The sequence below is a fragment of the Coenobita brevimanus genome, chromosome 94 (assembly GCF_032717465.1).
Source record: "Coenobita brevimanus isolate Jiangsu-jjx chromosome 94, ASM3271746v2, whole genome shotgun sequence".
Taxonomy (NCBI): domain Eukaryota; kingdom Metazoa; phylum Arthropoda; class Malacostraca; order Decapoda; family Coenobitidae; genus Coenobita; species Coenobita brevimanus.
Window position 1 is genome coordinate 31735388 of NC_137047.1, and position 288358 is coordinate 32023745.

General features: G+C 43.2%; 1 protein-coding gene across 1 annotated transcript; it reads right to left on the bottom strand.

Moving 5' to 3' along the window:
* Positions 1–21140: 21140 nt before the first annotated feature.
* On the bottom strand, positions 21141–238932 carry alpha-Man-Ia (alpha-Mannosidase class I a). Its single transcript, XM_080282748.1, has 9 exons — positions 238309–238932; positions 222059–222277; positions 178853–179032; positions 150920–151133; positions 119271–119495; positions 105526–105809; positions 56802–56918; positions 55685–55802; positions 21141–21283 (listed from the first exon to the last, which is right to left on the bottom strand). Exons 1-9 carry the CDS (start codon positions 238930–238932, stop codon positions 21264–21266), a joined length of 2001 nt encoding a protein of 666 aa, XP_080138874.1. The 3' UTR covers positions 21141–21263.
* Between the last annotated feature and the right edge of the window lie 49426 nt (positions 238933–288358).

The window sequence follows — 288358 nt, forward strand, 5'->3', positions numbered from 1 at the left end:
TGTGGACAGATACAAGAAGAGCAGCATTCGACACCTTCAAATTGAAGCTCATTTCAGCCCTCATTGTAGCCTTCCCAGACTACAACCTCCCCTTCCGTCTTTACACTGACGTCTCCCTCATTGCCATAGGGGCTGTACTTACTCAGGTGGAGGATGGGCGCGAACACATCATCGCCTGCGCCAGCTGCACCCTCAATCAGGCTGAAAGAAATTGCTGCCACAAAGCGTGAGTGCCTTGGAATCATCTGGGCTTTAGATTATTTCCGTTCTTACATCTCCGGCACCCACATTGTCATCATTACAGACCTCCAATCACTCCAATGGCTATGTCAATCCAACACCACCAACACCCAACTCATTCGATGGCGAGAGGCACTGGAAGAATTTGCTTTCGAAATATGTTACCGGCCCGGAAGATTACACACCAATGCCAATGCCCTTTCTTGCCTCCCCATCAACGCTATTCACCCCAAGCCTGAACTTGTGCAAATGTGGCGTTATAAACAATGCCCCACCTGGATCCCGCCACGCACCTTTGCCAAACTACAGCAGCACGGCGATCATCTATTCAACCCAGACAGCCACATCGTCCTCGATCCTGGCACTGCACACGATGCCATGCTACACCTTCATGCCGACAATGGCATCCACCTTGGCACAAAGAAGCTTCTACAAGTCTTGAATGACATATATTGGACACCAAACTCCTCCACCATCGCCAAAAACATCATTCAAACGTACCGAGCCTGTTCCTTAGGCAAAGATATCACATGCACACCTGGACCATCGGGGAAACTGTCTGCACAAAAACCCTGGCAGCTACTCTCGGTTGATGTAGTTGGCCCTCTCACACCTAAAGCGGGGTATAAATACATCATCACCTTCGTTGATGTTTATTCAAAATTCATCATCGCCTGCCCCGCTAAAGACCATAATGCCGTAACAGTCGCAGACGCCTTAGTCTGCCACGTCTTCCCCTACTTCGGGATTCCCCAGGCCCTACATTCAGATAACACCCCAGAATTCACAGGCAAGATCTGGGAAGAACTTGCAACACTCTTCAGTTATCATATTTCCCATTCCTCTCCATACTGGCCTCAGGGAAACAGTGTCTGCGAAAAAAGCCATCGATCCCTCCTAAATCAGGTAAGAACCAGGATTCTGCAAACAGGCAATGACGATTGGCCGGCCCATGTCAAAATTGTGCAGTGGGGCCTTAAACCATGCCCCAGAGACGATGGCATAACCCCCCACGAGCGAGTCTCCGGGGAAGCCCCGCTCCTCCTGCCCCTTCATCAACACCTCCAACCTCCTCCCCTACCCTCCACCACCGATCCCCTACACCACCTCAAAAGGCGTCTGCACCACCTTCATCCCAACAAGACCTACAGCCTGACACAATCCCTTCCAACCCCTACAAACCAGGAGATTCCGTCGTTGTGGCACATCTGCCAACTCCCAGCAAAACTTCTTCCCGATTTGATGGACCCTTCACTATCATCAAAGTCCCTAACCCCTACCAGGTCACTATCGATCACCAGGGACAGACACGCACATGCTGCAACAGACATGTGTGTCCCTTCCAACCCACCAGCAATGACCCAACAGCCAACCGCGCGCCGCACACCTCCCACCACGCACCACACACCTCAGCGTCTTCTGAGAATCACCCCCCTGATTCATACGCGTACTCGTTCTCACCCCCCCTCGTCTAACTCACCCACCATCACGCCTCCGCCTCCTACACCCATGCTTGACCCACCACCACCTTCCCCCGATTCTGATCCTTCACCATCCTCATCTCTGCCCACATCTCACACCCACCCCACCTCCTCCGACCCACCACTCCCAACCACCGCCCGCTACGCCCACCACCTACACCTCACCACACCACCCAGCACCAACTCCCGCCTTCACCGTCATGGAAACAACCACCACCACCGTACCGCCACGACTCCCCCCACACCCCACCCGCACCCCCTCACTCACCACCCCATGCACCACCTCACCTACTAACTCCCCACGTGCACCAACTCCACCTGCCACTCACACCACCCACTCATCTACTCCTGGCCACACATTACCCACCGACCATGTTTACTACACACAACACCCCACACCACCATCCACAACCGCCCCCAACCATGACAGGACGCCCATGCCACCACGTGCCACCCCACCATCACCACCAACACCCACTCTCACCACCACTACCACCAGATCAGGATGTCTCTCCCGCCCACCATCTAGATACACTCCTACACCAACACCTAGCCCACCTACTGCCCCACATTCCCCCACACATCCCGCCCATACCCCCAACACTGCCCCCATCATGCTCTCCCTCCATCAAGCAAGGTGGAAAATTCCCAATTCCCAATTCCCCAAAGGACAATGCTCCTCCCACCAAGTCCTCCCCCATAAAAACCCCAGGACCTCATCTCTTGCCAGCATACAGCCTCTACCCCTGCACCAAGCACCACCACCAGAGATGAGAATCAGCCGCATAGTATGGCGCCCCCACGACCGCCCGGTCGTCAGACTATGGGGAACCTACCAGCTCCTCCGTTACCTCCGCTACACCACACAACCTTCTACACTCCGGCTCACCCTCAACCCCCACCTGGAACCAAATACCACAACCTACCACTGGACCTCCCTCCTCTAGCACATCACCCCGGCCCACCAGACATCCACCACCAGCACATACCACCTCCAGTCATGGGGCCATGACTTTTTCACCATGAAAGGTGGTAAAATACACACCTCCACCGCCACCGGATCAACCACCCCGCCACCCCCCACCCCACTACTGAGCTGCAGCCTCACCACCACCCCAGGAGGACGCCACGGCAGGCCAGGTCAGGCCGAGACTGTCCCAGAGTGAGAAGGGCGCCGGGGCACCCCTACCTTGAGTCCCTCTTCCGCTCAACCGACCCGACAACAACCACGCAGGAATGAGAGATGACCCTGCGAGCAGAGCAGCCTTTGCCAGGTTCGGGGTGGGACTGCTCTAGGTACAGTCCCAAACAACACTGCGGTAATGGCCACAGTACGTACCGGAGAGGGAGCGGCCACAGTACGCCCCTCATCCACTACCTCCTCCTCCTACGGGAGTAACACCGCAGTAATGGCCACAGTATGTACCGGGGAGGAAGCGGCCACAGTATGCCCCCCAGTTACTTCCCGTTGGATAGGCAGAGCCACAACAACGGCCACAGTACATGTCGGGGAGGGAGCGGCCACAGTACGCCCCTCAGTTACTTCCTGTTGGGCAGGCAGAGCCGCGACAACGGCCACAGTATGTGTCGGGGAGGGAGCGGCCACAGTATGCCGTTCAGCTGCTACCCTTAGGGACTGCAAAACCGCCACAACGGCCACAGTACATGTGGGCGAAGGAGCAGCCACAGTACACCCTTCATTTGTAGTCTCTAGGGTTCTCCCAGAGGAGAAGGTCCCTTGCGCGGCCGGCTCATTACCTCTCAGCTGTGTGGGACGCCCTTCCCTCTCTCCCTCCAGGTGTGGTTCCCCGGAGGTGCTGCTGTTCCAAGAGTGGTGGCGAGGTCCTGTCCCGGTCCTGTGGCCAACCCCTGGACGACACCGGCCCCTAACGGACGCCCGGCCAAGGAGGTTCCACAGTACACTCCTGACGGCACCCTGCTCTGTAGGCGACCACAGCACCCAGACTCCTAGGGCCAGTCAGCAGGCCCCAGAGCAGAACCGCTCGGGCCCCACTCTCCCACGGCCCTCTGCCCGGAGTAAGAGGTGGCAGGCCCGCCTACTGAAGCTGTTTGGCCCGAGCCCCGAGGGCCACCTACCAGGTTGAGGCCCCCAGACAGGAGGGCCTCCCTGCACCCCATCAACGAGGCCCCGCTCGAGGGCCGCCTATCAGGTCGAGGCCCCCAGATGGGAGGGCCTCCCTGCACCCCCTTGACGAAGTAGGCCCGGGCAGTGATGCCCCTGCAGGTGGTACATTGCCTCCTGCAGGAGGGCTCCCCAGAAGGGCCCCCTCCCATGCCCGGACGCCACCTCTGTTAGCCCTGGAACCAAGGGCATAGTGGCGACTTCAACGCACCTCCTGAGTCGCGCCTAAGTAAACAAAAGAGACAGTGACAGTGGGACCATGAGAACATAATATAAAGTGATGAACAGTGTCTATCAATACAAGGGCAGAAATCAAGGGTCAGTGAATACGGATTGTTGGACCATTGTGATATATAGAAAATACCGTGACTATACTTGTGGCGCCCCGAAAAAGACTAAGTCCAACCAGCAGAGGCAAAACCAGTGAAATAGTGTCTCCGTGTGCTGCGGCCCGCGCCATATCAAGTGTATGGTAATATCAACCCAACTGACCCTTTATTCCATTGCCATGTAGTGCATCCAGCTGAGTATATTAAATGACAGTTATGCCTAAAAACTGACAGCTATGCCATGCTCTAGTGACTGACAATATCTGTATAAGTGGCCACCATTATATTCTGCCCTGGATATCACTGTTGTGTTTGTGCACTTTGTATCTGAAACCAAACTCTGTCACCCTGTCCCTTCTGTATTCAGTGTCTCTTTGTTTTTGTATTGTAAGGTGTGTTGAATTAAGACAATAGATGTGTTAAGGTATACTGCCGAGTTTTTATGCCCTGTTCCTTTGTTGGTGCTTTGCTTCTGGTCCGGAAAGAGGACCCCGCTCAGTCGCGGGAGTTTTAGGACGAGAGGTCGGACTAAAAACACCCCGCATAACAGTCTTTAATATCCTTGCTGTTCACCACTAGCTTTCGTTCATCATGCTTCACACACTGCTCACCTGTGATATTCCTGTTTTCCCTCTTCATCTGATTTGCCACCTTGAATGTCATATTCTTCCTTTTAGCACTATTTAGGTTATTCATTAAAGATCTTTGAGTCTCAGATTTTATCCTGTAAACCTCTTTTCTAGACCTATGCTGGGCAGCCAAGTATTCACTTTTGTTACCGCTGCTTTTTCATTCTCAAGAAAGCCTTCTTTCCTCCTTAACTGCAGCTTCTATACCCTCACCCCACCATCATGTTGCTTTATGGCTTGGGGGGGACCTTGTCCATCCACGCACTGAATCAATAACTCTCAGGAGATTTTCTTGAGAGCTCTATACTGTTCATTAACACTTTTGTCAACAGTCCTTTGTTCAGTCACCATTCTACTCATCTCGCTATTGAAGGCAGCCCTTACTGCTTTGTTTTTCAACTTCCACATTTTCCTCGAAGGTTTGTAGGTCCTCTTTTTCATCACCCGCTTCTGAAGCACCATGTCACATATCAGTAATTTGTGCTGCTGCACACACTCGTCACTTCTTATGACTTTAACATCGCTCACCAACCTCCTATCAGCCCTCCTTACAAGGAGGTAGTCTGTCTGGCTACTGTTTCCCCAGTCTCATAAGTTGTCAACTCTTCTTTCTTTTCCGAATATACGAGTTGCACACAATCATGTTCATTGCCTCCCCAAACTCGAGTATCCTTCCCCCTTCCTCATTTCTTATATCATATGCACATCTCCCATGTACCCCTTCATATCCTTGAGCTGCTTCACCTACGTGACCATTCAAATCCCCGCCCAAAACTACAATCTCATCATCCCCCATATCGCTTACCAGTTACCACACGTATCAACTTTCAAGTCATCCCAGAATCTATCTTTTTCTTCACCATCCAAACCAGCGTGTGGAGCATATGCTGATGTAAATGGAAATGTGACCGTATTGAACAAAATTTTCACTCTCCTTACATTCATGACATATTCCTCCCATTTCTTATCAACCAGCACACCCACAGAACCATATCTATTTGCCCTTCCCTGCCAAAATACCTTGTATCAACAGTCCCTCCCGAAAATCATTTTAGCTGATCCTCCCTTGCATCTCCTACTGATGACCTCGACCAGCTCCCCCGCTCTACCCTTCAAACTGCCATTCTGATCCCCTTGGGTGATTTAGCATCCTCAGGCTTCCGTCTTATTTTATTTATTTTCATTTTTTTTTTTTTTTTTGGGGGGGGGGCCAAGTTCATTAAAATTAGAGGTACAGACAGATCTCAGGCCCCGCTCACTTGCACAATCCCACGTCCAAGCATGGGCCCTGGGACCCATAACCCACCAGGAGTGACCAGCAGCTGTGGCAGTGGCCTCGGGGCACCCTCCAAGCGTGCCTTGGCACTGTAACTGCCTCGCCATTATACACTCACTGACAGGGCAGCCTCCTGAGGCGTTACTCCCACCTTCGGGCCACTCTCTCTATTGGGCAGAAGCAGCAGCCTTGGGAACTGTAATGCCTTGTACCCTTTAGCACAGATCCAAGCCCCATCCCATCCCAGCCCCCAAAACCATGCTGGTGAAACCTGCGTCAAGCCTCCCCTCAATAGGTCCGCCACTAGGTAGCGGGAGCAAAGTTTTCTGGCCACATGCCCTTGCTGGGCGTCAACCCCTGTGACGTAGTGACGTACGTTCAGTGATACGTAAAGCGCATGTAGGGTTGTGCATGAGATAGTTAGTGTGTCAGATATTCTGGTGGGTAGTGAAACAGGAGCTCCACCTCTCCCTGTCACCAGCATTCCCATTCCCCTTGGGAATACCATTCTGATCAGCTGCTGCTGCAGCCTACTCCCTTACAGGGTAAATCAGTATAGCTGGTAAATCAATACAGGTAGCAATGGAACTTAACTGCTAAAAATATATATATATACAGATACAAGACATACCAAGGAATTATGCTATTTTCTTAAATGCATGATGGAATCTGATGGTTAATCACTTAAAACTCATGATGTACTTTCCCTCTTACTGGTAGTTGGTTGTCGATTGTAATGTTGCCTACTTCTTCCTTCACATTTACCATTTTTCTGTGCCTGCCCTCCTCTCTCCTATATCTCCCATCTTTCCTGTCACTTTTTAGTACTCTTCTTTACTTTTCAGGTGGCTTTGCAGGGAGTGACAAGCCTAACGGGGTCCTGTAAATCAAAAAGTCACTTACAAAGCTGGGTGGTAACCATATAACCAACCCGCACGTGTTCCCTACGTGTCAACAAGTGGGTTGGCAGAGGGTTAGTGCCCCTTCCCGCAAAAAAACTAACTGAAAGTTAAACCGCCACCCCTTACGGGATTATGGCGTCTGGCAATAGATAACTACAGTCGTTCTATTTTATCAAGGCAGTTTGGTTGGGGCTCTCTGGGACCTCACTCTGTTAACTGTTGCTACATCGTCGCCACACACGTGCTTTCTTTCTCTCTCTCTCTCTCATATTATATATTAACTACTAATTGTATTTTCTTAATTTTTCTCTTGTTTTCGACTTTTTTTCCACACCACCCCTGAGGTAAAAGTCTATAGGTGCTTTTTTTTTTTTTTTTTTTAAATAGCTTCCATGGCGGGAGACTGACCGAGTATGCCCCGCTCACGCACGGCTGTCCCTCGTGTTACCACCTGACAACGTCGCAAAAGCAACTCTGACAAGTCTTACGAGATTTATACTATACTATAGCTTTTTTATTGAATTACATCTATACAGTGTGTTTAAAATTCATTTATAAGTAGTTACTAGCTTAAAATAGGAGAGAGAGAGAGAGAGAGAGAGAGAGAGGTGAACACAAATAATTACACGTGTGTCGGCGGCGATGTGACAACAGAGCTAACAGTGTGAGGTCCCAGAGCGTCCCACCCAAACTACCTTCATAAAATAGAACGACTATAGATGGAGGTCATCTTGTTACCGCCATCCATTTCATTCCCCGGGTGATCATCCAATCCCACTTTGCCCCCTATAAACAATGGCACAGGGACTGGGGGATGGGCTACTGAGTCCCAGCACTCCCACCAGTTTATTCAGGTTCGAAATGATCTTAGTGAACAGGGAGTACTAGTAGCTGTAGTAGTAGCATAACTCTGGTCAGTCTGGCCAAGCAGACCCATCAACTGCAGGCAAGCAACTGCCCTTCAGGGTCATCCCATGCTGTGAATCAGTGTTCCCTTGCGATGGGCAGTGCCTCACCATTGAGGCATGGGGAAGAGTGTGGGGGTTTGGTTCCTGGGTGAATGCTGCATAAGCACCTTTGCCCAGTACATAGAGGCACCATACTGTAGTAGGCTCCACAGCATCCCATTATTTGCTTATTTGGTTACAACCCAGCATTGTAAATGATTTTCCTGGGCTACAGGAAACTATTAGGTATGTCACTCACTGTAGTCACCTGATGAAGTAGGGAGGATTACATACAGTGAGTGAATAATGGTTAACACCACCTATCACTTGTAGTGAATAGGTAAATGAAGGCTATAATCACTCCTGTACAAAAAAGGCTGCCCCTTAGTTACTGAGCATAAAACTGCTATGGAATTGCAAAAACAACACAGAATGTATGTTATAAGGCTGACAGGTTAATTCACGAGATGAGCTCAACAAAACCTGGTGCAAGACAATGTACTGGCACAGATAATACTCCACTTTTAATAGTATTTCATTAATCAAGGACAAATATAAGCAACTCTGAATCAGTGAACTTTATTTTCAACTCCAAATCATCAACTGACACACACACACACACACACACACACACACACACACACACACACACAATTACATAACAAGGTCCACCTTAATGGTCAACAGTTATGTACACTAATATTTGAATTATTTCCTACCAACCATTTCCATTTTAACTTCAGCTAATGTGCATTTTCAAATGGTACCCTACTTCAAGTGTTACCACTTGCTTTTCTAATTCACCTACAACTACAGCTTATGCACTGCCAACTAAGATAAATATAATGCGGAAAGAATTAAAAGCCTGGCTCCAGAGGTAATTCACCATCATGCTGCTACAAGCACCTACCCACGCATTCCCTGAGTGATGTGGGGAGGGGCCTAAAAATTTGGTTCCCAGATGCTGGGAGATTTATCTTTTAGTTTCCCTTCCATTTTGATTCATTTCTTTTCAGATATCAAGGAACCTTGTTTTATGTCTCCTACTTCATGTAAACATGGGAAATTATTCAGATGATGATGATGATTATACTTCCAAATTCTCAGGAAGCTTAGCTTGTATCAGCAATTCTTTCTACCAATCAACTTGTCCATTCTCCTTCCACATCTGTCTTTCTCTACCTAGGTGCATACTTTCTCTGAGACCAGTCTTTTTACTCTCCCCTGTTTATGTTTAACAGGTGTTATCAACTGATTATGCAATGCAATCCACTGCCAATCAGAAACTGACTGCTGTAATTTAAATTGTCATTATTACAGTATTATTATAATACATGGTTCCTACAAGAACAATCTCAAAGCATTCATATCACAATACTCAATTATAGATCCAGGTGTTCATAAGAATTTTCTTAAGTTCACAGAAGAAAGAGTATTTGTACAGATACTAATAATTCTCTATGTATATCCATCTACAAATATGATACACAGTACAACTGTAAATAACTCTGTAAAATAATAAAACAGGTAGGTGAAATATTGTCACAAAGTATATACACTGCCACACCAATCACACACATACACACAAAAACCATGCAGAGTAGATGGTATAAAATTAAGCAAACTGTTAATAATTCAAATGTTTGGATAAGAAGTTGCCTTGATATATGACTTCATGTTAAAACAGCCAATCACACTCTACCCCTTTTGAGGCCTTGGGGTCTGAGACTTAGAATAATGATGGTTCATTTCCAGTAATTAACGGCAGACAATTAGTTTACCTCCTATGATGGCATCAAATGGTAAAAAAAAAAAATAGTTTAAAATAATAAAAATCCAGTAACTTCTTGGAGATCAAACCTAAACATGTTGCCATACTGGCTGGACATTCTGACCACTACACCACCAGAAAAATAATTTGCATTTATGGTAAAATGTCAAAATCACTTTTCATTACTAAGTTTCTTGCATTGCATTGGATAAACTGAAAGCTATGATAGTGTCAGCTAGACATATTTTACTCCTTAAAGATTAGTTGTCCAAGGCCAGGCTACAATAGTCATGCAAATTTAAAGGTAGATGATCAGCCTCCTTCCCTTTATAGAATTACATGATCAAAATACTTTGTGCCCCCTTAGCAAGACTGTTACTCCAACTGAGGCATTCAGACCAATACAACAGTATGGAGTAAGCTGCAGCACCAACAGATCAGGGTCGTACCCCCAGGGGGAATGAAAATGTTGGTGATGGGGAGAGCAAGACTCTCCCGTTTCACTTGCAACAGAATATCCTGACCATCTTCCCTTGCTGACCTTTCCGGTGCGACACTAACATGGAGTGTAGGCCAGCATACTCTCCCAAACACTTTTCTCTATCTCATGCATTACTCCACAAGCACTTTACATATAACACAACATACCCTACTACATCAGAGGGGTTGATACTAGCAAGGCCGTGCAGCCAGAAAACTTTGCCCCCACTGCCTAGTGGCAAACCTACTGCAGGGGGGCGTGCTTTGCCAGCGCAGTTTTTGGAACCAGGATGGGATGGGGTTTGGATCTGTGTTAGGGCATTGTGGTTACCAGGCTGCCACTTCTGCCCAATAGAAAGGGAACCGAACCCAGGACTAGCACCCCAGGAGGCTGCCCAATCTGTGGGTGTACAGTATAATGGCAATGCAGTTACAGTGCCAAGGTGTGCTTGGAGGGTGCCCTGTAGCTGTCCTGGCAGGGTGACCCAAGGTCACTGCCACAGCCACTGGTCATGGCTGGTTGACTTAGGGTCCCAGGTCCCATACCAGGACTAGGGACTGTGCAGGAGGACAGGGCTTGTGGTCTGTCTCTCCCCCTATTTAATTTTAATGACATGACAAAAACTGAGAAAAAGTTGAAGCCTGATGATACTAAATCACCCAAGGGGATCAGAGTGGCATCCTGGAATGGGTCTTCTCGGCCAAACAGATTGGAGCTGACAGACAACTACAACAAGAAGACACATCTACAGTTTGTTAAGCACAAAAATTTTCAGCCACAATACAATGTAGCTTGAAAATTTAAATACTGTATGTACTGGGAGTCAAGACAAATTTGAATGTCTGTCACCAAAAGTATTTTGCCTCAACATAATTCCAATATTCTGAAGTTCCTGGTATTACTTTACTGGCTTCACCTTTTGATTTGGAACATAACAGATAGATAATATTACACATACTGTATAGAACAATATTTCAGAGCTCTTGCAAATGTACAGGAAATACAAACACTGGATAACTTGCAAGAAATAGTATAGTATACAGTATATATAACCACAAGTGCAACTTCTACTCCAAGGAAATTGAATTATTGAATTTTTTGGTGTATGAAAAATTACCTCTTAATACATTATGATAAAATATACTCAACTTACCATACCAAAATGAACAACTCAAACTAAATATATATATATATATATATATATATATATATATATATATATATATATATATATACACACATGCACACACACATATATAATTGCTCCTACAATGTGCAGGACTAACAATGGTACGAGTGGGCAGGTAAACCCCCTAATACTGACAATGTGCACTGCTACAGTAACAGTATGGCTGGAATCAATGCTTCAGTTTTGTAAAGTCAACATACACTGTACATTTTCAACTTTTTTTTTTTTTTTTTTTTACATTGATGGTTATATTTGCTGAGCAATACTGATGGAAAAAATATTACAGGTCTAGTACAGTACTCCAACAAATCCATGACAATTTGGTGTGTATAAAATGCTCATTAAGAACATCATGTTTTGCTTACAGAATATCTATTCTGCACTTGCACTAATTATATAACTCTTGATTATATACCTCAATACATATACAGTATTCATGATCTCCCTTCTCATGAATTTTGGTGAATGGATATTTATATCTATCTTACAAATTAGTTAACTGAGACACCTTATACATTTCGTTCACTACTGTTTTTTTCAATAACCAAGTCACAGCAGACAAGATGCAGCAGTACATGCAATCAATAGTACAGTACTATATTAAACTATGGACAAAATGTCCAACTTTCCTTTTACTTATTTCAGCTGAATGCTTTGTTCTGAACTTATTACTTCCTCTAACAAAGTTGGAGGTGGTTATGTATTTACCTATTTTTGCCTGTCTGTCTGTCTGTCTGTTTATCCAGATGATATCTCCAAAAGTTCTTGGTGAATTTCAATGAAATTTGGTGGAAGGGTGCACCATGGACAAAGAAAGAAATGCTTAATTTGGGGGGCAGGTTCAGATCCTATGTATAATATCTCCAAAAGTTCAAAATCAATATCAATAACATTTTTTGGAAGAGTGGGCCATGGATCAAGGAATAACTTATTAAATTTGGGATCCTATATATTCCACACAATATGTCCATGAATCTGGGTCTGGATCCGGATCCTTTTTAACCCCCTGATGCCACTTCATGTCTGAGGATATGTGGTTGTCAGGTACAGGTTCACATCTTGGGATGTTTTCACATTTTGTGGGCTCTCTTGTGCACCAGAGGGTATAGGGAGAGGCTAGGTGGGACAGAGTTGGGGTGGGGGGTGGGGGGACACTTGTAATGACAGTGGTCAGCCACCCACGGCCACAGTACATGTGGCAGGGGGTAGGTACAGGCTTTTTGTGTGTTGATTGTAATGTTGCCTACTTCTTGATTGATTTCTCCCAAAAAATATATATTTTTGAAAAGTCCAAATTACAAAAAATAAGCCTAGTTGTGGGAAGGGGATAGGATGCAGGGGGCCCAGCATCAGGGGGTTAATGGAAATGGCATTAACAGAGGTATGCACTCTCCTAGTGCTTCCCAGTGTTCCTGCTGTGCACTCAGGGTGTAGGGTGGACATACTCAAGTTCTGGCATTTTGTGTGCTTCAGCTTGCTGTGTGTTGCAGTAACCAGCTTGCCCACACCTAACATCAGCAGGCAACTGTACCATATACATTCCAGTCATGCTTTATGGGTCCAGCAGGGCAACTGATCCATTAGACTAAGGAACACAAATTTCTCACACTGAAGAAGTGATCCTCCCCCACTCACTGCTTAATATGTAAGTGTTGCTGTAGAAAGCTATTAATGTAAGGTGGAAAGCGCAAATGGAAATTTATGTTGGAGAGGATGTCTTTGTAAGCGATAATGTGTGTATCGTACATATGTCACTGGAGGAACCTCAACTGGGTGAGTGTACATACTTGAAATGCCAAAGCCACACAATCAAGCCACACAAATCAAAATACTGTACAATTCTTTTTAGGCCTCTGAAAACCATCTTTACTAATTTTTAAAAATACATGAAGGTTTTATATGCTTTTTTCTTTCTTTTTCTTAATCAATCAACCTCTCTTTCAGAAGTACCAGTTATACACAGTACATTAACTGGTATGCAGTGTCACTATTACTCATCTTTGTTTCAATAATAATAAATAATAATAATATTGATAATAAATTTTAATAATAATAATAATAATAATAATAATAATAATACACTCATATCTCCATTTCCATTATTTTTGGAACCCAGAATAAATGCATGCAAGTTAAACCTGCCTGAGTCAAGCTTAATTTTCAATTTGAAACTTAAAACCAAAAATCACACTCGATAGAAGCTTACTCTTAGCTGAGTTTCATCACCCCCAAATCCTCATCCTGCAAACATTACCTCATACATGACACAAATGGATCATGATATATGCATTAATTGCACATTATGTAACCCACAGACTAGCCACATTTTGTGGCACTTTCACACTGAACTGATCCGACGGTTTATATATCATGGTAACACTATGCCGTGTGATAAGAAGTGGGTTTTTCAAAAAGCACTCTCAACACAGCTGCACTCAGAAACCCATAAAAGGAATCTGTACCAGTCCCTAAAATGCTTGGTTAGAAAGGAATGGTTTGGACAGTATATTTGGTAACATCATGGTGTTTAAGTGTCAGAGTTCCTTGTTTGTCTCCGTAATCATAAACTGCTCATATTTTAAAGTAGTTATGCACAGTGATGAGCTGATGACACCTTATTTTTGTCTAATAGAGTCAGCACTTGCCAGCTAAGTGTCCAAATGGGTGGAAGCCACCATTTTCATCCTGCAAGACAAGGGCTGCATGGCCTCAAGCCTGGCCACTCTACTATTGGTGAACAATAATTCTACTAAACATGATATGTGCATTACACTTTTGAATTACTTTTTTTCTTTAACATACTAGTGACAAAACCTGAGTGGTATCTGTGTACAGCACAATATATTAACATTTGAAACTAATTAGTTAGACTTCCCCTGTCACCACCACTACTCCATACTTGTGACTGGTGAAGAGTGCAAGCAAGCCACCACCCAGCAATGGCTGTTGCCTGCATGAATATAACTATGACAAATGGCCTGGTAAATGCTGACAATACAGATATTGTTACTTTCCTACGTAGTCTGCTTGTTAATCTACATAACATGGTTTATAGTGACAGTGCTCAGTGTTTTAGATGGCCATGAGCTTTACTTTAGGTTTATTCTAGACTTGGGTCAGGTGAAAATATCCCACCAAGGTCCAAACTCAAGACCCACAGCAACATATCCTCAATGAACCGATGTTCTAACCACTTGGTCAACATCAGTTTACTCAATCACGGGGTTTGGGGCAACATAGTCCAATTGTTATGCAAGAGTTTCCTGTATAAAATTGCATCTACCAGTATAGAAGGCTATGAGAAATAATAATTTTCAGCTTTCAATCTCATGATATCTTTAATTCTGGTTAACACCAGACAGTTTTAATCAATTTGTGAAAGACCTCTCTGACTGACAAGAGGTCACATACAAAATCTTGCTTTGTTTCACAACAAATAAGATATTAATTACAACAGATTAAAGAAAAAAAAGAAAGAAATTGTAGTGTATTATAAGTGGTGAAGGGCATACATATAAAAAATTAAAACATAGGGTAGTAGCAGAAGTAGTTATCAAAGACCAGCATTCCTTCCAGCCTGAAATAAATGTACAGTATACCTTCAGATTAGCAAAGGTAAAGTTCTGCTGAACTCCATTATTACTATACCTGTGATACTCCTCATGGGAATTTTTTTTTAAATCTTCAATTTATTGATCACTGCATATACGCTAAACGCATTATGCATTTTATATAACATTACACAATGACATGCTAAAAACTCTTTCTTTTCCCTAGAATACCATATACAGAAGTTAGAACAAGTACAGTAATAAAATATACGCATGTAAAGTCAAACTAAAATTGATGGTAAATGTGTACAGATCATTAAAAACAAATTCATACAATACAGAACCCACAAAAGAAGCACCAACTGTAAACCCACAAACAACTGACAGTGCAGATCATAATTCACCAAATTTTAAAGGTAAACTGTAGAATACATACCTCATGTCCCCCCCATACATACACACACTCACACACACACACACACACACTGAAAGAAAAAGTTATTTAAGGTACTATAGTTTAATTACAATAGGGTACTATACAATGTTTTGTTTATGAGACCAAGATGACAAAAAAGTTCTCATGTTCCCGTAAGCTTTAAAACAATATTATTGTCTATTTTATTAACAGAATTAAGTGAAAAGTAGATATTTCAGCAAAACTAAACTTATTTTAAAACTTCTTACAATCACAAATCATCAAAACTATGAATTCAGCACAAGGTTTAATCACAAATATCAGTGTGATTTCTCTATAAACTTATTACAATCATAAAGTACCTTATCAGTAGCAGTAAGAGTCCACATTGCACCCTCTGAGGTGTAGGGACCCGAAGCTATGCTACCATAGTCCAGTAAATTTCTGGGTTGACGACCCGCCTGCTTTCCTTGATGACAATTATATGACTGAAAAAAACTCCAGCCATATTCTGGGGATCAAACCTACACAAGACCATCACTCTGACTAGGCTATTCTAGGCAGAGAACCACCAGATGTCAACTATAACAAAATGAAGTACAGTAATACACAATGATACAGGACTGTAATGTGATCGAAAAAAGTAACTGGAACCAGAAGTTTAACTCTTTATTGACATGGGGTGGTATTCTCATCAGCTTTGGAGACCTTCTAGCACCTCCTCCTTGATTATTTATTTAGTATAATACAGCTTATTATTCTCATATAGTATCTTTATCTTTTTTACACTGATACAGATTGCATAAACAATACAAACACAGTAAGCTCTCATTTTATGCACATGATGTGTTCCAAAATATTTCGGCAATCCAAACAACAGGTACTGTACGCTGGGGGCAACTGGTAATTCATGACTTATGGTTAGCAATGGAATTTTCATTAGTAAACTATCTGTAATTCACTAAACTTAGTTGCAATATAAGAACATTAAAAAGACCACCATAAAACATGGACTTAGTGTGTATTAACACGTCAGATATAGAAATAAACTGGTAAAGAAGATGTACCAAGGAACTTCCCATCCTGAAGAGTATACAGATATTGGACTTGGGATGCTCCTGAATATGTATACCTACCAATACCAGAAAGTCATTTGTAAATAACTAGCAATTATGGACACAAATACTGTAATCATTAACCCATTCAATCCAATGACAATTTTTTGTTTTGTTCTCACAGGCATTTTACTTATATAGCATTAGCGAACCCCCTCAAAGTGAGGGAGTTAATGAAGACTACATCTAACATTTCCAGTATAAAAACTCTCTCCTAACATTAACAGATTAATTTGGAGACTAAAATAATACATAAAATACATGGCTGGACTAAAGGGGTCAACCATGGCTATGACTACTGCACAGCAAAAACTGATCCTTTCAATCCAATACACATTTTACCCAGTATTTCTTGCTATCTTCAGATGATTTATTCAAGTCTGGAACACATTCTGTTAATGAAGGATTTAATAATTCTCTAAACTCTCCAGTTTGAAAAGTTACCCTTAAGTTGAATAAAATCGTCAGGGGAAAAAAAAATTCCCGAGTGAAATGGTTAATTAAGACCCTTCTCCTGGTAAAGACTAATTACTGTACATCCATGAATTAAGTCTCTCTACCACCAGACTGTTTTGATGAACTTTGGCAAGAGTGTTTGTAGTGATGAAGTTAGAAAGTCTTCATTAACTTGATTACAATCTGATTTCTCTCCCTATGATAAGTAAAACAGTTTGAGAGTAGCATAAAAAAACAAATATACAGACAGACAGATAGATGCAGATAGAGATGATAGATACAGATAGATAGACAGACAGACAGATATAAATGACACGACTGAGAGGTTAAATACACTTCAAATAAAAATGACAAAGTGAATAGCATTAAAATTACAGAAAAATAAGTACTGTTTTTCTCTGCCACTGCTACAAGGAGACACATATATAAGGAGATGGTAAGTAGTAGAAGAAGTGGTTAGTTGTCTGCATGGACGTGAGTAGAATCCCTGGCTGCGGCAGAGAACAGTCTAATAATGTGAATAAATATATCTTTGCCTCCAAGAGTCATTAACATGTCATAAAAACACCCCTGCTAATACTGTTAAACCATTCATGAATGAGGCAGCACAAGTATGTACTTAATATGGTCTGTGATTATTATTGTACTGCCAATGTAGAGACATATGAATGTGTGTTGCACATAAGAGAACTGCTGGGCCTCTGGCAACAGGATAATAAGTCTATGGTAAGAGCTAAGCACACTAAATAATAAATGATAATAATGATAATAATAATAATAATAATAATAATAATAATAACAATAATAATGATGACTAATAATAATAATAATAATAATAATAATAATAATAATAATAACAATAACAATAATAATAATAAAATGTGGGTTCAAATCCCTCTGAGGACACTACCAAGCAGCTGAGGAATAAACAGGAAGTCCACTAGTAAAGTATGCAGTACCTGGGCAATTAATATTTTCAAACAGTCACTGCCAATCCCAAGGAAACAAGGCTGCTCCTGTAGTCTTGTTTATGTAAGAGCAGATGATCAGCCTAGCATCACATAAAAAAAAAAAAAAAAAAAAGGCCATCACTCCAACCAGGTAATTTTAACCACTAGACAACCATAATAAAGCAAATAAAACATTGTAACCAAGCAGACCACAACTCCATAAGTTCACTGTGCCACTGCCACAGGTTTTTCATCCTTTCCCTCCATATTCAGGCATCTACATTTTTTTTTTTTTTTTTTTTAGTATAAGATAAACAGGGTTTTGGTCATAAAATTACCCTTTCTTTATTATTCACATAAAACAAAGCCAATCTAACATAACCCTCTTCGAGGTGTAGGGACCCAAGAGTAAGCTACCGTAGTCCAATATAATTAAGGGTATATGACCAGTCGACTGTCCTTTTGGCATTACATACTAGTAATAAGAAAGCCTTCGGTCACCTCTTGGGAATCAAACCTGTGCAGGGCTGTCAACCTGACTGAACGACTGTAACTACTAGACCGCGCAGGAAATACGGCACACTATATAAAAAATCATTCTTGGCTACCTGAGACTGAGAACCAAGATCATGTGTAATAAAGCAGCTCAAAGTTCTAATGATCTGTGGTTCAAAGGAGGGAGAATTAATAGTGTTACTACTGCAATTTTGAAGTATTTATCCAGTTAACACCTTCAATCCCATGATGTATATTCAAATATTATTCTTGCTATCTCTAAAAGTTTTTATATGGCTTATGGAGACTTTTTGAACTGGAATGGTTAGACAAGTCTTCACTAACTACCTCACTACTACAGATCCCTCCTAAAATGGTTGCTTAATTAAAATGATAATTTTAAATGAAAAATACATCAATTGAAGGGATTAGTGGGTGCAGGATATCTTCATTTGATATTACTGAATTTCATGGCAAAAAACTCTATTAAGCCAGAGAAAAAAATATCTGAACATTTCTTTCTTCTTCATATACAGTCCACCACCCATTCATTATAACCCCAGCAAGCACTGAAAACATCATTATTTCTGTATGGTATTCGAATCACAATACTCTAACTTGTCTAGAACAGTATGAAAATTTACAGCTTCTACCAGAAAGATCTATTATTGCCATACATAGAAAAAGATGTTTCATTCTTATATTTCTTATTTTAACTTTTAATTCCATCTCAGTTTCTACGGGGCTGGAATAACGTAAAAAATAATAATGATAATAAGTCAGCATTCGACAGGTCATGATTTTGGTTAAATTAGAACAACTATGGTCTCAAAATTTTTTCAATATAATTTGGAATACTGTCACATAAAATAACTGCCACACTGTCAGGAAACTTCAATGACCAGGCCACTGTCACTGACTATAATGCCAAAAATTAAATCCTTCCCTACAATGGTATTACGTGTTATTTTGTCAAAATTAGTAGTTATTCATACTTGTAAATGGGTCAAAATTGTTTTAATGTTGTTTAATATTGGCAGGACAAAATAATGGGAAAACTGTGTTGATAAGTCACAATGTTGGATCATCAAAATGATCAGATCCCCGTGTTCCAATTTCTCATGGTTTTACTGTACTGCCATACACAAAAAGCCATTTAATGCCTTTGAATTTATCACTGTAATCAGCAGCCATCTCCCTTCATAGAGGACTGAAATAATTACACCAAAATTCTGAAGTGTGTAGGCAAAATGGCTACTTCAAATTAAAGAACTTTAAATAAGAAATGTTTTTGTTTCATGTCTGACAGGTTAAAATTATGCTGTTTCATATTGTTTATAAAGGTTCCAACATGCTTACATGCAGGATACAAGCACAGAAAACGTTCATTTCTGACATTAAAACAACATTACAAATTATCCCAGACAACTTAATATGAAGAAAACAAGCTTATTCATCATCATCTTACCAATACAACACCTTCAGGTGAAAAAAATTGAAACAAGGACAAACTATACAATCATCACACAACCCTCCAGATCTAAAGAGAGCATTCAGAAGCTGTATCATCACCCCAAATCAACTTTGATATGAGTTTTTTACGAACCTCTCTCGCATGAGAATGTAATTTTATTTTATTCCAGCTCCCATCAAACAATTTTAGTTATAGAAACTTTTTGAACTGGAGGGTTAGATACAGTCTTCAATAACCCACTCACACTAACAGACATCATGTTTAATTTGAATTAAAACATCTGGATGTAGCAACAACAGAACTGATATGTCCTTGGACTGATGATGACTACAGAACACAGTTAATACATATAAATTAAAACACACACACACACACACACACACACACACACACAAATACTGACATTCTTCTTCTCCTTTGTGTGAAAAAAGGATGATGACTAATTAATCCCTTCAGTACCATGATGTACCAGGTTATTCTTACTCCCTGCAGATAATTTTCTTCTATTCAGGAAAGACCTCTTATGTTTAAAGCATTAATGAAAGTTACAGCTATTCCTACACTCCTCATGGAGCAACACAGGATTGGATGATGGATGGATGGATGAACATCTAACCCTCCAGTTCAAATGTCTCTCTTAAACACAATTAAATCATATGGGGTAGCAAGAATACACTAAAAAATTATGTCACAAAATATAAAGGGTCAACCTTTTGACTGGAGCGGTTGAACTTAAATTCATGCTGTTACATCAAAAGAGTTTTTCCAGGCAAGAGAAATTTTGTCATTTAGAGGACTAAAACCCTGTTCAGACTTTGAATGTGCTGGACTCACATAGGCATTGTGGCTAACACTGGACAATTTTGGAGGGGCTAAATGAGAATGCTGCATTAAAAAAAAAAAAAAAAAAGTGTTAACATAACTACCCTCAGACAACTCATGTAACTGTATAGATCTCATTAATTGTGGTAGTACTGTAATTATTGTAATCATATGCCATAAATTCTGTTCACACTTTGCTCTTACCCTGGACATAGCCAAGGTTTAACACCAAAAAAATCCTTCTGTTGGTGTTCTGAAGTTTTTCCATGATGCAAGTGTATTAATACCAACATCAAATGTTCTGCATGTCAGCTAACACGCCACCTTAACACTAGACAACATGGTCTTCATTCAGTGTAAAACCCTGGGTACAATTTTTCTAAAGCCAGAGTTCAGATTATGGAGTGAGCAGACACTATGGCTCATACACAACCCATTAACTTCAGTCAAGTAAAATGTGATCAAGCTGTACAAATACAGTATGTAACTATCCTTCCCAAGTATTGCTCACTGTGCAGGTGACATTACCTTACTTGATGACTGCATCACAGATTGTCCTGAGTGCTGCTTTGGTTCTGCCTCAGATGTTTTTTTACCTCACCACTGGTTCTCAGTCTCTGGGTAAAAGAAAAAGCACTGATATTTATATTCATCATTGCAGGATTGTTTTTCATAAAGTTTAACTAAGTGCAGTTTGAGACAAAAGGTCACCTAATACTTAACCTCTTCCATTTTCTCAATTTCCTTTGCTGGCTACAAAAGTTCACCTAATACTTAACCTCTTCCACTTATTTTCCTCTGCTAGCTACTATTCCTAAGCTGAGAGAGGCTTGGTATATTTCTCAGTCCTAATGCATCAGGAAGGAAAATTACAAACATGCCCTAAGCGTGAAATAGATACAGTAGAAAAGTAAACTTTTATACCTGATCATATACTGTATATCAGTAAGTAAAACCCTTCTATGGGGATAACAGTGTATGTGTCAAGGTTGGAAAGTTAGCAGAACTTAATAAAAATTTAGTAAAACCTCATACAACTGTTGGTTTATGACAGGGATGTTATGCCATCTTGGATGCTTCATATGTACACGCACAATAAGAACAGTTTTGACATATCAAACAGCACAGAAAAAAAAAAACCTTGAAATTCACCAGACTGCCAGCTTTTAATATAAACAGTCAACCTGCAGTCATGCTTCCAGCTGGAAAATACAGTATGTTTATTTTCCAGATTAACTCCATTCCACATTATTTCTTCTAACACTACGGTTTAACTAAGTTTACGAACAATGGTATACAAGGCATTATTGCAATCAAAAGTACAATGACACTTCCCTGCTGGCTATGGTATTGGAAAGTGTTACCATACATTAAACCTTTATATAATGGCAACATGAACACAACAAAAGAGTATGAGATGAAGGAATTCTTTCTGATCTTTTAAACCCTTCTGTACTACGGTATTGTTTTGTGGTACCTGAAAATGTCCGTGGTATGTTGCAAAAACTGAGTGTGGTACATGCATACCATGCTATTCAACTGATGTGTTAAGGCGACTCAGGGTGCAGTACTGAGCCTATATGATACCTTTGTGTTGGCATCAGCACCACGCCACAGAAGAATACAATAACGTCATGATACACTTTTGTACGGAAGGGGTTAAGGAAAAATGAAAAATTAAAAAGGCAGAACACAATGAAAGGTGGTGGCAACCATCATCCATTCACTTGATGAAGTGCTGCCTACGACCGACGTATCATCCAACGTAAGAGACAGTTCCTCACAGATCCAGACTATGCATCTTTCACTTACAACCAGATGAAGCACATCATTAGCAACCTTAAGCACTCATCTGCCTGTGGACCAGACAACATAAGCAACATTCACCTGAAACACCTTGGACCACAAGGCATACAAGCACTCACCAACAAATCAAACTACAGCTACTCACACAACATAATATCCAACATCTGGAAGCATGACATTATCATCACTATCCCTAAACCCAACAAAGACCCCACGTTACCTTCCTCATACCGCCCCATCACACTCCTCTGCACCCCCTCTAAAGTCACTGAACGACTGGTATTACAACTAGTTACACCTCACACACCCCTAGCCCCATCACAACATGGCTTTAGGCCACTACACTCCACAAACCTTCTTCTTACAGATCTTACACAGAGAGTTTTTGATGGCATGAATTCAGCTAGGCCACCACACAGAACACTCCTAGTCACACTAGACATTAGCAAAGCTTTTGATGACATCCCAACCACAACCTCACGAACAAAATATTCAACACAAACATGCATAATAAGACATAAAGATGGCTGGCAAACTACTTAGCAGGCAGATGTGCACATGTCACATTTGCCAGTCAGTCTTCAAACATCAGAAACTTCAAAAATAGTGTCCCCCAAGGGTCTGTTTTGTCCCTACACTCTTTAACCTATACATACATGACATACGCACACTCCACACACCACAGATACACATAGCTTCCTATGCAGATGACATAACACTTACATGTACACACCAAAATGCAAACACAGCTGCACACATCCTCCAACCTTACCTCAACACACTACACGAATGGTTCACCACTAACAGCCTCAAAATAGCCACGACCAAATCTACGGTGACCCTTTTCACAAACTGGACAGCAGAACACAGTCACATTCCACACCTCACCATAAACAACAACTCCCCTACCACACACACACACACACACACACACACACACACACACACAATCCTTGGTGTAACATACAATACATAAATGTCATTTAAACAATACATCACAAACATTAAAAATAAAATAACACCAAGACTCAATGTGTTGAGGTCACTTTCCCATTCAACATTTGGACACAGCAAAGAAACCACCACCACAGTATACAAACAATATATACATTCAGTGATGAATTATGCAAGCCATGCTTGGGCTTCTAACCTTACTAAAACACACTGCAAGACTCAACAGACCACACAGAACAAGGCCCTGAAAATAATCACAGGCTGCACAGCTACTACACACACAGACCACCTACATTAAGAAACCAAAGTCCTCAAAGTCAAGGATCACCTAGACATAAGAGGCACCCAAATTCCCGCTGCAGCCTCCACAAACCCACAACATCCATGGCAGCACATCGACACACACCAAGGAATATCAAAACAGCACCCAGCACATGATATACACACATACTGTCATCTTTCCCCCCTCACCCACCTCAGACCTGCATACAGAAGCATATCCATACTCAAATCACTCGCTGCTCCATTCAGTCACTTAAAGACAACACACAGCTGCATGCACGGCCTCCTGATATCCACCCTTCTGAATCCTATCTCTCTCGTGAGGAGAGGGTCCACCTGGCCAGGCTGAGATGTGGGCATCATCCAGCCCACTTAAGTTACCAGAAGAGGCTGGATGACTCCATTGCTGATGCCTGTCCAAAGTGTAACACAGCACCCCATTCTAGTAAGCACATTATGGAAGACTGCATTGCACACAATCATCTGTGCCAACAACACAACATACACTCCTTGAGAGCACTGTGGGAAAGCCTGGTCTCGGCCATGGCCTTCCTTAGGGACTCAGGGCTGTTCACCCAGACTGCCTAGGGAACAACTACTACTATTTCTTCCTTTACCTTTATCATTCCTTTTCTGTGTCTGGCCTCTCTCCCTATTTCTCCCATTTTTCCTGTCACTTGTTATTACTCGTCTTTCCTTTTCAGGTGACTTTACACTGAATGACAAGCTAAATGGTTTCCTGTAAGCCAGGAAACCATTTATAATGTCGGGCAGTAACCATATACAGTAACCAACCCATACGTATTCCCTACGTGCCAACAACAGCATCGGCAGAGGGATAATGCCCCTCCTCATAAAACAATTAGACCGTGGATTGCGAGCCACTGCTCAGGCAGCGAAGCGTCGCGTTGTGAGCCACAGCTCAGGCTGTGCTAACCTTCCAGTGGCCGTGCATCACTGCTAACTACTGTACTCCACCCCTACACAAATTTATGCAAGGCGTTATGCAAACATGAGAGAGAGAGAGAGAAAATTTTTTTTTTAACCAGATGATGCCCTGGATGTTTATCTTAAAGTTTACGATAAACAAAAACTAAAGAAAAAAAAAAATCATTTTTTCACTACTCCACCCCTACGTAAACTTATGCATGGCGCAACGCAACGATGGAGAGATTTTATTTCTCTTTCTTTCTTTTCTTTCTTTTTTTTTTACCAAATGATACCCTGGATGTTTATCCGCAAGTTTATAATAAACAAAAACTCATTTCGTGTGTGTGTGTGTGTGTGTGTGTGTGTATTTACCTATTTGTCTATCTATCTATCTATCTATAGCCCGACGCCCTAATCCCGCAAAGGGTGGCCGCAGACAAAACGCCTCCAAGTCACTCTGTCACCCACCATTTGACTCCCCTCCCCCCAACTCACCCCCCCCTCCCTCATATACCTCTCAACTCCATCCCTCCACCTCATCCTCGGTCTACCCCTCCCTCTCCCTCCCTCCACCTCACCTACATACACCCTCTTAGTCAGTCTTTCATTCTCCATCCTCTCCACATGTCCAAACCACCTCAGTGTATTTCTCCTAATCTTTTCAACCACATCCACATCTACCCCACAACGTTCCTTCACTTCTTCATTCGTCAACCTGTCCCTCCATGTCACTCCACATGCTCCTCTCAAGTAACTCATTTCCACTGCTCTCACTCTTGACTTGTTCCCCTCTTGCAAGGTCCACGCCTCGCTTCCATACGTCAGGAGTAGGGATCACAATACCATCATGCAGTGACTTCTTAACTTCCATACTCACCTCCCTATTTCTCATCACTGCTTTCAGTGTGCCAACAACCTTCCTTCCCTGCTGTACCCTTTCACGTACTTCATCCCCCAAAGTTCCATCCTTACTCATCACACTACCCAAGTACTTGAATGCACTCACATTCTCCATATCCTCACCATCCAACCTCACTGCACACTCTGTGACTTCATTCCTCTCAAACACCATAACTTTACTTTTGTTTACATTAACTTTCAGCTTCCTCCTCCTACACACTGTCCCAAATTCATTCACCAAACCTTGCAACTCCCATTCATCTTCACTCAACAATACTGTATCATCAGCAAACAGCAACACTGGAAGCTTCCAAATCTCACCCTCATTCATTAAGGCCACCCCACATCCACTGCCCTACCTTGTACCTCCTTTACGACCCCATCCATATATATATTAAACAGCCAAGGAGACATTACACACCCCTGTTTCAGTCCCACATTGAGATCAAAGAACTCACTCAGCTCACCATCCACTCGCACCGTAGCCCTAGCTCCCTCGTACATACTCTTCACAGCACTCAACAATTTCCCCTCCACTCCATATATTCTTAATACCTTCCACATACCTTTCCTATCTATTCTGTCATAAGCTTTCTCCAAGTCCATGAAGGCAGCGTACTTTCCCTTCCCTTCTGTAGATACTTCTCCACTAAACATCTTAGAACAAATATCTGATCTACACCCCTTTTCCCTTCCTAAATCCCCCTTGTTCTTCTCCAACTAGCTCCTCTGTCATATGCCTAACCCTATCAATGAGTATTCTACCATATATTTTACCAGTCACACTAAGAAGGCAAATACCCCTATGGTTACCACATACTTCTCTCTCCCCTTTTCCTTTGTACAGAGGAACAATTATACCTGATTTCCAGTCCTCTGGAACCCTTCCCTCTTCCCAAGCCAATCTACACAACTTCCATATCCACTCCACAACAATCTCACCCCCATACCTAAGCATTTCACCACACACTCCATCAATTCCTGGGGCCTTTCCCAGCTTAATCTTCTTCATCGCTTCCACTACTTCCGACCTACTGATCTCTTCCTCCCTCCTCTCATCTCTTCTTCTCCCAGCCATTCCCCAACCACTTATACTCACACTGCTCTCACTCTCTACATTCAACAAATCCTCAAAGTGCTCCTTCCATCTCCTCAATTTCTCTCTCTTCTCCACCAACAATCTATTATTCCTATCTTTCACTCCCCTACTATTTCCCCTTTCACACTGCCTTACTTTCTTTACCTCCTTCCAAAACAATTTCTTACTCTCCCTCCATTTCACACTCAGATTCCTCCCAAACTCTTCATCCACTTTCTTCTTACTCTCCTTCACCAGTCTCTTAACCTCCCTTCTCCTGCTCACATATACCTCTCTCTCTCTCTCTCTCATCTTCTCCCCTACCTCTACTCGCCAACCATTCACCATATGCCTTCTTCTTTTGTTCCACAGCTCGTTTCACCTCATCATTCCACCATGCTGTCCCTTGCACACCCTTGCATCTCCTCCTCACTCCACAAACCGCCTCACACGCTGTGCTTATCTCTTCCGTGAATATCTTACATACGTCTTCCACCCCTTCCATCTGCTCTAGCTCATACCTTCCCAATCTTTCTTCCACTATGCTCTTATACTCTGTCCTCTTCTCACTATCTTGCAATTTCTCCACTCTTCTCACAGGAGCTGCTTCCTCCTGTCTTCCCCTTCGCCTCCTCAACCACTTTCTTTTGCAGCTCTACCTTGGCCATCATTAAGTGATGGTCCGAGACTCCATTCCCCACCCTCTCCACACCCTTGCATCCAACACTTGTCTTCTCATTCGCTCATCCACACACAGAATCAATCATTGCCTTTCGTTCAACAAGTTCACCATCCATCCTCCTCATTACTCTCCATGTATACCGGTGGATCATCTTATGTAAAGTAGGTGTTGGCTATTGCCAGCCCCTTACCAGCACAGATGTCCACCAAAGCACTACCATTCCCATCTACTTCCGCTGGCACACCCCACTGACCAACCACTCCATCCACTCGTACATTCCCGACTTTGCCATTCATGTCTCCAATCAACAGCACTCTCTCGCTCCTCTCAAACTTGTCCATACATGCTTCTACTCTCGCCCAAAACTCATCTTTCACTCTTGCCACTCGATCCTCTGTTGGAGCATATACACATACAATCGCCCATGCTTGTATACCTACTTTCATCCTCACCCATACAATCCTTGCACCCACTGTTCCATACTCTCTTATATTCTCCTTCCACTTCTTGCTTAACATCAGACATACTCCCTCTCTTGCCCTCTCATTCTCACTGACTCCCGCACATATACCTACACCGTATTCCCATTCTCTCATCCTTTCACCTTTCCATTTAGTTTCAGTCAATCCACATATATCCACTTTTGCATCCTCAAGCACCTGGACAATCTCTCTCTCTTTCACTTCATCATTCACTCCTCTCACATTACCTATTTGTACTTACCTATTTGTAGTATACAGGAATTGAGCGATGCTCGTGTTGTCCTGTCTCCATATCCACATTTATCTAGTTTACTTTTACACATATGAATGTTTTTCTCCTGCACCACCTTTTCATCTAAATTGTTCCAAATACTTATGTATTTACCCAATATACCTAATTGAGATACACACGAAATATGCTATGCTCGTGGGTTCCCATCGCTGTTTCTCAGTAAGTCAAATTTAGCTTTAAATTCATTTAAGTAAGACTGGATGATCTCTTTGTCAAGGCTATTTCATAAATCTATACTTCTGTAAGGAAAGCTATGTTTCTTGATATCCTTCAAGCAGCTTGACTTTTTCAATTTCATTCCGTGTCCTCTGGTTGCTCTCTTATCCCATAAAAACAGATCATCTTGGTCAATTCTACCTACTCCCACCATGGTCCTGAACACTGCAATCATGTCTCCTCTCTTTCTCCTTTCCTCTAAGGAAGGCAAATCCAGCTTTTCCAGCCTCTCTCTATATGACAGATCTGCCAGACTGGGGACCATCTTGGTTGCTGTTCTTTGTAGTCTCTCAACCTTATTTATATCTTTCTTTTTGTGTGGAGACCACACTACTGCTGCATATTCTAACCTGGGGCGGATCATGGCCACTATCAATTTTTTCATCTCCTCATCCATATAATGAAATGCTACTCTTATGTTAGTCAGGAGTTTATAAGTCTCACTAATTATCTTATTAATGTGCTTTTCAGGTGACAAACTATCTTGGACCAGCACTCCCAAGTCTTTCTCTTCTCTCATTTTAGTGATTAATTCATTACCCAACAAATAATTCAGTGATGGCCTCCTGGTACTTTTACCCATTTCCAACATTTTACATTTCTTTACATTAAATTTCATTTCCCACGTCCGGCTCCAATCATGTATCCTATTCAGAACCTCCTGCAGCATTTTACAATCCTCCTCAACCTCTACCGTCCTCAAGATCTTTACATCATCAGCAAACAGACTTGCATAACTGTTCACTCCATCTATCATATCATTTACGTAAATCAGGAACATTACTGGTGCCAACACCGAGCCTTGGGGGACTCCACTTGTTACTTCCCTCCATCCAGACATCCTATCCTTTATTACTGTCCTCATTTGTCTGTCTCTCAAAAAGTCTCTCATCCATTCCAGGAGTTTCCCCTTGAGTCCTCCTATATATTCTAGTTTCCACATTAGTGTGTGTGTGTGTGTGTGTGTGTGTGTGTGTATTTACCTATTTGTAGTATACAGGAATTGAGCAGTGTTTGTGTTGTCCTGTCTCCATATCCACAGTTATCTAGTCTACTTTTACACACATGAATGTTTTTCACCTGCACCACCTCTCCATCTATGTCGTTCCAAATATTTATGTATTTACCTAACATACCTAATTGTCATATACATGAAATGTGCTATGAACGTGGGTTCCAGTCAGTGTTTCTCAGGAAGTCAAATTTAGCTTTAAACTCGTTTAAGTTTTTAGACTGGATGATCTCTTTGTCAAGGCTATTCCAAAGATCTATACTTATATAAGGAAAGCTATTTTTCTTAATATCCTTCAAGCAGCTTGACTTCTTCAATTTCATTCCATGTCCTCTGGTTGCTCTCTTATCCCATACAAACAGATCTTCTCGGTCAATTTTATCTACTCCTATTATGGTCCTGAACACTGCAATCATGTCTCCCCTCTTTCTCCTTTCCTCTATGGAAAGCAAATCCAGCTTTTCCAGACTCTCTCTGTATAACAGATCTGCCAAGCTGGGGACCATCTTGGTTGCTGTTCTTTGTATTCTCTCAATCTTATTTATATCTTTTTTTTGTGTGTGGAGACCACACTACCGCTGCATATTCTAACCTAGGGTGGATCATGGCCATTATCAATTTTTTCATCATCTCCTCATCCATATAATAGAAATGCTACTCTTATGTTAGTCAAGAGTTTATATGCCTCTCTAACTATCTTGTTAATATGTTTTTCAGGTGACAAATTATCTTGGACCAGCACTCCCAAAAGTTTCTCTTCTCTCGTTTTTGTGATTAATTTATTACCTAAGAAATAATTCAGTGATGGCGTCCTGGTACTTTTACCCATTTCCAATATTTTACATTTCTTTACGTTAAATTTCATTTCCCACATCCGGCTCCAATCATGTATCCTATCCAGATCCCCCTGCAGCATTTTACAATCCTCCTCAACCTCTACCTTCCTCAAGATCTTTACATTATCAGCAAACAGACTTGCATAACTGTTCACTCCATCTACCATATCATTTACATAAATCAGGGACATTACTGGAGCCAACACCGAACCTTGAGGGACTCCATTTGTTACTTCCCTACATCCAGACATCCTATCCTTTAATACTGTCCTCATTTGTCTGTCTCCCCAAAAGTCTCTCATCCATTCCAGGAGTTTCCCCTCCAGTCCTCCTATATACTCTAGTTTCCACATTAGTCTCTTATGAGGTACCTTGTTGAAGGCCTTCTCTAAGTCTAAGTACACACAATCCACCCAACCATCTCTCTCCTGTACCACGTCAATCGCTCTTGAGTAAAAGCCCAACAAGTTGGAAACACATGACCTTCCACTTCTGAATCCAAACTGACATTCAGCCAAAATATTCATCTCTTCTAGATATTTTATCCATCTATCTTTCAGGATTCTTTCACACAATTTTGTGACCATACTGGTTAGAGACACTGGTCTATAATTCAGGGGTTCTTCCCTGTTTCCTCCCTTATAAATTGGTACCACATTTGCCCTCTTCCATTCTTGAGGCACTTTCCCCTCTTCCAGAGAACACGCAATTAAACTGTGAATTTTATCAGCCAGTTGTTCTCTGCATTCCTTCAGTACCCAATTAGAAATTCCATCAGGTCCTGGGGCTTTCCTTACATCTTGAGTTTCCAGTAATTTATAAACTTCCTGTACCATCACTTTTATTGTAACATCACTTTTATATCTTTTATCACTGGTACATTTCTAATCACTCCTTCCCCTTCCACAAACTCCTTTCCATTAGTGAAAACCAATTGGAAACGTTTATTATTTCTGCTTGCACTGTTGCATCTTTAAAGACCTCTCCTTTTATTTCCAATTTGGTGATTCCTTCCTTTTGTTTCAGTTTGCCATTAACAAATCTATAAAACAGTTTGGGTTCATCCTTGCATTTGTCTATTAAACCTTTTTCAAAATTCCTTTCTTCTTCTCTACGTATTCTTATGTACTCATTTCTAGTTCTTTTATATTCTTCCTTTGTTCTGTTGTTACCTCTCTTTCTCCAGTTGTTCCACGCCATATCTCTCTTTTTTTTTTTTGCTATCATACACCTTCTATTAAACCACTCCTTTTTCCTGTTTTCTTTCCCCCTTACTCTTGGTACAAATTTTTCCACTCCCAAATTATAGAGGTCTAGAAAGATATCCCACTTCCTCTGTAACTCTCTTGTTTCTCTGAATTTTCTCAATCCTGTAAAATTTGCTTTCCCAAAGTTGTACCTTCCCTACCTATAAAGCTTGTCTCTTGGCTCGACGTTCCCTATTATCATCTGGAACTCAATGACCACATGATCACTTTTTCCTATAGGACAGAAATATTTCAATGATTCTATTACATCGGGTTCTTTAGTAAACAGTAAGTCTAAACATGCTGTTGTGTCCTCACCTCAGAACCGTGTCTCTTCTTTGACCCGTTGCGTCATCACATTATTCATTGTTATATTTAATAATATAGTGCCCCACGAATCTTCGCTGCCTCCTGAGTCCCATTCCTCCCAGTTCACCTCTTTACACCCACCAAAATTATATTGTTGCTTTTCTAAATTATTTTTTGTAAATAACTAGCCATATCTGACAACATCTCCTGGTATTCGTCATCATTCCATGCTCTCGTCTTAGGAGGAACATACTCTACCGCCGTATCTCTCTTACCATTCTCTCCAGTTTCTAATTTCATATATATAACTTCAGCCCTGCCTTCTCCCATTTCCACATTATCTACATTTATGTTGTTCTTCACTGCTATCATCACTCTTCCTCCCGTTTTTTCTTTTCTGTCTCTTCTCCACAGTTTGTATTTACCATCTCCCAAATGAACATCGATATCTTTTCTTTACTTGGTCTCTACAAAGCACATGACATCAGGTTCATGTTCCCTCAAGAAATCGTTAATTTCAAGCCGTGCTGATATTTAACTATCAACATTAGTATATACCACCTTCCAATTATTTTTGATGTTTTTTATACCCTCTTTTCTCCTTCTCTCCGTCGGTACCACTTCCTCAATTTCTGATCTTTCATAGCCATCCCCCTTAGTTTCCTTCACTTCTATTTCCTCACATACCACTTCCTTACTTTCATATCCATCACTCTCCAAAAAGAAGTTTTACGTTCTTCCTCTGTCCTCTTATCATTTTTTCCTTTACGTGTTCCTTCAATGATTTTAAAACTTCTCTTTCTTCTTCAATCAAATCTATTCTTATTATAATATTTTCCATCCCTGCCTCTTTGTTTAGTTTCCAGGTCACTTTCAGTATATCATATACTACACTTTCTGATGACAACTTGACTCTCAGTGTGTGTGTGTGTGTGTGTGTGTGTGTGTGTGTGTGTGTGTGTGTCTCACGGGGTGGGATAGAAAAAGGTAACTGCACAATCCACGGGTTAACTCAAAGACAAACAGCCACCCCTTGTGGGATTATGGTTTCTGGCTATAGACACAGATAGACACAATGTTGGCATGGGATTATCAGTGAAATTTTGATAGTGCTGTAATAGTACCTGTTCATAACCTCTCAAGCAATTCTCTGATACCAAGGGCACTGTTTACAGTTGGGTCTCATTATATATTTACCTGCTATGTGATATACTGCTATAACAATGAACAAAAAGTTAGACCCATCTTCGGGATAACAATGGGAAAATGATCGCAGATTCACTAAAATGATGTCTCCCAGTCAGCTGACAGAGACAAGATGGAAACCCGGTGTTTACATTCACTATTATCGTCTGCCTTTTGTTGCATTTTCAGGCTTTCAAACAGACCCAGGTGAAAAAGTAGGAAAAAAGTAGGAACAAAGTTTTTCAAAAAGTAGGAAAAAAGTAGGAACTGGGAGAGAAAAACTAGGAAAAAAGTACGACAGGTGCATCAAACATATAAACAAAAGAATATCAATGCCAACCATGCTTTCATTTCAAATGCAGTTATGTGTAATAGCATACAAATAAGGCAGATATTTATTAGGCAGGCAGATTCTGTAACCAAAGACAAACAATATTACTAATTAAATAGGTAAACATAATGGAAGACTCATGACCAGTTACATACTGCAATGTACAGACTGCACTGCCACTGACTAGTTTAACTTACTGAATATGACTAGACACAAATATTAATTTAAAATTAATACGTGTATTGAATACTGCTACAAAAATAAGGTCAGAGCATCAAACATTTAAACTAAAGAATATCAGTGACAACCATGCTTCCATTCTAAATGCAGTTAAGTGTGGCTGTGTTCTACTAAACAGTGTATTCATACAATATACCAAACAAAATAACAAATAGAGAATAAATGTTCAACACACATTTTCAAATACAAACAACTACAGTAGTTTTTAACTTCTGTAATTTGTTACAGTTGACATAAACAGGCATTAGAGCTCATGACTCTATTAAAATGGCAACATAATTATGGCTAGGATTCAACTGTCACTTAGTAAACTTGGCAAGAGTAGCAGAGTAGCTACCCATCATCTTCGTGCACTTTTTATCAAGGTCCTGTTTTTCTTTCTGTTCTCCAGATTCTTTTGAGCTGACTCAATTTTCTTGGTTGCCATCTCCACCAAGCTTTGAACAATAGTGACCTCTGCCATGTTCTTGTCTATTATAGCTTTCTGTAGTCTTCTGCTTGCCTCACTATTGGCTACAATCCTTCAGCCACATTCAGCTCTTCCTTGCACTTCTCCTGCTCCTTCCAGACAGATTTCTCTCAGTCCTCCAGCTTTTGCTTTTTCATCTCCAGAGAACTGATGGCTTCTTGCTGTCCTTGGACTTCCTTTTCTTTCTGGTCTTTCAGTCTGTTCATTGGCTTTCTTCTCTCTCTCTTCTGCAATTCATGTGTTGAATGCACTGTAAGCAGATCTGCGGGCCCACATCGAAGCTGAGTGGATTGGCATAGAATGGGCATGGCCAAGTCCAATAACTGACTACATCTTTGGTTGTTCTCAGGGCATTTATTGACTCGTCGGACAGCAGTGTGTTCACTGATGGCCATTCTCTTGGTTTCTGACACGGAACACTCAACTTCAGCATTGCCATGGGCAAGGCACTGACATGCTATCACCAGTTTGGGCAAGACTGTGTACTGTGCTTGTTAGGATGCGAAACAACCGAACTCACCGGCCTCACACTTCCAAGTGCGCGGGCTCCGTCTGCATACCGTAAGACCCTTCTGATGACGTCACCACTCGGACCATAACAAGTGCGTGCGCACACACACACACTAACAGCAATAGGCACTAACACTCTCATCCTCTCTTCTTAATTTGATGAAAGATCCCAAGGATGAAACTGAATGGATTATTGGCGTCCTATACACACTATGTATCCAATACATAGACTTTTGTTTAAGCACCATTAAGACCCAGTCTGTAACCACATACAGATATGTGGTGTCCCTTGAAGTATTATAATCCTTCTAGTCCCGGCTGACTGCTGCACGCAGCCGCTCGGTCGAGGCACCTTTCTTGGTGAGACAGTCAGCCAGTTGTTGTGATGTATCCACCCAAGACACTTCATCAATCTTCCCTTGCTCCAACATGTCTTGTAATATAGCAATATCAATGTGCAATCTTCTGTCTTCTACACTCCTACTGGAGTAAAGGGCATCCACCAGACTCTTGTTATCCACGAAACACTTGATTTTGAAGTCTCCACATCCAGAAACCTCATACAATATGTTGGCGAGATATACAGCAGTTTCAGCACACTCAAGCAGCGCCAACATTTCAGCAGATAAAGCTGATTTGACGACCCGCCTGATCTTTCTAGTCTGCCAGAATAAGGGACATCTCGCCCCACTAGCATCTCGTAGGAAGATCACAAAGCCTCCCTGAGACCCATTGCCTACAAGGTTGGCAAAAGAGGCATCTGAAAAGCCCTCTATTTAACATTCATCGAGTGGCCCCATTCTTGGAATGTATAGCTTCATGTTGTTAGTCTTCACCCTTGCGATCACCTTGTTCAGCCTAAGCAAATCTGCTACGGTAGCTCGGTTGCTAGTCATACTCAACTCACACACATCAAAGGCAATATCTGGTCGAGTATGTGTGGCAATCCAATTGAGCTGTCCAATTAATGCTCGGTACTCAGTTTTCTCAGACTCACACAGCTCTCCTGATTTTACTGCTGCACGATGCCTGCTCAGCATGACTGGTTTCAAAGACGAAACGTACTGGAACAGGTCAAGCATTATGCTGCCATCGCTGTTGGAGACGACATTTAGACCAACATATTTGAAAGCTTTTGATTCCGAACTGCCGATGAGGAATATCTGGCTCAAACTGTTTATCACTTGCTGCTCGAACTCACGTGTACCAGTCCAAAGGAAATCATCGACTTAAATGCATATAATGCCTTCGATCTTGCCCCTATTACTCCAAGAGAACAGTGCTGAATCCACTGATGACACTTTAGCTCCAAGACTCAACAACTGATCTTTAACGTGCAGGTACCAATGCCTAGCAGCATCACAAAGGCGGTAAACCGTTTTCTTTAGTCTCCACAGCTTACCATTTGCATATTCAGGCGGAGGACGTAAATGAACAACTCGTTCAATGTCGTTACCTTGCAGATAAGCAGCTTTCACGTCCATAGCGTGGCAATCCCATTGGTTGGTGGATGCAAAAGAAAGTGCCAAATGCACAGCCTCTTTTGAGCATGTAGGAGAGTCTTTCGGGAGATCCACGGTGTCTTCCTCAAATCCTTTGGCGACTAAACGGGCCTTAACAATCGGCTTCTCGTTTTTAATTTTTTTCGTCACAACCCATCGAACCGTTATGGCATCTTGCCCAACATCATCTACTTCCTCATACACGTCATTATTCTGCCAGTTTGTAATTTCTTTTTCCTTGGCGCATAATATGTCCTCAGAGTTGAAAAGAAAAAGCATCTCTGCTTCATCATTAACTACTTCCCATGTGCTGAAATCATTTTGCAGATCCACCCAATCAATATTGCCATCAGAGTCCCTCTTCAAATTGTAGCAGTGTTTGTACCCCCTGGGGGTAGGGTTTTTTTTCAAGAATACTCTCCCAATATCCCTGCTCGTCGTAAAAGGCGACTTAAAGGGTTGGCGGAGGGTTAGTGCCCCTCCCCGGAAAACAACTAACTAAAAAAACAAACAATAAGCCTCGGACAAGGACTGACCAAACGATGACGACCAAGGACCGGACAAAGGACATGGTTATCGGAACGTGGAATGTAAGGGGAGCAAATGATGAGGTGAAAGAGAGAGAGATTGTCCATGAGCTTGAGGGTGCGAAAGTGGATGTATGTGGAATAACTGAAACAAAATGGAGAGGAGAAAGTGTGAGAGAATGGGAGTATGGATGGGGTATATGTGCAGGAGCAGGTGAGAATGAGAGGGCAAAGGAAGAAGTATGTATACTTGTGAGTAAAAGATGGAAGAGGAGCATAAGACAGTATGGATCAGTTGGGTCAAGGACTGTGTGGGTAAAATTGAAAGTTGGAATACAAATGTGGGCGATTGTGTGTGTGTATGCGCCAACGCAAGATCGTGCTAGAAGAGTGAGAGAAGAGTTCTGGACAAATGTAGAAGTGTGCATGGAAAAGTTTGGAAGGAAAGAGAGAGTGTTTTTGATCGGTGATATGAATGGTAAAGTTGGGAATGTGAAGGTGGATGGAATAGTTGGTGAGTGGGGTGTGCCTGCTGAGATAGATGAGAATGGGAGTGCGTTAGTGGACATTTGTGCTGGGAGGGGGTTGGTGATAGCCAATACCCTCTTCAGGCATAAAATGATCCACAGGTATACATGGCAAGTGATGAGAAGGGTGGGTGGTGAACTGAATGAAAGGAAGGCAATGATTGATTATGTGCGTGTGGATGAAAGGATGCGAAGATGTGTAATGGATGCAAGAGTTTATAGAGGCTGGGGGAGTGGACTTTCTGACGACTACTTGGTGGTGGCCAGAATTAGAATTCAAGTAAGATGGAGGAATAGAAGAAGGGAAAGACGAGAGGAAGGAGTAGTTGCAAGGAGAGTGGAAAGGTTACAAGAGGATGAGAAAAAGGCAGAGCATAAGAGACAAGTGGAGGAACGATTGGGCAAATATGAATTGGAGCAGATGGGAGACGTGGAAGGTGTGTGTAGGATATTTACAGAAGAAATATGTGCAGCATGTGATGTGGTGTGTGGAAGGAAGAGAAGACGGAGGGGGGTGCAAGGAACAGCATGGTGGACTGAAGAGGTGAAACAACCTGTGGCACAAAAGAAGACAGCATACAATGAATGGATGAGAAATAGGGGCGTGGAAGAAGTTGAGAGGCGGAAGAAAGAGTTACGAAGTATATGTAGAAAGAAAGAGAGAGGTGAAAAGATTAGTAAGAGAGAGTAAGAAGAGAGTGGATGAGGAATTTGGAAGGAATTTGAGTGTAAAGTGGAGGGACTGTAAGAAAATGTTCTGGAAAGAGGTGAAAAGAGTAAGACAGGGTGGAAGTGAAGTTAGCAGAGGAGTGAAAGATAAAAATGGTAGATTACTAGTGGAGAAGGGAGAAAAAGTGAGCAGATGGAGAGAACACTTTAAGGAATTGTTGAACATAGAGGATGGAAGTAATGCGAGTATAAGTGGCTGGGGAATGGCTGGGAGAAGGAGGGAGGTGAGAAGACAGGAAGAAATCAGTAGGATAGAAGTTGTGGAAGCAATGAAGAAAGTTAAATCGGGGAAAGCCCCAGGAATTGATGGAGTGTGTGGTGAAATGCTGAAGCATGGGGGAGAGATAGTATTAGAATGGATGTGGAAGCTGTCCAGATTGGCCTGGGAGTAAGGTAGAGTCTCGGAGGATTGGAAGTCAGGTATAATTATTCCCTTGTACAAAGGAAAAGGGGAAAAAGAAATGTGTGGTAATCATAGGGGCATTTGTCTTCTTAGTATAATAGGAAAAGTGTATGGTAGGATACTTATTGACAGAGTTAGAGAAAGAACAGAGAAATTAGTTGGAGAAGAACAGGGAGGGTTTAGGAAGAGAAGAGGCTGTGTAGATCAGATATTCATTCTTAGATCTTTAGTGGAAAAGTTTCTAGAGAAGGGAAAGAAGTTGTATGCGGCTTTCATGGATTTGGAGAAAGCATATGACAGGGTGGATAGACAAGGATTTGCGACTTAATACTAGCTGGTATGGATTTATTCATACCAAGTCAACAATTCACTAAAAGATCAAACTCTCCAAAATGGTTTGATGGCAATTGTGCCAGGGCAACAGCCCAAAAGTCATTAGCATATAACTCTTACTTAAAATCAAAAACATCTGAATCACTCTCCCAATTTAAATTTGCTAGAAATCATGCAAAAGCTGTATTAAATCTATCTAAATCAAACTTTCTTCAAAAGCAAGCATCAAAACTACTTAACAACCCTAATGACAATAGAATATTCTGGTCAACTCTTAATTCTTTCAATAATAACTTTAACAAGTCATCTTCCATTCCCCCACTAAAATCTTCAGATGGCAATATTACAAATGACCCACGTGGGAAAGCGGATATCTTTGCTAGTACCTTTGCAAGAAACTCTACCATAGATCATACCAGCCAGAATGTCTCAGTACTGGAACTTGATTCTCCTGAAATTGCCCCACTTAAAATACACACAAGATTCGTAAAATCCATCCTAGACAATTTACCTACCAACAAAGCTCCAGGCCCAGATGGAATTCCGCCAATTGTTTTGAAAAAGTGTTCCCCTGAACTTGCCTCTGTCCTAGCTAAATTATTCAGACTATGCATACGTACTTCTTTATTCCCAAATTCATGGAAAGAAGCCAGTATCCACCCAGTTCCGAAGAAAGGAAATTCGTCTGACCCCTCCAATCACAGACCAATAGCTGTCACATCTTCTCTTGGTAAGGTATTTGAAACCTTAATTAATAAGCAGATTGTTAAACATCTTGAATCCAACAACTTAATTAGTGATAGACAATACAGTTTTCACCGAGAAAGATCCACCATTGACATACTCAATCTCTTAACTCATACCATCCATCAATCAATTGATCTTTTTGGAGAAACTCATGCAGTAGCTCTTGATATCTCTAAAGCTTTCGACAGAGTATGGCACCGTTCCCTGCTGTCCAAACTCCCTTGCTATGGACTAACGTCTTTTGTTCCTTTGATTTCTTCTTATCTTAGTGACAGGAAAATAAGAGTAAAAGTAGATGATGTATATTCGAATTTCCACTCAATTAACACTGGCGTGCCGCAGGGATCAGTTCTGGCGCCAACCCTATTTCTGGTTCATATTAATGATCTCTTATCTGTCACTCACAATCCCATTCACTCATATGCAGATGACTCAACACTACATAGTTCACTCACACTCAGACATCCAATTACAAAGTCTAATATCTCTACCTCTCAACTCAGTACAGCCATCTCCATAAATCAAGATCTATCTACAATCAGTGAATGGGGACAAAACAACCTTGTCTCTTTTAATGCTAGTAAAACTAAATATATACAGTTTACTAATAGACACATATTACCAGATTCGTACATTACCTTCAGTGCTACTAATATTCCCATCTCCAAAAGTATTGAAATTCTTGGTGTCTCACTTAACAGTGCCCTCAGCTGGACCTCTCATGTCAGATCACTTGCTAAAACTGCCTCAAAGAAACTTGGATTATTGTACAGAGTCCGTAACTTCTTCGCCGATGAGCAGTTAGCTATAATTTATAAGAGTCATGTGCGCTCTCAGCTTGAATATTGCTCACCCTTGTGGAATGGTTGTGGAGAGGTTGCATTAAGACAACTAGACAAAATTCAGAATAAAGCTGTTAGAATCATTAACAACCCTGCCATTACATATAAACTACCTCCCCTGCAAGTAAGAAGGAATGTTGCCTCCCTTGCATTATTTTACAGATTTTTTTTGGCCAATGCTCAGACGAAGTTGTGTCCATGGTGCCACCTCTCCATGCCTTCCCTCGTGCTACACGGGCATCTGGTAGCGCTCATGACTGGAATGTCTCTCAACCATATTGCAGAACTTCTGCCTATCAGAATTCTTTCATTCCCCGAACTGCATCTCTCTGGAACTCGCTTCCCCAGAGTTGTTTTCCTCCAAATTTCAACCTACAACTGTTCAAGTCTAACTGTTACAGATATTTTATGAACAGAGGACACCAGTAATCTGGTGTATGGATTTTTTTTTTTTTCACCATTTGTTTTTCCTTCCTTCGTTCTGTTATTTAAAAAAAAAAAAAAAAAAAAAAAGTAAATGGGAAGATGTTGAATGCTGTGAAGAGTATGTACGATGGTGCGAAGGCTTCGGTGCGAGTGGATGGTGAACTAAGTGAATTTTTCTCTTTGAAAGTTGGGTTGAAACAGGGATGTGTCATGTCTCCATGGTTGTTCAATCTGTACATGGATGGGGTAATAAAAGAGGTACAAGGTAGGGTAGTGGATGTTGGAGTGGCCCTGGTGAGAGAGGATAGTGTTTGGAAACTCCCTGTACTGTTGTTTGCAGATGATACTGTGTTGTTGAGTGAAGACAAAGGGGAGCTGCAAGGCTTGAAGGATGAGTTTGGGAGAGTGTGTAAGAAATGGAATCTAAAGGTGAATGTAAGGAAGAGTAAAGTGATGGTCTTTGAGAGAGGTGAAGTCAGTGAATGTACAGTGAGGTTGGATGGTGAGGAATTGGAAAATGTGAGTACGTTTAAGTACTTGGGTAGTGTGATGAGTAAGGATGGAGGTGTGGAGGGTGAATTGCTTGAAAGGGTACAGTAGGGAAGCAAGGTTGCTGGTTCTTTGAAAGCAGTGATGAGAAACAGGGAAGTGAGCGTGGAAGTGAAAAAGTTACTACATGACAGTATTGTGATACCAACTCTAACGTACAGAAGTGAAGCTTGGACATTGCTGGAAGGACACAAGTCAAGAGTGAGAGCAGTGGAAATGAGTTACTTAAGAGGAGCCTGTGGAGTTACATGGAGAGACAGGCTGACGAATGAGGATATAAAGGAGCGTTGTGGTGTGGATGTGATAGGAAGCGTTATGAGGAACACACTGAGGAGGTTTGGCCATCTTGAGAGGATGGAGGGTGAAAGACTGACGAAGAGAGTGTATGTGAGTGAGGTGGAGGGGGGAAGAGGGAGAGGGAGGCCGAGGATGAGATGGAGGGATGGGGTGGAGAGGTACGAACGTATATGAAAGAGGGGGGTGTGAGTTGGGAGCAGGGCAGTGAAATGGCGGGGGACAGGGTGACTTGGAGGCGATTTGTTTGTGGACACCCCAAACGGGATTGAGGCGTCTGGCAATAGATAGATAGATAGATAGTTTGTACTTTCCAGTGGCTTTTCCCGCCCGACTTACAATCCTTCCAGTCACCAACTCTCCAGTTTCTGAATGTATTCCCTTTATACGCTGACCAATAGTAACTTGGGAGGCTCCTTAACAGGAAGAGAAACTGTGGGAGGATCATCCAGAACTGCACCATTTTCTGACTCATCATCCGGTGGATAGTCATTCAATAATTGCGAAGAATCGTCATTAGGCTTCTCTTGGACTACACTGTTCTTCTCATAACTACTGACACTGTCTCCAACTGTAGTATTTCGTTCTGAAGCACGTGCTAGTCGACACACGTGCACTCGCACGTAGACTGCCGTGTCTCACCAGAATTTGTTTTCCATCTCTGCCTATTACGATTCCAGGACCATGCCATTCATGACTGTCATTTCTTTTGTAGAAGACCTCATCTCCATTTTGGATGTCGTTTAAGTCACTCGAACGTATGTTGTGCCGCAGTGCCCTAGCCAAATGTTCACCCGATTCAGTCTTTATAAACTCTTGCCTTGCTAAATGAAGAGAGTTCAAATTGTCCCTCACAATTTTTGATGGTGATGTAGGTTCCAAGGCTGGAGGATCATTTGCATACACATTAGGCAGGCCATGGTTTTGACCAAAAACAGGTTGGTTAGGAGAAAAACCTGCATAGTTGGTGAAAGCATTTCTTGCCGATACTGCCCAAGCCAAGGCCACATCCAAGTCACACTGGCTATCAGCCATTATCTTATTAACAATGTCACCTATGACTGCATTTTGACGCTCACATACTCCGTTGCTCCATGGACTCTCTGCAGACGTCGTCATGATCTTGATATTAAAGGCCTCTCCCAATCCTCGTATTTCAGCACTGTTGAATTCACACCCATTATCTGTGAGAATTTTTCCAGGTGCGCCACACAGAACAATCCAGCTCCAAAATACTCCTTTGATAATGGTGGTCGCACATTTGTCCGCAATTACTATCGTGGTGCAGTACTTGGTCGCCAAATCAACAAGGACTAAGAAATAATGCCTTCCCCAAGCTTTCAAATCCATAGCTATGGTTTCGTTAAACTTAGATGCCATGGGCAAACTGACTACGGGTCGAGGCTTAGCTCTCTTGTGCCTACAACAGACTGTACATGCATCAGATACATCCTTGATAGCTTGCTCCAGGTCTGAACTTTCAATTCATGAAAAGCTGCAAACTGCCGACGTCCTTTGTCCACGAGATATAAACCGTCTAGTTTGTTCAACGAGGTCTGAACACCATTATTATCTTTCAGATCAGCAGCGTCAATTTCTGAAGACGCCACCCTCGCTCTTCCTGACAATGAAAGGTGAATGGCTAGAGCTTGCTTCTTTTTCGGTAAGTCCGTCAGTTCGCACCATATGTCGATGTCCTTCTTCCAACTCTCATAGTCAGAATCATTTTCAAGTTTTGGAGGCCACTTAGTTGAGCACGACGCCAATATGCTCGAACTATGCTCTGCTACCAGTGCTAGGATGCGAAACAACCGAACTCACCGGCCTCACACTTCCAAGTGCGCGGGCTCCGTCTGCATACCATAAGACCCTTCCAATGACATCACCACTCGGACTGTAACAAGTGCGTGAGCACACACACACACTAACAGCAATTTGCACTAACAGTGCTGATCCCATACAGTTCTTCCATTCAAGTACCCTCTTCCAGTAGTGATCAATGCATAGATACTCCTCTGAACTAGCCTCTCGGTACCAGCTCTCTGGGATCTCTTGTGTTTGATAGAGCTTCCACTCATCTGTCAGTAGGCTGATCTCTTCTTGCCTGATGACTTGTGGCATTTTCTTGGCAGTTCTTTCAGCAGCTTCAACCCAACATTCAGTCTTCTGAAGCCGTGGATGCAGTGATGCCAGGTCTTTCAAGATCTCACTTCCAAGAGGAAGCTTACTGACTAAATATTCTGTGGAAGTTTCGTAGAACTTCCTCATCTCTCTGATTAGCGATTTCTGCTTCTCAAGCTTCATCTTCGTCAATGCTGCTCGAATGGACTCGCCAACCACAAGCATCTGATCAGGCAGCTGGTTCTCTGGCTTGCTGACATCTACCAAGAGCAGCTCCTTGCCTGTTTTCTCTCCCACCGCATCTGTTTTAAGAAAACACAGCACCAAAGTGCACACCAGATCTGAAAGCTGATCATGGAGAATGTGAACGAGTGGCTCCTCTTTCTGGAAGAGTCAGGAAGCAGTTGAACACTGGCTCCAGGCTTTCAAGAAAGCTGAGTTGAACCCTTACTACAGCATCTTTGTTTCCGGCAGATCCTTTTGTACCTCTCACTGCCTTCCAGGGTTTTCTCTGTCTTGTTTTCCTTTGCAGCCTTTGGTAGATATTTGAAGAAGTACTGATGGACTGCTGCTAAACTGCCTGTGACTCGTTTCACTGCTGGGATGAGTGTAAGCCGTCTGCACTGGACATGCTGGAGAAACAACTTTTCGTTCAGGCCACGACCAATCTAAGTCTCAAAGAAATCTTCCTTACAACATGGGGAGGCTCTCAGGTAGCAAAAGAGATCCAGTACCAGTTGCTCAGTATCTTTTCCAAATAAATTCAGACCCTTGCAGAACGCATTGTGCACATGCAAGTTGCAGGGTATGAATAGGAGCATATCAGACCACTTTCTTTCATGTGTTCACTGATGAAATTCCAAATAGTCTTGTTGACATTTGGGCCATCCAATCCAAGGCTGATGAGGTGGGCCAGAGGTAGTTGGTATCCATCTTCCAGCAAGGCATCCAGTATTTTTTGTGGAACTGCCTTACCAGGAGCACAACCAAACATCAAAGTCTTTGAAAACCTGACACAGACCTGGCCCATGTCTGGACACCAGTATCTGATGAGGAGGTCAACAATGCTTCCGGTTCTAGGAAATGCCTGTTTCATCATACTGTAGAGTGTAAGGAATGCCTGCTTCATGTATGGAGTTGACTACCCACTACTCCTGCAAGACAGCTTTGTACAATTTTTCAGAGTTGTGGGATGAAAAAAAAGTAAGAGAAAGTAGGAAATACTAGGAATTTCAGGGTTAAAGTAGGATAGTAGGAACAGGGTCAAAAAAGTTGGCAAAACTAGGAAAAGTAAGGACGCTTGAAAGCCTGCATTTTGTGCTTGAAAGGCCACTGAAACACAACTACTATCATCAAATAAGTGAAAATCCATAACAAATACAGTAATCCTTCATTTATCCGGATGTGCAGTATCTGGACCTGTTTGTTATTCAGATACTAGACCGATTCGATTAAACCACTATCCGAATTTATTTGTTATTATCCTGACGTAAAAGTCCCCGAGAACTTTGGCCAGTCAGCCAACATGTTCAAACATTTGGTATCGTGGTCACTGGGCTCCAGCCGTGAGCAGGAAATAGGCTGTAACCCACAATCAGAACTTAAATGTCTGCCCGCCCATGCACTGAACAGTCAAAGTCGCGCACTGGTCCTATCACTCCCAGTGGAACCCCAGCACCCGTGTAATACGACTGTAACCCACAAGCGGTGTCAAAACATAATTACGTATCCCTACTGAATGCCCAAAGTTGCATGGCTACCAGGCTAAGTCTTTCCCAACTGCCATCATGCATCAAACACAGACCACAAGCCACGAGTACATGTTCGGTGACAGTAGCCGTCCACCTCTCTACCGAATGTCCAAAGTCACCCGGTCACTGGGAGTTTTGTTTCCGAATGGCCACCACACATCTAACAAACCATACGCTACGAGTAAGTATACGGTAAAAGTGCCCGTCCGCCTTGTGACAGAAGGGTGAAAATCCTGCCCACAGTCTCTCTTCTCCCCCTCTCCTGCCCCTCCTCCACACCCTCCCGGCTCCCCCCTCACTCCATCCCCACCTTCGCGCTGATAGCACTGACTCGAGAGTTTTGGAGATTTTTTTGCAAGTTATTTGAATACTGGTGGTCGAATTGAAATTCCAAAGTGACCATGAGAAAGCTCATGAAATTCAGTAACTAGACATGTGCTTAACTCTTGGAAGATGCTAGCAAAATTTTGCACTAGGATGGTGGGAAGTTATATGGGAGTAAGTTTTACTCCTGAACACTATAATATTCTCACTGAATTTCTGTACTTTCACTCATCAGTTTTCTGTGTTTTATTAGCTTACCTTATAGTATAAACACCAGCAAAGATGATGGTATATCATTTATACCAATTTAACCAATTTCCAGTGCCATATTTGACCGTGGAATTTTTTGTGGCCCAAGAGCAGTTATCACTGGTGTCAGATAACTGATTTTCCAACTGTCCTGAGGTTTTTTTGTGGATGCTTGTTGTTTATGCATTGTTTCCTTGGTGTTTTGCATTAACATGGATAATCCTATGTGAGTTTTGATATTTAAATTTGGCAGATTGACCTGAAAACAGTGCCAAAATGAGGAGGGGTACTCATTTCATTTTGTTTCGTTTTGTAGACTCCAACATGCTTGCATGAGTCGGCCTTGGTCATCTAATGGCGGCTCTCCATGCTGCTCGATCTATGGCAGCCTCCCTGTTCAGTCTCTTAACCTGAGGGCACACTTAATGACCTCGTCCCACATCTTTCTTGGTCTACCCCTCGCAACCCAACCCCCAATATTAACACTTGTCACCTTCTGCACCCAATTATCATCCCCTATCCTCTCCCCATTCCCAAACCATCTCAATCTACCTCTCCTCATCACAACACCAATACACTCTAGTCCCATCCTACATCTCAACTCTTCCATCGTAAACCCAGTCCCCCCAGGTCTTGCACACAGGGACGCACTGCACATCCACCTAATCATTGTCATTTCTGTACGTTTGAGCCTGTGAATATCCTCCTCCTTTATTGCCCAGGTCTCACAACCATACGGCATTACACTCCTAACACATGCTGCACACAAAGACCCCTTAGCATGTAGGAAGAATCCTTTCAATGCCAGGAAAGGCAACAGCTCCCTGAACTTCTTCCAACCACTTCTCACCCTAGCCACAGAGATAGCTCCAGCTCCACCTCCAGCACATAACAAGTCTCCCAAATAACTCTTCCACACACTCAAGAGACTCACCAGCAAGTTCAATCCTTTCACACCTGACAATCCCCACCTCCTCTCCCCGACACGCCGCACACATAAAATCAGCATTATCTCGCAGTCTACCTCTAATACCACTACATCTCTTGTGCACCCATTTATCACAAACACTGCACAAGATGGAATTACTTCCCACACCCATGTGGCAAACTGCTCATGGCCACTCTTCCTCTTCTCTGACTTTACCGCCACCAACCCTAGATATCATGTTTATTTGCGTTTACCCTTAAGCCCTAGTGCTCCATACCATCTCTCCACTTCCTAAATCTTTCCTCCACCTGCCTTTCATTCTCTGCAATCAACACCAAATCATCAGCATACAACATCTCCCATGGGAGTCCATTTCTGAAGTCACGTGAAAGGGCTCCAAGTATCATGATAAACTACATGGGACTCAAAACTGTACTGTACATTGTATATAGGTAGGATGTTTTTTGGTTTTCAACGTTTTTTTTTTTTTTTTCATTGTTTTCTTGGTGTTTAGCATTACTCTGGATATTCCTATGTGTGTTTTGATGTCTAAATATGGCAGACTGACACTACCAAAATTAGGAGGGGTACTGTACTTACAGTAGTGTATTGGTAGGGTGTTTTTTGGTTTACAATTTTTTTTTTTTTTAATGATTTTCTTAGTGTTTAGCATTACTTGGATTTCCTATGTGTGTTTTGGTATCTAGATATGGCAGACTGACCTGAAAACAGTGCCAAAATTAGGAAGGGTCCTGTACATACGGTAGTGTATTGGTAGGGTGTTTTTTGGTTTTCAATTTTTATATTGCATGTTTTTTTTGTTTTTTTTAAGCATTACTTTGGGTATTCCTATGTGTGTTTTGATGTCTAAATATGTCTGAATGACTGGAAAACGCTGCCGAAATAAGCAGCGGTACTGTACAAATAGGTTAGGTATAGCTTGGAGGTTGGATATAAGTAGGGTCTGGGTATGGTAGGTGTATATTGTTCATTAATCTGGACACTGCCACTATCCGGACATGCCTTCGGCTCTACTAAGTCGGACAATTAAGGGATTACTGTACTTGCAGTGAGGTGTGTGATATTAAATAACAATTATTTGTGTGTGAAATAATGAAACTTGTGACTTGGAAACTGTGTTTCCCATGCATACACAGGTTCCCAGTCAGCTGATTACAGTGCCTCCCAATCAGCTGATCAAACCAAGTTGGCCACCCAGTGTTTATATATGCTGTGATTGTCTGCCTTTTGCTCCATTTTGTGATTGAAAGGCTATTGAAACACCAATGTTAATGTCAAATAACAGTACAACTGCATAATACATACTGTAGTACGGTGTGAAATTTTAAGTGAAAAGATAATTTTTTGTGTATGAAATACTGAAATTTGTGACTTGGAATTTGTGTCTGGCAAGGTTGCTACCCAAATCGAGGGCATGATGCTACTGAGGGGTGCAGAGGGCAAGCCCCAAAGGGTGAGCCTTTTTTTTTTTTTTTTTAATAAAGGATACATGGTCATAGCTTCCCTCCCTATCCCCAAGGAACCCATGTTATATTGACCGTGTTAAGGGTTAAATCGTTATGCAATGGGTTTTCACTCGACATAACCCCCTCCTATAGTGAGTCGTGACTGTATAAGGGAAAAAATTATTACACTACAAGCATTTTTTCCCCCATAGCAAGCAGATACTGTAGTTAACCTGTTCAGTCCTGGAATATCTTTTATCTATCTATCTACTGCCAGATGCCTCAATCCCGTAAGGGGTGGCCACAAACAAATCGCCTCTCCTGCCATTTCACTGCCCCGCTCCCAGCTCACATCCCCCTCTCTCATATACCTCTCCAATCCACCCCTCCATCTCACCCTTGGCCTCCCCCTCCTTCTCCCTCCCTCCACCTCACTCACATACACTCTCTTCGTCAGTCTCTCACTCTCCATCCCCTCCACATGGCCAACCACCTTAATGTGTTTCTCCTAACGCTTCCTATCACATCCACATCCACACCACAACGCTCCTTCACTTCCTCATTTGTCAGTCTGTCTCTCCATTTGACTCCACATGCTCCTCTCAAATAACTCATTTCCACTGCTCTCACTCTTGACCTCTGTCCCTCCAACAAGGTCCAAGCTTCACTTCCATACGTTAGAGTTGGTATCACAATACTGTCATGTAGTAATTTTTTCACTTCCATGCTCACTTCCCAGTTTCTTATCACTGCTTTCAAGGGACCAGCAACTTTTCTTCCCTGTTTTAACCTTTTCAAGCACTTTACCCTCTAAACTTCCATCCTTACTTATCACACTGCCCAAGTACTTAAATGCACTCATTTCCTCGCCATCCAACTTCACTGTACATTCACTGACTTCACTTCTCTCAAGGGCCATAACTTTACTCTACCCTACATTCACCTTTAGATTCCGTTTCTTACACACACTCCCAAACTCATCCACCAAGGCTTGCAGCTTCCCTTCGTCTTCACTTAACAACACAGTATCATCCGCAAACAACAGTACAGGCAGTTTCCAAAAGCTGCCCTCTCTTGCTAGGGCCGCTCCAACATCCACTGCCCTACCTTGCATCTATTTTATAACCCCATCTATATAAAGAATGAACAACCATGGAGACATGACACATCCTTGCTTCAATCCAACCTTCAAATAGAAAAATTCACTCAGTTCACTACCCACACGCACTGCAGCCTTAGGACCCTCATACATACTCTTACAGCCTTCAACAACTTCCCATCTACTCCATATACTCTTAATACTTTCCAGAATCCTTGTCTATCCACCATCATATACTTTCTCCAAATCCATGAAGGCAGCATACAACTTCTTTCCCTTCTCTAGAAACTTTTCCACCAAAGATCTAAGACTGAATATCTGATCTACACAACCTCGTCCCTTCCTAAACCCTCCCTGTTCTTCTCCAACTCATTCCTTTGTTATTTCCCTAACTCTGTCAACAACTATCCTACCATATACTTTTCCTATTACACTAAGAAGACAAATGCCCCTATGATTACCACACACTTCTTTTTCCCCACTTCCTTTGTACAAGTGAAAATTATAATTGAATTCTAATCCTACGGGACTCTACCTTCCTCCCAGGCCAATCCGCACATTTTCCACATCCACTGTACTACTGTCTCTCCCCCATGCTTCAGCATTTCACCACACACTCCATCAATTCCTGGGGTTTTCCCCATTTTAGCTTTCTTTGTTGCTTCCACAACTTCCATCCTACTGATTTCTTCCTCTCTTCTCACATCCCTCCTTCTCCCAGCCATTCCCCAGCCACTTATACTCACATTACTTTCATTCTCTGTGTTCAACAATTCCTTAAAGTGTTCTCTCCATCTGCTCACTTTTTCTTCTTTCTCCACTAGTAATCTACCATTTTTATCTTTCACTCCCCAACTAACTTCTTTGGCACCCTGCCTATCTCTCTTTACCTCTTTCCAAAGCATTTTCTTACATTCCCTCCACTTTACACTCAAATTCCTTCCAAATTCCTCAGTCCTGTATGAGACAGCCCTAACATGTATTCAACATGGATGGTGGGTGTTAGGCCGAAGTGGTGACATGTGGAGGTGTAGGAGAACTACTGGGCCTTGGGATAGGTCACTGCCCCCAAGAAATAGGCCCTGAAGCCTTTGCCCAGAGTCGGACTTGTTCAAAAAAAAAAAAAAAAAAAAATCTCTTTTTTCTCTTACTAATCTTTCCACCTCTCTCTTCCTCTCTACATATAACTCTCTCTTCCATCTCTCAACTTCTTTCATGCCCCTGTTTCTCATCCACTCACTATATGCCTTCTTCTTTTGTGCCACAGCCTGTCTCACCTCTTCATTCCACCATGCTGTTCCCTGCACCCCCTTTTGTCTCCTCACCCCACACACAACCTCACATGCTGCACAGATTTCTTTTGTGAATAACTTGTACAAACCTTCCATGTCCCTCATCTGTTCCAGTCCATATTTACCCAACTGCTCCTCCACTTCCCTCTTATATTCTGTCTTTTTTCCATCCTCTTGTAACCTTTCCACCCTCCTTGCATATACCGCTTCCTGTCCTTCCCTTCTTCTATTTCTCCATTTCATTTGGACTTTGATTCTGACCACCAGTCCACTCCCCCAACCACACTCCTCGTCCTTTCATCCACACACACATAATCAATCACTGCCACAAATCAAAACTTAGTAACTGTACCCCAAAATGATAATGTTCACCCAACCTATGACTAAAACACATTAATCCAAGTCAAAAAACAATTCATAAATCAACCTAAACACAAAACTTTAGTCTAAAATACAATCATGTCTCCCAAAAATAACAAAACTCGACCACACACTCAAGAGACTTACCAGCAAGGTCAATCCTTTCATGCCTGACAATATCCACTTGCTCTCCCCGACACACAGCACACATAAAATCAGCATTATCTCACAGTCTACCTCTAATACCACTACATCTCTTATGCATCCACTTATCACAGACGCTACACAAGATGGAATTACTTCTCACGCTCTTGTGGCAAATATGCACATGGCCACTCTCCCTCTTCTTTGGCAGTACCTCCCCCAGCCTTAGATATTTTATTTCATATGGATTTACTCTTAAGCCCTTGTTCCCCGTACCATCTCTCCACTTCCTAAATCTTTCCTCTGCCTTCCTTTCATTTTCTGCAATCAACACCAAATCATCAGCATACAACATCTTGCGCGGACATCCATTTCTGAAGTCACGTGATAGGATTCAAGTACAGCAGAACCCCAGAATTCATACACAATTTGTTCCTGGATGCTGTACGAGTTGCGAATTGTTCGAACACCAAATCATTTTTTTCCATAAGAAGCAATGTAATTTACATTAATCCGTTCTTTAGTATGGATGAAACGGTAGATTTCGCCTTGCTATAATGAATGGCAAGATCGGAGACACGGGTTCCACTTTCAAACTTTGCACTGAGTTCTTTTTTCAGTTCAATTGTTGTTCTCACTGCTTTTCGTTTAGCTCAAGTTGACTTGCTAATCTTCTTAGGGCCCACGATTATGTACAATTTTCTATCGAAAATACGTAATTCATCACAAAGTTTAATCGAGCCTGTATGACTGATGTATAGCTGGCAGAAGACAGAGCCAGACTGATGACCATGTGGCACCTACGATGCCGTATCTCTTAGTGCGAATAACAGGTCACTGTACGAAAACTGGAGCGATTTTTGGGCGAAAGAGCTGTACAAAAACCGAGTTGTACGAGTAGAGAAGTGTACGAATTCCAGGGTTCCACTGTACCATAATAAACAATGAGGGACTCGAGACCGACCCCTGATGCATACCAACATTCACAGAAAACTCCTCACTCAAAACTCCATTCACCCTTACCTGGGTGCAAGCACCCACATACATGGCCATAACCAGCCACTCCTCAATCCCATGCTTTCTCATTACCCACTTCACCACTTCTCTATGGTTTGTTAAAAGCCATCTCCAAATCAACAAAAATAATGTACTGTTCCCTTTTCTTTCCTATAATCCTGATGCTGTCAAACAATGAATATGGTATCAGTGGTCCCGCTGCCTGGCATAAACCCAAACTGCATCTCTCAATATTTACTCTTTCTCTAATCATACCTTCTAGAACTCTCTCTATCATCTTCATTATCTGGTTCAAAAGCTTTAGGCCTCTATAATATCCTCCCTCCAGGGCATCACCCTTCCCCTTGTACACATTTACAATTACACTCTTCAGCCAATCATCTGGGACAACATACTCATATATGATCGTATTTATCAAATCAGTGACTAACCCCACTCCTGTATCTCCTCAGGCTTTCAACATTTCTGCAGTCAACCCAGACACAATCACTACCTTCCCCACCTGCATCTTACCTATTGCCATGCTCATAGTAGCTGCATCAATCAAAGGCCAAGGGTCAAACACTGGATCTGCTGGCTCCAAACCATCCCTGTCCCAGTCAAACTCCTCATGCAACAACTAGTTGTAATGCTTTCTCTAGGCATCTCAATATTCTCACTGTTCACCACTACCTTTCCTTCATCATTATTCACACACTGCTCACCGATGATATCCCTGTTCTCCATCTTCATCTGATTTGCCACCTTAAATATCATATTCTTCCTTTCCCCACTATTTAGGCTATCAAGTAAAAGTCTCTGAGATTCAGACTTTGCCCTAAAAACCTCTCATCTAGCCATACGCTTGGCAGTCAAGTATTCATCTCTGCTACCACCCTTCCTCCACTCCCAGAAAAGTCTTCTTTTCTCCTTAACTGCAGCTTCTACATCCCCATCCCACCACCAAGTTATTCATGTCTTAAGATTTATAACATCTCTGTCGGTTGGTATGCTACTAATGTACATAAAACTGTGTTGATCGAGTTGACTAACAAGGACCGAGGTCTTCCTCTCTCAGAGAACCAGTGTACAATGCTGCTTATGTAAAGACTAGCCACACCATCTATTTCCACAGGGCAAGTCAGGTTAGGTTTATTTTCATTTGGTTTAGCTTGACAATAATGGAAAAGCAATTAGGAAGTTGGGCACATTAATGAGTAATATGTAACTTATTCGTTTCGTTTTCATTTTTGAAGGCTCCAACATGCTTGCATGCGTCGGCCTTGGTCATCTAATGGCAGCTCTCCATGCTACACGATCTATTGCAGCCTCCTTGTTCAGTCCCTTGACCCTGAGGTCACACTTAATGACCTCGTCCCACGTCTTTCCCAGTCTACCCCTCACAACCCCACCCCCAATATTAACACTTCTCACCTTCTGCACCCAATTATCATCCCCCATCCTCTCCACATGCACAAACCATCTCAATCTACCTCTCCTCATCACAACACCAATACACTCCAGTCCCATCCTATCTCTCAACTCTTCCATCGTAAACCCAGCCCTCCCAGGCCTTGCACACAGGGACGCACTGCACATCCACCTAATCATTGTCATTTTTTAAGTCATTCTCCTCCTTTACTGCCCAGGTTTCACTATCATACAGCATTACACTCCTAACACATGCTATATACAAAGACCCCTTAGCACGTAGGGAGAGTCCTCTCAATGTCAGGAGAGGCAACAGCTACCTGAACTTCTTCCAACCATTTCTCATCCTAGCCACAGAGCTAGCTCCGGCCCCACCTCCAGCACACAACATCTTTCCCAAATAACAAAACTCTTCCACACACACACACACTCAAGAGACTCACCATCAAGTTCAATCCTTTCACGCCTGACACTCTCCACCTGCTCTCCTTGACATGCCGCACACATAAAATCAGCATTATCTCGCAGTCTAACTATGATACCACTACATCTCTTGTGCACCCATTTATCACAAACGCTACACAAGATGGAATTACTTCCCACGCCCTTGTGGCAAACTGCACGTGGTCACTCTCCCTTGTCTTTGACAGTACCGTCACCAACTCTAGATATCATCACTTTTGTTTTATCTGCATTTATCCTTAAGCCCTTACACCCCATACCATCTCTCCACTTCCTAAACCTTTCCTCCGCTTCCCTTTCGTTCTCTGCAATCAACATCAAATCATCAGCACACATCTCCCACGGGAGTCCGTTTCTGAAGTCACGTGAGAGGGCTTCAAGTTCCATGATAAACATAGGACTCAAAACTGACCCCTGATGCACACCAACGTTCACGGAAAACTCATCACTCAAATCTCCATTCACTCTTACCTGGGTGTGAGCACCCACATACATGGCCATAACCACCCTAACCAGCCACTCCTCCATGCCAAGCTTTCTCATTGCCCACTTCACTGCCTCTCTAGGCACTCTGTCAAAGGCCTTTTCCAAATCAACAAAAACAAAATACAAATCCCTGTTCTTCCCAATATATTTTTCCTGAAGCTGTCGAACAATGAATATGGCATCAGTGGTCCCCCTGCCTGGCATAAACTCAATCTGCATCTCATAAATATTCACTCTTTCTCCAATCATACCTTCTAGAATTCTCTCCATTACCTTCATTATCTGGTCTAAGAGCTTTATACATTTACAAGTGATTTTTTTTTTCCCAAATACTGTACTGTAACAGCTTTTTCACTTTCGTTTGCACAGCTTGCCTGGCCACTCTCTAGCAAAGAAATTTACTGTTGTTCTAAGACTATGCTACTGTATGCGTATGGAACGAGCAAAGACAAACGTTCTGGGAATACGACAACACCATGACAATGTGGATAATGACAAAGATCTAGGAATGTGGCTGCTGTCAGATATGTGAAAGTGAAGCTACATATGGAATGTTTCTTTTTTTGGCCTATCAGGTGGAGCCAAGATCCTAAGTGCTTGAATGGAGAGTGAATGGGAGTGTAGCTCATTCAACTGGGCAAACTTTGGTTAGTATCCTATTCCCCCCCCCCCCAACTCTGGACCCTACCTGTTGATGATGATGATGATGATGATGATGATGATGATGATGATGATGATTGGTGACAGATGACGACGATGATGATTATGATGATGATAAGGATTTAGTTTCTGCTATCTCAATGCATTTTTATTCAACTTTGGAAGATTTTTCAAACTGGAAAGGATAGATACAGGCTTCACTACAAAAGATCCCTGCTAAAGCTTCATAGTGTCATCAAGTGGTAGCCTGACTAATAATAATAATTACAGGTCATCGTTCTTTAAAATCCTGGATGTGTTCAAGCAAACTGCAACCTAAAGTGACACAAAGTGAGATTTCTGACTCATGACTGAGAGGTAAAAAAAAAAACTAAAAACCCTCAATTCTGACTTCAAAACATTTTCATAAGCATTACACATAAAGAAAAAGTGTTAATTTATCAACAATTTAATAATAAAAATAACCTTTATTCATCAGCAACTTAATAATAAAATGCCTTTAAGTGAAATACAGTAAAATAAAATGAGAACCAATTGTATTTCACTGAGTTAAAAGCATTCATCATGCCAACAATGCCTTGCCAAACAAATGTGGTAGAGATAGCTCACCTTGTGCTTTGCGATAGTATGCATTGGCACCATAAACAGGCAAGGGATGAGCCTCTGTGTTGAAAACCCACTCGTCCAGACTAAGTAAAGAGTCATCGGAGAATATCAGGTATAGATACTGTAAAGGAGAAACAATTCATACCATTAACAGGATTACTATAACTTGAATATAAAGCTGTGGTTGCATGATATTTGTTAAACCTTACTGATCAGGTAGGAAGGAGTGTTCTTGGTCAGGGTACAGTACTAGTCAAGTCTACCCTCCAATCTGACTATACCTGGCAATCAAATGGGCCGAGATTAGGGAACTCGTCATATTAGAAAAAATGTGTCCTAATTCAAATTGTTAAACTGTGACCAAGAATTAAAATATAATGGAAGACTCTAACACCACTTGCCCTTTCACTACAGTAATAACTTTCATGCTTTAGCTTGTCTCAATAACAACCTTTTAGACTGGCCACCTGACCATGTTCATGTCATCTTCAATGACAAAAAGTGGTTCAATATAAATGCACCAGTCATGTAAATACAGACATATACATTCCTTCTGTCCAAAAACAATACTTATCTATGGTTCAATATAAATGTACCAGCCATGTAAATACAGACATATACACTCCTTCTGTCCAAAAACATACTTTTCTTTTTAATCTTGCTACTGTTATAAAATTTTGTTCAACTTAGACTTTTTGAATGAAAGAGTTGGTTACTGCAAACCTACACAAAATTTTTCACTACCTGCATATTTCCAGTGGCATAAATTGTCTGGTAACAGCAAAACACGTATGAAGTACGAATGCTGAAGGGGTAAACAGACAGATAAATCAGGGTCACCCTTTGCAACAAAGTTCGCAAGATGGACACTACCAATTAACCCTGAACATTCAGTCTGGCCTAGCGAAAAGCTCCTCTAAGTTACATGCTTCTGTTTCATGACTGAAGGAATAAAAGCACAAAAAACACTAGTTTTTGGCTCCATAACTACTTTATAATCAACCACAAGAAACTCTGAATGAAAATAAGTTTTGCTTCATCGGAAAACAGGTGATGAAACAAATTAAGTGTAGCAACTTTAAATGAGGATTAATTGTAAATACTGTGTTAACTAAGGCACCTTGAATGTCTCTGCAAATATGAAGCTCTGTTGTACATCATCCTTTTGAGGATTTTCCATGTAAACATTCTGGATGCCGCTGTACCCAGCTTCTGCACGACAGTGTTTCTCAAGTGCCTGGGGAAAGATAAAGTATATATTAAATTGTCAAGGGCAAAGAAGTGATTTTAACCCACATAAATTCACCAAACAAATGTGAATTACTGTACCTACTTTGCACTGTACAGAATGTCAAGTAAAGTTGGACAATTTTATTATGCTCAAGAGAAACACCTAAGGTCACCAGAAAAGTTATAAAACTAATACAATTAATACTCTGGGATAGAATTAATATCATCATCATCATCCAATCCTACATTGCCCCATGAGGAGCGTAGGAGCCAGGGGCTAGGCAAGTTGGTCCTGACATTTAAGATGAGAGTGACCAGCCTCACTCATCCCTGAGTGACATTACGTGAGCAATAAACCCCAACCACCCCTTGGATATAAACCTCCACTGGCTCAATCCAACTGGAGCACCATAATTACCCACTAAACCACCAAGTGCCAAAATTTGGATATAGCTTATCAACAAGAGACAGAGGGAAGATAAAATAAAGAGAAACATGGATCAGATCAAAGAATCCATCAAAAAGGGAAAAAGTCTGAAACGGGTCTGAAGTTAAATGGCATTAGGAAGGCAACAAATTATATCACTGAAAGGCAGAAACGGTGAAGTCATTAAATGCAGAGATAAGATGGTGAAGAGAGTTGAAGAATTTTACAAAGAACTGTATGCATCAAAGGCAGTAGTACCAATAGCTAACGTTTCTTTTGACACAAGTGAAATACCTAAGGTAACACCAGGCGAAGTAAACATTTAAAAATATGAAAAGAGAGAGGGCTCCGAGAGAAGATGGAATAGTAGCAGGTTTACTGTTGGAAGCAAGAATGGAAGTACATAACAGGCTCGGAAATTCCCAAAATATGGTGTAATCCAATTGTTATTTTTCTTTACAAAAAAGGTGACTCAAAAGATCTTAGTGACTATCAACCCATTAGCATATTATCAGTCATTTACAAACTCTTCACTAACATCCTTACGAACAGAATAACAACAAAGTTGGAAGAAAACAAACTGCATGAACAGTAGGATTCCAAAGCAGGTATTCGGCTACTGCTCATCTACACACAATGAATCAGATAAATGAGAAAACTGTAGAATATAATAAACCTCTGTACTTAGGTTTTGTTGATTACAAAAAAGCTTTTGACGCAGTGAAGCATATAGCAATTATAAATTCACTGCGAGAACAAGGAGTAAATGAGAACATTGTAAAAGTGCTCAAAAACATATATAAAGAGGGAACTGCTGCACTATATTACATAAAGACTTGGAAAAAATTAGGACTGAGAAGGGCGTGCATAAGAGGGAGAGAATTTCACCAAAATTACTTACAGCATGCCTAGAAAGTATTTTCAGAAAGCTAGACTGGGAGAAAAAAGGCATAAACAGAGATGTAGAAAAGCTAAACCACTTAAGATTTGTAGATGACATTGTCCTAATCCCAGAAACAGCAGAGACTTGTTAAATGAACTGAACAGAGAAAGTTTCAAAGAAAGGGTAAAGGTGAACCAGAGTAAAATAAAAGTAATGTTTAATCTACATACACCTAAGACAATCATCAGAAAAAGTGAAGAAGTTCTTGAAGAAGTCGAAGTGTACAATTACTTGGGAAAAATACTAAAATTAATGGAAGACCAAGATAGGAAAATAAAAAGATGCTTTACAATTGGATGGAAAGCTTTTAGTAAACATAGAGACATTATGAAAAGTAGCTTGCCAATATGAATGAAACAAAAAGTATATAACGAATATGTAATTCCAGCTATCATGTACACTTGTGAGACCTGGAAACTAAAAATATCAATGGAAAATAAACTAATCCATTCTTAGAGAGCAATGGAAAGGTCAATGTTGGAAATATCTTTACGAGACAGGAAAAGATCAAATTGGATGAGAGAGTAGACTAAAGCCAAGGACATTATAGAAGTTATAAATGAACAGCAAAGGAGGTGGGAAGCCCATGTAGCAAGAACAATGGATTACAGATGGAGCAGGAGGCTGACTGCTGGACACCAAGAGATTGTAGGCGCTGCAGAAAAAGGCCAAACAGAAGGTGGAGAGATGAGACAGAGATATTTGCAGGGAAAATGTGGCAGAGCTTGGCTCAGTCAAGGAATTCTTGGAGAAGGTTAGGGGAGGCCATTATTCAGCAGTGGCCTTGTAATGTCTGATGATGACGATAATGATAATAACGATGATGAATGGCAAGCAGTTTTATTTGGCTCATAGATGATGACCACAGCCATAAGGTTATAGGTGATACTGTAACATTTGGGCTGATTCTATGTCTACTAATGCATCTCCTTCAACAAGAAACATATTTTGCTGAGCATTTTAGCCAACATCTTGTTGTTGATCAAATGCAGAGGAAATTATCAATGGCATATCTGAAAGTCAAATGAATAACTATCCTACATGATTATGTAAGAAAAAATTATGGCCACCCACCAGTGGACTAATGTATATTTATATTATTCATCCATCCATCGTCCAATTCTACATTGCCCCAGGAGGAGCGTAGAAGCCCAGGGCTAGGCAAATTGGTCCTGACATTTAAGATGAGAGTGACCAGCCTCACTCATCCCTGAGTGGCACTGAGCAATAAACTCCAACCAACCCTTGGATGTAAACCTTCACCGACTCAATCCGACTGGAGTGCCATAATTACCCACTAAACCCCCAAGCACCACAATTTGGTTACATGGTTACCACCTAGCGTAGTAAATGGTTTCCTGGTGTACAGGAGACCATTTGGCGTGTCACTCATGTAGGGTCACTTTATATATTTTATTAATCAAGGTAAAATAGCCTGCATGTAAGTCTGCATGTTATATCCAACTCGATTTAAAAAAATGAAGAGGTGAGACAAGCTGTGGCACAAAAGAAGAAAGCATATAGTATGCGGATGGGATGCAGAGGCTTGGAGGAAGCTGAGATGGAAGAAAGAGTTATACATTGAGGAAGAGGGAGGTGAAAAGATAAGTAAGAGAAAGTAAAAAGAGAGTGAATGAGGAATACGGAAGAAATTAGAGAGTAAAGTGGAGGGAATGTAAGAAAATGTCCTGGAAAGAGGTAAAAAAAAAAAAAAAAAAAAAAGTCAGAGTGATAAAGAAGTCAGCCGGGGAGTGAAAGACAAAAATGGTAGCTTGCTAGTGGAGAAGGGAGAAAAAATGAGAGAATTCCTTCAGGAACTGTTGAACACAGACAGTGAAAGTGATGCGAGTACAGTTGGCTGGGGAATGGCTTGGAACATGAGTGAGGTGAGGAGAGAGGTAGAAATCAGTAGGATGAAAGTAATGAAAGCAATGAAGTAAGTCAAAATGGGGAAAGCCCCAGCAATTGATGAGGTATGTGGTGAAATGCTGAAGCATGTGGGAGAGGTAGTAGTAGAATGGGTAAGGGAGATGTGCAGATTGGCCTGGGAGAAAGGTAGAGTCCCAGGGGATTGGAAGTCAGGTATAATTATTCCCTTGTACAAAGGAAATGGGGAAAAAGAAGTGTGTGGTAATCATAGGGGCATTTGTCTTCTTAGTGTAATAGGAGAAGTATATGGTAAGATTGGCAGAGTGAGTGAAAGAACAGAGGAATTAGTTGCAGAAGAACAGGGAGGTTTTAGAAAGGGAAGAGGTTGTGTAGACCAGATATTCATTCTTAGGTCTTTGGTGGAAAAGTTTCTAGAGAAGGGAAAGAAGTTGAATGCAGTCTTCATGGATTTGGAGAAAGCATATGACAGGGTGGATAGACATGGGACGTGAAAAATATTAAGAACATCGGAGTAAATGGAAAGTTGTTGAGTGCCGTGAAGAGTGTGTATGAGAGGACTAAGGCTGCAGTGTGCATGGAGGGTGAATTGTGTTAATTTTTCTATTTGAATGATAGACTGAAACAGAGATGTAACATGTCATCATGGCTGTTCAATCTGTATATGGATGGGGTTATAAAAGAGAAGATAGGGCAGTGGATGTTGAAGCAGCTTTAATGAGAGAGGGCAATGTTTGGAAACTCCCTATATTGTTGTTTGCCAGTGATACTGTATTGTTAAGTGAAGATGAAGGGGAACTGCAAAGCTTGGTGAATGAGTTTGGAAGAATGTGTATGAAATGGAATCTAAAGGTCAATGTAGGGAACAGTAAAGTTATGGTCTTTAAGAGACACGAAGTCACTGAATGTATAGTGAGATAATGGAAAAAGTGAGTGCATTTAAGTACTTGGGTAGTGTGATAAGTAAGGATGGAAGTTTGAAGGGTGAAGTGCTTGAAAGGGTGTACCCCCTCCACAATATGTCTACCACCGATGTATATATGTCTCCCCCCAATGCATACATGCCCCCACTAAACTTGCTGACCTAGCACGCTTTCCCAGGGCCTGAAGCCTGGGAAGACAGCGCCACTGTTCAGTTGAGAGCAGACATTCAAGTAAGGCAGACTATTTTACTGTGAGCTCGTAATAAACTCCTTATTTAGCTGTTTGTACACGGAGTTTCTATCACCAAAGTATTGCAAGTTACAAGGGTACAACAATGGAGAAATGTTGCTGGTTCTTTGAAAGCAGTGATAAGAAACAGGGAAGTGAGCATGGGAGTAAAAAAGTCACTGCATGAGAGTATTGTGATACCAACACTAATGTATGGAAGTGAAGCTTGGCCCTTGTTGGAAGGACACAAGTCAACAATCAGTGCAGTAGAAATGGGTTATTTGAGAGGAGCTTGTGGAGTTACATGGAGAGATAAACTGGCAAATGAGGAAGTGAAGGAGCATTTTGGTGTGGATGTGGATGGGATAGAACGCTTTAGGATAATTACACTGAGGTGGTTTGGACGTGAAGAGAGAATGGAAAGCGAGAGACTAACGAGGAGAGGGTATGTATGTGAGGTGGAGGGGAAGGCCAAGGATGAGATGGACGGATGGAGTGGAGAGGTATATGAGAGAGGGGGAGGGGGTGTCAGCTAGGAGCAGGACAGTGAAATGACAGGGGACCAGGCAACATGGAAGCAATTTTTGTGGCCACCCCTTACGGGATTAAGGCATCTGACAACAAAGAGATAGATTATATATATATATGTATATATATATAAAAATCCCAGTTACCCTCGCTAAGGTGTAGAGGTTCAAGGCTAAGCTGCCAAAGTCCGGTATATGAAAGGGTAGCTTGATAACCAACCTGCTTCCCCTATACACAATCTAAAGTCTCCAGTCACCTTTTGAGAATAAAACCTATGGAAAGCCATCACTCAACTGAAGCATACTTTTACAAATGCAAAGTTGGTCATAAAAATTATGCAGGGGGTGATGATAATACCCAAAATGATCGATACAGTATAGCCTCTGAAGACCCAAGAATATCAGTCTATTATCACCTGAATGTGCACATAACAGCAATGCTAACTGACAGTGTCACAAGCAAGAGATATAAATCACTCGCATGAAAGTAAGATTACCAATTTAGGGTAAAATATTCAAGAATTTTCCAACAGCCATCATAATGTTATAAATCGGAAGGCAAAAGCCAATTAATATCGGTATTGGTATCAAAAGAGGAAAATTATTCAAAAATCAGAATCATATCGAAGTGGCTGAGTAAAGATGAAAAAAATATTTCTATCTATCTTTCTATTGCCAGACGCCTCAATCCCATTCAGGGTGGCCACAAACAAATCGCCTCCACATTGCCCTGTCCCCCGCCATTTCACTGCCCTGCTCCCAACTCACACCCCCCTCTCTCATATACCTCTCCACCCCATCCCTCCATCTCATCCTCGGCCTCCCCCTCCCTCTTCCCCCCTCCACCTCACTCACATACACTCTCTTCGTCAGTCTTTCACCCTCCATCCTCTCCACATGGCCAAACCACCTAAGTGCATTCCTCCTAACACTTCCTATCACATCCACATCCACACCAAAATGATCCTTTACATCCTCATTTGTCAGCCTGTCTCTCCATATGACTCCACAGGCTCCTCTTAAATAACTCATTTCCACTGCTCTCACTCTTGACTTGTGCCCTTCCAACAACGTCCAAGCTTCACTTCCATACATTAGAGTTGGTATCACAATACTGTCATGTAGTAACTTTTTCACTTCCATGCTCACTTCCCTGTTTCTTATCACTGCTTTCAAGGAACCAGCAACCTTTCTTCCCTGCTGTACTCTTTCAAGCACTTCACCCTCCAAACCTCCATCCTTAGTCATCACACAACCCAAGTACTTAAACGTACTCACATTTTCCAATTTCTCACCATCCAACCTCACTGTACATTCACTGACTTCACCTCTCTCAAAGACCATCACTTTACTCTTCCCTACATTCATCTTTAGATTCTGTTTCTTACACACTCTCCCAAACTCATCCACCAAGCCTTGCAGCTCCCCTTCGTCTTTACTCAACAACACAGTATCATCTGCAAACAACAGTACAGGGAGTTTCCAAACACTATACTCTCTCACCAGGGCCACTCCAACATCCACTACTCTACCTTGTACCTCTTTTATTACCTCATCCATGTACAGATTGAACAACCATGGAGACATGACACATCCCTGTTTCAACCCAACCTTCAAAGAGAAAAATTCACTTAGTTCACCATCCACACGCACTGCAGCCTTTGCACCATCATACATACTCTTCACAGCATTCAACAACTTCCCATCTACTCCATATATTCTTAATACTTTCCACAATCCTTGTCTATCCACCCTGTCATATGCTTTCTCCAAATCGATGAAAGCCTCATACAACTTCTTTCCCTTCTCTAGAAACTTTTCCACCAAAGACCTAAGAATGAATATCTGATCCACACAACCTCCCCCCTTCCCAAAGCCCCCCTGTTCGTCTCCAACTAATTCCTCTGTTATATCCCTAACTCTGTCAATAAGTATCCTACCATACACTTCTCCTATTATACTAAGAAGACAAATGTCCCTATGATTACCACACACTTCCTTTTCCCCTTTTCCTTTGTGCAAGGGAATAATTATACCTGACTTCCAATCATCCGGAACTCTACCTTCCTCCCAGGCCAATCGCACATCTTCCACATCCATTCTACTACTATCTCTCCCCCATGCTTCAACATTTCACCACACACTCCATCAATTCCTGGGGCTCTCCCCAATCTAACCCTCCCCACTGCCTCCACAACCTCTATCCTACTGACTTTCTCCTGTCTTCTCATCTCCCTCCCTCTCCCAGCCACTCACACTCGCATCACTTCCATCCTCTATGTTCAACAATTCCCCAAAGTGCTTTCTCCATCCGCTCACCCCCTCTCCTCTCTCCACCAGCAATCCACCATTTCCATCTTTCACCCCCCTGCTAACTTCACCTTCACCCCGTCTTACTCTCTTCACCTTTCCAGAACACCCTCCCACAGTCCCTCTACCCTACACTCAAATTCCTTCCAAACTCCCCATCCACTCTCCTCTTACTCTCTCTTACTAATCTCTTTACCTCTCTCTTTCTTTCTACATATAACTCTCTCTTCCGCCTCTCAACTTCTCTACGCCCCTATTTTCTCATCCATTTATTGTATGCTTTCTTCTTTTGTGCCACAGCCTGTCTCACCTCTTCATTCCACCACGCTGTTCCTTGCACCCCCCCTCCGTCTTCTCTTCATCCCACACACCACATCACATGCTGCACATATTTCTTTTGTGAATATCCTGCACACACCTTCCACGTCCCCCATCTCCTCCAATTCATATTTGCCCAATCGTTCCTCCACTTCTCTCTTATGCTCTGCCTTTTTCTCATCCTCTTGTAACCTTTCCACTCTCCTTGCAAATACTCCTTCTTCCTGTCCTTTACTTCGTTGCTTTGCCTAATGAGCCCAGGCTCTTATAAGGCTTCTATCACTTATTTCCAGGTTGGGATGATGATGATGATGATGATGATAGTTTTCCAAAAATACATCCATTCACCACACTCTATTCAGTGTCTTCAATTATCTATCTATAGCCAAACACCATATTCCCCAAATGGGAGGTTGTTTGTCTTTCAGTTAGATGTTTTACAGGCAGGGGCACTAATTCTCTGTCAAACCACTTGTTGACCCATTTGGGATAATGTATGGGCTGGTTATATGGTTACCACCCAGCACTGTAAATGATTTCCTGCCTTCAGGAACCATTAGGCCTGTCACTCGATGTAAAGCCACCTGAAATGGAAAGATGAATACCAAAGAGCGAAAGATGGAAGAGAGAGAGAGAGAAGGAAGAGGCAGGCAGCACTACATCAAGTGAGTAGATGATGGATATCACCTCTTGAATTATACAATGCTTTAACTGAAACACAAGGAATGTTTTCACCATAATATCACTGTGGCAAGAATGTAACTCAACAAAAGAACACATAAATAAATCAAATAAAAATAGACAGTAGTCTTCTGTCTTACCGCTGTGGTGAACATGAAGGAACCTTTGAGTAAGGAGGTCAACTGACCACACACACACACACACACACACACACACACACACACACACACATACACACACCAGGTACTGGGCAGGGAGGACGCATGCCGCATCACTCTGAAACTTGGCCAAACTTGGCCAAGTGGCCATACCTAAATTAGTACAGTAGAACCTCGTCCTCGAACACAATCTGTTTTGGAAGGCTGTTCCAGGACCGAATTGGTCGAGGACCGAACTAATTTTCCCCATAAGAAATAATGTAAATCATTTTAATCCGTTCCAAGACCCCAGATGCTTACCTATTTAAGTTTCAGCACTGGTACCAGTGCTTTCCTTTACGAGGTGACTGTATATTTCTCCTGCCTTTTCACAAATTATATACTCACTAACACTGTCTCCTGCTAACTGTTTCTCACTGATGAAGATAAGCAATAATTTTTCCACTTCTTCAATTATTTTCCACACTACTTTCCTCTTTTCACTGCCAGTAGCCGTACTGGATGAACTTGGTTTCTTTGGAGCCATTATTAGGGGCTAATACTGCACTGAATCAAGAAAAATGTGAAGCACAGCAGGACGACCACGTTGACAAACAATAAAGGTGGACGCGTGACTGTCGGTCGGCCAGTTTCCCTTCGTTTGGCTACGTTCAGGTTGGTCGAGGTCCGATATTTTGGTCGACCTCTGGAGCAAAAATTTCTTGAATTTTTTGGTCGAGGTCCGATTTATTCGACATGTGAGACGTTCGAGGACCGAGGTTCCATTGTATCTTTATGTGAGTCAAGCTCCGTACCAGGTTAAACTAAATGCTGTCCTGATATAAAAGAGGAAGTTTTTAAGTAAGACTGCTGTTCAAATATCAAAATAAACAAAGTAGTAAAGGAATGCGCCAACAGCGTCAGCTGATTTGTTTTGTCTGTGCCAGCCACCAAGGAATGTAAATAGAATCTGTGCTCTTAGTACCACATGATGTTCACCTACTTCAGTAAAGCAACTCTGGAAAAGAAAAGGGATAAAGGTAGAAAGCAGGATGATGATTTCTACCAAGAACTGGTTGAAATGGAGACGTATAATAAGCTGGCAAAACGGATCAACAGATTGGAAATGGCATTTCAGAATGAAATGGATGAAATTAAAAAACAGTTGCATATGCAGAAGAAGGAAACAGAAAAATTAGGAAAAGAAGTCAACAAGAAAGACACAACAAGAGATGAGCTGACAGTAGAAGTGGGTTCACTTAGAAGGATAATTGGTGAAATGGCAAGTACAGCTGTCAACCACAAGAGTATCATGCAAGAGTTCAAAAATTATACAGAGACAATAAGGCAAGTAAGAAATCTGATAGATCAGAGCAGTGATATTGAGGAGAAGTTAAAACAAGTGAATGAAGCAGCGCAAAGCTACAAAAATGATGTGGAAACCACTTATGCAGAAATGGTGAAAGTAAAGACAGAAACAAGGGTTGAAGAAAAAAGCATTAAAAAGGAAGTGAAAAGAATAATCCAAAACAATCCTAAATTAGACAGAGATTCAGCAGATATCAGTAAACCTATAGAAACCACAGGTATAGAAGAGGAAGAAATAAAAAACAAGATCTCGAGACAAAAAGGAGATGGCAAATGTAACAAGTATACTGAAAGAAGTGTCAGAGGAAATCTGTAATAAAAACATAGAGGAACACAAAAGGCTAGGGAAATATGAGAGAAATAAGTCAAGACCCCTTAAGGTAACCTTCCAGGGTGTAAACACTGTGGAGGAGATACTAAAAATGCAAAGAAACTCAAGGAAAAAGAAAAATTAAAAAATGTATGGATAAAAAGATGCCTAACTTATGAAGAACTGGAACTACTAAATAAGAAATGGGAGTAAGCAAAAACAAAGAACAAGGGAAGATCAGAGGAGGAGAAGAATACATTTTTTTACAAAGTGACTGGATTGCAAGTTTGAAAGTGGTACATCACCAGGAGGGAATAAAATGGAGGAAGGTAGTAGATCCAAGTTATGACAAGTATGTAAACAAGACGAATAAGTTGATGTACTTAAATGTAGATGGAATGGTATCTAAATTATTAGAGTGAATGGCTGAAAGAAACCTGATTGATTACATGCTCGTACAGAGGTTGATGATGGGAATGGTTGCTGATACGAGGGCCGTGAGAGGACGATGTGGAGGTCTGTCAGATCATATAATTGTGACATGCAAGATCAAGCTGAGAGGAGTGAGGTGGATCAAGAGAGAGAGGAGCACTCAGGGGAAAAGGCTGAAACTTGAGAAGCTGAGGATCAGAGAAATGGCAGATGATTGCAGGACCAAAGTAGTGGACGAGTTAGAATCAGTGAACTGCAATGAATTGGATCTGGACAGCCTGTGGAATGCATATAGGGATTGCTTAGTTAGGAATGCTAAAGTGGTGTGGTGTGGCAATAGAATCAACAAAAAAGAAGGGTACGGCATGATGGGATGAGGAGGTTAAGAGAGCGGTGGAGGAAAAAAGGAAGAAGTGGCTAAAGTGGTTACAGGATAAGGGTTCAGTTGAAATAAGAACTGAGTACTGTATATTGAGAGCAACAAACATGTAAAGAGACTAGTGAAGAGGAAAAAGGAGGAGGTAAATGATGATCTGGGAAGAAAAATGAATTCAAACTACTCTGAAAATAGGAAGTTATTCTGGAAAGAGGTGCGGAAATGTAGAAGTGAAAGCGGAAAGAAATGTGATGGTGTGAAGGATGCAGGTGGTAGGTTACTAACCCATGGAGATGAAGTAAGGACCAGATAGAAAGAATATTTTGAAACCTGATGTATAGGAATAGAGAGAGCAGAGCAGCTGTAAACATGATTGGTTTTGGGGGTGTGCAGAGAAGGAATGCGGTGCCAGGAGACGTGACACTCACACAGGTGAAGAACACTGTGAAACAGCTGAAAAATGGGAAAGCAGCTGGGGCTGATGAGGTGTATGCAGAGATGTTTAAGTGTAATGGAGAGTGTGGAATGAAGTGTTTGTTGGAGATATGTAAGAAGGCATGGATGAGTGAAACTGTGCCTACAGAGTAGTAAAAAGGCTGTGATTGTACCCCTGTACAAAAATAAAGGTAAGCGAAGAGAGTGCAAGAATTATCGTGACATAAGTTTATTGAGCGTGGTAGGGAAGGTATATGGAAGAATTATTATAAAGTAAGAGAGATATCAGAAGTCCTAGTGAGTGATGAACAGGGTGGCTTTAGGAGCGGCAGAGGATGTGTGGATCAAGTATTTGCAGTGAGACAGATAGCAGAGAAGGCTTGTGAGAAGGACCATAAGGTGTTTATGGCATGCATGGATCTGGAAAAAGCATAGGACAAAGTAGACAGAGAGGGATTGTGGAAAGTTTTGCGCATGTATGGTGTACATGGTAAGCTGCTAGGTGCTGTCAAGAGTTTTTATGATGGTAGCAAAGCATGTGTAAGGGTTAATGGGCATCTAAGTGAATGGTTCACGATCGATGTGGGCGTGCGCCAAGGTTGTGTGATGTCCCCATGGTTGTTCAATATATATATGGATGGGGTGATGAGAGAAGTAAAAACACGAGTAATGGAGAGAGGGATGGCGTTGGTAATGAATGGTGATAGATGAAATATCTCAAATTTGTTGTATGCTGATGATGCAGTACTGCTTGCAAATACCGGAAAAGAACTTGGTAGGCTAATGCAGAGTTTTGCTAATGTCTGTAAGCGTAGTGCCTTGAGAATAAATGTAGAGAAGAGTAAAGTGATGGTTATTGAGAGGGAAGGTGACTCCCAGTGTGATGTCACAGTGAATGGAGAGAGACTGGAATTGGTGAGAGAGTTCAAATACTTGGGTACACTGATAGAAAAGAGAGGAAAATGTGCAAAAGAAGTGGAAAGCAGAGTGACACAAGGAAGAAAAGTAACTGGTGCAATGAAGGCCTTGATAAGAAACAGAGGCTTGAGTGTTGCAGCTGCACGAGGCTTACATGAGGGAGTGTTAGTGCCAACTTTAACATATGGGTGTGAGACTGGTGTGGCACGAAAATGAAAAGTCATGAGTAAGAGCAGTGGAGATGGGACTGCTGAGGAATGTACGTGGAGTACAGAGGGTGGATAGGATACGAAATAATGAGGTTCGTGAAAGGTGTGGAGTGAGGAAGTCTGTGGACATCAGAATCAAAGAGAGTGTCCTGAGATGGTATGGTCATGTGGAAAGAATGGATAACAACAGAGTGGTGAAAAAGGTATACCTGGGCAAATTTGAAGGAGGGAGGAGGCGAGGTAGGCCAAGGAGAAGGTGGAGCGATATGGTGGATGAGGGTTTGAGGAAGAGGGGTTTGGAAGTCGGTGAGGCTAGGGAAATGACAAGAGATTGAGCTGGCTGGATGAATGTTGTGAGGAGAAATGCATGATCAGGGATTTTAGCACCCCTTGTGAGCATGGGAGCATCCGGATTGACTCAATCGGATACGTTTGTGTGAAGCTGCAGAATGTGGTGAATGTTTTTGGCGTAACCGGCAGAGCCAGGATTCCAGGGGCTTGAATGATGAGTGAATGGAAGTGCGGCCTATTTGGATTGGGCAAGTTCGTGCTGTCTGGACATTGCTACTCCTCATCCTGCCCTTGGGTGGGAAAGGAGGTCCGGATGATGATGATGATTGCATCAGAGAAAATGAACCACATATAATGCACCTAACTGAAACAAAATTAACACCAAGGATATCAAACGACATCCTAAACTTCGAGGAATACAATATATAGAGAAGAGATAGGAATTTTAAAAAAGGAGAAAGAATTATAATATTAACAAAGAAAAATCTAAAAGTAAAAAAACTAGAACTAGATATACCCTTACAAGTAGAAATGATTGCAGTAGAGATCATTACATCTGAAGGGAAAGTAACTGCAGTAAATTTATACCTGCCACCCAGATCAAACACATGGGAAAGAGGAGAATATGAGGATCTGGCAGAGAGTACAATTCAGAGTTTAAGAGCATTACTATATAATGGAGGAGAAATCGGAAAGAATCATCCTAACTGTAGATTTTAATACAAATATAAATTGGAATACTTTAGATATAACAAGCCAAGAAAGCTGTTGGGACCAAAAGCTCCTGGATCTCGTGCAGGAGATTTTTTTATTGCAACATGTAAGGGAAAGCACCAGAAAAAGAGGACTTGATGTACCCTCACTACTAGATCTTATATTTACTACGCAAGAAAATGATATTGACAATTTAATGTATCACCCTCCATTCAGCAAAAGTGACAAGGTTGTACTAAACTGCAACTTCAGGATTGATATAACACAGTTAACAGCAATGAAAGTTACAAAAAGAGCCTAAATTATAAAAATGGAAACTACCACGACCTAAAGAAGTACTTCTAAAAATAGATTGGGTAAAGGAGCTTAGAGGACAAGATTTAAATCTTATATATATAAAATTTTGTGAACTTTATGAAATAGGAGTCCAGAAGTACATCCCACAGCACAAAGAAGCAGAAAAGAAAATACAGAAATGGTTTAATAAAGAACGTAAAAAATAAAAAGAAAAGAGAGATTAGTGTGGAACAGAAATAGAAGACGCAATAGTGAGAGGGAATATAACAACTATAAACAGGTATGCAATGATTATACAGGAATAAGGAGGGAAGCCCAGAGACAGTTTGAGGAGGATATCATAAATAAAAGTAGTGATCAACCGAATCTGTTTTACAGTGACATCCGAAGCAAAACCAAAGCAAAATATAAAATACAATCCATTATGGATGAGGGGATCACCTATACACAAGAGAAGGATATTTGTGAAGCACTAAATAAGAATTTCCAATCAGTTTTTACAGAAGTAAATATTTGAGAAGGATGATATGGAACATGCATGCCCACACATATTACCAGCTATACAAATATCAGAAAAAGAAATACAGGAGTTAATTAAATTAGAAAAAGGAAAAGCAAATGGTCCTGATGAAATTTCATGTCGGGTGCTACATGAATGTGCAAAGGAGTTACGTAAACCATTATCTTTAATATTCAAGGAATCATTGAGACACAGTAAACTACCTGACATTTGGAAGAAAGCAAGCATTGTTCCCTTATTCAAGAAAGGGAATAGACAAAATCCACTCAACTACTGACCAGTATCACTAACCAGTGATGTAAGGAAGATATTAGAAAAGCTAATAGGAAAAGTTTGGGTAAATCATCTAGAACACAATATGATAACAGAAAGACAGTTTTGTTTCAGAAAGGGAAAATCATGTGTTACTAATCTGTTGAGCTACTATGACAGAGTAACAGACACATTACACGAAAGAGAAGGATGGGTGGACAGTATCTACGAGTATTTAGATTTCAAGAAAGCATTTGACAGAGTACCGCACCAAAGACTTTTATGGAAAATGTACCATCAAGGAGGAGTCCGAAACAGACTGTATTGCTGGATGCAAGATTTTCTCAAAAAAGGGGAAATGAGAACAGTACTAAGGGGAAATTACTCATCATGGAGGGACGTGACTAGTGGAGTTCCACAGGGCTCAGTGCTGGCACCAATCATGTTTTTAGTGTATATAAATGACACAGACGGCAACATTGGAAATGAAAGCTATCTAAATATGTTTGCTGATGATGCAAAAATACAAAGGAGAATTACTAATGCAGACTCTTGTAAACAGCTACAAGAAGAATTAAATAAACTTCACGAATGGAGCAATATATGGCAAATGGAATTCAATGTAGACTAATGTCATGTAATCAAGTTTGGTAAAAGTGGAAAAAGTCCTGATTGGGATTATAAGTTAGGAAGTAAAACCCTACACACATCACAAAGAGGGAAGGACCTAGGTGTGATTATTAATAACAGACTATCTCCGGCTGACCACATCAGTGAGAAGGTACAGAAAATGTATACACTGCTTGCAAATATGAGAGTAGCATTCACATACATAAATGAAAACATGCTATGGAAGATACTAACATCATTCACCACATCAACCCTCGAGTATGCATCAGTAGTCTGCAGTCCTCATCTCAAAAAACACATAGATAAGACTGAAAAAGTTCAGAGGTCCGCTACAAGATGGGTACCAAGCTTAAGGGATCTAAGCTACGAAGAAAGACTTGAAAAACTGAATCTACCTACAGTACAGGAGAGAAGGAAAAGAGGAGACATGATTATGCTATATAAATACATATCAGGGAAGGAGAAAATAGACATAAATGATTACCTAACCTATGAGGATGCATCAGCAAGAGGACACTGCAAAAAACTATATAAAAAGGGAGGTAAATAAGATGTGAGGAAATTTAGTTTCCCAAACAGGGCAACTGATCAATGGAATGCACTACTGAATGAAATAGTCTGTGCCAAAACAGTTCATAAATTTAAGGATATGTACGATAAAAATGGATTAAGACATGGGACAGTACGAGCTTGACTCATTCCTGTAAAGATACCAGTAGGTAAGAACAGTTAGGTGAAAACAAACATACCACACACCAGTGGAGCTCAGCGAACGACATAATTTTGGCTTAACGTTTACTTTTGATGGTGAAAGAGCTGTCAGTAGTTGTAGTAAAATTTTAAGTAAAAATCCACTTTCCTTTCATTTTCTTTTTTTTCCTATTAGTCTTTAGTATGAGGTACAATGAAAGAGAAAAGGCATGACATGGTGGCAGACAGGGTGACATGGAGGCAATATGTTTGTGGCCACCCCTTACGGGATTAAGGTGCCTGGCAATATACTGTACAGATGGATAAACTATCATCATCTGTAGTGCCATCAAACAAAATTGTCCAAACTATTATCCACATGAGGATAAAGTTACTGTTTAATGATACTCAAATGTTTTGCTATGAGTGGTGAAAATGAATCCCACAAGCTGAAGTTCAAACATATAACCAAAGCCTATGCACAACTAATCATGTGCTTCATTCTAGGTACAATTTGTCTCTTATGACATAAGCACTACTTACGGGCAGAGCACTACCATCCATTTTTGTGATTATTTCCTGGTCCTATATTGGTGCGGTAAAACGAGGACCACCTAAATGATGATCACTCTCCACTGTGCCTTTCTCCTAAAATTGCTTAATCCACTTTCTGCAGTTCTGCCTACACCAAATGTCTGCACTATCAGTTCAGGATTTTCTCATCCTAAATTAAGGTACATCATGTCCTATCTCATCTTCCTAGTACAGTAATCCCTCTACTTTCCGGATGCCCACCTTCTGGACATCCCCACTTACCGGACATAATCGTCCCGGGATCCAATATTCCCAAAATAGTCCGAAAACCACAAAAAATTAGAAAAAAACCCGACTTTTTCCCGCTCGTAATTTGAACTTGGCGCGTGCGGCGTGGGACAGCTTTGTTGTGGTGCGTCATTCCTCCGACATCCCCTAGAGCGCCCCTGCATCCTCCCCACCTTCCGCCCATCTCTTGTCATGAGTGAACGCTTGTCGTCATGGCTGCCCACATGCTCGCTTTTGTGGTGGTGCCTTACCTGCTGCAGGCACTCCTGCTGCTGTTGTGCCTCTCCTTCGTGTGTGTGATGATGGCCCCGCCGCCTGAGAAGAGGAAGAGAGTGGTTTTGACTCTGGAGAAGAAGCGGGAGATATTGGAGAAAGTAGATGCGGGATGGTCTTCGTCACGCATCCTCCGTGTTCAACTTGGCCCAATCTACTTTGTTTGACATTAAGAGATCCCGAGACAAACTCATGCAGTACACGGCTGACTTCTCGTTGAAAAGCAAACGCAACGTGGAGAGGAAGATGATATTTACTCCCAAGTTTGCTTAAGTCGACCGCTCCACGTTGATTTGGTATCGACAGCAACGTGCTGCTAGTGTGATGGTACGTGGTACGGAGCTGAAGGCTGCTGCTGAGAAGTTCGCAAGGCTTCAAGACGCCCTAGACTTCAAGGCATCCGAGGGTTGGCTGTTCGCGTTCAAGTTACAACATGGCCTTACCAACCCTAAGTCTCATGGCGAAGCTTTGGATGCCAACGAGGATGGAGCAGAGGAGTTTCGGCACAAGGTGAAGGGCTTGATCGACAAGGAGGGCCTCACTCTCGGTCAAGTCTACAACGCTGATGAAACAGGTTTATTCTATCACTCTTTGCCTACGAACACTCTAGCTGAGGAGACGGAGAAGCGTGTACCTAGCCGCAAGCTCTCCAAGCAACGGCTATCTGCTTTGTGCTGTGCCAATGTTAACGGCATGCACCGGCTTAAGCCTGTTATTGTTGGCCGTGCAAAGCAGCCTCGGTGTCTTCATGGGGTGATGGATGTCCTTCCTGTTGTCTGGTACCATTCCTTGAAGGCATGGTTCACAGCCCACATCTTCAAAGACTGGTTCCACCGCCATTTCGTCAAGGAGGTCATACATTACCAGACGGAGAAACTGGGAATCCCACGCAACCAGGTAAAGGCCCTCCTTCTCTTCGACAATGCACCTGCCCATCCGTGCGACAAAGACTTGGTGGCAGAGAATGGTCGCATTAGGTGCATGTTTCTGCCACCTAATACTACTGCTCTCATCCAACCAATGGACCAAGGAGTGATCGTGGCAACGAAGCGCCTATACTGACGGAAGTTCCTGGACAAGGTGATGGTTGTTCTCGAGGACGAGGACGAGCGCAGGGAGGGACAGGACACGCGAGGCCAGCAGACTTTGGAAAACCTTCGCCGCTACAACATCAAGTCTGCCATTTACAACTGGACCAGTGCATGGAAGGAAATCTCTGTCAAGACTCTAGAAAATGGCTGGTCTAGTCTGCTTCTCGGAATGGATATGGAGCACGATTTCATAGGTTTCACCATGGATGACTTCCATGCACGTCTACGTGCGCACGGCGACGATGTTGATGTGGATGAAGTGCGTGAGTGGTTGGATGACGACGAGGGCGATCCTGGGTATTAGACCCTGTCTGATACCGAGATCACATCTTCAGCTGCAGGTGTCAGTACCCAGCTTGAAGATTGCGACGAGGACGGCGATGATGATGCGGACTCCTCTCAGCATGACACAACTCTAGCCAACCCCAAGCTGAGCGCACTCTGGGAACACCTAGAGTTCATTCTGGACTACCTGGAACAACTGGACTGCGACAGGGAGATGGGGCCCTTGGGACTTGTGGAGGAAGTGCGTGCTTTCAGGCAGCGCATCATAAATCGTCAGAATCATCGTTCCTTGCGTCAATCAATGATTGACAGCTTTTTCAGGCCCGTGACCTTCACTTTGCCCAGCCCTGGCTCCACTCCGTTGCCTCCCCAAGACAGGCCCTCATGCTCCGAGCCAAAGCCCAGCACATCAGCCACGGTGGAGTCACCGCTCAACGTGAGTTTGCGTCTATCTTCTGAGTCGTCTGCATTGGGTACGCCATCACCACGACCCAGCGACACACCCCTAGGTCACCTCCCAGTGATACTCTCAGGCTCTGACAGTGATTAAATGGCAAGAGCTTCTCCACTACACCACACGGGAATTTAGTGTTGTGCAGTGAAAGAAAAACAGTGCATAATAATAATAATAATAATAATAATAATAATAATAATAAGCTGGCCTTTTGTTTCTCAGAAGCACCAGTTCTTCCTTTTGGAAATTCACTAGTGCTCAACACACATACATTATTTTTACAATTACAAGAATTGTGACATTTCTTGTATATAATACAAGCTACATCATATAAACATGAAAGTGGTAATAATCAAACCCTATTATCATCAGTCATAGTACCTCTCTCCAGGTCATAGCATTTTGAAAAAAGAAAGGCTTTCAGCTGTCTCTTAAAGGATTCAACAGTAGAGAGCTGTCTTATGGACAATGGCAATCTGTTATATACGAGGTGTGTTCAAAAAGTATTCGACCGTAATTTTTCGTGTGTAAACAAATGAAGCTAGGGAGGCATGGTTTGGTGCACGTATGTAGGCGATCCTAATGCGCATGCGTGAATTTTTTCCCACCAGCAGAAGCTGTCATTCGATGGCAGACCACTGATGAATGAGGAAGTGTAAGTAAGCGCCGTCGGATTTTCTTTTTTGACAAAATGATGGAAAAACTTGAACAACGCTACTGCATCAAATTTTGTGTAAAGCTTGGCGATTCCCAAGTGGAAACGATCCGCAAGATTCAACAGGTCTTCGGGGACGAAGCAATGGGCAACACACAGATAAAGGAGTGGTACAACCGCTTCAAAGATGGCCGCACATCAGTGGAGAGTGAAGCACGTTCTGGTAAGCCCTCAACATCCTGAAATGAGATCGTTATTGACCAATAGAGGACCCTGGTGATGCAGGATCGTCGAATCACGATCAGAGAACTTGCAGACGAGGTGGGCGTCAGCATTGGATCCGTTCATTCCATTATGAAGGAGGATTTGGGCTTCAGGAGAATCTCAACGAAGTTCGTATCAAAGCTGCTAACGATTGAGCAGAAGCAACTCCGTTTGGAGATCGCACAGGACATGCTGGAGACTGTGAACAGCGATCCCAACTTCCTCAACACAGTGATCAATGGCGGTGAGTCCTGGGTTTATGGGTACGACCCAGAAACCAAGTTGCAGTCATCACAATGGAAGCATCCAACATCCCTGAGGCCAAAAAAAGCAAGGCAGGTCCGCAGCAATGTCAAAGTCATGCTGACCGTCTTCTTCGACTCCAGTGGCGTGGTTCATCACGAGTACGCACCACACGGCACAAGCATCACCAAGGAGTATTACCAAGAGGTTCTGCGTCGCCTTTGTGACGCTGTGCGATGCAAACAGCTGGACCTGTGGGCAGTGGGCAATTGGCAGCTCCATCACGATAACACACCCGCCCATTCTTCACATTTGATACAGAGTTTCCTGGCCAAACACAACACACCTGTGCTTCGTCAGGCTCCCTACTCTCCCGACATGGCTCCGCGTGACTTTTGGCTTTTCCCCAAGCCAAAAATGCCTCTCAAAGGGACCAGATTTCAGTCCAGAGAAGACATCATGTGGAATGTGATGGACCAGCTGTGTGCCATCCCAAAAGAGGCGTTCTAGCGCTGCTTCCAACAGTGGCAGAACCGTTGGGAGAAGTGTGTGGCAGCCCAAGGGGACTACTTTGAAGGAGATTAGTGTAAGTTTGTTGTATCTGGATACGAGTATTTTTTATGAACAAAGGTTGGATACTTTTTGAACACACCCCGTAATCTAGGGGCTCTATATGCAAAAGAACGATCAGAGAAAGATGATTGGTGAATGGCTCCTGGCTCATCAAGACGCAAGGAATCATCTTCACTGCATAACATCACACCCGGGCGTGTCAATGGGAGTTTTAACAATTCAGCAAGATACTTCGGTTCACCGAATTTAAGAACCTTGAATGTAATAAGACACAGTTTAAATTCAATTCTAGCCTTTACTGGTAACCAATGCAACTCAATCAGAAACGGGGTAGATGAGGTTCTCGGGGGGAGACCAAAGATAAGCCATGCCGCCCTGTTCAACACAGACTGAACTTTTGTTAGTATATAATTTGGAAAACCAACCCACAGTGAATTACAATAATCAACACGAGACAAGACCACTGCATGGACCAATGTTAAGAGGCACCATCTATTCAGGAATCTTCTCACAGAGTACAGATTTCTGATATGCAAGTTACACCCTCTTACAACCTGATTAATATGTTCTTTGTAATTTAACTTAGAATTAAAATAAACACCCAAATTTCGAACAGAACTGACTGGATGCAGCTGTGACATGCCAATGTTCAAAGCCAGGGCATTGTCAGTGTCATCACCCCTTCTGTTTCCTCTGATGATGATGATCTCAGTTTTACCATCATTCAGCTTAAGTTTCCTCTTAGCCATCCAAATCTTAATATCAGACATTAGAGATTCAAACTTTGTCTTAGTATCGTTGATATCTGACATCTTAACATAGAGCTGGGTGTCATCAGCATAAAAATGATAGGACACATCATGAGCATCAAGTAGAGACAATAAACTACTTGTGTAGATAGTAAATAGAATTGGACCCAAAACTGATCCATGAGGGACTCCAAATAGAAGAGGAGCAGAATCAGAGCTAGTGTAATCAACAACCATTCTCTGAGATCTGTCCGACAGATACGACTTAAGGAGAAAAAAGGCACTATCACGAACGCCATAAAAATACAGATCATCCAACAATAGTTTATGATCTACTGTATCAAAAGCTGCAGACAGATCCAACAGAACTAGGAGAGAGGACATCCCACTACAAGTGTTTGCCACCAAGTCACTCTGAATCCTTGTTAGTGCAGTTTCAGCTGAATGGTACTTTCTGTATGCTGACTGAACAACAGGAACAACTCTGTTGTGTTCCAGTAGTGGTAAGAGTTGATCGAGTATGGCCCGCTCAATAATCTTGGATAAAAAAGACAGGTTAGAGACAGGACGATAATTTGTCATGCTCTCGACATCAAGGCCAGGTTTCTTAATTAGGAGCCTAAGCAAAACATGTTTCTCAGACTGCACAAAATTGCTTTCTAAGAAGCATCTATTTATTATGTTGCAGATAAAGTCTGCAGCGTGCTCATACACATCAGGCAGTTGTGACATGTTACACAGATCGAGTGAGCAAAATGTTTTATTAAGTTTTCTGATGTAACATTTGACTTTGTTTACATCCAGCGGATGAAATGTTGAAAGCAAATGATCCCTGGTGCACCGAGGCTGGAAGTCAACTGAGTACGCTTCACTAGGAGAACTGCTGTCTAAATCACTTCTTATGCGAGATATCTTACTTGTAAAAAATGAAGCAAAATCAGAAGCCAATTGGGCACCAGATACAGAAGTTGGTTTAACAATTACATTCCTCCGACCAACCAAAGTGTTCACAACTGCAGACAGTTTTTTTTTATCACCACCACATGATTCAACTTTATTTTGATAATACCTAGCCTTTTGGGCTTTTACAGTGTGAACGACTGCTTCTCACAAAAACATAACGCAAACGAGTTACTTCGGTCCACTGCAAGCGCCACTCACGTTCTGCCCTTCTACGTTGTCTACGCAAAGAATTAATGGATGGACCATACCATGGAGAATTATCACATACAGTGATTGTTTTTACTATCTCAGGACAATAATGGTCAAAAATTGACCTGAGCTCGTTGTTGTAAATAACCAATTCACCAGAAGAAAGACTTGAAGAATCGATGGAGTTTAAATGTTGATCAATTTCAAAACACATCAACTGGAGGTCAACACTGTTGTAATACAGTAGTCTTAAGAAATCAGAAATTTGAGTGAAAAGACAAACAATTTTTGGACTAAATTTAAAGTAAATTAACTTGTGTGTTTTGTTCTGAAATTGTTTTTATGAGTGTGCCACACTTATTAAGTTACAATGGAGCATAAGTAAGACAAGAGTGCGCAGTGTGAAGAGAATGGACTTCTGAGTGCGAATGACTAAGTTAAGTGCAAGACTTCGTGAACAGTGTACTGCAAGTGCTTCAGGAAATCCTTCTTACTGTCAGAGTCTGAGAGGAGGCGGTTATTCATCGAGATGGTCATGGACTTGCTGTAAGTAGGCAGAATGTTTCATACTGTACTGTACTTGCCTCAAACACCTCATTTCACTCTTTTATGTCCCTTATTGGTGTGAATACGTAGTAGTCTTAGGTGCTATGCATGTGCAGTAGGGAGGTGTTTCTCTGCGTTAAGCTAGGTTAGGGTCCATAACTACCAGTCCAGGAGCCAGGGACTTGTAAGTACCCAGAATGTTTAATATTGTGTAAACCTACCTCAAAAACCTCATTTTATGGTTCTTTTGCATTTATTTCAGTCTTTTATGTCCCTTATTGGTGAGGTTTGGGTCTTAAATAGGTGCTATGCATGTCCAGAGGGAGTTGTATATGTGTTTTTCTGAGTTAGGGTCCATAAGTACAAGTCCAGGAGGCTGGTGCCCACTATCCGGACAGGACCACTTTCCAGACACGCCTTTGGCTCTATTACTTCGGATAGTGGAGGGATTACTGTAGTTGGATGCATGTTGTTTGCCCTGTTCATACTTGATGTTCAGCAGCAATATGTCTGATGCAAATGCCTGGCAATCATCAAGTGACCAAATATGGTTCACATTTCATCTCTCAGACAAAGAAATTCTCTCAAAGGGATGTCTAGGCTTTGAAATGTCCTGGGTTCAATTATACCGTCAACCCATCAGCAACAGACATGAAACTTGAGAAGAGTCAGACTAACCAACCACAAATATGTAACTGTGGTAGAGCTCTCTTAATGTTTCACGTATTACGCTTAATTTTTCGACAATACCGCAATAAAACTTTTGTCTTTGATTGTACGTATTGGTACCTTAAATACAGTATACACAACTTATCACTGCCTTTCTAAAGCTCTGAAGAATTCAGGGCTAAACTGGTTGTTACTTGCACATCGAATTTTGTTCAGCTAACAGGAAAGGAATATGTGCATGACTGATGTAATAATTTATACAATTACTGTACATCTACAGAATTAATACAGTCTGGTCTCACTATATGACTGTTCATTTTGTGATCTATCTACCTGCTGCCAGACACCTTAATCCTGTAAGGTGTGGCCACAAACAAACCGTCTTCTCGTTGCCCTGTCCCCTGCCATTTCACTGCCCTCCTAAACCGCGAATTCTACTGGAATCCCAGTATTTATCACTCAGTTTAACCGTCCCTGTATTTACTCAATCGGGAATGTTTTCAGGACATTTTTCACTGTTTCATAAGTGATCGTCCTTGTGTGCGATGTTAGCACCTCCGCTGAGTGATTTGTTATGGGCGTGTTTCGCTCATTCTAGCTGTTAGCAAGTGCGGCTCGACACTCGCCTCTCTCTCTCACGATTTGAACTCAGTCAGGATTTGAGCGCCGTGGAAGCAGGTTAGCAGTGTGTGTGGCAGCGTCCTTCCTCAGCCGACGCCCAGTTCCCGCCGCCACCATTGTCCAGCTCCTGAATTCCCACCTAGCGTGATTTGGCGAGAGGCTCAGCGTGTGCAGCGTCCTTCCTCAGCAACGACGCCCAGTCATCCGCTTAGTCCACTCTCTGACCAGTATTTATTTTCGTTTTTCCTAAGTTTAAGAGTTTAGCTTTTGAGTGAGTGAGTGAGTGCGATCTCCTTATTTTGAATTCATTTTGAAACATGTAATGTAAATTTATTTCATTGTAATCAATAAATTTAAGTTCTTTTTCTTGAGCTTAATGTAATGTAAACTCGTGTTTTATTTCTCCATAAGCTTATTCTACTTGCAGCTCCTAGTTTTCATAAATGCTTTGCATTATTCACAACTGGTACTTAGGCAAGTCTTTTTTATTAACTTAAATCCGTTGTGCCATCTAGGAGTTAATTGTACCAGCAAGAACCTGTTTATCATTAAGAGCATTAGTTATTGACTGTCAGGGGTGGAGTCACTTTCTCGTGAGGCTAGCAGTACTAACAAACAGCATTTGCGAGTAATTAGTCTCTGCTGTGTACTGCTGAGAAAGTAAATAAATTCTTGTCCTTAGAGAATCGGCGAAGTAAGCCTCAATAAAGTAATCATTGCTTGATTCTCACAAGTCAATTCTTTGTCCTGTTCTCAAGCAATATTTAAAGTATTATTGAATAATATTCTTTAATATTGCATATACTTCAAAACCCCGTGACATTTGGCGACCTCATTCCAGGATATTAACTCCTACCTCTAAAGCTATCCATGAGATAATACTCACTCATACTTAGGTATTTATCATTAAAGTCTATAAGCACTATCTTACTGGTGATTATTGATTCATTTCTATTAATTTACATAATAGTTTTCACAGTCAGTTGTTTGTTTAATTTTCTTTCTTTACCAGTTTAATTAGATAAAACTGGTCACCACTAACCTGTGCCTATATTCTTTATTCTTGATCACCGGCATCTTTCTTTGCAAATTTGCAGTCAGTACTGAGTTGCTAGTTTACTTAGATTGAGTTAGCATCATGGCTGCCAAAGTCTATATACAGGAAGCCGGAGATATGGGGCTTAGCGACCCCCCCAAAATTCAAAACTACGTCCTCTCACGGTTTAATTACGGGCAACAACGTGAGAAAGATGCTCATGAAGAACGCGAGAGAACGTGAACACGAGAGAAACAATACGAGGAACATGAGAGAGAACGTGAACACGAGCGACAACAATGCGAATACGAGCAAAAACAACGCGAACTCGAGTTAGAATAAGAGCGACAACCATGCGAATATGAGCAAAAACAACGCGAACTCGAGTAAGAACAAAAGCGAGAACAACGTGAATACGAGCGAGAACAACGTGAGAGAGAACGTCAACTCGAGTTAGAACAACGAGAGAGAGAACGTGAATATGAGCGAGAACGAGAACATGACGTGCCGAGCGAGAAGCACGCGAAAAACATGAATTTGAAATGTTGAAGCTCAAGCGAGATTCCTTGGCTTCAGACACATCTGGTGCAGCTGGCCCAAGCTCCACGAGCGCTATCCCCGCACATGTTCTCGCAACCCCACACATCAAGCTTCTCCCATACAAGGAAAGCGAGCGAATCGAGCCATACATAGCTCGTTTTGAAGACATAGCTCAGCTTTACCAGCTGGATGATGCAGCTAAGCAGCTTCAGTTTCTTAGCCTGTTTGAGGGCCCTGCCCTCGATATTCTCCACAGAATTCGTGGAGACAATCTCACGTATGAGATGATGAAGGCCGCACTTGTCAAAGCGTACGGTCTCACAGTTGACAACGCCAAGAGTAAATTCATGAGGGCTCGTTTACAGGAAAAAGAGACTGCCGTTCAGTTTCTTGACCGGCTTACTGCTTACTTAGATGAGTGGATGGAGAAAGATGAAACTCCTTCCACGCGTGAGGGGATAATTGACCTTACGCTGCACACGCAGCTAGAAAAGTCGTGGCCTACTGAACTTATGGCTCAGCTTAAGATCTGCCAGGTAAGAGATGCCAGCCAAATGGTGGAGAAGGCTGACGCATTCTTCACTGCATACGGGTACCAAACTCGCAAGCAGCATACCTGGAACAGGAAACCTGATAAATCTGGGAAACCATCTCAGACTGAACCCCAGCAACAAGGCCGTTCTCAGAATAATGGTCAAGGTCCAAAACCGCAGAGGAAGGACCAGGGGCAAAACACTCAGAAGCCTGAGTGGAAGAGGTACAACAAGTACCCTAATCAGCAGTAGTATCAGCCACGCAACCAACCGTCGGGAGTGCCCTTTTCAGCACCAGCTCAAGTGAATAAGAGGCAGGAGGCTAACGCAGCCTTCATTCCTCAACAACAGCACGGTGGTCACATCCCTACCAGTACGGGTACTCCCCCACAGTTCTCTAGTCCCACAGCGACAGTGAACACCCCTCCACAGATGGCCAATGCTCCATCTCCCCAGGCAGTGAGTACGACCCCTCAGGTATCTAGTTCACAGGGCACCATGTTTGCCACATCATTTATTCAGCAGCCTAATCAGTGGCTAGCTGCTTTCTCCACAGGCCATCCCACAGGTGACAGTACTTTCCTTGTTCCACCAGGGTTTGTGGGAGGCATTCCTGTGAAGGTCCTGAGAGACAATGGGTCCTCAGGTTGCTCTGTCAGGCAGAGTCTAGTTCGGCCTGAGCAGTACACAGGTCGACAGATCCAAGCTAACCTTATTGATGGATCAGTGAGATTCCCTGAGGCACGTATCCAGGTGGCATCTCCATTTTACACTGGTACGACAGTCGCAGTTGTCATGCCAGAACCTTTATATGACCTTATCATAGGCAATATTCCTGGTGCCAAGGATAGTTGCACCGAAGATGACGCTACTCAGACTTCGGCTGCAGTAACACGAGCCATGGCTGAGGCTCCAAACTGTGTCACCCCAGTGACCACTGAATCGCCGGAAGATCTGATGTGTAGCCAAGTTGTTGTTCAAGAACAACATTCTGACCCGACACATGCTGCCGTGCGGAAGAAACAAAAGGGTAGAACGATAAAGTATTCATGGGGAGGTCAAGCCAAGTTCCTTTGCAAACAAGGATGGCTGTACTGTGAGTCACGAACACCCCAGGGCGAGGTTCGACTGCAGTTTGTCGTTCCCACCAAGTACCGCCAAGCAGTGTTAGAATGGGGTCGTTGTTCGGCCTCAGGAGGTCACATGGGCAAGAGGAAGACCCAGGGCCGTATCCAAGCTGACTTTTTCTGGCCAGGGATGGGACAAGAAATAGATAGTTTTGTGCGTTCCTGCAATATGTGTCCACTTACCACTAATCAGGGACATATCCTTCCTGTGTTGTCTGAACCCACACCCATAATCTCTGAAGCAGTTGACAGACAGGGCAGTGGCAATGTGTGTGTTGGCCCCACAGAACACAGTATGTCCAGAGCCTGTACATACATATGTACCATAAGTTGAGGGGGAAGTTCGAGAACCCTGCAGAGACAGTCCGAGGCTGTGTATGAATTACCTTGTGGAGCGTCTCGAGCTGTGGGCCTCTCTGAGGATTCCCGGAGAATGCACATTGTCCACATGAGTGATCACACCCACGGTGGGTGTTAAAATGTGACCTGCCCGAGATTGCATGGGGATTCTCAGCTTCCTGTCATTAATCGTAAGTGTAGAGTTAGGTTAACCAGTAAACTGCCCGTTCTAAGAGATTTGAGCAATTCAAGAACTGACACATTTCCTGGTTAATAAGTTAGCTTAACCAGTAAACTACAAGGGTCCTGAGAGATTTGTAAATCCTAAGACTACATTTCCTGGTTAATTATAACATAAGTACTGATTGCTAGGCAGAGAGAGAGAAATGACACTTTTGATGCTCCATCTTGATTCCTTTCGCAGGTGCAGCTGGCGGGTGCAGCACCGCCATGCAGAACAGCTGATCATCCCTGACACATGCTGCCGCCTCTTCTCTTCTGCCTCATCGTCATCATTTACTAAAAATTTGTATTACATGATTTTACACGTAGGTACAGTTACACCACAACTGTCACACCTACACCATGTATTACATACATCACGCTACATAACAATTAGTTGTTAATGTAAATGTAGCGAACTTTTCGCTCAGTTTGACCTGAGTACAGGATTTTTCACCGTCGTCATTGAGTTTTTCCCTCACGTTTGCTTCTATTAACATAAATACAAGATTTTTTCACTCACTGGCGACTGTGACTTTCTCCTGTAGCAGGATAGCACACACACACCACAGTGTGAATCTTGTGTGGCTGAGTAGGATTTATATGTATGTATATTGACATTTTTTTTCCTGAGAAAATAAAATCATTTTTGATGGGGCATAATGTCACGAGTTGGTGCGATCATATATTTAAATATACTCATGACATTAAACTTTGATGGGAAACGGCGACTTCTAGTGGAATCCCAGTATTTATCACTCAGTTTAACCGTCCCCGTATTTACTCAATCAGGAATGTTTTCAGGACATTTTTCACTGTTTCATAAGTGATCGTCCTTGTGTGCGATGTTAGCACCTCCGCTGAGTGATTTGTTATGGGCGTGTTTCGCTCATTCTAGCCGTTAGCAAGTGCGGCTCGACACTCGCCTCTCTCTCTCACGATTTGAACTCAGTCAGGATTTGAGCGCCGTGGAAGCAGGTTAGCAGTGTGTGTGGCAGCGTCCTTCCTCAGCCGACGCCCAGTTCCCGCCGCCGCCATTGTCCAGCTCCTGAATTCCCACCTAGTGTGATTTGGCGAGAGGCTCAGCGTGTGCAGCGTCCTTCCTCAGCAACGACGCCCAGTCATCCGCTTAGTCCACTCTCTGACCAGTATTTATTTTCGTTTTTCCTAGGTTTAAGAGTTTAGCTTTTGAGTGAGCGAGTGAGTGCGATCTCCTTATTTTGAATTCATTTTGAAACATGTAACGTAAATTTATTTCATTGTGATCAATAAATTTAAGTTCTTTTTCTTGAGCTTAATGTAACGTAAACTCGTGTTTTATTTCTCCATAAGCTTATTCTACTTGCAGCTCCTAGTTTGCATAAATGCTTTGCATTATTCACAACTGGTACTTTGGCCAGTCTTTTTTATTATCTTAAATTCGTTGTGCCATCTAGGAGTTAATTGTACCAGCAAAAACCTGTTTATCATTAAGAGCATTAGTTATTGATTGTCAAGGGTGGAGTCACTTTCTCGTGAGGCTAGCAGTACTAACAAACAGTATTTGCGAGTAATTAGTCTCTGCTGTGTACTGCTGAGAAAGTAAATAAATTCTCATCCTTAGAGAATCGGCGAAGTAAGCCGGGATAAAGTAATCATTGCTTGATTCTCACAAGTCAATTCTTTGTCCTGTTCTCAAGCAATATTCAAAGTATTATTGAATATTATTCTTTAATATTGCATATTCATAAAAACCCTGTGACACACACTCCCCTCTCTCATATACCTCTCCACTCCATCCCTCCATCTTATCCTTGGTCTCCCCCTCCCTCTCCCCCCCTCCACCTCACTCACATACACTCTCCTCATCAGTCTCTCACTCTCCATCCTCTCCACATGGCCAAACCACCTCACTGTGTTTCTCCTAATCCTTCCTATCATATCCACATCCACACCACAATGCTCCTTCACATCCTCATTTGTCAGTCTATCTCTCCAAGTGACTCCACAGGCTCCTCTCAAATAACTCATTTCACTAGATCACTAGAACGATAATTCAAAAGTTATACCCATTTTCAGAATGTTTAAAACTGGTCGCGATTACATTAGAACTGTACACCTTAGTCCTAATTAACGCTCCTATATGGTGGATGCATGAGCACACGCTATTTGATAGTGAGCAAATTAATACACATAGCTTATGGGGAAAAATTCATTTGGTGATGAGTGACTCCAACTTTAGGGTTTAAACTTTTAAACACTGATAATTACCCTAGTAAACCCATACACCGTTATCCGACGCATCGATAACCGGCGCTTCGCTGAATCGAACACAAGAAATAGAGGAACATTCCCAAAATCTGAACAATTTGAATGTCCGTCGCCTTGCTAGTCGGACGCCCACCCTCTTCATCAGACACCTTGCCTCTCTCTAGGTTTGAAACGAGGCTCTCCTGCTCCTCCCTTCCTCCTTCTATCCCCATTCTTCTCCCCCCCATCCATTCTCCATCCCCCACCACACTCAGCACTGCCAGGCATGTCTCCTTCTCTTCCCCCACCCCTGGTTGTCTCCCTCTCCATCCCCCCCTTCATCCTCGCTTGTCTCCCGTGTGTGTGTGTGTGTGTGTGTGTGTGTGTGTGTGTGTGTGTGTGTGTGTGTGTGTGTGTGTGTGTGTGTGTGTATTTACCTATTTGTATTTACAGTACTTATTTGTAGTATAGAGGAACTGAGCAATGCTCATGTTGTCCTGTCTCCATATCCACATTTATCTAGTCTACTTTTACACACATGAATGTTTTTCTCCTGCACCACCTTTTCGTCTAAGTCATTCCAAATATTTATATATTTACCTAATATGTCTAGTTGTGATATACACGAAATGTGCTATGCTCGTGGGTTCCCGTCGCTGTTTCTCAAGAAGTCAAATTTAGCTTTAAACTCATTTAAGTTTTTAGACGGGACAATCTCTTTGTCCAGGCTATTCCATAAGTCTATACTTCTGTAAGGAAAGCTATATTTCTTGATATCCTTCAAGCAACTTGACTTTTTCAATTTCATTCCGTGTCCTCTGGGTGCTCTCTTATCCCATACAAACAGATCTTCTCGGTCAATTTTAACTACTCCTATCATGGTCCTAAACACTGCAATCATGTCTCCTTTCTTTCTCCTTTCCTCTAAGGTAGACAAATCCAGCTTTTCCAGCCTCTCTCTGTATGACAGATCTGCCAGGCTGCGGACCATTTTGGTTGCTGTTCTTTGTATTCTCTCAATCTTGTTTATATCTTTCTTTTTGTGTGGGGACCACACTACCGCTGCATATTCTAACCTGGGGTGGATCATGGCCATTATCAATTTTTTCATCATCTCCTCATCCATATAATGAAATGCTACTCTTATGTTAGTCAAGAGTTTATACATCTCTCTAACTATCTTGTTAATGTGTTTTTCAGGTGACAAACTATCTTCGACCAGCACTCCCAAATCTTTCTCTTCTCTCATTTTTGTGATTAATTCATTACCCAACAAATAATTCAATGATGGCCTCCTGGTACTTGTACCCACTTCCAATATTTTACATTTCTTTACATTTTTCATTGCCCACATCCAGCTCCAATCTTATATCCTATCCACATCCTCCTGCAGCATTTTACAATCCTCCTCAACCTCTACCTTCCTCAAGATCTTTACATTATCAGCAAAGACTTGCATAACTGTTCACTCCATCTACCATCTCATTTATGTAAATCAGGAACATCACTGGCGCCAACACCGAGCCTTGAGGGACTCCACTTGTTACTTCCCTACATCCAGACATCCTATCCTTTATTACTGTCCTCATTTGTCTGTCATTAAAAAGTCTCTCATCCATTCCAGGAGTTTCCCCTTCAGTCCTCCTATATGTTCTATTTCCACATTAGTCTCTTATGAGGTACCTTGTCAAAGGCCTTCTCTAAGTCTAAGTACACACAATCCACCCAACTATCTCTCTCCTGTACCACGTCAATCACTCTTGAGTAAAAGCTCAACAAGTTGGAAACACATGACCTTTCACTACTGAATCCAAACTGACATTCAGCCAAAATATTCATCTCTTCTTATTTCATCCATCTGTCTTTCAGGATTCTCTCACACAATTTTGTGACCATGCTGGTTAGAGACACTGGTCTATAATTCAGGGGTTCATCCCTGCTTCCTTCCTTATAAATTGGTACCACATTTGCGCTCTTCCATTCCTGTGGCACTTTCCCCTCTTCCAGAGAACACACAATTAAACTGTGAATTTTATCTGCCAGTTGTTCTCTGCATTCCTTCAGTACCCAATTAGAAATTCCATCAGGTCCTGGGACTTTCCTTACATCTTGAGTTTCCAGTAATATATACACTTCCTGTACCTCCACTTTTATATCTTTTATCACTACATCTCTAATCACTCCCTCCCCTCCCACAAACTTCTTTTCATTAGTGAAAACTGATTGGAAACATTTGTTCATTATTTCTGCTTGCACTGCTGCATCTTTATAGACCTTCTACTTTCTGTTTGGTGATTCCTTCCTTTTGTTTCAGTTTGCCGCTGACAAATCTATAAAGTAATAAATGGGTTCATCCTTACATTTATCTATTATACCTTTTTCAAAATTCCTTTCTTCCTCTCTACGTATTCTTGTGTATTCATTTCTAGTTCTTTTATATTCTTCCTTTGTTCTGTTGTTACCTCTCTTTCTCCAATTGTTCCATGCCGTGTCTCTCTCTTCTTTTGCTATCATACACCTTCTATTAAACCACTCCTTTTTCCTGTTTTCTTTCCCCCTTACTCTTGGCACAAATTTTTCCACTCCAGAATTACACAGGCATAGAAAAATATCCCACTTCCTCTGTATCTCTCTTGTTTCTCTGAATTTTCTCCAATCTGTATTTTAGACAAATTTTCTCAACCCTGTAAAGTTTGCTTTCCCAAAGTTGTATCTTTCCTGCCTATAAAGCTCATCTCTTGGCTCCACGTTCCCTGTTATCATCTGGAACTCAATGAGCATGTGATCACTTTTTCCAACAGGACATAGATATTTGAAGGATTCTATTACATCGGGTTCTTTGGTAAAAAGTAAGTCTAGTCTTGCTGGTGTGTCCTCACCTCGGAACCGTGTCTCTTCTTTGACCCATTCCGTCATCATATTGTTCACTGTTATATTTAATAATATAGTGACCCATGAATCATCGTTGCCTCCTGAGTCCCATTCCTCCCAGTTCACCTCTTTACAACTGAAGTCACCCATTAAAATAATATTGTTGCTTTTCTCAATATTTTTCTGTAAATAACTAGCCCTGTTTGACAACATTTCCTGGAATTCATCACCACTCCATGCTCTTGTCTTAGGGGGAACAAACACTACTGTCATATCTCTCTTACTATTCTCTCCAGTTTCTAATTTCATATTTATCACTTCGGCCCCGCCTTTTCCCATTTCCACGGTATCTACATTTATGTTGTTCTTCACTGCTATCATCACTCCTCCTCCAGTTTTTTGTTTTCTGTCTCTTCTCCACAGTTTGTGCTTACCATCTCCCATATGGTCATCAATATCTTCTCTTAATTTGGTCTCTACAAGGCACATAACATCAGGTTCATGTACCCTCAAAAAATCGTTGATTTCTAGCCTTGCCGATGTTAAACCATCAACATTAGTATATGCCACCTTCCAATTATTTTTGATGTTTTTTATACCCTCTTTTCTCCTTCTCTCCACTGGTACCACTTCCTTAATTTCTGATCCATGACTCTCCAATAAAACACTGTCTTCTCTTCCTCCGATCTCTGTTCGTTTTTTATCTTTGCTTTCTTTACTAATTCCTTTATTTTAGCCCTTTCCTCCTCATTTGCATCTCTCCTTATCCAAACATTTTTGAACCCTTCCTTGTCTGATAATTTCCATGTTCTACTGATAATTTCATTTACTGTTGCCAGAGACTTAAACTTTACCTTCAATGGCCTTGCCCCTCCTTCCTCGTACTTTCCTAACCTAAACACCTCTTCAATCTCATCTTGAGCTTCGTTGTTTTCCTCCATGAGTACTGATATTATTTCTTTAACTTTACTCAGTTCTTCTTTCTCTTTCTGATCTTATTGTCATACGTTTTTCTTTAACTCTTGAAATTATTATACATTTTTTCTTATCTGCAACATCCCTAACTAAAGATTCTCTACTTCTCTGCACCCTAACCACTTCCCTCTCCACCTTTTCCTTGCTTTGTTGTTCTATAATCTCTTTCAAATTACATTTCCCTCATCCTGAATTTTCTTCCACCCCTTATGTTGCTCCTTGATTTCTTTAATGTGCTCGTCCTGTACTCTTGATTTGGATTCATACTCATCTAGTTTGCTTTTCTTCCTATCTCTTTCTTCTTCCAACCTCTTATTCTCCCTCTTAAGCTGTTTTATTTCATTTGAGGCTGATTCATTGCTCACTTTTAATTCAGTAACTTCTCTTTCTTGTTCGTTACTATGTGTACAAATTTTTTCCAGTTTATTTCGCAGACTTTTGATCTCATTTTCCTGCTCTATAGTCCGTTCCTGTAACTCTTTAATTACTGCCCATACCTTTTTTATTTCCTGGACATTCCTCTCTGCTGTTTTCTCTACACCTGCTATTCTTGTTTGGTTCAACTTAATACTTTCATTTGCCACATCCTCTTCAGAAAAGCCCTCAATCGCTCTCTCGTCGATTGTAAACAATGCACCATCCCTTTCCATCATGAACCAACCATATGGAGACTTTCTGTTATCACTGTATCTTGTTCTTTTTATGACCGAAACCGTGGTTTTTTAAACTACTGTCCGACTGGACCACCACTCACACACTCATTAACATAATCACAAATAGGCTGGTCTTCTTTTCGTCGCTGATTCAGCGATTATTTCCCCACGATCCGGGAAGAGCTTTGTCTCTGTCGGCGATCTGTGTGTGTGTGTGTGTGTGTGTGTGCGAGTGAGTGAGTGAGTGAGTGAGTGAGAGTGGTGACTGAGTGATAGTAGTGACTGAGTGAGTGAGAGTGGTGACTGAGTGATAGTAGTGATTGAGTGAGTGAGAGTGGTGACTGAGTGATAGCAGCGAAAGTGAGTGAGTCAGTGTGAGTAAGAGTGGTGAGTGAGAGAGAGTGGTGAGTGAGTCAGAGAGTGAGTGAGTGAGAGAGGTTTGTGAGTGAATGAGAGTGAGACTGGGGGGGGAGGGGGGGTAGTAGGGCTGTATGGCTTTCTTGCCTCCTTCTCTGTATCCCCACCCTCCCCCACCCCCACTTGTCTCCCTCCCCCACCCCTGCTTGTCTCCCTCCCCCATCCCTGCTTGTCTCCCTCCCCCACCCCTGTTTGTCTCCCCATCCCCCCCACCCTCCCCTAACCCTGCCTGGCACACTGCCAGCAGCCTTCCTGGCTGTTTAATTGCCCTGAAGCAGTGTTGAACACTGCACGTCCCACCACCCCACCCTCCTGCATGTGATGTTTGATGTGCCATTTTTTAACAACAGTATTGTTTATGACAATAATAACATTACCTATGGTGTTTCTGTGTCAGTCTCTATTGACTAACGTATATGAGAGTCTGGGTTTGGGAATGGAATGCATCTCTGGCTTTTCTTCAGTATCTTATGGGGAAAATTGCTTCGATATCCAACATACTTGCTGAGTGAACACTCCAACTGGTACACAACACTGCTGGATATCAGGGTATGGGTGTATTTAATAACAGTGTATGTGTACACACACACACACACACACACACACACACACACACACGTACCCTCGATGAGCTGATCTAAACGGTTTGCTGCCTTTCTCTCTCTCTTGTAAATACAGTACAGGTCTCCCTCGCTATCCGATTGGGTTACGTTCCTGAATAGGGAATCGTAAATCCAGCAATCGTATACTGAACTTAAGGTTTAATGGGAAAAATAGGGATGTGTTCCTAGACTCATATTTATGTGCCCTTAAACTATACTGTACCATATATTTTATAAATAAAAGATGTTTTATGTGCTGCACTTAAGTGTCACACAAACTCGTCCCGGCATCGTAAACACTCGTTCCTCACTCCCTCTTCACCCAAAACACTAAACAATCGACAGAAGGTTTGACAAGGGAGGCTATAAATAAAAGATGTTTTATGTGCTCTAATGATAAGAATTGCAAAGCAATGAAAAACACACATCCAACTTAGAATTTGAAACATTTTCATAAACACTGACTTATAAAACTTACGTGTCACACAAACTCATCCCGGCACCGTAAACACTCGCTCCTCACTCCCTCTTCACCCAAAACACTAAACAATCGATGGAAGGTTTGACAAGCTTGTTTCACCAGCCTTCTTAACGATGGCAGCATTCTTAATCACTGTTGATACTGTAGAATGGGCCAGACCAAGGGTGTGAGCAATGGAGTTTACCCCTTCGCCTCCCTCATGAAGCCTAATGATGTTGAGCTTGGACTCCAAATTTAAGCTCTTCCTGGCTCTCTTAGGCTTGATAGATCAGAGGCACTAGAGTTTGCAGGCCGCTTGGAAGACATCACAGAACTTGTACTTGAGGTTAGGCGAGAAATAATAGTGAAAATCACGTCGCTAATCCACAGGAATACAAAGCTATTGAATCAAACGGCAGCGCGGGAAAGCCTAGGCTGAGCCACGGTTGCCAGATTTTTGTGACCAAAAGTTGCGGTTACAGGCCTCAAAAGCAGTGAATTTCAGTATGAAGTAGCCCAACATAATTATGTACAGTATATACACATATCTATCAATATATCAATCTACAGTATCTCTCTCTCTCTCTCCACGAGTATATACATACAGACGCAAATAATTTAACTGTGCACAGCTTACCAGTTGAATGCTGCTCCATTAATGCTCCTGTAAGGTTGTTCGAAGTGATGTAAGCCTAAAGTTAATTAACACAGAACTCCTTACTTGCATTAACTAAATTTACTTCTCTTTTCTTTAAATTGTCATTTCTTTTACATTCGTGGAACTAAGCTTTTTTCTTCTTCACAAAACATAACTCTTACTGTTGGACTTAGTCATTTTTTCAACCTAACGAAAGTATTTTAGGAACTAAAGGAAAGTGTTTTCTAGCACCTCATTATAATTACTGGTACATATTTAAATAATTATTCAGTAAGTCTCCACGACCATGTCTTCGCAGTTGAAGATTATCAAGGTCTGCTTCTGCACCCACGAGTCGTGGATGAAGAAAACACGACTGACTGGGGTGGTAATCTCATACGTTCAGTTTGAATTAAATAGCCAGTCAGGGATTAATGCAAGAGTGCGAGAAATTTAAAGAGGGATGATATGATAAATTATAATTCATTATCTTTTTGTGTCTTCAAAAGGTAATTATATTAGGTTATATTTTACATGATACATAATCACTAATCAACCTTTGACTTTCATCTCATTAGTAGCCCAAGTTAGCCCAACTTACTTTTAAAGTAGCCCAAAAAGTAGCAAAGTAGCTAAATTCAAAATTTAGTAGTGCAGGGCTTCCAAAAGTTGCCCAATTTGCTACTTGTAGCCCTAGCTGGCTTTGATGGGTGGCTGCACCATCATCCTTGGCACAGCGATTGCAATTCCAAACAAATGCCTATCGACCTGCACTGAGGAACGCTGGACCGACCGTGCTCGTGCGATCGTAAGTGTGAGCCAAGGCAATTGTTTAGAGAGCCAAGGGTACTAAAGAAGATCAATCGTATACGCGAAATATCGTATACAGAGTGCATCGGATAGCGAGGGATTACTGTATTGTAATACGAAGTAATATGCACCCAAATCGCACTAAAATCGTACGAGTGGCTGAAAGCGTTATTTTATATTAGAGTATAATGTGAATTATTGTGATAAAACACAAGTAATTTAGCGAAATTTTTGTAATAATCAGTGAAGTCATATGCTAAGCGCATTAGCTAGCGTACATTTTTGCAGCTGCAAACTGTGCAGCTTTGCTATGAAATGACTCATAAATGACATTATATCAACAAGTTTTATAAATGTATGTGGCAACAGAAGTCTTTCATGAAGTTTTATAAAGTTTGTAATGATTTTCCTCACATCGCTACTGTTTTGCTAAAGTCTAGCGGAAACAGTGTGGAATATCGTAATAAAATCAAACAAGACTGACAAAAAGTGTTTTTTTATGGTAGGTGGTGGCAACCATCATCCACTCACTTGATGTAGTGCTGCCTACTTCTTCCTTAGCCTTTATCGTTCTTTTTCTGTGCCTGCCCTCCTCTCGTCCTATTTCTCCCATCTTTCCTGTCACTTCTTACTGTTTTTCTTTCCTTTACAGGTGGGTTTACATTGAGTGACAAGCCAAATGGTTTCCTGTACGCCAAGAAACCATTTACAACGCTGGGTGGTAACCATATAATCAAACCATATGTGCACTCTACGTGTCAACAAGTGGGTTGGTGGAGGGTTGGTGCCCCTCCCCATAAAACAAATAACTCAAAGTCAAATGGCCACCCCTTATGGGATTATAGCATCTGGCAATAGATAGACAGATTTTACTGTAAATTACTGTGATGAGATAACATGGCAGTTAACCCTATTTTGTACCAAAAAAATCTTGTGGTTTCGTGGAAATTTCCTCATCGCTGGGCTATTTCCCACGTCAGATGGTCAAAACACATCTTGTATTCTCTTAATCTATTTTCCAGGCTAGGAGTAGCTATGGACATGCAGTCTGTTGCAAACGACAGTAGAAAATTTGAAGCTTGTCTGACAAAAATTTTAGCTCTTAAATTCAAGTGGGTTAAAACACGATTTGAAAACACATTATTATTTTCCTATTTCTCCATACTGAGCATGTAAGTTGTAATGGCAGTCACAGCCAAAGGGTTAAGGAATCTACACCTGCCAAGATTCAGCTGATCTGCATAATGGAGAGCTCTCCTGGTGTTTCTGTTGTTACTGGCATTGGTGTAACCTCCTCCTGTCTCGCCTCCCGTAATGCATCCTCAACAGATGCTGCAGCAATCACATCTGTTGTGGTGGTTTCACCAGTATTGTTAATTTCAGACATTGTGGATATTAACCCCTACATCGCGGGCATGTTTACCAATGTTTTGCGTGTGCCGCGGGGTTTTTCAGGCTCCGACAAACTCTTAAAAAATATTTGCCAAAAATCAGTTATCAGTCCTAGAATATTAAAATTAAATATGCTTATGGCACATACCTTCAGCTTTCTCCTGGAATGTTTGTTGAGCCTTCGTCGGTTACTGTAGGACTTGTGGAGACCTCTGAAGTTGGGTAATGAAGTCTCCACTTTACACTTCCCGACAACCCGTAATATGATTCCCACAGCCAGATATTAAAACTATAAACACTACTCTATGATTTTCAAGTAGTTTGGGATCCATACTCCAAAAAAAAAAAAACACCGTTGAAAGCAATGAAAATTACGAGCGCGTCTGACCGTCGCACTTGCGTTAGTTCACTCTTGGTACTCTGTCATTTATTATTCATAAAACTCCTCACACTTTATATTTCTATTACTAAATAACACTTATATATATCTACAGTCTTAATCCATAAGTTTCCTTCAGTAGTATTAGTTTATTGTCACTGTAGGGATTCTATTTCTTTCAGTAAAATACGTAGCATTCACTTTCTCGTCCTGTATACTAGCATTGAGAGTGAATGTCACTTTCAATTTTACTCTCATAACTCATAGTATTCAGACATGCTAGAGTGAAACTTTCACTTTCATTACTCCTAGGATATATACTCGTATTCTTATAATACTACTCATTTACATTTCTATTTACGTTCTCTATTTTATTTACGTTATTTACATTTCTATTTTATTCACACTGTGTTATGCACTATCACTTGAAGTAACTTATAAAACTATTTTCCACTGTTCACGTATATTTACATTCATTACTTTCACTTGCTGTTTACACATTATTTACAATTCCACTTGCACTGTTTTACTCAATAGAAAGATCGTAGTCACTCTTTTATCAATTGTCAGCCCTTTACCTCTTTCCACACGAGGTTTAGTAGGGGATAAAGGTCACAGGGCCCTTTGCATGTGGGTGAAAAGTCCCTGAAGTTAGCAAGAGCTAACAGACATACCCCCACACTGGAAGATGAAAGTGAACTGATAAGGGTGGGCCGGGGTGGAGGCCTACCTAGGGAAATCATTAATGCCAACGTTTAGCCTCTTGACACAGCTAATTTTAGCACTGAAATGATTGGCAGGAAATCTAGACAATACATTATAAATTAGGTGGTTCCAGGTGAATGTAAATATCACTTAGGCTTCTCCCTTCCCACCTTATATATATATTTATTACGAAAATAGATTATACGGCATATTTCAAGGGGAAATAAACAGCGAAAATTAGCAAACGAGTGCACGTGAGGTGCTGTCAGGTGATAATTAGCCAATTCCAGGTGAATGGCTCTCTCACTTACCTTATTTCTTTTTGTATATATTATTTGGTATAAGAATAGGGCATAGGGCTTATTTCAATGGATGAAATCAGTGAAAAATTCCAGGGAAGATTTACTTAGCGTAGCACGGCCAGGCAGGCGAGAGGATAGGGTAATGGAGGGGGGGTAGGGAGGGGAGTCAAGAACGGGGAGAAATGGCTAAATTGTCAACAATGGATGGGAGTACAGATGAGATTAAGAGTGCTGACTAGTGTTGGACATTGGCAGTACTGATAGATGATACAAGCCCCCACTTGGAAGCCCGGGTGAGTTCAAAATAACACAGAATCACAAAAGCGACGCCTCGCGGTATGATCCCTTGCTCCCAAGCGTCACGAAAGTGACGCCCCGCGGTTAAGGGGTTAACTCCCCCCCCATCCCGACGTTTTCTGGGCAGTGGTACACCCTAGTCCCGACATTTTTGGACCTTTTTTTTTTTTTTTTTTGCTCAAACATCCAATTTTGGTGAGAAACATTGAAAATTCATAGAGAAATTGCTCACCTGAGGTTTAAAATACTCGATCCAGGTAGGAGTACCTCGTTACCTTACAGGGTTTTCTATCAGGCTGGCTGCAAACAAAACGAGTTCTATGGGAGGATAACTATTCCACACCACTCATAAACGGTATTTATTTATTTATTTGGTACGAATTTATATGTAGTACAAGAGTATATTGGTTTTCAAACAGTAATATAGGCATTATAAGCATTGTTTCACTCACTAACTCATCACCATTCCTGACCTTTTTTTGCCACATTACCTGACTGTTTCTTCCTCTAATGTTTGTCCTCCACATTGTCATCGATTGGGGAATCATTCTGGCCCTGAATTTTGTACCGTGGCATGACATGGCTTTACTGGCCAGGTCACTGATAACAGGTGAATTGCTGAGAAAAGGGCATGCAGGGTGGGGAGGAGGTCATGCTGGGTAAGGCATTGTCCCTGCCTGGCATCTTGTAGAGGATGGTGTCCCGTGTAAACGTGCCAAAAATCACTCGCGAAAATTGAAAATTGTGCAAATTATGGACCTTGCAATGTTGCCGCGTTAATTTACGTCTCCGGGATACGAGTGCACATCATGTGAGGACATGAATTCACGTCTCTGGGACGGGGTGGGTTAAGAGAGAGTTCGTGCAAGATGCAAATTGTGCTATTTGATCATGTGCTAATTGGGATCAAGGTGTATTTTTGACAGCTGCCTCTGAGAATCTCATGGAGACATGATGATGCACAAAAGCCAACAGTCAGTTGCCTAAGCCAACCTGGTCTCCCAGTTTTTATTCACTGTGATTGTCTGCCTTTTTTTCATTCTGTGCATGATTGGCCATTGAAACACTACTGCTACCATCAAATAACAGTGCAAGTGCTTAACAAATACAGACATACTTCACCCCTGGGGTAGGGGGGTTTCAAGAATACTCCCCCAGTATCCCTGCTTGTCGTACGAGGCGACTAAAAGGGTTGGTGGTGGGTTAGTGCCCCACCCCGTAAAAAGAACTAACTAAAAAAGCAAATAAAGCGCCTCGGACCCGGACGGACCATACGTTCACGACTAAGGAACGGACAAAGGACATTCTGAGAGTAGGAACGTGGAATGTGAGAGGAGTGAATGATGAAGTGAAAGAGAGAGAGATTGTCCAGGTGCTTGAGGATGCAAAAGTGGATATATGTGGATTGACTGAAACTAAATGGAAAAAGGTGAAGGGATGAGAGAATGGGAATACGGTGTAGGTATATGTGCAGGAGTCAGTGAGAATGAGAGGGCAAGAGAGGGAGTATGTCTGATGATAAGCAAGAAGTGGAAGGAGAATATAAGAGAGTATGGAACAGTGGGTGCAAGGATTGTATGGGTGAGGATGAAAGTAGGTATACAAGCATGGGCGATTGTATGTGTGTATGCTCCAACAGAGGATCGAGTGGCAAGAGTGAAAGATGAGTTTTGGGCGAAAGTAGAAGCATGTATGGACAAGTTTGAGAGGAGCGAGAGAGTGCTGTTGATTGGAGACATGAATGGCAAAGTCGGGAATGTACGAGTGGATGGAGTGGTTGGTCAGTGGGGTGTGCCAGCGGAAGTAGATGGGAATGGTAGTGCTTTGGTGGACATCTGTGCTGGTAAGGGGTTGGCAATAGCCAACACCTACTTTCGTCATAAGATGATCCACCGGTATACATGGAGAGTAATAAGGAGGATGGATGGTGAACTTGTTGAACGAAAGGCAATGATAGACTACGTGTGTGTGGATGAGCGAATGAGATGACAAGTGTTGGATGCAAGGGTGTGGAGAGGGTGGGAGAATGGAGTCTCGGACCATCACTTAGTGATGGCCAAGATAGAGCTGCAAAGAAAGTGGTTGAGGAGGCGAAGGGGAAGACAGGAGGAAGCAGCTCCTGTGAGAAGAGTGGAGAAATTGCAAGATAGTGAGAGGAGGACAGAGTATAAGAGCATAGTGGAAGAAAGATTGGGAAGGTATGAGCTAGAGCAGATGGAAGGGGTGGAAGACGTATGTAAGATATTCACGGAAGAGATAAGCGCAGCGTGTGAGGTGGTTTGTGGAGTGAGGAGGATATGCAAGGGTGTGCAAGGGACAGCATGGTGGAATGATGAGGTGAAACGAGCTGTGGAACAAAAGAAGAAGGCATATGGTGAATGGTTGGCGAGTAGAGGTAGGGGAGAAGATGAGAGAGAGAAGAGAGAGGTATATGTGAGCAGGAGAAGGGAGGTTAAGAGACTGGTGAAGGAGAGTAAGAAGAAAGTGGATGAAGAGTTTGGGAGGAATCTGAGTGTGAAATGGAGGGAGAGTAAGAAATTGTTTTGGAAGGAGGTAAAGAAAGTAAGGCAGTGTGAAAGGGGAAATAGTAGGGGAGTGAAAGATAGGAATAATAGATTGTTGGTGGAGAAGAGAGAGAAATTGAGGAGATGGAAGGAGCACTTTGAGGATTTGTTGAATGTAGAGAGTGAGAGCAGTGTGAGTATAAGTGGTTGGGGAATGGCTGGGAGAAGAAGAGATGAGAGGAGGGAGGAAGAGATCAGTAGGTCGGAAGTAGTGGAAGCGATGAAGAAGATTAAGCTGGGAAAGGCCCCAGGAATTGATGGAGTGTGTGGTGAAATGCTTAGGTATGGGGGTGAGATTGTTGTGGAGTGGATATGGAAGTTGTGTAGATTGGCTTGGGAAGAGGGAAGGGTTCCAGAGGACTGGAAATCAGGTATAATTGTTCCTCTGTACAAAGGAAAAGGGGGGAGAGAATTATGTGGTAACCATAGGGGTATTTGCCTTCTTAGTGTGACTGGTAAAATATATGGTAGAATACTCATTGATAGGGTTAGGCATATGACAGAGGAGCTAGTTGGAGAAGAACAAGGGGGATTTAGGAAGGGAAAAGGGTGTGTAGATCAGATATTTGTTCTAAGATGTTTAGTGGAGAAGTATCTAGAGAAGGGAAGGAAAGTGTACGCTGCCTTCATGGACTTGGAGAAAGCTTATGACAGAATAGATAGGAAAGGTATGTGGAAGGTATTAAGAATATATGGAGTGGAGGGGAAATTGTTGAGTGCTGTGAAGAGTATGTACGAGGGAGCTAGGGCTACGGTGCGAGTGGATGGTGAGCTGAGTGAGTTCTTTGATCTCAATGTGGGACTGAAACAGGGGTGTGTAATGTCTCCATGGCTGTTTAATATATATATGGATGGGGTCGTAAAGGAGGTACAAGGTAGGGCAGTGGATGTCGGGGTGGCCCTAATGAATGAGGGTGAGATTTGGAAGCTTCCGGTGTTGCTGTTTGCTGATGATACAGTATTGTTGAGTGAAGATGAATGGGAGTTGCAAGGTTTGGTGAATGAATTTGGGACAGTGTGTAGGAGGAGGAAGCTGAAAGTTAATGTAAACAAAAGTAAAGTTATGGTGTTTGAGAGGAATGAAGTCACAGAGTGTGCAGTGAGGTTGGATGGTGAGGATATGGAGAATGTGAGTGCATTCAAGTACTTGGGTAGTGTGATGAGTAAGGATGGAACTTTGGGGGATGAAGTACGTGAAAGGGTACAGCAGGGAAGGAAGGTTGTTGGCACACTGAAAGCAGTGATGAGAAATAGGGAGGTGAGTATGGAAGTTAAGAAGTCACTGCATGATGGTATTGTGATCCCTACCCTGACGTATGGAAGCGAGGCGTGGACCTTGCAAGAGGGGAACAAGTCAAGAGTGAGAGCAGTGGAAATGAGTTACTTGAGAGGAGCATGTGGAGTGACATGGAGGGACAGGTTGACGAATGAAGAAGTGAAGGAATGTTGTGGGGTAGATGTGGATGTGGTTGAAAAGATTAGGAGAAATACACTGAGGTGGTTTGGACATGTGGAGAGGATGGAGAATGAAAGACTGACTAAGAGGGTGTATGTAGGTGAGGTGGAGGGAGGGAGAGGGAGGGGTAGACCGAGGATGAGGTGGAGGGATGGAGTTGAGAGGTATATGAGGGAGGGGGGGGTGAGTTGGGGGGAGGGGAGTCAAATGGTGGGTGACAGAGTGACTTGGAGGCGTTTTGTCTGCGGCCACCCTTTGCGGGATTAGGGCGTCGGGCTATAGATAGATAGATAGATAGAACACGAAAAAAATAATCAACATTTTACAGGTAGAAACATAATCACAAAAAACTAATTTAGCTTGAAGTGGCCCATTGCGACCACTTTTGAATGTGGCGGGTGACAGTAGTTGCAAGGTGGGTCGCTTGGCAGCAGTGTGGGTGCTAGGGGGCTCACCTGCCATCTTTTGTTTTTGTTTTGTTCACCTGGAGGAGAGAGAATTACTGCTCATTGTGCTTTTAATACTTTCACTCCATTTAATATGGCTGATAAATGCAAGTGTGTTGATAGTGGTGCTTCTAACTCATCTAGGAAGTGACATGCCATCTCTATGGAACAAAAACTCGAAATAATAAAGCACGTTAAATGAGGTGAAAGAATCAGTGCAGTGGCGGATTCATTTAGGATGAGCAGATCAACTGTGGGGACAATTGTTAAGGATAAAGAGTGTATTCTTAAGCATGCAAAGGGTGCTGTGTTCATGAAGTCCACCATGATTGCCAAAAAATGTGGGTTAATTATGGAGGAGGAGAAACTTCTGAGTGTGTGGATAGACAACCAGATTCACTAGCACATCCCTATCAGCATGGGGCTGATACAGGAGAGGGCAACTAAGCTGTTCCAGGACCTAAAGAAGAAATATCCTGAGGAAAGGATGTAGAGTTTAATGCAAGTCTTGGATGGTTTTACCACTCTAAATCACAAAGCGTGAAGGTAAGCAGTGAGGCAGCTAGTGCGGACACAGTGGCAGCAAAGGAGTTCCCGTCTATGTTGGCAGAGATCATCAAGGAGGGCGGCTACCTCCCTGAGCAAGTGTTTCTGAGACAGGTTTATTTTCAAAAAGAATGACCAACAGGTCCTTCATATCTAAGGAAGAGAAGAGTATGCCAGGATTTATGGTCTCTAAGGGCAGGCTAACTCTTCTGCTGGGTGGCAATGCTTCAGGTGACTGCAAACTGAAGCCTCTCCTCATGTATCACTCAGCCAATCCCCGTGCCCTGAAGAACATCCCAAAGGCATCCCTCTCAGTGATATGGATGGTAAACAGCAAGGCATGGATTACCATTGCCCTTTTTGAGGACTTGTTCTTCAACCACTTTGTGCCACATGCAGAGAAATACTGCAAGGAGGAGAACATTCCCTTCAAAATTCTCCTTGTCCTTGAAAATGCCCCTGGACACCCTCCCAACCTATCACCCCAACATTAAGGTTGTGTACCTGCCACCAAACACAACCTTACTCCTCCAACCCATGGATCAGGGAGTTATTGCCACCTACAAGAGGTACTACCTCTGCCATACACTGAGACAGGCAGTAGCAGCAACTGAGGCTGAGGAAGGCAAGACTTTGCATAATTTTTGGAAGGGTTATAACATCTATAACGCCATCCAAAACATCACTGCTTCCTGGCATGAGGTGAAACAGACTAATATGAACAGTGTGTGGAAGCACCTTTGCCCCCAGTTTGTGCAGAACTTCAGAGGCTTCACGGACAATGACGTTGTTTCTAACAAGGTGGCACTGAGTAAGGAATTAAATATGGATCTGGAGGAAGAGGACTTTGATGAGTTACTGGAGGCTCATAAGAAGGAACTGACGAATGAGGAGTTAATGAAGTTAGACTTACAGTGGAAGGAGGAAGAGGCTGAATCTGAAGTTCAGACCAGGAAAATGACTATTAAGGGGTTAACAGTTACCTTTTGTATGACAGAGAAAGGGCTTGCTTCTTTGAAGAACAGGATCTGAATGCCAACCGGTTTGGCAGAGTCTATGTTGCTGTGCATGATGCCATGGCCTGCTATCGTCTCATCCTTGATGAGAGAAAGAAGAACGCTTCCCAATCGTCAATCACAGGGTTTTTCTCAAGGGTGGAAACGAAATTGGCTCCTGGTGGTTTGGTGGGTAATAAAAGTGCTCCAATCGGATTGAGCCGGTGAAGGTTTATATCCATGGGGTGGTTGGGGTTTATTGGTCACATAATGCCACTCAGGGATAAATGAGGCTGGTCACTCTCGTCTTAAATGCCAAGACCAACTTTCCTAGCCCCGGGCTCCTAGGCTCCTCATGGGGCAACGTAGGATTAGATGATGGATGGATGGAAACAAAATTAGACAAACCACAGGCTTCAAACTCCTATGCTGAGCCTTCAACCTCCTTTGCTGAGCCTTCACCCACATCCGTTCAGCCTGCTTCTCCCGAAAATCCTGACTCGCCCACTGCTCTCTCCTCACCTGCATCTTCCAACTAACTCCACTCCTCCACCTACCTCCTCTCACTTCCTGCAAGTCCTGCTATGTCTGCCCTCAGGTGAGCTACAGTAATGTTTATAAAATAAGATAATTCTGTTATCGCTTATGTCCGATGTATATTTACAACTACCGAAACAAAATGAAATGCTTGTCACATCCACATCTTCGCAGGTGGCAAACATTCCATTATCTTTCGTCAGTTGTAAATAGGCATCGGACAATGGCAGGAACAGTGTTATGTCTTTTACTGCGCATTTTTCTTGTGTATTTCTTGTGTTAATTTACGCATTTATACTTCAGAATACAATATAAACTGCTTACGAACATTTAAAACCTTACAGACAAATCAGTGAACATTACAGTGTTTCTAATGTTGTACATGTAGTACTGTAAGGGATTTTCATTTTGCGAACAAAATCAAGTTGTGAACGGCCTCTTGGAACCAATTATGTTTGTAAGTTGAGGTATGCCTGTAGTGCAGTGTGCAGTATTAAGTGAAGTGATAACTTTTTGTGTGTAAAGTACTGAAGCTTATGACTCTGATAACGTGTCAGCCATATATACACAGCCTCCCCACTCAGCTGATGATAACTCCAGTCAACGGACTAAGGTAAGATGGCCGCCCAATGTTCACATTTGCTACAATCATTTGTCTTTCATTCCGTTTTGTGCAGGAAGACCATTGAATCAACTGCTATCACCAAATAACAATGCAGGTGCTTAACAAATAGTGCAGTGTGTAACATTAAGTGAAATGATTACTTTTTTATGTGAAATACTGAAACTTGTGACTTGAAAACTGCATCTGGCAAGCATCCTACTCCCAGTGGAAGGCATAGTGCTACCGAGTGGCACCTAAGGCAAGCTCTTTTAGATTTTAGGTTTCACAGTCAAGGGCACCTTCCCCGATGAAACCATTCTATATCGACCTCACTATACGATATATCATTATGTGATAGCTTTTCACTTGACGTAACCCTATCATACAGCAAGACCTGAATATACAGTGATGGAGCATACTTGCCAGAAACAAACATTTTCCCACCTCAAATGGCTGAGGGTATCTGGGTAGGGCTGGTGATGCATGGAACCTTTAGGAGGGAGTGAGTGGGAAGAACTCCCTCCATAAATCACAATGTTCAGAAGGATTTATAAAGATGGCGTAAAAAAATAAAACCTAACCTGAAATTGTTATATACTAGCTGGGCTGGTCAGCCATGCAACTGCTCTCTCTCTCTCTCTTTCTCTCTGCACACAGTCACACACATGCATGCATTCACACAGAGAAAATCATATACTGTAATGGTTTAAGGATCTCACCAGAACAGCCCCCCAGGCCCATTCTCGATATTTAGGGTCCTTAGTGAAGCGCCACATGTAGAACCAGGTCTCAATGGCCTCTGGTCGAAGGATGTAATACTTCTCCGAGGACTTTAGAGCCCGAGCTTCACTACCCTCAGTGAACCTGAAACTCTCTGGTCCTAGACCAGTAGGTGTTCGTGCATATGACTCGTGGCAGGTGTTTGCAATACCCTCAGCAATCTCCATATGGGTTGAGGCAAGCTGGTTTTGTAGACGCTTGGCACCAAGGGCATACATTCCACCTGTAAAGGTACATACAGTACTTTTTTAAAGTTATTTCAATCAAGGTATTTCATTATTAAGTTGATGGGAAATATAAAAAATTTTTAATTAGGTAATTTTTGCTTCAGTGGAGTGTGCATTATTTTGGCCACCACATTATTTTCTTCAACTCTGGGGAGACTTTTCTAACTGGAAGAGTTAAATATGATACTGTATAGACTTAATCCCTTCAAAAAAGCACAAGGTCCTCCTCACAATGAGCAAAACCATCTGGATAAGAAAGGAAAAAATTATATATTACACAACTGGACTACAGAGCTTAACACCTTTTTCTTCACTTACAGTTTGCTGTTTGCTGACTCTGCACTGGTGGCTGATTCGGAGGACAGATTGAGACAGTTGGTAGAGGAGTTTGGATGGGTGTGTGAAATGAGGAAATTGAGAGTAAATGAGAAAGAGTAAACTGAAGTGATGAACTGTATGAGGCTGGTGGATGGTAGGAGGATGAGTATAGTTTTGAATGGTGAGTTGCTTGAGGAGGTTGAGTGTTTTAAGTATTTAGGGTCACATGTTGCTGTGGATGGAAGAATAGATGTAGAAGTGAAGTTTAGAACGAATGAAGTAGGAAATATGCTGGGAGGAATGAAAAAATGTGTTTAGATGTTGTTCTTTTTTTTCTTTTTTCTTTTTTTTTCCAATGCTAGGAGGAAGGAACCAAAGGCCACAAGCCCACAAACTGTTCCTTCCAAGAGAAAAACAAAATACAAGAGAGAGCCAAAGTCAAGATCCAATCATTTCGAGATGCCTGGACACACTGTGTTTGAAAGACTGGAGATCACAGCTAGCAGGAAATACAGACAGAGGGAGACAGTTCCAGAGTTAACCTGTTGCATAAATGAAGGACTGGGAGCACCGGTTAAATCTTTCATTAGAGAGTTGGACAGAAAATGGACTAGAATTTGCCGCTAGACGAATGCCCTGCACCCGTCGTAGAGGTGGAGGGATGCAAGCAGACAGTTCAGAGGACCAGCGAGCATAGAAGCAGTGACAGAAAGGAGATAAAGATGCAACAGTGAGGTGAAGAGACAGAGGTTAATGGGAGCAAGCAAGATGAGGAGAGTTAATGAGACAAAAAGCCCCCAACTTAAAATGAATGTAAAAAGAAAATTGTATGAGGGTGTAGTGGTACTGATTGCATTATATAGGGCTGAAACATGGAATATGATTGTGGCAGAGACGAAAAGTTTAAATGTACTGGAGATGAGGTGTCTGAGGACCATGTGTGGAGTAACGTGTATGGAACAAGTGAGAAATGATGAGGAGCAAAGGAGAACTGGAGCTATGTGGGAGATGGCTGATCAAGTTAGGCACAGAGTGTTGCGATAGTTTGGGCATTTGGAGAGAATGGATGAAGAGCGATTGGTGAAAAGAAAAACTGGATCGGATATGACAGGTGTAAGGCTGAAAGGAAGACAACAAATAGGATAGACGGACAGTGTAAAGAGAGCATTAGATGCAAGAGGGATCTTTGTTGAGCAAGGACGAGTGGCTGTGCATGATAGGAATGACTGGAGAGAAACTGTGAATGAGTAAATGGTGACGTGGCCCTGAGGGGATATTCTCTTGCATTTGGTCTGATCAGCTGATCAGGTCAAGTGTGGGTAAGGGGATGAATCCATTATGATGTAGCAAGGGTATACCAGCTCTACTGTCAGGCCCTGCTGCGGATGTCGCTGACTGCACTGCGCAGCTGACCCTTGTACGGTGTGGTGTGGTGAGGATCTGTCCCTTCTTCCCTTGGGGCTAAGATACGAATAAAAGTGTGTGTGTGGATGAGTTAATTGGGAGTGTGTTGTCCTGTCTCGGTTACCTCCCTTTCCTCGGGGAAAGCAGCCTAAGCATATAGATAGACAGACAGTTTGTTGTGCTTCAAGTGGTACGGGGGATGATGAGATTGCAGTATTAAGGGGGGATTTAAATGGTCATGTAGGTGAAGCAGCTCAAGGATATGAAGGAATACATAGGGGATGTGCATATGGTACAAGAAATGAGGAAGGGGAAAGGATACTTTAGTTTGGGAAGGCAATGAACATGATTATGTGCAACACAAATTTTAGGAAAAGAGAGACTAGGTTGATTACATTCGAGTCTGGGGGAAATAGCAGCAAGACAGACTACTTCCTGGTCAGGAGGGCTGATAGGAGGCTAGTGAGGGATGTTAAAGTTATAGGAAGTGAGGAGTGTGTGCAGCAACACAAGTTATTGATATGTGATACAGTGCTTAAGGAGCAGGTGATGAAAAAAGGGACCTGTGCACCAGGCAGGAAAATGTGGAAATTGAAAAACCAAGCAGTACGGGATGCATTCTATAGTGAGATGAGGAGAGTGGTGGCTAAACAGGGAAACGTGGATGGAAATGTTAATGAACAGTATAGAGCCCTCAAGACCAACCTCTTGAGAGTTACTGATTCAGTATGTGGATGGACATGAGGCCCAACAACACATAAAGTGACTTGGTGGTGGGATAAGGGTGTAGAAGCTGCAGTTAAGGAGAAAAGAAGGCTTTTCCAGGAATGGAAGAAGGGTGGTAACAAAGAGAAATACTTTGCTGCCAAGTGTAGGGCTAGAAAAAAGGTCTACAGGGCAAAGTCTGAGTCACAGAGACTTTTACTTGGTGGCAAATCAGATGAAGAGAGAGAATAGGGATGTCATAGGTGCACAGTGTGTGAAGAATGATGAAGGAAAGGCAATGGTGAGCAGTGGGGATATTAAAGACACAGGGACAGAGCATTACAGCCGGTTGTTGAATGAGGAGTTTGACTGGGAAAAGGAAGGTTTGGAACCAGCAGATCCAGTGTCTGTCCCTTGGCCTTTCATTGACACTACAACTGTGACTGAGGCAATAAGCAGGATGCAGGTGGGGAAGGCAGCAGGTGTGTCTGGGTTGACTGCTAAAATGCTGAAAGCCTTAGGAGATAAAGGAGTGAGGTTAGTCAATGACCTGATAAATACAATTATATATGAGTGTGATCTCCCAGATGACTGGCAAAAAAGTGTAATTGTAAATGTATACAAGGGGAAGGGTGATGCCCTGGAAAGAGGAAATTAGCCCTGGAATGAGGAAACTGTAGAGGCATAAATCTTTTAGACCTGATAATGAAGGTAATGTAGAGAGTTCTAGAAAGTATAATGATAAAAAGTAAATATTGATGAGATGTAGTTTGGGTTTATGCCAGGCAAAGGTACCACTGCTACCATATTCAATGTTCGACAGTTTCAGGAAAAATATGGGAACTGTACTTTGTTTTTGTTGATTTGGAGAAGGCCTCTGACAGTTCCTAGAGAGGTAGTGAAGTGGGGAATGAGAAAGCTTGAGATTGAGGAGTGGCTGGTTAGGGTGGTTAGGGCCATGTACAGTATGTGGGTGCTTACACCCAGGTAAGGATGAATGGAGATTTGAGTAATGAGTTTTCCATAAATGTTGGTGTGCATCTGGGGTCAATCTTGAGCCCCTTGTTGTGTATCATGGTACTTGAAGCCCTCTCACGTGACTTCAGAAATGGACTCCCATGGAGAGATGTTGTATGCTGATGTTTTGGTGTTGATTGCAGAGAAAGAAAGGGAGGTGGAGGAATGATTTAGGAAGTGGAGAGATGGTATGGGGCACAAGGGCTTAAAAGTAAATGTACATAAAACAAAAGTGATGGTATCTAGGGCTGGGGGTGGTACTGTAGAAGAAGAGAGTGAGTGGCAATGTATGATTTGTCACAAGGGTGTGGGAAGTAATTCTATCTTGTGCAGTATTTATGATAAGTGGGTGCATATGAGATGTAGTGGTATTAGAGGCAGACTGCGAGATAATGATGATTTCATGTGTGTGGTGTGTTGTGGAAATCATGTGGATATTGCCCAGCGTGAAAGGACTGAACTTGATGGTGAGTGTCTTGAGTGTATGGACGAGTTTTGTTATTTGGGAGACATGATATGTGCTGTAGGCGGGGCAGGAGCGAGCTCTGTGGTTAATGTGAGGAGTGGTTGGAATAAGTTCAGGATGCTGTTGCCTCTCCTGACACTGAGAGGTCTCTCCCTCCAAGCTAAGGGATCTTTGTACGTGGCATGTGTTAGGAATGTAATGCTGTATGGTAGTGAGACCTGGGCAATAATGGAGAGGATATTCGCAGGCTCAAACATACAGAAATGGCAATGATTAGGTGGATGTGCAGTGCATCCTTGAGTGCAAGGCCTGGGAGAGCTAGGTTTATGATGGAAGAGTTGAGAGGTAGGATGGGACAGGAATGTATTGGTGCTGTGATGAGGAGAGGTAAATTGAGATGGTCTGGGCATGTGGAGAGGATAGGGGATGATAATTGGGTGCAGAAAGTGAGAAGTGTTAATGTTGGGGGTAGGGTAGCGAGAGGTAGACCGAAAATGACCTGGGATGAGGTTATTGAGTGTGACCTCAGGGTTAAGGGACTAAACAGGGAAGCTGCCAGAGATCAAGCAGCATGGAGGGCCGCCAGGGGTTACCAAGGCCGGCACATGCAAGTATGCTGGAGCCTTCGAAAATGAATGTGCAATTCTTTCAATGGCAGAAATGAATGTTTTTGTGCTTTTAACATTATTCAAAAATAAAAAAGTTTCTACACTCCCTCTTCTGTCTTTCTTTCCTTCATTCTTTCCTCCTCCTTCTTCCTCTGGGTGACTCTACACAAACCAAATGGTTTCCTGTACACCAGGAAACCACATACTACGCTAGGTGGTGACCATATAACCAAATTATGCCGCCTGGTGGTTTATTGAGTAATTAAAGCACTCCAATCAGACTGAGCTGTGTCGGTTTATACCCAAGGGGTGGTTGGGGTTTACTGCTCACGTAATGCCACTCAGGGATGAGTGAGGCTGGTCACCCTCATCTTCAATGTCAGGACCAATTTGCCTAGCCTTGGGCTCCTATTTATGGGGCAACGCAGGATTGGGTGATGGATGGATTGGTGATGATGAAAAAAAGTTTCCCTTGAAATTTAACTTAAGGTAGCATTTAAGTGTGGTCTGGATGCATAATAGATAATGCACTCACAAAATAATGGTCATCACATACAGTAAGTGAGGCACCACATGAAAGAAGGTACCAATAACCCACCCTGTACCAAACTTTGTTGTTATGGATATCACTTTCAACCCCTCTCCTCTATGGAAAGTGTTACATAACAGGCTGTCTGCTAAAAACAGACTATTGAAGATTCTGTGAGTAGTGGTTGGTGTTAATCAATCCCAGTCTGTCTGACTCAGCACTTATTAACCACAGGCATGTAAATGCCCCTGAAGAGCTGTCCCATGCAGTGAACCATTGTTCCTTTGTGGTAGACAGTGCCTCACCACAGCAAGAGTTACAGGAAATGATTAGATTTGTCACTCAGTGTACAGCCACCTGAAGCAGAGAGAAGAGTAATACAAAGGTGGAAGAAAGGAAAAGAAGTAGGAAGAGATGAAAGTAGACACGGACAAAAAATGACAAAAGTGAATGATGATGCAGGCAGCACAACATCAAGTGACGGCATGATGGTTTGCAACCATCTACCATTACTCTGTGAGCAATAATAATAATAGTCGTTTTTGCTTTAACTGGTAATGTTTTTCATGGCACTGGTTTCTTACAGGATCATTACTCTTGTATTACCATACTAATGCTTTCCAATGATGAATGTCCAACACTGATTTCATCTTTTTTTTCTTTTAATAGTACCTTTTATCACACTTTTTCTTTTGTTTCACAAACAAGAGGATTTTTTGCACTGTAATAATAATAGTCTGGGGGTAGGATGGTGAAGCTTGCAGGGAAAGTGAGAGTGAGATGCATGGAGGGAGGGTGGGGGGGGGGAAATATGTATAGTGGTCAGTGATGAGCAGGCAAATGTGTGAGTACAAGGTGGCCTCCCATGGGCTGCTGACCACATCTTTTTTTTTGCAGTTTTACCTCATGTCGAAGATTTAGAATAGTATTTCTTACCGGGGAGTTACTTATGGCTGATTATCATTCACAACTGTGAACCTAATGAATAAGTGGAGGCACTCACCATCCACTCACTCGATGTAGTGCTGCTTTGGGTGTCTGCCCTTTCCTCTCTTCCTTCCTTCCTCTTCTGTCTTTCTTTCCTTCATTTTTTCCTCTTCCATCTGCCTACATGTGACTTTACATTCCCTCTTCTGTCTTTCTTTCCTTCATTCTTTCCTCCTCCTTCTGGCTATGGGTGACTCTACACTAAGTGACAAGACAAATGGTTTCCTTTACACCAGGAAACCATTTACTACACTGGGTGGTAACCATATAACCAAATTATGGCACCTGGCGGTTTAATGGGAAATTTAGGTGCTCCAATCAGACTAAGCCTGTGAAGGTTTATATCCAAGGGATGGTTGGGGTTAACTGTTCACATAATGTCACTCAAGGATGAGTGAGGCTGGTCACTCTCATCTTAAATGTGAGGATTAACTTGCCTAGCCCAAGGCTCCTACACTCTTTGTGGGGTGACACAGGATTGGATGATGGATGGATGGATGGAACTGCAGTCAAACAAGCATACTCAAATACAGCCTGCCACAAAGCCCTCCCCCCTTTCTTTGGGTGGGGGGAGGAGCAGGCATGATATTGTTTAAAGACTAATCATAGCATTCACTTCCTAAGCTTCATCTTAAAAAAAAAAAAAAAAAAAAAAAAAAAAAAAAAAAAAAAATTGGGTCTTAACCCTTTAACCGCGGGTGTCATTCCAGAATGACGTTGCAAAAACTGGACCAAACCGCGGGTGTCATTCTCGAATGTTTGTGAATATTTTGAATACCCCGCGTTTTTTCCGTGCGCCAATTGTTTCAAGGGAGAGTAGCTATTAAGTTCTTTCACTCCAGCCGACCCCCACCTCTCCCTCTTTCCCCCTGGGGCCCCACCTCCCCCCCCCTGGGCCCCCCACCCCACCCCTGACCAAGCGCGCATCAGTATCTGTCCAGCTGTGTGAGTGACAACACATGTTGATGTGGCAGTGAAGTGCAGGCAATTGCAGTGCCTTTTACCTGTCTCAGTGAACACAGAGTGGGTGTTTATCGTATGTGCAGTGTTCATATATGTTTATAGTATTATTATCAGAATGTCATTGGCATTTGGTAATGGTGTGTGAGCGAAAAATAGTGATTACAACCCCGCTGATGTGGCAGTGAAGTGCAGGCAATTACAGTGCCATTTACCTGCCTCAGTGAACACAGAGTGGGTGTTTATCGTATGTGCAGTGTTCATATATGTTTATAGTATTATTATCAGAATGAGGTTGGCATTTGGTAATGGTGTGTGAGCGAAAAATAGTGATTACAACACCGCTGATGTGGCAGTGAAGTGCAGGTAATTACAGTGCCTTTTACCTGCCTCAGTGAACACAGAGTGGGTGTTTATCGTATGTGCAGTGTTCATATATGTTTATAGTATTATTATCAGAATGAGGTTGGCATTTGGTAATGGTGTATGAGCGAAGGTAATGATGTGTGAGCGAAAAATAGTGATTTTACACCCCTCACTTCTAACGGCACTGCCCGTCCTGTGAAAGTCAACGAAGTCATGAAATCTACATCAATGGAAAGCTGAAGGTTAGTACTTTCTAATGGTACCTTATTTTTTTCTCTAGCTTTATTCTGTGCAGAGTTATTAAGGTTAAAAGGTTTGTTTACATTTGGCTGAAACCCCCGCGGGAGAGGACAGTCAGACCAAAACAATACCCGCGGTTAAAGGGTTAAAGCTCCAAAAATAATCGTCATGGCTGTTTATTTTGGTTGTCCAAGTATGAACATCGTTTTCTCCAGTACAGTAATCACTCTAATAACTGGACGCCCAATAACCGAATATCCCCACTACCCGGACCTTATCGTCCTGGGATCCAACATTCCCAAAATGGCCCGACCCCCCCCCCCCCCCAAAAAAAAAAAAAGATTTTTTTTTTCCCGTCTGTAATTTGAACTTGCCGCGCGCGCCGCGGGAGAGCATTGTTTTGGTGCGTCATTCCTCCGACGTCCAATAGAGCGCTGCTGCATCCTCCCCACTTCCCGCCTGTCTCTCACTGCGACTACGCTCTTCGCAATGGCTGCCCACGTGCTCGCTTTTGTGGTGGTGCCGTACCTGCTGCAGGGCCTCCTGCTGCTCTCGGGCCTCCTCTTAGTGTGTGTGATGATGGCCCCGCCACCTGAGAAAAGGAAGAGAGTGGTGTTGACTCTGGAAAAGAAGAGGGAGATATTGGAGAAAGTTGATGCGGGTTGGTCTTCTTCCCGCATTCTCCACGAGTACAACCTGGCCCGGTCGACTTTGTTCGATATCAAACATTACCGAGACAAACTCATGCAGTACACGGCTGACTTCTCGTTGAAAAGCAAACGCAACGTGGTAAGGAAGGTTATGTTTACCCCCAAGTTTGCAGAAATCGACCGATCCACGTTGATTTGGTACTGACAGCAACGTGCAGCTGGTGTGATGGTACGTGGAACGGAGCTGAAGGCTGCTGCTGAGAAGTTCGCAAGGCTTCACGACGCCCTAGACTTCAAGGCATCCGAGGGTTGGCTCTTCGCGTTCAAGTTGCGACATGGCCTTACTAACCGTAAAGCACATGGCGAAGCATTGGATGCTAACGAGGATGGAGTTGATGAGTTTCGGCACAAGGTGAAAGGCTTGATCGACAGGGAGGGCCTAACTCTCGGTCAACTCTACAATGCTGACGAAACTGGCCTATTCTATCGCTCGCTGCCAACGAACACTCTAGCCGAGGAGACGGAGAAGCGTGTACCTGGCCGCAAGCTTTCCAAGGAACGGATATCTGCTTTGTGTTGTGCCAGTGCTAACAGCATGCACCGGCTTAAGCCCGTTGTTGTTGGCCGTGCGAAGCAGCCTTGGTGCCTTTGTGGGGTGATGGATGTCCTTCCTGTCAACTGGTACCATTCTTTGAAAGCATGGTTCACAGCTGTGATTTTCAAAGACTGGTTTCACTGTCACTTCGTCAAGGAGGTCATCCATTACCAGATGAAGACACTGGGAATCCCTCGCGACCAGGTAAAGGCTCTCCTTCTGCTCGACAATGCACCTGCCCACCCGTGCGACAAGGACTTGGTTGCTGAGAATGGCCGTATTAGGTGCATGTTTCTGCCACCTAATATGACTGCTCTCATTCAACCCATGGACCAAGGAGTGATCGTGGCAACAAAGCGCCTGTACTGTCAGAAGTTCCTGGACGAGGTGATGGTTGTTCTCGAGGACGAGGACGAGCGCAGGGAAGGACGTGACACATGAGGCAAGCGGACTTTGGAAAACCTTCGCCGCTACAACATCAAGTCTGCGTTGTACAACTGGGCTGGTGCATGGAAGGAAGTCCCTGTGAAAACTCTTGAAAATGGTTGGTCTCGTCTGCTTCTCGGAACGGATGTGGAGTACGATTTTCAAGGGTTTGACGTGGATGACTTCCATGCACGGCTATGTAAGCACGGTGACGACGTTGATGTGGACGATATTCGTGAGTGGCTGGACAACGACGAGGGCGATCCTGGGTATCAGACATTGTCTGATATCGAGATCGCGTCTTCGGTTGCCGGTGTCAGTACCGAACTTGAAGATTCCGACGACGAAGGCGACAATGATGCAGACTCCTCTCAGCAGGACACTACTCCAGCCATCCCCAAGCTGAGCGCACTCCGGGAACATCTAGAATTCGTCCTAGACTACCTGGAACACCCGGACTGCGACAGGGAGATGGGGCCCTTGGGACTCGTGGAGGAAGTGCGTGCTTTCAGGCAGTGCATCATCAATCGCCAGAATCGTCGGTCCTTGCGTCAGTCAACGATTGACAGTTTTTTCAGGCCCGTGACCCCCCCTGTGCCCAGCCCTGGCTCCACTCCGTTGCCTCCCCAAGACAGGCCCTCATGCTCCGAGCCACAGCCCAGCACATCAGCCACGGTGGAGTTTGCGGCTTTCCTCAGAGTCCTCTGCAGTGGGTATGCCATCACCATGACCCAGCGATGCACCCCTTGGTCGCCTGCCAGTGATACTCTCGGACTCTGACAGTGAATAAACAGCAAGAACTTTTCCACTAGACCACACGGGATTTTTGAGTGTTGTGCAGTGAAAAAAACGGTGTGTTGTGTTAAGGTTTTCGAGTTGAGAGAAAAGACTCAGTGGAAACTAAATTTAACGTAAATAGACTTCTTTGTTTTGGCTTTGGAAATTTTGAAAAGATTGGGAAAAGTTAATGTGCAACACTAAATTGAAATGGAGCATTATTTGGACTAAAGTGAACACTGTGAAGAGAACGGACTTCTGTGTGTTATTGACTAAGTTCAGTGCAAGACTTCAGGAAGAGTGTACTGCAAGTGCTTCAGGAAATCGTTCTTACTCTCAGAGTCCGAGAGGAGGCGATTATTCATCGAGGTGGCCAGGGACTTGCTGTAAGTAGCCAGAATGTTTCATACTGTACTTTTTTCCATACTATACTTACCAGAATGTTTCATACTGTACTTTTTTCCATACTATACTTACCTCATGCATGTGCAGTAGGAATGTGTTTTTCTGAGTTAGGCTAGGTTAGGGTCCATAAGTACCAGAATGTTTATTAATGTATGAACATACTTCTAAACCCTCATTTTATGTTTCTTTTGCATTTATTTCAGTCATTTATGTGCCTTATTGATGTGATTTGGGTGTTAAATAAGTGCTATGCATGTCCAGAGGGAGTTGTATAGGTGTTTCTCTGAGTTAGGGTCCATAAGTACAAGTCCATAAGCTGGGGCCCAATATCCGGACAAAACCAATAACCGGACCTACCAATGGCTCTATTACGTCGGATATTGGAGTGATTACTGTACATGCACTTCCCGTTTTACGAAGTCTACCTACAAAAGTTCAACTTCACAATTTTGTACTTTCAGTACAGTATTTAATAAATTACAAGAGATGTTCAACACTTTATTATAAAACAGGCTTTGTGTTAATGATTTTGCCCAACTGTAGGCTAATGTAGGTGTATAGGCTTGGTAGGCTTGGCTAGGCAATGATGTTCAGTTGGTTAGGTGTATTAAATGCATTTTAGACTTACAAAAAATTCCACTTGAGCCCAGTTTCTCAGAACATAACTCAATTGTAACTCAGGGATCACCTGTACTGTACTGTACTTGAATTTGGCACGCTGGTACCTTCTTCCACATGAGGCCTCAACTCCTCATTATAAGCAACCTTTTTTTTTTTTTTCTTGCTTCTTTTTTCCCATTAAGTCCACAATAATTACAGTAAAAGGAAAAGGACCACTTAAAGTTCACTGCCACCTACAGAGCTAATTTGCCAATTTCCTTCCATTTACAGCAATAGTGCTATGGAAAAAATTGTGGCATTTTTTTAACTAATCCCTGAGTTATGAGAACAGCCTGTACTAATCAAAATGACTGACTTTTCCTGAACCTTCACAATTTGCAATTCAATTACTATACTGTATATACTGCATCTATCTCAGTGCACTACTTATTTTTGTGAGTTATCCCAAATGAGTGAATATGTAAACAATGAATTACTGGCTAGTTCTTGTTACTTACAAATAAATTTCTTCAACTTGGGAAAGCATTATCTTGCTTAATGAGGTTAGTGGCAGTTATATCTGACCCCTCCAGTTCAACATGGGGAATATAATTGTGTACAGGAAACAAGACCAAAATATATATTAAATAATCAGTGTGAAGGGGATAAAAAGCACCAATGTCTGCAGCTGTTTTCATCATTACATAACCAAACTGAAGGGGATAAAAAGCACAAATATCTTCAGCTGTTTCATCATCAAACTAGTCCTACTTTCCTTAACCATTTCAACATAATGACATACTGTATTTTCACTGTAACAAGAAGCCACCTGACAATTTTATTCAATTCTGGAATGAGCTCTAGTCATGAATGGGTTAATGAAGGATACATCTATCCCCTCTAATTTGAAAGGTTTACCCCAAGAAAACTAAAATCAGTTACACATAGCATGAATAAAATAAAATTAAAATGCTGTCCAAAAGCTTCAGGAAAAATATTTGATCTGTACAAGCCCTCTGACAGAGACCCTAGGGGGGTGGTGAAGCAGGTAATGAGAAAGCTTGGGATTGAGAAGTGGCTGGTTAAAGTGGTTATGGCTATGTACGAAGGTGCTCGCACCCTGGTGAGAGTGACCAGAGATTTAAGCAATGAGTTTTCCCTTAATGTAGGTGTGCATGGGTCAGTCATGAGCCTGTTATTGTTTATCATGGTGCTTGAAGATCTCACATGACATTAGAAATGGACTCCCATGGGTGATGTTGTATGCTGATGCCTTGGCGTTAATTGTGGAGTATGTGAGAAGGAGGTAGTGGAAAGATTTAGGAAGCAGCGAGATGGAATGGGGTACAAGGGTATAAGATATCTAGGACTAGCTGTGGTACTGTTGGAGCAGAAGGAGTGTGGCCATGAGCAGTTTGCCATAAGGGCGTGGGAAGTAACTCCATCTTGTGCAGTGTTTGTGACAAGTGGGTGCATAGAGATGTAATGGTATTAGAAGTGAGTTGCAAAATAATGATGATTTTGTGTGTGAGGTGTGTCAGGGACAGCATATAGAGATTTACAGTCATGAAAGGACTGACCTTGCTGGAAAGTCTTTATAGTGTGTGAAGAGTTCTGTTACTTTGGGAACATGTTATATATTGACTAAAGGAGGAAATTCATGGAGAGGTTGCCTATCCTAACACTGTGAGGGGTCTCACACCATGCTAAGGGATCCTTGTATGCAACATGTGTTAGGAGTGTAATGCTGTACAGTACTGTAGTGAGACCTGGGCAGTAAAGGAAAAGGATATTTGTAGGTTCAAACATAAAAAAATGATAATGATTAGATGGATGTGTAGTGCTGCCATGCGTCCTTCTGTGTGAGGTCTGGGGGAACATTAGTATTACAGCTAAGTTTAAGAGGAAGGGAATTGAATGTATAAGTACTCTGAGATGGTTTGGGCATGGTGAGAGGATGGAAGATGACAACTTGGTGCAGAAGGTGAGAGGTGTGAAAAATATGGGTAGGGTTGCAAGAGGCAGGCCAAAAAAAAACTTGGTACAAGGTCACAGTGTGACCTCAGGGATAAGGGGCTAGATAGGAGGATGCCACAAATTGAGAAGTATGAAGAGCTGCCATTAGGTAACCAAAGCCCACACATGCAGGCATGTTGGAGCCTTTACAAATAAACAAAACAAACAAAATGACTGAAGTGATCAAGGTCTATCTATTGCCAGACGCCTCAATCCCGTTTGGGGTGGCCACAAACAAATCGGATCAAGGTGGGACAGTAAAATGCAGACTGTAATGGATGGTTCAGCAAAAACCTGATATAAATAGAGTTGTGAGGAAAAATGGATTTCAAAGCATCTACTCATATTTTTGGTACTTATTTATGACATGCATGGAAAAATACAATACCTGAGAAACATGCGAGATGGTCCATTTTGTGCTCCAACCGGTTGAACTTGCTCTCTGCAAGATATGTGAGGCCTGAGTGACTCTTCATGACCAGGCGGTTAGTGATGACACCTACTGCTTCCTCATACATCTCTCGTGCTACCTCGTCTGTACCTCCAGACTGGATATAAGCCTTGATCAAGTACTCATAGAAGCTGTCACCCAGTGCACCAATTGAAGTGTGGCCTGCAAGAGTGAAACAAGATATAACATCATCATCAATCAGCATCATTTCAACCCAATTTTCACCAATAAAGGAGGTGGTAAGGATTCAGAAACAGAAAAAGAAATGCCCAAGGAGGGAGAGCTAACAAAAAAGGGCACAGATCACTCATCATCATCATCACCATCAAGTTACAACTCAATCCTCCTCTCTGTGTAACTTTGATTCCTAAAACCAAGAGTGTAGATCCAACCAAGAAGTCCCAGTGATTCAGACTCGACAAAGCTGGAATCGGAGGTATATAAAAACAACCCAGTTCACCCAGAATATCAGCCTCAGCCCGACAAGCAATGGTGTTCTCTTTCTCCTACGGTGTATGATGGCTCGTGTATTGGGATTACACATACTGTACTGCATTGTGGATGTCAGTGGAGTTATCCAGTTCTAGTCCATGCAGCTATATCTTTTACCAGGATAGCCATCTATCAGACTTTTACCTCGCACAGATGGAGTCCGACAAGGTATTGTTTTTGGTCATTTCTTTGTTCGTTTGTTTGCTGGCGATATTAAGGAAAAACGGTTGAATGAAATTGCATGAAACTTTCAAGATAAGTGGGCACTGGTCCCCAAAGAAAGTGATTAAATTTTGGAGGTAATCAAGTAACCCTGAAAGGTCAAAATCAAAGTCACGGATTTTCAGAAGGCTATAATATGAAAACAGTTGAAGATAGAGACATTAACTATTAGGAACACACAGGAACTCGTAATATGGGCTTTCATTTTGCACCAAGACCTTTGACCTTGAAAGGTCAAACTCAAGGTCACAGATATTCAGGGGGCTATAACTTGAAACTGGTTGAGGACAGAAAGATATTTACTATTATCAATACATAGGAAATCCCATATGTGTTTTTAACTGGTACCTTGATCTTTGACCATAAGTGACCTTGAAAGGTCAAACTCAACGTCACATTTATGGAGGGGGCTATAGCTTGAAACTCACTGAAGACAGAGATACACTATTTACTATTACCAAGATATAGGAAGTCTCATGTGGGTTTTCATTTGGCAGCATGACCTTTGACCTTGAGTGACCATGAAAGGTCAAACGCAAGATCACGGATTATCAGAGGGCATAACTTGAAGACTTTTGCGCCATTACCTGAGACTTTAACTGTGCACTGACGCTAAATGGCAGAAACGAGTCAGTATTTAACAGCAATAAAATAGCTGCTGTCAGGCGAGGTCTGTTGTGCCTGGCACAATTTGTTTTTGATGTTTCTATATATATTAGGTATTGTTATTTTTGAGAATAGTTGACAGTATGTTGTTGGTGAATCAGGTTTATTTAGTTAATGTGGTTTTTCATTGTAGTTATGTAATTTTAACTTAGGATTGGTATTTTAATATTGTTATTAAAGGAGTCTGTATATCACTATTTCCTATTTAACTTGTTTTCCAATCACTATGACAGTTATTCCTTGCTGTGACATCCTATTTGCTATATCCATGGTTTTCATCCCCCAGATTTTTCCTAAATTATTTAACTACTACCAATAATATTGTGGGTTGCAAATCAGGGTTGTAATAATGATCACCATCATCATCATCATCATCATCATCTCATAATCATGCATCATTTTCCAATTTAATTATGCACTGACATCGGATACAGAAACAGAGAAAGATAAGGTACAGAAGTATAAGTACTATTAACAGTATGCCCAGTGAAATAACCACGCAATCATTCATAGATCACTCAAACCCTTGAAATCCTGACTAAACTTCACAAGAATAAATATCTGAAAAAGCTTTGTTATTTTTAGATGCAATTCATATACATTAATCAGATAGTCATCCCAATGACTGTCAAGCTGAAAGAGGAGTGCCATGCCCTTGGCACATGCTTCTCTGCACATTTATTACACTGGGTGGTAAAATGACACCTGGTGGCCTTGTAGGTTAAGGCACTCGAACCAGATGGGACCTATATGGTGTCACATCTGAACGGGGTTAGGGTTCATTGTTCACTAAATGCCACAGAGGAATATGCAAGCCTTGTTACCCTTGCCATTAATGCTGGGACTAGTACCCTAACCCCAGGATCCTATAATCCTGATGGAGCATGAAACAACTGTAGATAGTAGACAGATATACAATAATCTCTGTACTATCCGGAATGGCTGGGGAATGGCTGGGAGAAGAAAAGATGAGAGGAGGGAGGAAGAGATCAGTAGGTCGGAAGTAGTGGAAGCGATGAAGAAGATTAAGCTGGGAAAGGCCCCAGGAATTGATGGAGTGTGTGGTGAAATGCTTAGGTATGGGGATGAGATTGTTGTGGAGTGGATATGGAAGTTGTGTAGATTGGCTTGGGAAGAGGGAAGGGTTCCAGAGGACTGGAAATCAGGTATAATTGTTCCTCTGTACAAAGGAAAAGGGGAGAGAGAAGTATGTGGTAACCATAGGGGTATTTGCCTTCTTAGTGTGACTGGTAAAATATATGGTAGAATACTCATTGATAGGGTTAGGCATATGACAGAGGAGCTAGTTGGAGAAGAACAAGGGGGATTTAGGAAGGGAAAAGGGTGTGTAGATCAGATATTTGTTCTAAGATGTTTAGTGGAGAAGTGTCTAGAGAAGGGAAGGAAAGTGTATGCTGCCTTCATGGACTTGGAGAAAGCTTATGACAGAATAGATAGGCAAGGTATGTGGAAGGTATTGAGAATATATGGAGTGGAGGGGAAATTGTTGAGTGCTGTGAAGAGTATGTACGAGGGAGCTAGGGCTACGGTGCGAGTGGATGGTGAGCTGAGTGAGTTCTTTGATCTCAATGTGGGACTGAAATAGGGGTGTGTGATGTCTCCATGCCTGTTTAATATATATATGGATGGGGTTGTAAAGGAGGTGCAAGGTAGGGCAGTGGATGTGGGGGTGGCCCTAATGAATGAGGGTGAGATTTGGAAGCTTCCAGTGTTCCTGTTTGCTGATGATACAGTATTATTGAGTGAAGATGAATGGGAGTTGCAAGGTTTGGTGAATGAATTTGGGACAGTGTGTAGGAGGAGGAAGCTGAAAGTTAATGTAAACAAAAGTAAAGTTATGGTGTTTGAGAGGAATGAAGTCACAGAGTGTGCAGTGAGATTGGATGGTGAGGATATGGAGAATGTGAGTGCATTCAAGTACTTGGGTAGTGTGATGAGTATGGATGGAACTGTGGGGGATGAAGTACGTGAAAGGGTACAGCAGGGAAGAAAGGTTGTTGGTACACTGAAAGGAATGGTGAGAAATAGGGAGGTGAGTATGGAAGTTAAGAAGTCACTGCATGATGGTATTGTGATCCCTACCCTGACGTATGGAAGCGAGGCGTGGACCTTGCAAGAGAGGAACAAGTCAAGAGTGAGAGCAGTGGAAATGAGTTACTTGAGAGGAGCATGTGGAGTGACGTGGAGGGACAGGTTGACGAATGAAGAAGTGAAGGAACGTTGTGGGGTAGATGTGGATGTGGTTGAAAAGATTAGGAGAAGTACACTGAGGTGGTTTGGACATGTGGAGAGAATGGAGAATGAAAGACTGACTAAGAGGGTGTATGTAGGTGAGGTGGAGGGAGGGAGAGGGAGAGGTAGACCGAGGATGAGGTGGAGGGATGGAGTTGAGAGGTATATGAGGGAGGGGGGGGTGAGTTGGGGGGAGGGGAGTCAAATGGTGGGTGACAGAGTGACTTGGAGGCGTTTTGTCTGCGGCCACCCTTTGCGGGACTAGGGCGTCGGGCTATAGATAGATAGATAGACTATCCGGACGCCCACTATCCAGACTCCCCACTTACCGGATATTTTGGTTCCGGACTTAGTAACCCCAAAATTGCCCAAACATGCAAAAAATTCCAAAAAAATCTTATTTTTTCCCCCCTGTAATTTGAACTTGGCACACGGCACGGACCAGCTGTGCTTTGATGCGTAGTTCTGCCAATGTCTGCTAGAGCATCCCTGCATCCTCCCGACTTCCCGCCCGTCATTTGTCGTGAGTGCACATTCGTAGCCATGGCCGCCCACTTGCTTGCTTTTGGGACGATGCGCTACCTCCTGCAGGCTCTGCTGTTCCTTTCCTGCCCCTTCTTCGTGTGTGTGATGATGGTCTTGCCGCCCGAGATGAGGAAGCGAATGGTTCTAACTCTGGAGAAGAAGAGGGAGATATTGGACAAGATGGATGCAGGATGGTCAACCTCACACATCCTCCGTGAATTCAACCTGGCCCACTCTACATTGTTTGATATCAAGAGATCCCGGGACAAACTCATGCAGTACATGGCTGACTTCTCATTGAAGAACAAAATGCAATGTGGAGAGGAAGATGATGTTTACTCCCCAGTATGCAGAAATCGACCCCTCCACACTGATTTGGTATCGTCAACAACGTGCTGCTGGTGTGATGGTGCGTAGCACGGAGCTGAAGGCTGCTGCTGAGAAGTTCGCAAGGCTACACGACACCCCAGACTTCAGAGCATCCGAGGGTTGGCTCTTCGCTTTCAAGTTACGGCATGGACTTACCAACCGTAAGGCCCATGGAGAAGCTCTGGAGGCCAACGAGGAGGGAGTAGAGTGTTTTGGCAGAAGATGAAGGGCTTGATCAACATGGAGGGCCTCACTCTCGGTCAAGTCTACAACGCTGACGAAACTGGTCTATTCTATCGCTCTTTGCCAACGAACACTCTAGCCGAGGAGACGGAGATGCGTGTACCTGGCCACAAGCTTTGCATACAACGGTTATCTGCTTTGTGTTGTGCCAATGCTAACGGCATGCACCGGCTCAAGCCCATTATTGTTGGCCGTGCAAAGCAGCCTCGGTGTCTTCGTGGGGTGATGGATGTCCTTCCTGTCATTTGGTTCCATTCTGAGAAGACTTGGTTCACAGTCAAGATCTTCAGAGACTGATTTCACAGCCATTTCGTCAAGGAGGTCATCCATTACCACACAGAGAAACTGGGAATCCCGTGCGACCAGGTAAAGGCCCTCCTTCTCTTGGACAATGCACCTGCGCATCCGTCTGACAAGAACTTGGTGGCTGAGAATGGCCGCATTGGGTGCATGCTTTTGCCAACTAATTCGACTTCTCTCATCCAACCAGATACCCAGGGAGTGATCGTGGCAACGAAGAGGCTGTAATGTAGGAAGTTCCTGGATGAGATGATGGTTGTTCTTGAGGACGAGGACAAGCGCTGGGAGGGACGAGATACGTGAGGCCAGCAGACTTTGGAAAACCTTCGCCGCTAGAACATCAAGTCTACCATTTACAACTGGGCCAGTGCATGGAAGGAAGTCCCTGTCAAGACTCTGGAAAATTGTTGGTCTCGTCTGCTTCTCGGGGCCGATGTTGTGCACAATTTTCTAGGTTTTGATGTGGATGACTTCCGTGCCCGTCTTCGTGTGCATGGCGACATTGTTGATGTGGATGAAGTGCTTGAGTGGTTAGATGACGATGAGGGCGCTCCTGGGTATCAGATTATGTCTGATATCGAGATCGCATCTTCAGTTGCTGGTAGAAGTACCCAGCTTGAAGATTCCAACAAACAAAGTGAAGATGATGCGGACTCCTCTCAGCGTGCCACTAATCCAGCCATCCCCATGCTGAGAGCACTCAGGGAGCACATCGAATTCGTTCTCGACTACTGGGAACACCCGGACTGCGACAGAGAGATAGGGCCCTTGGGACTTGTGGAGGAAGTGCGCGCTTTCAGGTAGCACACCATTAATCGCCAAAATCGTCATTCCTTGCATCAATCAAAGATTTTTTTTCAGACCCGTGACCCCTGCTGTGCCCAGTCCTGGCTCCACACCACTGCCTCCCCAAGACAGGCCTTCATCCTCCGAGCCACAGCCAGCACATCTGGCACGGTGGAATCGCCACTGGACGTGAGTTTGCACCAGTCTTCAGAGTCGTCTGCAGTGGGTAGTCCATCACCATGTCCCAGCGACGCGCCCCTAGGCCATCTGCATCAGCTACCCTCAGACTCTGACATTGAATAAACAGCAAGAACTCGCCACTAGACCACAGGGGAATTTACAGTGTTGTGCAATGAAAAAAACAGTGCGGAGTTATAAGAAATTAGAATTCTGAGTGCAAAGACCTAAGTGCAGAGTGCAACACTGATTTCATGAAGGTATAATGGAGCGCAAGTAAGAACATGGTGCGCAGTGTTAAGAAAATTGAATTCAGAGTGCAAATGACTAAGTTCAGTGCAAGACTTGATTACTGCAGGTGCTTCTGGTACACATTTTAACTGTCAGAGTCTGAAAGGAGGCGGGTTATTCATCAAGATGGCCAGGGACTTGTTGTAAGTATCCAGAATGTTTCATATTGTACTGTATTTTCCATACTTACCTCTAAAACCTCATTCTCTGGTTCCTTTGCATTTATTTCACTCTTTTTTTCTCTTTTTGGTGTGAATAGGGTTCTAGGTGCCATGCATGTCAAGTAGGGAGTTATGTAGGTGTTTTTCTGAGTTTGGCTGGTTAGGGTCCATAAGTACCAGTCCAGGAGCCAGGGACTTGTTGTAAGTACCCAGAATATTTTATATTGTACTGTATTTTCCACACTTACCTCTAAAACCTCATTCTCTGGTTCCTTTGTATTTATTTCACTCATTTATGTCCCTTATTGGTGTGAACAGGGTTTTAGGTGTCATGCATATTCAGTAGGGAGTTATGTAGGTGTTTTTCTGAGTTAGGCTACGTTAGGGTCCATAAGTACCAGTCCAGGAGCCAGGTACTTGTTGTAAGTACCCAAAATGTTTCAAACTGTATTGTATTTCCATACTTACCTCTAAAACTCATTCTCTGGTTCCTTTGCATTTATTTCACTCTTTTATGTCCCTTATTGATGTGAATAGGGTCTTAAATAGGTGCTATGCATGTCCAGTAGGGTGTTATGTAGCTGTTTTTCTGGGTCAGGCTAGGTTGGTCATCATAAGTACCAGTCCAGGAGGCAGGGGCCCACTTTCTGGACGGGCCCACTTTCTGGACGGACCCACTCTCCAGACGTGCCTTTGGCTCTATATCATCAGATAGTGGAGGGATTACTGTATATCATCTGTCTTTCTTTCCTTCATTCTTTCTTTGTCCTTCTGCCTATGGGTAACTTTACACTCCCTCTTGTGCCTTTCTTTCCTTCATTCCATCCTCTTCCTTCTGCCTGTGGGTGATTACACTGAGTGACATGCCAAATGGTTTCCTGTACACCAAGAAACCATTTACACTGGGTAGTAACCATATAACCAAATTTTGGTGCATGGAGGTTTAGTGGGTAATTACTGCGCTCAAATCGGATAGTGCCGGTGAAGGTTTATATCCAAGGGATGGTTGGGGTTGATTGCTCATGTAATGCCACTCAGGGACAAATGAGGCTGGTCACCCTCATCTTAAATGTCGGGACCAACTGCCTAGCCCCGGGCTCCTACGCTCTTCATGGGGCAATGTAGGATTGGATGATGGATGGATGGATGGATGGATGCTGGTAAACTCTGCTGAAATGTTTATCTATCTATCTATCTATTGCCATACGTCTCAATCCCTTAATTCACGCGAGCTTTTTTTTTTATGCGATTTCAGTTATCCACGAATTTTTTGTACAATAATTAAAACAATTATAGTATTCAAATAAGTAATTTCAATATACAAGAGAAATAAATAAAATATAAAAAATGCCTACCTGCTGCCCGTGTGCACACATATATGTATGTGTGTGTGTGTATGTGTGTGTGGGAGCCTGGGAGGTCGGTCTACCACGCACCACACAGTCAGTTTGAATCCGACGGTCGAATCATGCATGACTCGAGATCGAGAATCGTTATTTGTGGCTTATTTTTCTGCCTTCCAGTGATTGCCTGCCTTGTCTGCCAACATGGGGCCTAAGCATAGTGCTAGTGATGCATGTGGTAACACACCAAAGCGGGCTGGTAAAGTGGTGTCACTGACAGAGTTAAAGTGTTGGACAAACTTCAGGGTGGAATGTCGGCGACAATTCTCCGTCAGGACGATTCCCCGTCATTTATTTACATACCAGTTTATTTAGCAAGTACAGTACACTAGTTTTTTACTTATATGAGTTATAAAATCCCCCTGAAAATTAGTTATTAAAGTATTAATTAATCAATAATAAGTATATTAATAGAATGACGGGGAATTGTCCATGTTTTGACGGTGAATTGACTTGATGGTGAATTGTCTCAGAACTGTATGTTTGGGGTGAGTCAACTGTTCATACAATAAAGAAGGAGAACGTAGCATACGGGAGACAGTGAGGGCTAGTACACCAGACTGTGCTAAAGTGTCTCCACCTACGCCTGTGAATTGTCTTGGAACTGCATGTTTGGGGTGAATGAGTCAACTGTTCATACAATAAAGAAGGCAGAATGTAGCATACGAGAGGCAGTGAGGGCTAGTGCACCAGACTGCTGAAGTGTCTCCACCTACGCCTGTGCTTGTCAGGTTTCAGTTTTAAATTTCTTACATTTTTGTTGTTTTTAATACTTTATGCTAGTTTATAAGGTGTATGTAGTGCATAAACAGTACTATTCAGATGTAATATACGTATAGACATGCGTAATTATGTGCACACAAGGGCAGAACATATACGCGAATTTACCACATACGCGAAGGGTCTGGGAACCTAACCCTCGCGTGAATTAAGGGCTTACCTGTATATATATATATATATATATATATATATATACCTGTATACAGATAGATAGATGTAGAAATCTTTCACCACTCTATCTACAGCAAGTCTCTCTACATGACAATACCATTCCTGCATACATTTTACTAATGTAATATCAACAGGCTTCATTAAGGCAAGTCACAAGGGCAGTTTTCTTGAATATCACTGGCAGCATATTGCCACACCAATTTTGAGGGAATTTGCTGCCAGTTTTGATCACACAGAGTTCACCCAAGTTCTGTTCCATTTCAGCACACCTGTTTAATTTGGTGTTGAGACTGAGACATACTGTACTATACTTGTACAATGACAACAACCCTGAATCCTCAACTACATGTACACACAAGAACACCACTGAAATGGATGAGCACATTGCAATCTGTGCCATACTCTTACCCCAACCGAAAAAGAAACAAAAGGATAAATAAAGAAAGTACTGATGCATCTGTGACTCGCAGAGTGACCTGGCAAGTTCACTGTACTGTACAACATCTCTCTGCCCACAAAACCTCGAATCCAACTATGTTTTTCGGTAATGTACTGTCATGATTTCATTATGCCTACCTCTGAATAACTAACTGACTGTGTGAACTGGGTCCCACGTCTGAGTCAGATGATACGCCTCACTGTCAGAAAATGCATATTACCACCAACTGCTTCCTGTTTTTGAGCCACATATTACCTAATTTCGCCAGATAAGTGTTTTAACAAAGCCAAGCAAAAGCGCAGATGTTGTGTTGGGCTGGATATTGCGACGATGGATAATTGAGAGTTTACTTACCATATGTAATATATAAGAAATCCCTTGATTATCCAATGTAACAGAGCCAAAGGCATACCCAGTATAGGCAATGTCAGGATACCGAGCAATATCCTCTCCTGTACCCGTACTCTACCTATACCAAACCAATATGTACAGTATCCATCCTAATTTTGGCAGGATTCTGCAGTCTTTTGGCAGTTTTTAGACATCAAAACACTGCAATATGCAACATAATCCTAAACACTAAGAAAACAAGGCATAAACAACAAAAACAAAAACAAAACTACCAACATGCACAGTACCCCTCCTAATTTTGTAAGTGTTCTGCAGTCTTTCAGCACTTTTTAGACATCAAAACACACACACTGGAATATGCAACATAATCCTAAACACTGAAGAAACAATGCATAAACAACAATACTGTAATACAAAAAATATATATATTTATATATATATATATATATATATATATATATATATATATATATATATATATATATACATATATATATATATATATATATATATATATATATATATATATATGCACACCTCTACCAATATGTACAGTACCCCTCCTAATTTTGGCAGTGTTCTACTGTCTTTCGGCTCTCTTTAGACATCAAAATACAGCACATACTGGAATATGCAATATAATCTTTAACAATAACAAACTGCATAAACATCAAAAAGACAAAAAAGCCCTACCAATATGCACAGTACCCCTCCTAATTTTGGCAATGTTCTGCGGCCTTTCAGGCGTTTTTTTTACATCAAAACACTCACTGCAATATGCAATATAATCCTAAACACTAAGAAAACAATGCATAAACAAAACAAAAAAACTACCTATATGCACAGTACCCCTCCTAATTTTGGCAAGGTTCTGTGGTCTTTTGGCTTTTTTTAGACATCGAAACACATATTTCAATGTGCAATATAGTCCTAAACACCAAGAAAACAATGCATAAACAATAAAAATTATTTAATAAAAACACACACAGTACACTTACCACCCAGTGAACAGCAGACAGGCATCGTAACCCACCAGGCTGCAGCAGGTCTACAGGTATCCCATGTGGTATAGTGTCCAACACTGCCACTCAGCAAAGGTCAAAGAACTCCTCCTCCTCTTCCACCTGCTTAAGCTGGCCAATGAACAGGGACGTGCAGCTAGGTGATGTACCCCTACCCACCTCAGGACTCTCTGAAGACAGCCACAACCTTGAGTCTAACGGCAACTCAACAGCTGTCGATGCGCTCAGTTGTGGGTCCGAGAGTGAAGATTGGGGTCGAGAGGGTGTGGTGGTGGTTGTGGTGGTGGTGGTGGTGGTGGTAGTGGTGGTGGTGGTGGTAGTGGTGGTGGTGAGAAAGGGCTGGCACTCATCAGGATGGAGGGCTTGAAGATGGAGTCAATCTTTGTCTGACAGTAGGTGTGGCGGTTCTGTCGGAGGATGACAGTGTCTTTCACTGCCCACAGATCCATCGCCAGCTTGAGTAGCAGGCACCAACTCCCTGTCACAATGAGGGTGCGCGGCATATTCAAGCACCTGCTTAACCCCTACACCGCAGGGATGTTTTTGCGCTCCTTGCGTAAACCGTGACGATATACGCGCTCCGACTGTCTTTTTAAAAATATTTGCCAAAAATCAGTTATTAGTCCTAGAATATTATAATTATATGTGCATATGGCACATACCTTCAGCTTTCTCCTGGGATGTTTGCTGAGCCTTCGTCGAGTACCGTAGGACTTGTGGAGACTTTTGAAGTTGGGTAACGAATTCTCCACTTTACACTTCCCGACACCCCGTAATATGATTACCATCCATCCATCCATCGTCCAATCCTACATTGCCCCATGAGGAGCGTAGGAGCCTGGGGCTAGGCAGTTGGTCCCGACATTTAAGATGAGAGTGACCAGCCTCACTCATCCCTGAGTGGCATTACATGAGCAATCAACCCCAACCACACCTTGGATATGAACCTTCACAGGCTCAATCCGATTGGAGGGCAATAATAACCCACTAAACCACTAGGCACCAAAGTTTGGTTATAAGGTTACCACCCAGTGTAGTAAATGGTTTCCTGGTGGACAGGAAACCACAGCCTGATATTATCACTAGGAACACTATTCTGTGATTTTCAAGTAGTTTGGAAAAAAAAAAAAAAACTGAAAGCAATGAAAATTACAAGCGCATACGAGCTTCCCACTTGCACTCGTTCCCTGCTAGTATTCTGTCATTTATTATTCATAAACACACTCACACTTCATATTCCTATTACTTTATTACACTTATATATCCAGTATTTATCCATGTTTCCTTCAGTAATAGTAGTTTATTTTCACTCCAGGCATTAACTTTCTCATTCAGTAAACTAGCGTAGGGAGCAAAGCTTTCACTGTCATTACTTCAAGTATTTGTACTCATATTCTTATATTAGTAATTATTTACATTTACATTTTATTTACACTATGTTATACACTGTAACTTCCAGTAAATAAGGGCTCCTTTCCCTTGGAGCCAGGATGAACTTGGGACACTGAAGCACTCGTAGTTTATCACCATTTCCTCCACTGGCTCATCACACGAATCACCAGAAAGATTGTAGTCACTGTCCACCATTATCATGGATAAATTAGCCAGTTCACGCTCCACAGCAGAGTCATTTAGTCCTTTACCCCTTCCCACACGATGTTTAGTAGGGGTAGAGGTCACAGGGCCCTCTAGAAGCGGCGGAAATGGAGGGGTGCGAGTGCTACGTGCTTTCATCTCAAGAAACAACACTGAACTAAATGATGAGGCGGCTATGAGGCTGCCAAGGGTTGACAACGTCAGCGAGGTGACAGCTGCTAATTTATATGCTGTGAAGTGATTGGCAGGAAATTAGGGTTCCAGGTGAATGTAAATATAACTTAGGCTTCTCCCTTCCTTTCTTATATATATTTCTATTACGAGAATAAATTATACGGCATATTTCAAAGGGAAATTACCAAGGAATATTAGCAAACAAGTGCATGTGGGGTGTTGCCAGGTGATAATTAGCCAACTCCAGGTGTATGGCACTATCAGTTACCTTATTTTTTTGGGGGGTATATATTATTTTGTATAAGAATAGGGCATAGGGCTTATTTCAATGGATGAAATCAGTGGAAAATCCTGGGGAAGATTGCTTCACGCAGCGCAGCTGGGCAGGCGAGAGGAGAGGGTAATGGAGGGGAGGTAGGGAGGGGAGTCAAGAACAGGGATAAATGGATAAATTGTCAACAATGGATGGGAGTACAGATGACATTAGCAGTGCTGACTATTGCTGGACACTGGCAGTAATGATAGATGATACAAGCCACCACTTGAAAGCCCGGGAGAATTCAAAATAACACAGAATTGCAAAAGTGACGCCCAGTGGTATGATCCATTGCGCCCAAGCGTCACGAAAGTGACGCCCCGCGGTTAAGGGGTTAATGCCGGCCCTTAGCGCACCAAGACGAGGGAGTCATGGAAGGGCGGGGTGGCCAGAGTCTGGGTCACGGCCCTCATCCTTGTCCTCCTCACTTTCCTCTGTCAGCCCCGCAAAGGTAGCGGCGGCAATCTCATCAAACAACATTTGATAACCTGGATCACCGCCGTTATTGTCCAACCAACCCCTCATGTCGTTGACATCCACATCTTTGCCTGCATCTAGGAGGCAAAGGTGGATATCGTCCACGTCAAATCCTTCCAAGTCATGCAAGGCCTCGCATCCCTGGACGAGACGAGACCAACCACTTTCCAAGGTTTTGATGGAGACTTCCTTCCAAGCACTGGCCCTGCTGAACACCGCAGACTTGATGTTGTAATGCCGCAGATTCCCCAAGGTCTGCTCCCCACGTTTGTTGACTCCTTCCTCATCCTCAAGCACCACCATCACCTCGTCAAGGAACCTCCATTGGTACAATCTCTTGGCTGCCACGATAAAACCTTGGTCCATTTGTTGAATGTGAGCAGCTGTATTAGGTGGCATAAAACATTCACCTAATACGGCCATTATCAGCAATCAAATCCTTCTCCGACGGATGTATTGGAGCATTATCAAGGATCAGGAGAGCCTTCACCTGGCTGTGAGGGATACCAAGTTCCTCCATTTGATAACAGATAACCTCTTTGACAAAGTGTCTGTGGAATCAACCTCTGAAGATCTTTGCAGTAAACCAGGCCTTCACAGAATTGTACCACAAAACAGGTAGGCTATCCATCAACCCACGGAGACAATGTGGCTGATTTGCAGATCCAACAATAACAGGTTTGAGGTGGTGCATCCTCTTAGCATTGGCACAACACAACACCAAGACACGTTGTTTGGACAATTTCAGACCAGGCACAGTCTTCTCCATCTCTTCTGCCAGGGTGTTGGTGGACAAGGAGCTGAAGAAGAGGCCAGTTTCATCAGCACTGTACACTTGATCATGAGCAAGGCCTTCCTTCTCCGTCAGGCGCTGCATTGACTAATGAAATGGCTCAACATCCTCTACTGCCGTGTCCAAAGCCTTGCCGTGAGCCTTACAGCCAGTAAGTTCATGCTGAAGTTTGAATCAGAAGAGCCAACCCTCTGATCCCTTGAAGTTGTGCACGTTGTGCAGGCATGCAAACTTCTCGGCAGCAGCCTTCAACTTGGTACCACATGCAAGCACACTGGCACCCCGTTGCTGGCAGAACCAAACCAAAGTCAACTGGTCAACACTGGCGTGGCGGGGCTGAGACAACATCTTCCGGTCGCCTTTTTGAATGGTACTGCTGTAGTCCTCTCTGCCCTGAGTCAGCTTGTCCCATGATTTCTTGATATTAAACAAGGTAGAACAACCCGAGTCATATTCACACAGAATGTGTGAAGTTGGCCAGCCTGAATCAACCTTGCCCAATATCTCATGGTTCTTCTCCAGAGTCAAAACCCTCCTCTTGCGTTTCTCAGGTAGTGTTGGGGTCAACATCGCACGCACGAGAACACCACAGAGGAGGATTAAAGCTAGCAGGAGGTAGTGCACTACCACAAACGCAACAATGGAAGCTGCCATTGTTTTATCTAGGCCAAGCACATCCACATGTGGAGAGACAAAAGAGGGAACCGAGGTGCGGTAGCACTGGGGAGTGTACAGCACTGCCATGTCCCTATCCACACTTGACAATAAACTTGCAAGCAAAAAGCAGCATACTGACCTATGAGTGCAAGGGTCCTTTTTCCTCACCAAAGCAAAAGCCACAACATGGCATAAACACTGGGTCCCCTTACATCACGGGCCTAAGGAGTGCCCGAGTAATCCGAACGGCGATGCAACTTTGACCATTCGGGAGGCAGATGGCCATCTGTGGCCAGGAGTTTCTGATTACTCTGGGCGGCCGAGTGGATTTCGATCATTCAATAGGGAGCTGCACAGCCATTATCGCTCAGCTTGTGGGATACGCTCTGTTTTCCTCACATGCTGCCGGAACGTTACCGGTGATCAGGGTGGCTGGGGGATTTCGACGATTCATATGGGAGTTGGACAATCATTCTCGCTCGGCTTGTGGGTTACGATCTGTTTTCAAACCGTGCTGCTGGAATGTTACGGGTGATCGGGATGGCCGTTGGATTTCAACTATTTGGTAGGGAGCCAGACAGCCTTGTTTGCTCTGCTTGTGGGTTACGGTCTATTACCCGTGCGTGGACGGAAAGGCCAGTGAGCCACCCAACAGACTTCTTTGACTCTGCAGGCTGGCTGGGGGGGCCAGGGGACTTTGGCCATTCGGTTGAGAGCTGGACAGCCACTCTCGCTCAGCTTGTGGGTTAAGATCTGTTTTCCTCACGCGCTGCCATTATGTTACCAGTGATCGAGGTGGCCGGGGGATTTCAACCATTCGGTAGGGAGCCAGAGAGCCTTGTTTGCTCTGCCTGTGGGTTGCGGTCTACTACCCGCACATGGAGAGAGAGGCAGGTGAGCCAACAGCCTTTTTTTACTTTCTAGGCCAGCCGGCAGCCAGTGCTGGAACTTTTATGTCCAGGTACGGACAAATAAATCCAGATAAGGACCTAACAGACCCAAAGCCAAATGTCCATATATGAAGCAAGATCAGATACAAAGTGTCAGGATAACTGGGGGATTACTGCATACCTGTACAGTAATACCTCATTTATCTGGACATAATAGAGCCAAAGGCATGTAGTAGCAACATCTGGATAATGAACATTATTCCCCTACCATACCCAGACCCTATGTATACCCACCTCCAACCTCTACCTAACCTATTTGTACAGCACCTATGTTTAATTTGGCAGTGTTATCGTGTTTTCCTGGCATTAAGGAATATTCAGACATCAAAACACACAAAAGAATATCCAAAGTAATGCTAAACACCAAGAAAACCATGCAGAAAAAACACTGACAACCAAAAAACACCCTACCTAAACACTACTGTATGTACAGAACCCCCTCCTTATTTTGGCAGTGTTTTTTGGTCATTTTGCCATATTTTGCCATCAAAAAATAAATATGATTATCCAAAAAAATTTTCAACACCAGGAAAACCATGGAAAAAAAACACTGAAAAACAAAAAACACCCTACCTATACACCACAGTATGTAGAGTACCCCTCCAATTTTGGCACTGTTTTCATGTCAATCTGTCGTATCAAGACATCAAAACATACACAGAAATATCCAAAGTAATGATAAACACTAAGAAAACCATGAAAAAAAAAAATGAAAACCAAAAAACACCACACCTATACACTACTGCAGATACAGCACTCCTTATTTTGGCACTGTTTTCAGGTCTATCTGCCATATTTAGACATCAAAACACAAATAGGAATAACCAAAGTAATGCTAAACACCAACAAAACCATGAAAAAAAAACACTGAAAACCAAAAGAGATCAGACCTATACATTATTGTATGCACAGTCTATCTATCTATCTATCTATAGCCCGACGCCCTAATGCCGCAAAGGGTGGCCACAGACAAAATGCCTCCAAGTCGCTCTGTCACCCACCATTTGACTACCCTCCCCCCAACTCACCCCCCCCTCCCTCATATACCTCTCTACTCCATCCCTCCACCTCATCCTCGGTCTACCCCTCCCTCTCCCTCCCTCCACCTCATCTACATACACCCTCTTAGTCAGTCGTTCATTCTCCATTCTCTTCACATGTCCAAACCACCTCAGTGTATTTCTCCTAATCTTCTCAACAACATCAACATCCACCCCACAACGTTCCTTCACTTCTTCATTCGTCAACCTGTCCCTCCACGTCACTCCACATGCTCCTCTCAAGTAACTCATTTCCACTGCTCTCACTCTTGACTTGTTCCCATCTCACAAGGTCCACGCCTCGCTTCCATACGTCAGGGTAGGGATCACAATGCTATCATGCAGTGATTTCTTAACTTCCATACTCACCTCCCTATTTCTCATCACTCCTTTCAGTGTACCAACAACCTTCCTTCCCTGCTGTACCCTTTCACGCACTTCATCCCCAAAAGTTCCATCCTTACTCATCACACTACCCAAGTACTTGAATGCACTCACATTCTCCATATCCTCACTATCCAACCTCACTGCACACCCTGTGACTTCATTCCTCTCAAACACCATAACTTTACTTTTGTTTACATTAACTTTAAGATTCCTCCTCCTACACACTGTCCCAAATTCATTCACCAAACCTTGCAACTCCCATTCATCTTCACTCAACAATCTGTATCATCAGCAAACAGCAACACCGGAATCTTCCAAATCTCACCCTCATTCATTAGAGCCACCCCCACATCCACTGCCCTACCTTGCACCTCCTTTACAACCCCATCCATGTATATATTAAACAGCCATGGAGACATCACACAACCCTGTTTCAGTCCCACACTGAGATCAAAGAACTCACTCAGCTCACCATCCACTCGCACCATAGCCCTAGCTCCTTCATACACACTCTTCACAGCACTCAACAATTTCCCCTCCACTCCATATATTCTTAATACCTTCCACATACCTTGCCTAACTATTCTGTCATAAGCTTTCTCCAAGTCCATGAAGGCAGCATACACTTTCCTTCCCTTCTCTAGATACTTCTCCACTAAACATCTTAGAACAAATATCTGATCTACACACCCTTTTCCCTTCCTAAATCCCCCTTGTTCTTCTTCAACTAGCTCCTCTGTTATATGCCTAACCCTATCAATGAGTATTCTATCATAAATTTTACCAGTCACACTAAGAAGGCAAATACCCCTATGGTTACCACATACTTCTCTCTCCCCTTTTCCTTTGTATAATGGAACAATTATACCTGATTTCCAGTCCTCTGGAACCCTTCCCTCTTCCCAAGCCAATCTACACAACTTCCATATCCACTCCACAACAATCTCACCCCCATACCTAGGCATTTCACCACACACTCCATCAATTCCTGGGGCCTTTCCCAACTTAATCCTCTTCATCGCTTCCACTACTTCTGCCCTACTGATCTCTTCCTCCCTCCTCTCATCTCTTCTTCTCCCAGCCATTCCCCAACCACTTATACTCACACTGCTCTCACTCTCTACATTCAACAAAGCCTCAAAGTGCTCCTTCCATCTCCTCAATTTCTCTCTCTTCTCCACCAACAATCTATTATTCATATCTTTCACTCCCCTACTATTTCCCCTTTCACACTGCCTTACTTTCTTTACCTCCTTCCAAAACAATTTCTTACTCTCCCTCCATTTCACACTCAGATTCCTCCCAAACTCTTCATCCACTTTCTTCTTACTCTCCTTCATCAGTCTCTTAACCTCCCTTCTCCTGCTCACATATACCTCTCTCTTCTCTCTCTCATCTCCCCTACCTCTACTCACTAACCATTCACTATATGCCTTCTTCTTTTGTTCCACAGCTCGTTTCACCTCATCATTCCACCATGCTGTCCCTTGCACACCCTTGCATCTCCTCCTCACTCCACAAACTGCCTCACACGCTGCGCCTATCTCTTCCGTGAATATCTTACATACGTCTTCCACCCCTTCCATCTACTCTAGCTCATACCTTCCCAATCTTTCTTCCACTATGCTCTTATACTCTGTCATTTTCTCACTATCTTGCAATTTCTCCACTCTTCTCACAGGAGCTGCTTCCTCCTGTCTTCCGCTTCGTCTCCTCAACCACTTTCTTTGCAGCTCTTCCTTGGCCATCACTAAGTTATGGTTCGAGACTCCATTCCCCCACCCTCTCCACACTCTTGCATCCAACACTTGTCTTCTCATTCGTTCATCCACACACACGTAGTCTATCATTGCCTTTCGTTCAACAAGTTCACCATCCATCCTCCTCATTACTCTCCTTGTATACCGGTGGATCATCTTATGACGAAAGTAGGTGTTGGCTATTGCCAACCCCTTACAAGCACAGATGTCCACCAAAGCACTACCATTCCCATCTAATACAGCTGGCACATCCCACTGACCAACCACTCCATCCACTCGTACATTCCCAACTTTGCCATTCATGTCTCCAATCAAAAGCACTCTCTCACTCCTCTCAAACTTGTCCATACATGCTTCTACTCTCACCCAAAACTCATCTTTCACTCTTGCCACTCGATCCTCTGTCGGGGCATACACACATACAATCGCCCATGCTTGTATACCTACTTTCATCCTCACCCATACAATCCTTGCACCCATTGTTCCATACTGTCTTATATTCCCCTTCCACTTCTTGCTTATCATCAGACATACTCCCTCTCTTGCCCTCTCATTCTCATTGACTCCCGCACATATACCTAAACCATATTCCCATTCTCTCACCCTTTCACCTTTCCATTTAGTTTCAGTCAATCCACATATATCCACTTTTGCATCCTCAAGCACCTGAACAATCTCTCTCTCTTTCACTTCATCATTCACTCCTCTCACATTCCATGTTCCCACCCTAAGAATGTCCTTTGTCCGTTCCTTAGTCGTTAACGTATGGTCCATCAGGGTCCGAGGAGCTTTATTCGCTTTTTCAGTTAGTTCTTTTTACGGGGTGGGGCACTAACCCACCACCAACCCTTTTAATTGCTTCGTCCGACAAGCAGGGATACTGGGGGAGTATTCTTGAAACCCCCCTATCCCCAGGGGGTAGGATTATCCATATTAATGCTAAACATCAAGAAAACAATGCATAAAGAACAAAAATCAACAAAAAACATAAAGACGGTTTGAAAATCAGTTATCTGTGACGAGTGATTGCTCCTGGGACTCAAAACAATTCACAGCCAAATATGCCACCAGAAACTGGATAAACTGGTTATATTGGTATAAATGGTATACCATCATCTTTGCTGGTGTTTAAAGATATGCTAATAAAAGCACATAAAACTCATAAGTAAAAGTACTGAAATGCAGTTAGAATAAAGCATTCAGGAGTAAAACTTACCTTCATATAACTTCCACCATCCTAGTGCAAAATTCTGCCAGCAGCTTCCAAAAGTTAAGCAAATGCCTAGATGCAGAATTTCACAAGCTTTCTCATGGTCATTTCCGAATTTCAGTAAGATCAATAGTAGTCGAACAAATCGCAAAAAAATGTGAAAACTCAAGAGTCAGTGTTATCACCACGGTGAAGGGTAGGGACTGAGGGAGTGAGGGGGGAGCTGGGAGGGTATAGAGGAGGGATGGGAGGGGGAAGAAGTGAGATTGTGGGCAGGATTCTCCCCCTTCTGTCAACAGGCAGACAGGAGCTTTTACAGTACATTTACTCACGGCTTGCAATCTGTTAGATGCTGAGTGGCCATGCGGAAATACAACTCATGGTGACTGGGGGACTTTCGACGTTCAGTAGAGAGTCGAATGGCCACTGTCACTGAACATGTACTCATGGTATGTGGTCTGTTTTCGGTGGTGGCGGCGGTTGGGAAAGACTTAGCCCGATGGCCGTGCGACACTGAACATTCAGTGGGGATGCGTATGGACGTTTTGACACCGCTTGCGGGTTACAGTTAAGAGAGGATATTGGTATCCATACGGGAGATGGTAAATACAAACTGGGGAGAACAGACAAATAAGAAAAATCGGGAGGATTGATGATAGCAGTGAGGAACAACGTAAATGCAGATACATCCGGACAGGGTAGGGCTGAAGTGATAAATATGAAACTAGAAACTGGAGAGAATGGCAAGAGAGATATGGCAGTAGTATATGGTCCCCCTAAGACAAGAACATGGAATGATGATGAATATCAGGAGATGTTGTCTGACATGGTTAGTTATCTACAGAAAGTGACTCAGAAAAGCAACAATATCATTCTAATGGGTGATTTTAATTGTAAAGAGGTGAACTGGGTGGAATGGGACTCAGGGGACAGTGAAGATTTGTGGGGCACTATACTGTTATATATAGCAATGAATAATGTAATGACCCAGTGGGTCAGAGAAGAGACACAATTCCGAGGTGATGACACACCAGCAGAACTAGATTTACTGCTAACCAAAGAGCCTGACATAAATGAATCTTTGAAATATCTGTGCCCTGTTGGAAAAACTGATCATGTGGTCAATGAGTTCCAGATGAAGAGAGGGAAAGTGGTGCCAAGAGGCGAGCTTTACAGGCAGGGAAGATACAACTATGGGAAAGCAAACCTCACAGGATTGAGAAATTTTTAAAAAAATCTATCTATCTATTACCAGACGCCATAATCCCTTATACAGGGTGGCCACAAACAAATCGCCTCCACGTCACCCTGTTCCCCGCCATTTCACTGCCCTGCTCCCAGCTCAGACTCCTTTTTTCATAACTCTCCACTCCATCCCTCCATCTCATCCTTGGCCTCCACTTCCCTCTCTCCCCCTCCACCTCACTCACATACACTCTCCTCATCAGTCTCTCACTCTCCATCCTCTCCACATGGCCAAACCACCTCAATGTGTTTCTCCTAATGCATCCTAACACATCCACATCCACACCACAATGCTCCTTCACTTCCTAATTTTTCAGTCTGTCTCTCCATGTGATTCCACAGGATCCTCTCAAATAACTCGTTTCCACTGCTCTCACTCTTGACTTGTGTCCTTCCAACAACGTCTGAGCTTCACTTCCATTCATTACAGTTGGTATCACAATACTGTCACGTAATAACTTTTTCACTTCCATGCTAACTTCCCTGTTTCTTATCACTGCCTTCAAGGAACCAGCAGCCTTTCTTCCCTGTTGTACCCTTTCAAGCACTTCACCCTCCAAACTTCCATCCTTACTCATCACACTACCCAAGTACTTAAGCGTACTCACATTTTCCATTTCCTCCTCATCCAACCTCACTGTACATTCGCTGACTTCACCTCTCTCGAAGACCAAAACTTTACTCTTCCCTACATTCACCTATAGATTCTGTTTCTTACACACTCTCCCAAACTCATCCACCAGGCCTTGCAGCTCCCCTTCGACTTCACTTACCAACACAGTATCATCTGCAAACAACAGTACAGGGAGTTTCCAAACACTGCCCTCTCTCTCTAAGGCCACTCCAACATCCACTGCCCTACCTTGTATCTCTTTTATAATCCCTTTCTTATACAGACTGAACAACCATGGAGACATGACACATCCCTGTTTCAACCCAACCTTCAAATAGAAAAACTCACTCAGTTCACTATCCACATGCACTGCAGCCTTAGCACCCCCATACATACTCTTCACAGCCTTCAACAATTTACCATCTACTCCACATATTCATAATACTTTCCACTATCCTTATCTATCCACCCTGTCATATGCTTTCTCCAAATCCATGAAGGATGCATACAGCTTCTTTCCCTTCTCTAGAAACTTTTTCACTAAAGATTTAGGAATGAATATCTGCTCTACATAACCTCTTCCCTTCCTAAAGCCTCCCTATTCTTCTCCAACTAATTCCTCTGTTATTTCCCTAACTCTGTCAATAAGCATCCTACCATATACTTTTCCTATTACACTAAGAAGACAAATGCTGCTATGATTACCACGCACTTCTTTTTCCCATTTTCCTTTGTACAAGGGAATAATTATACCTGACTTCCAATCATCCAGGACTCTACCTTCCTCCCAGGCCAATCTGCGCATCTTCCACATCCATTCTACTACTATCTCTCTCCCATGCTTCAGCATTTCACCACACACTCCATCAATTCCTGGGGCTTTCCCCATTTTGACTTTCTTCATTGCTTCCACAACTTCCATCCTACTGACTTCTTCCTGTCTTCTCACATCCCTCCTTCTCTCAGTCATTCCCTAGTCACATATACACGCATTACTTTCATTCTCTATGTTCAACAATTCATTAAAATGTTCCATCCATCTGCTCACTTTTTCTCCCTTCTCAACTAGTAATCTACTATTTTTATCTTTCACTCCCATACTAACTTCACTGCCACCCTGTTGGACTCTACCTCTTTCCAGAACATTTTCTTACATTCTTTCCATCTGACACTCAAATTCCTTCCAAATTCTTCATCCAATCTCTTCATACTCTCACTAATCTTTTCACCTCTCTCTTCCTTTCTACATATAACTCTCTCTTCTGTCTCCCAACTTCTTCTACGCCCCTATTTCTCATCCATTCATTGTATGCTTTTTTCTTTTGTGCCACAGCCTGTTTCACCTCTTCATTCCACCATGCTGTTCCTTGCATCCCCTTTCGTCTTCTCTTCACCCCACACACCACCTCACATGCTGCACATATTTCTTCTGTGAATATCTTGCACACACCTTCCACGTCCCCCATCTGCTCCAATTCATAATAACCCAATTGTTCCTCCACTTCTCTCTAGTATTCTGCCTTTTTCTCATCCTCTTGTAACCTTTCCACTCTCCTTGCATCTACTCCTTCCTCCCATCCTTCCCTCTTCTATTTCTCCATTTTACTTGGACCTTGATTCTGACCACCACTTGGTGGTGGTCAGAAAGTCCACTCCCCTAACCTCTATATGCTTTTGCACCCATTACACATTTTTGCATCCTTTCATCCACACACACATAATCAATCATTGTCATCCTTTCATTCAGTTCACCATCCACCCTTCTCATCACAGGCCATGTATACCTGTGGATCATTTTGTGCCTGAAGAGGGTATTGGCTATCGCCAATCCCCTCCCGGCACAAATGTCTACTAAAGCACTGCCATTCTCAACTAGCTCAGCAGGCACACCCCACTCTTCAACTACTTCATCCATCTTCACATTCCCTACTTTACCATTCATATCACCAATAAAAAACACTCTCTCATTCCTTTCAAACTTTTCTGTGCACACTTTCACATTGGTCCAGAACTCTTCTCTCACTCTGCTTGCACGATCTTGCGTTGGCGCATACACGCACACAATCACCCACACTTGTAGTCCAACTTTCAGCCCTACTCACACAATCCTTGAGCCAAATGATCCATACTCTGTTATATTCTCCTTCCATCTGTTACTCACAGCAATATACACTCCTTCTTTTGCCCTCTCATTCTCACCTACTCCTGTACATATACCCCATCCATACTCCCATTCTCTCACAGTCTCACTTCTCCATTTAGTTTCAGTTAATCCATATACATTCACTTTCACACCCTCAAGCACCTGGACAATCTCTCTCTCTTTCACCTCATCATCTGCACCCCTTACATTCCACGTTGCCATCCGTATCATGTCCTTTGTTCAGTCCTTAGTCGTCATCTTTTGGTCAGTCCTGGTCCAAAGCTTCTTGTTCGTATTTTTAGTTAGTTGTTTTCCGGGGAGGGGCACTAACCCTCCACCAACCCACTTGCTGTCACGTAGGGAAAACGTGTCGGTTGATTATAAGGTTACCACCCAGCATTGTAAATGATTTCCTGGTTTACAAGAAATCATTTGGCTTGCCACTCAATGCAGAGCTACCCTAATAACAGGGTACCATTACACTAAGTGGGTGGATAATGGGCGCCCCCACCTACCGCACACAAATGTGGACTGGAAAAAATTCAAGTAAACAAGAGAGATACAGAGGAAGTTGGATATCTTTTGAGACCTCTATACTTCGGGAGTGGAAAAATATATGCCATGAGTAAGGGGGAAAGAAAACATGAAAAAGGAGTGGTTTAATAAAAGGTGTATTGATAGCAAAAAAAGAGAGCAACATGGCATGGAACAACTGGAGAAAGAGGTAATAACAGAACAAAGGAAGAATATAAAAGAACTAGAAGTGAATATACAAGAATACGTAGAGAGGAAGAAAGGAACTTTGAAAAAGCTGTAACTAACACATGTAAGGATGAACTCAAATTGTTTTATAGATTTGTCAATGGCAAACTGAAACAAAAGGAAGGAATCACCAAACTGAAAGTAGAAGGAGAGGTCTATGATGATGCAGCAATGCAAGCTCAAAAAATGAACAAATGTTTCCAATTGGTTTTCACTAATGAAAGGGAGTTTGTGGAGGGGGAGGGAGTAACTACAAATGTAGTGATAAAAGATGTAAAAGTGGAAGTGCAGGGACTGTATAAATTACTGGAAACTCAAGATGTAAGGAAAGCCCCAGGACCAGATGGAATCTCTCATTGGGTACTGAAGGAATGCAGAGAACACCTGGCGGATAAGATTCACAGCTTAACCCGCCTCGTCCCAACCGACTTTCCATCACTGACACCCCCTCCCCCCCTCCAATCCCGACCAATTTTGGAAAAAAAAATTTTTGGCTCAAACCTCTGCTTTTGGTGTGAAACATTGAAAATTCATAGAGAAATCGCTCACCTGAGGTTTAAAATACTGAATACAGGTAGCTGTACTCCTTACTTTACTGTGTTTTCTATCAGGCTGGCTCCAAAGAAAACAAGTTCTATGGGAGGGTAACTATTCCACACAAATCATAAATGGTATTTATTTATTTATTTGGTAAGAATTTATACGTAGTACGTGTGTATATTGGTTTTCACACAGTAATATAGGCAATACAGGTATAAGCATTATTTCACTCACCAAACACATCAACATACCTAACCTTTTTTGGCGACATTGCCTGATTATCATTTCTGACTGTTTCTTCTTCTAATGCTACGTAAACTTTGTCTTCCACATTGTCATCAATTGGGGAATCACTCTGGCCTTGAATTTCGTACCATAGCACGACATGTCTTTACTGGCCAGGTCACTGGTAACAGGTGAATTGTCGAGACAATGGCATTGGGGGGGGGGGGGTCATGCAGGGTAAGGCATTGACTCTGCCTGGCATCCTGTAGAGGATGGTATCCTGTGTATTTGTACCAAAAATCACACACGAAAGATTAAAATTGTGCAAATTAAGGACCTTCAAATTGCTGCGCGTTCATATACGTCAACAGGAGTCACAGTGACAAAATGTGTGGACGTATATATATATGTCAACAGGAGTCGGCGGGTTAATTGTGTGTTCTCTGGAAAAGGGAAAAGTGCCTCGGAAATTGAATAGGGCAACTGAGGTCTATCTATCAATAGCCCGACGCCCTAATCCCACAAAGGGTGTCTGCAGACAAAACATCTTCAAGTCGCTCTGTCAGCCACCATTTGACTACCCTCCTCCCAGCTCACTCCCCCCTCCCTCATATACCTCTCAACTCCATCCCTCCACCTCATCCTCGGTCTTCCCCTCCCTTTCCCTCCCTCCACCTCACCTACATACACCCTCTTAGTCAGTCTTTCATTCTCCATTCTCTTCACATGTCCAAACCAACTCAGAGTATTTCTCCTAATCTTCTCAACAACATCAACATTCACTCTACAACATTCCTTCACTTCTTCATTTGTCAACACGTCCCTCCATGTCATTCCACATGCTCTTCTCAAGTAGCTCATTTCCACTGCTCTCACTCTTGACTTGTTCCCCTCTTGCAAGATCCATGCCTCGCTTCCATACGTCATGGTAAAGATCACAATACTATCATGCAGTGACTTCTTAACTTCCATACTCACCTCCCTATTTCTCATCACTCCTTTCAGTGAACCAACAACCTTCCTTCCCTGCTGTACCCTTTCAAGCACTTCATCCCCAAAAGTTCCATCCTTACTCATCACACTACCCAAGTACTTGAATGCACTCACATTTTCCATATCCTCACCATCCAACCTCACTGTGCATTCTGTGACTTTATTCCTCTCAAACACCATAACTTTACTCTTGTTTGCAATAACTTTCAGATTCATCTTCCTACACACTCTCCCAAACTCATTCACCAAACCTTGCAACTCCCATTCATCTTTACTCAACAATACTGTATCATCAGCAAACAGCAACACCAGAATCTTCCACATCTCACCCTCATTCATCAGAGCCATCCCCACATCCACTGCCCTACCTTGCACCTCCTTTACAACCCCATCCATGAATATATTAAACAACCATGGAGACATCACACAACTCTGTTTCAGTCCCACATTGAGATAAAAGAACTCACTCAGCCCACCATCCACTCGCACCGTAGCCCTAGCTCCTTCGTACACACTCTTCACAGCACTCGACAATTTCCCCTCCACTCCATATATTCTTAATACCTTCCACATACCTTGCCTATCTATTCTGTCATAAGCTTTCTCCAAGTCCATGAAGGCAGCATACACTTTCTTTCGCTTCTCTAAATACTTCTCAACTAAACATCTTAGGACAAATATCTGATCTACACACCCTTTTCCCTTCCTAAATCCCCCTTGTTCTTCTCCAACTAGCTCCTCTGTTATATGCCTAACCCCATCAATGAGTATTCTACCATAAATTTTTCCAGCCACACTACGAAGGCAAATACCCCTATGGTTACCACATACTTCTCTCTCCCCTTTACCTTTGCATAAAGGAACAATTATACCTGATTTCCAGTCCTCTGGAGCCCTTCCCTCTTCCCAAGCCAATCTACACAACTTCCATATCCACTCCACTACAATCTCACCTCCATACTTCAGCATTTCACCACACACTCCATCAATTCCTGGGGCCTTTCTCATCTTGATCTTCTTCATTGCTTCCACTACTTCTGCCCTTCTGATCTCTTCCTCCCTTCTTTCATCTCTTCTTCTCCCAGCCATTCCACAATCACTTATACTCACACTGCTCTCATTCTCTACATTCAACAAAGCCTCAAAGTGCTCCTTCCATCTCCTCAATTTCTCTCTCTTCTCCACCAACAATCAATTATTCTTATCTTACTCCCCTACTATTTCCCCTTTCACACTGCCTTACTTTCTTTACCTCCTCCCAAAACAATTTCTTACTCTCCCTCCATTTCACACTCAGATTCTTCCCAAACTCTTCATCCACTTTCTTCTTACTCTCCTTCACTAACCTCTTCACCTCCCTTCTCCTGCTCACATATACCTCTCTCTTCTCTCTCTCATCTTCTCCCCTACCTCTACTCGCTGGCCATTCACTATATGCCTTCTTCTTTTGTTCCACAGCTCGTTTCACCTCATCATTCCATCATGCTGTCCCTTGCACACTCCTGCTTCTTTTCCTCACTCCACAAACCACCTCACACGCTGTGCCTATCTCTTCCGTGAAAATCTTACATACGTCTTCCACCCCTTCCATCTGCTCTAACTCATACCTTCCCAATCTTTCTTCCACTATGTTCTTATACTCTGCCATTTTCTCACTATCTTGCAACTTCTCCACTCTTCTCACAGGAGCTGTTTCCTCCTGTCTTCCCCTTCGTCTCCTCACCCACTTTCTTTGTAGCCTTACCTTGGCTATCACTAAGTGATGGTCCGAGACTCCATTCCCCCACCTTCTCCACACTCTTGCATCCAACACTCGTCTTCTCAATCGCTCATCCACACATACGTAGTCTATCATTGCCTTTCGTTCCACAAGTTCACCATCCAACCTCCTAATGACTCTCCATGTATACCTGTGGATCATCTTATGCCAAAAGTAGGTGATGGCTACTGGCAACCCCTTATCAGCACAAATGTCCACCAAAGCACTACCATTCCCATCTACTTCAGCTGGCACACCCCACTGACCAACCACTCCATCCACTCATACATTCCCCACTTTCCCATTCATGTCTCCAATTAAAAACAATCTCTCACTCCTCTCAAACTTGTCCATACATGCTTATACACTTGCCCAAAACTCATCTGTGGTACCAACTTATAAGGGTGGAAACAAAAAAGAAACCCTGAATTATAGACCAGTGTTCCTGACCAGCATGGTCAGAAAATTGTGCGAGAGAATCCTGAAAGACAGATGGATAAAATATCTGGAAGAGATGAATATTTTGGCTGAAAGTCAGTTTGGATTCAGAAGTGGAAGGTCATGTGTTTCCAACCTGTTGAGCTTTTACTCAGGAGCGATTGACATGCTACAGGAGAGAGACGGTTGGGTGGATTGTGTGTATTTAGATTTGGAGAAGGCTTTCAACAAGGTACCCCATAAGAGAGACTAACGTGAAAATCAGAGCATATATGAGGACTCAAGAGAAACCTCCTGGAATGGATAAGAGACTTTTTGAGAGACAGACAAATGAGGACAGGATGTCTGGATGGAGGGAAGTAACAAGTGGAGTCCCACAGGGCTCAGTGTTTGCGTCAGTAATGTTCCTAATTTACATAAATGATATGGTAGATGGAGTGAACAGTTATGCAAGTCTGTTTGCTGATGATGCAAGGATCTTGAGGAATGTAGAGGTTGAGGAGGATTGTAAAATGCTGCAGGGGGATCTGGATAGGATACATGATTGGAGCTGGATGTGGGAAATGAAATTCAACGCAAAAAGAAAATGTAAAATATTGGAAATGAGTAAAAGTACGAAGAGGCCATCACTGAATTATTTGATGGGTAATGAACCAATCACAAAAGTGAGAGAAGAGAAAGATTTGGGAGTGCTGGTCCACAATAGTTTGTCACCTGAAAAACATATTAACAAGACAATTAGAGAGACGTATAAACTTTTGACTAACATAAGAGTAGCATTTCATTAAATGGATGAGGAGATGATGAAAAAATTGATAGCTGCCATGATCAGCCCCAGGTCAGAATATGCAGCAATAGTGTGGTCCCCGCACAAAAAGAAAGATATAAACAAGATTGAGAGAATACAAAGAACGGCAACCAAGATGGTCCCCAGTCTTGCAGATCTGTCGTACAGAGAGAGGCTGCAAAAACTGGATTTGCCTTCCTTGGAGGAAAGGAGAGAGAGGGGCGACATGACTGCAGTGTTGATGACCATGATGGGAGTAGATAAAACTGACAGAGAAGATCTGTTTGTATGGTATAAGAGAGTAACAAGAGGACACGAATTGAAACTGAAAAAGCCAAGCTGCTTGAAGGATACCAAGAAATATAGTTTTCCTTATAGATGCATAGGCCTGTGGAATAGCCTGGACAAAGAGATCATCCAGTCTAAAAACTTAAACAAGTTTAAAGCAAAATCTGACCTATTGAGCAACAGAGACGGGACCCCACGAGCATAACTCAATTCCCGTATATCACAATTAGGTAAATACAGTCGTATTACTCGGGTGCTGGAGGTTCATTGGGAGCGATCGGACAAGCACGAGGCTTTGACCATTCAGCACAGGAGTGGACGGACATTTTAGCTCTGGTTGTGGGTTACAGACTACTTCCCGCTCACAGCTTGAGCCCAGCAGCCATGATGCCGAATGTCTGAACATGTCGGCTCGCTGGCCAAAGTTCTCCGGGACTTTTATGTCCGGATAATAGCAAGTAAAATCGGACAATGGTTTAACAGAGCTACGGTCCAGCATCCGGTAATGAACACTACATAAAAATATGTCGAGACTGTCAAGTGTGAAAAGACTGATCATACTGGTGAGTCTATCGAGTGTGTGGAAGGGTTTTGTTACTTGGGGGACATGTTATGTGCTGGAGGTGGGGCTGAACCTAGCTCTGTGGTTAGAGTAAAGAGGAGTTGAGGAAGTTCAAGGAGCTGTTGCCTCTCAGGACACTGAAAGGGCTCTCCCTCTGTGCTATGGAATCTTTGTATGAAGCATGTGTTAGGAGTGTAATGCTGTATGGGAGTGAGATGAGTAGTACAGGAAGAGGATTATTCATAGACTCTACCATACAGAAATGATAATGATTAGATGGATGTGTAGTGCATCCTTGAATACGAGGCCTGAGTGGACAAAGTTTACAGTGGAAGAGTTGAGGGGAAAGATGGGATTGGAGTGTATTTGTGTAATAGTATCATTATGAGGCGGGATTGATTGAGATGGCCTAGGCACGTGGAGAAGATGGAGGATGACAACTGGGCAATGAAGGTTAGAAGTGTGAACATCAGGAGTAGGGATGTAACAGGAAGACCAAAAAAGACCTAGGACAGGGTCAGTGTGACCTCGGGGATAAGGGACTGAATAAGGAGGCTGCCAGAGATCAAGTAGCGCAGCGAGCTGCCATAAGGTGACCAAGGCCGATACATGGAAGCATGTTTAAGCCTTAGAATCGAAATGATTTCCCCATACCTCACCAAGGGGATACACCCTGGTGAGGTGCTGTCTGCAACAAGGGGGCACCAGGTCTGTAAGAAGCATATTTATTGTACTGGACCTGTAGGACAGCCCCACAGAAGCACTGCTTACCTGTGGTCGGCGGGTCTGCTAGGCCATACAGACCACGGTTAGGTGGCAACAACAACACCTTAATTATCCATCACTGAATTCTTTAATGTCCCATCAGGAGCACTGGGACCCAGGGCTATGCTACTTAGTCCAGACATTTAAGGCAGGTGGTCAATCATTTAGCTGAATGATATTATGGAAAAATAAATTCAAACCATACCTTGGATGTAAACCATTATAAGCCACATCCAGCTGAAGCAACTTAACTCACCAGACCACCAGTCATCCAACTGAAGAAACCGTTCCTAACTTACCACTTAACATAGAAACTTATTTCTTGGACTACAAGAAGCCATTCAGCTGGTCATTCATTGTAAGTAACCTGGGCACTACATTAAATCAGCGGAGGGTGGATGCCCTTCCCTATTAGTCACTCTGTAAAGCAACAAAACCAACAGCACAGTACATACGTTGGCCCCACTTGCCGGTCTTGGGGTTCATGTAGTTGGGGTAGAGTCCATCAGGTCTCTCTGCCTTCCTGATGACATCCCTAATTCTGTTGACTTTTTCTCTGAACACAGGATCACCAGAAATGTCAGACAGGTAGGCAAACTCTAGATGCAGTGTTCCAAACTCTGATAGGATGCTTGACCCCCCACTGGCCCAAGCATAATTTTTGGCAATCTGGAAAAAAAAAAAAAAAAAAAAATGCACGGAATTAAGGGAATACATCAAGAAGATATGTATAAGAGGCATGTCTACCACCTTTGCTATGATACTATATTTTTTATCTCCATTCTTGCTATCACCACATGATCTCATTAAATGAAACCACTCATAGAAAGGGTTAGAAACAATCTCTATTAACCCCTTCCAAACCTGCAAGTCAAGGAAGCTAAGGAAATGACAAAGGATTGAAATGAATGAATGAAGTACAATCATGGACAAAGAAACCTGGACACTCAGGGGCTGAGCTGATAGTTTCTTTTTCCTTTTCGATTTTTCCACTAAATCTTCGTCAATATGAACCGTACCCCCCCATGCCCTTCCTTCCCTCACCTCCTCTTCGTCCTAGCCATATGACCCGGGAAGGCTGGTCATTCCCAGGGGACAAGTGGACACTCCTCACCTCTCTCTCTCTCTCTCTCTCTCTCAATCCCTGAAATAGTAATCCCTCCACTATCTGACATAATAGAGCCAAAGGCATGTCCAGAAAATGGTCCTGTCCGGACTGTGGGCACCAGCCTCCTGGACTTGTACTTATGGATCCTAACTCAGAAAAACACTTATACAACTCCCTCTGGACATGCATAACACCTATTGAAGACCCAAATCACACCAATAAGGGACATAAAAGACTGAAATAAATGCAAAAGAAGCATAAAATGAGGATTTTGAGGTAGGTTTATACAATATTAAACATTCTGGGTACTTACAAGTCCCTGGCTCCTGGACTGGTAGTTATGGACCCTAACCTAGCCTAACTCAGAAAAACACCTCCCTATTGCACATGCATAGCATCGAAGACACTACATATTCACACCAATAAGGGACATAAAAGAGTGAAACGAGGTGTTTGAGGTAAGTATAGTATGAAAAATACAGTAGAGTACAGTATGAAACATTCTGCCTACTTACAGCAAGTCCATGGCCATCTCAATGAATAACCGCCTCCTCTCAGACTCTGACAGTAAGAAGGATTTCCTGAAGTACTTGCAGTACACTGTTCATGAAGTCTTCCACTTAACTTAGTCATTCGCACTCAGAAGTCCATTCTCTTCACACTGCGCACTCTTGTCTTACTAATGCTCCATTGTAACTTAATAAGTGTGGCACTCTGCACTTTAAGTCTTTCCACACATAAAACCAATTTCAAAACAAATCACAAGATCATTTACATTAAATTTAGTCAAAAAATGTTGTCTTTTCACTTAAACTTCTAATTTCTTAACAATACTGTATGCACTGTTTATCTTTCACTGCACAACACTAAATTCCCATGTGGTCTAGTGGAGAAGTTCTTGCCATTTAATCACTGTCAGAGTCTGAGAGTAGCACAGGGAGGTGACCTAGGGGTGCGTCGCTGGGTCATGGTGATGGCGTACCCACTGCAGACGACTCGGAAGATAGATGCAATCTCACGTCGACTGGTGACTCCACCGTGGCTGATGTGCTGGACTGTGGCTCAGAACATGAGAGCCTGTCTTGGGGAGGCAACAGAGTGGAGCCAGGGCTGGGCACAGCAGGGGTCACGGGCCTGAAAAAGCTGTCAATCGTTGACTGATGCAAGGAACGACGATTCTGACGATTTATGATGCGCTGCCTGAAAGCACGCACTTCCTCCACAAGTCCCAAGGGCCCCATCTCCCTGTCGCAGTTCGGGTGTTCCAGGTAGTCCAGAATGAACTCTAGGTGTTCCCGGAGTGTGCTCAGCTTGGGGATGGCTGGAGCTGTGTCATGCTGAGAGGAGTCCGCATCATCATCGCCGTCCTCGTCGGAATCTTCAAGCTGGGTACTGACACCTGCAACTGAAGATGAGATCTCAGTATCAGACAGGGTCTGATACCCAGGATTGCCCTCGTCGTCATCTAACCACTCACGTACTTTGTCCACATCAACATCGTCGCCCTGCGCACATAGACGTGCATGGAAGTCATCCACGTTGAAACCTAGGAAATCGTACTCCACATCTGTTCCGAGAAGCAGAAGAGACCAACCATTTTCTAGAGTCTTGACAGGGATTTCCTTCCATGCACTGGCCCAGTTGTAAATGGCAGACGATGTTGTAGCGGTGAAAGTTTTCCAAAGTCCACTGGCCTCGCATGTCCTCTCCCTCCCTGCACTCGTCCTCGTCCTCGAGAACAACCATCACCTCGTCCAGGAACTGCCATCAGTATTGGCGCTTCGTTGCCACAATCACTCCTTGGTCCATTGATTGTATGAGAGCAGTAGTATTAGGTGGCAGAAACATGCACCTAATGCGGCCATTCTCAGCCACCAAGTCCTTGTCGCACGGGTGGGCAGGTGCATTGTCGAGGAGAAGGAGGGCCTTTACCTGGTCGCGTGGGATTCCCAGTTTCTCTCTCTGGTAATGTATGACCTCCTTGACGAAATGGCAGTGGAACCTGTCTTTGAAGATCTGGGCTGTGAACCATGCCTTCAAGGAATGGTACCAGACGACAGGAAGGACATCCATCACCCCATGAAGACACCGAGGCTGCTTTGCATGGCCAACAATAACGGGCTTAAGCCAGTGCATGCTGTTAGCATTGGCACAACACAAAGCAGACAGCCGTTGCTTGGAGAGCTTGCGGCCAGGTACACGCTTCTCCGTCTCCTCGGCTAGAGTGTTCGTAGGCAAAGAGCAATACAATAAACCTGTTTCGTCAGCATTGTAGACTTAACCGAGAGTGAGGCCCTCCCTGTCGATCAAGCCCTTCACCTTGTGCCGAAACTCCTCTGCTCCATCCTCGTTAGCGTCCAAAGCTTCGCCACGAGACTTATGGTTGGTAAGGCCATGCCGTATAAAAGCGAAGTGCCAACCCTCGGATGCCTTGAAGTCTAGGGTGTCGTGATGCCCTGCGAACTTCTCAGCAGCAGCCTTCAGCTCCGTCCCATGTACCATCACACCAGCAGCACATTGCTGTCGATACCAAATCAACATGGAGCGGTCGACCGCAGCAAACTTGGGAGTATACATCATCTTCCTCTCCACGTTGCGTTTGCTTTTTGACAAGAAGTCAGCCGTGTACTGCATGAATTTGTCTTGGGATCTCTTAATATCAAACAAAGTACAGTACCCTCGCATCCAACACGGTAATATTGTCATGCATGGGTCACGTGTTGGACCAAAAACGTGTTGGACAAACAACAGAGCTTATGGGGAAAAATGAATTATGTCAGCAACCCTAGGAAAAGTCACCCTAAATACCTACCATATACCTATACATATATTGGTACTATTGTAATTATAATAAATGGTACTGTGCTATGAATGATAACTAACCTTTTAGGATAGTGTTGGTGGGCTTGCTGGGAATGGAAGGTGGTATCCAAGGCTGTAGGTAGTCCTACTGGGTCCCCGGAGGATGGCTGCTGGCGTCACTAGCGGGTAATGGCTGTTGCTCCTCCTCAACCTCCCTCATAAATCCTTCGAAATCACACTCAGAATCACTATCTTCGTCCACAGCCATGGAAGGTCTTGCTTCTGCCTGTCCTAGCACTCTGTAATCCTCGGCAAAGGGCATGATTCTCACATTGTTGCCAGAGCCCCGTCTCGTGACTGTGGAAAGTGATCGCTGTCGCTGACTCAGTAGAGAATAAGGAGAAGCAACTTTGCTCATAAACTGGTACACACGCCGATGAGAAAGGTTTAAAAACGATTGATATTTATTCTAAAATATTAATATGTATTCTGTGTCAGGTTAAATGTAGTACGATACATTCTCTGTCGAGTCGCCTGGGTTTTGGTCACACTGTTTTGCCCGTTGTATCCTCAGCAGGAATCCATCCAGATGAATTCCAAAAGCCCATGGTATCGTCGGCAATTTTACCACGTTACCATTCCGATTTACCATCGTATCCTCGGCAAACCTGGTATGAAGTGCCGTGTGATAGCCTTCGGCTGCCAGGATCTTGTCTTGGTTTTTTATTATGGTCCTCACGTTGGCTTCATTCATGTCGTAGGCCTTGGCAATGTCAACTTTCCTCTCCCCTTTCTTCTTCCTCTCGATGCTTTCTAGCTTGGTGGCCTGAGGGAGGTGCCGACGCTTCTTGGGGTTCTCAGAAGGCTTCCTAGGCATCGTGAGCAGGGTAAAATGCAGTAACAAGGGCAGAAAATGCAGCAAGAAAAAAGCACCTTCCAATGCGAATTATGCGACTGAGTGGCGCGGTGGTGGGAGAAATTTAAACAAAACATCACGTGACAGCAGAAGCGTTTTTAATTAGGCGGCATCACGATCACGTCACGATAGCGGGCGGGGAAGGCTACTTGATCAGAAGTTTTCATTGGCTATCATCATCATGGGAATGTCCAGAATGACCGTGTTGGACCGGGGGTGATTGTGCTAGAGGTGAACTCTGCGAATTTCGCCCACTTCTCGGAGCTCTGTGCATGTTATGCTAACACACTCGTGTTGCAGTAATTAAATCGTATTAAATAATACTAATTATTTGCTCTCCGTGCTGGACGTGAATCGTGCTGGACTAACGCGTGTTGGACGCGAGGGTACTGTAGATCAGGCCAGGTTGAACTCACGGAGGATGCGTGACGAAGACCATCCCGCATCTACTTTCTCCAATATCTCCCACTTCTTCTCCAGAGTCAATACCACTCTCTTCCTCTTCTCAGGCGGCAGGGCCATCATCACATACACAAAGGAGAGGCACGACAGCAGCAGGAGTGCCTGCAGCAGGTAAGGCACCACCACAAAAGCGAGCACGTGGGCAGCCATGACGACGAGCATTCACTCACGACAAGAGACAGGCGGAAAGTGGGGAGGATGAAGGGCGCTCTAGCAGACGTCGGAGGAATGATGCACCACAACAAAGCTGTCCCGCGTTGCGCGCGCCAAGTTCAAATTACGGGCGGGAAACCCCCCCCCCCATTTTTTACGGTTTTCGGACCATTTTGGGAATATTGGATCCCAGGACGATTATGTCCGGTAAGTGGGGATGTCTGGAAAGTGCGCGTCTGGAAAGTAGAGGGATTACTGTATTTTTATATATATATATATATATATATATTCAGTAATCCCTCCAATATCCGATGTAATAGAGCCAAAGGCATGTCCGGATAGTGATCCTGTCCGGATATTGGGCCCCAGCCTCCTGGACTTGTACTTATGGATCCTAACTCAGAAAAACACCTATACATCTCCCTCTCGACAAGCATTGCACCTATTTAAGACCCAAATCACACCAATAAGGGACATAAAAGACTGAAATAAATGCAAAAGAACCATCAAATGAGGTTTTAGAGGTGAGTTTATACAATATTAAACATTCTGGGTACTTACAAGTCCCTGGCTCATGGACTGGTTTGAACCGCCAGTTTGCAGTCCACAGTTAATCCTCTGCACTCTAAATTCTAATTTCTTAACACAGCACAACACTGTAAATTCCTGTGTGTTCTAGTGGCGAGGTATTGCAGTTTATTCACTGTTTATTCACAAAAAACAAGCACCTGTGGCTTGCACTGCTATGAGCATCTGCTCTCAATCGGAGTTAGGCTGTGACTGTTGATGATGGCGGGGTAACAGAGTTGCCAGATCGCAACGGCCACATTACCAATCTCCTCAACTTTCATTACCAAATTTAACTTTTCATTACCAAATTCGTAAAGCTAGCATTTATTCTTCACTAATTATATATACAAGTGGAAATACATGTAATCACTCTCCTTATAATTAACACCATGTTGATTATTTTCACGCTATGTACAGTAGGGTAGCAGATTAATCAGAGAGAGCAAAATCCACCATCTCCATCCTGTGTATCTTCATACATGTGAAAAATCCATTTGGTGATGCATTATTCTGATTCATTACCAAACGAATTTTTCATTACCAAATTGGCCCACACTTGGTAATGAAAAATACCAAATGGCAACCCTGACAGGGGAGGGGGGAGGGGGGAGGAAGGAAGGGGTGAAGGGACCATGGTGTAACAGCTGTTCGACGCCAGGTGCCAATTTCAAATTACAGGTGGGAAAAAAGTCAGATTTTTTCTGAACTTTTTGCGGTTTTTGCCCCAGTTTGGGAATATTGGATCCCCGGACGATTATGTCCGGTTAGTGGGGATGTTCGGTTACTGGGCGTTCAGATATTAGAGGGATTATATATATATATATATATATATATATATATATATATATATATATATATATTTACAGTAGAACCTCTCTTATTCATTCGGACTATATGGGGGGGAAGGGTTGTCTGAATTAGCAGATTGTCCGGACCATCAGGGTAATCTCCAGTTCATACCAAAAACTATCTACATATGGTATGTTTGTTAATTATTAACATATGTGGCACATGTCAACCCTACTTAACTGCAAAAGATGAAAGGATACTAAAATAACCAAACTAATCATGTACGACAGTTTTGTATTGCATAATTTACAGGTAAGGCCATGACAAGAAACTAGCCTACATTTTAAATTGTAGTAAGTGACTAAGGCCCGTGTAGGCAAAAAAATAAATTAATTAATTGTAATATTTGGAATAAAAATAAAACTTATGTAGGCAAAAAATACATTGTCATCTTTAGCCTATTGATAATGCCCATATGGGCAAGAAGCTAATGTTTGATGTACAAGTAAAGCACATTAAGTACAAAAAATAACCTACAGTAATCATTAAACACTGCAGAATATTCTGACCCATTTTTGTGTAAGCAAGCTCTTGTGGCGTAAAAAAAAAAAAAAAGTGTGTAGTGTGGTGTGGAACAACTACGGGTAGCCACAGTTGCCTTGTGCTCACAATTGTCCTCAGCAGTTTATATAAATTATGATCGTACAGTACTAGTGTTCGAAGCCAGAGTTACCATCCCTCATAGCTACCTTTTGACATATCCATAGCAAGGAACTGTTAGGCAGTCATGAAAAAATAATGCATTATGACATCCACTTGCGGTGCACTGATGCACCGTTGTCTTGAGGAGTGTGGGGTTGCTATGACAACCACGCAAACGCCTGACTTTGTACTGTTGCTCACACGTTTCTGCAATTTGTTTTACATTCATGTTGCTAGAAAGAAATACCGCATGCCCATCAAAATACAGTATGTTAAAATCTATTGAAACCAATATTTGTCACGTCGAGTAATCATCCCTAATGAAGTCTTGTGATGAAAAATTACAAAAAACTGTGCTGTGGTAGCATCGGGTGGCTGGTGGTGTAGTGTGGTGAGACTTTGGAGCATCCATCCATTACACAAGGCCAAACATCTGTTGACTGCACTGACCCCTCCATAATTTATAAAATGACAACAGCACTGTACTCACATAAAATCGGGCAACAGACTACAATATGCAGTACAGGACCTGCGAAGACAACAAAATGAATAGTAAAATAACAGCCCTCAGTGCGTAATCTCAACTTGTCCCTCAAAGTGGGGAGTGAGGTGCAGTTGACCTTTATAATCATGATGCTATAAATAATTAAAAATAAAATAAATTACTCAGAAATAAACTGATATGGGTATTAATTGATTCTGGTTACTTACTAGTTATGTGTTAAGTGGAGGGTTGAGGCTCTGTAGAAGCAGACCGTGATGAAGGACGTGGGTTGAAGAAGTTATCAATCTTCGTTTGTGTCTTCCTATTCCACTGCTCCTTAATTACTATATCTCGTAGAGTCCTCATATGCTCGTAGTAAGGTTTCATGTTGCTGTAAGGGCAGTGATCGAGGAATTTCACTAGCCAATCCATGTGTTCCTGGGCTTGTGACAACGGTAATTTTTCAGGGAGATCATCATCATCACTGTTATCATCAGGGCTATCAACATTATCAGCTCCTACAACACTGTCTGCAATTTCTTTATCTGTTAGGTTTTGGCATCCAGGATCATCACCATCTTCATCCATCCATTCATCCACATCCACGAGGGTTAAGGTCTCTCCAGCAGTCAACAGAGTTTTATGATAATCCTGAGGCTGGAATCCTTCGAAGTCAAATTCAACATCGTCTGAATACAGCAACTGTTTCCACGCATTCGATACAGTAGTGGTTTTCAATTCTCTGCAAGCCTTTGCCCAGTTAAATATCATGGACTTAAGGTTGTAATTTCTAAGATTTTCGAGTGTCCTCTTGCCCCTTGTGTCATCAAATCTGTCCTCACTCGATTCCAACACCACCATTAGTTCCTCCAAAAACTTTCTTTTGTAAAGTCTCTTACAGGCCACGATGATACCTTGGTCCATAGGTTGAATAAGAGAGGTTGCATTAGGTGGCAGAGCAAGACACCTAATTTTTCCATCTCTGCTACACAGTTTTTCAATGTTCGAGTGTGATGGGGCATTATCAAGAAGTAGTAATGCCTTAACATTTTCTGCAGGAATTTTAAGCACCTCTGTTTGATATTTTCTTACCTCAGGATCAAAACGATGGTAAAACCAGTCTGATGTTATCTCCCCAGTAAACCATGCATTTGCACTGCTGTAATAATGCACTGGGAGCTCATGCATGATATCTTTGATATATCGAGGTTGATTTGCCAACAAAGACAGGCTTGAGTATGTGGCTGCCGTCGGCATTTGTGCATACGAGTGCTGATACTCTCTCCTTCCTTAATTTTCTCCCAGGGCTTTTGGCTTCATTCACTGATGCTGGGTATTTTCTGGCAAGGATCTCCAGAATATACCAGTTTCGTCTGCATTATAAACCTGACAGATGTAAATCTGAACTATCAATGATGCCATTCAGTTTTTTTTGGAACGATTCCACAGCTGCAGCATCAGCACTCAGGGATTCTCCACACACCTTCTTGTTCCTTATATTATGTCGTTTCCTAAATCTCCATAACCATCCACAGCTAGCTTTGAAATTGTTATGACCAAGATGTTTGGCAAGCCTTTCTGCTGCAGATTGGAGTTCAATTCCTTTCACTACCACTCCGCATGATCGCTGCTGTATGTACCATTTATAAACAGCCTCCTCTAGATTCTTGTCCAATGGCATTTTTAGAGTTTTTCTTTTATTTTCACCACAGTCACTGTTTGTAACATCAAATTTTAAAGCAAACTGTCTAATTTTATCTTTGTTTTTCTTGATGTCCGACACAGTTTGTTTGCCAATACCAAACTCATTCACGAGTTTTCCAGGAGGAACACCAGCCTCTAGTTTATCCAGTATTTTCACTTTATCTGCAATACTTAGTGTTACATGCTTCCTTTTAACACCTTTATTCACTGCAGAAGCTACACTTGCATTAAGGGGCATGGTAAGGAGGATTAACTTTTGAAATACAGCGTAAAAATATAAATGGTTGGTGAACTAGTTGATGGAACGAATGCTGGCGTGTGTTTAAACAGGAGCCCATGTTGCGACCTAGCGTGGTCCGAGACTAAATGAATGACGATCGCTTTCCGCGCCGATACTGAAAATGACTTTAGAATTACTTTCAAAAAATTTTTGGAGCTTATTATTTTTAAATTTTGTCCGAATTAACAGAAATCCGGATCAAAGGGGTCCGGACCAAAGAGGTTCTACTGTATATATATATATATACAGTAATCACTCCAATATCCGACATAATAGAGCCATAGGTAGGTCCGGATATTGGTTCTGTCCGGATATTGGGCCCCAGCTTATGGACTTGTACTTATGGACCCAAACTCAGAGAACACCTATACAACTCCCTCTGGACATGCATAGCACCTATTTAAGACCCAAATCACACCAATAAGGCACATAAATGACTGAAATAAATGCAAAAGAAACATAAAATGAGGGTTTAGAAGTAGGTTCATACATTAATAAACATTCTGGTGACTGGCTCCTGGACTGGTACTTATGGACCCTAACCTAGCCTAACTCAGAAAAACACCTTCCTACTGCACATGCCTAGCTCCTAACACCCTATTCACACCAATAAAGGACATTAAAGAGTGAAATGAGGTAAGTATAGTATGGAAAAAAAGTAATGTATGAAACATTCTTATGTCCGGATAGTGGGGATGTTCGGATATTGGGCATCCGGATATTAGAGTGATTACTGTATATATACAGTACTTTCGCGTCCAACACGCGTTTGTCCAGCACGATTCGCGTCCAGCACGGAGAGCAAAAAATTAGTACGATTTAATACAATTTAAGTACTGTAAAACGGGTGCGTAAGCATAACACGGATGGAGCTCCAAGATGTGGGCGAAATCAGCAGAGTTCGCCTCTAGCACGATCACCTCTGGTCCAACACGGTCATACTGGACGTTCCGGTGATGCTGAGAACCAATCAAAACTTCCGATCAAGTAGCCTCCCTCGTCCACTATCGTGACGTGATCGTGATGTCGCCCAATGAAAAACGCTTCTGCTCTCACATGGTTTTGTTTAAATTTCTCCTGCCACAACGTCACTCAGTCACATAATTCGCATTGGATGGTGCTTTTTTCTTGCTGCATTTTCTGCCCTTGCTACTGCATTTTACTCAGCTCATGATGCCTAGGAAGCCTTCTGAGAACCCCAAGAAGTGGCGGCACCTCCCTCAGGCCACCAAGCTAGAATTCATCGAGAGGCAGAAGAAAGGGGAGAGGAATTTCGAAGGATTTATGAGGGAGGTTGAGGAGGAGCAGCAGCCATTACCCACTAGTGATGCCAGCAGCCATCCTCCGGGGACCCAGTAGGACTACCTACAGCCTTGGATACCACCTTCCATTCCCAGCAAGCCCACCAACACTATCCTAAAAGGTTAGTTATCATTCATAATACAGTACCATTCATTATAATTACAGCAGTACTAATATATGTATAGGTATATAGTAGGTATATAAGGTGACTTTTCCTAGGGTTGCAGACATAATTCATTTTTCCCCATAAGCTCTGTTGTTTGTCCAACACGTTTTTGGTCCAACACGGGACCCATGCATGACAATATTACCATGTTGGACGCGAGGGTACTGTATATATACAGTATATATATATATATATATATATATATATATATATATATATATATATATGTATATACAGTAATCCCTCCAATATCTGACGTAATAGAGCCATAGGCATGTCCGGATAGTGGTCCTGTCTGGATATTGGGCCCCAGCCTTCTGGACTTGTACTTGTGGACCCTAACTCAGAAAAACACCCTATACAACTCCCTCTGGACATGCATAGCACCTATTTAAGACCCAAATCACACCAATAAAAGACTGAAATAAATGCAAAAGAAGCATAAAATGAGGTTTTTGAGGTAGGTTCATACAATATTAAACATTCTGGGTACAGTAAAAGTCCCATTATTCGGCATCTATGGGACCGGGATGATGCCGAGATATTGGATTTGCCAAATAATCAAAAACCTACCCACTCAGTACCTTAAATATATTGGGGAACACTGTCATCACCACTTATGGTATTACAACTGTGTTTGGAGAGAGTACTGTATACTGTACAATACTGCAATCAATACAATACTATAACTGAATCTGAAATATATATATAAATTAGTGAACATATACAAGTGTAATGACACAGTAGGCATACAAGTCAGATAACACTTCCTGGATGGCCGAAATGATACGGAATATTACCTACCAGCTCAGTACATCACTTGCATTGGTGAACTCATCACTACTAAATTTGTTTGTAGTGAGTGCTGTATACAGTACTTTTTCCAAACACAAAATAAAATACTCAGAAAATTGCATAAAATAAAGTGAAGGAATATGAATTGGTAAGGTCTTTCTGATGAAAGTTAAGCGTACATTTAGCACTCAGTCTTTTGTTCGTTTTTTTGTTGTTGTTGTTTACAAGTGAAAGGGAGAATATTGATGCAAACAGTGATGTATTCCATTAACCCCATCATAACCTCCAGCACTGAACAACCCTTTACAGTACCAATGTCAGTGATGTCGAGTTAGTGAGCTATGAAAAAACTGTGAACAATTATGGGAAGGGAACGAAGGTCACTGGTATGTTTACACGACTCTATGATACGATTCCAAGCAGTCAGAGGGTCAGTTAATCTCAGAAGTTTTCGGTCATTTGGTAAATGCACCGTAACTTTGTAACTTCTCCTGTGAATCATAGCATGGGTTTAGGAAGCTAAATAACACAATGTTAGGTGTGCCAGACGATTATCTTCACATCTTTAAGAAAATGGAAGAAATTTAATCCCTCTCTGAATACGTAGAGTAAGTTTCTTCCATTCATCTGCAATCAATTTGTTTTTCTTAAAGATGTGAAGATAATCCTCTGGCTTACCTAGCAATGTGTTATTTAGCTTCCTAAACCCATGCTATGATTAGCTATGAGTCACGGAAAAATTGATAAAGTTACGGTGCCTTTACCAAATGGGCGAAAACATCTGAGATTAACCGACCACCTGACTGCTTAGAATCGTAGCGTAGAGTCATGTAAACATACCAGTGACCTTCGTTCCCTCCCCATAATTGTTCAGTTTTCTTTATAGCTCAGACTAGCTTGACATCACTGACATCGATACTGTAAAGGGTTGTTTAGTGCCGGAGGTTATTAAGGGGTTAATGGGATATATTACTGTTTGCATCAATACTCTTTCTTTCACATTAAACAAAAACGAACAAAAGAATGATGAGCGCTAAATGTACGTTTAACTTTCATCAGTGACCTTAGCAATTCATATTCCTCCAGTTCATTTTTAAGTATTTTTCTGACTTTAGATTAGGTTAGGTTTCGTTAAATTATTATGTACAGTTAAAACTCGGTTAGGTTAGGTTTAGTTAAACAGGACAGTACCTTCCACAATTATGCTGGGGAATAAAAATACTAGAGCTGTCACAGCCGTACAGCTAAAAACAACGGGGAAACTGATTTAACAAGCACCATTATTTATGGATACTGCATTACAGTATCAGTGGTTCATGGGCTACGCAATTACCGGTAAATGTCACTTTGAGGAAGGCGTCAAGAATGAACAAATTTCAAGAATTAGCGAGGGAGCTTGGAACGTAACCCTCGCTAATTTGGAGGGGGTGGTTACTGTACTGTATGATAATGTGCAATACTGTAATCAGTACTATACCTGAATCTGAAAAAATATAGAAAGTAGTGAACATACAGAAGTGTAATGAAACATTAGGCCTACAAGTCACAGATATCACTTCCTGGACTGCCGAGATGATTCCGGACATCTGTCGAACAATCAAAGATTTTCATAAATGGGACTATTTCTCAAAACTGCCAAAATGTCGGATCTACCTAATAATCAGCTGCCGAATAATAGGACTTTTACTGTACTTACAAGTCCCTGGCTCCCGGATTGGTAGTTATGGACCCTAACCTAGCCTAACTCAGAAAAACACCTCCCTACTGCACATGCATAGCACCTAAGACACAGCATATTCACACCAATAAGGGACATAAAACAGTGAAATGAGGTGTTTGAGGTAAGTATAGTATGGAAAATACAGTAGAGTACAGTATGAAACATTCTGCCTACTTACAGCAAGTCCATGGCCATCTCGACGAATAACCGCCTCCTCTCAGACTCTGACAGTAAGAAGGATTTCCTGAAGCACTTGCAGTACACTGTTCACGTAGTCTTACACTGAACTTAGTCATTCGCACTCAGAAGTCCATTCTCTTCACAGAGCGCACTCTTGTCTTACTTGCGCTCCATTGTACCTTCATGAAATAAGTGTTGCACTCTGCACTTTAAGTCTTTCCACTCTTAAAACCATTTTCTAAACCAAAAACACTCAAGTTAATTTATGTTACAGTTACAGTCCATTAAATTTTTGTCTTTTCACTCACAACTCTAAATCCTTAACACAATGCACTGTTTTTTCACTGCACAACACTGTAAATTCCAGTGTGGTCTAGTGGAGAAGTTCTTGCCGTCTAATCACTGTCAGAGTCTGAGAGTAGCACAGGGAGGTGACCTAAGGGTGCGTCGCTGGGTCATGGTGATGGCGTACCCACTGCAGACGACTCGGAAGACAGACGCAAACTCACGTCGACTGGTGACTCCACCGTGGCTGATGTGCTGGGCTGTGACTCAGAGCATGAAGGCTTGTCTTGGGGAGGCAACGGAGTGGAGCCAGGGCTGGGCACAGCAGGGGTCACGGGCCTGAAAAAGCTGTCAATCGTTGATTGACGCAAGGAATAACGATTCTGACGATTTATGATTCGCTGCCTGAAAGCACGCACTTCCTCCACAAGTCCCAAGGGCCCCATCTCCCTGTCGCAGTCCGGGTGTTCCAGGTAGTCCAGAATGAACTCTAGGTGTTCCCGGAGTGTGCTCAGCTTGGGGATGGCTGGAGTTGTGTCATGCTGAGAGGAGTCCACATCATCGTCGCCGTCCTCGTCGGAATCTTCAAGCTGGGTACTGACACCTGCAACTGAAGATGCGATCTCGATATCAGACAGGGTCTGATACCCAGGATTGCCCTCGTCATCATCCAACCACTCATGCACTTTGTCCACATCAACATCATCGCTGTGCGTACGTAGACGTGCATGGAAGTCATCCACGTCGAAACCTAGGAAATCGCACTCCGCATCCGTTCCGAGAAGCAGACGAGACCAACTATTTTCTAGAGTCTTGACAGGGATTTCCTTCCATGCACTGGCCCAGTTGTAGATTGCAGACTTGATGCTGTAGCAGCGAAGGTTTTCCAAAGTCCACTGGCCTAGTGTGTCCCGTCCCTCCCTGCGCTCGTCCTCATCCTCGAGAACAACCATCACCTCGTCCAGAACTTCCGGCGGTATAGGCGTTTCGTTGCAACGATCACTCCTTGGTCAACTGGTTGGATGAGAGCAGTAGTATTGGGTGGCAGAAACATGCACCTAATGCAGCCATTCTCAGCCACCAAGTCCCTTGTCGCATGGGTGGGCAGGTGCATTGTCGAGGAGAAGAATGGCCTTTACCTGGTTGCATGAGATTCCCAGTTTCTCTCTCTGGTAATGTATGACCTCCTTGACGAAATGGCGGTGGAACCAGTCTTTGAAGATCTGGGCTGTGAACCATGCCTTCAAGGAATGGTACCAGACGACAGGAAAGACATTCATCACCCCACGAAAACACCGAGGCTGCTTTGCACGGTCAACAATAACGGGCTTTAGCCGGTGCATGCCATTAGCATTGGCACAACACAAAGCAGATAGCCGTTGCTTGGAGAGCTTGCAGCCAGGTACACACTTCCCCGTCTCCTCGGCTGGAGTGTTCGTTGGCAAAGAGCGATAGAATAAACCTGTTTCATCAGCGTTGTAGACTTGACCGAGAGTGAGGCCCTCCCTGTTGATCAAGCCCTTCACCTTGTGCCGAAACTCGTCAACTCCATCCTAATTAGCGTCCAAAGTTTTGTCATGAGACTTACAGTTGGTAAGGCCATGCCGTAACTTAAACTCGAAGAGCCAACCCTCGGATGCCTTGAAGTCTAGGGCGTCGTGAAGCCTGGCGAAATTCTCAGCAGCAGCCTTCAGCTCCATACCACGTACCATCACACTACCAGCACGTTGCTGTCGATACCAAATCAACGTGGAGCGGTCGACTTCAGCAAACTTGGGAGTAAACATCACCTTCTTCTCCATGTTGCGTTTGCTTCTCGACGAGAAGTCAGCCGTGTACTCCATGAGTTTGTCTCGGGATCTCTTAATATCAAACAAAGTAGATCGGGCCAGGTTAAACTCGTGGAGGATGCGTGAAGAAGACCATCCCGCATCTACTTTCTCCAATATCTCCCGCTTCTTCTCCAGAGTCAATACCACTCTCTTCCTCTTCTCAGGCAGCGGGGCCATCATCACACACACGAAGGAGAGGCACGAGAGCAGCAGGAATGCCTGAGCAGGTAAGGCACCACCACAAAAGCGAGCACGTGGGCAGCCATGGCGACAAGCGTTCACTCGCAGCGAGAGACAGGCGGAAAGTGGGGAGGATGCAGGGGCGCTCTAGCAGACGTCGGAGGAATGACGCGCCACAACAAAGCTGTCCCGCGCCCCGCGCACCAAGTTCAAATTACGGGCGGGAAAAAATCTTTTTTTTTTTTTGAATTTTTTGCGGTTTTCGGACCATTTTGGGAATATTGGATCCCGGGACGATTATGTCCGGTCAGTGGGGATGTCCGGATAGTGGACGTCCAGATATTAGAGGGATTACTGTATATATGTATATATATATATATATATATATATACATATCTGTGTGTGTGTGTGTGTGTGTGTGTGTGTGTGTGTGTGTGTGTGTGTGTGTGTGTGTGTGTGTGTGTGTGCAATTATTATCATGACTATTTCTTAACTACTGGAATGCTCTGAATCGGAAAGTAAAGATGAGGAGAAATATAGTGGAGTCTTTGGCGAAAATGGTGGCAGAAGGGAGAAGGCAAGTATGAGGGGGGGACGTTAATTGGCCCGCAGGGAAATAATGACAGTTCCACATGCTGACGTCTCGAGAGGATTTCCTGCAGTTGTTCCCTCTAAATATGTTCCAGTGTTTTAATTTGCAATGCTTATATCACAGTAAAGGCATACTTTGCACTGACATTATTATTCACTCCTACAGAATACTGAGAGAGAGAGAGAGAGAGAGAGAGAAAGAGAGAGAGAGAGAGAGAGAGAAAGAGAGATGGGGGGACAAGTGGTCACTCCTCACTTCTCTCTGTCTCTGTCTGTCTGTCTGTCTGTCTGTCTCTCTCTCTCTCGTATGCATATCCAAAATCAGGAGGAGTTGCCTCGCATGGGCCAACCAGCCTACAGCAGTTGTTTTCTTTAAATATATTCCTAAGTTTTATTTTATAATACTTATATCACAATAATAAAGGCATACTTTGCACTGACATTAATGTTCACTCCTACAGACTCTTGAAAAAGAGAGAGAGAGAGAGAGAGAGCAGCTGCGTATATGAAGAATGAAGATGAGCTTCTCATAGGTGTGTGTGTGTGTGTGTGTGTGTGTGTGTGTGTGTGTGTGTGTGTGTGTGTGTGTGTGTGTTAGCAGAGTAGCTGTAGGGAAGAGGGAGGGATCAGTTGTGATCAGCAAAATGTTGGGAGTTGCTTGTGTCAAGGATGCACACACACACACACACACACACACACACACACACACACACACACACACACGGATCAAGGTCGGCGGATTAGCGAACTGGCGTGTATGGGGGCAGGGAAGGGGGGATGGGGAGTGCAGCCTAGCAGGTGCTATGAAGAAAGGGTAAACGGGATGGGTGTGGGGGGGATGGGGGAAAGGAGTCGTGAACGAAGAGTGACTGACAAGCCGGGGAAAAGAGAAAATATGACATTTGCCTCACCTCACCTGTCCAGGTTTCTCTGTCCATGACTGTACATATGGTATGAAGATACACATGGCAAAGGTTGCATCTCTATTTCATTAATTTGTCAGCTGACTGAATGACTGCATCCCACTGGTGTACCAATATGAAAAGCGCATCTAAAGAAGAGTAACTGCCAATCCCATTTTACTTCCATCAAGTTGTACAAACCAAATGCTTGGCTACCTTAGTCCAGTACATTTAAGGGTAAATATACCAGCCTATTTCTCTTGGAGGAAATATACGAAAAAAAAAAAAAAAAACTCCGGTCATCTCCTGGGAACTGAACCAATGCAAGACTAGCACTCCAACTGAAATGTTCTAATCATCAGTCCACTTGGTGACCTAAAATGGGCAAAATGTAGAGTACAAATGCCTTTACTTGTGAAAAGGAGCCAAGACTCAAAAAAATAATAATAATAAAAATTGTGTGAAAGACTATGCTGACCAGTTCCTAAGGCAATGACAACAATGATGGTGGTAGCAATGATGATGATGATGATGATGATGATGATGATGATGATGATGATGATACCAGTTATTCTGTCTCCTCAACTTTCAAACACTGCAAAATACACATTCGCTTACCGTATCCATCCACCTTATTCTCCTTGGCTTTCCACCTTTACGGCATGTCCACACATGCTCACGAACATGAATTGCCAACATGACGGGCAACACGTTCGGGAACATGTTTGCAGCAGTATTCTCCTTTCACTGATCCACCTGGTGAACAAGCCTACATCTTTTCTATCCTTAATGACCTACAGCAGCTTGTACAGCACCCTACCCATATCCCAGACCACCTTGGAGAGAGCTCCAACATACTTGACCTTTTCCTTACAACTAATCCTTTTGCTTACACTGTTAATCTTTTCTCTCTGTTGGGCTCCTCCAATCACAACCTTATCACCTTAACCTGTCCTATCACTCTGGTACAGCCTGTCGACCCTCCAAAGAAACGTCATCTGTTGCACTTTGGAGCTGCGGATTGGGAGGCCCCCAGGCAGTACTTCTTTGATTTTCCCTGGAATGATTATTGCTTCCATGACAGGGAGCCATCTGAGTGTGCCTTACGCATTACGGAGATTATTCTCTCGGGCATGGAAGCATACATTCCTTTCTCATATCCTTTGTCTAACGCAAGAAAGCCTTGGTTTAATCACGCTTGTTCTAATAATGTCCGCAACAAGGAGAGGGCCTACAAAAGGTACCAGAACCAACCCACCCCTGAATCACATCATCTTTATGTTTCTGCCCGGAATCATGCTAAGTCTGCTCTTCGCTCTGCTAAAAATAATTTCATCCGTACTAAATGCTCTCAACTCTCCAACTCGAATTCTTCCCGCTCCTTCTGGCAACTTGCCAAAAACCTTTCTAACAACCATACCTCATCATCCTTCCCTCCTCTTTTCTACTTTGATGGTTCTGTAGCTATTTCTTCTACTGATAAAGCAGATCTCTTCGCTCAGACTTTCTCCTCCAATTCCACCTTAGACGATTCCGGTGCTGTTCCTCCATCACTTCCCCCCTCTGACTTCCTCATGGCTGACATTAAAATTTCTTCAGCTGATGTATTTTCTGCCATCACTGGCCTCAGTACTAACAAGGCATATGGGCCTGATGGGGTCCCTCCTGTTGTTCTCAAGAACTGTGCTTCTGTGCTTACACCCTGCCTAGGTAAACTCTTTCGCCTTTGTCTGTCAACTTGTACCTTTCCTTCTTGCTGGAAGTTTGCTCTCATTAAGCAAGTCCCAAAGAAGGGCGACCATTCCCAATCCTCTAACTATCGTCCCACTGCTTTAACGTCCTGTATTTCAAAAGTTTTTGAGTCAATTTTTAATAGAAAAATTTTAAGGCATCTTTCCTATCACAACCTTCTTTCTGATCATCAGTATGGGTTCCATCAGGGACACTCCACTGGCGATCTTCTCACATACCTTTCAGACTCCTGGTCATCATCCTTTTGGGAATTTGGCAAATGCTTTGCTATTGCACTTGACATCTCAAAGGCTTTCGATCGAGTCTGGCATAAATCTTTAATTTCCAAACTGCCCTCTTACGGTTTCTATCCTTCTATCTGTGCCTTCATCTATGGCTTCCTTTCTGGTCGTTCTATAGCCGCTGTTGTAGACGGCCATTGTTCTTCTCATATATCTATCAACAGAGGTGTTCCTCAGGGCTCTGTCCTTTCACCAATTCTCTTCCTTTTATTCATCAATGACCAAAGTTGTACATCTATCCCTATCAACTCATAAGCTGATGACTCCACCGTTCACCTTTCCATTCAGTTCCCGCAATGCCCATCTCAGCAGTTACTTCAACAAACAAGGGATCAGGCTATGGCACACCTAATATCTGACTTAGCATGTATCTCTGACTGTGGTAAAAATAATCTGGTTGTTTGTAATGCATCTAAGATTCAGTTCTTACACCTATCAACCTGACAAAATCTTCCACAGGTATACCCACTAATGTTTAATAATATTCAGCTTAATCCTGCATCATCCTTGAACATGCTTGGGGTTTCATTTACTCGGGACTTATCTTGGAAAGATCATATTACATCTCTTGTAAAATCTGCTTCCAAGAGACAAGGTGTGCTAAGCCAATTCCGTTCCTTCTTTACCCATGCACAATTGTTGAATTTATACAGGGGTTTTATCCGCCCCCGTGTGGAGTACAACTCTCATGTGTGGGGAGGCTCCCCACATACAGCTCTTCTCAATAGGGTGGAGTCAAAGGCTTTTTGTCTCATTAACTCTCTTCCTCTTACTGACTCCCATCAACCTCTGTCTCTTCACTGCACTGTTGCATCTTTATCTCTTTTCTATTGCTACTTCAATGGTCACTGCTCCTCTGAACTGCCTGCATGCATTCCTCCACCTCTACAATGGGAGCATAGCACCCGTGTAGCAGCAAACTCTCATTCCTTTTCTGTCCAACTCTGCAATGCAAGAGTTAACCGTTACTCCCAGTCCTTCATTTATGCAACAGGTCAACTCTGGAACTGTCTCCCTCTGTCTGTATTTCCTACTTCCTATGATCTCCAGTCTTTCAAACGCAGAGTGTCCAGGCATCTCGAAATGATCGGATCTTGAATTTGGTTCTCTCTTGTATTTTGTTTTTCTCTTGGAGGGAACTGTTATTGTAGGCTCATGGCCTTTGGTTCCTTCTTGTTCACATAAAAAAAAAAAAAAAAAAAAAAAAAAAAAAGTGTATGCAAGCATGTTTCAGTGCAGGTTTCAATACTGGCAGCAAAGGCGATGGGATAAATGTGTCCATACCAGGCGACTGAGACTTCATCATGATGTTGTTAACATGATCTGGATGCTGCTGTTCCCAACATGTCTGCAGCGCGTTCGTTAATGTGTTGCTTACGTGTTCCCAGCGCTTGTTCGAGTACACGTGTGGACACGCCCTAAAACTCACTCATAACAATATGGTACTGTAATTTATCATTAGATGCTGTCCTTACTGACTTTTTATTTCCTCAGTGCAATCCCCAAAATCTGAATTTTACATTTCCAGAAATACCAGTTTTCCTAGAGAAATTTCAAAGAACCAGTTTATACTGAAACAAAACAAAGAATATATTTACTACCAAAAAAACTCTTAGTTTAGTTCTCCAGGTTGCTGTTATACTGAAAAGGTGCCATAGCAGCACAAAGTAACCTATCCTATCTCAAACTGGACTCACTTGAACCATGAGACTGACTTCATAATTCTTCTCTCCAACAAGGTGAGTATGTTTTCACCTGTTTGTTTGTTTGTTTGTTTAACTGTTAGCAGGATTACTCAAAAACTAAGAGAGAGATTTGGACCAAATTTGGTGTGTAGATAGTCCATGTCCTAGGGAACAATCAATTAACTTTTGGGACCAATGTGGATCAGATTCTGGATCTGGAAAACATTTTTGTGAAACCCTAATCAATGCTGAGAAAACCTAACCAATTACTAGGAGTAGTTTGGATGTCATGTTGCCATTGTCAGAGAGATGTGCTCCACTAAGTGCCCTTCTAGAGTGTTCTGTGAACCTGTCAGTGTGAACAAAAAAGTCATCATTGTTTACTCCAATTTTCAAACTTGAATCTCCAAAACTAAGATTATGGGATAAATATGAGCATGGATACAGTGAATAATAACGGTACAGTAATGTTAATAAGGTGGATGTCTATACATATAACTAATGGTAATGACAGTTCCAGTTTTCCAATAAAATTTTAATTTTCCAAAAAAAAATTGATCACAACCATTTCTGATTTCAGGAACTGTACTGTATAAAGTCCACAATACTCAACAGGAAACTTGTCTACTGCCACCTATAATACTGATTTGTCATTTTCCCAATTTACAGTACCCATTGACACTGTTGAGGAGCCTGCAAGTGGTGACACTGCACCCTAGATGCATCAGCTATGGCATGCAACTCGGGAGGAAAACTTCCTCATACTTTCCTACGCCTTGCCACCCTGGTGAGGTGCTGTCTATCGCAAGGGGGCACCAGATCCCTACATGGTATATATATCTTGTACTGTACCTGTATGACAGTCCCACAGAAGTAAAAATTACTTACCTGTGGTCAACAGCTTTGCTCAGCCAGAAAGACTAGGATTTGGCAATAACAACAGTACCAACTGCTAGGAACTAGCTGCAATATTTTAGAACAAATCCTTACCTACTGTGTAGTGAAATCGGTCACAATAGTTACCAGCTCTGACCTGGGCTGATGCACACGCATGCACACTTAGTACTGGCGGGTAAGGTGGTGGTTGCGGCATTATGGCCACCACAACCACCACAGCCACTGCCATGATCGTCATCAGAGCTGCTACCACCACCACCACCAACAACCACCATCACCACAGGTACTGCCACAACCGTCATCAGACCTACCACCACCACAGCTACTGCCAAGATCATCAGAGCTACCACCACGATCATCATCAAGAGCTACCATCACCACAGCTACTGCCACGACCATCATCAGAGTTACCACCATCACAGCTACTGCCACAACTGTCATCAAAGCTACCACCAGCACCACGGTTACAACCATTTTCTATTGAATATAAAGGTTTGTTTGTATCATCAAAGATGTGATAGAAATCTGACTGTAGATGTGTTACCCTCTCTCTCTCTCTCTCTCTCTCTCTCTCTGCACAGATGCATGCAACTTCACAGAAATGTCCTATCATATTTTTCCTGTTTTTGATGGAACATTATTGAAGGAAAATCATACATTCTAAGGTACATACGAGTTGTACACAAAAATTAATACCCCAACCCTTAACTACACATGTACACTAATCATTTGAGGACCTGAAGCAGTGGCATCTTCGTCGTGGGTCTACCCCCCAGAGGCTGTCAAAGTAGAAGAGGAGGACAGCATGGGGGCCAAACCACTGCAAACGCCCCCCACCCCTCATGGGACCCGAGAACCTGGGAGTGGCTTCAGTCGCCCGGGCAAGTACCACATCTCTCAGCACAACACATACAACGACACTGTTTTTTCTACACTGAGAAATGTCTCCCCAATGGTGATTTCTCAACAACTTCTTCTAGCCGGGGACATTGAGAGCAATCCAGGACCCACCAACAAATACCTATGTCCAACATGCTCAAAACCTATCACATCGAGCCGACAGATGATCAGTTCAATGTAATTCCTGCAAGATCTGGACTCATTACACTTGCACAACACTTACATCCAGAAAACATTACACAAACACTTGGACCTGCTCCTTATGCTCCTTCCCCCCCCCCACCAGCCCCCCCCACCAACCCTACTCCTATTTCCTCTACACCTCTTCAACCAAACCCACCAATCCTCCCCACCATTCAATCCCACAAACCCTCCCATTCTACCTCATCCTAATCCACCCCAACCCTTACCTCCATCACAACCTTCTCCTACTCCTTCCCCTCCACCCACATCACCACCTCCCCCCCATGCTGCAGCAGTCAACACACATCGCACACACAACATAAACATCCTTAACCCTTTAACCGCGGGTGTCATTCCAGAATGACGTTGCAAAAACTGGACCAAACCGCGGGTGTCATTCTCGAATGTTTGTGAATATTTTGAATACCCCGCGTTTTTTCCGTGCGCCAATTGTTTCAAGGGAGAGTAGCTGTTAAGTTCTTTCACTCCAGCCGACCCCCACCTCCCTCTTCCCCCCCCTGGGGCCCCACCTCCCACCCCCTGGGCCCCCCACCCCACCCCTGACCAAGCGCGCATCAGTATCTGTCCAGCTGTGTGAGTGACAACACATGTTGATGTGGCAGTGAAGTGCAGGCAATTACAGTGCCTTTTACCTGTCTCAGTGAACACAGAGTGGGTGTTTATCATATGTGCAGTGTTCATATATGTTTATAGTATTATTATCAGAATGTGATTGGCATTTGGTAATGGTGTGTGAGCGAAAAATAGTGATTACAACACCGCTGATGTGGCAGTGAAGTGCAGGCAATTACAGTGCCTTTTACCTGCCTCAGTGAACACAGAGTGGGTGTTTATCGTATGTGCAGTGTTCATATATGTTTATAGTATTATTATCAGAATGAGGTTGGCATTTGGTAATGGTATGTGAGCGAAAAATAGTGATTACAACACCGCTGATGTGGCAGTGAAGTGCAGGTAATTACAGTGCCTTTTACCTGCCTCAGTGAACACAGAGTGGGTGTTTATCGTATGTGCAGTGTTCATATATGTTTATAGTATTATTATCAGAATGAGGTTGGCATTTGGTAATGGTGTATGAGCGAAGGTAATGATGTGTGAGCGAAAAATAGTGATTTTACACCCCTCACTTCTAACGGCACTGCCCGTCCTGTGAAAGTCAACAAAGTCATGAAACGTACATCAATGGAAAGCTGAAGGTTAGTACTTTCTAATGGTACCTTATTTTTTTCTCTAGCTTTATTCTGTGCAGAGTTATTAAGGTTTAAAGGTTTGTTTACATTTGGCTGAAACCCCCGCGGGAGAGGACAGTCAGACCAAAACAATACCCGCGGTTAAAGGGTTAAATTAATCACAGATGTCATTAACACCAAAGAACAAGAATTCACACAATTCATCAACCAACAAAACATACACATTGACATTTTACAAGAAACAAAACTACACAGAACACAAAAAACACCTACATTCCATAATTTCACCACCATTCAACAAGACCAGGCCAACGGCGGTGGCGGTGGACTCATCACCCTGGTACACAAAACCATCAACTTTTCAGATACCAGTGCACACACACAGTCACTTCTCCCCCCACATGACACCACAACAGAAACACAATCAATTACTATACACACTAGTAACAAATCACACACAATAATCGCCAACACAAACATTCCACCTCAGTCGTCCTCCACAGTACCAAATACTTTCATTCATTCATTCATTGCCAGACGCCATGTATCCCAGACGGGGTGGCCAAGGACTTAGAGTTAATTGTTTTACAGGGAGGAGCACTAATCCTCCACCAACCCCACTTGACACGTAGGGATGACCAAATACTTACTCCCCACAAATACACCACATCATTAACATACCCAACATCATCCTGGGTGGTGATTTCAACGCCAAGGCGTCGGCCTGGCATATCAACAACCCTGACACAGACAGAGGGCTGGTACTACAATCCCAAACACATCATCTTTTCATACTGAATAATCTCCATCAACATACCCATATCCCACACCAAGCCCTCTTCCTCCCAACCTCCCAAGACATCACCTTTTGCTCCCCAAACCTCGCCCCCACAACATCCTGGAGAGTGGTCAAAACCCTTGGATCTGATCACCTTCCAATCATCATCATTACCAAAACCACAATCACCCCAGCTGGCCACAGACACACATACACTAATTATAAGAAAGCCAACTGGGAGGCCTTCACAACTGAAACAGAACACCATTTCAAAACAATAAACAGTACTTCCATCACAAACATCAACAATGTTGTGCACAGTTTCAATACAATTATACAAAATGCAGAGAAAAGACACATCCCTACAGGCAACAGAAAGAGACACAACCATGACTTCACACCAGAAAATCACGGCCTCATCAGTCAACAGGACAAACTACGACACTCCCCAACACCCCATACACAAAACACCATACAACAAATACAAGAACTCAAAACTCAAATAAACAATAAAATATCAGAATAGAAAACACTAAACTGGAATACTTATCTCCAAACACTTGACCACAAAACAAACACCAGCAAACTCTACAAAACACTAAACAGCATCACACTCTCCAACAGCAACACTACACAATCACACACTGCCATTACAACAACAGACACCATACCTTCAAACAAACAACAAGCAAACACTCTCTCTCATCAATCACTTTTCACATGTCAGCCATCTAAACCCCCATCGTGATGACCGATGTATCATCCGACGTAAGAGACAGTTCCCCACAGACCCAGACTACGCACCTTTCACTTACAACTAGATGAAGCACATAATTAGCAATTTAAGGACTCATCTGCCTGTGAACCAGACAACATAAGCAACATTCACCTTAAACACCTTGGACCACATGGCATACAAGCACTCACCAACATATCAAACTACAGCTACTAACACAACATAATACCCAACATCTGGAAGCATGGCATTATCATCACTATCCCTAAACCCAACAAAGACCCCATGTTACCTTCCTCACACCATCCCATCACACTCCTCTGCACTCCCTCTAAAGTCACTGAACGACTGGTACTACAGCTAGTTACACCTCACACACCCCTAGCTTCATCACAACATGGTTTTAGGCCACAACACTCCACAAACCTTCTTCTTGCAGACCTTACACAGTGTTTGATGGCATGAATTCAGCTAGGCCACCACACAGAACACTCCTAGTCACACAAGACATTAACAAGGCTTTCGATGCCATCCCCTGCCACAACCTCACAAACAAAATATTCAACACAAACCTGCACAATAACACATAAAGATGGCTGGCAAACTACTTAGCAGGCAGATGTGCACGTGTAACATTTGCCGGTCAGTCTTCCAACATCAGAAACTTCACACATGGCATCCCCCAAGGATCTGTTCTGTCTCCTACACTCTTTAACCTATACATGCACGATATACCCACACACCACACACCACAGATATACATACCATAGCTTCCTATGCAGATGACATAACACATGTACACACCAAAATGCAAACACAGCTGCACACATCCTCCAATCCTACCTCAACACACTACAAGAATGGTTCACCACAAACAGGCTCAAAATAGCCCCAGCCAAATCTACAGTGACCCTTCTCACAAACTGAATAGCAGAACACAGTCACATTCCACACCTCACCATAAACAACACTCTCCTACCACACACACACACACACACACACACACACACACACACACACACAAAATCCTCGGTGTAACATACAGTACATCGATGTCATTTACACAACACATCACGAACATTAAAAATAAAATAACACTAAGACTCAATGCCTTGAGGTCACTTGCCCATTCAACATTCGGACACAACAAAGAAACTACCACCACAGTATACAGGCAATATATACATTCAGTGATGAATTATGCAAGCCCTGCTTGGGCTCCTAACCTCACTAAAATACACTACAACACTCTACAGACCATACAGAACAAGGCCCTAAAAATAATCACAGGTTGCACAGCTACTACACCCACAGATCACCTACATCAAGAAACCAAAGTCCTCAAAGTCAAGGATCACCTAGACATAAGAGGTACCCAAATTCTCACTGCTGCCTCCACAAACCCACAACATCCACTACACTACATGGCAGCACATCCACACACACCAAGGAACAAAAAAACAACACCCAGCACATATCATACACAAATACTGTCATCTCTCCCCCCTCACCCACCTCAGACCAGTTTCCAGAAGCACATCCATACTCAAATCATTTGCCGCTCCATTCAGTCACTTAAAGACAACACACAGCTGCATGCATGACCTCCTGATATCCACCCTTCTGAATCCTATCTCTCTCTTGAGGACAGGGTCCACCTGACCAGGCTGAGATGTGGGCATCATCCAGCCCTCTTAAGTTACGAGAAGAGGCTGGATGACTCAGTCGCTGATGCCTGTCCAGAATGTAACACAGCATCCCATACTAGCACATTATGGAAGACTGCATTGCACACAATCACCTACACCAACAACACAACATACACTCCTTGAGAGCTCTGTGGGAAAGTCTGGTCTTGGCCATGGCCTTCCTTAGGGACTCGGGGCTGTTCGGCCAGACTGCCTAGGTAACAACTACTACTAATAATAATAATAATCATTTGAGGCAGTTTTAGAAGTGCTCAGCCCCAACAATGAAGAAAAGTCTCATACAATGGCAATCACACAAAAGTGAGGAATATAACATTAATGCAGTAATCTTACCCCATTTGCAACATTGATGAGAGCATATGGAATCCCTGTGGGAGTGTCAAAAGCTGGTAAGAGCTTCCGTGCTATGTGAAGTGCACGGTCCCGAAACAACGGATCCCCTGTCAGGGAGAATGCTGACAGCAGACCACCAACAAAGCGAATATTTGTCTCGAACACCGACATTTCTGACCTCTGGAATGCATATACATATTATAATTAGTGAGTGTTTTTCAACAATACATTTACAATATAAAACAAACAAATAAGACACACATATATTTAATCCATTACTGCCCATCAGGAGTGTAGGGGCCCAGATTTAGGATACTGTACTTAGTTCCAACATATAAGGTGAGGGTGATCAACTGATCACTTGCAAATTTTGGGACAAGAAGAAAGCTGAAAAAACAAAAATTTATAACTGCCATAAATGAGCAGAAATCACATTTAATACAGATAAATGAATTAATCTAGCTTTAACATTATACCATGTGCTTACTGAACACTGCTATGCTTCTATTTAGCTGTAAATAGGAAAAATATTATACATTTCTCAAGTACTGTGAAAAGATGAACAGTCTTTGATATCATGCTTTTCTTATTTATGGTACAATGGATGCATAAAATTGTTCAACACGGCCAAAAAGAAACCAAACTTTTTTAACAGTTTGCCAAAGAGTCAGCATAGCATGCTCACGATATTAAGTGCTGTGTAGCAGCAACTTAGAGCTTTGGTTCAAAACTAGCCGCATCATGCTATGTCATTTAGTCATCGAGGTACATGCACTTCAGTGAACGAGAGTTTAGTGCGCCCAGTTATTTGTTGCAAACTGAACAATGAAGGGCCTTGATGAGCAATGTGCTTATGTGAAATTCTGTTTCAAATTGGGATAAACTTTTATGGAGACTTTTCAAATGTTGCAACTGGCTTATGAGAAGGATTATTTGAGCCATATGCAATGTCACAAGTGGTTCCAGCGATTCAAATCGGGACGAACATCCACCGAAGACAATCCCAAATTGGAACAGATTTCCACGTTAAGAGACGACAATTATGTTGAGAAAGTGCATCCTGTGATCCGTGAAAATTGCTGTCTGACTGTCCATGAAATTTCCAAAGAAGATGGCATTTGTAAATGTTCGTGCCACACAATTTTAACTGAAAAACTGAAGACGCATCGCGTTGCCGCAAAATCTATGGCTGCATCTGCTGACAGATGAACAAAATAAGAACCGCATCACAGTCAGTCAGAAGCTGTTTAACTGTTCGAATCCCAATGAAAACTTCCTGGAAAATGTCATAACAGGTGGGAAAACATGGGTGTATGGCTACAATAATGAAACAAAAAGGAAGTCACTGTAGTGGGTTGGAACATCATCACCACAACCAAAAAAAACATGCCATCATCATCACAACCAAAAAATGCACGCCAGAGTAGCTCAAATGCAAAGGTGATATTAACCCATACCACGCTAGCGACGTAGATCTACGTCCCTTCCAAAAATGCAGGTGACGTAGATCTACGTCCTGCAGCACTCAGAAGTCATTTCAAGCAACCAAAGTACATTGGAAGGTAATAATGTACCTTGCTAACTTCAGACATTTTTCCACTACGCTTACAACACTGATTTAGGAGCACAGGAGGCAAGTGAGTCTTCACAGGCTCACAGTTGCTCAGCTCTCTCAGTAACCTTGAAGATTCAGAGGTCAAGTGGCACCAACCTGACTCGATTCACCTACTTTCTCACTTTCAGTACTTTTATTAGTACCAGGGATCTCATATTGATGTATCAAGCCCATTTACCCACAAAAAAATCCAAAATCGGTTCACAAGCTCACACATGTTCAGCTCTCTCAGTAACCTCGAAGATTTCACAGGTAGAGTGGAATCAACCTGACTCAATTTAACCAACTTTCTGGCTTTGGCGATTATTTTTATCAATCCCAGGGATCTTATATTGATGTATTAAGCCCATTTAGCCAGAAAAAAAAAAATCCAATATCGGTTCACGAGTTCACAGCCGCTCAGCTCTCTCAGTAACCTCGAAAATTTCACAAGTAGAGTGGCACCAACCTGACTCGATTCAACCAACTTTCTGGCTTTTGTGATTACTTTTATTAGTGCCAGCCAGGGATCTTATATTGATGTACTAAGCCCATTTAGCCACAAAAACAAAAAAAACATAATTGGCAGGCATAGATGGGTATCAATTTTCCTTTTTGCCCAATGCGGTCTATCTATCTATCTATCCATTGCCAGATGCCTCAATCCCGCTCGGGGTGGCCACAAACAAATCGCCTCCACGTCGCCCCGTCCCCCGCCATTTCACTGCCCTGCTCCCAACTCACACCCCCCTCTCTCATATATATACCTCTCCACCCCATCCCTCCATCTCATCCTCAGCCTCCCCCTCCCTCTCCCCCCCTCCACCTCAGGTACTCAGACCGCGATTGAACCCCGCCACCCGGGAGGGGTCGGCTGTTGATGGCGGCGCATTAGGGGTTAAAGTTAGGCGAAGAATCACCTCCTAAAGTTAGTACATCAGATCTTGTGACACCCTCTGTAAACCGGTAACTTTTTTTTTTTTCTTTTTTCATCTAGACCTCAACTATACAGGAAGTGAGTGTAACTGGACCTTCAGACAAAGTAACTGAAGAACCATGCTCTATCCTAAAAACTTTCCCATGAGTAAAATATGAAAATTAAGCATACAATACAATACAGTAATGATACAGTGCAGGAATACAGTAATACAGGCCATCCTCGTTATAATGATGGGATGCGTTTGGGAAAACCCATTGTTGAGCAGGGATACCATTAGCTGGGGACGTTATAACACAGAAAATATAAGGATATGTTGGAGAGTCTTGGGATACCTCCAACCAAGTCCAAAACCCACCCAAATTAGTCCAAAAACAAGTTGCTAGCTCACATACACCCCAAATAGTTTTAAAACAAGCTAAACTAAGACTAAAAGTAGTTTATAACTCACCTAAACCCAAAAATAATTTCTGAATATCATCAAAAATAATTCTGGAAAAAATCAAACTTAGTAAACTGTACCCAAAAATGACAGTGTTCGCCCCATCTATGACTAAAACACATTAATCTAAGTCTAAAAACAGTTTATGAACCAACCTAAACACAAAATTTAAGTCGGAAATATCAAAATTGGTTAAAAAATAAACCAATATATATATACATTGGATAACTGAGGACTGGTCATCAACAGGTGGGGAAGGGTGTTAAATTTTTACATCACTATAGTGGGGTATCATATAGTGGTTGATCGTACAGCAGGGTATGCATATACAGCACCAGCTGGCTACCATTTATGAGCTGACTGATACCGTACACCTCTATGCCGGATACTGCTTAGAACCGCTAGTTACATCCAGTTTCGGTGCCCGAAACTGCGTAATTTAGCTGGATGTTGCTTTAATGGAGCTGAGCCAGCAGCGCCAGATAATGTGTTGGGCCGGATAATTGAGAGTTTACCGTAATGGTAGACTTCCTTAACCAACTAAATCTGACTTTTTTTTTTTTTCTCATGATACCTTCAAATTGTTCCACTCAACTTAAGCAAGATTTCTGGACCTGGAAGGCTCAGATAAGTTGAGCCTATATTAACCCCTTCAGTTCTGTTAATGTTTAAATAATTATCTGATACTACTACTGATACAACTCGATATAAGATACCCCTAGATGCGATACCCCAGCTTAGCAATGAGGGTAGAAATACCACCATACCCTGCCTAACAATGGCCAAACCCCAGTTTAACCCTCAGCTGCTAGGGGATTCCGGCCGTCACGCACTCCTCCTTACAGGGAATTTCCGAAATATTGGCAAAAATACCCTTACTTCAAACCCTATTATCTGCCAAACTATTTAAGCTAGAGAAATAATTAAGTGTGCATAAGACGCACCAACTCTTCCTCATTCAAATGAAGGTACCTCGAGGTCTCCATAGATAAAAAAAAATAACTGGTTTTCTGTGTTTTGGCAGACTAATCCGATTGCACACCACTGCCAGTGGCTTTGGACTCATTGGCTAGTGTTGGCAGCACTGACCGAAGTGGTGATTGTAACACTGCCTGGCCTCTCGGAATATACCATTCATTTTTTCGACTTTTCTTTATTCACCGGCGTAAGGGTGAGTCATCACCCATTCCATCACCGGCGTAAGGGTGAGTCATCACCCATTCCATCACCGGCGTAAGGGTGAGTCATCACCCCTTCCATGTAGCTCCCCATATGGTTTTCCGCCCGTTTTGTAACACCATTATGCCCAGTGGATGTATGGGAAAAGAATAGCTCTTTATCTTTATTACTCACTTCTTGCATCAATTATAATAATTTCCCCCTACTACAGCACTTATATTTGCACTTGACATCACGATCATAGGTAACTGCACTTTGAGAAGTAAATGCTCTGGCTGTTTCATGCAGTATGACTGAGTATGAGGTAATTACTTGTACAGAAATTGTGGCTAATATGTACTAATCAGGGGCAACATGAAAATATTACTAATGTTATACACAACTTACATTTTTTGTATTTCACATCACAGATACGCTATGCTCACATATTCAACATTATTTTCTGTGTAACGAGAGAAAAAATTTAGTTACAGCCAACCAGGTCATTTCCTTACTCTCCCATGCACTTTTGGTTTTCTTTCATTGTACTAGAGAAGGTTGCTGAAGGTATTTCCAATCATTGTTTCACAAATAACCATAAACAGTAACACTTATTGCAGTGCACTAGTAAAACTTATTATAAAACATTTACTTACTAGATAAAACTTATAGTATCTTACATTTCACTTATGCATAAAAAAACACACTTGTGCATAGGCCTACCTGTATACCATTTACAATTTCCCACACACCTGCTCAGTCACTGAGTCTTTTCCCCAGCACTAAGGGCAGAAGTTTCACGAGGGTCGATGAGGATATTGGCCCTTCACGCGGTGTTACGAAATCGGACGATGACAAAGAAGACACAACTTCTCACGCTACCACTGCCGTATACAGACAGAACCACGCATCTGCGGGGTACCTGGGGGTCCTACCTACCCGGTAGGTATCATAGAGAATAGTCCCCCCCTCAAATGGTGGCAGGAAGGTGAGTGCGGTATATCAAATCAACCGGTGGTGCTTCGTGCCCTGAATCCTGACGTCCATACACATCAGCTGGCAGTTAAGTGTTAACGATGGTTTAGAATTGTTTTTTTTACAGATTTTGATGATATTTTAGACTTACATTTTGTGTTTAGAATGATTTATAAACCGTTTTTAGACTTACATCAATGTGTTTTAGTCATAGGTGGGGTGAACATTGTCATTTTGGGGTACAGTTTACTAAGTCTGAATTTTTCCAGGCTTATATCTATTGATTTTCAGATTTTATTTTGGGGCTTATGTAAATCTTGACCCTATAATATGTGAATCTTGAGACTTATTTTAGTTATCGTGTAGTTGAAGACAGGAGAAGTTAAAGATGGATACAGGGTCTTGATTGTAGTTTATTATCTTCAAGGGAAAGTTAAGTTGAAACACTGTGTGTATTACACAGGAGCACGTATTTACTAGCTAAGTTCTCGTTGGACCCCTCTTCCTATCTCTACAACCTTTTGGTTCTATAGCTAGCCCCCTTCTGACCCTCTAATCCCTTCCGTCTTGTACAGGAGAGCTAGTCTCACATGTACTGTACACTCAACCCCCTGCTATTGCGCCTAATTGGTCACAGGAAACACGCGTGATAGCTGAATACGCGATAGCTGAACTGAACAATCAATGGGAAAATTTCTAATTGGTTTTTCAGTGGCCCATTTTTCTAACTTTTAACCACTTTATGCCTACGATTTCCTGCCAATCTCTCTCTAACATGAAATAAAGCATTAGTATATTAATAATAACAGTATAATGAAATAATAAACAACATAAAAGGCCATCAAACTTTTATAAGGATTACGGCCTGGGTGGTTTGATGGGTTCTGAGGCTTGGGAGTGGCTTCATTGCCGCCAGATCTCTTTGGCTGTCTCCATTTCTTTAGTGTCCACAGCTAAAGGGGGTATCACATGGTACGTTATATCAGGAATGGCTGAGGAACATTTAAGTGGAACAAAACTTGGACCCTATCACACACGTTCCTCACACTGTCATCAGAGCGCTGTCTCAGTTGTAAACACGTGATTACTTTATCGACATCACAGTTTTTCGGCATAAGAAATATTAACTCTTTATAAGGGTTTCAAAATGATTGATATTTATTCTAAAATACAATATTAATAAGTATTCAGTGTTCGGCTAAATTTCAATGCTGTAGTACGATATATTCTTTCGAGCTGAATGGGTTTTGGTCACTGTTTTGCCCGTCGTGTCCTCAGCAGGAATCCGTTCAGATGCATTCCAAACGTCTGTGCTATAATCGGGAATTTTACCATGTTACCGTTCCAATTAACCATCGTATCCTCTGCAAACCTCGTATGAAGTGCCGTGTGAATAAGTTTCGCTTAGCCTGTCTTCAAACTTGACGCGTGATAGTGGTCTTGGAGTGCGTGATAGCATGTATGCTTGTGCATTTGATGTGTGCGTGATAGCAGATAAGCGTGATAGCTGAACGCGTGATAGCAGGGGGTTGAGTGTACATGTGGGATTGTTCTAGAATTTTGTGTGTGTCTGTGAGTATGTAGTGTTTCTGGTGACATAGCGCATGTCTGACATCCCTTACAGAAATGTGGACACATTTCCTTTCCCACTGAAATAGCAAACACATTCCCTTTGGTTAACTCTTGCTGACATATTTCCTATTCCCACACCTTGACTGGTGTTCCTATTTATTATACTATTATGAATTGTATTATGATAATGTAGATTCCTACATCTGTCTATCATGCTATGAGTTGTATTATTATAATGTGGAGTCCTGACATCGCTTGGTCACGCCAGCTGGCGATCCTACGACAGCATATATCAGTGACACTAGTCTATTAATACATAATACTGATTATAATATTGTCTATCTATCTATCTATTGCCAGACGCCTCAATCCCGTTTGGGGTGGCCACAAACAAATCGCCTCCAAGTCGCCCTGTCCCCCGCCATTTCACTCCCCTGCTCCCAACTCACACCCCCCTCTCTCATATACCTCTCCACCCCATCTCTCCATCTCATCCTCGGCCTCCCCCTCCCTCTTTCCCCCTCCACCTCACTCACATACACTCTCTTCGTCAGTCTTTCACCCTCCATCCTCTCCACATGGCCAAACCACCTCAGTGTGTTCCTCATAACGCTTCCTATCACATCCACATCAACACCACAACGCTCCTTTATATCCTCATTCGTCAGCCTGTCTCTCCATGTGACTCCACAGGCTCCTCTTAAATAACTCATTTCCACGGCTCTCACTCTTGACTTGTGTCCTTCCAACAACGTCCAAGCTTCACTTCCGTACGTTAGAGTTGGTATCACAATACTGTCATGTAGTAACTTTTTCACTTCCATGCTCACTTCCCTGTTTCTTATATTGTACACACATAATATTCATGATAATATTGTACTGACCTAATAATATTCTAGAAACATAATACACTGTAAACATATTGTATACATAATGGAGCAAATGCACTACAGCTAAACTGAGTATGGAATACTGTATAACATATTGTAAAATATGTATGTATAACAGGCACATATATGCAAAAAATAGTTCAAAGTTAAGATTATTGTAAGTGTTATTAATAAATTTGGGTTTTATATAATAATAATATTAATTCAATTGTTGTCCCATTTTTTTCTTTTTTCTTTTTTAAATAAAATTAACACTATTTACAAAATATTTACACTTCATTCAGGGGGTCTCACTTGAATGTTCACTCTTCCTCCAGTAAATATTGACTCCAAGTTTGCAATTCTTGCATGCATTCTGTGCATTGCAAACAGCACTACTACAAATACAATAGAGAAGATTATAAAGACAGTAGGTGCTGGGCTATACGCATAATATGGGTTGAACATACTCAAACTCAGATCTTCCCAGGGCTTCATTGTTTCATTGATTAGTTACATAGTTTCAAACTCAGGTGAAGTCAACTTAATACTTGTGCTCATGATCAAGTCCATATTAGGTAGAGGGTGGAAATGTTTGTGTGTATGATTGAAGATGGCATAGCGACTGATGGTAGAAAAAGTGGATATGGATGGTGTAAGTACCGCACAGTAGTCTGGTGCTATGTATAATCCTGATGCTGAAGTTTGAGATGGTGGTATGTCTGGACAGATTATATAAACTGATGTGTTATGAGTGAAGTAAAAAAACTGTGAGTGTCCGATGCGCTGATGGTGTATAAGCTTATCTGGAGCAAAAGTGAAGCTGCAATGGTGATGAATGTCGTGATTTCTTATGATCCATTTCACAAGGGACTGTTCCACTAGGCTGAAACGTGAAGATGTATGCAGGACAAAGGTGAACAGCATGCAAGGATGTATGGCACTTTCGTTCAATCGTTGATTCACTGGTGAAAGTGACAGTGTTCGGTCTCTTGGAGACTATGAAGAGTTCGGTATTTGTGTCAATGTTGATGATGACCAAAGTGTCATTATTCTTAAAAGGGAAGGGGTATATTTGATACACAGTGAACAGGTCGTCAGTTATGAATGGTACATGAACAACTACTGATGTTGGTGTTACTGTTGCTTCTAAATATGGATAATATAACATGAAATCTCTACCCCTAACAAAGGCTTCAAACCATGTTTATGTAAGCCTTGACTAGGAACAGTTGCACCTATGTTTGTTTGTTTGGTATGCAATCTTAATTTATTTTTGTAATTATTGTTGTCTTCTTGATTGGTTTCATGAGTTATGTTCGGCTTTTCGGTGGTATCTGAGGTTGTATGATTATTGGCTACTTCCCTTGGAACTCGTTTTAAATGGTCAATATGAACTTGTTTTTCTTCGCCACTTGACAGTGACCTACTTACAACTTTGTTTGCTGTTATGTTAATTACTCTGTATAGGCCCTCAAATTTCGTGGATAATTTAGTCTCTCTTATGAACGATACCAGGGACAATGTCTCCTAGGCTGATTGGTGATTCTTTTGCCCTTTTGTTGAATACCTCCATCATTTCTTCCTTGGACACTGATAACTGTTTTTCACTCCCTTATGTATGTCCTGGAATTCACGTAAACGGAGTTTAGGGTAATCATTGTAGTTGCATATATGCAGATTTTCACCTTCTAGAATTTCATATGGTAATTTTTTATCTGTCCCATATATAATGAAGTGTGGTGTGTCTCCTACAGACTTATTTATAGATCCATTAATTGATGCTTCTACTCTGGGAATCCAATCATTCCAGCTTGCATAATTTTCATGGAGAATGTGTTGTTGTACATCTAATACTTTTTTGTTTTGACTCTCTACTAACCGACTGGATGCCAGGTGATAGGCTAAAAAGTTAACCTTTTTGATATTGTATTGTTTACATAGTTCTTGTAAGATATCAGAAATAAATTCACCTCCATTATCACTTATTAGTACCTCTGGGGTAGTGAAGCGACATATTCTATCTATCTATCTATCTATTGCCAGACGCCACAATCCCGTAAAGGGTGGCCATTTGACACTGAGTTATTTGTTTTACGAGGAGGGGCACTAACCCTCCACCAACCCACTTGTTGACAAGTAGGGAGCACGTATGGTTTGGTTATATGGTTACCACCCAGCGTTGTAAATGGTTTCTTGGCTTACAGGAAACCATTTGGCTTGTCACTCAATGTAAAGCCACCTGTAAAGGAAAGAAAAGCAATAAGAAGTGACAGGAAAGATGGGAGAAATAGGAAGAGAGGAGGGCAGGCACAGAAAAAGAATGATAACAGCTAAGGAAGTAGGCAGCACTATATCAAGACATATTACATTATCTATTATTGCCTTTGCTACTGTTTCTGCTGTTTTATTCTTAATTGGGGCTAAGATTACATAATGGGAGAAATGATCTGTTCCTACGAATAAGTACTGGTTATTACTGTATGATAACGGCAACTTCAGTAAATCAACCGCAACAGCTTCCCAGGGCTGATGTGGTACAGGGTAATTACCTATAGGTGCAGGTGTGATCGGGTAGCCTTTGAGTTTTGCACGTGATTCGCATCTGTCTATATGACTGTTTATATCTTTTCATAATGATGGCCAATAATATTACAGCTGGGCTTGTTTGAATGTCCTATCTTATCCAGGATGTCCTGCATGTGGGCTATCGTGTATCATTCGTAATACTTGGGGTATCACGTCATTAACCCCTTAACCGCGGGGCGTCACTTTCGTGATGCTTGGGAGCAAGGGATCATACCGCGGGGCGTCGCTTTTGTGATTCTGTGTTATTTTGAATTCACCCGGGCTTCCAAGTGGGGGCTTGTATCATCTATCAGTACTGCCAATGTCCAACACTAGTCAGCACTCCTAATCTCATCTGTACTCCCATCCATTGTTGACAATTTAGCCATTTCTCCCCGTTCGTGACTCCCCTCCCTACCCCCCCTCCATTACCCTATCCTCTCGCCTGCCCGGCCGTGCTACGCTAAGTAAATCTTCCCTGGAATTTTTCACTGATTAATTCCATTGAAATAAGCCCTATGCCCTATTCTTATACCAAATAATATATACAAGAAAGAAATAAGGTAAGTGAGAGTGCCATGCACCTGGAATTGGCTAATTATCACCTGACAACACCTCACGTGCACTCGTTTGCTAATTTTCGCTGTTTATTTCCCCTTGAAATATGCCGTATAATCTATTTTCATAATAAATATACATATAAGGAGGGAAGGGAGAAGCCTAAGTGATATTTACATTCACCTGGAACTACCTAATTTATAATGTATTGTCTAGATTTCCTGCCAATCATTTCACTGCTATATATTAGCTGTGTCAAGAGGCTAACGTTGGGAGTAATGAATTTCCCTAGGTAGGCCACCACCCCAGCCCACCCATATCAGTTCACTCTCATCTTCCAACGTGGAGGTACGTCTGTTCGCTCTTGCTAGTTTCAGGGACTTTTCACCCCCATGCAAAGGGCCCTGTGACCTTTACCCCCTACTAAACCTCATGTGGAAAGAGGTAAAGGGCTGACAATTGATAAAAGAGTGACTACGATCTTTCTATTGAGTAAAACAGTGCAAGTGGAATTGTAAATAATGTGTAAATAGCTGAATGTAAATATACGTGAACAGTGGAAAATAGTTTTATAAGTTACTTCAAGTGACAGTGCATAACACAGTGTAAATAAAATAAAAATGTAAATAACGTAAATAAAATAGAGAATGTAAATAGAAATGTAAATGAGTAGTATTATAAGAATACGAGTATATACCCTAGGAGTAATGAAAGTGAAAGTTTCACTCTAGCATGTCTGAATACTATGAGTTATGAGAGTGAAGGTGAAAGTGACATTCACTCTCAATGCTAGTATACAAGACGAGAAAGTGAATGCTACGTATTTTACTGAAAGAAATTGAATCCCTACAGTGACCATAAACTAATACAGTACTAGTGAAGGAAACTTATGGATAAAGACTGTAGATATATATAAGTGTTATATAGTAATAGAAATATAAAGTGTAAGGGGTTTTATGAGTAATAAATGACAGAGTACCAAGAGCGAACTGGCGCAAGTGCGACGGTCAGACGCACTCATAATTTTCATTGCTTTCACAGTGGTTTTTATTTTGGAGTATGGATCCCAAACTACTTGAAAATCATAGAGTAGTGTTTATAGTGTTCATATCTGGCTGTGGTAATCATATTACGGGTTGTCGGGAAGTGTAAAGTGAAGACTTCGTTACCCAACCTCAGAGGTCTCCACAAGTCCTACGGTAACCGACGAAGGCTCAACAAACATTCCAGGAGAAAGCTGAAGGTATGTGCCATAAGCATTTGTAATTTTAATATTCTAGGACTAATAACTGATTTTTGGCAAATATTTTTTGAGAGCCTGTCGGAGCCAGAAAAACCCCGCGGCACACGCAAAACATTGGTAAACATGCCAGCGGTGTAGGGGTTAAGTACCACTAACTGTTTATTATTTCGTTGGTGTTTCGGTTGTCCTGGGTTGATCCTGTATAAGGCATTACTGATTATTGTGAATTGTTGTAGTGGTACATGTACAATAGCTTGGGTAACAAACGTGTTGCCGGTTCTGGGTAAACATGGCCAGTGCACTCTGCCATGTACATAAAACTTACGGTATACGTATCTTTTAATTTAATTTATCATCTGCACTGAACAAGACATGATAACTTTAATTCTTTGCAGCTGGAGGGAAGCAGCCGCCATGTTGGCGATGATGTCAACATTCATACTGCAGACGATGCTCCAATCCATCACACAATACTTTACCAGTAACAAAGATAATAGCTGTACCTACATGGCCACCGTAGATCCAAACTCCCCCCATCAGGTATGCAGTGAAGTAATACTTTTCATGGTGTAAATGGACAGTACTTGTTAGGTAAGTAAATTGTGGTGGAATCGACCAGAAGTAGCTTACAGCTACATCATTCCCAAGCGGTGCTCGTACCTCATGAGGTGAAATGTGTTAAATGTATGCCGTACAGTATCAGTTGTATGAGTTTATAATGGTATTATGCTCATGAATATTTAATATTTGTCTATCTATCTATCTAGTCAAACGCCTCAATCCCATTCGAGGTGGCCACAAACAAATCGCCTCCACGTCGCCCTGTCCCCCGCCATTTCACTGCCCAACTCCCAACTCACACCCCCCTCTCTCATATACCTCTCCACCCCATCCCTCCATCTCATCCTCGGCCTCCCCCTCCCTCTTCCCCCCTCCACCTCACTCACATACACTCTCTTTGTCAGTCTTTCACCCTCCATCCTCTCCACATGGCCAAACCACCTCAGTGTATTCCTCCTAACGCTTCCTATCACATCCACATCCACACCACAATGCTCCTTTATATCCTCATTTGTCAGCCTGTCTCTCCATGTGACTCCATAGGCTCCTCTTAAAAACTCATTGCCACTGCTCTCACTCTTGACTTGTGTCCTTCATTATCAGTTTTCTGAAAAAAAAAAACAGTTTCAGTGACTCTGAACCTGATTGTAAAGTACCTTCAGGGGAGTGTGACAAAATACCAAACCGGCGGTCATTTACCGAATCAACACCGAACTGGCATTTTTTAATTGGTAGCGTTATTGATTTTATCACCATAAAGGTTCATACTCATCTAATTATCCAAAATCCAGTCAAAGTTTTGTATTTAATTTTACCTTTTAAAAAATCCGGATTCACAGTGAAAACGTGCTAAAATTAGCAGAAGTGTTTCTCCTTTAGCTCAACAGCTTGCCTTGGCAGATTTCTACTTTGTATAAATATTAATTTTAACATACAAATGCACTTATTTGCACTTTAAAATCTGTATCCGTGCAAAACAGAAGTCGGTCAAGGCGTGTTGGCAATCTAAATTAGAAATACTCGCTAGCCTTAGCACGTTTTCGCCAACTCCTAATATTCTACTAAGAGTTGAATTAAGCATAATTTTTTGACCGAATTTCAGATAATTAGGTTGTCTGAACCTATATGGTGAAGAATATAATATTTTCACAACAGTAAAGACTGCATTCCAGCACTGGAAACTTCCGACGAGCAGCCAGCCACCACTGCTTTCGTTTATTGTTATTGGCTGGTATACATAGGAATAATTTCCCTACTCTGCTTTTGTCAGTGCCCTTACACATTGGAACGAAACATTAGCAAATATTCCTCTTGTCACTGAACATTCTTAGAGGTCAGAAATAAGCCCAGTGTATGCTGGCTAAACGTTAACAGACTATGCTGCCTCAGTGTGAGTAGTGACGTCACGACCAATCAGACGCTGTTTCAGAGTCACGTGATTTTTCGGCCATTTTATCTATTATTTTTTCATGTTTCTGCACATTTTTTTTTGGAAATAATGGTTGACATAGTTATTTTCTGCATATTTTTTACCCATACAAGTATCTAACTTCAAAAAAATTTTGACTGGAAACTTGTCTATTGTATTTCACCTCCACTTTCTAAGTTGTATATAACTTGAGATCACGTTGGATAATGTCTTTGTGCTTTCACAATTTCATCATAGTTTGGGATGTTTCCTTTGAGATCTAATGCCACGACATGAATTGTCTTCGGGTTCCTAGCTAATGCATCAGTTACTACATTTGTTTTGCCTTGTATGTAATGAATGTGTACATTGTAGTTTTCGACTGTACATTTCCATCTTGCTCTCCACCCAGAGAGGAGTTTTTCTTTAAACATACCCACTAGCAGTTTATGGTTAGTGAATATGTGAATTTCGTAACCATATACCAAATCTTGAAACTTTTGTAATGCAAAGACCACCGCAAGTGCCTCTAAGTCTGTAGTGCAATAATTTTTCTCTGCACCTTTTATTTGTCTACTGGCAAAGGCAACTGATTGATTCTTTCCTCTCTTATCTTCTTGCATTAATACAGCCCCTAATCCTTTAACAGGCACCAGTCTCTTCAGAGGCGTGGATTCGAATCCCACCGCTGCCACCAACTATGTATGTAAATCTAGACCCTATAATATGCGAATCTTGAGATTGATTTTAGTTATCATGCAGTCGAAGACAGGAGAGGTTAAAGATGGATACAGGGTCTTGATTGTAGTTTATTATCTTCAAGGGAAAGTTTAAGTTGAAACAGTGTGTGTATTACACAGAAGCTGGGTGACCGCCTGGGAACACCAGATGCTGTTGGCATCCCTACGTCAAGTGGGGTTGGTGGAGGATTAGTGCCCCTCCCTGTAAAACAATTAACTCTAAGCCCTTGGCCACCCTGTCTGGGATACATGGCGTCTGGCAATGAATGAATGAATGAATATATTTACTGTATTAGCTAAGTTCTTATTGGACCCCTCTTCTCTTCCTCTCTCTACAACTTTTCGGTTCTATAGCTAGCCCCCTTCTGACTCTCTAATCCCTTCCATCTCATACAGGAGAGCTAGTCTCACATGTACTGTACATGTGGGATTGTTCTAGAATCTTGTGCGTGTCTGTGTGTATGTAACGTTTCTGGTGACATAGTGCACGTCTGGCATTCCTTAAAGAAATGCGAACACATTTCCTTTCCCACTGAAATAGCAAACACATTCCCTTTGGTTAACTCTTGCTGACATGTTTCCTATTCCCACACCCTGACTGGTGTTCGTTTCTATTAAACTATCTATTATGAACTGTATTATGATAATATAGATTCCTACATCTGTCTATCAAGCTAGGAGTTGTATTATTATAACATGGAGTCCTGACACTTAGGTGAGTTGTAAACTGTTTTTAGGCTTAGTTTAGCGTGTTTTACAGCTATTTGGGGGTTTAGGTGAGATGGAAACTTGTTCTTGGATTCATTTGGGTGGGTTTAGATCTTGGTTGAGGGGGAAACCCAAGGTTCAAAAACGCATCCCAATACTTTAAATATTAAATCTACCTCGATATACAATAACCCACCTAGCGATGGATTTTTACTTAACCAATTGCATCATTAAACTGGGGTCCACCTGTAAAAGTAAATTAAAACACCATCAGACTCAAGGAGTTATGCAATACACAATCATTTATTGGTAATATGAAAAGATGTCAAAAGATGTCATTATACAGAAGGCCACTAGTTTTAGCTCCTTCCCTAAAACAGGCTTCCCAAATTAAAATATCTAGCAGATGAAATGTTGAAGTGAACTAATACAAAAAAGTATTAAAGGTTTGGGAGTGAACATGGATAAAACAGAAGTGATGACTGGAAGTCAGGTATAATTATTCCCTTGTACAAAGGAAAAGGGGAAAAAGAAGTGTGTGGTAATCATAGGGGCATTTGTCTTTTTAGTGTAATTGGAAAAGTGTATGGTAGGATACTTATTGACAGAGTTAGGGAAATAACAGAAGAATTAGTTGGAGAAGAACAGGGAGGCTTTAGGAAGGGAAGAGGTTGTGTAGATCAGATATTCATTCTTAGATCTTTAGTGGAAAAGTTTCTAGAGAAGGGAAAAGTTGTATGCAGCCTTCAAGGATTTGGAGAAAGCATAGGACAAGGTGGATAGACAAGGATTGTGGAAAGTATTACGAATATATGGAGTAGATGGGAAGTTGTTGAATGCTGTGAAGAGTATGGATGAGGGTGCTATGGCTGCAGTGCGTGTGGATGGTGAACTGAGTGAATTTTTCTCTTTGAAGGTTGGGTTGAAACAGGGATGTGTCATGTCTCCATGGTTGTTCAATCTGTAGATGGATGGGGTAATAAAAGAGGTACTGTACAAGGTAGGGCAGTGGATGTTGGAGTGGCCCTATTGAGAGAGGGTAGTATTTGGAAACTCCCTGTACTATTGTTTGCAGATGATACTGTTGCTGAGTGAAGATGAAGGGGAGCTGCAAGGCTTGGTGAATGAGTTTGGGAGAGTGTGTAAGAAACAGAATCTAAAGGTGAATGTAGGGAAGAGTAAAGTGATGGTCTTTGAGACAGGTGAAGTCAGTGAATGTACAGTGAGGTTGGATGGTGAGGAAATGGAAAATGTGAGTGCATTTAAGTACAGTACTTGGGGAGTGTGATGAGTAAGGATGGAAGATTGGAGGGTGAAGTGCTTGAAAGGGTACAACAAGGAAGAAAGGTTGCTGGTTCTTTGAAAGCAGTGATATGAAACAAGGAAGTGAGCATAGAAGTGAAAAAGTTACTACAAGACAGTATTGTGAAACCAACTCTAATGTATGGAAGTGAAGCTTGGATGCTGTTCGATGGACACAAGTCAAGAATGAGAGCAGTGGAAATGAGTTATTTAAGAGGAGCCTGTGGAGTCACATAGAGAGACATGCTGACAAATGAGGATATAGAGGAGCGTTGTGGTATGGATGTGGATGTGACAGGAAGTGTTATGAGGAACACACTGAGGTGGTTTGGTCATGTGGAGAGGATGGAGGGTGAGAGACTGATGAGGAGAGTGTATGTGAGTGAGGTGGAGGGGGAGAGAGGGACGAGGAGGCCGATGGTGAGATGGAGGGATGGAGTGGAGAGGAGAGGAGTCCCCAGGGGGGGGGGCCCATAAATGCCCCCACCATCCGCCCCTCTCCCGGTGACGACTCGAGGTGCCTGGAACCACTGTCTGACTCACTTCTTCATTTCTGCAACATTCGCGGCCTTTCCTCTAACTTTCGCTCTGTTGAGCACCACCTCTCCTCCTCTAAATCTCACCTTCTTTTTCTAACTGAGACTCAGCTGTCTGAGGCAACTGACAGCAAACCCTTTTCTGTATCCTCCTACTTTCTCTATACTCATTTCAAAGCCATAGGAGGCTGTTGTGTATATATACGAAACGACTTATCTTGCGCTCGTGTTCCTGAACTCGATTCTTCTGAATTCTCTACACCCTGGCTTCGGCTTTCCTGTCATTCTCTGACTAAATATATCTGTGCTGTTTACTTATCCCCTAATTCTAGTGACTATCAAAAATTCTCCGACTATCTTACTTCTACAATGGAATACATTCTATCCATTACTACTTTCTCTGAAACCTCCATTCTACGAGATTTCAATGTTCACCACCACCTTTGGCTCTCCTCTCCTTTCACTGATCCACCTGGTGAACAAGCCTACATCTTTTCTATCCTTAATGACCTAGAGCAGCTTGTACAGCACGCTACCCGTATCCCTGACCGTCTTGGAGAAAGCTCCAACATAATTGACCTCTTCCTCACAACTAATCCTTCTGCTTACTCTGTTAATCTTTTCTCTCCGCTGGGCTCCTCCGATCACAACCTTATCACCTTAACCTGTCCTATCACTCCAGTATGGCCTGTGGACCCTCCAGGGAAACGTTGTCTAAGGCATTTTGGATCCACGGACTGGGAGGCCCTCAGGCAGTACCTCTTTGATTTTCCTTGGAATGATTATTGCTTCCATGGCCGTGAGCTATCTGAGTGTGCCTTGCGCATTACGGAGGTTATTCTCTCGGGCATGGAAGCATACATTCCTTTCTCATATCCTTTGACTAACGCAAGAAAGCCTTGGTTTAATCACGCTTTTTCTAGTGCTGTCCGCAACAAGGAGAGGGCCTACAAAAGGTACCGGAGCCAACCCACCCCTGAATCACATGATCTTTACGTTTCTGCCCGGAATCGTGCTAAGTCTGTTCTTTGCTCTCCTAAAAATAATTTCATCCGCACTAAATGCTCTCAACTCTCCAACTCAAATTCTTCCCGCTCCTTCTGGCACCTTGCCAAAAACCTTTCTAACAACTTTACCTCATCATCCTTCCCTCCTCTTTTCTATTCTGATTGTTCTGTAGCTATTTCTTCTACCGATAAAGCAGATCTCTTTGCACAGACTTTCTCCTCCAATTCCACCTTAGACGATTCCGGTGCTGTTCCTCCATCACTTCCTCCCTCTGACTTCCTCATGGCTGACATTAAAATTTCTTCAGCTGATGTATTTTCTGCCATCACTGGCCTCAGTACTAACAAGGCATATGGGCCTGATGGGGTCCCTCCTGTTGTTCTCAAGAACTGTGCTTTTGTGCTTACAACCTGCCTAGGCAAACTCTTTCGCCTTTGTCTGTCAACTTGTACCTTTCCTTCTTGCTGGAAGTTTGCTCTCATTCAGCCAGTCCCAAAGAAGGGTGACCACTCCCAACCCTCCAACTATCGTCCAATTGCTTTGACGTCCTGTATTTCAAAAGTTTTCGAGTCAATTCTCAATAGAAAAATTTTAAGGCATCTTTCCTATCACAATCTTCTTTCCGATCGTCAGTACGGGTTCCGTCAGGGACACTCCACTGGCGATCTTCTCACCTACCTTTCAGACTTCGGGTCATCATCCTTTCGGGACTTTGACGGAAGCTTTGCCATTGCACTTGACATCTCAAAGGCTTTCGATTGAGTCTGGCATAAATCTTTAATTTCCAAACTGCCCTCCTACGCTTTCTATCCTTCTATCTGTGCCTTCATCGCTACCTTCCTTTCTGGTTGTTCTATTGCTGCTGTTGTAGACGGCCATCGTTCTTCTCCTAGATCTATCAACAGTGGTGTTCCTCAGGGCTCTGTCCTATCACCAACTCTCTTCCTTTTATTCATCAATGATCTTCGAAGCTGTACATCTAACCCTATCCACTCATACGCTGATGACTCCACCCTTCACCTTTCCATTCGGTTCCCGCAACGCCCATCTCAACAGTTACTTCAACAAACAAGGGATGAGGCTATGGCACACTTAATGTCTGACTTGTCTCGTATCTCTGACTGGGGTAAAAATAATATGGTTGTTTTTAATGCATCTAAGACTCAGTTCTTACACCTATCAACCCGACAAAATCTTCCACAGGTATACCCACTAATGTTTAACAATATTCAGCTTAATCCTGCATCATCCTTGAACATGCTTGGGGTTTCATTTACTCGGGACTTATCTTGGAAAGATCATATTACATCTCTTGTAAAATCTACTTCCAAGAGATTGGGTGTGCTATGCCGACTCCACTCTTTCTTTACCCCTGCACAATTGTTGACTCTATACAGGGGTTTTATCCGCCCCTGTGTGGAGTACAACTCTCATGTGTGGGGAGGCTCCCCACATACAGCTCTTCTCAATAGGGTGGAGTCAAAGGCTTTTTGTCTCATTAACTCTCCTCCTCTTACTGACTCCCTTCAACCTCTGTCTCTTCGTCGCACTGTTGCATCTTTATCTCTTTTCTATCCCTACTTTAATGGTCACTGCTCCTCTGAACTGTCTGCTTGCATTCCTCCACGTCTACGACGGGCGAGTAGCACCAGTCTGGCAGCAAACTCTCATCTTTTTTCTGTCCAACTCTCTACTGCAAGAGTTAACCGTTACTCCCAGTCTTTCATTTATGCAACAGGTCAACTCTGGAACTGTCTCCCTCTGTCTGTATTTCCTGCTGCCTATGATCTCCAGTCTTTCAAACGCAGTGTGTCCAGGCATCTCAAAATGATCGGATCTTGAATTTGGCTCTCTATTGTATTTTGTTTTTCTCTTGGAGGGAACTGTTACTGCAGGCTCATGGCCTTTGGTTCCTTCTTCCTTGCCTTAAAAAAAAAAAAAAAAAAAAAATATGAGAGAGGGGGGTGTGAGTTGGGAGCAGGGCAGTGAAATGGCGGGGAACAAGGCGACATGGAGGCGCTTTGTTTGTGGCCACCCTGTACGGGATTGAGGCGTCAGGCAATAGATAGATGGATAGATAGATGATATGTAAGGCAGGTGGAAGTGCTGTCATAGCAGAAGGAGTATGCATAGTTTGCCATATAGGTGCTGGGAATATTTCATTTTCAGCAGTGTTTCCGAAAAATGGGTACATAAGAGATGTAGTGATATTCTGGGTATGATGCAAATAACAGTAATGCTGATTTTTAATGAGTAAAGCAGAGCATAATAAAGACAAGAAAGGCAGGAAAGGTTTACCATAATCTTGCTGGAGGGTCTCTTGAGTATGTTGTGTGGCAGAGTTTTGTTATTTGGAGAAAATAATATAACATTATGCTAAAGGAGTAGGTGGTAGTAGCAGCCGTGGCTCAGTGGGTTACAGCACTCCGCTCTAACCGAAGGGTCGGATGATCAAATCCACCCAAGGGTTACTGGTAGACATCAGGAAGGGCATCTGGTCATAAAATGCTACATGCTCCAATCCAAAAGTCCTCTACCCAGGGGCAACACCTTAGCCCTTTGGGGATACCAGGCGTAACACCAATCTTTTTTTCTTTTTTTTTTTTTCTTTTTTTTAAATGTAGGTGGTGAAGATGAGGACCTATGCATCCAGGAGGATAATGTGGAAGCTGAAGAACCAAGCAGCAAGAGAAGTCTTCTACAGTACGATAAGCTGAGTGGTGGCTGAACAAGAAGATGTAGACAGAAGTGTTAACCCCTTCATTACCAACATACACTTGGCAGTACATGTGCACTTCCATTCTTAAAGCCAATGAGGTACCGTGAAAATTTTGGAAGTACACATGTACTTCCAAACATCATGGTTGCCTTCAAGGTTTTGGTGGCCTCGGTATGGCTCGTATGATCCTTCCACGTGGTCTTCAGCTGCAGAAAAAAACGGACTGTACGTAACACCCTTCGTTCTCAACCAATGGTAACATTGTGATGTAATAAGTATGTCATAAAACCTCATTACAGTTTTCCCTCATTTATCCAGACAATCATTATCTGGACGTGTTCAGTATCCGGATGCTGGACCTTGGCTCTATTAAACCATCATCTGAATTTACTTCTATTATCCAGATGTAAAAATGCCCGAAAACTTCAGTCGGCCAGCCGACACATCCAAACATTCTGTATCATGGCCGATGGGCTCGAGCCGTGAGCAGCAGTAGTCCACAACCCACAACTACAACTAAAATGTCTGTCTGCCCCTGTACTGAATGGTCAATATCGCACACTTGTCCAATCACTCCCAATGAACCTCCAGCACCCAAGCAAAATGACTGTAACCCGCAAGCGCTGTCAAAATGTCTGTATGAATCCCCACTGAATGTCCAGTATTGCTAGGCCACCAGGCGAACTCTTTGCTAACTGCCACTGAGATTACAGACCACATGCCATGAGTACATGTTCAGTGATAGCAGCTGTCCACCTCTCTACCAAACATTGAAAGTCATGTGGCCACCAGGCTAAGCCTTTCCTAACTGCCACCATCGAACACAGACAACAAGCCACGAGAACATGTTCGGTGACGGTGGCTGTCCGCCTCTCTACCGAACATCGAAAGTCGCACGGCCACCGGGAGACACACACTCGCGCGCGTGCACACACACACACACACACACACACACACACACACACACACACACACACATGGAGAGAGAGAGAGATTCCTTCCCATGATGTGATTACAATATCAATACAGTAACTTCTGTACCAATGCCTATGATAGTACTGAACACAGTACAGTATTGTCTGTGTATGTACAGTACAGTAATCCCGCATATTTCGCGGTAGTTACGTTCTTGTAACCCCCGCAAAAAGTCAATTCCGCGAATACTCTATTAACAATTGAATCTTACACTTGTGTCCACCATGCTGCCCATCACACAGTCCATGTCCATACTGATTGCGAGACAATTCGCCGTCAGACAATTCCCCGTCAAAACATGGACGATTCCCCTTCAGAACAATTCGCACCCTGGACGATTCCCCGCCATTCTATAAATATACTAATCAATGCTTTTATCAATATACTTATTAATTAATCAATACTTTAATAACTATATTTCAGGGGGATCCAGCAAAGTCTATGTTCAGTGGCGCAGGTTCTGGATATTATTCATTAGTTGCTCCTTTAGTCAATACAGTAATTATCTTGTTTCTTCCTCGCTGTAGTTGCCTTTGAATTATATTCTAGCGTCACCCATAGCTATCTTCATTAATGAAGGCGAATTGTTTTGTGTTTGTTGTGACTGCGAATTGTCCCGAAACCTCCATACTCATCCCGAAATACCTTCTTACAAGATTGAAAGCACATACTCCATTATGAAGGAAAAACGTAAACACCGTACTGTAATACACAATTATCTACACATTTATTCACAAAACAGTACAAAATAAAAAGATGCATTAACTGGTGATAGCAAACACTCCCACGGTCGTTTCTTAGCTTGTCCAGTAACACAATTTTCTCTGCTAAGGTCATAACTTTTCTTGATCGTTTTGTCACTTTGGAGTTCTTACTAATTGTATTATTAGTCTTTGGTGAGGCTGGCTTACGTCCTGGGGCCATGTGGAAAGCAAGTGGGAGGCAAGAGGCTCGTATCATACTGCGGTTACAAGTACACCAAACACGTGAGGCAGTCAGGCGTGGACTGAGGAATGCGGGGCAGGGAGCAGTGTTGCCATATCCAAACAACGAAATTATGCTAGGGCAATGAAAAAATTATGCTAGATTGAGCAAATTTGTTCCAAGTAAAAAATGAATTATGCTAACTTGAAGCTAAATGATAAAATTCTATACATATTCGTGCAACATATTAATTATGTATTGTTTACTATGAAAATATTAAAATGAACCTACATACAGTAAGAGGGTAAATATCGGTTTTCTGCCCATACTGCTTTTTCCCACAAAACTTACGTTTTTCTGATGGATTTTGATGTGATTCATTCAATTTTGAGCATCATTTCCGTCAGAAAAAACCAGATTTTGAGATATGACCCCCCCCCATCCCTCTGCAATAATGGGGGGATCTTTGGGGAATCGGAGGTTATAGGGAGGGGGGGAAACACAGAAAATGGTCATTTCCGACTGAAATGAAGCTGAAAATCGAATGAATCATAGCAAAATCCATCGGAAAAACCTAGGTTTCATGGGTAAAGTATAAAGCTCAAACTTATCCTAACCTAACCAAACCGAACCTAACCTAAAACCTAACCTAACCTAATCCAACCTAACCTAACCTAACCTAATCCAACCCAACCAAGCCCAAACTGAAAGTAACCAACTATTCAAACATCTTCTTACCTTATTCGTCTCTCCCTCTCTCTCTCTCTTTCTCTCTCTCTCTCTGATTTGTAGCTTTTATAAAATTATTCCAAAAATATTCCATTCCATTCTATATTATGCTAGAATGATTCTAAAACTTCTAATATGCTAAAAAATATTCCAGACTCGAAAATTTGATCAAAATTATGCTAAAAGAATAAAATTATGCAAGATATGGTAACACTGGCAAAGGGGCCGCGGGAAAGGGACAGAGGGTGGCGTGAGTTTACCGCGCTACAATTGGAAGCTGCGGGAATTTCAAATTTTTTGTTTTCTGTATATTCAAGGATATTTTAGTTGAACTTATTAATGCTAAGAAAATCCGCGAGAGGGCAAAACCGTAGACAAAAAATCCGCAAAAAATGCGGGATTACTGTACTGTACAATACACTTCCATTTAGTATGGGTATTTGTTTCAGTACCACAGTCAGCCACTTTAGCCAAGCAGCCTTCATTGAATTTGGTTGGGCTAGGTAAGGATAACCTATGTACAGTACAATCCCTGCTATACGGTATCCAGACAAACGGGAAAATTCAAGGGCTGGTGAATGTGCCAGTAAGTTCTAACTGTACGCCAATTTGAATGGATTGCCAAACCGCCGTTTTATTGTGTCACGCGAAGCTGGGTGAAGTCGGACAAGGCGAGGTGAAGGCATTTCCGGCTAATGTACTGTAAATCCCTAGTAAATCCTCTTAACCACCCCTCCTCTCCCTCTCTTTCCCCTGCTTGAATTCAGTCATCCTCCACACCCTCCACAAATCACCAGTCTGCTTTTTACTACCAGACAGTAAACAAGCTCTCTTGCTGTTGTGTTGCTCTGATGGACGGTAATTTCTACACTCCAAAATGCCTAAAGAGCAAACTAAACGTAAGCGTGTCAAGATTACCTTGAAACAGAAGCTGGACATATGCAGTAGTCTTGAAAAAGGCAACCATTATAAAACACTGATGACTGAATACAATGTAGGAAATTCAATGATACCACTGAGATACCAGCTTGGGTAGCTGTCTTGCTGGGAGAGGTAGCGCTCTATCACCCTAGCAGGGCTGTATGATCTAACTAGGCGTAGCTTGGGGGGATTAATCCTTTTATCAGCGGTTCAGTGTGACTACACATGGCGTTAAATAACATGAAATGGTTGGGAATTGGTGGTAGGTGTGGCGACCATCATCCACTCACTTGATGTAGTGCTGCCTACTTCTTCCTTAGCCTTTATCATTCTTTTTCTGTGCCTGCCCTCCTCTCTTCCCATATCTCCTGTCTTTCCTGTCACTTCTTATTGCTCTTCTTTCCATTACAGGTGGCTTTACATTGAGTGACAAGCCAAATGGTTTCCTGTAAGCCAAGAAACCATTTACAATGCTGGGTGGTAACCATATAACCAACATATACGTGCTCCCTACGTGTCAACAAGTGGGCTGGTGGAAGGTTAAGTGCCCCTCCCCATAAAACCAATAACTCAAAGTCAAGTGGCCACCCCTTACGGATCATGGCGTCTGGCAATAGATAGATGTATAGATAGAATTCAATGATTTATGATATCAAGACCCACGCATCCAAGCTCAATGAATTTTTCATGGAATGCGAAACAAGTAAGTCCATTGAAAAAATGGCATACCTGGTACTCCTCATCGTACGAGTGGCTTTGCTTAGCAAGATCTAAGGAAGCACGTTATTTCTGGTCCTCTTATACAAGAAAAAGCAAGAGAGTTTCACAGTAAAATGAATATAGAAGTTGAGTGTGATTTCAGTATTGGATGGTTAAATCGTCTCAAAGACAGCCATGGAATTCGTAAACCAGACACCTCAGGAGAGCAAATCAGCAAACAGCAAACGCCAGTGTGTTTTTCTTCCTAACCGACCGACTCTAACTGGCACCACATTAACCCCTACACCGCGGGCATGTTTACCAATGTTTTGCGTGTGCCGCGGGGTTTTTCTGGCTCCGACAGACTCTCAAAAAATATTTGCCAAAAATCAGTTATTAGTCCTAGAATATTAAAATTACATATGCTTATGGCACATACCTTCAGCTTTCTCCTGGAATGTTTGTTGAGCCTTCGTCGGTTACCGTAGGACTTGTGGAGACCTCTGAAGTTGGGTAACGAAGTCTCCACTTTACACTTCCCGACAACCCATAATATGATTACCACAGCCAGATATTAACACTATAAACACTACTCTATGATTTTCAAGTAGTTTGGGATCCATACTAAAAAAAAAAAAAAACACTGTGAAAGCAATGAAAATTACGAGCGCGTCTGACCATCGCACTTGCGCCAGTTCGCTCTTGGTACTCTGTCATTTATTACTCATAAAACCCCTCACACTTTATATTTCTATTACTATATAACACTTTTATATATCTACAGTCTTTATCCATACGTTTCCTTCAGTAGTATTAGTTTATCGTCACTGTAGGGATTCAATTTCTTTCAGTAAAATACGTAGCATTCACTTTCTTGTCCTGTATACTAGCATTGAGAGTGAATGTCACTTTCACCTTCATTCTCATAACTCATAGTATTCAGACATGCTAGAGTGAAACTTTCACTTTCATTACTCCTAGGGTAAATACTTGTATTCTTATAATACTACTCATTTACATTTCTATTTACGTTCCCTATTTTATTTACGTTATTTACATTTCTATTTTATTTCCACTGTGTTATGCACTATCACCTGAAGTAACTTATAAAACTATTTTCCATTGTTCACGTATATTTACATTCATTACTTTCACTTGCTGTTTACACATTATTTACAATTCCACTTGCAATGTTTTACTCAATAGAAAGATCGTAGTCACTCTTTTATCAATTGTCAGCCCTTTACCTCTTTCCACACGAGGTTTAGTAGGGGGTAAAGGTCACAGGGCCCTTTGCATGGGGGTGAAAAGTCCCTGACGCTAGCAAGAGCAAACTGACGTACCTCCACATTGGAAGATGAGAGTGAACTGATAAGGGTGGGCTGGGGTGGTGGCCTACCTAGGGAAATTCATTACTACCCATGTTAGCCTCTTGACACAGCTATATATAGCAGTGAAATGATTGGCAGGAAATCTAGACAATACATTATAAATTAGGTAGTTCCAGGTGAATGTAAATATCACTTAGGCTTCTCCCTTCCCTCCTTATATGTATATTTATTATGAAAATAGATTATACGGCATATTTCAAGGGGAAATAAACAGCGAAAATTAGCGAACGAGTGCACGTGAGGTGTTGTCAGGTGATAATTAGCCAATTCCAGGTGCATGGCACTCTCACTTACCTTATTTCTTTTTTGTATATATTATTTGGTATAAGAATAGGGCATAGGGCTTATTTCAATGGATGAAATCAGTGAAAAATTCCAGGGAAGATTTACTTAGCGTAGCACGGCCGGGCAGGCGAGAGGATAGGGTAATGGAGGGGTGGTAGGGAGGGGAGTCAAGAATGGGGAGAAATGGCTAAATTGTCAACAATGGATGGGAGTACAGATGAGATTAGGAGTGCTGACTAGTGTTGGACACTGGCAGTACTGACAGATGATACAAGCCCCCACTTGGAAGCCTGGATGAAATCAAAATAACACAGAATCACAAAAGTGATGCCCTGCGGTATGATCCCTTGCTCCCATGCGTCACGAAAGTGACGCCCCGCGGTTAAGGGGTTAATTCATCTTTGAATGGATATGCACTGGCAGAGTTGAAAAAAAAAAAAAAAATTTAATAGGAATGAATGTTTACTTTGTTGGAAGGAAAAAAAATAATATGCTAGCACTTTGTACATCATTTATTTTATTTTGTGCTAAACAGCTGATTGGCGGATGAGATGTGGAATGGTGGCGGTCAGGTGTGGGAGAACAGTCGGGGCCGAGACCATAAACAATGCTCATGTGGGAGCACAGGTGTCATGATAATTCTACAGTGCAGTTTTAACATCAGTTTACCAATAAATGTTCTAGATTTTATTTCTTTATTTTTCCACTTTTATGAGTACAGAGCATACAACGAATACTTCGGTAATTAACAGAATGGTGCAAAACAGCTGACTGGTGGGTGAGGGGTGGAATGGTGGCGGTCAGGTGGGGCCGGGACCGTAAACAAAGCACACGTGAGGACACATGTCGTGATAATTCTACAGTGCAGTCTTAACATCAGTTAACCAATAAATGTTCAAGATTTTCAGTTCACCAATAAATGTTCAAGGTTTTCTTTATTTTTCCATTTCTATGAGTATAGTACATTCACTGAATAATTTGGTAGTTAACAGAACAGTTGTGCATTTTGCAGTACTGCTAGGTATTGCATGCACGTGCGTTATGACCATGATGTGTGTTTACGAGGCAATTTATCAGGTAGAATCTCTTACTGTGGCCCTTGATGTGAGTGATGAGTGCCTGAATTGTATTTACTGCTGTGAGCATTATAGCCTTTGTATGGACTTGATTTGAATATCAGAAATACGGGAAAAATCTGTAACTGGGAAGGTTAATTTCTCAAGCCTCCCGGTAAACTGGGATTGAACTGTAATTTTGCCTGGAAAACACATTGAGCAAATTTTCGAGAAAATCCTATGAAAGGATGAGGCGAGTGTTGTTTTGGCTGAGGGGTGCAACTGGCCATCATGCGTGTAACACAGACCACAAGCAATGAGTAAATGTATGGTAAAACCACCCGTCCACCTCTACACCGAATGGCGGGAGGAACCCAGCCTCCGGGATTAGTGTGAAACCCCCCACAACATGTGCCTGTCCGTTTCCCTGCCGAATGGTCAGAGTCGCCTGGCAGGCCACATTAGGTATACACTGCCTGAGGCGGTGATGTACTGGTCATCCACTGTTGCAGTCACGTACTAACCCTTGCCTGGGCAAATGGAAGTGAACCTTATGTGTAGACTTCAGTTTGCTGCATTTTGCTTCCATTGTGCTCTAAAGCAACCACTCGGTGTAATACAGCAGCACTGTACTGCTTGCCAGCATACACAAGCCTGCACCTCAGTTCCCACCTTTGCCTCCCTCATGAGTGGTAGCGCTTGCAACGATGGATGTGAATGCAGGTACATTTGTGGTGGTTCCCTACCTTCTTCAGGTTGTGGCCCTCCTCTGCTGTATTCTTGTGAGTGTAGTGATGGCCCCATCACAACTTGAAAAATGGATGAGCAAGGTTCTGGCTCTGGAGAAGAAATGTGAGATACTAGGCATGGTTAACACGGGCTGGACCATAGGATGCATTCTTTGTAAGTATGATCTAGCCCGTTCAATATTGTTCGATATGAAGAAGTCGCATTACAAGCTTATGCAGTACAGACAGGACTTTGCTGAAAGCACACGCTGAGGCGACAGGAAGGTAATGGCCCAGGCTCGCCATGCCATTATCAACTGGTTGACAATGATGTGGTTTTGTCAGCAATGTGGTGCCAGTGTGCCAGTGCATGGGACCAAGGTGAAGGCTGCTGCCGAGAAGTTTGCGTGCCTGCACAACATGCAGGACTTCAAGGGGTCGGAAGGATGGCTCTTTTGCTTCAAGCTTCACAATGGACTTAATGGCTGTAAGGCACATGGTGAGGCCTTGGATGCCGCAGCGGAGAATTTAGACCTATTTCACCAGAAAGTGCTGTGCCTGATCAAGGACGAGGGCCTTGCCCTTGGTCAAGTCTATAATGCTGACAAAACTGGTCTGTTCTACCGCTCCCTGCCCACCAAAACCCTACCTGAGGAAAGGGAGATGACTGTGCCTGGTCCGAAGTTGCCCAAATAACATGTCTCTGTTTTGTGCTGTGCCAATGCTAACAGGACAAATTGCCTCAAACCCATTGCTGCCGGGCATGCAAAACAACCGTGTTGTTTCCGTGGGTTGATGGATAGCCTGCGTGTTGTGTGGTACCATTCTGTGATGGCCTGGTTTAACACTAATATCTCCAGAGATTGGTTCCACAGACATTTCGTCAAGGAGGTTATCCATTATCAAACGGAGTTCCTTGGTATCACTCGTGACCAGGAGAAGGTACTCCAGCTCCTGGACAATGGCCTCGCACATCCGTCTAAGAAGGATTTGGCTGCTTTTGATGAGCGAATTAGGTGCATGTTTCTGCCACCAAATACGACTGCTCTGATTCAACCAGTGGACCAAGGTGTTATCATGGCTGCCAAAAGATTGTACCGACAGAGGTTCCTGAACGAGGTGACCATGGGGCTGGAGGATGAAGACGAGGGCGAGGACACACGTGGGGAGCAGACCTTGCAGAATCTTCGGCGTTACAACCTGAAGTCTACAGTGTTCAACTGGGTGAACGCGTGGAGGGAAGTCTCGGTCAAAACCCTCGAAAGCAGTTGGTTTCGACTCCTGCAGGGAATCTAAGCTGTGCACGACTTCGAGAGGTTTGATATGGATGATTTCCACACTCACCTTAGAACAGCAGGAGAGCACGTGGATGTCGATGACGTGTGGGATTGGCTGGACGATGACAGTGGTGAACCTGGTAACCAAACCACGTCTGATGAGGAGATCGCCGCTGCTGCTTTGCGGGCACAAAGAGGAGAGCGGGACCGATGAGGACGAGGATGAGGACCCTGACTCTCGGCCCTCCGCAATTCCTTCAATCCCTCATCTCAGTGTCCTATGTGGTTACCTGGAAGGGGTGCTGGAGTATGCCAAGCACCCACACTGTGACAGGGAGTTGGTGCTGCTCCACCTGGTGAAGAAGCTGTGGGGAGTCCGGGACACTGTCATCCTCAAGTAGAATCGTCGGTCCTATCGTCAGACAAGGACCGACCCATTCTTCGAGCCTGCAACCCTGACGAGTGCCAGCCCACCCTCACCACCAGCTCGTTTCCCGCCTTCACCATCAGACCCGCAACCAAGCACGTCAACAACCACTGAGTCTCCGCTGGACGTAAGTTTGTAGCTGTCTTCAGAGTATCCTGAGGTGGGTAGGCCACCATCACCGCACCACACATCACCGGTCATTGTCCAAATCCGGCAGGTTGAGGATGACGATGAGGAGGAGTTTGTCAACCTTTGTTAGGTGCTACTGTTTGCCACTAGACCACATGGGACAACTCTACACCTGCTGGAGGTGGCGGGCCTGGAGGCAGTGCACTGGGTGGTAAGTAACCCAACCGAATGTTTTTCGGCAGGCAACTTTAGGTTTCTTTCATAGTTTTCTTGGTGCCAAACTTTATTTAGGATAATCCTATACATGTTTTGATGTAACAAAATATTTTTTTTTTTAATACTAGGAAGAAGGAACCAAAGGCCACAAGCCCCCAATAACTGTTCCTTCCAAGAGAAAAACAGAATACAAGAGAAAGGCAAATTCAAGATCTGATCATTTCCAGATGCCTGAACACACTGTGTTTGAAAGACTGGAGATCAGAGCTAGGAGGAAATACACACAGAGGGAGACCATTATTGAGTTGACCTGTTGCATAAATGAAGGACTGGGAGTAATGGTAAACTCTTGCATTACAGAGTTGGACAGAAAAGGGATGAGAGTTTGTTGCTTGACGGGTGCTACACGCCCATTGTAGAGGTGGAGGAATGCAAGCAGACAGTTCAGAGGAGCAGTGACCATTGAAGCAGCGACAGAAAAGAGATAAAGACGCAACAGTGCGGCGAAGAGACGGAGGTTGAAGGAACCCAATAAGAGGAGAAGAGTTAATGAGACGAAAAGCTTTTTACTCCACTCTATTGAGAAGAGCTGTAACCAACACATGAGAGTTGTACTCCACACAGGGACGGATAAAACCCGTGTATAGAGTCAACAATTGTGCAGGAGAAAAAAGGAACAAAGTCGGCTTAGCACACCTAATCTCTTGGAAGCATATTTTACAAGAGATGTAATATGATCTTTCCAAGATAAGTCCCGAGTGAATGAAACCCCAAGCATGTTCAAGGATGATGCAGGATTATGCTGAATACTATTAAACATTAGTGGGTACACCTGTGGAAGATTTTATTGGATTGATAGGTGTAAAACTGAGTCTTTGATGCATTAAAAACAACAAGATTATTTTTACCCCAGTCAGACATTATGTGTGTCATAGCCTCATCCCCTGTTTGCTGAAGTAACTGCTGAGATGGACGCTGCAGAAACCGAATGGAAAGGTGAAGGATGGAGTCATCAGCGTATGAGTGGATAGGGTTAGGTGTACAGCTTAGAAGGTCATTGATGAATAAACGGAAGAGAGTTGGTAATAGGACAGAGCCCTGCGGAACACCACTGTTGACAGACCTACGAGAAGAACGATGGCCGTCTACAACAGTGGCTATAGAACGACCAGAAAGGACGCTATAGATGAAGGCACAGATACAAGGACAGAAACTGTAAGAGGGTAGTTTCGAAATTAAAGATTAATGCCAGACTCAACCGAAAGGCTTTGAGATGTCAAGTGCAATGGCAAAGCTTTTGCCAAAGTCCCAAAAGGAAGATGACCAGGAGTCTGAAAGGTAGGTAACAAGATCGCCAGTGGAGCGTCCCTGACGGAACCCATACTGACAATCAGAAAGAAGGTTGTGATAGGAAAGATGCTTTAAAATTTTTCTATTAAGAACTAACTCGAAAGCTTTTGAGATACTGGATGTTAAAGCAATTGGACAATAGTTAGAGGGTTGGGAATGGTCACCCTTCTTTGGGACTGGCTGAATGAGAGCAAACTTTCAGCAAGAAGGAAAGGTACAAGTTGACAGACAAAGGCGAAAGAGTTTGCCTAGGCAGGGTGTAAGCACAGAAGCACAGTTCTTGAGAACAACAGGAGGCAAAATGACCCAAAAACAGTGCCAAAAATAGGAGGGGTACTGTCCATACAGTAGTGTTTGGGTAGGTTGTTTTTTGGTTTTCAGTTTTTTTTTTTTTTTTTTTTTTTTTTTGTGTTAAAAATGATTTTGGATAATCCTCTGTATGTTTTGATGTCAAACTATGCCAGAATCACTGAAAAACAGTGCCAGAATAAGGAAGGGTACTGTACTGTACATACAGTAGTGCATAGGTCAGGTGTTTTTTTTGGTTTTCAATGTTTTTTTTGCATGATTTTCTTTGTGTTGAAAATTATTTTGGATATTCCTATGCAGGCCTATGTTTTGATGTCAAAATATGGAAGAATGACCTGAAAACACTACCAAAATAAGGAGGCGTACTGTATGTACAGTAATGTATAAGTAGGGTGTTTTTTGGTTTTCAGTGGTTTTTCTGCATGGCTTTCTTGGTGTTTAGCATTACTCCTTATATTCCTATGTGTGTTTTATGTCTAGATATGTCTGAATGACCAGAAAATACCACCAAATTAAGCATAGGTACTGTACCAATAGTTTAGGTAGGTTATAGGTTGGAGGTGGGTATACGTAGGGTCTGGGTACAGTAGAGGAATAATGTTCATTATCTGGATGTTGCCACTATCTGGACATGCCTTTGGCTCTATTATGTCTGGACAAATGAGGGATTACTGTACTATTGACCAATTGTAGACTGTGTATAATGTAGCTTCTCAAGCACCGATCAGGTTATCAGCCTTCCCATCATCAATGCCTCCCCAGCAACTGTTTTCAAGTAAATTAGTGTGCCTGCAGCCTTGAAAGGAATGTGAACCCTGCACTCAAAACCGCAACAGACTCCGTATACAGAAACATGTCATCAAATGAAAGTGATGAGGAGGAAGATTTTACCCTCCACTTCAACGTGATTTAGAAGAATCTGATAATGAGTGGTTGTCTCAGGAAAGTGACAATGATCCATTGTATGAGCCATAAAAGTGTGAGGGTGGGGACACAGATGACAATGAGCTGTGCATCGAGTGTGTCTGCCTTTAGTTCTGACTCCTGCACATAGGTCACTTTCTCACCCAAAAAAGCTAGTACCAGTATTTACTGTAAGATATCAAAATAAATTATAAGGTAAATAAATACATGTATAAACTGTACATGTTAATATTTAGACTTGGTGAATGAGTTCAAATACCTTGGTACAGTGACAGAAAAGAGAGGAAAATGTGCAAAAGAAGTTAAAAGTAGAGTGACACAGGGAAGAAAAGTAGCTGGTGCAATGAAGACCTTGATAAGACACTGAGGCTTGAGTGTTACAGCTGCACAAGGCTTACATGAAGGAGTGTTAGTGCCAACTTTAACATATGGATGTGAGACTATGGTGTGGCATGAAAATGAAAAGTCAAGAGTAAGAACAGTGGAGATGGGACTGCTCAGGAATGTATGTGATGTACAGAGGCTGGATAGGACACGAAATAATGTGATTCATGAAAGATTTGGAGTGAGGAAGTCGGTGGAAACCAGAATTGAAGAGAGTGTACTGAGATGGTATGGTCATGAGAGAATGGATAACAATAGTGGTGAAAAAGGTATATCTGAGCGAATCTGAAGGAGGGAGGAGGCGAGGTAGGCCAAGGAGAAGGTGGAGAGATATGATGGATGAGTGTGTGAGGAAGAGAGGTTTGGAAGTCGGTGAGGCTAGGGAACTGTCAAGAGATCGAGCTGGCTGATGAATCTGGTAAATTACCAATATGCTGGGAATCGAACCAGGGACTCTCAGATGAGAGCCAGGCAGCATACCACTACACCACGACCAGGTAAAAGTTAACTCACGTTGTCACAATCTTGTAACCAACGTCCCTCCGCCCCCACTGTGGGCATCAAGAGGATGAGTTAACCCCCTGGCACTCGGGCAAGTAGATGCTTTTAATCTATCCCAAGCACTTACGGCAAGTCAGAATGAAGGGAGAAACCTGTACTGTACACAGGAAAAATCATCTGGTAAATTACCAATATGCTGGGAATCGAACCAGGGACTCTCAGATGAGAGCCAGGCAGCATACCACTACACCACGACCAGGTAATTGTTAACACACGTTGTCACAATATTGTAACCAACGTCCCTCCGCCCCCACTGTGGGCATCAAGAGGATGAGTTAACCCCCTGGCACTCGGGCAAGTAGATGCTTTTAATCTATCCCAAGCACTTACGGTTCTGACTTGCCGTAAGTGCTTGGGATAGATTAAAAGCATCTACTTGCCCGAGTGCCAGGGGGTTAACTCATCCTCTTGATGCCCACAGTGGGGGCGGAGGGACGTTGGTTACAAGATTGTGACAACGTGAGTTAACTTTTACCTGGTCGTGGTGTAGTGGTATGCTGCCTGGCTCTCATCTGAGAGTCCCTGGTTCGATTCCCAGCATATTGGTAATTTACCAGATGATTTTTCCTGTGTACAGTACAGGTTTCTCCTTCATTCTGACTTGCCGTAAGTGCTTGGGATAGATTAAAAGCATCTACTTGCCCGAGTGCCAGGGGGTTAACTCATCCTCTTGATGCCCACAGTGGGGGCGGAGGGACGTTGGTTACAAGATTGTGACAACGTGAGTTAACTTTTACCTGGTCGTGGTGTAGTGGTATGCTGCCTGGCTCTCATCTGAGAGTCCCTGGTTCGATTCCCAGCATATTGGTAATTTACCAGATGATTTTTCCTGTGTACAGTACAGGTTTCTCCCTTCATTCTGGCTGATGAATGTTGTAAGGAGAAGTGCATGATCAGGGATTTGGCATCCCTTTCTAACGTGGCAATATCCGGACTGACTCAATCGGATATGTTTATATGAAGCTACAGAACGTGGTGAATGTTTCTGACGTATTCGATACAGTCAGGATTCCAGGGGCTTAAATAATGAGTGAATGGAAGCGTGGCCCACTGGATTGGGCAAATTTGGGCTGCCTGGACGTTGCTACTCCTCACCCTGCCCTAGGGTGGGAATGGAGGTCCGGATGATGATGATGATGATGTTAATATTTTCAAGCCTAAATATTTACTGGTTATTTATGTATGTATATTTTAGTTAAACTTACGAAAAAAAAAAAAAAAATTATATTATTTTTTTTTTATTTTGGCACAATCTTTGGGGGTTTATCTAATCACTGATGTAAAAAAAAAAAAAAAAAAATGACACTGAGTAACTAGTTTTGACATGGTGATAAACTGAACCCCCCCTTCCCTAATGAACCAAAAATGTTGCGTGACAGGGACGAGGGGGAGCTCAGGACATGCCGATTGGTAAAGAAAGGGTTAATGAGCAACAAAGAGCTCTCAAGAACAATCTCTCGAGAGTTAATAATTCAGTGTGTGTGGATGGAAAAGGGGTCCACCAAGACATAAGGTAACATGGTGGTGGGATGAGGGAGTAGAAGCCACAGTAAGGGAGAATGGAAGATTTTCCATGAATGGAAAAGGGTAGTAACAGACAGGAGGCATACAGGGGAAAATCCAAGTGTCAGAAACTTTTACTGAATACCCTAAATAGAGCCAAAAGGATGAATGTGGTAATTTCAGTGGTAAATCAGATGAAAAGGGAAAACTGGGATATGGCAGGTGAGCAGTGTATGAGGAATGATGAAGGATTGATTGTAGTGGAAAACAAGTATATTAAAGATGCCTGGAGAAAACATTATAACCGGCTGCTGAATCAGGAGTCTGACTGGACCAGGGAAGGTTTGGAGGCAGCAGACCCAGTGTTTGCCCCTTGGTAACTGACTGATACTGCTATTGTGAGCAGGGCAATAACCACGATGCATCTGGGGAAGGTGATGGGTGTGTCTGGCTTGACTGCTGAAATGTTAAAGGCGTCAAGAGGTATAGGAGTTGCTGAAAAAAAAAAACGTGGCAAATCAGATGAAGAGGGAAAACATGGATACCATAAGTAAGCAGCATATGAAGAATAATGAAGGAGAGATTGTGGTGAACAGCAAGGATATTAGACACGCCTGGAGAGATAACCAGCTACTGAATGAGGAGTTTGACACAAAAAAGGTAGGTCTGGAGTCAAAGAATCCAGTGTTTGGCCCTTGGGCTTTGATTGATGCTGCTATTGTCAATAAAGCAATAAGCAGGATGCAGCTGGCGATAGTGGCGGGTGTCTGGAGATGATTGCTGAAATGTTGAAGGCCTCAGGAGATATAGGTGTGGATTTAGATAATACTTTGATAAATTCAATTATATATGTGTGTGTTGCCCCAGACAACTGGCTGAAGCGTGTGACTCTTGACGGCACCTAGCAGCTTTCTGTCTACATCGTACATGCACAAAACCTTCCACAATCCTTCTTCTCTGTCTACTTTGTTGTACGCTTTTTCCAGATCCATAAATGCCATAAACACCTTACAGTCCTTCTCACAAGCTTTCTCCACTATCTCTCTCACTGCAATTAGCTGATCCACACATCCTCTGCCACTCCTAAACCACCCCGTTCATCACTTATTAGGACTTCTGATACCGTTATCTCTCTTATTATCTCTACAATAATTCTTCCTTATACTGTGCCTTCCCTACAACACTCAATAAACTTATGCCACGATAATTCTTGCATTCACTTCACTTCCCTTTATTTTTGTACAGGGATACAATCACAGCCTTTGTCCACTGTGCTGGCACACTCATCCATGCCTTCTTACACATCTCCAACAAGCACTTCATTCCACTCTCTCCACTACATTTAATCATCTTCACATACACCTCATCGACCTCAGCTGCTATCCCATTTTTCAGCCACTTCACGGCGTTCTTCACCTATGCGAATGCCACGTTTCCTGGCGTTGCATTCCTTCGCTGCACACCCCTCAAAACAATCATGTTTACAGCAGCTCTGCTCTCCCGATTCCCATTCATCAGGCTTTCAAATTATTCTTTCCATCTGGTCCTTATTTCATCCCCATGGATTAATAATCTACCACTTAACCCTCACACTTTCACATCTCTTTCCACCATCACTTCTACATTTCCCCACCTCTTTCCAGAATAATTTCCTATTTTCCAAGTAGTTTGTATTCATTTTTCTTCCTAGATCTTCATTTACCTCCTTCTTTTTCCTCTTCACTAGTTTGCTCTCAATATATTCAATTCTTATATCAACTGAACCCCTTTTCTGTAACCACTCTAGCTACTTCTTCCTACTCCACTGCTCTCTTAACCTCTTCATCCCACCATGCCGAGCCTTTCCTCTTTGTTGTTACTCTTGCCACACCACACACTGCTTTAGCATTCCTAACTAAGCAACCCCTATATGCATTCCAGAGGCTGTCCAGATCCATTTCATTCTAATTCACTGATTCCAACTCCTCCCCTACTTTGGTCCTGTATTCATCTACCACCATTTCTTTGACCCTCACCTTCTCGACTTTCAGTCTTTCTCCCTGACTGCTCCTATCTCTCCTGGTCCACCTGAGTCCTCTCAACATCATTTTGCATACCAGAATCATATGATCTGACAGACCTCCCCATAGTCCTCTCACGGTCCTCAATTCGGCAACCATTCCCAGCATCAACCTCTCTATGAGCACATACCATATTTCCCGGAGTATAGTGCGCTCCAGGGCATAACATGCACCCAAATTTTCAAAAAAAAATTTGGAATCCAACTAGGTTTAGGCCAAGCCTAACAACATGAGGTTGCAAGACTTCCACCCACCTTACCACGATGTTTCATTGGATACTTATTATGCTGCCCTTAACAAGTTGATTTCTTTACAAACAACAGCACTCTAATTTTAAATGTACTGGTACCTGTATAGTTTCATGCTATATCTCTGGAGTATCTGGAATCCCAGAGAAAAAATGCCGAATCACTCAAAACAACCGCCATATGGCATTTGTTTTGGCCTAACACAACAGCTACCAAACAGCAGAGTTACCAAGGCTGGCAAAAATTCCGCTGTAACTCTGACGTCATATTCCGCTGTTCTCTTTACTTAAAAGCAGAGGAAATTGCTGCTTCTTTATAGATACTCATGTCTATCTATCTATCAATCTATCCATTGGCCAGACGCCTTAATCCCGTACGGGGTGGCCACAAACAAATTGCTTCCATGTCGCCCTGTCCCCCGCCATTTCACTGCCCTGCTCCCAACTCACACCCCCCTCTCTCATATACCTCTCCACTCCATCCCTCCATATCATTCTTGGCCTCCCCCTCCCTCTCCCCCCCTCCACCTCACTCACATACACTCTCTTCGTCAGTCTCTCACCCTCCATCCTCTCCACATGACCAAACCACCTCAGTGTATTCCTCCTAACACTTCCTATTACATTCACATCCACACCACAACGCTCCTTTATATTCTCATTTGTCAGCATGTCTCTCCATGTGACTCCACAGGCTCCTCTTAAATAATTCATCTCCACTGCTCTCACTCTTGACTTGTGTCCTTCCAACAACGTCCAAGCTTCACTTCCATACGTTAAGAGTTGGTTTCACAATACTGTCATATAGTAACTTTTTCACTTCAATGCTCACTTCCCTGCCTCTTATCACTGCTTTCAAGGAACCAGCAACCTTTCTTCCCTGCTGTACCCTTTCAAGCACTTCACCCCCCAAAACTTCCACACTTACTCATCACACTACCCAAGTACTTAACCGTACTCACATTTTCCATTTCCTCACCATCCAACCTCACTGTACATTCACTGACTTCACCTCTCTCAAAGACCATCACTTTACTCTTCCCTACATTCACCTTTAGATTCCATTTCTTACACACTTTCCCAAACTCATCCACCAAGTCTTGCAGCTCCCCTTCGTCTTCACTTAACAACACAGTATCATCTACAAACAACAGTACAGGGAGTTTCCAAACACTACCCTCTCTCACTAGGGCCACTCCAACATCCACTGCCCTACCTTGTATCTCTTTTATTACCCCATCCATGTACAGGTTGAACAGCCACGGAGACATAACACATCCCTGTGTCAACCCACCCTTCAAAGAGAAAAATTCACTTAGTTCACCATCCACTTGCCCTGCAGCCTTAGCACCATCAAACATACTCTTCACAGCATTCAACAACTTCCCATTTACTCCATATATTCTTATTACTTTCCACAATCCTTGTCTATCCACCCTGCCATATGCTTTCTCCAAATCCATGAAGGCCGCATACAACTTCTTTCCCTTCTCTAGAAACTTTTCCACTAAAGATCTAAGAATGAATATCTGATCTACACAACCTCTCCCCTTCCTAAAGCCTCCCTGTTCTTCTCCAACAATTCCTCTGTTATTTCCCTAACTCTGTCAATAAGTATCCTACCATACACTTTTCCAATTACACTAAAAAAACAAATGCCCCTATGATTACCACACAATTCTTTTTCCCCTTTTCCTTTGTACAAGGGAATAATTATACCTGACTTCCAATCATGTAACTAAATTCATTTAGGAAACGACTTTCCTGACTAACATAGGTGAAGCAGTGTAGTGCTATGGTTGAGCGTGTTTTACTGATGAGCTTAGTGCCGTGGAAGTTTTCTGTTTGGCAACACTGTCCACTGAGTTGGCAGCAAACAGACCATTCACAGCACAGTCGGTCACTTGAAAAGCTAAAGAACTGATGACCTTACAGTACCGTACTTTGCTAAAGATTGGAGATTCGTTCACTGTATGATAACATATTAAACATAGCCATGAGACTATGAAGGGTAAAAAATAATGCAGAGGTAAGCTTTCATCAGTTTCAAGAAGTCGCAGCCACTTTTGGGTTTGAATGTGGCCCATTCCTTCCCTACAAAAAAAGTAGCTTCATTGTAACATGCAGGACATAATTTTTGTTTTCGTATTTGAAGGCTCCAACATGCTTGCATGCATCAGCCTTGGTCACCTAATGGTGGCTCTCCATGCTGCTTGATCTGTGGCAGCCTCCCTGTTCAGTCCCTCAACCCTGAGGTCACACTTAATGACCTCGTCCCACGTCTTTCTAGGTCTACCCCTCGCAAGCCCACCCCCAATTTTAATGCTTCTCACTTTCTGCACCCAGTTATCATCCCCATCCTCTCCACATGCCCAAACCATCTCAATCTACCTCTCCTCATCACAACACCAATACACTCCAGTTCCATCCTACCTCCCAACTTTTCCATCGTAAATCCAGCCCCTGCCCCCCCCAGGCCTTGCATGCAGGGAAGCACTGGACATCCATCCTACCTCTCAACTTTTCCATCGTAAATCCAGCCCCTGCCCCCCCAGGCCTTGCATGCAGGGAAGCACTGGACATCCACCTAATCATTGTCATTTCTGTACGTTTGAGCCTACGAATATCCTCTTCCTTTACTGCCCAGGTCTCGCTACCATACAGTATTACACTCCTAACACAGGCCGCATACAAAGACCCTTTAGCAATTTTTTGGAAAAAAACAAAAAAATGCGCGTCATACACTGGGAAATACCGTAATTAATCATGCTCCTTTCAACGCGATCCCCATTTCCTCTATCTATCTATTGCCAAACGCCTCAACCCCGGTTGGGGTGGCCACAAACAAATCGCCTCCAAGTCGCCCTGTCCCCCGCCATTTCACTGCCCTGCTCCCAACTCACACCCCCCTCTCTCATATACCTCTCCACCCCATCCCTCCATCTCATCCTCGGCCTCCCCCTCCCTCTTCCCCCCTCCACCTCACTCACATACACTCTCTTTGTCAGTCTTTCACCCTCCATCCTCTCCACATGGCCGAACCACCTCAGTGTGTTCCTCATAATGCTTCCTATCACATTTCCTCTATACCATGTATATTTATATGCATCTTTGTGTTTGAAATCCATCCATCCATCCATCACCCAATCCTATGTTGCCCCATGAGGAGCATAGGAGCCTGGGGCTAGGCAAGCTGGTCCTGACATTGAAGATGAGAGTGACCAGCCTCACTCATCCGAGTGGCATTATGTGAGCAATAAACCCCAACCATCCCTTGGATATAAACCTGCACCAGCTCAATCTGACTGGAGCACTTTAATTACCCAGTAAACAACCAGGCACCATAATTTGTTGTTATGGTTACCACCCAGCATAGTACATGGTTTCCAGGTGTATAGGAAACCATTTGGCTTGTCACTCAGTGTAAAGTTACCCATAGGCAGAAGTAAGAATGAAGGAAGGAAAGACAGAAGAGGAAGGAAGGAAAAGAGGAAAGGGCAGACACCCAAAGCAGCAATACACTAAGTGGGGTGGGTGGTGAGTGCCCCCACCTACCACAATGTGTTTGAAATACTAGTTACAAATGCACAACCTCCTTTCTTGACACATATCCTTCAGTTGCTTCCCATTATCATTTTTTCCTGGTACTCCATTAACTAGGTTACAAATGCACAACCTCCTTTCTTGACACATATCCTTCAGTCACTTCCCATTATCATTTTCTCCTGGAACTCCTTTACAACCCATTATGTCATCCTCAGGACCAATGCCTACTCTTCCATTCATATCGCCCATTACGATCACTTTTTAGCTCCCAGGCATTTCTCCCACTGCTTCATCCAGCTCATCCCAAAACCTATCTTTCTCTCTCTCACTCCTGCAGAATTTTTGCCTATCAGAATTCTTTTATTCCCCAAACTGCATCTCTTTGGAACTCGCTCCCCCAAAGTGGTTTCCCCCCAAACTTCAACCTACGGCTCTTCAAATCCAACTGTTACAGATTTTTTATGAATGAAGGACACCTGAAAGCTGGCATATGGATTTTTTTTTTTTTTCATTTGTTTTTCCTTCCTCTGTTTGTTATTAAAAAAATATATATTATATATTATTTTACTCTGGCTAAGCTACTGCAGTAGTCAGTGTTGCTAGCTACAATGATGCCATCCCCATTAGCACTTGGTTAAAATCCTTATGTAAGCTGCAGGAGCCAGCCAACTCGTGTCCATTCACCCCTTTGTCGGCTGGTAGACAAAATGAGTACCGTACTTGTACCATACTTACAGTATCACCTAAATGAGGTAACTGTGGTAACCTGGATGATGCAGTGGTCTTGTTCTTGTTGAGTAACCCTTGTCTACCTTGCCAAGCAGACCAATCAACCACAGACAAGAAACAGCTCTTTCGGGGCCATCCCATGCAATGAACCTGTTCCCTTGCAGAAGACAACATCTAGCCATAGTGAGATGTGGAAAAGTGTGTGGAGGTGTGATTCCCAAGAGGGATGCCTCATTTGCAACTCTCCACCCAGCAAACAGGGATGTCATGATAGGCTCCACATCATCCCCTTACTTGGTGATATGGTTACAACCCAATAACTGGTTTCCTGGGTTACATGAAACCATTAGGCCTGTCACTCATTGTAGAGCAGCCTTAAGGTGAGAAAGATGTACCGGTAATAAAATGCCATTGCAAGGATGGGAGAAATAGAAAGGGAGAAGGGCACTAAAAAAAAAAAAAAAAGACAAAAGTGAAGAAAGAAGTAGGCAGCACTACATAAAGTAAGTCACCACCATTTACCATTCAGCAATGGTCTTGTTTTCAGGAATAACGGATGAATAGCTTGTCACGGAATCAAAGGCCTAAGCCATGGTCATGAGTACCATGGCTAAGTCCCTCATGGCATTTGCTCCTATTTTTTTACCACCATATGATTTTATTCTGCTTAAAAGCAACCTCTTAGCATAATAAAGATAACCGCAACATGCAGCTTTATTCCCAGCCATATGACAGCATTTTCCTTATTTTGTCCTTGTTGCCACCAGATAGTTTTATAACTTTGGACAGACCTCTAGTAGTGAAGAGGTTTATGAAGTTTATCAAACTCCTGTGGTTCAGAAAGTATTTTCAAAGCTGAATAAAACTGTCCTGTGACAGCAACAGTAAATCTTAAAATATACCAACACAGTGGACTGCTTAACCAGTCCCTTTACTAACCAGCTGGTTGAAGTCAAGATGGTACTGAACCCACGCACGCCCTTCATTGAACTCCTCAGTCAGCCCCATGATGTACAGTGTATCCAAGGCATCCACAATTGTAGCTCCCATGTCCTGTCGCCCAAAGATGCCTGCAGTGTGGCCTCGTTTGCTCACTGGACGCAGCTCATTCTTGCCCCATGCATAAGTTTTGTATCCCCGCCAGGCATGTAGTACCATCTGAGGAAGAAGTACAGTGAAATAAATCCTTGTTATATGTTTCTAAAAAAAAAATTGATACTGTATATTAAAGAATAATTTACCCATGGACTTCTTTCTCAATTTATTCTTGCCATCTCCTGACAATTTTAGTACACATACGACCACCTTTTCAAACTGGTGAGGTTAAATAAAGCACCCATAAATCCCTTCAAGATATGAGGCAGCAAGAATACAATAAAAGGACCACCACCTTGATTCATGAGGTTTAAGTTTCATTGTTATCCATGAAGCTGATTTGCAAGTTTCCCCCTGTTTACCGGACACTTTTCATTCTTGCCCCATGCATGTCTTGTATCCCTGCCACAAATATAGAGCAGTTCCTCCTTATACACTATTAAAGTCATAAGCTAACTTTCTGAGCATTCGAAATCTGTGTACAGTAATCTATTACGATAAACCCCAAAAGTTACTGAACCCTTCCATTTGACACAAATCTACCTATTAAAAACCTTCTTATAAACCCAACTAGACTACAAATATGTTTTCTAGGAGCATAGTATACCTTAATGTACAAAGGTAAAGCAGTTATAAAACAATGACATCAAAGTGTTTTAAAGAAATAAATATAGGCTAAGTATGTGGCAATAAGTACTAGAGATATACTGCACTTCCTTAGGGGCATTGGCTAACCTATTGTACAGCTAGCCTAAGATGTGATGGCAGAGTATCCAGATGATTTCAGCCAGCGATAATGAACATACTCTTCCTTATATCTTTAGCTACAAGGTGAAATCTTTTACGTAAAATTGTTACACAAAACAATAAGCAAATGCTATAGTACCTGTATATTTCAAAATTGTAGAAAGCAGTTCGTTAATTACAATAAGAGGAAATTCTAAATGGAACTACCTGAAGCTTCAGAACTATTGCTCAGGGGGCAATCAGGAATAATTTGCAAAGTTCAAATCTAGGATGGTAACAAGTAAAAATGTTTTAGTAGTGTAAGACTGAAAAGAAAAAGAGCTTCAATTAACAATTAAAATCAGTCAATATTATTTATAAAATTCCACTACAACATGAGGGGATAATTTGAAGTCATTTATTTCTGTTCCTGTTTCCTCCTTGGATGATGACAGAGAGCCGGAAAGCGGCATAAAAAGAAAGATATTACTGATCAAAAGATAGAGCAAAAAGTACAGTAATCCCTCAATTATCCGGACATTCCATATCCAGTTATGCTCCATATACTAACGTTAGGTCTTTACTAGATCCATATCCGGATTTATTTCTCTGTACCCAAACATAAAAGTTCAAACATTGGCAGCCAGCCGGCCTAGAAAGTAAAAAAAAAAAAGTCCTGTTCAAGTGCAGGTAATAGACCGTAGCTAACCCACAAGCTGAGCTAAGATGGTGTTGTAAGGGAGATGAATGCAAGAGTGTTAGGTGGAGGTCTGAGTCTGGTGAATGCTGATTGTTGAGAGTGGAATCTGAATCAGCCACTGTTTGCGGATGATACTGCACTGGTGGCTGATTCAGAGGAGAGACTGAAAAAGTTGGTAGAAAAGTTTGGAAGGGTGTGTGAAAGGAGGAAATTGAAAGTAAATGAGAATAAGAGTAAAGTGATGAAGTGTACAAGATTGGTAGATGGTAGGAGGATGAATGTAGTTTTGAATAATGAGTTGCTTGAGAAGGCTGCTAGTGTTTTAAGTATTTAGGGTCACATGTTGCTGTGGATGGAAGAATAGATGTAGAAGTGAAGTTTAGAATAAATGAAGCAGGAAAGGTGCTGGGAGGAATGAAAAAGTGTTTAGATATCGTTCGCTTAGAAAGGATGCAAAGAGAAGGCTGTATGAGAGTGTGTGGTACCAACTGTGCTATATGGGGCTGAAACATAGAATATGGGTGTAGCAGAGAGGAAAATTTTGAATGTAACGGAGATGAGGTGTCTGAGGAGTTTGTGTGGAGTGACGCGTATGGACTGAGTGAGAAATGATGAAGTGTGAAGGAGAACTGGAGTTGTGCAGGAGATGGCTGATCAAGCTGAGCAGAGGGTGTTGCGATGGTTTGGGCATATGGAGAGAATGGATGATGAGCAATTGGTGAAAAAGATAATTGGATCTGATGTGAGAGGTGTAAGGCTGAGAGGAAGACCATGAATAGGATGGTTGGACAGTGTGAAGAGAGCATTGGATGCAAGACAGATGTCTGTTGTGCAAGGAAGAATGGCTGCATGTGATAGACTGGAGAGAAATTGTGAATGAATAAATGAGGACACAGCCCCGAGGGGATATTCTCCAGCATTTGCTCTGATCAGCTGATCGGGTCAGGTGTGGGTAAGGGGATGGGTTCATTATGATGTGGCAGGGGTAAACCCGCTCTGCTATTGGGCCCTGAGGTGGATGTCACTGATTGCACTGCACAGTTGACCCTCGTGCAGTGAAGGTCTGTCCCTTCTCCCCTTGGGGCTATGATGCGAACGAATGTGTTTGAGTGGTTGAGTAAGTTGGGAGTGTCATCCTGTCTCGGCAACCTCCTTTTCCTTGGGGGAAGCAGCCTAGGTACTGTATATAGACAGATAGATAGATATTTAAAACAGTGTCAATTGCAAATTCAGATTTGATACGACAACAGGTGCCACCTTTGTTACGGAAGTTTGTGAGGAGATGGTAACCAGAACGAAATGGAGATATTTCAGTAGAAGGAGAGATTTGGGATTCTGTTGGGAACAAGGCTAGAGGAGATACTGACTGAAAAAAAAGTGAACTGATCTCAAATTGGTACGGTACTAAGACCACGGATATTGGTTAAGAACTGTACAGGACCGAACCTGCACTTCTCCACTGACAACTATGAACTGAATTTGCAATAGTCACTGTCGGCACAGTCGCTTGATAGCGACCAGGAGGACCCTGTGCCACCAGCCCAACCCTGCTGATGGTAGAAATCCGAGATACCACCATGTTTGCTGATGTTAATGCAGCAGCCATTGCTAAGCGGGAATGGAAATTGGTGTAGTTATCTAATGTGCATGCAGAGGGATGAAGACAGTTGAAGGTAGAGGTATTATGAGAGTATGCTGGCCCACTCTCTGTAGAGGCTATGTGAAAGGGTTGAAAATGTTCAGCAAAGTGAGATGGTCAGGACCAGGTCCTGAGGGCTGGTGAAACGGGGGTTCCAGTTCTCCCTGTCACCAGCTTGCTATCCACCTCAGGAGTACCGCCCTATTTGACTGGTGCTACAGTCTACTGTATACACCTCATATTTTGGTTCATTTATTTCATTTTTATCTGTAGTCACCCAAACACACATTCAAAACATGCATCACAGTACAAAAAAAGAAAAAAAAAAGTTACCTAATATTCCTTGTTGCATAATTGCATGAAGTCTTTTTCTGTCCTCTTTGGCACATAACTCCACAGCCTGTTACAAAATGGCTGCCAATTAAAATTCCACTGCAACATTTTATGCTGATTTACAGCTTCCCTCAATACAGAGTACCAACTGCACAAAAAAAAGTTGCAATAAGGTATTTTGGAATACATTCCTACCATATAACAACTTGCCATATTTCCTCCCAAAACGAATGGAAGCACTGAAAACGAATAGCTACTGTACCATACAGTAGCTACTTCAACTATTTTTCAAACTGATCTTAAAGGTTATGACAGGTGACACCATAAAATGTTTATAATAATAATACAGTAACTATAACAATAATAATAACTGGTGGTAGGTGGGGGGCGCTCACCATCCACTCACTTGATGTAGCGCTGCTCTAGGGTGACTGCCTTTTCTTTCTTCCCACCTTCTTTCCTTCCTTCCTCTTCTGTCTTTCTTTCCTTCAGTCTTTCCTCTTCTTTCTATCTATGGGTGACTCTACACTGAGTGACAAGCCAAATGGTTTCCTGTACCATACACCAGGAAACCATTACACTGGGTGGTAACCATAAAACCACATTATCAGGCCTGGTAGCTTAGTGGGTAATTAAGGCGATCCAATTGGATTAAGCCTGTGCAGGTTTATATCCAAGGGAAGGTTGGGATTTATTGCTCACGTAATGCCACTCAGGGATGAGTGAGGCAGGCCACCCTCATCTCAAATGCCAGGGCCAACCTGCCTGGCCCCGGGTTCCTACGCTCCTCATGGGGCAACACAGGATTAGATGACGATGAGGAGGAGGAGGATAATAATAATAATAATAATAATAACTAATAACAATAATAACAGCTACAGGAACAACACCAATTTTCTGGCAACCCTGGTTCCAGTGCCTTGCCATATGAACCATTTTGCCAGACTAACCAAGGCCACATATGTTTCTTACCGTATGTGACATAAAAACTCAGCAGGGTCCAATGGAGGTCATGTACCGTAGCTATAATACAACATTAGTATGAGAGAGTAAGAGGAGAGTGGTTGAGGAATTTGGAAGGAACTTGTGTAAAGTGGAGGGAATGTAAGAAAATGTTTTGGAAAGAGGTAAAGAAAGTTAGACAGGGTGCCAAAGAAGTTAGTTGGGGAGTGAAAGATAAAAATGGTAGATTACTAGAGGAGAAGGGAGAAAAAGTGAGCAGATGGAGAGAGCACTTTAAGGAATTGTTGAACACAGAGAATGAAAGTATCATTCATTCATTCATCATCCAATCCTACATTGCCCCATAAGAAGCATAGGAGCCCAGGGCTGGGCAAGTTAGTCCTGACATTTAAGACGAGAGTGACCAGCCTCACTCATCCCTGAGTGGTTTTATGTGAGCAATAAACCCCAACCATCCCTTAGATATAAACCTTCATTAGCTCGATCCGATTGGAACGCCATAATTAGGGCCTACCATACCCACTAAACAACCAGGTGCCAAAATTTGGTTATATGGTTACCAAGCAGCATAGTCAATGGTTCCCTGGTGTACAGGAAACCATTTGGCTTGTCACTCAGTGTAGTCACCCACAGGCAGAAAGAAGAGGAAAGAATGAAGGAGAGAAAGAAGAGAGTAAAGTCACCCGTAGGCAAAAGGATGAGGAAAGACTGAAGGAAAGAGAGAGAGAGAAGGATGAAAGGAAAGAAGGATGGAGGAGAAGAGAGGGCAGACACCTGAGAGCAACAATACACTGAGTGAATGGATAATGCACGTGGCTGTGGGATGGTTGGGAGAAGGTGGGATGTGAGAAGAGAGGAAGAAATCAGTAGGATGGAAGTTGTGGAAGCAATGAAGAAAGTTAAAATGGGGAAGGCCCCAGGAACTGATGGAGTGTGTGGTGAAATGCTGAAACATAGGGGAGACATAGTACAGTAATCCCTCCAATATCCGACGTAATAGGGCCATAGGCAGGTTCGGATAGTGATTCTGTCCGGATATTGGGCCCCAGCTTATGGACTTGTACTTACGGACCCTAACTCAGAGAAACACCTATACAACTCCCTCTGGACATGCATAGCACCTATTTAAGACCCAAATCACACCAATAAGGGACATTCATCATTCACTCATTGCCAGACGCCATGTATCCCAAACGGGGTGGCCAACGGCTTAGAGTTAATTGCTTTACAGGGAGGGGCACTAATCCTCCACCAACCCCACTTGACACGTAGGGATGCCAACAGCATCTGGTGTTCCCAGGCGGTCACCCATCCAAGTACTAACCAGACCCAACGTTGCTTAAAAGACTGAAATAAATGCAAAAGAACCATAAAATGAGGTTTTAGAGGTGAGTTTATACAATATTAAACATTCTGGGTACTTACAAGTCCCTGGCTCATGGACTGGTTTGAACCGCCAGTTTGCAGTCCACAGTTAATCCTCTGCACTCTAAATTCTAAAATCTTAACACTGCACAACACTGTAAATTCCTGTGTGTTCTAGTGGCGAGGTATTGCAGTTTATTCACTGTTCATTCACAAAAAACAAGCACCTGTGGCTTGCACTGCTATGAGCATCTGCTCTCGATCGGAGTTAAGCTGTGACTATTGATGATGGCGGGGTAACAGAGTTGCCAGATCGCAACGGCCATATTACCAATCTCCTCAACTTTCATTACCAAATTTAACTTTTCATTACCAAATCATAAAGCTAGCATTTATTCTTCACTAATTATATATACAAGTGGAAATACATGTAATCACTCTCCTTATAATTAACACCATGTTGATTATTTTCACGCTATGTAGGGTAGCGGATAAATCAGAGAGAGCAAACAATCCACCATCTCCATCCTGTGTATCCTCATACATGTGAAAAATCCATTTGGTAATGCATTATTCTGATTCATTACCAAACGAATTTTTCATTACCAAATTGGCCCACACTTGGTAATGAAAAACACCAAATAGCAACCCTGACAGGGGAGGGGGGGAGGAAGGAAGGGGTGAAGGGACCATGGTGTAACAGCTGTTCAGTGCCAGGCAGCAATTTCAAATTATGGGTGGGAAAAAAGTCAGATTTTTTTCTAATTTTTTGCGGTTTTTGCCCCATTTTGGGAATACTGGATCCCAGGATGATTATGTCCTGTTAGTGGGGATGTTCGGATATTGGGCATTCGGATATTAGAGGGATTACTATAGTAGAATGGACGAGGAAGATGTGCAGACTGACATGGGAGGAAGGTAGAGTCCTCGAGGATTGGAAATCAGGTATAATTATTCCCCTATACAAAGGAAAAGGGGGAAAAGAAGTGTGTAGTAATCATAGGGGCATTTGTCTTCTTAGTGTAACAGGAAAAGTATATGGTAGGATACGTAATGACAGAATTAGAGAAATAACAGAGGAATTAGTTGGAGAAGAACAGGGAGGTTTTAGAAAGGGAAGAGGTGTAGATCAGATATTCATTCTTAGATCTTTAGTGGAAAAGTTTCTTGTGAAGGGAAAGAAGTTGTATGTGGCTTTCACAGATTTGGAGAAAGAGTATGACAGGGTGGATAGACAAGGATTGTGGAAAGTATTAAGAATATATGGAGTAGATGGGAAGTTGTTGAAGGCCGTGAAGAGTATGTATGAGGGTGCTAAGGCTGCAGTGCGTGTGGATAGTGAACTGAGTGAATTTTTTTATTTGGAGGTTGGACAGAAACAAGAATGTGTCATGTCTCGATGGTTGTTCAATCTGTAGCTACATGGATGGGTTCTGAAAGAGATACAAGGTAGGGCAGTGAATGTTGGAGCAGCCCTACTGAAAGAGGGCAGTAATCACTCTAATATCTGGATGCCCAATAACCGAACATCCCCACTACCCAGACCTTATTGTCCTGGGATCCAGCATTCCCAAAATGGTCCGAAAACCCAAAAAAATAAAAAAAATAAAACGATTTTTTCCCGTCCGTAATTTGAACTTGCTGCGCGCGCCGCGGGAGAGCATTGTTTTGGTGCGTCATTCCTCCGACGTCCGATAAAGCGCCGCTGCATCCTCCCCACTTCCTGCCTGTCCCTCACCACGACTGGACCTACGCTCTTCGCAATGGCTGCCCACGTGCTCGCTTTTGTGGTGGTGCCGTACCTGCCACAGGGCCTCCTGCTGCTCTCGGGCCTCCTCTTAGTGTGTGTGATGATGGCCCCGCCACCTGAGAAAAGGAAGAGAGTGGTGTTGACTCTGGAAAAGAAGAGGGAGATATTGGAGAAAGTTGATGCGGGTTGGTCTTCTTCCCGCATTCTCCGCGAGTACAACCTGGCCCGGTCGACTATGTTCGATATCAAACGTTCCCGAGACAAACTCATGCAGTACACGGCTGACTTCTCGTCGCGAAGCAAACGCAACGTGGAAAGGAAGGTTATGTTTACCCCCAAGTTTGCAGAAATCGACCGATCCACGTTGATTTGGTACCGACAGCAACGTGCAGCTGGTGTGATGGTACGTGGAACGGAGCTGAAGGCTACTGCTGAGAAGTTCGCAAGGCTTCACGACGCCCTAGACTTCAAGGCATCCGAGGGTTGGCTCTTCGCGTTCAAGTTGCGACATGGCCTTACTAACCGTAAAGCACATGGCGAAGCATTGGACGCTAACGAGGATGGAGTTGACGAGTTTCGGCACAAGGTGAAAGGCTTGATCGACAGGGAGGGCCTAACTCTCAGTCAAGTCTACAATGCTGACGAAACTGGCCTATTCTATCGCTCGCTGCCGACGAACACTCTAGCCAAGGAGATGGAGAAGCGTGTACCTGGCCCCAAGCTTTCTAAGGAACGGATATCTGCTTTGTGTTGTGCCAGTGCTAACGGCATGCGCCGGCTTAAGCCCGTTATTGTTGGCCGTGCAAAGCAGCCTCGGTGCCTTCGTGGGGTGATGGATGTCCTTCCTGTCGTCTGGTACCATTCTTTGAAAGCATGGTTCACAGCTGTGATTTTCAAAGACTGGTTTCACCATCACTTTGTCAAGGAGGTCATCCATTACCAGACGAAGACACTGGGAATCCCTCACGACCAGGTAAAGGCTCTCCTTCTGCTCAACAATGCACCTGCCCACCCGTGCGACAAGGACTTGGTTGCTGAGAATGGGCGTATTAGGTGCATGTTTCTGCCACCTAATACGACTGCTCTCATTCAACCCATGGACCAAGGAGTGATCGTGGCAACAAAGCGCCTGTACCGTCGGAATTCCTGGACGAGGTGATGGTTGTTCTCGAGGACGAGGACGAGCGCAGGGAAGGACGTGACACATGAGGCAAGCGGACTTTGGAAAACCTTCGCCACTACAACATCAAGTCTGCGCTATACAACTGGGCTAGTGCATGGAAGGAAGTCCCTGTGAAAACTTTTGAAAATGGTTGGTCTCGTCTGCTTCTCGGAACGGATGTGGAGTACGATTTTCTAGGGTTTGACGTGGATGACTTCCATGCACGGCTATGTACGCACGGCAACGATGTTGATGTGGACGATGTTCGTGAGTGGTTGGACGACGACGAGGGTGATCCTGGGTATCAGACATTGTCTGATATCGAGATCGCGTCTTCGGTTCCTGGTGTCAGTACCGAACTTGAAGATTCCGACGAAGAAGGCGACAATGATGCAGACTCCTCTCAGCAGGACACTACTCCAGCCATCCCCAAGCTGAGCGCACTCCGGGAACACCTAGAGTTCGTCCTAGACTACCTGGAACACCCGGACTGTGACAGAGAGATGGGGCCCTTGGGACTCGTGGAGGAAGTGCGTGCTTTCAGGCAGCGCATCATCAATCACCAGAATCGTCAGTCCTTGCGTCAGTCAATGATTGACAGTTTTTTCAGGCCAGTGACCCCCGCTGTGCCCAGCCCTGTCTCCACTCCGTTGCCTCCCCAAGACAGGCCCTCATGCTCCGAGCCACAGCCCAGCACACCAGCCACGATGGAGTCACCGCTCGACGTGAGTTTGCGGCTTTCCTCAGAGTCCTCTGCAGTGGGTACGCCATCACCACGACCCAGCGATGCACCCCTTGGTCGCCTGCCAGTGATACTCTCAGACTCTGACAGTGAATAAACAGCAAGAACTTCTCCACTAGACCACATGGGAATTTTGAGTGTTGTGCAGTGAAAAAAACGGTGTGTTGTGTTAAGGTTTTCGAGTTGAGAGAAAAGACTCAGTGGAAACTAAATTTAACGTAAATAAACTTCTTTGTTTTGGCTTTGGAAATTTTGAAAAGATTGGGAAAAGTTAATGTGCAACACTAAATTGAAATGGAACATTATTTGGACTAAAGTGAACACTGTGAAGAGAACGGACTTCTGTGTGTTATTGACTAAGTTCAGTGCAAGACTTCAGGAAGAGTGTACCGGTACTGCAAGTGCTTCAGGAAATCGTTCTTACTGTCAGAGTCCAAGAGGAGGCGGTTATTCATAGAGGTGGCCAGGGACTTGCTGTAAGTAGCCAGAATGTTTCATACTGTACTTTTTTCCATATTATACTTACCAGAATGTTTCATACTGTACTTTTTTCCATACTATACTTACCTCATGCATGTGCAGTAGGAATGTGTTTTTCTGAGTTTGGCTAGGTTAGGGTCCATAAGTACCAGAATGTTTATTAATGTATGAACATACTTCAAAACCCTCATTTTATGTTTCTTTTGCACTTATTTCAGTCATTTAAGTGCCTTATTGATGTGATTTGGGTGTTAAATAAGTGCTATGCATGTCCAGAGGGAGTTGTATAGGTGTTTCTCTGAGTTAGGGTCCATAAGTACAAGTCCATAAGCTGGGGCCCAATATCCGGACAAAACCAATAACCGGACCTACCAATGGCTCTATTACGTCGGATATTGGAGTGATTACTTTTGGAAACTCCATGTACTTTGTTTGCAGATGATACTGTGTTGTTAAGTGAAGATGAAGGGGAGCTGCAAAGCTTGGTGGATGAGTCTGGGAAAGTGTGTAAGAAACAGAATCTAAAGGTGAATGTAGGGATGAGTAAAGTTATGGTCTTCGACAGAAGTGAAGTCAGTGAATGTACAGTGAGGCTGGATGAGAAGGAAATGGAAAATGTGAGTGCGTTTAAGTACGGTACTTGGGTAGTGTGTTGAGTAAGGATGGAAATTCAGAGGGTGAAGTGCTTGAAAGGGTGCAACAGGGAAGAAAGGCTGCTGGTTCCTTGAAAGCAGTGATAAGAAACAAGGACGTGAGCATGGAAGTAAAAAAAGCTACTACATGACAGTAGCCTATTGTGATACCAACTCTAACGGATAGAAGTGAAGCTTGGACCTTGTTGGAGGGACAGAAGTCAAGAGTGAGAACAGTGGAAATGTGTTACTTGAGAGAAGCATGTGGAGTCACATGGAGAGACAGACTGACAAATGAGGAAATAAAGGAGTGTTGTGTGGATGTGGATGTGATAGGAAGCATTAGGAGAAACACACTGAGGTGGTTTGGACATGTGGAGAGGATGGAGAGTGAGAGACTGATGAGGAGAGTGTATGTGAGTGCAGTGGAGGGGGGGAGAGGGAGGGGGAGGCCAAGGATGAGATGGAGGAATGGAGTGAAGAGGTATATGAGAGAGGGGAGTGTAAGCTGGGAGCAGGGCAATGAAATGGCGGGGGACAGGGCGACATGGAGGCAATTTGATTGAGGCCACCCCTTACGAGATTAAACCGTCTGGCAATAGACAGATAGACAGACAGCTCTGACCCACTATTCTTCAGTGTAATTACACATATTCTAATTTATGTTCTTCATGGAATAACTGACCTTGATTCGTCATCAAGCTCCCTGACAAGTCCATTTCACTCGACACCTTCACAACCACTTCATCATCACTCAATCATTCTAAGGACTCTCACCATCTCTCCTAGTTTTTGTAATGTTTATTTCTTTCTTCAAATTGCTTTCTGTATAGTTTTCAGTATTTTTTTTCCCTCTGCTTCTTTATATCATTAGCAGTTGATGAACCAATACCATACGTGTCACACAACTTCCACGTGGGAACACCACGGTCCACTTTTTTCAACAGTTCTGCCTTATCCTACTTTATTGTTTTTGTTTTTTTCTATCTATCTATCTATACCGAACCACCATTACCCAGCAAGGGGTGATAATTTGTCTGAGTTGTTTTACAGGGAGAGGCACTACAGTAACCCTCCACCAACCAGACATGGTGTCTATTACTGAGTTTCTATTACTATTACTATTACAGTACTATTAATTTCAATGGCTCACTATTGTATTACTAATTACCAGTACTTTAGTGGTCATCTAATACTATTACTATTACTAGGTCATCTATTATTATTACTACTACTATTAATATATAATTTATAATAACGGTACCAGGTATTAAGTAATTAAATTGAGAATGGTTTTTATTTTTATTATCGTGAGTAGGCTGTTCCAGTGAATGCACAAGTGTGTCTAGATCACCTGATGGCCTGTTGACCACTCTCCATTCAGCACAGTCTCATGTGGTGTGCTTGCAGCTTGGAGAGCAGCCAACAAGTAACCAAGATGAAAAGTCTGTTTTAACTGAATATGGTAAATGGTATTAAAGAAGTGTCTGTAATGGGAAAGTACCGTAATATACAATTATCTATTACTTTGCCTTCTATTACTATTACAGCCAGGAACTTGTGATCTATTACTATTACTATTACTTTGAAAACCCTGTAATAATCTATTACTATTACTATTACATATTACTATTACCCCATGTCTGCCACCAACCCACTTGCTGACACATAGGGAACAAATATGGGTTAGTTATATGGTTACCACCCACCACTGTAAATGGTTTCCTGGTGTAATGGAAACCATTAGGCTCGTCACTCACTGTAAAGCTAACTAGGCTAGCCTACCTGAAAAGTTAGGAGAGTAATAAAAAAATGACAGGAAAGATGGGAGAAACAGGAAGAGAGGAGGGCAGACACAGAATGATAACGATGAAGGAAGAAGTAGGCAGCACTACATCAAGTGGGTGGATGATGGTCATACAGTACACTCAAACCTCAATTTAAGGGATTTCAGATTTAAGGGACTCCATATTCTACCTGACAAATGGACAGGACCATTCAAAAATGATATGTAACATCTAGGTTATACATATTAATATGTTTTTTTATACGGTAGGCCTACCCGTAAAATAATATTCATAATCATATTAACCCGCGCCGTCCCGAGGACGTACTTCCACGTCCTCACGTTTTGTCACAGCTAATCCCGAGGACGTACTTCAACGTCCTGCAATTGCAAGGTTCATAATTTCCACAATTTTCAATTTTCGCGAGTCATTTTTGGTACGTATACACGGGACACCTTCCTCAACAAGATGCCAGGCAGAGACAATGCCTTACCCAGCATGACCTCCTCCCCCCCCCTGCATGCCCTTTTCTCAGCAATTCACCTGTTATCAGTGACCTGGCCAGTATAGCCATGTCATGCCACGGTACGAAATTCAGGGCCAGAGTGATTCCCCAATCAATGACAATGTGGAGGACAAACTTTACATAGCATTAGAGGAAGAAACAGTTAGAAATGATGATCAGGTAATGTGGCAAAAAAGGTCAGGTATTAGTGAGTGAAACAATGCTTATAATGCCTATATTACTGCTTGAAAACCAATATACTCTTGTACTACATATAAATTCGTAACAGTAAATATATAAATACCGTTTATGAGTGGTGTGAAATAGTTATCCTCCCATAGAACTCGTTTTCTTTGGTGCCAGCCTGATAGAAAACCCAGTAAAGTAAGGAGGCTCTCCTACCTGTAATGAGTATTTTAAACCTCAGGTGAGCGATTTCTCTATGAATTTTCGATGTTTCTCACCAAAAGCGAAAGTTTTAGCAAAAAAAAAAAAAGGGTCGAAAAATGGTCGGGATTGGGGGGTACCAGTGGTCAAAAAGTGGTCGGGACGGGGCGGGTTAATAAGTAAGACTGAAACAATAATTGCATTTTGTAATAAGATTGTCTTTATATGTGGTAAAACAATGGACATTTTCAAGTAAGGGACAAGTTGATTCCTCAATTAGTCCCTTAAATCGAGGTTTGAGTGTACTTGCATATTGTAATATAAGTCAATATTGTACTGCATAAGTTGCAATGTTGGACGCTTCTTTAGAACCAGAATATCGTTGCAATGGCAACATGACATAATCACTTCATCTCTCCATTCATTCAAAGGACTAACAGTCCTGACCAATGAGCTGTCCTGTTTTGCTGTGATTGTGACGGGGAATTGTCATGGGTAAGCATATGTCTTAGTTTAAGCAGCAGAAATACCATACGGTACCGGTACCTTACAAATCTGTTGCCACCTCTTCCGGGTTGTTTTCCATATTTTTGTAATAAATCCTATGGAGGTAAAGATTTTTACAGCTGATTTGGTTTTCCATTCCTTTTATCAGTGTTTATTCTGACTCACTTGAGTCTGTCTCTCAAGCATATTTTGACTAACTTTCTATTGTGAAACATACTCAAATAAACAGAACTTTGTTATTGCAGTTGTGTTAGCTAGTCTATCATTATGGTACATATTCATAATTTATCCTTACCTAACCTAATCTAACCCAACAAAAACCTAGCCAAAAATAACCTTACCTGACTAAGTACAGTATAATCTTGTCCAAACTAACCTAACCTAACCAACAGTAACAATGACACACCTTACTTTAACAAACATAACCTTACCCAATCTAACCAACAGTAACAATCAGGCATGCCAAATGGAAAACTAAATTAATTTTGGTATAGGTCCATAATTTAATAGGTCCACCATTATGCACCGGCATCATCATCATTCATTTTTGATGGCTCCAAAATGCTTCCATGCATCACCTGTGGTCACTAAATGGCAGCTTTCCATGCTGCTTGATCTCTGGCAGCTTCCCTATTCAGTCCCTTACCTCTGAGGTCACAATCAATGACCTCATCCCAGGTCTTTTTTGGTCTACCTCTCGCAACCCTACCCCTAATATTAACACTTCTCATTTTCTGCACCCAATTATCATCCCCCATCCTCTCCATATGCCCAAACCACCTCAATCTACCTCTCCTCATCACAACACCAATACACTCCAGTCCCATCCTACCCCTAAAATCTTCCATCGTAAACCCAGCCCCCCAGGCCTAACACTCAGGGATGCACTGCACATCCACCTAATCACTGTCATTTATGTACATATGAGTCTGCAAATAGGCTATCCTCCTCCTTTACTGTCCAAGTCTCAATACCATACAGCACTACACTCCTAACACATGCTGCATATGAAGATCTCTTAGCACAGAGGGAGAGCCCTTTCAACGTCAGGAGAGGCAACATCTCCCTGAATGTATTCCAGCCACTCCTCACTCTAGCCACAGAGCTAGCTCCAGCTACACCTACTGCACATAACATGTCTCCCAAATAACAAAACTCTTCCACACACTCAAGAGACTCACCAGCAAGATCAATCCTTTCATGCATGACAATCTCCACCTCCTCTCCTTGACACACCACAATGAAATCAGCATTATCTCAGAGTCTTCCTCTAATACCACTTCATCTCTTATGCACCCACTTATCACAGACACTACACAAGATGGAATTACTTCCCACGCCCTTGTGGCAAATTGCACATGGCCGCTCTCCCTCTTCTTTGACAGTACCGCCACCAGCTCTAGATACCATCACATTTGTTTTATCTACATTTACTCTTAAGGCATTGTGCCCCGTACCAACTCTCCACTTCTTAAATCTTTCCTCCGCCTCCCTTTCAATCCCTGCAATCAACACCAAATCATCAGCATGCATCTCACACGGGAGTCCAGTCACGTGGGAGGGCTTCAAGTAAAGGTACCACGTCACTGACATACATAATTACCGAATTAATAAATAAAACAGTAAATTTTAGGCATGGGAGCTCTCCTGCAATTTCACCAAAAATAAAACACCCAAAATATGGCCAAAAACAGAAAAAAAAAAAAACTTTGAAAAGAGTGGTACAGCAGATCCAACCTATTTACCATAACAGCAGTACAAAACTGCATCACAGGTGTGGGAACTCTCTAAGATTTTCAAAAGAAATAAGGACCCATAGGTCAATTTTCGGAAGTTCACATCGCTCGATTTTGATACAAAAAATCTATTTTCTGATTGATTTTAGTGTGATTTGAATGAATTTGAGATTTATTATTGTTAGAAATCACTCATTTTAGAGAGTAGGTCTACCCAGTGCAAAATATACCTAGTTTGGGATAGTTAAGGAAGCAGGAAGGTCTCCCATAGCAACATTTACCGACGCTCTCATCGACTGGCCACACTGTTTACCATCGTTCCAATTGGAGGCGTCAGTGTATCTCATGTCAAACAATGGGAAACCTAATGATTTAACCAAACCTAACCTCACTTGTATTTGACAGCCAGTCTTCAAACATAAAAAATGTGCATTAAGAACGTTAAATATGGCTGGCTACCGGCAGATGTCAGCAGAGATCTGAGGTACTGTGTTTAAATAAAGGATTTTTACGTTAAATATTTATTTCCAAAAAACAAATTCATGGTGGAATATTTTCAAATTAACATAGTTGTGTCAGATTTCCAGGATCGAATGATGTGAATTACAGAAAACTGACCGGCTCATGCTCGTGGTTAAATTTTATACAGGGTACATGCTATTAGTAGTTTAACCACCTACCTCTTTGACTTTCTCTCGTCGCTGCCTGGCCACAGGATCCGAATCCTCGCCACCCTGAACCACTGGCACGGGTCCTTTGTCCACATTCTTGCCCTCGGGTTCTCGCCTTCCTGCCAGCGCCTCGCCACTAGGGTTTTGCACTTTAACACTCTCGTCCACCTGACCCACCACCACATTACCCTTATTTGGTGGTGTGGAGCTTAGAGTTAACACAACGGGTTTTTCTATCACTCTTAAGTGCCTCATCTCCTCGTCATTGTTTATTTTTTCCATTAGCCTCTGCTTGTCGTCCGAGAGGTGAATGTCATTATGGTTCACTGCATTATGGTACACCCCTTCGTGTTTCCTGATGGCTCCTTCCTCCCCAGATTGAGGAGGAGGAGGGGGCAATATGAGCTCTGGCCCAGCTTTCTGCATCTGTTTGTACACTTTGTATACATGGTCCACTCGGGTGCTCAGTCCGCCCCTCAAATCGGGCAGGAAAAATATCGGTCCTATACATATAAATAAGAAAGTCAACCCTACTAAAAGAATTAACACTTTCTCTCTTGATCTGAATAGTCTTCTAAGAGCCCAAGTGCCATTTCGTTTGCTATAAAGAGGTAATACACCACCGAATGCCATAATTGGCTCCCGTCAACCTCCACATCCAGGCGATTACTGAACAAAAATGGTGGGGAGTGAGAAGGCAGGGCTACCATCACAGAAAATGGAGCTCTACCTTTCACTTTTATATTCTGCAGTCAAGGATAATGAACACAGTTACTGGTATGACAAAACAGTTAAAGTGACTTGCGCTTATCCGAAGATTAGTTTAGTATTATGAGCAAGATAGCTTTCGAAGTCAGAAAACTGCAGTTACTTTCTTCAACTCGATGAAGCTTGGTCTGCAGGCATGGCAAGTTTATTCTTGCTACCTCCAAACGATTTCAGCTGACGAGAGGTTTTTCAAACTTGAGAAGTTAGATAACTTTCAATGACCACCACAGACGGTCCACCCCTGAGAAGGGCAGAATCGCGTGGAAGTAGGAAGAAGCCAAAACCTAGAACTAAATTACTGTATGTGACGGGAAGTAATTTCTTTCATTTCATATAATCAGCTGTCCGTAGTCTTCCAGACTTTTTATTTGCAGTAAAGTTACCAAATTTTTTTTATAACATTAATGCAAACAACTAAACGTAGGAGGTATAGGCTACATAGACTAAATAAAATCAACATATACTAATACTGGATCTTGCCACCACCAGATGATTTTGTTAATGAAATACACACACCCACGGGAAGCCCAGGGAGGGATGTCGCAATACCCACCCCAGGAGGAGATCACGGGGAGGCGCATAGGGAGAGAGCAAGGCCCGAGTGAGACGGGTTTAGGTTCCCCACGACCCTGAGCCCCTCTTTCATTCAACACGGCCACCAGCAGGATCGCAGTCCCGGGAGACTACATCACAGCTGGGCCAGCCCTAGCCAGGATCGGGGTGGGACTCGTCCTAGCACAGTCCCAAGCAGCACCGTGGTGACGGCCACTGTACGCACCGGGAAGGAAGGGACGGCCACTGTATGCCCTTCAGCTGTTACCCCCAGCAGCCCCGCGGTGACGGCCATTGTATGCACCAGGCAGGAAGTGATGGCCACTGTACGCACTTCGACTGCAGCCACTCCTGGGACGAACCCCGTGGTGACGGCCACTGTATGCACCAGGAAGGAAAGGACGGCCACTGTACGCACTTCATCTGCCACCTCCTTAGGGAGCAATGGCCACTGTACGCACTGGGAGGGAAGGAATGGCCACTGTATACCTTTCGTCCACTCCCCCTGAGACTACCCTTTTGGAGGAAGTCCCTGGCTCGGCCCACCACCCATCCAGAGGCCGAGTGGGATGCTTCTATCTCTCTCTCTTCACAGGTGCAGTCCCCCAGAGGAGTTGCAGCTAGAGGAACTGTGGCAAGGGCCCATCATGAGTCTGGGATCCATGCCCTGCAGCCTGCCCCTGGACGACGCCCTCCGCTGATGGTCTCCACAAGGAAGGGACGCAGCAGGCAGCTCCTGATGGCGGCCCAACCCTGTGGAGACTGCAGCCCCCAGACAGCCAGGGGCACCTCTAGGACTCTGGGGCGTGACCTCCCCAGCCCCACCCACAGGCAGCCCTCCTCCAGGAGCAGGCGGAGGCAAGTACACCTGCTGGCCCTGTTCGGCCCCAGTCCGAGGGCCACTTTCCTGGTCGAGGCCCCACCAGGAAAGGGCCTCCTTCCACACCGACCAACAGCCCCGTCCAGACTACATCGCCCCGGCAGTAGTCCTGTGCATCCTTTGGGAAGGCACACCTGATGAACTACCTTTCACTCCCAGGCGCCACCTGTAAGCAGCCCAGACCCACAGCAGCGCGGGCCAGAGTCTATCAGACTGATTGTGTCCCCCTTAACCTGTACATGTATATAATTGTCACTGTACTGTACTGATTGTAATTAAGGCAATATATGTGTAAGGTTGGCCAGCCGAGTTTTTATGCCCTGTTCCTCTTGTTGTGTATTCTAGTTCCAGTCTCGAAAGAGAACCCCAGCTCAGTAGCTAGTGTTCCGAGGACGAGACGTCGGCATAAGAATACCTAGTGTAACACTGGTGGCCAGCAGTGGTTCTTGACCTGATCAGAATAGAAAGAGAAGGAAACAGGAAAATCTGGCACAATGGCGGCCATACCTCATGCTCAGTTGCCAAAGTTTGATCCAGAGCAGTATGATATCAATGTGTACCTGTCCATGGTTAAGTCACTACTGGACGTAGGCTTTGAAAATGACAGGAAGAAAATAGCTGTCACCCTGCTGCACCTGGGCAAGGCCGTATCAAGTATCGCCTCCAAGATTGTCCCAGAATTAAAATGGGAGCAGTTTACCCAAATAGTGATGCAGGCAGTCACACCATCTTTAGGAAACATCCTAGCTCTGTCACAGCTCGATGCCCTCACGTACGACGGCAAACTGGACGACACACTCATCCAGGCCAGGTGACTCATCACCGCTGCCTACCCAGAGACCGAGACAGCCACCCGGGAGCAACACATATTCAACATACTGTTGAGGATACTCCTGAGCACCATAAAGGAACATTTTACCATATACAACCCTTCAGGAGACCTCAACAAGGACGTGCAGCTCATGCAGCACCTCCTAGCCGCACGCTCCACCCCCCAACACATTGGCACAGTAAGCAAGTTCCCCACTTAGAGGACAGCACAACACCAGAAGCAATGGACACCCGCCACCCACCCAAGCCCTTCATCACCACCTTCCGTACTCAGGGCACACCCTACCAAGGGACGCCCCAATCCCAAGGAAAACCAGAACCTAATATCCATCAAACCATGGGAATTCACCACCTGCAGCCACAGCTGCCCCCTCCACGACATCTGTGAACATTTAAAGGCTGCCTGGTGCAGGACGACCACCAAAGGGCGCCACAAGGTCTCATCATTAGACAACGAAGGCGCCGAGGACGATGCTTTGCCCACCGACTATGCCAACCCTGGGGAAATGGAGCCTAAGGAGGAAGACGCCCCACAACAGCTGGCTTTTTAGGACCACCCCTGCAACTCCCCATGGTGGCAGGGGCCATCTTGCAGAAATACCGCCCCCAGCCTACGACAAGATAAGACTGAATGGGGTAAAAGCGAGGCTACTGGTCGACATGGGAACGGCCAGATCTTGCCTCTACACACACTTCTACTCCTGCCACACCTCGGCATTCAGCCCACTTTTCCCCACCTCAGTTCACCTCGTAGATGCAGGGGATGGCCCCCTGCCAATACATGGGGAGACCCAGGCCCTACGAGCCGACACCCACTAGCAAGTATCCACCAAACACAAGTTCATCGTCTGTGACTCAACCTGCCATGCCTATGATGGCTACCTGGGGCTGGACCTTCTACAGAAACTACACACCAACATCGACTGCCACAAACGGCGTCTCCAGTTTCAAAAACCTCCAGACCCCCATTCTCAGCCACTCTGCACGTGCACACATCCCTCCTCACCCTGCCCCCCCACCATGTCCTCCACCCTGCCCACCCCTCTCCTCCCAAGCCCACCTTCCTCGTAACCATCACTTCCTCCTTGACCATTCCCCTCCCAGCACAAGGCCTGGCTACACCTGAACAGACCTACCAGAACCTCCGTCCTGTTCTCACCCAGCCTACCACCTGGGGCCTTCTCCTCCTGCCTACCGTCAACCACCTTCCTCCCCCTCCACCTCAGAGCAGTACGCATCGCCAATCTCTCCACTACCCCTCTTACCGTCCCCAGAGGATTAGTGGTGGGAGAAATGGAGGAAGCCGAGCCTTGTAAAACCCCCCCTTCCCCTGACACCCTACCCCCCCTACCTGAGCACCTCTCGCCTCACCAAGCTAACAGTCTGACAACTCCTCCTGAACTTCCAAGACCTATTTTCATCAGGATCAGCAGACATTGGCCACATCATGTACCTGAACCATGAAATCCACACCACAGGGCCACCTATTCACCAACCATCACGATGGAAAAACCCCAAACAACGGGCTGAAGAAGACCGGCAGGTCCAGGTCATGCTCAATGCCGGTGTCATCTCTTCCTCCACCAGCCCGTGGTCCTCGCGTGTCATCCTAGTAAAAAAGAAAGAAAGCACCATGCGCTTATGTGTGGATTACAGATGACTCAATGACGTGACCATCAAAGACGCCACTCCCCTACCCATAATAGATGACTCTCTTGACTCCTTATATGGGGTATCATGGATCTTCACCTTAGATCTGCAGTCGGGATATTGGCAAGTCCCCGTCCACCCCGAGGACTGAGGAAAAACAGCTTTTTCTTTCAGTAATGGCAAACACTTTGAGTTTAATGTCCTCCCATTTGGACTCTGCAGCACCCCTGCCATGTTCTCCTGACTGATGGAGATGGTCCTCAGCGGCCTCAACTGGGATATCTGCCTGGCGTACCTGGATGATGTGATCATTTTCAGCCGGACATGGACCGACCACCTCCAGCACCTCAAGCAAGTCTTCCTGCACATCCACCAAGCGGGACTCAAACTTAGACCATCCAAATGCGTCCTGGCTGAATGGTCTGTCTCCTTCCTGGGCCACATCATCTCAGCAGAAGGCATCTCTCCCGACCCTTACAAACTGCAGGCCATCGCAGACCTCCCCTTACCAAAAGATGTCCATGACATGTGCGCCTTTCTCAGGCTCACCTCCTACAGTGCTATTGGCGTTTCGTAATGGGTTTCATCAACATTGCAAAAACCCTCCACAACCTAACTAAGAAAGGCGAACCATTCATCTGGACCAACGACCGAATCACCACCTTCCACACACTCAAATCTAAACTCATCACCGCCCTGGTCGTCGCTTTCCCTGACTACACCCTGCCCTTTTTCCTGTACACTGACATGTCTCTCATGGTGATCGGCGCTGTCCTGGCCAAGGTCCAAGAAGAGCAAGAACACATAATCGTCTGTGCCAGCCACACCTTCAACCAAGCCAAGAAAAATTATGCCACCACCAAACGTGAATGCCTAGGCATTATATGGGCTTTGGAGCATTTCTGAGCCTACCTCTCCAGCACTCATATCATTATCATCACGAACAACCAATCCTTCCAGTGGCTATGACAATCCAACACCCATAATGCTCAACTGATCAGGTGGAGAGAGACCCTCGAGGAGTTTGATTTTGAAACTGCCTACAGACCAGGGAAACTACACATCAGTGCCAATGCCTTGTCACGCCTACCAATCATTTCCAACAACAGCATCTCCAACCTCATGCAACAATAACAAGATAGGGAGCACCCACACTGGATACCACCCCAGGTGTTCTTCAAGCTCCACAGGCATGGCGATCACCTGTTTACTCGGGCCGGGCATATAGTCCTTGACCCAGACACCGTCCTCGACGCAATGACCCACCTACATTCCAACAATGGCATCCATTTCGGCATGAAAAAACTCTTACAAGTATTCAACAATATCTACTAGATGTCCGGCCCCTCCAACCTGGCCAAGTGAATCATCCAAGCCTGCCGGGCCTGCTCATTAGGTAAGACATCACCCGCACACCTGGACCGTCAGGAAAGATCACCGCCCACAAACCATGGTAACTATTGTCCGTAGATGTAGTTGGGCCCCTGCCACCCAAAGCCTGTTACAAATACATCATAACATTTGTGGATGTCTATTCAAAATTCCTCATCACCTGCCCAGCTAAGGAGCATCACAACATGTCCACAGGCCGGGCACATAGTCCTTGACCCAGACACCGTCCTCGACGCAATGACCCACCTACATTCCAACAATGGCATCCATTTCGGCATGAAAAAACTCTTACAAGTATTCAACAATATCTACTGGACGTCCGGCCCCTCCAACCCGGCCAAGTGAATCATCCAAGCCTGCCGGGCCTGCTCATTAGGTGAGACATCACCCGCACACCTGGGCCGTCAGGAAAGATCACCGCCCACAAACCGTGGCAACTATTGTCCGTAGATGTAGTTGGGCCCCTGCCACCCAAAGCCTGTTACAAATACATCATAATATTTGTGGATGTCTATTCAAAATTCCCCATCACCTGCCCAGCTATGGAGCACCACAACATGTCCACAGCCGAAGCACTCGTCCGCCACGTCTTCCCGTGCTTTGGTATTCCCCAAGCCCTTCACTCAGACAACGCCTCAGAATTTACCAGCAAGGTCTGAAAGGAACTAGCCACCATTATCGGGTACCAGATCTCGCACTCCTCCCTCTACTGGGCCCAAGGGAATGGAGTGTGTGAAAGGAGCCATCACAACCTGCTCAACCAAGTGTGGGCTCGAATACAGGAAACAGACAACGAGGATTGGCTGGCGCATGTTAAATTAATACAGTGGGGTATGAACACCTGCCCAAGAGATGAGGGAATCACCCCCCACGAAGGGGTATTTAGAGAAACTCCCCCTCCTCCTGCCCCTCCGACACCACCTCCAACCACCATCCCCACCCCCTGCATCCGACCCCTTTCATCACCTCAAAAGACGATTGCACCACCTGCAAAAGCATCAAGACCTACAGCCGGATGCCACAACATCAAACCCATACAAGACAGGAGACTCGGTAGTGGTAGCACGCCTACTGGTCCCAAGCAAAGTCACTGATCCACGATTCGAGGGACCCTACGCCATTGTCAGCATTCCCAACCCCTATCAAGTCACTGTCTGGCACCATGGCACCACACGCATGTACCGAAACCGCCATGTGCGACTGTTTTGTGCCCCACAGGACAACACTCACCCAGGTTGCACCCACTCCACCCGCTACCATGTCACCCCACCACCATCTGCCATCCCAGAACACTCCTCTGACTCATACAATTTCTATTTTACACCCTCTTCCTCCTCGTCCTCACCTTCACCCACACCCCCGTCCATCAACACCTCCCCCACCCTGCCTTCCCCATACTCCACACCACCCCCATGGGCCCCCGACACTTCACCTGCAACCTCACCTCCCGCTGCTACATTGCCACCACCAGATATGCAGGACGATCCCCCGGGACACCCCTGCCCACCCCGCATCACCCCACCACAACACCAACACTGCACAACACCCAGCACCACCCCTATGCCCACCAAAATTTTCCCCACGCACACCCCCTGCATCACATGTGCAGCATGTGATGTGGTGTGTGGAAGGAAGAGAAGACAGAGGGGGGTGCAAGGAACAGCGTGGTGGACTGAAGAGGTGAAACAGGCTGTGGCACAAAAGAAGAAAGCATACAATGAATGGATGAGAAATAGGGGCGTGGAAGAAGTTGAGAGGCGGAAGAGAGAGTTATATGTAGAAAGAAAGAGAGAGGTGAAAAGATTAGTAAGAGAAAGTAAGAAGAGAGTGGATGAGGAATTTGGAAGGAATTTGAGTGTAAAGTGGAGGGACTGTAAGAAAATGTTCTGGAAAGAGGTGAAAAGAGTAAGACAGGGTGGAAGTGAAGTTAGCAGGAGAGTGAAAGATAAAAATGGTAGATTGCTAGTGGATAAGGGAGAAAAAGTGAGCAGATGGAGAGAACACTTTAAGGAATTGTTGAACGTAGAGGATGGAAGTAATGCGAGTATAAGTGGCTGGGGAATGGCTGGGAGAAGGAGGAAGGTGAGAAGACAGGAAGAAATCAGTAGGATAGAAGTTGTGGAAGCAATGAAGAAAGTTAAATCGGGGAAAGCCCCAGGAATTGATGGAGTGTGTGGTGAAATGCTGAAGCATGGGGTAGAGATAGTAGTAGAATGGATGTGGAAGATGTGCAGATTGGCCTGAGAGGAAGGTAGAGTCCCGGAGGATTGGAAGTCAGGTATAATTATTCCCTTGTACAAAGGAAAAGGGGAAAAAGAATTGTGTGGTAATCATAGGGGCATTTGACTTCTTAGTATAATAGGAAAAGTGTATGGTAGGATACTTATTGACAGAGTTAGAGAAAGAACAGAGAAATTAGTTGGAGAAGAACAGGGAGGCTTTAGGAAGGGGAGAGGTTGTGTAGATCAGATATTCATTCTTAGATCTTTAGTGGAAAAGTTTCTAGAGAAGGGAAAGAAGTTGTATGCGGCTTTCATGGATTTGGAGAAAGCATATGACAGGGTGGATAGACAAGGATTGTGGAAAGTGTTAAGAATATATGGAGTAGATGGGAAGTTGTTGAATGCTGTGAAGAGTATGCATGATGGTGCGAAGGCTGCAGCGCGTGTGGATGGTGAACTAAGTGAATTTTTCTCTTTGAAAGTTGGGTTGAAACAGGGATGTGTCATGTCTCCACGGTTGTTCAATCTGTACATGGATGGGGTAATAAAGGAGGTGCAAGGTAGGGTAGTGGATGTTGGAGTGGCCCTGGTGAGAGAGGATAGTGTTTGGAAACTCCCTGTACTGTTGTTTCCAGATGATACTGTGTTGTTGAGTGAAGACGAAGGGGAGCTGCAAGGCTTGGTGGATGAGTCTGGGAGAGTGTGTAAGAAACGGAATCTAAAGGTGAATGTAGGGAAGAGTAAAGTGATGGTCTTTGAGAGAGGTAAAGTCAGTGAATGTACAGCGAGGTTGGATGGTGAGGAAATGGAAAACGTGAGTACGTTTAAGTACTTGGGTAGTGTGATGAGTAAGGATGGAGGTTTGGAGGGTGAAGTGCTTGAAAGGGTACAGCAGGGAAGAAAGGTTGCTGGTTCTTTGAAAGCAGTGATAAGAAACAGGGAAGTGAGCATGGAAGTGAAAAAGTTACTACATGACAGTATTGTGATACCAACTCTAACGTATGGAAGTGAAACTTGGACGTTGTTGGAAGGACACAAGTCAAGAGTGAGAGCAGTGGAAATGAGTTATCTAAGAGGAGCCTGTGGAGTCAGATGGAGAGACAGGCTGACGAATGAGGATATAAAGGAGCATTGTGGTGTTGATGTGGATGTGATAGGAAACGTTATGAGGAACACACTGAGGTGGTTTGGCCATGTGGAGAGGATGGAGGGTGAAAGACTGACCAAGAGAGTGTCTGTGATTGAGGTGGAGGGTGGAAGAGGGAGGGGGAGGCCGAGGATGAGATGGAGGGATGGGGTGGAGAGGTATATGAGAGAGAGGGGTGTGAGTTGGGAGCAGGGCAGTGAAATGGCAGGGGACAGGGCGACTTGGAGGCGATTTGTTTGTGGCCACCCCAAACGGGATTGAGGCGTCTGGCAATAGATAGATAGATAGACACCCACTCCCCATCCACCGGAACGCCAAACCCACGCCCCAGCCCACCACCTACCAACACCACCACCACTTCTCACACTCCACCACCTAGACAATCAGCCCACCACCCACACCCGGCCGATACACCACGTGCATCCACCACATCACCACCCGCCACCAACCCCACGCCCACCACCAACCCACATACTCCTCCACCAGGGTTTTCAACCATCCACCCATGAATAGCCAATGCACCACATGGCCCCACCACCTCACCACCCACACCCATCCTCACCACCACCACAACCAGATCCGGCTACCTCTCCCGCCCACCAGCCAGGTATGCAGTCACGCCCTCACCCACACCCTCAATATCACCATAACCACCCCTAACAAGTCCCACCACACCCTACACAGTTCCCATCACACCGAGAATGCACCAGGTGCAATGCAAGTTTCCACCCATCCAATCCCCCAGGGAGAGGATTTGCACCTGCCCTAGGAGCTCCCATAAAACCCCAGTCACTGCACCTGTTGCCAGTATTCAGCCGGGAGAGCTCAACCACTCACCACCACCGGAGATGAAAGTATGACGCGTCATCTGGTCCCCCACCCAGGGACAACGCCAATGAATCCGGGGTACACCTCAGCTACTCTGCCTCCTCCTGCAGACACCACACACCTCCACCCTCCACATCACCTACGCCCTGCACCAGGAGGGCCATTCTCCTCTAACATCTTACACCGGCACATCGGACCACCACCTCAGACACCTACCACCTCCAGCCTTGGGGACGTGACTTTCTCCCCACCGATGGTGGTGAAATGCCCACACCCACGGGAAGCTCAGGAAGGGGTGTCGCAACACCCATCCCAGGAAGGACCCACAGCCCCCCACCCACCCCAAGAGGAGACCACGGGGAGGTGCATAGGGAGAGTGCAAGGCCCGAGCAAGATGGGCTTAGGTTCCCCATGACCCTGCGTCCCTCTTCCACTCAACATGGCCACCAGCAGGAACACAGTCCCGGCAGACTACATCACAGCCAGGCCAGCCCTCACCAGGATCGGGGTGTGACTCGTCCTAGCACAGTTTCATGCAGCACCGCAGTGTCGGCCACTGTATGCACCGGGAAGGAAGGGACAGCCACTGCACACCATTCAGCTGTTACCCCCAGCAGCCCCGCGGTGATGGCCACTGTACGCACCAGGCTGGAAGTGATGGCCACTGTACGCACTTCAGCTGCAGCCACTCCTGGGACCAGCCCCGAGGTGACGGCCACTGTATGCACTGGGCAGGAAGTGATGGCCACTATACGCACTTCAGCTGGTAACCCAGGGAAAGGCAGACCTGTGGTGACGGCCACTGTATGCACCAGGAGGGAAGGCACGGCCACTGTATGCCCTTTGTCCACTCCCCTTGAGACTACCCCTTTGGAGGAAGTCCCTGGCTCAGCCCATCACCCATCCAGAGGCCGAGTGGGACACTTCTCTCTCTCTCCTCACAAGTGCAGTCCCCCAGAGGAGTTGCAACTAGAGGAGCTGTAGCGAGGGCCCACCACGAGCCCGGGGATCCACGCCCGCAGCCCACCCCTGGACGACGCCCTCCACTGATGGACTCCATGAGGAAGGGATGCCGCAGGCAGTTCCTGACGGTGGCCTCCCTCCACGCCGACCAACAGCCCCATCCAGATGACATCGCCCTCGGCAGTAGTCCCGTGCCTCCTACAGGAAGGCACACCTGACGAGCTACCTCCCACGCCTGGGCGCCACCTGTAAGCAGCCCAGACCCACAGCACCCGGGCCAGAGTCTATCAGACTGACTGTGTCCCTCTTAACCTGTACATGTATATCATTGTCATTATACTGTACTGATTGTAATTAAGGCAATATACGTGTAAGGTTGGCCAGCCGAGTTTTTATGCCCTGTTCCTCTTGTTGTGTATTCTAGTTCTGGTCTCGAAAGAGAACCTCGACTCAGTAGCTATTGTTCCAAGGATGAGAAGTCAGCATAAGAACACCTAGCATAACAGTTAACTTCAGAGAAGTTAGAGACATCTTTAACCCGCCCCATCCCGTCGACGTATGGGTACGTTGCAACGATTTGCATTTGCCAGTCCCGGCGACGTACCAGTACGTCGTGCAATTGCAAGGTCCCTAATTTGCACAATTTTCAATTTTCGCGCGTGATTTTTCGTATGTATACACGGGACACCTTCCTCTATTCCTCTACAAGATGCCAAGCAGGGACAATGCCTTACACCACATAACCTCCCCCCTCCCCCCCTCACACCATTGTCTTGGCAAAGGACCTGTTACCAGTGACCTGGCTAGTAAAGATATTCAGGGCCAGAGTGATTCCCCAGTCGATGACAATGTGGAGGACAATGTTTACATAGCATTAGAAGAAGAAACAGCCAGAAATAATGATCAGGTAATGTGGCAAAAAAAGTTCAGGTATGGTGATTAGTTAGTGAGTGAAACAATTATGCTTATAATGCCTTTATTACTGCTTGAAAACCAATATACTCTCATACTACATATACATTCGTACCAAGTAAATAAATAAATACCGTTTATGAGTGGATAAAATAGTTACCCTCCCATAGAACTCGTTTTCTTTGGTGCCAGCATGTTAGAAAACCCAGTCAGGTAAGGAGGAACTCCTACCTGAATTGGGTATTTTAAACCTCAGGTGAGCGATTTCTCTATGAATTTTCGATGTTTCTCACCAAAAGCGAAGGTTTTAGCCAAAAAAATCTTTTTCGAAAATACCTCGGGACTGGGGGATGTCGGAGGTGCGGAAAACCTCGGGACGTGATGGGTTAACCATTTCACAACCTTATTTATCTCACTTTGCTGAAAAAAATCGCCTGAAGATGGCAAGATTTTAATTCAGAGCGAGGTGCTTTCCCAGATTGTAACACCCGAGCCCACCAACTGGTCTAAGGGCTGAATGGTTTTTTTTTTTTTACATTAAAGTTCATATACTGCATCAAGGACATAGCCATACGATTATGCATAAAACAACAACAGCTAAGACTTTACCCAGTGAGCTTAATCTTTGATCTTTCCCTGGGACCTTGACCATTGACTGATTTATCCTAACTATATTAACCCGAACATTTACACAAAATTTATTCTAAATCAAATAAAAATTTATTAAGATGATGTTGGCATGTGACCGTGACCTTAGAGCTATTTTCTAAAAAAATAAAAAATGAAAAATAATAGGTAATAGTGTTGGATGATCCAAAACTCATTCACCAAGTTTGATTCAATTGCAATCAAAGCTATTTTAGCTATTTTTGTTCACACACACACACACACACACACACACACACACACACACACACAGGTCGAACTTTGACTTTGCTCTATGACCTTGACCTTTGGTTGTTCTCAATTTGAATCACTTAATTTTACCTTACCTCGAACCGCTCCCCTTAGTTTGGTCTCAGTTGGATAAAATACTAAGCTGGTTTGGGTAGGGCAAAGCTTTACATATCCCTGTGATCTTGAACCTATTCCACCAAGTTTGGCTAAAATCGATAAAAAACAGTTATTTTGTTAACACACACACACACACACACACACACACACACACATATATATATATATGAAGTACTCACCCCAAGGGGAGACAACAGGTAGGCACTCGGATGGGATGATGAAATACCCACCTCAGGGAGAGACCATCGCAAGGCGCATAAAGGGCCTAGGTCCCCCGCCACATTGCGCCCCTCTTCCTCTCAACGGAGCCAGCGGGAAGTACTCAACCCCGCCACACTACTCTCCAGCCAGACCAGCATTCGCCAGGCTCAGGGTGACACTTGTGCTCTCACAGTCCCCAGCAGGACCGCGGCAACGCCTACTGTGCTTGCTGGGGAGGGAATGTCCACCATACTTCCCTCATTTACAGATCCAAGCAGGACAGCGATGACTCCCATTGTGCTCGTTGGAGAGGGAACGTCCATCGTACTTCCCTCACCTGCGCTCTACCGGCATGGTAACCACCTGTTCACACACACCGGGCATATAGTGCTTGACCCAGATGTCGCCCTTGACACAATGATGCACCTGCTGTACACTCGGACAGTGGCATACATCTGGGGACCAAGAAACTACTACAGGTTTTCAGTGACATGTATTGAACACCAGGCCCCTCTAGCTTGGTCAAACAATTCATTCAGGCCTGCCGGGCTTGTGCACTTGGTAAGGATGCCACACGGACACCCTGCCCTTCAGGAAACATCATTGCCCATAAGCTGTGGCAACTCTTGGTTGTGGACATAGTCTGACCCCTACCACCTAAATCAGGCTACAAAGACATTATCACTTTCGTAAACACATACTCAAAATTCCTGATCACCTGCTCAGCCAAAGAACACCATGCCATCGCTGTGGCTGATGCCCTCGTCCACCACATATTCCCCTACTTTGGCATCCCCCAAGCCCTTCACTCAGACAACGTCCCAGAGCTTACCAGCAAGATATGGAGGGAACTCTCCTCCATCTTCGGATACAAACTCTCCCACTCCTCCCCATATTGGCCACAGGGTAATGGGATATGCGAGAGAAGCCACCAAACCCTACTCAACAAGGTATGAACCAGGATAGAAGAGACACAGAACGGGGACTGGCCAGTCCACGCAAAAATCGTGCAGTGGGGGATGAACACCTATCCCCGTGAAGATGGCATTAGCCATCACGAATGAGTGTTCAGAGAAACACCACTCCTTCTGCCGCTCCGACACCACCTAGAGCCACCCTCCACGTCTCCCACGTCCGACCCCCTTCACCACCTCAAGAGCCGACTACATCACCTCCAAAACCACCAGGATCTACAACCTGACACCACTCCCACTAGTCCGTACAAGTCTGGTGACTCCGTCATGGTGGCCCAGTTACCAGTCCCCACCAAGGTATCACCCCAGTTCATGGGACCATTTACAATCATCAACGTCCCCAACCTCTACCAAGTAACCATCCAGTACCACAATACCACCCACACCTACCGTAATTGCTACATGCGTCCTTTCCGCCCACCACCTGCCACCCCCTCAAACCACGCCATGCTCACTCCCCCACCTGGCATGCGGCACCTTCACCCCTCTCCCCCGACCACTCAGCTGATTCATACACATGCTACTTCACACCACCACACTCCTCACCCTCGCTCACTCTTCCCTCCACGATCATGTCCCCCACCATACCCCCCTTTGACTCCATGCTCTCACCACAAACCCTCCACTCACCCCCGGTGAGCTCACGTCCCACAACCCTCACCACCACAACACCATCCCTGGCCACCTCACCATGTGACCAGTGCTCCACGCTACTGTCACCTCCCTCACCCCTGCCACTCCCACGACAGGGCACCGGACACCCACACGCCCCTCACCTTCACCCACTCCTCACTCCACACCCACATACCACACCAGACCCCACACCAGCTCCCCATCCTCGACCACCACCACACCACCACCACCGAACACAATAACCCCACTGTCCAAACCAAGAACCCCCCACCCTCGCCCGACTGGCTCACCATGTGGCCCAAGCTCCTCGCCACCCATGCCTGTCACCACCGCTACAACCAGATCTGGCCATCTCCCCTGCGCACCTGCGAGGTACGCCCCAACACCCCCACCACCGCCACCACCAACACCATCCACACAATCCACCCCCAGCTCACCCACACCCAACACTTCCCCCCTCACCCTCAAAATACATCAGGCCGGATGGAAAATTCCACTAGTCCGGCCCACCAGGATGATTAAGGTGCGTCCCACACGACCTCATAAAACCCAGGTCACCTCACCTGTCTCCTATATTCAGCCTAGAGCCACCGGCCAGTCACCATACTCCGTGCCACCAGAGATGAAAATACGACATGTGCTGTGGACCCCTGTCCAGAGGAACAAACATTGCCTGAAGGGAACATCACAACTGTTGCACCTCCTACAGAAGGCTACCCATACCTCCACCCTTGAAATCGTTTACCACCCACACCAGGACCCAAACCGACCTACGCACCACTAGACCACCCTCCTTTGCCACCTCTCGCCATCCCACCAGACGTCTACATCAGACACTTACCACCTCCAGCCATGGGGATGTGACTTTTTCACCGTGACAGTGGTGAAATACCCACCTCAAGGGGAGATCACAGGGAGGCGCACGGATGGGATGATGAAATACCCACCCCAGGGAGTGACTGCAGGGAGGCATGTAAAGGGCCCAGACTAGACTGGCCTACGTCCCCCGCCACCATGCGCCCCTCTTCCCCTCAACTGAGCCAGTGGGAAGTATGCCACCCCACCACACTACTCTCCAGCTGGACCAGCACTCGCCAGGATCAGGGTGACACTTGTGCTCTCACAGTCCACAGTAGGACAGCAGCAATGCCCACTGTGCTTGCCGGGGAGGGAATGTCCACTGTACTTCCCTCACCTACAGACCCAAGTAAGACCGCTTATGATGCCCATCATGCTCGTCGGAGAGGGAACGTCCACCGTACTTCCCTCACCTGTCATCCCAGGTCAAAGCAGAACCACAGCAGCACCCACCTTACTCACTGGGAAGGGAATGTCCACCGTACTTCCCTTGGCTGCAGCCCACCACCAGGAGCAGGACCGCGGCAATGCCCACCGTGCTTGCTGGGAAGGGAACATCCACCGTACTTCCCTCACCTGCCGTCCCAGAGACTGGTAGAACTGCGGTGGCACCCACCGTGCCTGTCGGGGAGGGAACATTCACCGTACTTCCCTCGTCTGCTACTCCTGCAGTTCCCCTCGAGGGTAGCATCCCTTGCTCGCCTCACTCCTCCAGAGGCCGAGTGGGACGCCACTCTCCCTCCCCCCACACCCCTAGGGCAGAGCTTGCTCCCCAGCAAAGTCCCTGCTGAAGAGTGTCTGGAGTGGCCCCATCGTGAGCCTGGGAGTGTGCTCACTACAGTCGGCACCCCAACATCACCAGCCACTGCCAGACTCCCCAAGGACAAGACGCCACAGGCAGCCCCTGACGGCCTCTCGACACCGGGAAGACCGCAGCTCCCAGCTGCCGAAGGATGCACCTAGGACTCAAGGCGGGACCTATCCAGAACAATTGGCAAGCCATCCTCCTCCTCCTCCAATGGCAGGTGCAGAGCAGCATGCCCGCTCGCCCTATTCAGCCCCAGTCCCGAGGGCTGCCACACACACCGAGGCCCTACCAGAGAGGAACCTTCCTTGATGCCATTCTGCAGCCCACACTGGATGATCCATCACACGACCAGGAACCTGTGCCTCTCTCTCGAGAGTGTACGCCTAACGAGATGCCTTCCACACCTGGGCAACACCTGCAACTACCTGGTCTCCTGTAGTTCAACTCCTATTCTTATGTACTGATATTGTATTTGTTCTGTGTCATTTGTACTGTGTCCTGCACTTGTATTTTTTGTAATAATATACGTGTAAGATTGGCTAGCCTGTGTTTGAGCCCTGTTCCTTTGGTTGCATGCTCTAGACCCGGTCCTGAAAGGAAGCCAAGGCAGTTACTCGTATTCAGAGGGCAAGAAGTTGAACTCTGAGTATGCAGCATAACAATATATATATATATATATATATATATATATATATATATATATATATATATATATATATATATATATATATATATATATATATATATATATATATATATATCAGAATAAGACAGGAGGAGTTAAGTAAATTAGAAGACAAAGGAAAGGCAAATGGTCCTGATGAAATTTCATGTTGGGTGCTACATGGATATGCAAAAGAATTAAGGAGACCAATATATTTAATATTCAAGGAATCCTTGGGACAAGGTAAACTACCTGATATTTGGAAGAAAGAAAACATTGTTCTTCTATTCATGAAAGGGAATAGATAAAATCCACTCGGCTACCGACTAGTATTACTAACCAGTGTTGTAAGTAAGATACTGGAAAAGTTTGTAAGAAAAGTCTAGGTAAACCAATTAGAAGAACACAATATGATAACAGATAGGCAGTTTGGTTTCAGAAAGGGAAAAATCATGTTTTACTAATCTATTAAACTACTATGATGAAGTTGCAGAAACATACAGAAAAGTGAAGGGTGGGTGGACAGTATCTATCTAGATTTCAAGAAAGCATTTGACAGAGTACCGCACCAAAGACTTTTATGAAAACTGTACCATCAAGGAGGAATCCGAGGCAAACTGTACTGTTGGATCCAAGTTTTTCTCAGAAAAAGGGAAATGAGAACAGTACTAACTACTAAGGGGAAATTACTCATCATAGCGGAGTTCCACAGGGCTCAGTGCTGGCACCAATTATATTTTTGTGTATATAAATGACATAAATAGTAACACTGGAAATGAAAGCTATCTAAATATGTTTGCTGATGATGCAAAAATACAAAGAATTGCAAACACAGACTCTTGTAGAGAGCTACAAGAATTAAACTTCATGAATGGAGTAATGAATGGCAAATGGAATTCAGTGTGGACAAGTGTCATGTAATTAAATTTGGTAAAAGTGGAAAAAGACCAGACTGGGATTATAAGTTAAGAAGTAAAACCCCACAAATATCAGAAAGAGAGAAGGACCTAGTAGTGATTATCTATAACAGACTATCTCCGGCTGACCACATCAGTGAGAAAGTACGGAACATACGGAACATGCAGGCTATACACTGCTTGCAAATATGAGAATAGCATTCACATACATAAATGAAAACATGCTGAGAAAGATAATAACATCATTCATCAGACCATCCCTGGAGTATGCATCAGTAGTCTGGAATCCTCATCTCAAGAAACACATTGATAAGACTGAAAAATTTCAAAGGGCCTCAACAAGATGGGTACCAAGCTTAAGGGATCTAAGCTACGAAAAAAGGGTAGAAAAACTGAATCTGCCAACACTACAGGAGAGAAGGAAAAGAGAAGACATGATTATATTTTATAAATGCATCTTAGGGAAGGATAAAATGGACATAAATGAGTATATAACCTATGGGGAAGCATCAGCAAGAGGACACCGCAAAAAACTGCATGAAAAGAGAAGTGATAGAACAGTAAGGAAATTCGGTTTCCCAAGTAGGGCAATTGATCAGTGGAATGTACTAGTGTGCCAAAACAATTCATTAATTTAAGGATATGTATGATAAAAATGGTTGAATACACGGGACAGTACGAGCCTGACTCATTCCTGTAAAGATGCAATTAGGTAAGAACAATTAGGTAGGTAAGAACACACACACAGGCCCGGATCCAGCACTTTGAAAAAGGGGTCACGCGACTCATAACAGAATTGCCAGTTAATTAAATCACATTAAATTCAGTCATAGGAGTATAAAAATATAGGTAAATGCAAGCGAAATTAGATGGAGCAAAATATTTATTGAATATGTTTTGGTAAATATAATTGTTCTTATAGTTCTTATAGCATATGCATTATTGGTCTGCCAAAAAATACGGGGGCTAACCCCTCCATGCACCCCTAAATACACACACACACACACACACACACACACACACACGAGTGAAGCAGACATACGTATACAAGTGTAAAAACATGCACAAGTGTAACACTACGCCATCGGAGCTAATCTCAAGGCTTTTGCTCAGTCAGCATTTGGGAGAATTGACGTTTGCATATTTTTTTTTTTGTAGTTGAGAACTGTCCTTATTTTCTCTTCTACCCTAGATTATTTCTTTTTATCCGAAAGACGTTAGGTAGCTGTATAAGAACAGCACGTTCTGTTTCGTCGTCGTCGTTATCGTCGCATGTCCTCCTTCTCCTCCTCCTCATTATTATTACAGTATTATTATTGTTATTATTATTATTATTATTATTACCATAAGACTGCAGTCTGTCATACCCACTCTTTTCCGTCCATCCCATTCTGTCTCTTTCCTCTTCCCTCACATGGAGTCTCTACAAAAGACCTGTGATCCTTAACACCGTCATAGCCATCCTTCATAAAGTGCCATCACCATCCCGCTCACTAATATTCAGTCACCTTACCAAATCCTTCTCTAGTGTTACAGAGAAAGAAAGAAAGAAAGGGCCACTAGCTGAACAGAATCACCCATCCTCACAAAGCAAATTCTCCGTTGTGCCCTACCATCCTAGCCCATCCTGCCCACGTCCTATCCACCCACCTCACCCACACCTGAATGACCTGAACTGACGTAGGCAACTCAAAAACTTATAATATCAGAACTACAAATACTCCAATGGGTCTCAAGTTGCTTGACAGGACCACACACACACACACACACAAAAAAATGAATGGCGTATTCCTAAAAAAAAAAAAAAAAAAAAAGTGCTAGCAACACCAGGCAGTAAAACCAAAGCTGCTGGATCAAAGCGTGCTTTCTGGTCAGCTGGCTAATCATTGATCAGGGACACCATCTTCAGCCTCCCTGGTGTATGAAGGTGCATTAACGGCCCCATCTGCTGCCTGTACAGAGGCGTAAACTGCACAGATCACAGCGGGCACCGACACACGGCTCACCCTGAGCAGCTGAGGACTGACGTATTCTAAACTGCCTGCAGTCCAGTTCTCCAGTTACTTACTCTCCAATACTAATAAGTACCAGCATCACTCTGGTAGGGTTGTTCTCTCGGTAGAGTTCCCTCTCACCTCAAACTCTCTAAGGAGGAAAGGAGAGCAACTGCACAGGTGCTGACCTCCAAGCATACTCTGCTTCAGTTTTTTTTTCCCTGGCACCCAACCGCAGAGGGATGTCGAAGTGTCACGAACTGCCTCAAACGACCGACAATACACAAGCAGCCAGGAACAAAAACAGACAACTCCAAAGTAGTTTTCATCATTAGGAAGAGAGAATTCATAGCTAAATGTAACGCTGTATTCCAGAGACTCGGCAGTCTCCTGAGGAAGGAAGACTTGTTTCCAGATAGTGATAAAGTACTAGCACACTATCTGAACGGGATATCTGTTGACAATGGACTGCCAAAAAGCAAAATCTGCCAAGTACCTCCTCGGCCAACAACTCCAAAGTCAAGTTCCAAAGAAAAAAACTGACCCAGCACATAGAATATCGCAAAGATCTAGCAAAACCACGAGAGGGAAGACAACCAAGACGAAGAATCCACAGCTGACTCAGACAAAGTAGCCTAGTCGACGTTGCCCGTGACGAGGACGACGACCTGTCCCTCCAAAATGAGTCCGTTTCAACCGTGATCCATGATACTAAGGAAAGCCATTTACTCCTCCTTACCAGAGGGAATCCAAAGGCAATCCCCAAGCAAACCCGAGACACACAAAGACACTGACTTGCATGACAAGACCTGGACACATATGATGGCAAAAAATCAGCGAGATCAAAACAAACAAGTCCAGTGAGATCTTTAAAAAAAAAAAAAAATCCAAGAGCAAGAGGTAAATGAGCCACCGAGATGTCGGGGGTCAGTCAACACCAGCCAGTGATACCTGTTCCTCACACGTTCCACTTGCAGCGAGAACAGTCTTCTTTCACCCGAAGCAAGCTGGGAGAAAACTCGAGTACCTGCTTGTTTTCTTAAAATTCCCTTCCATCCACAGAATCCCTATTGTCCCCACTTCCCATGTCCTCTCTCTCTCTCTCTCTCTCTCTCTCTCTCTCTCTCTCTCTCTCTCTCTCTCTATATATATATATATATATATATATATATATATATATATATATATATATATATATATATATATATATGCAGAGACCACTTCACCGTGAAGATAGGTATGCAAACTAACCACCGGAGAAATGAAAGGAGCGACAGTGAGTAGTTTCGTATATTACATCTTCAGTACGAAAGTACTCACTGTCGCTCCTTTCATTTCTCCTGTGGTTAGTTTGCATATATATACATATATATATATATATATATCTATATATATATATCTATCTATCTATATATATATATATTTCTATATATATATATATATATCTATCTCTATATATATATATATATATATATATATATATATATAGTTACATAGCCTATGATTTCATCATCCTTTGTATAATTCTAACGTACAGTATGCTGCATGTTTGATCACGATTCGCCTCGTGGCTTCCATAGTGACCAGGCTTGCGTGTTCTACCTCACTCCCCCCTTCTCCCCCTTATAGTAGAGTAAGTCGTTCTTTCTGTTGTTCAGAGCAGGATTGTCAACTCTTTGTCCCCTATGGCTTCATTTGCGCGTCCTTCTTACAAGTTGTATCAAGCTCTGCCGGCCCCTATATAATGAGCTCAGTCTCTGCATTAATTGCCACTTAGATCTACTCCTCATTTTGTTCACATCTCTGTCCTCCCCTGTATAGTGTATTATTATTTTTGTGAGTGCTCAGGAAGTCTCCAGCCATCTAGCTGCTGTATAATTTGAGTATAAGTGTTGTTACCATTTTTCTTGTACTGTATGGCCTGGGGCGTTGATTCGTAGGCCTGGTAAGGTTTTTTGTGATTCATGTAGTTTTTAATGTCAGCCATTATTAATAATATTTTGTATCTGTAATAATATTATATCTTACTTTAACTGAGCATTAATCGGTTCTCTCATTTATCAGGGCAGACTTAGATAAATTTGTTCTTCCTAAATTCGTGTTAATAGAGGCTATTGCAGTTAATCATATATGTAACCTGTTTTGCCATTACATTATCCTTATGAGTCCTGAATGTTTAGTTGTTAGTTTGAGCATTAAACTTTAACTTGTAATTTTACCTAACTCTTTTGTTTTGAACCTGGAACTTTGCGGGACAGTAGTGATTTTAGTATTCTCACTTGAAGTGTTCATTATCTCTCTCTGTTCCGTAACATAAATTTAGCGACCTCTTATCAGGATATTCAGGATATTATCATAAGGATATTGCTTGATATTTTGTGACTGTGATTTATTCATGATGTCTACTATTACTACTCTTGATGAAGCCAAAGATTTTTTGTCAAATGTGCAAACAGTGTGTGATGTAGAAAACAGAACAAAGAATGAACTTAAGCTTGTTGCTCAACAATTGGGAATTGCTGTTCGCTCTCATCATTCTAAAGATCAAAGTGTTGACATGATTAATAAAAGCTTGTTTAATGTAACTCCTCCAGATGAGCAAACGCAGATTGAAATAGCTAAGTTACAGCTAGCCCTGCAGGAGGCTCGTGCTAAGGAGGCTGAGTCTCAGGCTCGTATTCAGGAGGCACAGGCACAAATTGAAATTGCTAGGATTCAGGCAGACCATGAGTATCGCATGAAACAAAGTGGAACTGGATCATCTAGCTCTGATGATTTTGATGTGGCTAAAAATGATAAACTTGTCCCTCCTTTAAATGAATCTGATTTAACAAAGTATTTTCAGTTGTTTGAGAGGGTAGCTACAGGTTTTAATTGGCCCAAAAAGTATTGGCCAGTACTCCTACAGAGTGTTCTCACCGGTAAATCTCAAGTAACTTATGCATCTTTGCCTGAGGATCAATCTGATTATTATGATGTAGTTAAGAGCTTGATTCTTAAGGCCTATGAGCTTGTTCCTGAAGCCTATAGAGTAAAATTTAGGACAACTTATAAGCAAGATAAGCAATCCCATGTTGAGTATGCAAAAATCAAAGAAGATCTGTTAGAGCAGTGGTTAAATTCTAAGAATGTAAATTCTGATTTTGATAAATTTAAGCAGATGATTTTGCTGGAGGACTTCAAAAGGTGTATTAATAAAGATGTAAGCCTATATCTTGATGAGAAAAGAATAGATAATTTGTCTGATGCTGCAGTTTTAGCTGATGAATATGTTCTCACTCACAAGAGATATTCTAAAGAAAAAAGGAAAGCTGAGAGTAAGTACGTTGACTCTACTCAGAGTACAGGTAACAGGAAAGAGAATAAAGATGATGTTTCTCAGGAAGTAAATACCAGCTTCACCTCTAGATTTCAGAAAAGTAAATGTACTTATTGTAGTAAGCTTGGTCATACTACGGAGAAATGTTTCAGGAGACAGCGTGATGTGAACAAAAAGGAGTCTTTAAATATTCAGTCAATTGGTCTAGTGTCCACCCTTGAGAGTTCCCAGAATTCTTTAACCGAGTTAACTGAACCTGCTTTGAGGGGTAAATCAAATTCTCATGATGAAGCTCCTCTTTTGAGCAGTAACGTGGGTGACACTCTCAAGAGTTCATGTACTAATTTCCTGTCTGATGGTTTTGTCAGTCCTCTGGACAGTAATGACAGGAAATCAGTTAAAATATATCGTGATACAGGTGCTTGCCAATCCCTTATGCTGACCAGTGTTCTAGGCTCTAATGTTAATTCCTCTGATGAAACTGTAATCTTACAAGGTGTAGAGAATAATTACTTCTCTGTCCCTTTGTGCAGAGTGTATTTAGAGTCTGGTTTTGTTAATGGTTCCGTTATGGTTGGGTTGGTTGAGACCCTCCCAATGTCAGGTGTAACTTTCTTACTTGGAAATGATATTGGTGGAAGTCAAGTGCGTCCAGCTCCTCAGTTGTCTAGTGAACCAGTGACTGCGACCCAGGATTGTGATGTCCCTGATGTGTTCTCTGCATGTGCTGTCACTAGGGCTAAGTCTAAAGTTACTGGTGACTTAGAGGATAATGATGATGATGATGTTATCCTAGCTGACACTTTTCTTGCTAATTTGGACCACTCACCAGATGAGGCAGTACCCCGTGGTGTTGATAATTTGTCTCGTCAAGAGTTGGTTGAGTTGCAGGTTGCTGACCCTGAGTTGAAAGGTCTAGCTAACTCTGCTTGCAGTGAGGAAGAGTCAGCTGGTGCTTCTACTTGTTATTATATAAAGTCAGGGGTACTTATGAGAAAGTGGAGACCCCCAGTAGCATCAGCCGACTGTGAATGGAAGGCTGTACATCAAGTTGTCATCCCTCGTGTTTGTAGGCAGGATATCATTAGAGTGGCTCATGATTCCAGTTTGGCAGGACACCTTGGAGTGAGGAAGACTGTGGCACGCATTTTGAAACACTTCTACTGGCCAGGTATCTTCAGAGATGTTTCCTGGTATTGTAAGTCTTGTCACACCTGTCAAGTTGTGGGGAAGTGTAATCAGACCGAAACGGTTGCACCTCTAGTTCCCATTCCTCCTTTTGAGGCGCCATTCACCCGTGTGTTGGTGGATATTGTGGGCCCTCTTCCTAAAACTTCTTCAGGATTTTCTTATGAGTTGACCCTGATTGATATGGCTACTCGTTATCCTGAAGCCATTCCAATTAGAAATATCTCAGCAAAGAACGTGGTTAAGGAAATGCTGGGGTTCTTCACCAAGTTTGGTCTGCCCAAGGAGGTACAGTCAGATCGGGGAAGTAATTTCATGTCAAATGTTTTCAAGCACTCTCTGAAAGAGTTGGGCATCACCCAGATCCCGTCTTCAGCTTACCATCCCCAGACCCAAGGAGCGTTGGAGAGATATCATCAAACACTCAAATCGATGCTCAAGAAATACTGTTTGGAACATCAGAAAGACTGGGATAAAGGTCTTCCATTCGTTGTATTTGCTGCAAGAGAATCTCCAAATGAATTACTGGGCTTCTCACCCTTTGAACTACTGTTTGGCCATGAAGTAAGAGGACCCCTTAAGCTACTCAAGGAATGCTGGCTGTCGGAGGAAGATGACGTCAACCTGCTGGAGTATGTGATGAAGTTCAAAGAACGGCTGTCCACTGCTTTACAGCTGGCGAGAGAGAATTTAGGAGCTGCTCAGGAGAAGATGAAGACTTGGTATGATAAGAAGTCCAGGTTATGCCACTTTCAGCCAGGAGATCAGGTTTTGATTCTGCTACTGGTGAATGGGCAACCTCTTCAAGCCAAGTTTAGTGGTCCTTATTTCATGGAGAACAGACTCAGTGATGTCAACTATGTCATCGCCACACCAGATCGTAGAAAGAACAAGCAACTTTGTCACATCAACATGCTAAACTTATATCTCAGGCGGGACGAAAATAACCCAGTCTGCACTGTAGCTGTTCCACCCGAGTCTGCAAGTGAAGTTCTCCCATGCAGCATAAGCCTGAGTGATAGTTTGGGGAAGAATCCTGATATCATGAATGATCTCCAGACTAAACTTTCTCATCTAGCTCCCGAGGAAAGGCAGGAGCTTTCGGCATTACTGCAGGAGTACCCGCACGTGTTCCGTGCCACTCCAGGAAGAACCACTGTGTTGATGCATGATGTCGATGTTGGAGACGCAAAGCCAATTAAACTGCCTCCTTACCGTGTGAACCCAGTGAAAGTTCCTCTCATCCAGAGGGAGCTTGGCTACCTGTTGGACCGCAAGATGATTGAGCCCTGTCAGAGCGAGTGGAGTTCTCCTGTCACTCAAGTCCCTAAGCCAGGTGGGTCACAGCGGCTTTGCATCGACTACAGACGTGTTAATCAGATAACCAAAACAGACACTTACCCTCTCCCTCGTGTGGAAGATTGCATAGACAAGATCGGAAAGGCTAGGTACATAAGTAAGTTTGATTTGTTAAAGGGATACTGGCAAGTACCTATGACTGAACGTGCTAGGGAGATCTCATGTTTTGTAACACTAGGAAAGACTTTTGCATGTTCTGTAATGCCATATGGTATGAAGAATGCACCAGCCACTTTTCAGAAGCTCATGAATGTTGTAACAGAGGGTTTGGCAGGGTGTGTTGTTTGTGTTGATGATGTGTTGGTCTTCAGTGACAACTGGAAAGATCACCTGTGCCATGTCAGTGAATTTCTTGAGCATTTGGTTCAGGCTAATCTTGTAGCTAATTTATCAAAGTGTGGGTTTGGTCAAGCTAAAGTTCAGTACCTTGGGTACGTAATTGGTGATGGACACGTTGCACCGCCGGGAGCTGGGGTTCGGGTTATAAGTGATCTTCCCAGACCTAAAAGTGGGAGGGAGCTACAAAGATTTTTGGGAATGGTAGATTATTACAGGAGATTTGTTCTTAACTTTTCAATTCTTGTATCACCACTTACAGACCTACTGAAAAAGGGAGTTGGATTTGTCTGGACCGAAAACTGTGAATCCTCTTTCAGTAAACTTGGAGCTGTCCTGTTGAGTCGGCCAGTGCTCGCTGCTCCAAATTTTGCTAAGCCTTTTAAGATGGCTGTTGACGCAAGTGATACAGGAGCTGGGGCTGTTTTGCTGCAAGAGGATGATCAGGGTATTGAACACCCTGTATCTTATTACAGTAAGAAGTTCACTCCACCTCAAAAGAACTACTCCACTATTGAGAAAGAGCTTTTGGCCTTGATTTTGGGTTTACAGCATTTTTCATTTTATTTGTGTTCTGGTTTTGACCCCATAGTCATTTATACCGATCATAACCCACTGAAATTCCTTAGTAAGTTTAAAGATAAAAATCAGAGATTGACAAGATGGAGTCTACTTCTTCAGGAGTATTCATTAGACATACAACATGTCAAGGGGAAAGAAAATGTTATTGCAGATTGCTTATCTAGACTTTAGACAGATTGTTTTAGAGTAATAAGAAATTTCCTTTGTAAATTTCTTTTTCTTTGTGAGGAGGTGTTACATAGCCTATGATTTCATCATCCTTTGTATAATTCTAACGTACAATATGCTGCATGTTTGATCACGATTCGCCTCATGGCTTCCGTAGTGACCAGGCTTGCGTGTTCTACCTCACTCCCCCCTTCTCCCCCTTATAGTAGAGTAAGTCGTTCTTTCTGTTGTTCAGAGCAGGATTGTCAACTCTTTGTCCCCTATGGCTTCATTTGCGCGTCCTTCTTACAAGTTGTATCACGCTCTGCCAGCCCCTATATAATGAGCTCAGTCTCTGCATTAATTGCCACTTAGATCTACTCCTTATTTTGTTCACATCTTTGTCCTCCCCTGTATAGTGTATTATTATTTTTGTGAGTGCTCAGGAAGTCTCCAGCCATCTAGCTGCTGAATAATTTGGGTATAAGTGTTGTTACCATTTTTCTTGTACTGTATGGCCTGGGGCGTTGATTCGTAGGCCTGGTAAGGTTTTTTGTGATTCATGTAGAGTTTTTAATGTCAGCCATTATTAATAATATTTTGTAACTGTAATAACATTATATCTTACTTTAACTGAGCATTAATCGGTTCTCTCATTTATCAGGGCTGACTTAGATAAATTTGTTCTTGCTAAATTCGTGTTAATAGAGGCTATTGCAGTTAACCATATATGTAACCTGTTTTGCCATGACATTATCCTTATGAGTCCTGAATGTTTAGTTGTTAGTTTGAGCATTAAACTTTAACTTGTAATTTTACCTAACTCTTTTGTTTTGAACCTGGAACTTTGCGGGACAGTAGTGATTTTAGTATTCTCACTTGAAGTGTTCATTATCTCTCTCTGTTCCGTAACAATATATATATATATATATATATATATATATATATATATATATATATATATATATATATATATATATATACAGAGAGAGAGAGAGAGAGAGAGAGAGAGAGAGAGAGAATGATACTGCCTACAGAAACTTAAGTTGTTCTACATGTTATGGCACCATAAAATTTGGTCAACTAGTTTTTGACAGACTGCTTATATGTATTAGTAATAGAGTCATAATAGAGGTCAAAACTGAAGTTGAGGAAAGTGAGTTTTGACTGTTAAGCAGCAGTGAGGGGGGGGGGGTATTTTAAATCTAGTGTATGCACTTGTTGCTGTCCTGCTTCCTTCTAGTGAACAGGATCTTTGCAGTCTAGTTCAGAGTTTTATGAATGTCTGTTAGTGACGTGGTCAGGTAGGAATAAAGTGATGGTTGCTGAGGGAGAAAGTGCATGGAAAGGTACTTCTCTCAGGGAAGTGCTTTAGTTCCTCAGTGTAGTGATATACTCTGTCCATCTGCCTGTCTGTCTGTCTGACTACAGTATTGGTTTATCTAATACGCACAGTAGGCACTTGCCTAGGACTCCTACCCTTGAAGGGACCCCATTTTTTAAAAACAAAGAATACGTGAATGGATAAACAATGAAAATTACAGCAGTTGGCATCATACAGAATGTATTGATGGTTAGGGGCGGATGAAAAACTAGGCTGACTAGGCTACAGCATAGGGCCCCAGATTTGAAGAGGCCCCCATTTTTTAGAGAGAGAGAAAAAAAAAAGCATAAATAAATGAACGGATAAATGATGAAAATTATTGCAGCTGGCATCATACAAAATCCAGTTATGTTCATTAAGATCTATTTTGGGGCTACTGCCCTGGACAGGGGGTGCCCCATATCTAGCTTTGCCCTGGGTCCCGAACGAGGTTATCCGGCCCTGTCTGTCTATTGCCAGACACCTAGAACCCAGAAGGAGTGGCTACAAGCGAATCGCATCCAGGTCATTCTGTCATTGCCGTCATACCTCACTCATATACTCGTACTTCACCCCATTCCTTTATCTCATCTTCGGTTTCCCCCTTCCCCTTCCTCTCTACACCTCATCTACATACACGCTCTTAGTCAAGCTGTCATTCTTCATCATCTCCAAATGACCAAAACATTTCAAGAGACTTCTTCCGATGCTTTCCAGCACATTCACATCAACATCACAACGTCTCTCTCTCTCTCTCTCTCTCTCTCTCTCTCTCTCTCTCAATCTGATTTCAAATGCACCTCACAGATAACTCATTAACTCATTTCCACATCTCTCACTCATGACTTGTGCCTTTACCAGAGAGTCCTAACTTCACTTTCATACAGTAGATGCAACCCCAAATTCATATAAAGCGTCAATCCACTGGACTGCAGGCTGAGGACACCCTTCTCCTGCAGTCCGTCATCCTTCATTAGTGGAATAGGGAAAGAGCTGAGGGACGTTGGCATTATCTGGCAGTTGAGCCGCCCAGTCATGCCGGTGCCACTACATGAAGGCGTCTCTCGCCAGCACCACGAGAGAGGTAAAAATGTACAGGAAATAGAGTGCAGAGTGCCTCAAGGGAAAAAATGTGGCTGGCTCTATGAAGGCCTTGATACAAAACTAAGGATGCACATGAAGGATGGAAGAGGACTACATGAGATTTTACGTGTGTGTGACAGCAGTAAAATTATTGTTGATTGCGTAGATTGGATAAGAAAAGAACTGCATTCGTGAAAGATGTGGGAAGAAGAGTGTGTCTATATGGTATGGTCATTAGAGAGAATAGATATGAATAGGGTGGTGAAAAGTGTATATGTGTGTTTGAATGTGGTATAGGATGTGGTAGGCTGAGAGAGTGGACAATATAATAAATGAGTATGTACGAGAAAGCAATCAGCGATGAAAGTTGATGAAAAGAAGGTGGATAGATATAACAAATCAGTGTGCAAGAGCAAGTAAGGTGTGAAGGCAGCTGAAAAGAAATGAAGGGACACCGTAAATGAAGTTTATGAGAAGTAAGGCATGGAAACTGATGAAGCTAAAAACTGACGAGACTGAAATGGATGGACGTATATACGGAGATGCACACGTTAGAAACTGATTTTTTTTTTTTTACTTGCTAGTGGGCGAAATGTACTGACGCACGTATATGAAGCGCACCCTAGGAGGGAAAAAATATATACAGATGATTTAGCTTGTGAGGTTGGGACGGGATTCCAAATTAACTGTTACTCTCAGTCCTTCATATATGCAACAGGTCAGCTCTGGAACTGTCTTCCTCTGTCTGAATTTCCTGCTGCCTATGATCTACAGTCTTCAAACGCAGTGAGTCCAGGCATCTCGAAATGTACAGATCTTGAATTTGGCTCTCTGTTACCTTTTTTTTTTTTTTTTTTTTTTTTTCCCTTGGATAGAACAATTTGCAGGCTCCTGACCTTTGGTTCCTTCTTCCTTGTATTAAAAAAAAAAAATGCTTGAATAACGCGTAGATGATTGTGCTCCCATACTGCGAAGCATGGTGTTTGAAAGTTCCCCTATTTTTGTGGTTTTCTCTGTGTCTGGAACAGAATTTCATGGATGCATATTCTTAGATAATAGAAGAGTGCGTAATAATGAGCATTTATTTTGCATGCGTTAAAATGTTACCTTTACTCTCAGCCATAGCTGTGCATATATCAAAACATTCGTACTTTCATCATTCATTATGATACACTGTCGTTAAGGTATTATAATCTTAACATTAACGTAAGAGTATGAGACTTTCTTATGGCACGAAAGCGAAAAGTCAAAAGGAAAAGGAGTGGATTTATTAAGCAATGTATGAGTTACGCAGAGTCGATACGATATGAAATAATGTAATACGTGAGAGATGTGAAGCAAGCAAGTCTGTTGAAGCTAGGGTGGATAGAAGAGAATATACTTTGGTCATAGGAGAGAACAGATGTAGACAGAGTTGGGCAAATGGTGTATGCGAGTGTTTGAAGGGTGATGGGCCAGGAAGAAGGTGGATGAATAAAGTATGGGAGTGTGTATGAGAGTGAGGTAATAACTGTTTTAACTGTCCCATTCCAAGGCTAGTACACTGCACACATCTGTTAAGTTACTGGAGCACAAAAGTGGGATTCTCTAAAACATTTTCAATCAATTTCCATCCGCAATTTACTTTCTTTTTTTAATTTTTACAGGAACGATTGGAGATATGAGAAGATGCTGATTAGGAAAACGTATATGAGTGAGATGGAGGGAAAGGATGGAGAAGGGGAGACCGAGGATAAGTGGAAAATTATATGAAGGAGAGGAGGTAAGGACAGGGTGACATGGAAGCGATTCGTTTGTGGTCACCCCTTCCGGGATTAAGGCGTCTGGCTCAAGGGAGACAGACAGACAGACGATAATTGTTCTCTCGTAACGCAAATGTGTCTCTGTAAAATAAAGACACATGCCGGAAAGACTCAAAACTCGCCTCTCCTTGTCCCTCCTGGGTTAGTAAATCAGAATTACCACAGGGACTTGATCGACATTTGATTATCTGTCACGTGTAAGTGTGGGTATGAGTAGGTATACTGTAACTATGTCCATATGTAGGAGTAGGCCTACGTGTGGGCATGAATATATGTGTGAGTGTGAGTATGAGTAAGTATGAGTATGTATAAACAAGAATATGTGTGAATATGAGCATTAGTGCAAGTATAGAATGAGTATTATATGTGTGTGAGTATGACTGTGAGCATGAGTATTAGTATGAGTGAGTGTATGAGTATGAGTGAATATGAAGGTAAGTATGAGTGTGAGTATGGATTTGAGCGTAATTATGAGTGTAGGCATGAGCATGAGTGCGCTTGAGTATGAGTGTGAGTATAAGCAAGAGTGAATAAGTATGAGTAAAACTGTGGATCCTTCGGTCCGAGCAATGCGCTCTAACCTACTGGGCCACGGCTGATATATATATATATATATATATATATATATATATATATATATATATATCAGCCGTTGAGTGTCCACTGCAGGGCCGACCTATCCCTACCGAAGCTGGGACGATACAGCCAATTTATCTCTACCCAGTGGCTTAAGCTGTCTGGTAGAGTCCGTATGTAGGGTGAGAAGTGCTTGTAAGTGTAACTGTAGTGTTGTTGTGGCTTTGGATGTGTGTGTAGTCTGTGAACCAAGTGTAATCGGCCCTCCTTAAGCCGACTGGGTGCAAGCACACTAGTATGCGACACTGGTTCAACCACAGCACGCCTTATGTCCGCCGAAGCAGTACGTGGCTCCGTGAAAACTTCCCAAAGTTTTTAAAACTCTGGCGGGAGGAGAACCCGCGTTCACCAGCGTGCGAGCCGCACACTCTACCACAAAGGCTCCATATCTATCTACCTATCTATCTATCTATCTATCTATATGTATATATGGAACACACACACACACACACACACAAATATATATATATATATATATATATATATATATATATATATATATATATATCATCATCATCATCATCAGCCATTTGAGTATCCACTGCAGGACCGGCCTATCCCGACCAAAGTCGGGACGATACAGCCAATGTATCTCTACCAAGTGACTTAGGCTGTCTAGAAGAGATTATATGTAGGGTGAGAAGTGCTTGTAAGTGTAATTGTAGTTTTGGAGTGGCTTTGGATGTGTGTGTAGTCTGCAAACCGAGTGTAATTGGCCCGTGCAAGCCGACTGGGTGCAAGCATACTTTATAGTAAGCGACACTGTTTCAACCACAGCACCCCTTGTGTCCGCCAGTGTAGTACGTGGCCGGGTTAACACTCCCAAAGATTATTACCCTGGGGGGGCGCGAACCCTGGTTCACCTGTGTACGAAACGCACACTCTACCATTGTACTACTGAGGCTTATATATATATATATATATATATATATATATATACAGTAGGTTCGCACAGTGCACGTCATCACAATGCGCGATTCGCATTGTGTGCAAGTGACCAAAAATCATAACCAAAAACCCTTGAATGCACGAGTTTACCGCACAGAACGAGAGGCAGAGGCAAGGAGTGGCTCAAAAATGCCATTTTCTATTAGTGCGCGACCACCCCTTACACAGCGTGTCACGTGTCCCGGGCATTCTACTGCACGAGGCTGACGCAGAGCTCGACGCCAGGCAGAGTCAAGTTGAGCAGCCTAGCGTGATGGAAGGCAGGACTGAGCTGTGTTCGTATGTCAAACATTAGCAAGATCCTTGCTGCCGTGGATAAGCTCAAGGAAGAGGTGAAGGAACAGGAAGTGAGCAACCTAAGAACGGAAGAACTTCTGGTTGGTATAGGCAAACTCTTCCGTTTCTACACAGACAGGCACAGGGAAGAATTAAACAGGAGAAGACAGATGCTCATAACAAGCTACACACAGCGGGCTCAAGTTGGTGAAATTGCGGAACCAGTGACATTGTCTGCTCCTGTTCCTGTTAAGGATGAAGAGGATGCAATGTCAGAAATGTCAGCATTGAACTTTGAAGGGTTTATGGCCGAAGTGAGTGACTTTGATGCTCCTGGGGAAGGTGCTCAAGAGGAGTCTGTGGAGGGAAGTGTCGGTGCGGTGGAAGGTGCGGTGGGGAGTGCGGCGCTGTAAGTGTTGCCGCGCCTCGGAACCCCTGTTATTTAAGGTCATCAGGCCTGTTGTCTACTGTATTAAGGTGACTACCCATATTTTTGTTATTGTAGCTATAGCTTTAGTACAATGTCTGAAAAATATGACCTTTATTATGTCCTTAAGGGCCAAAAAATGTCCAGGAATGAGGGGGTACCGCCCATATGTAATTATTCCCATAAGATTATGTATTCCCAGTACTCAAATTCCCAGTGCTCGAGGTCGTGGACCGCCCAGTCTCTCGCGCACTGTGCGAGCCTACTGTATATATATTACTTCCCTTCACTCACATGCCTTTTCCTCCTTTGTTAAGCAAAACTTACACAAAAAATTAAAATGTAGCTCACGTGAAGACAAAAAAAAAAAAAAAAAAAAATCAAGAAATGTATTCATTCATCATCCAATCCCACATTGCCCCATGAGGAGCGTAGGAACACGGGGCTAGGCAAGTTGGTCCTGACTTTTAAGATCAGAGTGACCAGCCTCACTCATCCCTGAGTGGCATTACATGAGCAATAAATCCCAACCATTCCTTGGATATAAACCTTCACCGGCTCAATCCGATTAGAGCACCATAATTACCCACTAAACCACCAGGCGCCAAAATTTGGTTATATTGTTACCACCCAGCATAGTAAATGGTTCCCTGGTGTACAGGAAACCAATTGGCTTGCCATTCAGTATAGAGTCACCCACAGGCAGAAGGAAGAGGAAAGAATGAAGGGAAGAAAGACAGAAGAGGATGGAAGGAAAGATGGATGGAGGAGAGGAAAGGGCAGACACCCGAGAGCAGCACTTCATCGAGTGAGAGGATGGTGAGAGCCCCCACCTAACACAAATGTAAAAAAAAATGTAATTACACTTTGACTATATCAGCCGAGAAACCGAGTGAAACAAAGGTATCGGATGGTGGGAGTGGGGCGAGAGTCCCTGAGAGCGGCTGTGGATCGGTGTGTGCGGAGAAGGGGACCAAATATATGAGAGCGGTGGCAGCAAAGGGGGAGAACAGCCCTCTCAACAGTGGTAGACTCTGAAATAGCAGGTGTGGGAGGGAGCGCTGGCGTGGGCGCGGGGGCAGGAGTGCATGGCGTGAGGGGGAACTCGAGGTGGTCCTGCGGTGGCAAGAAGAAACGGACCAAAAGCTGGCTGGGGCTCGGGGTGATACAGCCCCATGAGAGCAAAATCTCGACCACCAGGCAGGAATTAAGTTATTCAGTTTTGAGAACAATCGGTGAATGGTCAAGGAGGAAAGGAAAGGGCAAAGATCGACCTGTGTGCGTGACTGTTAACAAAATAACAAACAATTTTAGCCCGATCTTAACCAAACTTGATGGAATCGTTGATAATCAGGCAAGGAGTAAACCCTCTGCTTTTTGGAACAATAGGTTAAAGGTCAAGATCATAGGACAAGGTAAACTTAAAACATTATTATCCGATTCAAATCAAACGTTGTGGAGCGGATATATATCAGGTATGAAAAAGAGGGCTCGATTTATAAAACAATCAGTCAGAGATCAAGATCATAGGAAAGGGTCAAAGCCCAGCGTACAAAGCAAGTTCAATCAAACTTAGTAAAAAGTGTTAAGGGTCAGGCAAGAACAAAGGGATTAAATTTTGTGAACAGATAGTCAAATGTCAAGGTCACTAGGCAAGGACAGTGTTTGGCCTGTGTGTCTGTATGTGAGTTAAATGACTGAAACAGTCTTCATCTTATTTGGATCAAATTTGGCGCATTAGTTGAGAATCACCCAAAAGGCCGACCTATTTTTTTTTTTTTTTTTTTTGACACTTGGTCAAAGATCGAGGTCACATGGCAATGTCATCTTAAACATATTTAATCCAATGTAGCCTAAACTTTACGGAATGGTTCAGATTAAAATATGGATAGAGAAGATCTGATTTTGAGAACAATATAATTCAAATGTCAAGGTAAGAATGGAATGTCAAAAGTCAAGGTCACTAGACAAAGTCGCCTCAGACAGTTCTGATTTGACTGGAACAAAGTTGGTGGAAATGTTAACGGTTAAGCAGGAATAAATTAAGTCGGCTGTGATAGTAATCCGTAGAAGGTCATGTCACAGGGTGACGTCAGATATGTCTCTTAGGCCAGTTGACGGTCGCGGGTGTTTGGTTTTCCAAGTGGTTCTTCTTGTTATTTATTTTCATGTTATTCCACTAAGAATGGGAAGAATTTACATAGAAGAACAAGAAGCCAGGTAGTTATAGTAAGGATGTATGTGGCTGTGGTTTGGTAGTGCAAGTGATTTGGTGGTGCATGAGAGAGGCTGGAGAGGGTGGGGATGAGACAGGTACAATAGTAAGCACGAGGAGGATGAAAACACACACTCACCCTCCACCGTCACCCGTATATATATATATATATATATATATATATATATATATATATATATATATATATATATATATATATATATATATATATATATATATGTGTATATATATATATATATATATATATATATATATATATATATATATATATATATATATATATATATATATATAACATCACAATACAATTCTTCTTGTTTTACCCCACATAACTTTTGTATTTTCACGGTGAATAACTTTTTGTAGTACACACCATGTTATTTTCCTGTGTACAATTCTTTTGTTCGTGAGAACTGTGTTATTTGCTATGGTAGCGGAGGTGGTGGTTATCATGAAGGTTTCACCGTAAATGATGTCTACTAAGCGTACATCTGGCGTTGCCTGGATAAGTTAAGGATTTGTACCGGACACAGAACCATTTGATGCTATTGTCTCAAGCAAAAGATTGGTACACTCAGTCTCTTCTGGCCTTAGTTCTCCCAGTTTCTTGGGGAACTCTGCTGGTGTCGGAATCAGCAAGGGCAGCTGATACAACTAACAAGTGAGAACGGCAATAAATTTTTTCCGCTCCAGTCTGGACCTCCTTGCCGTAATCAGACACAGGCATGGGTGCATGCTAACCTAAAATGTTTCTCCATCAGTCAAAGAATCCAGCTGCAGCTTGCCCTTTGCGAAATCCCCATTTTATAACGTCCTTTCCAGTTACACCTCTCTCCCCAGTTATACCTCTGCCCTTCTCCCACGCCTTAGGTCACGTCCACACCAAGTACGTGCTGGCGCGGGGGCTTTACATCTCTGAATTTAATTCATTAATGGATTTCCAGCGCCAGGTATCAAAGACCATATGGTACTCATTCAGAGCAAAGGTATATGACTAGCAATGGAACATAATGGGGATGGAGATGCAGAAGTGGTTTTGGTGTTGAAGTGGCATTGGCGTAGTAGTGGTACTGGCGATGAAGTGGTTTTGGCACTGGAGCACTGAAGTGTTCTTGGCATTGAAGTGGTCTTTGCATTGACGTGGTCTTTGCACTGAAGTGGTCTTTGCATTGAAGTGGTCTTGGCTTAGAAGTGACCTTGGCTTTGAAATGGCCTTGGCTTTGACGTGGCCTTGGCTCTGAAGTGGCTTTGCTTTGAAGTGGCCTTGGATTTGAAGTGGCCTTGGCGTTAAAGTGACTTGACAATGAAGTAACATGGCGATGAAGTGGACTGATGTTAGAGTGGCTTGGCAATGAAGTGGCTTGGCGATAAAGTGACTTACCTAGGAAGTGACTTGGCCTTAACCACTTTAGATCCCAGAGTTGCTGTGCGAGAGATTTTGCTGGATGGGTGCTAGATGTACCGTCCTCCGCCTTTCGGCTCATAGTCGCGAAGCTCACAGGTCCCCTACCCGGGGGTTCCCTTCTTTATGAAATTTTGAAAACGCCCAGTTCCGTCCCATATTGAGGATACGGGGCGCAAAGAGGTTAAGTATGGCATGACAATGAAGTAACTTGATTGGTAATTTGGATGAAAAGCTTAATCCAAGAAGGGGAGCAGGATCGATGCCAGCGGGAGATCCTTTAAACTATTCATGCCATGAAGCCAAATGTATAGCCTGATAGGAGCAGAAGGAAAATAAAGGCCGGCTGAAACACAGAAATATCAGAAGAGAGGTAGGACAGAAGAGAAGAAGAGGACAGTAAGGAGTGAAAGATTGGAGACAAAAAGACATTTTTTACTTGTCTCTTATGACAGGCAGGGATACTGGGGAAGTATTCTTTCTCGCCCCCCTCCCTAGTGGGGTTCGCATCACTGTAACTCGTACAAGTGACCCCACTAGACGCGGTGGGTTGCGGGCAAGAATTTAATTGGGTTACAGTTATGTAGAACTCCCTCCCTCGCCAGTAAGTATTTGGTCTGAATCGTTCGTTCGTTTACAGATTCCCTGCACCTATAGTGCAGGCCGGGCCATACATTAGCCCGGTCAGTGGGGTATAGGCTGATTAAAAAATAGTAAGGAGGAAGACAGGGCCTGGGGATTGCCCAGCACACACGCCCTGTTCCCTGGCTGGCTTTGTGGTGAGTGTGTTGGTTTGAATGCATTCTTAAGGGTTTTGATATCCTTTCCTTTAACCGTTCCTGACGCCTACAACCTCACTCCAGTACCTATGCGCGCCCTCTTACCATTCCTCCCTCACTCTCTGTACAGTGACCTTATCTTCTCGGTTTGTTCTCCATTTCTTATTCACCATCATGTTCATTCCCTTAACAAGTACAGTGCCTCAAGAAAGTATCCGTACTTAGGGGCAGATAGTTTTGAAATCATACGTTCACCTCAGGCGTGTTTCAGATCACATCGTTGGTTTTTCAGTTTGTATCCCACATAGTTGTTCTGATACTTTTTTGAGGTACTGTACCTGCACCAACCCTTCAGTTTATCAGTCTCGTGTGGTGAATTTGTGTGGTTTCCTTCAGATCTACGAACCGACTACACGTACGGTACATCACACTTCTACACCCACCATACCAAACTAATTTTACTCACTTTGCGTGAGTCATCTCAGAGGTAGCAATCTTTTTGATCACGTTCTCGTGCTGTACACGTGAGAGGGAGAGAGCACAGAACCACAACTTGACTATTCACACACACACACACACACACACACACACACACACACACACACACACACACACACAAATGTTTTATTATTGTTACTTCGTTTTCTCTATAAGCTAATCCTAAGCAGCAAGCTTCACATCTAACCCATGTTGAATGATTTATCCAGCTTATGAGTGGCTAGGCGTCCTGTATAGGTCACTTAAGCTATATACACCAAGAGTCACCACAATGGATCAATATCATCGTAAAAAATTATGGAGCGACTCCTTCTTGGAAACATCAACCACCTTCTACATTACGCTGTGCGAATACGTAACACTGCCCTGTACAATGTCCAGTATGAGAACACATTCTTGAGAACACCACCCAGCCTTCACATACAGTGCCTGACTCATAAACCGTCGCTATATTTGCAGATATCACTGTCCAGTATCATAGAATTACTCATATTTGGGGACATGGCTTCCTACATCACACATCTCGCGAATATCTACATGAATCTCGTCCTAAACACTCCACCATCCAGTCATTGTTACTTATTTATTATTTCAAGTCACTTCAGCGGAGTGAGAGAGCTGCACCTACCACAGATTGATGTGGACACTTAATTAATTTTGCCTGATACAAAACATATTCAATGAAATATAGAACCAAATATTCAAATGGCCCTGTATAAATATTACTATTAGTCTGACAACTTACTTCGTGCACGAAAATCCTTTGGCATGGCATTTGGTAACTGACTGCATTTAATATTCCTTTTAATCGAGAACCGTCAAGTGTACACTCACGAGCATTAATTTTTGCTCAGGGGTGCCACTTTCCTACCCCTGTATACCCAGGGAAGATGAAACGAGCTCCACTTGCCTCTATCCCAGCTCCCAATCCTCCCCCATACATCCCCCATCCTTGTATTCTTAACTGGCAGTTACACCTCAAGCTGAGTTCGTACGTAACACTCTTGGTCACAGTACTGTAACACAAACATAAAACATTAGGATATTCAACAGGAGTAGAATTGCTCTAGGACCTGCAGCGAGGCTGTTGTTTCAGTTTGATTATCATCGGTGCACGCCCACTTTACTCTGTTCTTCAACTTCAAAGGGCTCACTATATGGAGAGCATCGATAAAATGGCAGTCGTGGCAACAGAGGGCATCGCGACACCCCCAGGAGGCGACAACAGAGGGCCAGGTAAAGTGAGCGCGATGTCCGTGCGATATGGACATAAGTCTCTCATGGCCACGCGCCCCTAATCCTCGGATTGCACCTGGCGTGAACATATTAGTCTTTTTTTCTTTTTTTTTTAATGTGTCTGACTCTGGGCATAGGCTTCACAACCTGCTATCAAGGCCCAGCAGTCCTCCTACATACCATGCACCTCTACATGTCATCACTTCGGCGCTAACACCCACCGTCCATATTGAATACATGCTAGGGCTGTCTCATACAGGACTGGTGTATTGGTATTAGCGGGGGTATTTTTACGACATGTCGGCGGGGCTTCTGGTAGATCAGTAAAGCCTGATTTAATGTAATTCAAATCCTTAAACTGTTCCCTGCCCCAGCAGGGATTTGAACCTGGGTCCCTTGGGACTGTAGCCCACCCTCCAACCGATCCAACCCTCGCCAGGATCGGGGTGGAGCTAATAAACTAGCTCCAGACAGCACACCAGTGACGGCCAGTAGCTGCACAAATAAAGCAACGGCCTGTAGCCACGCACAAGCAATGGCCTGTAGCCGTGCACAAGCAGCAGTCTGTAGCTGCGCACCAGCAACGGCCTGTATCCGTTTGCCAGCAACGGCCTGTAGCCATGCACTTGTGACGGCCAGTAGCCACACACATGAAAGACGGCCCATAGCTACTGATAGTGCTGTCCACCCCCCCTGCAGAACCCGTGACGGCCGGTTGCAGCACACGGGGAGAGAAAGGCACGTCTCCTCTCTTTCTGCAGTTGCCTCAAGGGGCACGACACTGGTGACAGCTGGCAGCAGCACCAGTAGACAGGGGATGGCTTGAAGCCGCCCCTTCCCTACATGTTGCCCCTCATACGGGAGTTCGGCAGCAGCCAGTAGCCACGCCTGTAGTTGGGCAATGGCCAGCAGCAGCACTTCATCTGCATTCTTGTCAGGGAGTCGGGCCCAGGTGACGGCCAATAGCTGCACCAATGGGGAAGGGACGGCTGGCAGCTGCCCTCCTCTGTTACCCAAGGGACCTTGGCAACGGCCAGTACCCATGCCAGGGAGGGACATCCCAAAAGCCCCTCGTCCCCTGTGACTCCACAACCAGAGGGAGACCTCTGCTCAAGCCACCCCATCAGTGGCAAGGCAAGTCCCTCCTCTAACTCTCCAGCCCAAGGCAACCTCCAGGCAGAGAGCCTCCCAACAGCAGAATGGTGGAGAGGACCTGCATTGACCCCGGGACTACACTCCATCCAGCCAGCACCAGAAGGTGACCAGTACCTGTCGGCTCCTGTCACCAGCAACGTCGCAGCCCTACCCTGACAGCAAAGCAGCAGGAGTAAGATCACAGCAGATGGGCTCTCCACAATGCCCCTAGTACTCCAGGGCATGACCACTCCAGTCCTGAAGGGAAGCAACGCCCTTCCCGCACTGGGCGCCTGCAGGAGCACCTACAGAAGATTTTTGGCCTCAGTCCTGAGGGCCAAACCCCGATACCTAGCCCCTCAAGTGCAGGGCCCTTCAGCACGCCCGATCAGAACCCCCTCTGGAGGACGACGGCCCTGCGAGTAGTCCCATGCCCCTTAAACTAGAGGGCACCTGAGGAGACTCCAGCAACACCAGGCCGACACCTGTGAGCCACCGGACGGCCCCAGCCCCATATCTCTATCGTGACTGTGACTTCCATGCCCGTGGAGTAAAAGTGAAAGTGACACTCAGTATACGGGGCCCAGTGACAGTATTTAATTATCTGAATTCCACTGGATGTGCTGTGAGACATAAAACAGTGGCCTATCATCCTGCTCCACTCAGTGAACACGGGACATTTGTATAATTGTTATAGAGTATATGCAGCCCAAGGACAAAGTGTACTCACAAACTCCACTTAAGTGCAGTGTCTGTCTACTCTCGAGACTGCCGGTATCCTGCATGATACCTGAACATATCTACCAGTCCGAGCTCTACCTATGTGCAGAGTCTTGTGTCACCTGTCTGCCTTGTATCAAGTAATTTGGTAATATACGCGTAAGGCAGATGCTCAGTGTTTTTATGCCCTGTTCCTCTCACAGTGTGTCTTAGCTCCGGTCTAGAAAGGGAACCCAGCTATACCTAGGTGTTTTTGGGATGGGAAGCCGACCTAAAAACACCTGGGATAACAGCTGAAGTCGCATGGTCCACCTTTTGCCCATACGAGGATTTTGTGGCTTTCCCCTTAGGTCAACGTCTTTGACACTCTTCTCCAAAGGCCTTACTCTTTTAACATATCTGCTAGAACCAAGGGGGCAAAAAGCCACCTTTTCTAGTCATCCAGACATGGGTTGTTATAAAATGTTTTGGCATACCATTTTAATCTTTGAACGATCAGGAACCATATCCAGGTGCACAACCTTTGAAATCAACTACTGTAAGCTGGGAATCCAAGATGGCTTCCAAGAAGGATGCCTATCCTATCTATTTTACTGTATGACGATAAGTTGCCAAGTAAATCGTATGTAATTATATTTATCCATGCAATTAAGGCATTTTATATCACTTGTCTTTAAAAAAAATATTATTTGTGTTAAAAACAAAATGTTTTAGTACCTTAATAATTTATTAAAATGAACAACACATTTTTGTTAGGGAAGTTTCCACACTTGTAATGACAGACATTTTGCAAAAATACAGTTCTTGGGTGCATAAACAGCACACATCAGAGAAAAGTCAATAACTGAACATGTCATGAATATAAGCTCTTGCATCACACTTAATAATATTCAGCTACTCAAACATTTTATCCTACATCATAACACAATTTTTGGTGAATGAGATATAACACAACCATTAATATAACTAACACTGAGATGTAGTCCAATACTGAGATAATCCTGGTCAAACTGAGAAAAAGGAAATACAATATTCATAGAAATATAACCAGAGTCAGGTGGGGTTGGTGGAGGATTAGTGCCCCTCCCTGTAAAACAATTAACTCTAAGCCCTTGGCCACCCCGGTTGGGATACATGGCGTCTGGCAATGAATGAATGAATGAATGATAACCAGAGTCAGAGCTATCCTCGGTTTCTTGAAAGTACTGAGCTCTGGAACAGCTCTCTGGAGATCCATGGCCTCTGAAGGCAAGAAAACATGGAAGATTCCTTTTGGCACACGAACAATTTCTTAACCAACCTTTTCTACAGCTATGAGAAAGGGATGTAGACATCTTTGGTGGCCACAGTTCTGCAGTCACTGGAACTGGCACAAGTTCTGCTTGCTTTATTGTTCATCGATATTCAACCAGCGATGGAATGCAAGGCTTTTCAATGTGTGTTGCCTTGTCAATGATTGTCGCCAAGGCAGATTGTTTCAGATGCTGCATAAAAGCATCCTCAGTAGGTGAAAGGAGCTTGATGACAGTGATCTTGTTGGTAAAAATGTTTTGAGTGCGAATCTCACTCAAAGAGACATCTGACATCTTGGCATTTTTTGTGTAGAGTGTGACAAGTAACTTCCTACCCTGACTGATAACATTTTCAGTTATGATGGCATTGCCGTCACAACCAAAGCCTTCCAAAAGACCCAACTGAAATTTCTTAGCCGCATCTAGCCATTCCTTTTTGCTGGTAAAAAAGGGGAATGCTGGTGGTATCCTTGCTACTTAGACTATGGACAAATGGTAGTGAGAGGCATCAGTGTGATTGTAGTGCTTTGGCAATGTCATTTATTGGAAGATAAATTTCTGTTACTGCCTTCACCCAAAATTCAGAATTATCTTTCAACATAGCGGGTGCATAATATATACAGAGGACAATAACATCTGCGTCACATGGATGAACAATAAGCAGATCAACTTAGTCTACTTGAAAACTATACAGGGTAAAAAAAATAATGCGAGTTTCTGCCTTTCCATGTTTTGATTCAAGGGCAGTGACTGCAGTTACACCTTCACTTTGCAACATTACTTTGTTTCATCACTGAAACCACCACCCACATAAATTTTGGCGCTAAAAGGACGTGAAGACTGGAGTTCATCTTGACACCATCTATCATACAAGTAGGCAAGTAACTGTGCTTTGTTTGTAGAACAAGCAAAGAGCTCTGAAGGATCGGTGCTTTGTGCTGGCCTGACACATCAAATATTTTTACTGCTTTAGGCTTACCAGTACTCATCAGTCTTGTTGCTTCCTGCATACTTGAACTTCTGTAGCGATCAAAACACAGGTGAAGGGCCACTGCATTAGCTAGAACTTTTCTAAGAATTGCTTGTTTGTATCTAAGTGCAATGATAGAGAACTTTTCATCATTTACTAATGACAAACGATAAATCTAGTGCATGACATCGATCACTAATGCAATTTTGTTGTACGGTGGCGACATTTCACAACCACTTATGCTTGTATCCTCATTTATAGCTTTCACAAGACTTGATTTTTTTTTTTCACCTGCTCGCATTGTGTCAGTCTCATAAGGATGGAGGATAATTGCTACATTCATGGTTTCCAATGTACTCCTGTACATTAAAACTGCCACCACTAGCAATAATGTGTCATACGAAGAAATGCTCTTACATCATAACTTTTTTCCTGGGGGCTGAGCTTTCTGCTTGCTACTTTTAGCCTGGCTTTGTGTGAAGGTTCCATTTGACTAGTTGAACTTTGCCTTCTTTGTGTAAGGACTTTTCAAGTGCTTGCAGGCCAATTTCCTCCACATGTATCAGATCATAACACACATTTTCAAGAGCATGTTCACCAATAACAATGCTGATCAGGTAGTTTGAATCTACTGTAAATGAAATGGTTTCAGCAGCTGCCATCAAGTTTTTGACTAGTTCACTGTCCCAGAAGACCTGAGTTGTACCAGCTTCATGATGTGAGTTGTCAGTTTCAGAGTTGGGATGTATCATGTATTTCAATATAGAGCTGATCTGTGATGTTATAGCTTTGGTGTGAACACATTAGGCACATACCTTGGAGTTAGAAGTGATACCTGTCAGTCCAGTGCCTGGCAGACATCCTGGACGCCATCTTGGATTTCAAGCTTAAAGTAGTTGATTTGGTGGTGAAGGTATGTAAAATTACTTGGAAAATTTTAAAAATGAATTTCTTGTCCATAAAATCACAAGAAAACATGTATTAAACTTGAAATTACAGCAAATTATGACCAACTTATGTAAATTTATAGATATGGCAGCAACCTTGGATACCATCTTGGATTTCCAACTGACAGTAGTTGGTTTCCGAAGTTGTGCACCTGGACATTGTTTATAACAATCCATGACTGCAGAACCAAACTTGCCCCTGGGTAAGAAACAGCAGCAACAGAAGAAGAAGAAGAACGCTGGCCACTCATTGACCTGCTGGCTATCGCTGTAGATAAAAGGTATATACTGTAATACAGCTACCAACACACGGCAGCAAGAAATTAATGCCTTGTAATGTTGACAGTAAACCAAATATGTTAACAACGGCCTTCCCTGGCCTTATGCGTTGGGCGCTCTGCTTTGAACACACACACACACACACACACACACACACACACACACACACATATATATATATATATATATATATATATATATATTGTTACATAGCCTATGATTTCATCACCCTTTGTGTAATTTTAACGCACAGTATGCTGCATGTTTCATCACGAGCGTGTTCTGCCTCAGTTCCCCCCTTCTACCGTTATAGTAGAGTAAGTCGTCATTTCTGTTGTTGAGTGCGGGATTTTCAGCTCTTTGTCCCCATGGCTTCATTTGCGCGTCCTTCTTACAAGTTGTATCATGCTCTGCTGGCCCCTATATAATGAGCTCAGTCTCTGCATCATTGCCACTTAGATCTGCTCCTCATTTTGTTCACATCTCTGTCCTCCCCTGTACAGATATTATTATTGTGAGTGCTCAAGAAATCTCCAAACATCTAGCAGCTGTGTGTAATTTGAGTATAACTGTTGTTGCATTTTTTCTTGTACTGTGTAGCATGGGGTTGATTCTTGGGCCTAGTGAGGTTTTTGATTAATGTTGGGTTATGTCAGTCATTTTTGATAATAGTTTGTATATGTAATAATTTATCTGGCATTCACTGAGTATTATCTGGTATCTCATTTTATCAGGGCTGACTTAGATAAATTTACTCTTGCTAATTTCGTGTTAATAGAGGCTATTGCAGTTAACCATATATTTAACCTGTTTATTTGCCATTACATTATCCTTATGAGTCCTGAATGTTTTGTTGTTAGTTTGAGCATTAAACTTTAACTTGTAATTTTACCTAACTCTTTTGTTTTGAACCTGGAACTTTACGGGACAGTAGTGACTCTTAGCATTCTCACTTAGAGTGTACGTTATCTTTCTCTGTTCCGTAACATAAATTTGGCGACCTCATATCAGGATATTCAGGATATTATCATAAGGATATTGCTTGATATTTTGTGACTGTTACTTATTAATTATGTCTACTATTACTACACTTGATGAAGCCAAAGATTTTTTGTCAAATGTGCAAACAGTGTGTGATATAGAAAACAGAACAAAGAATGAACTTAAGCTTGTTGCTCAACAATTGGGAATTGCTGTTCGCTCTCATCATTCTAAAGATCAAATTGTTGACATGATTAATGAAAGCTTGTTTAATGTAACTCCTCCAAATGAGCAAACGCAGACTGAATTAGCTAAGTTACAGCTAGCCCTGCAGGAGGCTCGTGTGAAGGAAGCTGAATTTCAAGCACGTGCTAAGGAGGCTGATGTTAAGGAGGCTGAGTTTCACGCACAAGTTGAACTTGCTAGGATTCAGGCAGACCATGAGTATCGCATGAAACAAGGTGGAACTGGATCATCTAGCTCTGATGATTTTGATGTGGCTAAAAATGTTAAACTTGTCCCTCCTTTTAATGAATCTGATTTAACAAAGTATTTTCAGTTGTTTGAGAGGGTAGCTACAGGTTTTAATTGGCCTAAAAAGTATTGGCCAGTACTCCTTCAAACTGTTCTCACCGGTAAAGCTCAAGTAACTTATGCATCTTTGCCTCAGGATCAGTCTGATAATTATGATGTAGTTAAGAGCTTGATTCTTAAGGCCTATGAGCTTGTTCCTGAAGCCTATAGAGTAAAATTTAGGACAACTTACAAGCAAGATAAGCAATCCCATGTTGAGTATGCAAAAATCAAAGAAGATCTGTTAGAGCAGTGGTTAAATTTTAAGAATGTGGATTCTGATTTTGACAAATTTAAGCAGATGATTTTGCTGGAGGACTTCAAAAGGTGTATTTATAAAGATGTAAGCCTATATCTTGATGAGAGAAGAATAGATAATTTGTTTGATGCTGCAGTTTTAGCTGATGAGTATGTTCTCACTCACAAGAGATATTCTAGAGAAAAAGGGAAAGCTGAGAGTAAGTACGTTGCCTCTACTCAGAGTACAGGTAACAGGAAAGAGAATAAAGAGGATGTTTCTCAGGAAGTAAATACCAGCTTCACCTCTAGATTTCAGAAAAGTAAATGTACTTATTGTAGTAAGCTTGGTCATACTACGGAGAGATGTTTCAGGAGACAGCGTGATGTGAACAAAAAGGAGTCTTTAAATGTTCAGGCAATTGGTCTAGTGTCCACTCTTGAGAGTTCCCAGAATTCTTTAACTGAGTTAACTGAACCTGCTTTGAGGGGTAACTTAAATTCTCATGATGGAGCTCCTCTTTTGAGCAGTAACGTGGGTGACACTCTCAAGAGTTCATGTGCTAATTTCCTGTCTGATGGTTTTGTCAGTCCTCTGGACAGTAATGACAGGAAATCAGTTAAAATATATCGTGACACAGGTGCTTGCCAATCCCTTATGCTGACCCGTGTTCTAGGCTCTAATGTTAATTCCTCTGATGAAACTGTAATCTTACAAGGTGTAGGGAATAATTACTTCTCTGTCCCTCTGTGCAGAGTGAATTTAGAGTCTGGTTTTGTTAATGGTTCCGTTATGGTTGGGTTGCTTGAGACACTCCCAATGTCAGGTGTAACTTTCTTACTTGGAAATGATATTGGTGGAAGTCAAGTGTGTCCAGCTCCTCAGTTGTCTAGTGAGCCAGTGGCTGTGTCCCAGGATTGTGATGTCCCTGATGTGTTCTCTGCATGTGCTGTCACTAGGGCTAAGTCTAAAGTTACTGGTGATTTAGAGGATAATGATGATGATGTTATCCTAGCTGACACTTTTCTTGCTAATTTGGACCACTCACCAGATGAGGCAGTACCCCGTAGTGTTGATAATTTGTCTCGTCAAGAGTTGGTTGAGTTGCAGGTTGCTGACCCTGAGTTGAAAGGTCTAGCTAACTCTGCTTACAGTGAAGAATAGTCAGCCGGTGCTTCTACTTGTTATTATGTAAAGTCAGGAGTACTTATGAGGAAGTGGAGACCCCCAACAGCATCAGCCGACTGTGAATGGGAGGTTGTACATCAAGTTGTCATCCCTCGTGTTTGTAGGCAGGATATCATTCGAGTGGCTCATGATTCCAGTTTGGCAGGACACCTTGGAGTGAGGAAGACTGTGGCACGCATTTTGAAACACTTCTACTGGCCAGGTATCTTCAGGGATGTTTCCTGGTATTGTAAGTCTTGTCACACCTGTCAAGTTGTGGGGAAGTGTAATCAGACCGAAAAGGTTGCACCTCTAGTTCCCATTCCTCCTTTTGAGGCGCCTTTCACCCGTGTGTTGGTGGATATTGTGGGCCCTCTTCCTAAGACTTCTTCAGGATTTTCTTATGTGTTGACCATGATTGATATGGCTACTCGTTATCCTGAAGCCATTCCACTTAGAAACATCTCAGCAAAGAACGTGGTTAAGGAAATGCTAGGGTTCTTCACAAAGTTTGGTCTGCCCAAGGAGGTATAGTCAGACCGGGGAAGTAATTTCATGTCAAACGTTTTCAAGCAGTCTCTGAAAGAGTTGGGCATCACCCAGATCATGTCTTCAGCTTACCATCCCCAGACCCAAGGAGCGTTGGAGAGATATCATCAAACACTCAAATCGATGCTCAAGAAATACTGTTTGGAACATCAGAAAGACTGGGATAAAGGTCTTCCATTCGTTGTGTTTGCCGCAAGAGAATCTCCAAATGAATCACTGGGCTTCTCACCTTTTGAACTACTGTTTGGCCATGAAGTAAGAGGACCCCTTAAGTTACTCAAGGAATGCTGGCTGTCGGAGGAACATGACGTCAACCTGCTGGAGTATGTGATGAAGTTCAAAGAACGGCTGTCCACTGCTTTACAGCTGGCGAGAGAGAATTTAAGAGCTGCTCAGGAGAAGATGAAGACTTGGTATGATAAGAAGTCCAGGTTACGCCACTTTCAGCCAGGAGATCAGGTTTTGATTCTGCTACCAGTTCATGGGCAACCTCTTCAAGCCAAGTTTAGTGGCCCTTATTTCGTGGAGAAGAAACTCAGTGATGTCAACTATGTCATCGCCACACCAGATCGTAGAAAGAACAAGCAACTATGTCACATCAACATGCTAAAGTTATATCACAGGCGGGACGAAAATAATCCAGTCTGCACTGTAGCTGTTCCACCCGAGTCTGCAAGTGAAGCTCTCCCATGCAGTATGAGCCTGAGTGATAGTTTGGGGAAGAATCCTGATATCATGAATGATCTCCAGACTAAGCTTTCTCATCTACCTCCCAAGGAAAGGCAGGAGTTTTCGGCATTACTGCAGGAGTACCCGCAAGTGTTCCGTGCTACTCCAGGAAGAACCTCTGTGTTGATGCATGATGTCGATGTTGGAGACGCAAAGCCAGTTAAATTGCCTCCTTACCGTGTGAACCCAGTGAAAGTTCCTCTCATCAAGAAGGAGCTTGGCTACCTGTTGGACCACAAGATGATTGAGCCATGTCAGAGCGAGTGGAGTTCTCCTGTCACTCTAGTCCCTAAGCCAGGTGGGTCACAGCGGCTTTGCATTGACTACAGACGTGTTAATCAGATAACCAAAACAGACACTTACCCTCTCCCTCGCGTGGAAGATTGCATAGACAAGATCGGAAAGGCTAAGTACATAAGTAAGTTTGATTTGTTAAAGGGATACTGGCAAGTACCTATGACCGAACGTGCTAGGGAGATCTCATGTTTTGTAACATTAGGAAACACTTTTGCATGTTCTGTAATGCCATATACAGATTGTCTTAGAGTAATAAGAAATTTCCTTTGCAAATTTCTTTTTCTTTGTGGGGAGGTGTTACATAGCCTATGATTTCATCACCCTTTGTGTAATTTTAACGCACAGTATGCTGCATGTT

Bases quoted from the DNA above. Each gene is read 5' to 3' on its own strand.
- alpha-Man-Ia (XM_080282748.1), bottom strand. From the start codon at position 238,932: ATGGCATTCGGTGGTGTATTACCTCTTTATAGCAAACGAAATGGCACT. The intron at 179,033-222,058 runs GTTAGTAAAGGG...TATGCATTCCAG, and splicing joins ATCTTGACTTCAACCAGCTG to AGGTCAGAAATGTCGGTGTT. The intron at 151,134-178,852 runs GTAAGATTACTG...TTTTTTTTCCAG, and splicing joins TCATCAATGTTGCAAATGGG to ATTGCCAAAAATTATGCTTG.